Source organism: Urocitellus parryii, chromosome 2, assembly GCF_045843805.1.
Source record: "Urocitellus parryii isolate mUroPar1 chromosome 2, mUroPar1.hap1, whole genome shotgun sequence".
NCBI lineage: Eukaryota > Metazoa > Chordata > Mammalia > Rodentia > Sciuridae > Urocitellus > Urocitellus parryii.
Genome location: NC_135532.1, coordinates 182,953,939 through 183,191,612, shown reverse-complemented (window position 1 = coordinate 183,191,612; position 237,674 = coordinate 182,953,939). Strand labels below are relative to the sequence as shown.

General features: G+C 40.1%; 1 protein-coding gene and 2 non-coding genes across 4 annotated transcripts; 1 reads left to right on the top strand and 2 right to left on the bottom strand.

Annotated features, from left to right (window-relative positions):
• The first annotated feature begins 61,487 nt into the window (after positions 1-61,487).
• Positions 61,488-199,990, top strand: St6gal1 (ST6 beta-galactoside alpha-2,6-sialyltransferase 1). 2 transcript variants are annotated; one of them, XM_026389407.2, is made up of 8 exons: positions 61,488-61,603; positions 97,947-98,087; positions 157,835-157,970; positions 162,333-162,990; positions 171,989-172,086; positions 195,032-195,130; positions 197,476-197,650; positions 198,240-199,990. In XM_026389407.2, exons 4-8 carry the CDS (start codon positions 162,384-162,386, stop codon positions 198,479-198,481), a joined length of 1,221 nt encoding a protein of 406 aa, XP_026245192.2. In that variant the 5' UTR covers positions 61,488-61,603; positions 97,947-98,087; positions 157,835-157,970; positions 162,333-162,383; the 3' UTR covers positions 198,482-199,990. The 2 variants fall into 2 exon arrangements, with proteins under 2 accessions (XP_026245192.2, XP_026245193.2); XM_026389408.2 differs by lacking the exon at positions 61,488-61,603 and adding an exon at positions 61,837-62,075.
• Positions 93,344-93,450, bottom strand: LOC113183185 (U6 spliceosomal RNA). Its single transcript, XR_003300842.2, has one exon. It is a non-coding gene; the product is annotated as a U6 spliceosomal RNA (small nuclear RNA).
• A 16,194-nt stretch (positions 199,991-216,184) lies between the features above and the next one.
• Positions 216,185-216,257, bottom strand: Trnam-cau (transfer RNA methionine (anticodon CAU)). Its single transcript has one exon. It is a non-coding gene; the product is annotated as a tRNA-Met (tRNA).
• Positions 216,258-237,674: the final 21,417 nt, after the last annotated feature.

The window sequence follows — 237,674 nt, the reverse complement described above, 5'->3', positions numbered from 1 at the left end:
GACACAATATTGTGAATAACAGAAAACCCAAACCCAAACTAACACAAGGAAAATTAAAAAAAAAAAAAGTTTTTCTTTTTTGGATAGAAAATACCAGAGCTATCCTGTTTTAGATAAGGAAGCAATTGTCCCTTTTTTATCTGTTCTTTCTCTGTACCTTCTATAGTGAGGCTTCACTCTCAGGAGCTGCAGAGTATAGTTTGAGGCTCTGCCTCACACGTCAAGAAGGAATTAGCAGGGTTGAGGATGTAGACCAGTAGTAGTGTGCTTGACTAGCATGCTCAAGGCCTTGGGTTTAATCCCCAATACTGCTAAAAATGCACAACCAAACCCCAAAACCATAGCCTGCCCAGTTCTTGTAGCTTCACATCACACCATTCAGCCAAATGGATAGTGTCATTTCTGGTGGTTCCCAAAGAGAAGAGAACACTCTTTTCCAAAAGTCTCAGCAAGTATGTACTTGTATCTCATCAGCTCTGGCCAGGTTTGTGGGCCCATCTCTGACTAATCACCAGAGTCAGGAGCACTGACTATGCTCAATGACAAGTTTAATTATGGCTCAGGAAAGGGGTATTTAGACATATTTTCCCTAAAGCAAAATCTGGACACTATTACCACAAGTGGGAGAATGGATGATGGATATAAATCAATGCCTGTCCACACAAACTATTAATGTTATATTTGAATTTTCTTTGGCTTCTTAGAGAGATATTGAAGGCAAATTACTGTCAGTTTTCTCTAAAATTTCAACAAGTAGCTAATGTCTAGTCATGCTTATAGTCCCATATCTGGCTAGGGTGAGACCCTCACAGAACTAGACGTGGTACTATGCTCACACGAAGTTCTCTGGGGCACAGTCCTTTCCTTTAGGAAGCAGAAGCACAGAGAAGATCAATCTATAAAACACCTCCAGAGAGAAACTGTGACGGTGATTTTAGGATTGATGCTCTTGTGGTGTTTTTAAGTATAATTGTATATTTATCTATTTCTCTTCAGTTCTGACAGCCTTTGCTTGATGTTTTTAGGAGCTCTGTTGTTAGGTACATACATATTTAGTCTTATGTCTTTTTGGTGAATTTAGTCTTTTATCACTATATAGATCTTCATCTATGATAATTTTACCTGTTCTGAAGTCTATTTTGTCTAAAATCACCATAGGAACTCAATTCTCTCTCTTTTTTAATATTTATTTTTCAGTTTTCGGTGGACACAACATCTTTATTTTTATGTGGTGCTGAGGATCAAACCCAGCGCCCCACTCATGCCAGGCGAGTGCGTTACCACTTGAGCCACATCCCCAGCCCCTCAATTCTCATTTGATTAGTATTTGGATATCATAACTTATTCCATCATGTTACTTTATTTATTTATTTTTAAATATTTATTTTTTAGTTTTAGGTGGACACAACATTTTTATTTTATTTTATTTATTTTTTATGTGATGCTGAGGATCAAATCCAGTGCCTCACGCATGCCAGGCACTTGAGCCACATCCCTAGTCCATGTTACTTTAAATATATTTGTATCATTAGATTCAAAATGTGTTTCTTTTAGATTGTGTATAATTGGGTCTTTTTAAAAAAATTAAACATGAAAATCACTTTCTTTTAATTGGCATTTAGAAAATTTATGTTTAATAAAATTGTGGTCATGGTTGGATTTAAGGGGATCATTTATTTGTTTTCTGTTTGGCACTTTTAATTATTCTTCTTAACCACTTTAGATTATTTGAATATTTCATAGTATTTAATCTTTATTAATTAATTAGCTTTTTGGCTACGACTCCGGTGCTTTTTAGTGGTTTCTCTAGAAATCGTAATGTACACTTTTTACAGTACATGTAGAGTTAATATTTTACCACTTTGAGCAAGCTATAGAAATCTTATAACTATATAGTTTCCTTTATCCTTTTTCCTTTATGTTATAGCTGCTATATATATATTACAGCTATATGGTCACATATATTTTAAATAAAGGGAAAAACACTTAATTCAGATATTTATTATCTCTTTTGTCTTTTATATATACTGTAAGTTCCATATTTCCCTCTGAGGTAGTTTTTCCTTAACCTGAAGAATTTTATTTAGCATTAGAGCAAGTCTATTGGTGATGAATTCCCTCAGAATTCCTTCATTTGAGAATGCCTTTATTTTGTTTGAATACACTAAGGATATTTTCTCTGGATATAGAATTCTTATTGACAATACTTCCATTCCAGCACTTTAGTTTACTTTATTGTTTTCTTCCAATACTTTAAAGATGTTATCTCACTATCTTTCATGGTTTTATGAGAAACCTGTGGTAATAGTTGCCCTTATATGTAATTTACCATTTTTTCTTCTTGCTGCTTTTAAGGTGTTTTCTTTACCTTTGGTTTTCAACAGTTTGATTATGTTGTGTTTACATGTTTTCTTTGATTTTAACCTATTTGGGGTACATTGAACTTCTTGAATCTGTAAATATATGTCTCTTAACAAATTGAAACATTTTCTGCCATTGTTTTTTCAAATATATTTTCTGAGTCTTCTTTCTGGAATTTCAATGACATGAATGTTAGATCAATAGGTCTCTAAGGCTTTTTTTTTTTTTTTTACTTTTTTCTAGTCTTTCCTTTTCAGTTCTTTTTATTACATAATTTCTATTGATGTAGTTTTAACAGACTTCCCTCTTATCGATACTCTGCTATTGAGCTCATCTAGCAAATGGTTCATTTCAGATATTGTTATCTCTCAGTTTAAAAATTTTCATTTGGTTGCAAGTGTATATTGTATGTTCTTTTGAGAACACTGATACTTCCATTTATTTCAAGAATGTGCATCTAGGGGCTGGGATTGTGGCTCAGTGGTAGAACGCTCGCCTAGCACTGGTGGGACCCAGGTTCGATCCTCAGCACTACATAAAAATAAAGGCATTGTGTTGTGTCCATCTACACCTAAATAAATAAATAAATATTTTTTTTTTAAAAAAAGAATGTTTATCTTTACCTCATGGCTATAATAGGTATTTTTAAAGACTATCTGGCTATAATAGGTATTCAAAAGACTAGTTCTAACTTGGGTCATATCAGAGTTGGCATCCTTAACATTGGTAATAGGTTTCTTCTGCATTGAGGAATTTTGGATGGTATCCTGAATATTTTGAATATTGTGATGTAAGACTCTAGGTTCTCTTAAAATTTTCTGGTGAAAGTTGATTTATTGTATTATATTTTATTTTTGAGTATGTGAAAGCAGACAAGTGATTCAGGTTCAGACTTAAGTTATGTTTCGCCTTCCACAGGTGGGTATTCCAAAGTCAGTCCAGTTTTTGAGCCTCTGCTATGCTGTTTGGGTCTATATGTCCCATGCACCTCTCAGAGTTTAGTCTGAGACTTATAATCTCAGCTTCATTGTGTCTGTTCCACATGTGTGCAACAGAGAATTGAGACTGGGACTTGTGAAGGTTCCTATGCAAAATTAGAAGATATCATTTTCCAACTTTCTCCTCTGGCATTTCCCTATGGTCTCCATTCCCCGGTGACCCTCCCTTTCCTGGTTCTTCCGGCCAGGAAACTGGGATTCTTTTAGAATTTTACTCCCTGTGACTAAGGGTCCTGCATGATTGTGCTGTTCTGTGTGACTGGGGATGTTTGAGGGGTAAAGCACTGAAAGTAAAAGATGTAACAGAAACTGTCTTGTGTTCTTTGAATAGCATGACCCCATTTACTGATTTTTCTGGCCAGGGACAAATGGATTTTCTTTGGGAGTTTTAGATAAGATGTAAATGCTCTTCCTATGACAATATTACCCATTGGCTAGGGCTGGCTTCAGGGCACGTCTGGAAGAGAAGACTGAAGAAAACATGTTAGGAAAATCAGGAATTTCTCTTACTCTTTTTGTCACCTTTCCTGGTCTTCCAGTTGAGCAAGAGGTGATATCCCCTGGAGTTTTTCCTGACAGTGCCTACTACATAATTCCAGAACTTGGCCTGCCCTTCAGGTTAAATCCAGGAGATAAAGAAGACATAAACACTCCATGAAAAATCTCCCTGTGACTATGGGTTATTATTCAAGTATTGACTTTAGTCCTGCATCTGCCTGCTGTTGTTACTTTTCAGTATCCTTAGGTATTTCTTTTTCTTTTTCTCAACAATGTTAGTTATAATCAGTGGGAAAGATTGTAGCTGGCTAACTTTAGCTTGACTAGTATTAGACATCCCACATCCCAGGATAGTCTTGAAGAAAGAAAAAGAAAAGGAATTGAAGGATGGCAGGCGCCCCAGGAATCAAATAATTTACCTTGAACTTAATGGATGTCAAAGAAAATAAATCCAATCTTGAGATAGACCATTGTCAAAAACATGGAAGGTACCAAAAATTCTATGACCAAGGAAAATGGGGCCAAATAAGGTCTTATTTATTTATTTATTTATTTATTTTATTGGTTGTTCACAACATTACAAAGCTCTTGACATATCATATTTCATACATTAGATTGAAGTGGGTTATGAACTCCCAATTTTACCCCAAATGTAGATTGCAGAATCAAGTCGGTTACACATCCACAATTTTACATAATGCCCTATTAGTAATTGTTGTATTCTGCTACCTTTCCTATCCCCTACTATACCCCCTCCCCTTCCCTCACAAATAAGGTCTTGACTGTGATCCTGGCCTCTGTTCCCCCGCCCCCTCTGTGTCTGGTGATTGATGAGAATACATCAGACATTGTGCCAGAAGTATTTACCTTCAAACTTAGAATTTTTCATGTAGTGTTTCAGTTAGGAATATTTGGAAATATCCAGATTTTAAAAGACAGTTTAAAAATAGTTTTTTCCTTTGATGTATTTGGTTTCCATGAGGTATTTTGCAGCATGTAAACATGATTTTGAACAAAATTCACTGTTTAAAAAGCACATTTCTTCAAAAATGAGTGAAGCAATAAAAATGGACAGAACTCTTCACTTTACTAGTTCTGTATTCTTCATAATATTGGCATAAATAAAATTCTTGGGCTAGAATCCAGGTTTAATCTGCAGTTCAGAGATAGTGCTGTGATCAGGTTAAGGGTCTGTCCATGGCTGTGATGTGGTGGACACCTTCTGGATGTTCTGCCACGTCTTTCTTGGTGGCGGACCACTCACTCCCTGACCCTTTTAGTCCGCTTAGTGCTCCAATCTCATCCCTGTCTCTAAAGACCACTGAATTGACCAGGGTAAGTACTTGGTCTAAGCTGGGTACTATGCTCATCCCCTCCCTAACTCATGTTGAAATTAAATTACTATGATGCCAGGTGCTAAAATGGTAATTAGGTAATGAAATCTCCATCCTCATGAATAGACAAATGCTGTTGTCCTGGGGTAGATTCACAACTTTTGCTCTCTCTTTACCCTTCTTCCATGTGATGCCTTCTGCTATGGAATAACATAACAAGAAGGTCTTCTCAAGATGCTGTCATCTTAATCTTGGATTTCTCAGCCTCTGCAATGTGAACCAATATATATCTGTTCTTTGTAAACTACTCGGCCTGTGGTATTATAGTATATCCAAACAGAAAAAGATACTGGTTCAACCAGATTTTTTAAAATAACTTTGTTTTATTTATTTATTTTTTTTTTGTGGTACTGGGGATCAAACCCAAGGCCTTGCATGTGCGAGGCGAATGCTCTACCCCTGAGCCATAACTCCAGCCCCCAACCAGATTCTTGCAGGAATGTGAATTAGGATGGATGGAAAACATGCAGACTCAAGACCCCAGGTGGCTACTTTCTGCCCTGCTATCTACAGGGAGGGGAAGCCTGGCTGCAGAGAAAGAAACAGGCTTCCAGAGAGACAGAACTGAGACAGAAAGAAAGAGATTTTGTCAGTCCTCATGGTTGCTGGAAGCTTTCCACTGTTTAATTTAGTACTTCTTGGGATTTAGTTATATTTCTACTCATGGTCCCAGGAGACACCAGTTACTAGGTTTTTACACAATTTCCCCTTTCAACTTAAGCTAGCTGGTGTTGATTTCTCTTATTTGTATCCAAAAATACATAAGGTCAGGAATTATTCTGTGACTGTGCCTAGGGACCAGCATGAGGTCCAGTTAGGGAGAACATTTAGTAATGGGGTAATAGATTTAAAGTAATCAAGCCCTTATAGGATCAGATCTAGAACTGAAGCTTCATGTGTATTTGTTTTATTAGCAATTAATCCCCCAGCTTAGAAATTCCTTATGGGGCGCAGAGACTTTATATTTCATCTTTGAATTCTTTATAGAGATTCATTCATTCTGCAATCATTTATTGACTATATGTACCTGACACAAAATAACTTGAAGAATAGCAACAGAAATAATAATAATAACCATTTTGAAGCACATGCTTGAAGTACATTATTTTATTTAATCCTTAAATTAAATTAAATGTCATCGACTAAGCTATTAGGAAAAAAAAAGTTGGAGCTTAGTGAGGCTAATTAAGTGGCTCAAAGCCACAACTAGTAATTGTAGAACAAAGATCCACACTCAGGGTCACCTGACTCTAAAGTTCATGCTGTAGAAACAATAATCCCCAATACCACTGATGTTTTCCCCTACTGTTTTCAAGACATTTGGGGGATAGGCTGTTTACATAACCTGTTGCTCTAATGTTTGCAATCCTGTAAATACCAGAAGTGGAAAAACTTGCCTTTGTAAAGTGAGTCATTGAATTTGCTATATGACAGAAAGTCTGGTTGTTAAAAGGAAATATGATGAAATGTCTCACCCATCATTCATGTGAACTAGTTCAGAGTCCTGCACTGAGGTTCTTTGTAATATGATGCAAGGGGAAAAAAAAAAAGATCTTGCAAAATAGTTTGTTTATACCTACCAAAATAGGTTGAGTCAAGGTTCAACCATTCTTTACTAAAAATGCTATGTAAATTAAAAATAGAATGCTACTTTCTTAACATGATAAAGAATAACAAATTCTAACAGTGTTGAATGTTATAATAAAATAGTGAAACATTAAATGCATTCCCATCAAACTTGGTATAAAACAAGAATACTTGGTTTCACCATTCTTAGTTAATAATGTTCTGGAGATCCTGTTATTTTATGCACTTACCTTTGAGTTTCTTCTTGCTTTATTTTACATTATTATCACAGTCTTTCATCAAACAGGCACCAGGGGAAATTAAAAAAAATTTTTTTGTTTGGTTTATATATTTTTTCTCTCCCATTTTATATTTTTCTGTTTTATTTTCAGTATTTGTTTACAAGTAATAGAAACCCAAGTCCAATCAGCTTGAGCAAAAATAGGAATTATTGGTTAAGAAGCCAAAAATTACAGTGATGGAGCAAATTACAGTCTAGATAGAGGTGATTCAATGACATGGTCATGGGCCTACCTGTTCTCTCATTTCATCATATTCTTCTTCTTTTAATTGTTATCATTTTCCAGTTGCAGATGGTTATAAAAAAAATCTCAATTTCTATCCATTATTCTTACCCCAGAGCTAGAAACTTTCAGTCTTCTGATGCCTCTGTATCAAATCCTACTGTAGTGTGAGCCTGGCCTTGTTCAATTCTTGTGCCCATCCTTGATCTAATATGTGCATACCATGTGTCTGTAGAGTTAACCCCACCTGAATCACTTGTAAACACTGCTTGACAGAATCTGTGGAGAAAGAGGAGTAATTAGAAAAGTACAATTTTCACAACAATTTATTTATGTAAATTGAAAAAAACGAACTTTCATGAGCAAATGACCATCTCACACATATCTTCCATTATTCCCTCCTCAGGACAGGAAAAAAAGAAAAAGACAATATTATTCAGATTTGGCTGGCAGTTGGGTGTCATTCCTTGCAGCTGAGCTCAAGAAACTAAATTATCTAATTAAACACCTACCCAAAAAGCAATAATCTTATAACTGAAAGGACATAACTTATAACTGAAAGCAATAATCTTATAGCAGTTATCATGTATTAGAGGTGTCAAAAATAGCGACATAGTAAAAAGCCGGTAGAGGTAAAGCTTATGCAATGGGAGAAAAATGTTAAGTCCTGAGTTATAAATAGATAATCAAGTTTTGAGTTAAAATGCTGACCTATCCCTCATAAAGAAACAAACAAGCAAATTAAAAGAAGATAAAAACATGAGAGTGGGTTTCTGTATAGCAGCCCCATATTAGAGGTTTAGAAAGATCTGTTGAGTTTTAAGTCTTTCCCAATAACAGTTCCTTGTTATGTTAGTACTTCCTATTTTATTCTCATGGGTACAATGGCTAAAGCCTTCTTAGGTAAAGTCTCAAGGCCGGAGGCCAAGACTCAGGACTGCCTTCCTCAACCTGATCATTCATGTTGTTTTATGAATCATCATGAAGCCCCCCATCGCTTTGTAATATTCTATTGTCTGGATATCGTACAATTTGTTTCTGCAGCTACCAGTCGATGGATGGCCAAATTTAAGAATGCTGGGTCATATGGTTTTGTAATTTTCAGCATCCACACATGTGGATTTTGTTATATTTATTCTTCAAAATTTTTTTTTGTAATTGTAGATGGACAGCATGCCTTTATTTTATTTATTTCATTTTTATGTGGTGCTAACGATCGAACCAGTGCCTCACACATGCTAGGCAAGTGCTCTGCTGCTGAGCTACAGCCCCAGCCCCTTACATTTGTTCTTTTTCTTTCTTTTTGAATAATATTTTCTTTATTTAGAAGTTAGAATCAAGAGACAAAGAAAGACAGTCCAGAGGACCAAATGGGGAGGTGACTGAACCCCCAGAGCCCCAAATGGAGTGGAAGGAAAAAAGCAAAACAGAATAGGAAAAAAAAATTTTGTTCTTAAATACTTCATGTTTTAAATGATACTATAATTGGCTTAAATACATTTTAATAGCTGGTTGTTTATTGTTAATACATGAGAAATATACTACTGATTTTTGTGTATTTGGCCTTGTATGCAGTGATCGTGCCAGGTCTTCACTTACTAATTCTAACTGCTTTTGTACAGTCTCTTAGGGATTTTCTGTGTACAGGATAATAATCAGTTTTTCCTCTATAGTAAATGCATTTTATTTACTATCCATTTTCTTCCTTTACTGATACAATGTTGAAAGGAAGTGGGAAGAGTGGATCTCCTTGTCTTATTCTTAATCTTTGTAGGAAAGTATTCAATCTTTCACCACTGAGCTTAGTGTTAGCTATAGGATTTCTTTTTTTTATTGATTTTTTAAAAATCTAAATGACAACAGAATGCATTACAATTCTTATTATATGTATACATCATGATTTTTCATAGTTAGCTGTAGGATTTCTAAAATCTTTAATTTTTTTTCTTATAGATACCCTTTTTCAGGTTGAGGAAGTTCTCTTGGATTATTTGCTTTGAGTTGCTATTTTTGTGAAATCATGAACGAGTGTTACATTTTTGCAAATTTGTGGGGGGAGATCTAGTAAGATGAATATGTAGTTTTCCTTCCTTTCTCTACAAATGTGGTAATTTGCCTTGTTTGATTTGCAAATGTAAAAAATGAGCTTTTTTTAAAAAAATAAACTTCACTCAATCTCATGCTGTGTGTTATCCTTTTTGTTTATTGCTGAATTTGATTTGCTAGTATTTTGTCAGTGCATTCCATGTAAATGTTTATGAGTGATATTGATGTTCATTTTTATTGTAGTAACTGCTTGGTTTTGGTATCAGGGTAATATTTCTTTTATGACTTGGCTTGGGAAGCATTCATCGTCTCTTTGTTTCTGGAACACTTTGTGTATTCTTACTACCTCTCCTTAAATGTTTTAGGTACTTCTTCATCAAAGCAGTCTGGACCTGGAGCTTTCTTTGTTGAGAGAATTTTAACTATAAGTTCATTTTTTAAAAAGCTGATATAGGGATATTCAGGTGTTGTATTTTCTTCTTGAGTCACTTTCACTAGTTTATGTCCTTCAAGGATTTTCATGTACATTGAGATACTATTAGTATAATTTTCTCATATGTCTTTATTTTTTAAAAATTTGTAGTGAATCTGTATAATCTATTATGTTTTCTCCTTCCATCATTCCTAATACTGCTAAAATTATTCTCTTTGTGTTGATAGTCTAGCTACATGTTTTTCTGTTTCTTTTTTTTTAAATATTTATTTTTTAGTTTTAGGTGAACACAATATCTTTATTTTGTTTCTATGTGGTGCTGAGAATCGAACCCAGAGCCTAATGCATGCTAGGCGAATGCACTACCACTTGAGCCACATCCCTAGCCCTAGCTACATGTTTTTCAATTTGATATTTCTTTTTAACAAAATATTTTTTTGGTTTAATTAATTTTATGCATTGTTTGCCCATTTTCTGTTTTATTAATAATCTACTCTTATTTTTACTATTCTTCATTAATAATAAATTTGGATTTAGTTGCCCTTTTTGTTTTATCTTTTTTTTTAAAGTAGAAGTGAAAATCAATTATTATTAGACCTTTATTACTTTCTATTAAAATAACTTAATATAAAATTTCCTCTAAGTATGACTTTGGTTATATCTTACAAATTTGGATATGTTGTATTGTAATTTTAATTCAGTTTAAGTATTATAAAATTTATCCTATAGTTTTGTTTGATTCATGGTTTGTTTATTTAACTGTTTCTCTGACAAGTATTGCTTCAATTCTATCAGGTTTTGCTTAATGCATTTGAAACTTATTAGATACATATAATGATGTGTTAGGGAAAACTAATTCCCACTCACAAAAGCTGATTATGTACATCTTCTCTTAACTCTGAATTCGGAGATGTCATGTTGTAGTTTAAAATTGGCCGTGGTGGAAGTATTTATACAATGGAAATCAGAAAATACTTCAGAGCAGAGCTTTTTATTCCCAGTGAGCCAGCTGTTAAGCATTTACTGTTAAGCACAATACAGACACATTTAAAATGGTTATGTCTCATGGATAAATTTATCTCTGTCATTATAAAATGTCTCTTTATCCATTTTAAAAATTCTAGCTATGAAGTCTCAATTTTGTTATATTAACAGCCATTTTTTTCTTATTATGTTGTGTTTGCATTCTTTATTGCTTTTTCATACTTTTACTTTTTATGTTTCCATGTCTATACATTTAAGAGCTTCTGATACACAGTATGTTGTTGATTCTCGATTATTTATCCAAAAGGATTATTTATCCTTTGAAGTATTTGGACCATTTATAGGTCATAGAATTATCAATATAGCTAGGATTAAATCTATTATCCTATTTTTTTTTCTTGTCCCATATATTCTTTGTTTCCCACTTTCTTGTTCCTTGTCTTCTTGTGGATAAAATGAATGTATTTTTAGATTCCCTTATATCTCTACCATTGGCTTATTAGCAAGATGACCTTGTTTTATTTTTCCTCATTGTTCTAGGATTTAAAAAATGCTTTTTAAGTTTACCACAACATTTAGAGAGAATATAACTTTTGTGCATGACATATGGACTTTATTAACTTAATTAACTTACCAATAGTGGGCTTCTAATTTCTACCTGTCTGTGCATTTGCTATCACATATTTAATTTCTAAATGTGTTTTAAATGACACAATACACTGTTACTGTTTTTGCCTCAAATGAAATAAATGTCTTTTATTTTTACCCACAATTTTATCATTTCCAGTGTCCTTTAGTCCTTCAAGTTTCCATAATTTCCTCTGAGGTCATTTTTCTTTTAATATTTCTAATGATGCAGTATTGCTGTCAATGAATTTTCTGTTTATCTAAAAGAGTACACTTAATTTTCCTTCATATTTTAAATACATTTTCTCCAGGTATGAAATTTTAAGTTGGCAGTTCTTTTCTATTCTTTTTCTTTTCTCTTTAATTTTTTTTGGGTGGCAAACAATGTTTATTCAGGTTTAATATAGATTTTAAAATCTGGTCTCCTTCCAGTTGTTTCCTTCAAAATTTTGATGTGTGGGGGCAGGGAGTCACTTCTTGGCAGCTTCTTCCAAATCTGCCTTTTTTTGAGCAGCCAGGAATGTGATTTGCTTCCTCTAGAAAGCTATTAGCACTTCCGCACTGAGGTCCTTCATCAAAGGCATGGGGGCAGGGATGGTCAGAACGAAAGATGGAGTGAACTATGGAGGACAGGGTTACATCCTGCAGGGCAAAGGATTGAGCTTTGATCTCTTATACATGCTTCCGGATCACTAGGCAGATCATATTTTTCCCTATCCACTACTTTCTTTTCAATCCCAAAAGCTACCTCTAAAAAGTAGGAAATAATGGTTGTCCAAATCTTGATATCAAATCAGGCTTCATAAACATCTTTGTAGGTAAAGGAATATGTTCTTTGATGTCCCTTGTGGTCTTGCTGAACTCTTTGCAGAACTGGTTAATACAAATGCCTTGTTGATCCAGAATGGGACCTAGTGGGGGCCCAGATGTGGCCTACTCTGCCCACATGATGGACAGGATCAGGAGGCCAGCCCAAGACTTCCTGAGAGCCTGAGGAGTCCATCTTAGCTTTTGACAGGCGGCTTTGTTTTTCTTTTGATCCTTTAAAGATGTCATTGTCTTTGTAAAGTTTCTCATGAGAAGTCTGCCTGTTACATCTTTCTTCTTCTGTCAATAAGACACTGTTTATTTCCAGATTCTTTTAAGATTGCATCTTTATCATGAGTTTAGGACAAATTGATTATGATGTGTCTTGCTGTGGTTTTCTTTGAATCTATCTTGTCTGTGGTTTATTAAATTACTTGATCTATCTGTAGGCATATATTTTTCATCAAATATGAAAAATTTTGGCCATTACTTTTTTGTTTTTAATTCAATCTTTCTCTGCTCCTCTTTTCTTTTCCTATTTCTGGGACTCTGTCAGTCACCAATTCTCTGTAAACATTTTCAGTTTTCCCTTGCCCTCCCCCGCCATTACTTTGAATAATTTCTGTCACTATGTCTTCATGGACACTGATCTTTTCTTCTGTAGTGTCTAATTTCCTGCTAATTTAATCTGGTGACGTTTTCATTTCGAAAATTGCATTTTTCACCTGTAGATGTTCATTTGGTTCTTTTTTACATTTTCCTCTCCTTCTCTAATTATATTCTCATTTTCCTTAATGTTATTGAAAATATGTAGGATATTTATAATAGTTGCTCTAATGTTGTTGTTGGCTAATTCCATTGTTTCTGAAACTTCTGCATCTGTTTGTATATATTAAGTTTTATTCTGTTTATGAGTCATGTTTTCCATTCAGTCAAAAATTGATTGAAGCCAGGCATGGTGGCACCTGCTCATAACCCCAGCTACTTGAGAGGTTTAGGCAGGAGGATTCTAAGTTTGAGACTAGCCTGGGCAACATAGCCAGCACTTGCCTAAGAATAAACAAGAAAAAGATCTGCGGCAAGTAACTCAATGGCAGAAAGCTTTCTTACTATGAGTAAGGACCTAGCTTTAATCTCCAGCAACACGCATACACACACTCTCTAATGATGCAAATTGTAAATTTTAGATTGTTGAATGTTGGATTTTGTTGTATTTTTTTTTTTGTTCCTGGTTAGTAATTAATTTTTTTGTGTGTGGATAGGTCTTCTAGGGAGAGTCTAGAGTGACCTATACCATAAGGCTAATTTATCCTTAACATAAATTTTGGATCTTCTAGAATCTCGATTGTGCATTTAATAACCCTCTCCACTCTGATCAGTGAGGTTTGAACAATGCCTGGTGCTCTATGAGTTCTATGGATTTGGGGGCTTATAAACTTCAAGTAATTATTCTTTCTCTGAAAGTCATTTTTTTGATTGACTGGTATATCTTATCATATACAGATTGGTATTTAGTCCAATTGTAAGAGGACTAACTTTTAAAGACCCCTATTCAGATTTCTAGAATTCTTTCTCTGTATTGCTCTCCCTTTTCAGGAATTGTGCCCTAAAAATTTACCCCTTACCCCTTCTGAACTCCAGTCTATCCCTTCAACGCAATTCAGGTTCTTGCTGTCTGTGCTGTGGTCCGGACATTGCCTCCAGGCACAAACTTGGGCAATCTCTTAGCTAACATACTAATTATTCCCTTTTTTGGGGGGATTGCAATCCTGAGCTACCAATATCCAAAAGCTATTTTTCTTATATTTTTTCCATTTTTCCTATATTTTTTTCCATTTTTCTATTTGCTTACAATGGGAGTATCATTGCAGAGTTCATTACTCTTTCATGTAAAAAATGCAACCCTGAAGCTTTAATGGTCTGGGGAATGACAAGTCAATTACGGTTCCAGCTTATTAAGTTTTGGTTCCTTCTGTCTTCAGTTCTACAGATACTCTAAAAGGTTGGTAGTACTATTATTGGGCATTTGGTATTTTTCAGTTAATGAAGTATGAAGGCACTTTCTTATATGTACCATGCTGGTCGTTTATCAGAGGAATAAACATTTGACAATATTTGTGACTCTGATTTCAAGAATAATCCATTTTCATCGCCAACTAATGGAAAATGCAGAATAATTTACCAAAAAAAAATTCAATTATGATTTGAGTTCCCAGAGACTATTACAGTAAGTATTTTGACTTATTTCTACCAATTATTTCATTCATACATATAAACTGATAGCAATTTCTTAAACTACATTATTAGGGGGCAGGGTAAGGTAATCCAAATAGCTCCCAAACCACAGTTAAACTAAAATTTTAAGAGTGTTTAAGAATAGAGTTTGAGGGTAAAATAATTTAGCTTAGTACATCTTCAACATCTAAACAAACTAGGTTTAGGTCCTCAACATTTTTGGATTTGTGGTGCACTTTTAATTCTAGACATCTTGGCAGGACTCAAAAAGGGCTTGAAAACCAGCAATCACTATGGCAATAATTAATAGTGTTCATGGTGTGTTTAATAGCACCCTTAGCTAACATACTAATTATCTGCTTACCCTCCACGCTGATTCGAGGTTTAAGAACTCTTGAGTTCCACGATTTTGTACTCATTTGTAATTGCCAACAAGTGGATCTTAGTGTGAGAAGAATCTGTTTTGGAAGTGGCATTTTCCAAAATGTGCAATTTTACAGCAGAAAAAAAGAGTTGTTTGAATGCAGGAAACATCTTAGAATAGGGAAGTTGGTTCCTAATGGGATTACTCCTACAAGAGGACAGTTGTGCAGGGATGAGCACACTAGGAGTTTTTCTTTGGGTGTATTTATTTATTTACTTTACGGGGATTGAATTCAGGGGCACTGGGCCACTGAGCCACATCCCCAGCCCTATTTTGTGTTTTATTTAGAGGCAGGGTCTCATTGAGTTGCTTAGCGCCTTGCTATTGCTGAGGCTGGCTTTGAACTTGGGATCCTCCTGCTTCAGCCTCCCGAGCTGCTGAAATTACAGACAAGCACCACCCCTCTGGGCTTCCTTTGGATTTTGGCCAAAGACACCTTTAGAGCATTTCTTCAGGTTTCTCTCTTCCTTCAGTGTTTTAATTTCCTTAAATTTCTTTGAGTCTTTTTAGTAGAGCCTTTTGCAGTGGTGGTGGAGGGGATCAGAAAGGGATAGAACAGTCAATTAAGGTGAGGCTTGCTCTGTGCCAAACTCTAGTGTTTGTGGAAACAGTAAGTGATGGGGCTTGGATTCGGGAGTGACTGGAAGAGAAGAAGTGGCCTGTGGCAGGGCTGGGAGAGACTGTGGAGTCACTTCACTTGTGGGCCATCTGGAATGATCTAAATCAGAACTTTTCCTCCCCCTTACTCTTCCTAAAGAAAACAGACCCTTTAAAAAGAATAGGAGGTGTAGAAAACGTAGTTTACAAAATATGTTTGTTAAGAACTTGGAAACATACCGAACATTCAGTATGTGCCCTGCCTTTTCAAATAACTAGAATGTTTCCGTGTCATAAAATCGAATTTGCAAGTGTGATTTTTACAAATGTCATTTTTTATGTCCATGAATAATGTTTCACCATATGGTCACCACAGTGATTTATTTGGATCCCATTTATACCTAGAAGTGAAACTTGTTGGCAGCATGTGTGTATAGATGGTGCAAAAATGCCTGGCTACTTTGGAGAGTGGTGTCAGGACTCAAAAAACTTGGAAATCTTCACTCTGGGCTGTTTGGCTCAATATTAATCACAGCTGGAAAATGGAGACAGGGGAATGCCTCCCAGATTCACGGACGTGTTTGAATGATGTTATTAACAGAGTAAATTTTATTAAATCCAGGCCTATAAAAGCTTGACTGTTTTCTATAATTTGAGCTTGTAGAAAACTTCCTTTCTATTCCACTTGTGCACACACGCAGCTGTTGACTGGCTAAGGTTTGGCGAGGCAAAAAGTCTGAAGGGCCGAAGTAGCAGCTCCTTCTCAGATTCACACATTCCTTTTGGCTTATTGGAAGTGAGATATTATCTGATTCATAGTCTCTCCTACTTGGCAGACATACTGATTTTAGTCAATATGAGTACATTAAATCTGAGCGTTAAAGACAAAGACCTCACTGTCTTCCTTACTCATGACAAAATTAAAGCCATAAAAACAAAGCATGAATTCTGGTATTCAGATGAAGAAAACGTTTCACTTTGAGTCACTTTCCCACCCTGGAAAACTTTTTCTCAGAGAATAATTTCATGATGGATGATTCTACGAGGAACGATGCAATGCTGTAGCATTGCTATAAATGCTGTAATGTTTGCATGCCAAACTGCTTTCAGTGAGAGTGTTCTCTGGAAACTGGGAAGAGTAACACTGCCCAGGTATTAGCATGCCGTGTCTCCAGTAATAAAGAGGAGTAGTGAGTAGAACTCAGGTGTAATAGAGACATAGGGCATTCCCAAGTGGTAGCCTGATCAAATATAAGATAAAAACATAGTGTTTGTGAATCAGTTTTCTGTAGAAAATCAGATAATATCTCACTTTCTGTGGCTGTGACAAAATATGTGAGATAAACAAGTTAAAAGGAGGAAAGATTTATTTTGACCCATGGTTTTAGAAGATTCCGTGATGGTCATTTGGCTCCATTGTTTCAGGCCTGTGTTGAAGCAGAATATCAGTGTGTGTGTGGCGAAGCAAAGTTGATCACTTCACAGTGGCCAGGAAGGAGAGAGGGGGGGAGGGAAGAAAGGGGGGAAAGAGAGAGAGAGAGAGAGGGAAAGAAAGAAGGAGAGCAAGCTTATTTTATAACAAAGCTTTTCCCTGAAAACCCATTACAGTAAGAACCTATTAATGAATTAATCATAAGAGTTTAGAGCTCTTATGATTCAATCACCTTCCAAAGGCCCCACCTCTGAACTCTGCTGCATTGAGGCCCAAGGATATGTGAACTTTCGGGACATTTCAGATCTAAACCATAATTGTGTCATTCCCCATACATAATAAAAGGAGCTACCATTATATCCACTCTTTTCCTACTATAGTACAGTCTCATAAAAATGTACATGCATTGAAGGAAATCTATTTTAAATGTATGGGAAACTTCAACCCTCACCATGAACGTGAGCATTGAGATATAAGTCCATATCTTTCTTGGACATGAACTGATCACAAACCTGAGTATTAGCCACCGTGTAAAGATGGACATTTTCCATTCAATATAGCCACTGATGCAAGCCAGCCTCTTTGTATATACCCCCAAATTCTTAAAAAGAACAGGCAATAGTAATTTTAATTGCCTTAAGCATTGTGACAGAAGCTAATGGAAATCACTGGTGCTTGCATGCCCCTCTATATATCTAGGTTTCCTTGTAGTTAGGGTGGCCCTGTGAGCAGGTCTGGCCAACAGAATGTGGGCAGACGGATGGGTGTGCTTTCCAGGCTGAAGTCATTAAGCATCTGAGGTACCTTCGCACTCAGTCTTCTCCTTCCTTCATGAGACCAGAAACACATGTTGATGATGGATGATGGTAGAGTCACAGTATGAAAGAAATCTGTGTCTCTGAACTTTCCTTTGAAGGAGAACCTCCTTGGAGAGCTCCCCAGCCTATGTTAAATTATGACCAAGAAATAAACACTTATTTTGTTAGGTCTTACTTACTGTGTTGCTGGCATCTCTTACCCTTTAGAAGGAAACTTTCCACATCCACTGTCACTCTTGAGTAAACTCAACTGCAGCAAGTTTTGATGCAGTCCTGGAAATGAATATTTAATGGTCAAAGAATACACCTGATATCAGGCTTTTTTGTTTGAACTCAAAGCTTCAATATTCTCTTAAACTTAGTAAGAGGATTTATCCTGATACAAAGTGACCTTTATAATACTTTATATAGATTTGGAGATGTAATCTCATAGTATTTTCTGATTCTTGGTTTATGCAATTAAGTATATCCATTTCACTGTGCTATGAAACATGTACTGTGACTTTCAGTGCCTCCTAAATACCTTTAAGAAAACTTATATTCTTCCTATGGCTAGAGATAACAACCATATATCTATGGCATAGATAACAACCAAATAGTCTTAAAATATAAAAGAATGATATTATTTTCATCTATTCATTTATTTGTTCAATAAAAATGTACTGCATATCTATGTTAATCAAGAACTGTTGGGCACAGAATGGAACTGTGCCATCCAATTTAGTAATCATTAGCCACATGTAGCTATTTAAATTTAAATTAATTTAATTAAAAAATAAAAATTTCAGTTCCTTACACTAATCACATTTCAAGTATTCAGTAGCTACATGTAGTTAGTTGCTACCTTATTGGACAACATAGAACATCTACTGGTCAGCAATTATCAAGGAGGAAACTGAACAGAGAAAGTCATATTTTCTTTCTAAATAACAACTGTTTCCATAAAAATTTATAAAATATGATATAGGAGTAAGAGGAGGGGATGCTTTACATTTGCCTCCCCCTTTTGGTACCAGGAATTGAACCCAGATGGTGTTTAACCCCTGAGCCACATCCTCAGTCCTTTTTATATTTTATTTAGAGACAGGGTCTCGCTGAGTTGCTTAGAACTCACTAAATTGCTGAGGCTGGCTTGCGATTCTCCTGCCTCATCTCCCAAGCCACTGAGATTATAGGCATATGCCACCACGCCCAGCTAGCTTCCCCTTTCTTTTTTTTTTTTTTTTAAGAGAGAGGGAGAGAGAGAGAGAGAGAGAGAGAGAATTTTTTTTTAATCTTTATTTTTTAGATGGACACAACATCTTTGTTTGTATGTGGTGCTGAGGATCGAACCCGGGCTGTACGCATGCCAGGCGAGCGCGCTACCGCTTGAGCCACATCCCCAGCCCCAGCTTCCCCTTTCTTAAGTTGGGAAAATTTTGCATTGAAAATGACTTTTGAAATAAGTCTTAAAAGTGAGAAGGAATTTGGTAAACTGAGGAGCAAGGGAGGACATTCTATATACAGTGAAGATTGGATGCAAAGTCAAAAAACAAAACATAAATAGGTTAATAAGGCCAGGTGAGAAGTTCAGCGTGGCTGGAGCAAAAAACCTGTAAGAGAAGAGACCAGAATGAAGTTGAGTTTGGCAAGTCACTCGAAGAAGAGTTTGATAGTATACACAGTGTCTGGATATCATTCTTCAGTGATAGCAAGCCAATAAAGATCTTTTAAGAAAATCATAATATAGTCAGAGTAACATGTTGATGTCCCTGCTGGCACTATTGATGTTCAAAGAGCAGTTTGGAGGGTATTTGCTATTGGTCCCAGCAAGTGAAAACAAAAGTGATGGTAACTGACTTGAAGAGGAAGGATTAAATTTTAGAGACATTTCTATATTAGAATTATAAATTTAGAATATAAAATTATAGGCCAAACTTCGCTACTTAATTCACTTGGAGTGTTGATGTGAGTCTGGTGAAAGGAGGATGAGTGTGTTAGGTGGGGTGAGGGTCTCAGCCTCTACTCAGAGAATAAAGAGACAGAGAAAGGCACATCTCTGTTCTATGAGACTTAAGAATGGACTCTTGAGAAAGTGATATATATATATATATATATATATATATATATATATATATATATATCTCAGTACATTCAGGAAAATACTCCGTGACCTTCCTAACAATTGGACAATTGAAGTTAAAGGAAGGTTGCTTCCTCCTAGGAAGTCCATTTTATTAAAGAGCCTATTTGGAGGTTACCTCTGTGTTGAGAGGTATTGCTTTCAATGAATTTATTTTGTCATCTTGGATTTACATTGTTCATATAATCTCCCTTGGATTTCCATACTGTACCCTGTATGTTGAGGGGTGTGGTTTGAATAGTTGGGGATGAGTAATTTAGAATTTATGCAACTTTGAACCTTATAAAACTATCCTCGAAGGCTGACAGATGCCTGTTGGTGAGGAGTTTTTAAGGACTTGATCACAACTGAAAAAGGCTCAATCCCTCAATTCTGATGACATTTCTAATTCACATTTTAGTCTACTTAATTCTATGTTCAGGTCAATTATGGTTTCTCAGGAAGGGGCAGGGAGTGTATATGGCAGAGTCAGTTGGCCAGATTAGCCAGACATACCACTTTCCTTTGTCAGCTTATCACTGAGTCTGGCTTCCTACTAAGTTGGGTAAACATCCTTTCCTTATCCCTGTTTTTCCTCCACATCAGCACTTTCCTAATGAGTTTCTGTTTCAGAGCAAAATCTTCCAGAAATCAAACACAAAATAGAGCAGGAGAAATTAATAAGGCTGACCATGGTGAGAAATTTGGAGCCCTTAAATTTGGTTGAAGAAATTAGAGGAGGGTGTACATCCTGAGCCCTTCGTTTCAATTACCTTCCAAAAGGCTGTCTGTGGTGATAGGAGGCAATTGTTGGGCCAAACGCTCTCCATGAATGTTACCACTATATGGAAAAATAACATTTAAGCCCCCTGTTCCAATAGGAGAAAGAACTAAGTTTAGAAATAAATGGTTCTCATGTAAGAATGTTAGGTAACTTCTAATTAGTTTACTTCTTATCTCCAAAATTAAAGGTTAAAAATGCTTCAAAGTGGATATGTTTCTGTTACCTTTTCAATATTACTGTAAAAATTTTTCCTGACCCACTGATACCTCATTGGGGGAAGAGACTTCTGCTAGTGATGGTAAATTTGATGACTGTCCATTTGTGCTTCTAAAATGGAATACCTGATACTGGGTAATTTATAGAGAATAGAAATTTATTTCCTGCAGTTCTGGTATCTGAGAAGCCGAGATAAGGCATAAGCATCTGACAAGGGTCTGCTCTTAGCATCCAAGATGGCGCCTCGAACACTGTGTTTTCCAGATAGAATGAATGCTGTGTCCTCACATGTAGGAAGTAGAAGGGAACAAATCCACTTCTGCAGTTCCTCTTCATAATGTCATTAATCGGTTCATGAATGTGGAAACTTCATGGCCTAAACATTGTCCATTAGGCCCTGTCTCCTGCTGTATTTTATGGTGCATTGGGATTAAATTTTCAACACAAGAATTTTGGGGGAACTCATTCAGTTCACAGCAATGGTTTCCTTTTGATATGCAAAGTGTCTCTTTTTGTTGTTGTTTTATTTTTTTTTACATTGTTCATATAATAATTTGTCATAAACCAGTGTCTAGTAGGAAAACTGATCATAAATTTTCACTGTTAATGTAAAATATTAAGGAGTAAGTTTATTAATCTTTTCTTAGAGCTACATATATGAAAACCTGCAAAAATCTCAATTTGTCATGGAGTTTATAGGAACATTTCATTTCAACACCTTATACATGTAGAAATAAAATGAGTTTGGCAGTTTTTATGAATTTAAACAAAATGAAAAATCTTTGTTAGTTTAGATGAATCCCCAAGTTATTTATTTCTCTATTTCATATAAATAGACAGTGACTGAGATAATTATGCTGGATATGACAAGTCATGCTATACAGGTACTACACAAAACCTGGCCGGGGATAAGCAATTGAAAAGCCATGTTGCAAGAAGCTTCTGTGGACATTAAGAAATCTTTACTTTTGCCTCACTTCCTGCCCTCTGTTTTCTGAGCTACTATACCCTTGCTAGGAAATCCTAGAGATAGTTCACTGTAAAGAGAACTGCCTCGTAGCCTAGTAACAATGCAGTGTTGAAAAGCTCCTAGAGATTTTAGGTGGATTTACTCCTACTCATTAAATAATCTATCTGTTTAACACAATACATTGACTGTCTCCTCTGGACCAAATATTGGTTTGACTGTTGGAGATAAAAAGATAAGATAAAAAATGAGGTACATGGACAAAAAGACTCAGCAGCATTAAGAGGACAATTCTTTCCAAATTGATCTTTAGAGTCAGTGCTATCTCAATCAAATTCCAACAAACTTTTCTTGAAGTTGATAGGCAAAAGAATGAAAAAAAAACAACAAGTTTCTTTAAATGACAAATATGGTCAGATAATTTGCCCTTCCAGATAAGATTTACTATAAAGCTGTAGTATAGACAATGTGGTTTAATTCAGGTTAGAGAAGGAATTTAATAGAACCAGATACGATCCTATGAATGCCTAAACTTATTTATAAAGAAGCTGCCCTCACATATCAGTGGGAAAATAATGGATAATTCAATGAATAATGCTGGGATAATTGACTATATAGATTTTAAAAATCATGAAACTGAATCCCTGCTTTGCGCCATTGCTATTGTTTGAATATGAGGTATCTCTCAAAAGCTCCTGTGTGAGCAGGAGGTGAAATGATTAGATTAGGAGAGCTGTAACCTAATCAGTCCATTGTAGTTTGAATGGACTGAGTGGTAACTGTGGGCAGGTAGGGTGTGACTGGAGGAGGTGGGTCACTGGGGCCGTGCCCTGGATGGTTTTATCTTCCCTGTGGCCCTCTCCCTTCTCTCTTTCTCTGTTTCCCAGTCACTATGAGGTGAGCAGCTTTCCTCTACAGCTGCTTTTCCACCATGGTGTTTGGCCTCATGTCAGGTCCAAAGTGATGGAGTCTGCTGATCGTGGACTGAGCCCCTGAAACTGTGAACCCAAAGAAACTTCTACACCTCTTAGTAGGTCTTGTCGGGTGTTTTGGTCATAGTGATGTAAAGGTTTACTAACACAATCATACATACAAGGTTATTCATTGAAAGTTATAGACCTAAATATGAAAGAGAAAACTTTAAAATTTCAGAGGAAATTATGAGGATAACATTAATTCACTGGTAGCTGAAGAGACTACCAAAAGGTGGTGGAGACTGTAGGCATTGTGGCAGGGTTGGAGGAAGTAAGTCACTGGTGGCATACGTGGAAGTGTATTTCTTGTGCTTGGCTCTCCCCACCACCTCTTGCTTCCTGGATGCCGAGAGAAAGGAAGATTTCTTCTGCCACGTCTACCTGCCGTGATGTCCTGCCTCACGTCAGACCCAGAACAACAGAGCCAGCCAACAACTAAAACCTCTGAAATGTAAGCCAAAGTAAATCTTTCCTCCTTTACATTGTTTTTCTTAGGGGTGTATCACAGTGGTGAAAGCTGACTTACAACCTAAAAACCACTAGATTGGCCAAAATTTACAAATCTATTAATATCAAAGGATTATGGAAGTATTGTAAAGCTTCAAAAACTCTTATCCATTGCTGGTGGCAGTATAAGAAGATTCAACTACTTTGGAAATCAATTCAGCATTATTTGGTAAAACTGAGGAAATTTATATTCCTTTCTCCTATTTTTTTTTCTTTTGGTACCAGGGATTAAATCCAGGGGCACTTAACCACTGAGCCACATCCCAGACTGTTTTATATTTTTTATTTTGAGACAGGGTCTTGCTGAATTGCTTAGAGTCTTGCTAAGTTGTTGCAGCTGGCTTTGAACATGTGCTCCTCCTGCCTCAGTCCTCACTGGGATTTCAGGCATATGCTACCTTGCCCAGTCCATTATCCTATTTCTTAAGAGGAACTCATGCAGAAAGATTTATAGGAGACCTATGCAAAAACTTTTCATAGCAGTGTTATTTTGTAAGAGTAAAACTTGGTAACAATCCAAATATGCATTAAAAATGAATAAAAAAAGAAGTGTGGTAGAGTCAAATAATAGAATACTATAAAACAGTGATATTGAGTAACCTAAAGCCCCAGTATCAGCCTCAGGAATCTCATAATCATTGTACACATGCACATATTTTAGGAGAAAACAACAGGAATTTTGATTTAAGATGGTGAAATTAACACTCATATTTACCTTTGTCCTTTCTCCAAATTCCACTAAAACAACAGTAAATTGTTTTTTAAAAAGGACACAAAACCTTTGCACAAAAATGAATAGAAGTGTAGATAGGAATGATGAACTCTTTGAGGCATGGAGAATGATAATGACTTAGCAGGCTGAGAAAGTTAATTTTAAGCTGACAGCAAAGAAACTCTATATGTGTTTTCTAAAACATGCAAAGTGTTCAGAAATTATTGGCGCCAAGTATCTTTTGAAATAGATAAAGCAAAGACTGGTAAAAAAAAAAAAAAGAGTTGATTTCAGTTCTACTCTGAACCACACAGGGGTGGCTGCCCCATTCTATTCTGGCAGAAGATTGAGAGAGCAGCAAAGGGCTCAGGTGTAGGAGTGGAGAAGCAGTAGTTACAGCACTAATTCAACATGGGACAGATGCTTTTGATAGTAGCTCAGGGAATCACCAAAGGGCACAGCATTAGAGGCCTACACAAGTCTCCTGGTAGATTGGTAGAAAAGAGAAACTAACATGCCAGAAATCTGAAGAGCAAAAGCAGGCAGAGTGGAAGTGGGAGAGAATGATTTGTAACTGTGAAGTAAGATTTCAGGGTTGAGGTTTTAAGTGATGATCAAGCTCTTGATTTCCCTTCAAGTAAGTCCAGTAAGAAACATTCCACAAGGACCAGACCTTGTGATTAGGAGTTGTGACCTTATTTCCCACCGGATGTCCCAACAAAGACCAACAGAGAAACGCTATCAGGAAAGAATTTTTGAGGCTGCAATATGAGGCAAAATCTCAAGTGTTCCTGTTGTAATAGAAAGTAACGATGGAGTAAGTTGTAGTATGTGTGTAAGCTGAGGAGGCCCTGCTGCAACTGGTTTGCCCTCTGAGGTCAGAATCAGGGCTGCCATTGTTGGCAAGCCTGCCTGGCACGGGGTCTTGACTTTACTAATGTCTAGAGGACTTCTATAAACTAACAGGAGGATGATGAATTGAGAATGACAGGCCATATATCCTGAAAGACCTAGGTGGATGGTTTTCAAAATGGTTCTTAGACCAGCAACACTAGCATCATGGGAACATTTCAGAAATATAGAAAACTTGGGCCCCACCCCAGATCTGTTGGTGGAACCAGTAATTTGTGCTCCCTCCACTTTTTTTTTGTACCAAGAATTGAACCCAGAGGCACTTAGCCACTGAGCAACACCCCCAGCCTTTTTTATATTTTATGTAGAGACAGGGTCTCACTGAGTTGCTTAGGGCCTTGCTAAGTTGCTGAGGCTGGCTTTGAACTCACGATCCACATGTCTCAGTCTCCCAAACTGCTGGGATTTAGGCGTGCACCACTGTGCCTGTCATAACATGTCTTAAAAAGCCCTGCAGATAATCAAAATGATGTTTGAGAACTACTGACCTACATGTAATTTTTAAAATAATCAAGCATGCAAAATCAAATTGAATTATGCACAAACCCTACAAATAGAGCTGGCATTAATCTCTAGTTCTTGTTGCATAGGGGGATTGATATAACTCTTTTGTTTAGTACTCCTCTTCCTGGTTTTGGGGGATGTTTCTGTTGATCCCATTCTGTGTCCCATAATATTTCTTCCCTAAATGGTCTTATTGGAATAGATATTAAAACCATTCAAGAGTCTTTATAACAATATAGAGTCTTTAAATATCTCAGTTGTGCTCTCCCAAAGCAAAAATCATGCAATAGTAATTTTTCTTTTTATAACAGCTTGATTTAAATATACTGTACATGCAATTCACCCCTTAACAGTGGCATCCCTAAATCCCAGTCACTTGGGAGACTGTGGCAGGTGGATCACAAGTTTGAGGCCAGCCTGCAAAATTTAGTGATACCATGTCTCAAAATGAAAAATAAAAAGGGTTGAGGATGTAAGTCAGTGGTAGAGCGACACTGGGTTCAATCCCTGGGACCACTAAGTAAATAAATAAGAATAAAAAGTAAAATGGCAGCATAAACAATGGTTTTTCATATAATGATAAATTGTAAAACCATCATCACAATAAAATTTAGAGGATTTTCATTACCCTACAAGGAACTCTCCTACCCATTATTAGTCACTCCTTGTTTCATTTTTTTAAGAGAGAGAGAGAGAGAGAGAGAGAGAGAGAGAGAGAGAGAGAGAGAATATTTATTTTTTAGTTCTCGGCGGACACAACATCTTTGTTGGTATGTGGTGCTGAGGATCGAACCCGGGCCACACGCATGCCAGGCGAGCGCGCTACCGCTTGAGCCACATCCCCAGCCCCCTTGTTTCATTCTATACCCTTATCCCTAGGCTACTACTGATTATTTTTTTTTGTTTCTATAAATTGGTCTAGTTTGGACATTCCATATAATGTTATACACAAGCATGTTTTGTGACTGATTTCTTTTGCTTGGTATAATTTTCAAGGTTCATCCAAATGGTAGCATGTCCCAGGGTTTAATTCCTATTAATTGCTCCAAATTCTATTAGAGTGATATATTACATTTTGTTTACTCCTTCATTGGTTCATCATTGTTTGTGTTGCTTTCACATTTTGGCTGTTAGAGATAATGCTGCTATGAACATTTGTGTACAAGTTTTGTGTACACTTTCATCCTCTTGAGTATACCTGGGGATGACAACTCTGGGTTTAACTTTTTGAATAACTACTCAACTGTTTCGCAAAGTATTTACACCATGACTTTCCCAGCAGCTGTGTATGTGGGTTTCGATTTCACATCCTTAGCATCATTTCATATTGCCTGTATTTTAAATCCTAGGAAGTGTGAAGTAGTATTCATCATTGTGGGTTTGGTTTGCAGTTTCTTGAAGGCTTATGTAGAGCTTTTTTTTTTTTTTTTTTTTTGGTACCAGGGATTGAACTCAGGGGCACTTGATCAGTGAGCCACCTCCCCAGTCCTATTTTGTATTTTATTTAGATTCAGGGTCTCACTGAGTTGCTTAGCACCTCACTTTTGCTGAGTCTGACTTTGAACTTGTGATCCTCCTGCTTTAGCCTCCGGAGCCACTGGGTTTACAGGCATGATCCATGGTGCTCAGCTGGAGCATTGTTTTTGTGGTATTGACTATTTGTACATATTCTTTGCAGAAAGTGTCTATTTAGATTCTTTTGTTTGTTTTTTGTTTTATTTTTGTGGTTCTAGGAATAGAACTCAGAGCTCTGAGCATGCTACTCAAATACTCTACTATTGATCAGTATTCCCAGGCCTGTCTTTTCATTTTCTTGATGGTGTCCTATTTTAGTTTTCTAGGGATGCTGTAACAAAATATGACAAATGGGTGGCTTAAACAATAGAAACACACTTTCTCACAGTTGTGGAGGCTAGAAGTCCATATTGTTCCATCAAGTTGAATGCCAAGAGGGAGGGATCTGTTCCAGACCTGTCTCCTCAGTTTATAGATGCTTGTTTTCTTCCTGTGTCTTCCCTTTGTATTCCTTTTGTGCATATCTGTGTCCATATTGCCTCTTTTTATAAGGATATAAATCTTATTGGATTGGGACCTATCCCAATGATCTAATTTAACTTAATTACCTCTGGAGAAACCTTGTTTTTAAATACAGCTACATTCTGAGGTATTAGGGAGTTGGGACTTTTGCACAGGAATTCTGGAGGCACACGATTCAGTGTACAATGTGTCTTTTGAAGCTCAGAAGTTTTTTAATTTTGATGAGATCCAATCAATCCAGCTTTGCTTTTGTCACTTGTTCTTTTGTTGTCATATTTAAGAAATATGCACCTAATCAAAGTTATGCAGATTTATCCCTGCATTTTCTCCTAAGAGTCTTGTAGTCTTGGCTCTTGTATTTGAACTTCGATCTAATTTGAATTAAAATTTGTGTGTGTTGTAAGATGAGTTCCGCTTCATTCTTTTGCATGTAGGTATATAGTTGTCTCAGTACCATTTATAGAATTGCCTGAGCACCTGTGCTGCCAATCAATTGACTGTAAATAGGAAGATTTATTTCTAGACTCTCAATACTAACGCATTGATCTCTTTATGTTTTTGTCAGTACCACGCTCTTTGATTACTGTAACATTGTGATATGTTTTGAAATTGAACTTTGTTTTTCTTTATTAAGATTGCTTTGCTTCTTTGAAGTCCCTTTGCAATTCCATATGAATTTTAGGATCATCTTGTCAATACTCCAAAGAAATTTTATCCTTGGCCTCTTTCTTTATTAGGGTTTGTGTATTTTTCTTATTAATTTTTGAATCATTCACAAACTTGGATACTTTTCATGGTTGATTCAATACTTTGCAAATATCTTTTACAGTGTATAGCTTGGTTTTTACTTTTGATTTAATTTAATTTTTTAATTTAAAATTCCATATTTTTATTGGGCATTATAATTGTACACAATGGTGGCATTTGTTGTTACATATTTATACTTGCACACAATATAACAATACAATTTGGCCAATATCATTCCCCAGTACTTCCAGTCTTCCTCCTTTTCTCCCTTCCCCTGTCCCTTTCCTCTACTCTATTGATTTCCCTTTGATTTTCATGAGATTCTCTCCCTACCTTTCTTTTCCTTTTTTTTTCTTTCTAGCATCTGCTGCAGTCTGGGCACAATTCAGGAGCCACTTGTCAAAAGAAACTAACTTTATTTTTAGAACTACAAACAGCCAAACAAAACAGCTCCTCAGGAAAAAACCCTCAGAGCCCAACTGCCACCACCAGCTTCCACAAGCCTCTCACTCACACAAACCTCACCACCTCCCACAATCCTCCTGCTCTTGAGGCCGATTGGCTGGGTGGCGTGGGCGGAGCCAAAGAAGTCTCCCAATGAGCAGCTCCGTGGTCTGAAAGGGCAGGGAAACAGCCCAATGAGCAGCTCCGTGGAGGAGCCAATCAGCTAGATGTTGCTGGGGTGCTGTGAGCCAATCATCAGTTGGCAGCTGGAAGTTTGCTGGGGCCCCTTTGGCTGTGGCTCTCAACAAGCTTCCACATAGAAGAGAAAACTTTCTGACTTTGGCTTATTTCATTTAATACATGTTCTCAAGTTCCATCCATTTTCTTGTGAATGACATAATTTTATTATCATACTTTAATAAAATCTTTTGTCAGATAATTGGGGACTACCTTTTACTCTCAAGGTATTGGTTCAAGGACTTTATGGGTAGAGTGAACTCATGCCCTTGATTCACAGGAGTGGTAGGCTTGTGTTACAAATGCTCAGGAAAAAGTTTCTTCTTTTCCCAGGACTTAGTTTAAGATAGATGAGTTGCTTTATTTTCTTCTATGGCAAGAGTGGGAGGAGCATTGCTTTTAGTCTACCCTTATGTTCTTAATACCCATTTCCTCAGGGCACAAAGCCTTTTCTCTTTCCACTGTGGCATCTCATAAGCTACATCCCTAGGTTACTGCAGCAAAGCCCTAGAGAAAGCTTAGCCTCATGATTTGTTGTTCTGGTTATCTTTCTTTTATTTTTGGCGTCTGGTCATTTTCTTTACATTTCTGTTAGTTCAGTTGTACATTTAAGAGAACATTTACTTTCTTTTTTATAAATTTTTAGGGGTTTTGTAATGGAAATTATTTTAGATTATCTAGTCTAACCTTTCTGGAAATGAGTGTCTCAGTGGTATTTCCTTACTTCTAGGTCACTAGTGCATATAGCTCCTGTAAAGTAGGAATTCCTGGAAGTGTGTTATCAGTCTCTGCACTGAGAGACAGTTTCCCCTGCCAAGAGAGGATATCTCTTCATTTTGGGTTGCTTTGCACCTGGGCCTCTCTCATTGGTTCTTCTACTAAAGAGGGAATATGCTTCGTAGTTACCTCTATGAATCACTTCCAAATTCTTTCCTACCATGCTCAGGCTAGTGGTCTGTGACCCACTTTGTGTCCACTCCTTACCACTGATTGATGCCTTTTCACCCACCTCAGATTTTCTGGTTTGAGGACTGGGTCAACAACTGTAATGATTGAAACTGGAAGTTATAGGTGGGCATGGTGGTACATCCCTGTAAATCCCAGTGATTTGGGTGGCTGAATTAAGAAGACTTCAAGTTCTAGGCCAGCCTTGGCAATAAAGATTGGGTGCAGACAACTGAGAACTACCTGTTTGGCAGATGGGGGAACAGAAGGTGTCTACCTGGGAAACTACAGAGAAGATGGAGATAAGGAAGTAACATATGGAATACTTATTTATCCTATGATGTGGGCACTGCTATTTATCACTGTGTGTCATTGCACACAGAAAGTCTAAACCACTTGCTCAGAATCACCCAGGGGGAAGTGACTGAGCTGTACTCCGAGACTGAGGCCTCACATCTTCAGATGCTCACTTTCCTTGCATCCTCACTGATTCTAGTAAAACAGAATACTATATGTATACCACTGTGGCAGCTTTGAAGCATGGTCACAAATTCTGTGACACTTCTTTCCTCAAAAGGTGGGATCTTGAATATGGTAGACCTGTAGTGTGGTAAACCAAGTAGTCACTTGAACCCATAGAGTAAGATGGAAGTGACACTCTGAGACTTCCAAAGCTAAGTCCTAGAAGGCCAGGCAGTTTCTGCCTGCTGCTCTTGGAACACTCACTTTTGGATTCCTGAGTCTTCATGTAAGAAGTCTGAGTGCCCTGACACCACCATGATGTCGAGACAAGGCACAGGACTCTGGAAGACAGTCTCAGCTGAGCCCTGCTGTCCAGCTGGGCCAGTAGATGAGTTAAGAAACTGTCCTACAGGTGGATTAGCAGGCTGGCCTTTCACAGCTCTCACACTTTCAATTCACTCCAGGACATTTGAGTCATCTTAGCTGAGGCCCCAGACACTGTGGAGCAGAGCAGACTATCTCTGCTGTGACTTTTTCTGAATTCATAACCCATAGAATCTATGAACATAATAAAATTTTTATGCCACTAAATTTTGGGGTGGTATGTTAAGCAGTGTAAGCTAACTAGAGAAACCATCAAGCTCATCGGGGTCATGATACAACCTGCTAACCAAGTGACAGACAAGGTTTCAAGGAAAGAATACATGCACATCCAATAGAGACCAGGTCCAGTAGGGAGAGAGGAAGCGAAAGAGTGGAATAGGAGAAAGAAAGGGAAGAAAAGGGAATTCAAGCTGTGGCAGAAACTACCTTTTGTTCCATGCAAGGCAGAATTTGTTCTTAGATTTGTTGGAGTGATTGACAACTTTAGGGAGGAAGAGTATATGTGGAATCTTGAGCATCAGAATTCCATAACCTTTGGTAATTTGTCATTTGTCCCTAAGAATTTCTTCTTGAGATCTTTAGGTTTTTAAAAAAGCTTTTTTATTGGTACATTATAGTTATATATAATGATGGATTCATTTGTTTCTAAGAGTACTTTTTAAAAATATGTTTTTAATATGAATGTCTACAAACTCTTCATAAGTACTTTGTCTCTTCCAGTTAGACACTGACATTGCCAGGTTCCTCTCTTGAATGGTTGCTGCCTCTATGTGTATTATTATACATGTGTCTGAATGGGAATTCTAGCCCAGTCTGAGTTGGGCGGGGGAGTCTACTGAGTAGAGGAAGACTGGAAAGAGACTGATAATTCAAACACATACAAGGTGATTTGGGGACAGGGTACTGAAGAATAGAGTCGAGGGAACTTGAAACTTTGCAGATGTAACTAGAGACAGAATTCAGGGTAAGATTTCTTCTTAGCAAATAAGTTGAAGCCTTCTTCCCTACTTCTGTTCTCTTCAATATCTGCCTCCTCAGAGATCCCTCCTGTTGTGCTTGCTACATAATTTCTGGTAATGACCTGGAGACACTTTTCTCACTGTGGTCCTGAGCTATTATTGAGGTAATAAACAGCTGAAATTTCCACCAATTTATGTCTCTGATTTCCAATGAAATCATAAAAAAATTGTCCTTAAGTAATACATTCAGCAACTCACTTGTTTTTGTCTATTCATTACCAGAGCCTTAAATATTGTAAGGACTTCAGAAATTTTCTTGCTCAGCTACCTCATTTTACAAATGAAGGAGTTAGGACTCAGATTGGAGGAGTGATTTAATTAAGTAAGATCTATAAGAATCATTCTTGGTACCTCCCCAAAAGATCAACTACTGGTGATACTGAATAGACTGCACATCCATAATGGCTAAACAAAACATTCAACAATTACTCTGATAACAAGAATCTACAATACAGTGCAGTAGTCTCATGTGCATACTGCAGTCACAAAGTGGAAGAGCAGATATAGGGGCTATTTCTAACATGCACCATATCTAGAGGACAGCCTTAAGTCTTTGGGGGCTCGGAATGAAATATCTAAGTTACTAAGAAGATTTCAGGCAAAGCTTTTTAGATCTCAACTTCATCAGAAAAAAATTGCAGAGGAAAAGTAAAGTTATCAATGATCTCAAAAACATCCTCATCTTTCTACACTGGCTGGGAGGTTCTTCCCAGTTTGCAAGGACAAATCTGAGTGATTTGGGATGAACAGCATGCGAGGAATAAATTTTTTAAATAGAAAATTGTGCCAGGATGGAGGGAAACAAGTAGGTTTTAGAGGCAATGACTAGAAGTTGCCCTTTCTCAGGAAGATTGGTTAGTCAAAAAACACATTGCTACAGCAAACACGTAATAACCTTGGTGTGCATACATATACAAGGTTATTCATTATAGCAATGTTTGTTTAACAGCCTAAATTCTCACAACAGAGTCATGAATTCCAATACATCTAATGATGGAACATATAGACAGTAGTCAGGATAATGCAGTTCCATCTTCACTGGCATGAAAAAAAAATTAAATATTTCTTTAGGGAGAAAGATATTGTTTGCATGAAATAGATACCACATGTGTACTTTAGTCCATTTTCTGGTGCTATAACAAAATTCTGGAAACTGATACCTTTTAAAGAAAAACAAAGTCCATTTAGCTCATAGTTTTAGAGGCTGAAATTCCAATATTGGGTATCCTTAGCTGTATGTTCTCTGGTAAGGACCCCTTGCCTGTTTTACAACATGTCAGATGATATCATGGCCAGAACATGTACAAGAGGGAGAGATCACATGGCAAGACAAGAAGCCAGAGAATGAGGAAAGGACACACTGCTCTTTTTAGAGTAACCCACTCTCTTGGGAACTAAACTGGATCCCATGAGAACTATATTAATCCCTTGAAAGAGCACCCTCAATGACCTAATTACTTCCTACTAGGCCCTGCTTTTTTAAAGTCCACCACCTCTTAATATTACCACATTGGGGAACCAGCTTCGAACACATGGACTTTTAAAGAACATACTAAAACCATATTCAAACCTAGCAATATGAATATATATAGTCATAATATATATTATGTATGTTTAAGATATGTATTCAATATTATGCTTGTGGTATGTGTGTGTGTGTGTGTGTGTGTGTGTGTGTGCATGCATTTGTTGTGTTGAAGGCGTGTGTTTAGGAAGACCTCTGAAAAAAATTTCCAACAAAATATTATCAGTGGTTACCTCTAGAAAGTCTACATTTTGTTTTTTTTTTGTTTTCTTTTTCTAAGTTTCATAGTATTCTGTATATTGCAACAATTTTCTATATAAGATATTCTATGATCTCAACAAATGAACTTTAACATCATTTTGTTTTGTCTTTTTTTTTGTGAGAGCAGGTTTCTTGAAGAGTCTGGAGGGGCACAGGGGTGGAATGTGTCTGTGGGTACTGGAGCAAAAACCCCAGAAGGTAGTTATCACTATTTACACACCTGCATAAGGAAGCTGAAGCTGTCCAACTACATTCTTTCCCACTTGCCATTAGATGTCCTATCAGACTACTTGATATTCCAAGCATGAAATATTCTCAATTTTATGCCTTTTTGTTTGTCAAGAGTGGCTTCCTACTATAGTAGCAATCTATAGTCTTTCAAAAGAATAAACCAGCTCTCTGTATACTTCATCAATATTTTAAGTACCATCCCCAGTTTGAAACTTTTCTGGCTCCTCTGGGTAGATTTGAAATCACAAATATTTGTTTATGTATCTGCTAAATATTTTAGTCTGAAAGTGTTTCAGTGACAACCATAGTGATGTGACTTTAATTGTGGAGGATCCAGGGAAAGCATGCTGTGGTATGAAATAATGGGGGATGCTCTGGTAGCAGGAAGACAAGATGTCAACAGCTGTGGAGTAATAAACAGTTGGGACCACATTAGCAAGTTATGCTGCCCAAAAATGCTCACCATATCAATTCTCATGGTACATAAAATTTTAAACAAGTGCAAAGTTGTTCAACCTTGTCTATAATAAAGACATTATTTTCATCTATAATGTTGGTAATAGTCAAAAAATTTCCCAACACAATATATGGGTAATGTTATTGAGAGACATACATTCACTGATGGAAGGATAAATTTGTAGAACTATTTTGGATGGCAACTTGGAAGTAACTGAAAATTTTAAATCTACTTGTTTTTGTTTTTGTACTAGGAATTAAACCCAGGGGAACTTAACCATGGAGACACAACTCTAGTCCTTTTTTTTTTATTTTTATGTTTTATTAGAGACAGGGTTTTGCTGAGTTGCTTAAGGCCTCGCTAAGTTGCTGAGGCTGGCTTTGAACTTGCAATCCTCCTGCCTCACCCTAACCAATCTGATGGGATTATAGGTATATGCCACCATGCCTAGCCCTCCATTTGGTTTTTGGTGAAGCAGTCATACTATAAGAGCCATACTAAATAAATCACACTCATGTACATACATGTGTGTGAAAGCACATCTATGCAAGATTACTCATGGTGGCATTTTTTGAAATAGTGAAAAATTGAAACAAAATATACTAATCAAGAAAGATTAAATAAATTTCAAACATCTGTGCAATGGAATAATCTGTAGTCTTTCAAAAGAATAAACCAGCTCCCTGTATACTGACGTGGAATAATCTTTAAGATGTAGCTTTAAATTAAAAAGTGAAGTACATAATAATATTTATAATCTATTAAAGTTGTGAATTAAAAGGGATATAAACCCTGTATCTTTTTCTGTGTCTATGTACATGTATATGGTTTACATAAATGTAATGGTTTGTTGCCAGGGCCGCCAAAGTACTTAGAAACAAAGTATTACAGGTTGCTTACACCTACAAAAATTTGTCTGTCACAGTTATGGAGGATAGAATTTCAGGGTCAAGGTGTTATCAGGGATATTTTTCTGAAGCCTCTCTCCTCGCTTGTGGATGGCTGTCTTCATATGGAGTTCCCTCAATGTGTCTGTGTCCTAATGTCCTCTTCTTATATGGACACCAGAAATATTGAATTAGGGCTCACTCTAGTGATAGCATTTAACCCTAATCACTTTTTAAAGATCCTCTTTCAAAATGTACCTTGTTCACATACTGGGGATTGGGGCTTCAACATATGAATTCAGGAGGAGAAAAGGGACCACAATAAGCTCATAACAAGAAGGTACACATTTTTTTTGCGGGGGCACTGTGGTACAGTATGTGCCTCTGGGAGACTACACACCAGCTAGGATAGGGAGCAGGGAGGGTGGGGGGAAGCTGTTGAGCCAATGAGGGTATGAGGGGGACACACACACACTTTCCACCTGTTAGTATCTTTTGAAGTTTATATCCTAAACAGGCAACACATACTTAAAAAAATGTAAAATCAGGTAAAAACAAACAGAAAAATAGAATATTTCCTTTTTTTTTTTTCAGAATTTTAAACACTTCTCTTCATCCTTTGCTTTAGATTAACCTTGTAGGCATTAACATCAGCCTGAAAGGTCTGGATCCACATCTTGAGAGTTTTTTGTTTTATTTTGTTTTGACCTGGGAAGAATTTGTCTTCTATAACCACCGGTAACAACCTGCTGAGACTAGTCCCCTGTATAACTGCATAATCTATCCTGGAACAGATTCCTTGACACCAGCCATATAGAACGGTGGTGGAAATTCCTCTTCGGGATTTTCCCCTTGCTGTTCAGGGTGACTGGTTTGTGTTCCTGGGCCATGTGCTCACTTACCCAACCAACTGGGCTTCTGGGTTTCCTGAGAAATGGCAACTCACCAGACTCTGTCTGAGGCTTGCTCTGGGGCTGGGACTGCCCTCTCCCAGATGACCAGTGGCCTTCACTCCTGTAGGAGTTTGCTGCATGTTACTTCTTCAAGGACACTCACCTTGGTGGTTGTAGTTTTGCAGCAAACCTACCCACCTCTCTCTATTCCACTTTACTCTTTCAGTCCTGATAGCATTCAATGCCCTAGTTTTTTGTATTTTTCTATAGTACTTAACTTATTTTATAACATAGTATACATTCTTCTAGTCTATCTCTTTTACTAGAATGTAAGCTTCCTGCAGTCAAAAATCTTTACCTATGTTGTTTACAGACGAATTCCAAGTACCTAAAAATGATGCCTGGCCTATAGTAGGCACTTCATAAATACCAGTTGAATGACTGATGGAAAAATGAATGCCTGGTAACACGTGTGTTTCTTTTCTGCCAAGGGAAGGATCTATAGTCTCAGACTTCTTTGCCTTTTCTTTTCTGCCATCTCCCCTTGACAGTGAAACCCAAATCTCCATTTATTATGGTGACAATAACAACGGTGGCCATCTCACATCAAGTGTCAGGCCTCCTCCTAGACACCTGCTGCCTTGTTCATCCTCGTGACACCTCATGATCAAGGTACCAAGAATGTGCTTATTTTCCAAATGAGGGATTGTAAATGGTAAGTAACTATGTCAGGGTTATCAACAATTATGCAAGAGCCCCAAGCTCTTTTTCATACAACTTTTATACAATTTATGACATTCTGTGATTAAACTGACATCAGAAACTGCCCTTCTAGAAGTGCCTCGGCCCCATCTTCATCTCTGAGTCTCTAAATGCCTACTTGTCCTCCTTCCCAAAACTAAAATCTGCTTTCCTATTTTTAGAGAAATGAAATGAGTGAGAACAGTGCTCATGTCAGATAAATTTCACAATAGAATCAGATTTGTACAGAAGTTTCATTCAACAAACATTGATGGAGATCTTGCCAGGCACTTGGTGATGGGTGGGACTCTGGATTTTAAAGATCACCCCTAAGTATAGTCACAGATAATCATATAAATTGTTCCTCAGTCCCCATTTCTGCTTTAATTCAACTTTTCCTAGGCAAAGGCAGGCCTGGTCAGTGTTAGCTCCAAATCTGGTGAACAATGAGATGACCAAGGCTCAAGATGCCCCTATTTTCTTGAAGATTAACACTCTTCATTTTAGATGGTTCAGAGTTGGGGAGGGAGACAGATACAATCTAGCACAGCAGAAAAATCCCCCAAATGTCTTTTTAGCAGGGAAAGCATTATGCAATTTCTTTAGAAGTAAATTCACCTTCCTAATTATGGATGCCTGGGGCTACAATTACAGATAAATAGCATTTCCAAAGTTTAAATTTCTTCCTGCTTCCTTCTCTAAAGTCCTGATGGCAAACCTCCCAGGCTGTCCCATTCTGCCGGTGGGTGGGTGAGGTGAGGCGAGCACAGGGTGGGTGGATGTTGTGGCCTTGGAGATGCATCATCTAGATCTCCCTCCAAGGGAGGGCTTGCTGCTGCCTGCACGGACTTTAGTGGTAAGCTCTTTTAGACTCTGCCTCAACTATAGAGCGGCTTCTGGGGAGACCACACCTCTCTTGGGGCAGTCTGTACCCAGTGGCTGAGTGAAATGGGATGTGCAAATCCTGGACCCCTACCCTTGCTCTGAGACATAGATAGGCATGTCTTCCTGCCAGGCTCCATATAGGTTTTTGAGCTTTTTTCATGCCTACATCACAGCTCATCATGTTCCTGGGCTAATCTGCTTTCTTCCTCTTGCTTTCAGAAGTCTTGATCCTTAATAAACATATTGTATCTCCAAACTCCCTTTTAATATCTGGTTCTGAAAAAAAAAAAAAACTACTTGTGAGCATGAATCTGGGGATGGGGAGTAGGCCCAGCTACAGGTGCAGACTGCAGAAGGCCCCTCTGCCAAGTTTAGCTCACAGTCAGCTCTGGGTCTTTGTTCTAGGGAGAGGTGTTCTAATGAATGGGGGAAACACTGCAGTGGTACAGAGGCAGCAGCAGTGATATCAGTGATCTGAGCTCCTGGTCAAAAGGCAAACATACATCTTCAGTATGCAAAGATGGTTCACTTACTCCTTGCATCTGGGGCAGCACCCTCCCCTCTCTCTTCTGAGGCATTCAGTTGTCCCCTAACTTTTCTTGCCTCCCCCAGAGTGATCCTTCTGAAACCCATATGTGATCATGTCATTTCCTTGGAAAAAACGCTCCAAAGACTTCCCGTAAAACTCAGGGTCAGGTCAACCTACTTGAGATCTGTCTTTGGTTTGCTTCCCTAAGCTCATTTCCTACAGCTCCAGGGTTACCCAGCATCTCTCCGACTTCTCACCATGGCTACATAACAGGCCAAGGGGATTTTCCTGTTGCTCTGGACAACAAGGCCAACTGCTGAAAACAATAGACATTTGTACTCCTGACTTCTTTTACTTATTTATTTATGTTTATTTGTTCTTTTTAGTTATATGATAGTAGAGGATATTTTGATATTTATATGAACATGGAGCACATCTTCACTTCTTTTACAAAGAGCTGCCGGTGGGAGGGAAAGGGAGGAGGCATGGGATTAGCAAGGATGGTGAAATGTGATGGTCCTCATTATCCAAAGTACATGTATGAAGACACGAATTGACCCACGGAGGCAGTCTGATTGGCTACACACAATCTGATTGGCTACACAAACAGAGATATGAAAAATTTTGGTTTATATGTGTAATAAGAATTGTAATGCAGGGCTGGGGATGTGGCTCAAGTGGTAGCGTGCTCGCCTGGCATGCGCGGTGCGCTGGGTTCGATCCTCAACACCACATAAAAATAAAATAAAGATATTGTGTCCACCTAAAACTAAAAAAAAAAAAAAAATATTAAAAAAAGAATTGTAATGCAAAAACCCCACAAAGTACACGTATAAAGACATGAATTGGTGTGAACATACTTTATATACAAAGATATGAAAAATTATGTTCTATATGTGTAATAAGAAAAGTAATACATTCTGCTGTCATGTATCTAAAAAAATAAAATCAATTAAAAAAAAAGAGCTGCCAACTTGGGTTTGCCCACCTTCCCAGGGGTTATTGAGAGGTGGCAGAATCAGCTCTGCTGCCCCCAGAAACCACCACAAATGCCCCCCGACTCTTCCCCACTAGGTCTGGGGAGAAGGGAGTGAAGTAGAGAGATAGGGAATGTGAAGATGAAGAGTGAAGTGTTCTGCCCATGTTGGTGAGGGTCAAGTGGCCATTCCTGCTCCACCCCCAATTCCCATCATTCAGAAATAAAATTATTTGTGAGCATGACTGTAGACATTGCCAAGTTGATCTGTATGTTAGAATGATACTCAATTAAACAAAAATTATAATATAGGATTATATTCTATTGTTTGTTAGTAAGTGATAAGAAAAAACTGAAATCTTAGGGATTGCTGAATATCAGGTAAATATTTACTGACCATGAAGGATATTGGGATACGGGCCTGACCAGCAGGCTGCCTATTGACCTACAGAGGCAGTCTGATTGGCTACACGCAGCTTATTTAAGGAAATAGAAACCAAATGCCTTGGCAGCTGGCAGGAGTATACACACTTGAATTTGCTGGGTTTCTGCCCACCCAGTGGTATCACATGCTCACTGAGAAATAGGAAAAAGTGGGGGGAGAAGGATGTGGGCTGTGGAGCCAAACTGTCTGGGTTTGAATCCTGACCCTATGACTTGCTAATTTTGGGACTTTCAGTGAGATAGTTAATGGTTCTGTGTTTCATTCCTTCTGTTATAAATCGGGGCTAGTAAGAAACTCTGCTTTTCAGGGTTATTGACAGGATTGGGTAAGTTAATATATGTGAAGAAGTGAGAGCAATAAGTATATGATGAAATGCTTGTTATTTTTCCTAGTTGTCTGACTCCTATGCTAAAGATTAAGGGATAAAAAGATTATTAAAAATGGTTAAGAGTTAGAGTTGCAGTAGTCCCCCATTCTCCATGGGAGACATGTACCAAGACCCCCAGTGGGAATCTGAAACCTATATATACTACAGGAGTCTCCTCCTTATCCATCATCTCACTCTCTGTGGTTTCATCAACTTGTGTTCAATCACTTTCCAAAAACATTACAGGGAAAATTCCAGATATAAAACATTTATCAGTTTTAAATTGTATGTAGTTCTGGGTATTGTGAAGAAATCTTGTGCTGTCTGCTCCATCCTACTCTGTATGTGAATCACCCTTTTCCAGTGTATTCATGCTGTATGTACTTCCCTCCCATTAGTCATCTTCGTAGCTGGTTATCAGATCAGCTGCTATGGTATCTCAGTACTTGCGTTCAAGTAACTCTTTTTTTTTTTTTTTTTTGCTATTTTTTTTTTTTTTTTATTTTTTTTTTTTTTATTGTTGGTCATTCAAAACATTACATAGTTCCTCATACATCATATTTCACAGTTTGATTCAAATGAGTTATGAACTCCCAATTTTATCCCGTATACAGATTGCTGTATCACATCAGTTACCCTTCCATTGATTGACATATTGCCTTTCTAGTGTCTGATGTATTCTGCTGTCTGTATTATTCTCTACTATCCCCCCTCCCCTCCCCTCCCCTCCCCTTTTCTCTCTCTACCCCTTCTACTGTAAATCACTTCTTCCATTTGAATTATCTTGTCTTACCCCTCCTTTCCTCTTATATGTCATTTTGTATAACCCTGAGGATCGCCTTCCATTTCCATGCGATTCCCCTTCTCGTTTCCTTTCCCTCCCACCTCTCAACCCTGTTAATGAAAATCTTCGTCTCAAGCTCTTCGTCCCTACCCTGTCCTTGTTTCCTCCCCTTATATCAGAGGAGTCATTTGGTATTTGTTTTTTAAAGATTGACTAGCTTCACTTAGCATAATCTGCTCTAATGCCATCTATTTCCCTCCAAATTCTATGATTTTATCATTTTTAAATGCAGAGTAATACTCCATTGTGTATAAATGCCACATTTTTTTAATCCATTCATCTATTGAAGGGCATCTAGGCTGATTCCACAATCTTGCTATCGTGAATTGTGCTGCTATGAACATCGATGTAGCAGTGTCCCTGTAGCATGCTCTTATTAGGTCTTTAGGGAATAGACCGAGAAGGGGAATAGCTGGATCAAATGGTGGTTCCATTCCCAGCTTTCCAAGAAATCTCCATACTGCTTTCCAAATTGGCTGCACCAATTTGCAGTCCCACCAGCAATGAACAAGAGTGCCCTTTTCCCCACATCCTCTCCAGCACTTATTGTTGTTTGACTTCCTAATGGCTGCCAATCTTACTGGAGTGAGATGGTATCTTAGGGTAGTTTTGATTTGCATTTCTCTGACTGCTAGCGATGGTGAGCATTTTTTCATGTACTTATTGATTGATTGTATGTCCTCTTCTGAGAAGTGTCTGTTCAGGTCCTTTGCCCATTTATTGATTGGGTTACTTGTTGTCTTATTGTCTAATTTTTTGAGTTCTTTGTATATTCTGGTTATTAGGGCTCTATCTGAAGTGTGTGGAGTAAAGATTTGTTCCCAGGATGTAGGCTCCCTGTTTATCTCTCTTATTGTTTCTTTTGCTGAGAAAAAACTTTTTAGTTTGAGTAAGTCCCATTTGTTGATTCTAGTTGTTAACTCTTGCGCTATGGGTGTCCTATTGAGGAATTTGGAGCCTGCTCCCACAGTATGTAGATCATAACCAACTTTTTCTTCTATCAGATGCCGTGTCTCTGATTTAATATCAAGCTCCTTGATCCATTTTGAGTTAACTTTTGTGCAAGGCGAGAGATAGGGATTCAGATTCATTTTGATGCAAATGGATTTCCAGTTTTCCCAGCACCATTTGTTGAAGATGCTATCCTTCCTCCATTGCATGCTTTTAGCCCCTTTATCAAATATAAGATAGTTGTAGTTTTGTGGATTGGTTACTGTGTCCTCTATTCTATACCATTGGTCCACCCGCCTGTTTTGGTACCAGTACCATGCTGTTTTCGTTACTATTGCTCTGTAGTATAGTTTGAAGTCTGGTATCGCTATACCGCCTGATTCACACTTCCTGCTTAGTATTGTTTTTGCTATTCTGGGTCTTTTATTATTCCATATGAATTTCATGATTCTTTTATCTATTTCTACAAGAAATGCAGCTGGGATTTTGATTGGCATTGCATTGAACTTATAGAGAACTTTTGGTAATATCGCCATTTTGATGATGTTGGATCTGCCTATCCATGAGCAGGGTATATTTTTCCATCTTCTAAGGTCTTCTTCTATGTCTTTCTTTAGGGTTTTGTAATTTTCATTGTATAAATCTTTCACCTCTTTTGTTAGGTTGATTCCCAAGTATTTTATTTTTTGGGGGGATATTGTGAATGGAGTAGTTGTCCTCATTTCCGTTTCAGAGGATTTGTCGCTGATATACAGGAATGCCTTTGATTTATGCGTGTTGATTTTATATCCTGCCACTTCAAGTAACTCTTATTTTGCTCTTATTTGCTTAATAAATTGCTCCGGCACAAGCATAATGATGTTGGCAATTCAGATGTTCCAAAGAGCGGCTGTGAAGTGCTTCCTTCAAGTGAAAAGATGAAAGTACATAATGAGAGAGACCACATTCACATAGCATGTATTGCTGTATATAGTTAGAGTTGTTCTGTTTTATTATCAGTTATTGTGTGACTGTCTTATTATACCTAATTTACAAATTAAACTTTATCATAATCATGTATCCATATATTCATATATAGGGTTTCACATTATTTATGGTTTCAGGCATCTGTCCACTGGGAGTCTTGGAGCCTGTAACTTGTAGTTATTATGCCTTAAAAATGTTTTCATTTTAGACACCTGTAACAGAGGTTATATTAGAAAATATAAGACCAACATTATTTCACTTCTTTCTGCCTCCTTCTCCTCCCCCTATTTTTTTGGGGGGGGGATGAGTAAACATTATTTCTTTGTAAATTTATAACATTTATAATCCATTCTGCTTCATAACTCCCCTGTTATTTAAATTTGGTTTTATATTTAAGTGGATTTGATGCTTCCACTAGGATTTTTGTCCTAATTTCTATTTTTTATTAAATTATTTATTTATTCTAATTTGTTATGCATGATGGCAGAATGCAATTCATTTCATATTACACATGAACACAATTCATTTCATATTACAAGTCACTGATTGTATACAAAGTATCTTCACACCATTCATGTCTTCATACATGTATTAATCCATTCTACCATCATTCCTACCCCCTTGCCCCCTCCTTTCCCCTCCCTCCCTTTTGACCTATCTAAAGTTCCTCCAATCCTCCCAAGCGCCTCCACCACTCATGCCATAATGAGTCAGCATCTTCATATTAAAGAAAACATTGGCCTTTGGTTTTTGGGGATTGGCTTGCTTCACTTAGCATTATATTCTCCAACTCTATTCATTTACCTGCAAATTCCATGATTTCATTCTTTTTTAATGCTGAGTAATGTTCCATTGTGTATATATACCAAAGTTTCTCTATTCATTCATCTACTAAAGGGCATTTGGTTGGTCCCACAATTTAGCTATTGTAAATTGTGCTGCTATAAACATTGATATGGCTGTGTTCCAGTAGTAGGCTGTTTTTAAGTCCTTTGGGTATAAACCAAGGAGTGGGATAGCTGAGTCAAATGGTGGTTCCATTCCCAGTTTTGCAAGGAATCTCCATACTGCTTTCCATATCGGCTACACCAATTTGCAGTCCTACCAGCAATGTATGAGTGTGCCTTTTCCCCCACATCCTTTCCAACACTCATTGTTGTTTGTACTCTTGATAGCTGCCATTCTGACTGGAGTGAGATGAAATCTTAGAGTAGTTTTGATTTGCATTTTTCTAATTGCTAGAGATGTTGAACATTTTTTCATATATTTATTGATTGATTGTATATCCTCTTCTGAGAAGTGTCTGTTCAGTTCCTGGGCCCATTTATTGATTGGCTATTTGTTTTTTGGTGTTAAGGTTTATATATATCCTAGAGATTAGTGCTCTATCTGATGTGCTTGTGGTAAAGATTTGCTCCCAAGCTGTAGGCTCTCTATTCACCTCATTGATTGTTTCCTCTTGTTGAGAAGAAGCTTTTTAGTTTGAATCTATCCCATTTATTGATTCTTGGTTTTAATTCTTGCACTATAGGAGTATTATTAAGAAAGTTGGGGCCTAATCCGACATGATGGAGATTTGGGCCTATTTTTCTTCTATTAGTTTGCCCTAGCATTTCTGTTTTTGAGTTTTAATATTCTCATTCATCTCTTGATCAGCTAGAGTTCATGTTTTCAAGGTTTTATGCACATGTGCTACATTCTTGAGTCCTTGCATTGTTAGAGAGGAAGGAGGATTTTGCTACACAGTTTGTCTCTGTAGGGATTTTAATCACTCCTTTTTTCTTTTCTTTTTTTTGGGGGGGGGGCGGTTGATTGCAGGAATTTTAATTTTTTGATAGAAAATCCAGTTACAATTATCTGCCATATATTAATTGATATAAGTTATATGGTCATTTTGTAGATCCTGATAGTACATATATTATGACTTAACATCTTTTCACAGAAAGTACTGAATGAAACATACTATAATATATTCTTGTTCAATGTGGCTTCTCTCTCTTATTTCTCTACCCCAATCTGGTATCCAGTCAACTTAATGGAATTATACTAGATGCAAGTTTTTATTTTATTTTATCTTTTAAAAATTTTGTATTTCTTTATTTTTGTATTACAATACTTAGTACACCATTATACCATAATTTATCATATTTCTGATTGTATATAAGGAATCGTTCCTTTTTCATGCTGTATTTTTACCCTTTTGTTTTGGTATTCTTGTTTTATTAAAGTCATTAGTCCATATTAGAATATACATGCCTGAAGAGTGATAAATTCATAATGAATATTTTGTTCCTTGAATTGAGCTATTTTCTTCCAGACTGCATTATGTTTTTCTCTATATTAAGTGCTTTCATAGCTTCTGCCCCATTTCTTCCTTTCTTTTTTATAATCTAGCCCATGCTTAACACAAATTATTTGGTATATTATTATATTATTTTGTTTTGTAAAGGTGACCTTGTCCCAAAATTCTTATGTAAAATTTAGTACCTGTGCCCTCCCACTAAGAGTGTAGACCTCTCCTGTGTGTTTGCCCCCATCCCAGCAAGGCTTCCTGGATACTGCCACGCCGTGGCTGTCCTTCCTTACTCTGTTATGGTCCTACTGTGATATGCTGTATTTGTGCTCCCAAGCCTTTTCTACAGTCTTTGACCTAAGCTGCCTTTCCCCCATCTCAGTCAGATTCTCTCCAACTTGGAACAGGGAGGTGGAGACTTTCCTGAAAATTATTAAGATTTTGCCATTTCATCTCTTTCCTTCCATACCACTTCTAGGGAAGGTAATAACAGAATACAATCTCTGTGACATCCTACTAGAATTTACTGTTTCTTTGACAGTTAAGGCATTAGGTTGAACTTCTTTCCTTGTTACTGTTGGTAGATTTTTAAAAATGACAATTTGAAAAGAAATAAAATTCTTAGTGGGTGTTCTCCCCACCCGTTATCCCAAAGCACTTTAAACATGGGCACTATCTTCTGGTCTCTACAGTTTCTAATGAGAATTCATCAATACTTCAAATGACTTTTCCATGTGATACACCATTTTTTTCCTCTCTGCCTACTTTCAAAATTTTTTTTCCTTAGTTCACTTTCAAGCAGTTTGACTAAGAGATGTGTGTCTTTATTTACATTTACCCTATTGGTATTCACTGAACTTCTTGAATCTATAGATTTATGTCTTTCAACATGTCGAGGAATACTTACACCAGTATTTCTTCAAATATTTTTCTCTCTTTCACTTCTGGAATTCAAATTACATATATGTAGACTCTATATTGTTATTAGAGTTTCCTGAGACTGTTTATCTTTTTGATTTTTAAAAAAGTTTCTGTCTTCAGATTTGACAAATTGTCAATGTATAGATTCATTGAATTTTTTTTTTAAATCAAGTCTTTCCAGTAAATTTTTAATTTCAAATATCATATTTTTCAGTTTCAGGGTTCTTTTTTTTCCATAGAGTTTCTATTTCTTCTTTGATATTCTCTTTCATATGTTTGAAGGTATAGTTTCCTTCACCTTATCAAGACAAGTTATGATAGCTGTTTAACAATTCCTTATCTACTAATTCCAACATCTAAGTCATATTGAGGTTGGAGTCAGTTGATTGTGCTCTCTCCCAATCTTGTCCTAGATTTTCTTGTTCTTTGTGCATTAAATATACACTTAGGCATTATGAATTCAATACTGTGGATGTTCTGTCCTATTATATTCCTCTGTTGAGTATTGATGTTTTGTTTTAGAAAACAATTAACTTAGTTGGGCTCAAAACTCCCAAACTCTGTCCCTGAGGCTCCAACTCAACTCTAGTTCATTTCCCCTATTTCTAATGAAGCTGCTTTGAGTCTGTACGTGTGCATGGGTTAGGGATCTGAACAAGCCTTGGTCTGAGTTTATACACAGAATCTGCATTTCCCTCACTCCATCTCATTCCTTTCCAGTAGCTCTGTAGTCTTTCTTTTTAGCATATTCTCTCAGAGTTTTAACTGTATCACATAATGCCCATCTCAGCCTGTAGTCAGGTTAAAATCTATAAAAACAAGTAATCCATCTCTTGCCATTCTGTTTTTCCAAAATTTGACTCTCCTTCAGATTCTATGTGTTTCTATTTACTCTCCTACCTTAAGGTTGTTTTTAAAAATAAATTAATTATTAATTATTTTATTTTGGCTAGAGTTTATAACTGTTATCTGTAGAAGAACAGAGTCTGGCAGGACCTTATTTGTTCACCCAAAAGTAGAAATTGCTGATAACTTTTTTTACCTGTTGTTTTTACTCTTGCTATTCATTATGTTAAATGTTGGGAGAGAGAAAGTCTGTAATACAGAATCAATTTACCATCTTTATCCAGAAGTTTTCTTGTGTAAATGTCTTATCCTTCCTGAGTCTCAGCTTTATAGTCTATAAAATGAGGGAAATAATCCCTTCCTTGTGGCATTGTGTTAAGTGTTAATTGAGACTGTAGGTGAAGTTTTTTAGCATAGAACTTGACAGTTCAAAGATGATTACCATTTTCTGTGGTGTCAGTATCTCATCCCTAACATAGTACCTGGCATATAGTAAGAGATAAATAGTAATTGTTGAATAAATGAGTTGGATAACTGAAAATAAAGGAGGAAGAGAATGAGTACAAGAAATGGCAGAACTAACTGCCAGAAACTAAGAAGAGGTTTCTAGACTGGCATCTCCTCATCAGACCTCTGCATGCAGCAGACACACAGGCCTGTGGCCAGGTAGTTCTTCCCTCTGGCCAGCTTCAGTTACACAAGGTGTTCTCTCTAATCTGTGGGGGTGATTCATTATGAAAGCTGCAGCTCAAGGCCTGTCTGTGGAGCTAGATGAAGTGTACATCTTGCTTTGTACACTTTCCAGGAAGCACAAAGGAATTTCCTGGGGCTTGGGAGGATTCTGGAGCCCAAGGACTCTCCTCTGATTCATGAGTGTTGGAGAAAGTGTCTGAGAATTGCATTTGTATGGAGCAGATTAGAGAAAGACTGGAAAGTTTGGGTCATGGAGAAGGCCCTCATTCTATTACAGGAGTGATGAGCTTGTAACATTCTGACCTTAGAGAGGAACCACAGGGGCCAAAGTACCAACACTCATCAGATAAGTTATGTGCTCCAAAACTATAATCGTACTTACTAGGGTAAAGGTGTTGTGTGTGGGCACCAGCAGTGGCTGTGCCTCTGCACATGGCATCTGCCAGGGCCACACTAAGGGCAGTTGTGTGAGCAAGGTCCTCAGACTAAGCATCTTCCTCACTTGTAGAAAATGCAAGAAGACTTTAGAAAGCATTACTAATTAAACTGGACATTCAAAAATAGTTGAACTATATATATATATATCCACAATAAACAAATTATTGAAATAGTACATGCTCATTGTAGATAATTTGAAAAATTAAGAAAGACTTAAAGAAGAGGCAAACTTATCTTGCTTTCTGCATTAGTGAACTCAGGTGTTAGTGACCAAAATACCTGACATAAACAACTTAAAAGAGGAGAAGTTTATTTTGGTTCACTGTTTCTGGGTTTCAGTCCATGGCTGGTTGGCTCCATTGCTCTGGGCCTGGGGTGAGACAGAACAGAAGGGTGCGGTGGAGAAAAGCTGCTTATCTCATAGTGGGTAAGAAGCAGAGAGAGAAGAGAAAGAGAGAGGAAGGGGCCATTAAATGATGGACTTCAGTACACGAGCTTTTAGAGGATATTCCAGATCCAAATTGTAACATTTCCTGTCTTCCATTTTGTGTGTGAATAGATTTTTTAAATTTAATTGAGATTATACTGTCTATAATTTTTTTTGGTAACTTATCATTATACTCTGAGCATTTTTGTCATCATGTATTGTTTGAAAGCATTTTAATGAATTCAAAGTAATTTGTTTTATGGATTCACAAATTATATTTAATTATCTCAGTGGCTATTTAGGAAATTTTCATTTTTTTTCTGATAAAATGACATTTCAATAAACATCTTTAAACATAAGTCTTCTCTGAAGAGATGTTCTGAAACTGGAAATGTTTTACTTCTCTTTTTCTGTCCTGCTCAGATTCTACACTTCCTTAAATACCTGCCTCAGGCCTGGCCTCTGGCCTCAGGAAAATTTCCCTGAGCACTTTGACTTGCAAGCATCCCTTGTTTCTGTGACTCCAATTACATTCATTTGTTTAACAAATATTAAATCAGTGACATATCAAGTATGCTTATGTAAATGTATATGTTTATCAAATGTCAATTCCTGTTCCAAGGTGATCACTTAGTATACCACCTATGACTAAGTCTAATCAGTACTTACTTTGTGTTGTCATTTTTTAAAGCACTTTACATTTTATCTCTATTGTACTATCTGTGACTTACCTATGAAAAACTTGAAGCATAGTACCAGCCACTGTGGCCATTAGCTCCATTGACAATTATACCCAATGCCTGAGCCAGATTGTCCTAGTAGACAAAGCAAATACAGTCATGTACTGCAAAATGGCATTTTGGTCAATGAGGGACTTCATATACTATGGTGGTCCCATTAAATTATAAGATAGGTGAAAAACTCCTATCTCCTAGCAAAGTTATAGCCAATATAACATTTTAGCTTAACACAGTTAAAGTACAACAGATACAATTAAGTTCAGTATGTAATATTTGATAATAAAAAAATGACTTACTGTTTTATATTTATTATACTATACTTTTATTGTTATTTTAGAGTGTACTACTACATATTTCTTAAAGTAGGTGGCCATAGTTATAGTGTTCTACCTTGAATGGGATTAAAAGACAAAAAGAAGGAAGGGGAGGAAGAGGCAGCCTGTGGAAAGCCATTTGTGTCACATCAACAGCAGCCTCATATAGCTCAGGTTTACCTAGTCTCTTGATTACATCAAGAGGCCACTTCCAGTGATTGATCTATACGACGTAGGTTTGTGTATGTATATACTACGATGTTCACACAATGATAAAATTACCTAGTGATGCATTTCTCAGACTGTAACTCCCAAATTAAGCACCACATGACTGAATGCTCTGCCCCATGGAACAGATTGCCTTCTTTAGCTCTGGATCATAAGGGATCTTGAACTAGTCCATCAGGCTGTCTGTAGGTAACTCTTACTTTTCCATTCTGTCTCCTCCTGTAGGGCTGGTGCCTTGTATTCTGCCTTATACCACCAAGAAGTGCACAGCTAGTGCATAGGTGTTACTCAATAATGCATTCCCAGATGTCTGGGAGGTGGCAGAAAGAGATGTGAAATACTAGAGACCAATGCATTCTGGTCAGTGTGAAATACCACTCTGGGGTGTTTCCTCATGAGGGAAATGAAATCATCTTTGACATCTGAGAGTGTGGTCAGATCTCTCAGGACTACCTTAGTTTTTTTCTCACATGGTGATGAACAGCCACTAGTGTATACCCTCCTGTAATCCTCTGATCTGGGCCAAAAGCCGTGATTTCAGCATTTAGCATCTGAAAGCTATACCCACGATACTTGTTTTCCAATTTGCCCAGTTGTGAACAATGGTCTTTTATAGGATAAAACTCAATACAAATTTTTTTCATTGACACATGTTTGTTTCATAAAGTAGGTGGCCATAGTTATAGTGTTCTACCTTGAATGGGATTAAAAGACAAAAAGAAGGAAGGGGAGGAGGAGGCAGTCTGTGGAAAGCCACAAGCATTTGCTTTTTTTTTTTTTTTTTTTTTTAATCTGACTTGGTCCAAGGGTAGAAAAAGTTGTTCACTTCATTTTGACTAGGTTCACATGCAATAATTTTAATAGTAATTTTTGAGCATCTATTTGATACCTAGAACTCTACATAATAACATTATTGCTGATTCTTACTATGATGTTTCAAAAAATATCCATTTTACAGGTCAAGAAAGGTTAAGGGCCTTTCTCAAAGTTACCTGGCAAGAATGAAGGCAGGAATCAAACTGCATTCTGCTTGCCCCGAAGCCTGTTAAAGGGCCACTACAACACAGAGTTAGCAGCTGTGCCACCAGCCTGGTGCAGCGACATGGCCTTTTAGAATTTTATTAAAGCTGTTGGAGTGCATTGGAGAGGAAAACGTTAATTAAGAGGAAAAAGTCTGCTAACCAGCCATGTATAGAGCTATGGATAGAGTCTGCTCACTATCCACTCCTATATCTTTGTGATCCTGGGCCAAATTTTGGGGAATGGTTAAATGCAGAGAGAAGGTTCTGATCTGTATCAATTCACATCTCTAAATCTAATAAAATTTTATCCTGATTTGAATACTTATTAATGTAAAATAAAATGTGTTTCTATGAGACATCCAATGTGTACTTATTTGGAAGGGTAGAAAAACCAAATTCTATATAGTCATACATTGAATTAAGGAGGAAAAAAGATACTTCTCAGGAAGTGCTGCGTGAGTCTATGACTTTAAAATAAAGGAAGAGATCATTGTGGACTCCAGGATTCCTGGGGTAGGTTAGGGTTGATCTAGACCTAAGGCATGGGTTGTATTCATGAGAGCCGAGAGAGACAAAGGAGGCATTTTGGAGGGCTAAAAGAGTTTAAGCAAGTCCTAGTGGCAGTGACAATGGGTGGATAACCCCATCATTCTTCTGTCACTTCTCCTCCAATGGATGATCATGGTGTTTAAAGAGTGGCTTTGAAGTCCAACACATCTTAGTTGGGGCTGTAGCTCAGTGGTAGAGCACTCGCCTTGCAAGTGGTTTGATCCCCAGCACCATATAAAAATAAACAAAGATATTGAGTTTACTCTCAAGCTCTGGGAATTACCAGCCTTTAGCCAATTATTCAAACTCCTTAAACCCTAGTTATTTTATTTCTAAATGCAGTTAATGACACACATCTCACAGGATCTTTACAAGGATTAAATCTCACATAGTTCAGTTCCTGGTTTAGTAACTTGAGGAAATCATTATTAGCTCTCAGACCATTCTGGGATATCCAGATCCTAAGCATTCCCATGTTCTCTTTCTCTTCAGTAACCCATGACTGAAAATGATGATTTCTTCTGGCTCATGAGATCTGTGAACCAGTAAAACTACCTCACCCTCTAAGTCAAAAACAATGGGGTGAGGGAAATGAAACAGGTTGGCGCAGCTTCACAAAAATCTGTCTTAGATGAGTGACTTTCTGCTTCTCTCCAGCAATGACAATTATGTGCCCCCAGTCTCCTGATCATTCTTTAGAATCTCCATTTATCACTTTATATGTTTTTCTCAGCACTTTGAAGAAACAGGCTGAAAATCTAGCTCAATGATCCCTGAGAACTGTGAAAGTCAGAAAATAAGTAGGTTTCTGTTTGTCTCAGGGTTTCATTATGAAAGTTATACAGCAGTTTCTCTCTCTCTCTCTCTCTCTCTCTCTCTCTCTCTCTCTCTCTCTCTGTTTTGTTTTCTGGGCTGTTCTCTGGCCCTGTGTTAGGACTTATGACAGAGTCAGAAGTTGTGGGCTCTTGTCTAATCTGCCACCTAGTACTGGGCAATCTTTGACAGGCCATTGTAGTTTCTAGTCCACAACTGACTTATCACCCAAATAGGGATCAATTGGCAGATGTATAGGAAAGTGCCCTGGAAGCCCTCTGAATGCATAATGCATATTAAAATGGTAGATGACAAGCTGGTGCCCTATATCTCTTTCTCCTTAATCCACCATGGGATGAATCTCAGTTTCCATAATCAAATATCTCTTCAATTCCTCAATCTGAATGTGTGATGATGACCTTTGCATCTATTCTGGACAAGGAAATGAGTTTCTTTAGTATCTAGCCTTCGTGTCAGTTAGAAAAAGGCCTCAAAGAGGAACTGGCCAAAGGAATGTGATAGATGGTATCCCTTGCTCCTTGCAATGATAGCACACTCGATATCTCAAGCAGATTTTATTTTTTTAGTGTAATTGTGCATTTTTTAATACAAGTGCCTGAATTTCCATTCCCTAAACTCTCACAAACGCACACACAAATCTTCCTCCTCAATGGGCCTAACATGGAGTTCTCTTCCCCCTGGACAGAGTCATTCTGAGTCTGAGGCCTTTGGGTCAGAGCCTGTGATGCTCTGAGCCTGTTTGGTTGGAGAACTGCAGGCAATTATCATTTTAGACTGCCTTCTTGGTAATTGAACTGGACAGTTGAGTGCTTCATGACATCACCATGTAAGTCTGTAATGCACAGATCTGTGCTGTACAGGGGCCATTTCTTGTACTGACCCTTTCTAGTGTTCCCCAAGTGCCTATCTGATTATCTACACATTTGGACCTTAGTACAGCTGGTTATAGGTTAGTTCAAATCCCTCTGTTACCCTCTCACGGGGATACTATGCTTAATTTTTGAAACTGACAAAGGTTTTACATTGTGTCCTATACAAAGAGGAGCTGGAAAACTGATAACCGTTTTCTAGGTAACACTTAAAGCCTTAGGAAAAGACTCCAGTGATGTAAAATGAGGCTTTTTAAAAAAATTCATTGCTCAGATATTTGTGTCAATTAACTATTGGTGATGTTACCAATGAGATTGTGACTAAAGTTGCAGCCACGCCTCCTCTGTCCAAAACTCCTAGTCTTGTGGCAAAGCAACCCTCTCTCAAGGAAGTACCAGGAGACAGGACTCCCAGTGTCATGGAGGACTGCTGTGCTCAGGCATTTTTTAGTGGCTTTTTACTGTGTGGACAAACATGGGAGAAATTAGAAAGAGCCTGCGAGTTAACCTACTTGACCTGTTTGCAAACTCTGCAGATCAACACTGTGTGTTGATTGTTAACAATCGATAGATATCCAGAGTCTGCCCCCAGACCACTGCATCTTGCTGGGGAGAGAAATGAGAACAAAATTTTCTTTGGCAGTCAGGTTTGGAAACAACTTATTCACTCCAGCTGCCCTCATTTCATAAAGCAGCACAGTGAAAACTAAAAGGGGAAGTGACTTGGCTGAAGTCTTCAGGCTGGACCAGGAAAGTTGGCTGTAGAATGCAGGCTGCTTTCTCCTAGGTGGCATGCTGTTTTCTTTTAATTTTTTTTTGTACTGGGGATTGAACCAAGGGGTGCTTAACCACTAAGCCACATCTCCAGCCCTATTTTGTATTTTATTTAGAGACAGGGACTCACTGATTTGCTTAGCATCTCGATTTTGCTGAGGCTGGCTTTGAACTAGCGATCCTCCTGTCTCAGCCTCCCGAGCTGTTGGGATTACAGGTAGGCACCACCGTGCCTGTTTGAAGTAAGCATTATTAATCAAACCTTACTGATGTGGGGATGAGGAAGGATTGATTGGGTTTATATCTCTTTTTTTTTTTGTATTGGTTGGTTGTAATCAGGTATTTTGTAATCTCTGTCCACACAGGTGAAATGTAGAAATATGTCATGATGGAAATATCCTCCCAGGCAACTTACTGAGATCCTAAGCAATTTAGTGAGATCCCATCTCATTTTTGTAAATTTAACGAAAGCTCCTGAGGAGGAGAGCTAGCCTAGACACTCTCTTTGTCCATTTTGGTCAATAAATGTTTGTCAATTGGAAATAAAGACTACCTTGTCAAGAAACGGGGATTCTCTCCTGGTACACTTACTCTAAATTTCTCAATTCTGAATGTCTTGACATTCTAGTTCCTTCATAAGATTTCAATCTTTCTTTCTTTCCTGCATGCATGTAGTAAATGATTTATTGCAAGATTATTTGTAATAGCTAAAAAATTGAAAACATCCTCGATGTCCAGCAGTAGGGGAATGGCTGAATAATTTATGATGCACTCATACATTGCTAATAAGTATCACTTACTCTGTGTTTACCGCGGCAGGCATTTCTCTAAGCACTGCTCTTGTAATTAACTCATTTACTCTTCAGAACCACTTTATGAGGTATCTTCATTTTACAGGTAAAGACACAGAGTCAGAGAGGTGAAGTAATTTCTCCAAGGTTACACGGCTTAGAGGAAGCAGAATCAGGATTCAAATCCAGGCAGCCTAACTGGAGATTTAGTACATTCAGCCACTAAACTGAAATGTCTTTCCTACAGCCAAAGATCAGTACAATAAACCACTAATGATTTGCCCAAGATCATTTGTCCCACATCCAGTGAGGCTAATGTGAATGAATAAATCCATTGTTAAATACAAACAGGAAATACTTATGACATACTCTAAGTGGGGGGGAAAGCCGGATATCATTGTATTTACACTTTCAACTATAGAAAGTTGAGGAAAAAATGCCCAGGAAATAACTGGAAGAAAATAGGCCAAAAGGTTACTTGGCTTGTGACTGATGAACTGAAAAATTTTCCCCTTTATTTTTTATTTTTATTCTTTTGTAGTTGTAGATGGACAAAATGCCTTTATTTTTTATGTGATGCTGGGGATCGAACCCAGTGCCTTACGCAAGCTAGGCAAGCTCTCTGCCACTAAGCTATTGCCCCAGCCCTCCCCTTTATTTTTATACTTGTCTAACCTTTCCAAATTTTCTAAAGCAAATGTTATCTGGAAAATCAGGGGGAAGTGGAGCATGGTAGCTCACACCTGTAATCCTGGCACCTTGGGAGGCTGAGGCAGGAGAATCACAAGTTTGAGGCCAGTCTTAACAAGTTAGTGAGATCCTAAGGAATTTAGTGAAACTCCATCTCAAAATAAAATATAAAAAAAGCTGGGGATGTGACTCAGTGGTTAAGTGCCCCTGGGTTCAATCCCCTGTACCAAAAAAAAAAAAAAAAAAAAAGTCAAGGAGAAAAAAAATATTAAAATTGATTTTTTAAAACATGAGACTAATCATGGCAGTGAATAGCTGAGGCCCAGGTTTGCTTCCCTTTAACCATCTCCAGACATGACCCTAGAGTCCACGGAGGCTCTGTCATCTTCAGATCAAGGAGGACTGAGCCTGCAATTCTAGCAGGGCTAAAACTGGCAGGGCCATGCAATTGAAGGGTGCCTCCTCATCTTATCACCTCCCCTTGGGTGGTCATGTGAACAAGCTCAAAGCAGCTTCCTGGAGGGCTCAGAGGCATGGTGGTGGGCTGCAGGAGGCAGCATCAGGTGTAAAGGGGAACCCTGCATGGAAACTCTGAATCCCCTATGTCTTCTTCAACATCTTACCAGGGAACCTACTGAGCCAACCAGCCTGGGTGTTGGAGAGCTCACAGGCCAGACCCTTGGGTCTTCCAGAACCACACTGTCACAACCTCTGGTGTTGGGAGAAAAGAGAAGATTGCTGTCTACTGCGCAATCTTTGAGGCCTGGGCAGAAGAAATCCTGGGGAAAGTTCTACAGGTGCAGAGTATGAGTTAAAAAATAAAGCAAAGCAAAAACAAACAAACAAACAAACAAAAAAACCCCAAACTTCTCGATACAGGAAACTTTGATTTGGGAATATAGGAGCTCATTGATTTGGGGATCAAATATGATGCAGCCCGGACTTCCTGCTGGGCAGGCCAGGTTTCAGCATCACAGACAAGAGGCCCCGGACAGGCTGCCCTGGGGTCAAACACAGAGGAGGCCAGGCACTGATTTTGAAGAATATAATGGGATCACCCTTCCTGGCAAATAAATTTCTGTTTTTATCCAAAAGACCAATAAAAATTTTTAGTGAAAGATAAAGAAAAACAATAAAGTAAACAAAAATAAAAACACGAGACCTTACAGAAGCAAATTTGAGACAAATCTCTAACAGGTATTAAATACTGACACCCCCACCAACATTTGCTAAATTGCAAAGAAATTTCATCCAGCCACCCATTCTCTTTCACAAAGCCATGACCACTACTTCAGGTTATTCTGATGGTCAACCTCAGACCATAAATACACAGGAGATTGTTTTCATTTTGATGCTGACTGAAGTCCCCTGAGGGAAGCAAATTTCCTGAATCTTTTTGAGAGAATTTATTACAAGCATTTCTGTTTCCTCAGAGTCCTGGGAGCACCTGTATTTCCTGCAAATTGCAGGTACATTTGGTCTCCTGGGCACAGCTGACTAGTACTGCCCCAGGTAGCAGTTTTGGTGGCTGTAGCCTTGTCCAGCCTTTGACAGCCCAGAGGCCAGGTGGAGCATGGAGGACAAGGACCTCAGTGTCAAGACCCAGCTGAATACTTAATTAATAGACTCAAAGCAACTGATTTTCTCTTTGAGCCTATTTCTCATCTGTCAGTGAGGATGATAAAGAGCTATAGCCACCCTACTGGTGACTGAGTTGGGCTCAAGGGGGATGAGCCCCTTGTAAATGCAGATAAGCAAAGATAAATACTTATGTAAATCCTCTTCCATTTTTTTTCTTTTGGTAGCTTTCTTATACTCTTTAGACATATGATAAAGGCGTTTTTTTCTACAATAGTAAAATTAAAAGAGATTATCTAGACAGAAGGATCTGTGAGAGGGGGAGGGTGAAGGATGCTCAGGAGGGAGGGGTGGGAGTATGGGAGGCTGCTGGTACAGGATGCCTAAAGAGAATTTAAGGAAAGGGATGTTATCAACATATATCTAGAAGTCTTGCCTCATCATGTTTAATGTGACACTGTTTTGCTTCCTTAAGAAAACTTCAGCAAAGATCTCTCTTAGATTTTAATATTTTTAAAGTTAGATTTGTAGTCATCTCCCTGAACCCCTCTACCCATGCATGAACCTTAGGTTGGCCACAGGGCAAAAACAGGACCTGTTGCTCAGGACAACTGAGGCACACTAAGGTTCTAAGATGTAGACCCCTATGAAAGGAAAGTGACCACAACACTCGGAGTGACCAAAAGATCTTTATTGCAGCAGTGCAACAAAGAGAAAAGAAGGAAGGAAAGAGAGAGAAAAGAAAAGAGATGAACAGGGAGAGAGCAAGAGCAAGAGAGAGAGAGAGAGAGCAAGAGAGAAAGAGCAAGAGAAAGAGAGCAAGAGAGACGGGGGCCTGGCAGGAGGGAGTTTTTATAGCCCAAATCTAATGGGGCTTCTGGGTCTGCAAGCTGCCTTGTTGGCCCAAGGGGGGTTGAGTGCTCAGCCTTGAGCGGGACTTGACATAAACAGGTGATAAAGGACCAGAGAGAGGCGGGTTTGAGTGCATGGGCTATCTTGCAGCCAACATCTGTTCAGCCTGCCCTGCAGACAACACAGTTCAGCCTGCTCTGCACCCAACACCCTATTCCAAGGGAGGAATGAGAGCATCCATGTGAGCTGCCTTGCACACAGATGTTAAGTAGATGGCAGTTATTATAAACCAAGAGTTTTGGGCTGAAATGTCTTGTAGTGGAGCCTGGTTTTCCTCCTATCCCTTTGGACCTAGGATGGAGCTAGACCCTGAAGGTGACTGGGTGAAGTGCAGCTCATGTGCCCACAGGACATGCCTAGTCTCTGACCCATGATCACACCATGCCTAAACTTTGCTCTGAGGTTCTGGAGTCAGGAGGCGACTGCTTGCTGTGGTAGGAGCTGTGCAGTCAGCCATTTCCCTGTTTTGTGGGTGGGTTCCTCCCAAGAGACCTGTTTCTGTTCCAGCTTCCCTTTCTGATGTTCTTCTCCCCAATATCCACTCTGGGATCCACTGGTCCATCTGGCTCCAAAAGGAGTCAACTCTGGGTGTTTAAATTAGAGACATGGTTATTCCATTCTTATTTCTTACTTGATCTCTAAAGACTATGTTGTGGGTATGTAGCTCATAAGGCTGGCAGCACTGAGGGACAAGATCAGGGGTGTAGGGAGACTACATTTCATCTCTTTAGGCCCCTGAGCCTAACCTCATACTGAACAAGGTGTTCAGAGAGGCAGAACTGTGAGGTCTGTTTAAAGGCCTTTAGGAGTATTTGCCATGAGGTTGGGAACAAGAATTTTGGAGGATATTTTCAACTGCTTGCTGCCTTCCTTCTCTCCCACAAGACTTTAATACTACCTCCCATTCAAGAGGGCAATGAAAACATTATTTTACCAATGAATCATTGTAACTGAACATTAGAAGGCAGGGCCTCATTTGTATTAGTCAGTAAACTGCCTGAAGCGATGACCTAGAACATGCGTGGGCCAAGGTGGGAGGGGTTGGGGTGGGGGAGGGAGGATGCCTTCATCTCTCCTGGCTCCTACAATAAAAATACCATAAATTGGGTGGCTTAGAAGCAAAACAAATTTATTGCTCACGGTTCTGGAGGCTGGTAAGCCCAAGACCAAGGTCATTACAGATTTGATATTTGGTAAAGGCTTGTTTTCTGGTTCCTAGCTGGTAAATCCTAGTGGCATACTTGTGTGGTGGAAGGGCTAGTTAGCTCTCTGGAGTCTCTTTTACAAGGGCACTGTTCCATTTATGAGGGTTTTGACCTCATAATCTACTCCTCCAGAGTCCCTACCTCCTTATACTACTAACCTGGGGGGTTAGGATTTCAACATATGAAATTTTGGGGGGACACACTCGGATGGTGGGGGTGGAGGCTGAAGAATTGTGTCTGGAGAGAAACTACTTTTTTTGGGGGGGGGATACTGGGGATTGAATTCAGGGGTATTTTACCACTGAGCTACATCTCTAACCCTTTTTTTAAAAATTTGAGACAGGTTCTCTCTAAGTTGCTTAGGGCCTTGCTAAATTGCTGAGGCTGGCTTTGAACTTGTGATCCTCCTGCCCCAGTCAGTCTTCTAGTAGCTGGGATTACAAGATATATGTGTATTTTTAAGAAAACAACCAATCAAGGTAGGGACCTTGGTTCTGCCAACCAATCAAGGCAGAGTGAACAGTCAGGGAAGCGTCACAAAGAGGCTGGGGATAATAAACAGGTCCCCAACTTATGGTCCAGCCTCCTTGTCTCTAATTTGTAGGTCAGAAGTCCTTGACTGAGGCGAGAGTAACCTTGGCAGAAGCTGTTTCATGGGATTGAACCCCGGAATTTTGCCAGGAGAACCCCTTCTTGCCTGCTAATCTGCTCTCTGCCCCAGAACTTCTTAGGTTTATCATAGCATCTGTTATCTAAGTTTCACAAGCCAAGAATCTAGAGCAAGCCCTTTTCTTTGTTTTCTCTATAATTTGGTTGAATTTTTAGAAAACAGAACTGAGAACTGGGGAATGTGCAATATTTTACAAGAGCTTTCTCTTCTGTATTTGTTTGTAAGTAGAGTTGACACAAAAAGGATGTTGAAGGAAAGACAATGATGAGGAGAGACAATACAATAAACAAAGTGCCTTTTCTCCCAAGTGGCAGCTATTACTTAGCTGTCCTGTCTTTATTCCCTCTGCCATTGTCCTGGCTCACTCTTAGCATATCTCCACTGATGGCAGAATCCAAGCCCATCTTCTGACTTGCTCCTGCCAGCCATTTTCCAGTGTGATTCCAGAGGAATTGATGCAAAACAAATAGATGCATTGTATGGCACTGTACAAAATCTTTAAGAGCGTCTTCTTTTTAAAAAAAGAATTAAGTCTCAATCTTCAATGTAGCATCCTCTCAGAAACAGATGTCAGTGTTGTCTGATTCTGCGCATTCTCTCACATCCACATTTTACTGTTAAGAGCACCATCTAAGTGAAGCGCTTCTACACAGATCACCATTTCACATAAACCTGAAAACAATACTATTGTTACTATCTCTATTTTGTACAAGAGCAAAGGGCAGTCCTGAACTCACTCAAGAATATATCACTTGTTGATCACCGATTTAAATTCACCGTCTGGTGCTCTCTTTAATTGGACCACTTTGTACAGAGCAATACTGCTTTCAGAGCAGCAGGGGAAGGGTTAGGAGCAGAAACTGCCTGGATCAAGAGAGGGAGGAAGCCGTGTTTGGAAGAAGGATGTTGGGGATGAGGATGCAATCTTCCCTTTTCCAGGTTAGTGGTGGGGAGTGGCCTCCTTGACTTGGGGAGAAAACTTTGTAGGCCCAGACTTCAAGCACTCTAAGTTCCACGTTGCCTCTCCTCCCCTTTTCTTCTCTATAGTGGGCACTCAGACATTTGGGATATGGTTTTTGCTTCTGCTACTCCCATTTCTTTTCTGGGCTGTAGGGAACTGGAGTGTGGCCTAATGGGGGTACCTCTTATAGGGCTGTTTTCTGTATTGGGGAAGTGGCCTTGAGGCAGTCAGGGATAGTCAGGATGCCTTGTTCAACAATGATTTCTTGTCTTTTTTCCCCAGCAGCACCATCCTAGTCCGGGTGAGTGGAAGGAACCTGGTTCCTTTCATCACCCTACCAGAAGCCTTCTCTGCCAGCCCACCTGCAGACAGCCAAGGTAGATTTTTCTGTGTGTAGGGGTTCCACCACTCCCCTTCTCTTATTTTGTTTGTTATTTGAGCGCACCTATACATGCTATGCATGATATTAACAGATTCTTATCAATCCTTTTGAAATACATTTCGTTCTTTCCTATCCTCCGGAATGCTAGTTTACAAGAGGTTTAAGTGACTTGCTCAGGGGGGTCAGTTGGTAGCAGATGGACAGTGGCTGCTTGTTAGGACAAAAAACTGGACAATACCGAATTCAACTCTCCTGGGCAGGGGTAGATGGGTATACAGGCAGCATTTGGGGGTCCTTGCTTGCCGCACTGCCTCTCTCCCTCAGTTCCCCCTCCTTGGGGGAAGGCAGTGTCCCTGTTTACGCGGAGTCCTATCAAAGCACCCTTAACCCTTAGCCCGCTCGATAGCGACCTCCGGAGGGCCAGGATGGTTTGGGGCGCCGTGTGGCCCGGGGCCTTGCCTGGTCTTCGTGACTCTATTTGCATAACGGAGACGGCTTGCTTCCTCTCCGCCCCCTTCGCTGCGCTCATCTTCCCTCCTTTCCGCGATCCCACCACCACACACCGCCAGTCCCTCGTTCCTCCTCGTCAAACCCCACCTCCTGGGACTCCCTCTAAAGCTCCAGTCACGAGCTCCGCTATCCCAGCCCAGAGCTGAGTCCGGAGGCACCTGGGGGAGGGGAGTCCTGGGCAGGGCTGGCTGGGGAAGACGCCTGGGGCACTGCCCAGCGCTAACAAAGGGAACGGGCTACAGACCAGCGTCAGCGCAGAGCGGGCGGAGCAGCCGCAGCCTTCTCTACTAAGAACGCAGAGAGTGAGTAAGGGGTGAGATGGGTGGCGGCGTCCTCAGGGCCCCGGGAGGGGTGATGCAAAGGGGTACAAGAGCGAAGCACAGCGGTGGGGCCCGCGGCGCGCCTAGGGCGCAGGGGATCTGTCTCCAGCGCCTTCTCAACTGCCTTTGCGAAACCAGCCGCCTTTTGGCTGGGCGGGGGAGAGGGGGTTGGTGTATTTGTCGGTGCTGTGGGGCCGCCCTGGCTGCTCCCCGGCTCCACGAACCTACGGACCCACAACAAACCCACGTGCGCGCGGCCCTCCGGAGCCCCGCTTTCTCCACCGAGCCATCTGTATTGTGTGAAGCGGACGTCTTGCAGAGTTCGGGTTCCTGCAGATCCTGCCTAGTGGGTTTGCAGATCGGGAAACTGAGGCCCGCCGCTGGAGAGGGAGCACAGACACCACAACAAACGCACGTGCACCCTGCCCCGGGAAAGGGGCGCACCGCAAACCTGGTGAGCCTCCCGGTGGAGCCCGCTATTGTCTCTGCCGCGCGGGAGGGAGCGGCGCTGCAGGCGCCACTTGGTGGAGGCAAGCGAGAGACATTTAAAAGGTACCGCTTGTGCATCAGACTAAACTGCTAGATTTTAAAGGAAAAACGAAAGGAGAAAGCAGCTACAAAAAGAATTACCCCAGCCCAAGAGTCTGTCCTGGCCCTGGAGCATTTCTTCGAATGAAGTGGATAGGCCCTCACGGAGGTGTCCTAGGGATATGGTTCTAAACAAGGGTCTATGGGTGTCTTTCCAAAAAGGACGCATTGTCCACGCGCTCTAGTGACCGCCTCCTGGGAAATCTGCAAGCGCCTCTCCAGCCTGTAGAAAGAACAGTCCAATTTAAACACTGGCCAGTAAGGGCTTAGGTTTCCCCTGCGTTTTGCTTCATAGGTCCGTGAGTTTAGACACCCCAGGTGTCACTGGCTCCTTTTCGGTTTATTGTATGTTTTCACAGGAACGCGGGCCTGTGAAACGTACTGTTTCACTTATGAGATTATTTGAAAGAAATTCCAAGGTCCGGAAAGAGAGGCCTCTTGTTTATTTTGTTTTTCGTTGCTCACATGCTCAACTCAACATTGCAGGTTTTACTTAATCAGTTCTGGACTGGCAGCAGGAAGATGGTTTGGGGAATAAATTGGTCTCTTAGGCAGTGGTGTCAATGAGGAAGTAAGACCATATGGTTGGGGAGTAAGAGGTGTGCGCAGCAGAAAGGGAAGGAGCACTGTCCCACTGTGTGCTTGGTGAGTATTGGGGGTGCAGCTTTACCTTGTCTAGTACGGTTGGAGATTAACCTTTCTCAGGTGAGCTGGAGAAATCTCTAGCCCCATGTCATTGTTATTGAAAAGGTCAAGAGAACATCCAGCGAACCTTATTATACTTTATAGGAGGGAAACTGAGGTCTGAGAGTTCAGCCGCTCGTCCAAGTTTAAGATGGGTGAAATTGGGGCCCGGATTTGAGTGTGGGTCTCCCAGCTCCCACACTGCACAGCCCTGCTGGCAACTCAAGGCAGAACCAGGCTTCTGTGGTTGGCTTAAAAGACAGTTGGCCTTAGGCAGAGTAGAGTTAAACAAAGAAAGTAATTCAGATTGAAAGCTGCACCCTTCTATTATCCCTTTCAAGAGTTCTTTATTCTTTTGAGAAAAGATACATTTAATAATTCCTTACTCTTCTAGCCTTTCATAAGCCTAGTTATTTTTCTCTCCTGATTGCCCCTTCCCCTCAAATTGGACTATGGCCAATTATGGAGACTTAGATGTTTTGCCTCTCATCCAGGTGCCAGGAGGCCTTTGTTTGGGTGAAAGCATGGGCTGTTGACATCAGGGAGGAAAGTGTCTCTTAGAGGGCTGCTCCTGATCCCCTCATGGGAGAACAAAGCATTGTTTTCATTGATTTTATTTTATTTATTTTTTTATAGAGTCCCACGGAAGTAACTGCTTATTTTTGTGTTTGGCAGAGGAGAAGTTGGAAAACCCAAAAACAGCCAGGCCGGTTTCCATAGTTAGGGGTAGTTTGTGGTTTTCCCCTGTCCCTGTAATCTCCTAGCTACACTTGTTCCTTTCCTTGGAGTTTGTTTCAGGTTCACAGTAATTGCACTTGACAAGGGAGTTTGTTTTTCTCATTAGAATGCTAACCCTGTAAGGTACTTGAGAAATCATCAGGCTGCATCCTGGACCTTCTTATTTCCAAAGAGAAATTACTTGCCCAAGGGTACATGGAAATGCGCATTCTGCTTTTAGAGCTTCTCAAAAGGGAAATGGTTGCATCAAACAAGTTGTTGTGGGTACCCTAGAGGAGAGTCAAAGTTATGTGGTTGCTATAACAACACCCTTGAAGTCAGAGAATGAATTCCTTAAGGATTTAAATGTGTTTGGTTATTAAACAAAGGCATGGATCCCAATGGTAGATATGGTAAAGTGTTACAGTTGTTGGGAATCAGTTCTCTTTAGTGCTTACTTTGCTTTTACACAGGGTTCCTTTATTGCTTTCTGCCTTATGCAGTCAGAAGCCTGTTTAGCATATAATTATAAAGCAGAGGGCAGTGAGAAGTCAGAAGACTTCAGTTAGCTGTTCACACTACCTCAACTCTTGGGTTCCAGTTTTCTTTGTTCAGTAAGATCCCTACCTGCCCAGTCTCTGTACCTGCTGCTCTAGTAGAGTGGAAGATGCTCAGGCCTTCCAGATAGAGAAGCAGAAGGGCCAGTGTATGATGTGAGGGGAATCATGTGTATAAATCTCCTGGAGTTTCTGGCAATATTAGTCATATGACACAGGCATATGTTCAGATCTCTTGGCAGGCTCCTGTGCTCACCAGATTTTAAGGTGATAAATGGGGAAACCTGTGTGCTTGGGTAAGGGGTCCCCCCTGGTCATAAAGAGGTGTGAATGCCTGCTAAACTATAAAGGGAGGTTTGGATAGTTATGAAGTCTGTGAGACTCTAAGGTAAAAGACAAAGTAAAAAACAGATGAAAAACTAGAACTTTCATAACTTTGGTTGTACAATCTTAAGTCATTTCACTTATTCATTCTCCTTATTGACAAATAGATGGTGGAAGTAGAGAAGGTTTTGTGCTCAGCCTGGGGTTACCAAGAAAGAAGGAGTAGATCCATTCTTTGCCCTGAGGGATTTACAATTTTTTCAGGAAGGCCCAGTCTAGCCCTACCAATCTTGCTGGGAATACATTTGGATCTCTCTTGGAAGTTGCCCTTAACAGCCGAACAAAATCTAATTCACTTCAATTTTGACCTCTGGAGGGCCCCTCTTTTTATTGGTAAAGGTAAGAACTGGTAGTAAATGAGAATTGGTAGTAAAGTGGAAGATGTATGGCTTCACAGAGAATGTAGTGCTCCATAAGGGTGAGGATGTGGTTACATTAAAAAATGCCAGTAATAATTCATTAATGAAAACACAGTGATTGTCTAGCATGTTAGAGTCCTGTAAATCTGGAAAGGGAGTTTGTTGCTCATACCTGGTATCAGTGATTTGTTTGATAATAGCTGAATTAAGGAAATTTTTCTTGTTTGCATATATTCTTAAACTACATCATTGCAACCTGACTCCTAGGGATATACTTTTTATAGGCTTTTCTATGATAGTAACATTAAGCAATGAAGTTTCATCATATTAAAATGCTGGGGTAATTTTTTAAGTCATTACTAGTCAGGTTAGTCTTCAGAATCAATGTGGTAATTGAAGTTTTAATCATTGTTCCGATTATAAAAACAAACATGTCCACTGAAGACAAATTGGAAATTACAAGAAAGTATTGAGAAACAGAAAAGTGTTCCACTATTCTCAGACAACCACTGTTAGCACTTGATAATTTTCCTTCTGCTATTTTCTTTTTGTGGATTGTTTTCCCTATATGGTTGATAACATACTGTCTGTGCAGTGACGTCTCTTATCTTTTTGTGCTTAATCTTCTCATATATGCATTTTGTAGTCCCCATCTGCGTTAAAGTGGTGCCCTTGGATTTGTCATCCATATCAGCTGCTCAGCATTTTCAAGGTCAGGTGGTCCAGGATCACTTTAGTGAGGGCCTGTCAAGGACTCTCTCCCTGCCTTTGCTCAAGGCTTCAAACATCAACCATAGGGGGCTGTAGCTGTAGCTCAGTGGCAAAGTGCTTGTCTAGCATGTGGATTCGATCCTCAGCATCACATAAAAATTATCAAATCAAATAAAAGGTATTCTGTCCATCTACAACAACAACAACAACAAAATTTAAAAAAATCAGCCATAGGGTTTTTTTTTTTTTTTTTTTTAAGTTTTATGAGTGCTGGGAGTACAGTGGAAGAGAAGAGCTCTGTGCCTGGTGGCCTTGAGTTCTAGTCCTGCCTTTTTGATCTCTAAAAGGTTTTTTATTGCCCTAGTTTTCAGGTTTCATGTTAGATAAGCAACTCCAGGCTCCTTTATTAATTCATCCATCAGTACTGAAGCCCCAAATCTAAACCAAAGACAAATAAGAAGAGATCAGCTTTTAAGAAACTCAGAGTCCAAAGGAGGAATCAGAGGGGACAAGAGACTTATGCAGAATGCTCTGCAGTCACAGAGGAGAGTCAGCCTCCCAAGACCACAGCGGAACAGCCAGGACAGCTTTCCAGACAAGGGCCACTATTGGGTAGTCAAGCTATTCTTTATTCCCCCCCCCCACCCCCCGCCCCACCATTGATCCTGTGATTAATATTGTTTGCCAATAAATCTCTGCTCATTTTCCAGATAATTTCCATAGAAGAGGGTCTTAAAGTTGGAATTATTGGGTCATATATTTATCTAGTTATATGTAAAGCCTTAAAGTAGAGAAATATTGTGTGTTATGGGAACTGTAGAAATTAAGGGCATAAGCGATTCAGGATTTAAATTCTTGTTTACCATTTACCACCTGGTGTACATGGGGATAAACTAAAGGTACTAAACTTCAAAATTTTCCTCTGTAAAATGGGAATAAATGATCTTATCCCACATGGCAATTGTAAGGATTATCTTGTATCACAGGTAAAAGGTCCAGTGCAGTGCCAGGTATACAGGGGACACTCAGAAAGTGATGGATATCCTTGTTGTAATTTGTTTTTTGGTCCTAATACTTTTTCCTGCCATGACAGCAGGCCCTTATATGGCTTGTGCTGAGGGAAGTAGAATGTTAATTAGCACAGAACCTCCTCTCTGGTGACAAATTGAGACAGAAATGATCATTTGCATCATGCACTTAAAAAAAGTCCTTCTATTATGGAAAAATCCAAACATCCAAAAGTACAAAGGAGGGTGCAATGAACTCCATATCATATTATCTAGCTTCAACTGTTGTCAAAACTCATGGCCAATATATAACCCCAACCTCAATCCCATGTTACTTTGAATCCTGTCCCAGACAGCTTATCTGCCTCTCCATAAATACTTTACTGAGTCCCATGACACATAGTTGAGACATTGAGTTGTTCTGGCTTGGTGGTGGTGGTGGTGGGGTTGCAGTTATAGGGCTGTGTGTGTGTGTGTGTGTGTGTGTGTGTATGTGTGTGTGTGTAGCAGGGCTGAGGAGGGGGGGGAACCATCCTGGGAATGCCTTAAGCTTTATTGCTCAAGTAAGGAGGCCCTGCAGTGTCCCAAAGAGATACAGTAGAAGGAAGACTCAATTTAGAGTTAGGAAACTTAATTTCAAATAAAGGCCCCAACCCTTAGCAGTTGTATGCTTTTGGCAAGTGACTTTTGGATCTCTTTGAGCAGGTTTATAAAAATTTGGTGACTACTGAATGATGTAATCCATGTGGCAGTCCAAGTGCCTCACTGTTAGTTGCACCTAAATCAGACTTGACCCCACCTTCCTTTGTGACAGACAGTTTCCATGAGGAATGAAGGTCCCAGACTAAGGCCTGGTCTCACCAGAATGTACTCTGGAGCATTACTGCCAGCCTCTCACACCTGACACACGGTCATTTCTCAGGGTGACACCTGACACACAGAGCACCTATCCTTGCAATTCTGCTTTCTATTCCTTGTCTCTCTTAGCCCTTCCCTCTGTTTCATTGATGAGGGCAAGGAGCCCCAGAGAAAGCCCTGGTACTGCCAGCCATACTTTGAATAACAGGCCCCTCTGGGGTTCCTTTTCTTCTATGGGACGGGATGGACTCCCCTTTCCACTTCCGAAATGAAGTCCTTGCTGAGTCTTCATCTCTTCCAAGTCACAGTTACAACCAAGTAGGATTGTTTGCCTCAAATAAAGGAGGAGAAGATCTGATTTAATAGTCAAAACAAAGCCTCTCCTTAATCCACTGGAACTCTCATTATTTCAGGATCTGGACTGTGATTTGTGGTCCCTGGCTGTTCTTAGCTATCTGTGTGGCCTTGGGAGGGACACATGCTACCTGGGCAGCCAGACTCAACTCCCCATCCTCTCCGGTTCCTTCCAGCTCTAGTATCATCAAATGAAAGATTTGTGTTAGTTTTGGAGGCTTCTTCACACACATGATACATGAGATCATTTTAGAATATTCAGAGAGAGTGAAAAGTTACCCCCTTCACCACTTATGCCCTTCTTTCCCCATTCCACCTGTCTCTGAAGTGACTCCTGTTTACAGCTTAAGCAGGGCCCTAATAGCCCCTTTCTTCTGCATTTATGTATGTATTCATGATTATATGCAAATGTATTTTACAAAGTCAGTAAGTGGATTACATTATACCTGCCACTTGACAAATTGGTCTTTTGCACTTTATTATGGGTTTTGGTGTACCATTCATTATCAGTGAATGCTTATTTTTTTTCATACTACATTGTTTTCTGTAGTTTGAATGTGTTTACTTAACCAATCTTCTATTGGTGGACATTTAACTGTATTCATAGAAATATATTTCTAAGTGTATTTAGACCTTGAATGCATGGAAAATTGTTGGAAAGTGTCAGTGAACTAAGTGAACCTGTCTATCAAGCTCTGGAAAAGGTGGCAAGGGAGAGAGCCCAGGGACGTTGAGACCAGACCCTGTTATACTGGAGGGTTCCCGGGAAGCCACCAAGAGACTGACTATTTGGATGAAGGGTTATTTTTGGAGAAGCCTGCCTGGTTGTGTGCCCTCAGCCTTGCGTGCAAAAATTGAGCCGCATCATCATCTCCTGTTCCCTGGGCCTCCTAAGTTTGCTTCTTTTCTGAGGGTCAGGATTGGTGACCCTGTGGCTGAACTGGCACTTAAGGGATAGGGAGGAGAGAAAAGGAAAAAAAAAAAATCAAAATTGCATTTGCTCTCAGGCTCTGGAGGATGAAATGTTCCACTCTGTGTAGTTGTTCAGACCCATCTGGAGTGTGAAATGATCCTGGATCCCACCCAGGCAGGGACAGAATGAAGCCCATCCAGAAATGGTCTACATGAAAGACAGGGGGTTAGGATGGCCTGTGGAAGGTGTTAGAATGCATGTGGAAACTGGGGCTTTCTGTATTGCAGAAGATCCAAATAAGAGGCATCTTCTTCATGAAGAAGAATGATTAGAACCATGCTGAATGGCTACTGAGGAAAGGACAACCACTTTGGAGACAGGGTGGGGTGGAGACACTTGCAGAAGGCAGATAAAGAACTTAACAGACCTGTCCAACCACAGGACAGGCCATGCTACCAGGCAGCAGACCCTTGTGGTGGAGAAGTTCAAACAAAGGCTGAAAGTGAACTTGTTCACCATCAGAGGACTCCTGCTTCACAAGGGAGCTGCCTTAAACTGCCCACAGAGGCCCTTTCCAACTTCGAGAGTCCGAGACTATGGGTGAAGAACCAGAAAGATGCAAAGTAGAATCTGAGGGGAGTGAAACAAATTATGGACAATGTAACCTGAGCAGTTTCTACCTGCTTTGAAAACATGGCATAAAATGGAAACCTTCAAAAGAGGCTTAAATATTGTTTCCCTTGGATCTTGGCAATCCTCCCCTGTTCTGTCCTTGGCTTCAGCTCTGCTTGACCTTATATTCATAAATTATTTCCACAGGAATAAATATATCCACAGACACTTTAGATGACCAGGAAATCTGGCAACTGGAAAAGAACTACATGTCCCAGGAGGAGGGTCGTAAATTTTTTTTTCATTACAAGTCTTTCTAAATTGGTATCCTACTCCTTATTGGTGGAGTTCTCTCTCACACAGTGCCAAGACGTCATCCAGCTTTAAATTTTGGAACACTGTACCCTTTGTAACCTCTTGGAGGTCCTCGAAGTTAGACTTGAGAGGACCAGCCATGTCCCTTTCTGTGTTACTCAGCTTTTTGTCATTGTGATCAAAATATCTGACATAAACAACTTAAAAGAGGGAAAGTTTAGTTTGGCTCATGGTTTTAGAGTTTTCAGTCCACGGATCCATTGCTCCAGGCCTGAGATGAAGCAGAACAATAGGGCAGAAGGGCATGTGCTGGAGGAAAGCTCATGGCACAGCAGAGAGGGAAGGAGCTGGTGGTGTGGGGCTGGGGAGGACAAGATAAGTCACCCTTCCAGGGCATGGTTCCAGTGACCTACATCTTCAGTAATTAGGTCCCGCCTCCCAGTAGTCCATTCAACCATCAATGGATTAATCCACTGATGAGGTTAGAGTCCTCATGACCCAATTATTTCCTAAAATCTCGCCTTTAAATACCAGATCCAAACCCTAACACTTTCCTTAAGTCTTAGGCTAGTTTGATGAGGGAAATGAGGCCCATATTATCTTCTGGGCTTTTGCTTGTGCCTGGCCCTGATTAAGCACTATTGGTGTTGCGATTTTCATAGTAGGGCTGGTGTTTTGGCATCATATTGCAGATGAGAAAATTGAACTCCAGAAAGGGATAGAACTCGCCCACAGCTCCTCTGCTGCTGAGGGGTGAAGCTGGGAGTAGAGGGAGTACTGTCAGCCTTTCCCTACATCATACTGTAGGTCTGCCCACTGCTAATAACTCCCAGTTCTTTAGGCTTAAGAAATGTTTAGTCTTATTGTTTATTGGGGACTTAGTTGAACAATTTCTCCTTACAGGAGCTCAGGAAGTTGTTTTTTGTTTGTTTTTTTTTTTTTTTTTTGTGTGTGTGTGTGTGTGTGTGGGTGGGTGGTGGTGGTGGTGGTGGTGGTATTGGGGATTGAATCCAGGGTGCTTTTACCCCTGAGCTACATCCCCAGGTCTTTTTGTTTTTCATTTTGAGAAAGAGTCTCACTAGTTGCTGAGGCTGGCCTTGAACTTGCAATCCTCCTTCCTCCGTTTCCTGATTCTCTGGGATTACACATATGGGTGGTACCAGCTCCAGGAAGCTTTTTTTTTTTTTTTTTAATCATTTCTCTAAAATATCTGAAAGAACTAATGGAACAGTTACGTGTGTATAACATGTGGCTTTTCGTCCCTCCCTTCTCCCCTTCCCTTCTCTTCCATTCCCTTCTCTTCCCTTCCCTCTCTCCCTCTCTTCCTTTCTCCCTTTAAAGCTGTGGTATCCACTTGTGCTTATTATTTAGTTATGACTGGGATTAAACACACTGTTAGTAAGCATGACCACAGATTGGTGGTTACCACTGCTCTGCTACCTTAAATGCCTTTAAACTTGCAAATGGAACTCAATAGCATCATTGTTAAGGGCTTATCTTGCAGTGTGCTTCTAGGCTGTTAAACAATTTCTTCTCTTATTGAGTATATTCAACATTAATTTGCTCATCAAATATTTTTTGAATGCCTATTATATTCTAGGCATTGGGAATACCTACAGGAAGAACTCACATTGTAAGCATGTATGTGTGAGTGTACACAAAGTCACATTTTCAGTGAAACTATCAGGGTCTTGGAAGTTAGTGGCAAATAGACTCCCCCTACTACGCCCTTCCTCTCTTCTTAGAGTCTTTGCTTTCTTTCCTTGAGTGCCAGCTGCAGGTCGTGCACATGCTTACTTATAGAATATAGACACGGATAAGGAAGTTTTCTTTTTTCCAGGGCTTAGTTGTATGCCGACATTCACCAGTTTATTACAATCTAGTATGATACCTATTATGATTTGGGTGTGCACAGGAATGAGAAGAAGGTACAGTGTTTGGGAAAGCTTTCTGGGAGAGGTGATACCTAATCCGGGTCTTAGGAGATAGAAGCTGTTAGCCTCTGGGGAAAAGGTAATTTTGGGGAGAAAGGACTGAAGGACCAGAGATTTCAGTGTGAGGAATGGCTCGCTGCATATGTTGGGGAAAACTAGCAGGTTGGTATGGGAGAGGAACATGTGAGGCAGGAAGTGGGGGGAGATGAAGTTGGAACTATTACATGTATTATGTAATGTAATTTTTATAACTTCCCTATGAAGCGTGTACTATTATTATTTCAATTTCATAGATGAGAAAACAAAGGCTGAAGGAGGTTTGGTGACTGGTTCAAAGGCAGACCACTAAGTGAGCTGAGGTGCTCAGACTTGAATGCAGGCTGCCGGCCTTTGGAACCTGTCCTCTCAGCCTCCACTTCAGGGCCTACAAAGCTTGGTTTTCTGGCCAACATGTTTTTCCTTTCTTAATATTTAAAAGGCAACACCCCTTGCTGGATTCTCTTCCTTCTACCTGCTTCATGATGTGACCCATGTTTTGCTATGTTGGGACCAGAGGGTCTGATTTTTATGGCCTCTTCTGAGTCTGGTTTCTAGTTTTTTTCCCCCTCCTTTTACTAGATCAGAAATCTTGAAAGAAAACCTTTGTGTGCCCAATCATGTATGATAGGGGAGAAGAAAAAGATTTAGCTCCTTTCTCAAAAGTTCCAGGTTCATTTGGGAGCCCACATATTACCTGTGAAGACTCTAGTTCAGAGAGGCCCTTTAGGGACTGGAATGGGAACAAGCCGCCTGGGCTGGGGGAATCGGATAAGTGGGCCATGACTTGTCCTTTAAGGATGAGGAGGATTGGGGAAGGTGGAAGGCATCCCATATGATGAAAATTATCCTGACTCATCTAATGATGAATGGGACATCTTTTGCCTTTGTCCTTGTCTGAGGCCGTATAAGGTATTCACTAAAAATAAGTTTAGGAGCTCAAAGATAGATGATGACGCTATAGAATTGAATAAAACAGACTATGACTATGATGGTTTGGATATGAGGTAACCCCCAAAGGCTTCTGCAGGAATATTCAGAGGTGAAATGATTAAATTATTAGAACTGTAACCTGATTAGTCCATCCTAGTTTGAGTGAACTGACGAGGTGGCTGGAGGAGGTGGGTCATTGGGGGCGCATCCTGGAAGGGTTCATCTCCTCTGCAGCACCTTCCTGTTCTCTGCTTCCTGGCTGCCAAGAATGGAGCAGCTTTTCTCCACCAGCTTGGGCCCAGAGCAATGGAGTTCAGCCCACCACGGACTAAACCTCTGAAACTGTGGGCCCAGATAAACGTCTCTTTTTTTTTTTTTTTATTGGTTATTCAAAACATTACAAAGATTGCAGAATCACATCGGTTACACATCCACATTTTTACATAATGCCATAACAGTAACTGTTGTATTCTGCTACCTTTCCTATCCTCTACTATCCCCCCTCCCCTCCCCTCCCATCTTCTCTCTCTACCCCATCTAGGTTGCTCTCGTTGGGTGTGCTGGTCACAGTGATGAACAGTTGATTAACACATTTGATTAACACATTGATTACTGAGGTAAGGGAAACAATTGAGGACACAAACAGTATCCTTACAGAGAAAGTTAATAAAGGGGTTTGGGGAATACCGTGGTAAAACACTTGCCTAGCATGTGCAAGGTTCTGTCCTCAGCAACACACACACACACACACACACACACACACACACACACCAGTTAATAAAGGAACAGACTAAAATTCATTGAAAACTAAGTTACTCACAGAGAAGGGAAGCTTGAGGAAAATCAGTCTATGATGAGAAGAAAAGATAAATCAGAGATCTAAAGTTGCTCAAAGGTGACTCTCTAGGATGGCAGTTGGGGAATCCTTAGAGGCACATACCACTTTTGCTTGGTCACATGAACTCACACCTGGCTTCAAGGTAGTGGAGAAAAAATTCTTCATCAAGGTGTTGGGTGATTCTTAAATCTCAGGATTTTCCTTTTCTATCTCTGAAAGGTAAATCTTGATATTGGGTACAATTAGTTGCTGCCATGGAGAAAAGTCATGTTGGCCCGAACCCTAACCCTAACCCTTAACCTGCAGCAGAAGAAAGACACTTAGTGGACATGTTCACAGAATTCTGGGGGAGAGGCAGTGGGACCCAAGACTTCCACACTCTGTTAATTCCTCAGCAGATGTAAGGTGGGGAGATGTTCTCATACTCACAAGAACCTGGGAGATATTAACAAACATACTTAAGGAAAGGGTTTAAAGGTGATTTGATAAGTCCTTGCTCCATTCAACTAGAGAAGCAAAGCTAAGCCGAAGTGGGCAGTTAAGGCTCAGAGAGAGGATGTGATGAAGTAAAAAGAATTACCAGAAGCAGAAATTGAGGGAGAAGTGGAGGAGGTGTAAGTGGCAACTTTCCCTCTCACACTATTTAAATGAGGTGTTAAAGTGACAGCTTTAAAATACAGCTATTTCATAAAGCAATCAGTATCCAACCTTTCACACATCCTTCCTCTCTTTCTCCACATTTCTATACATATGTAAATAAAGAGATGTGATAAATGATATCAATCTGTTTTTTTTTTCCTGGACAGAGGAATCTTGGGTGATTTTTAGCTGTATTTTCATGTGTTGATTGACATTTGAAAAATCATGAGCAGGTCCTATTTAAGTAAAACCCCTAAGGCTATTCTAAAGGTCATTTTTGAATACATAGGAAGTGGAGAGTGGGCTGGGAGATACAAACAGATGTATTGTCTTTTTATGGGGGTTTGGGAGTCAATTATGTAAATCCCTAACTCCAAGCAGAACAAAACATGTTGTAAATCAGATGAACAGTTGGGTCATGGGGCCAGAAGATGACAGAGAAGGCTTCACAGAGGTTATAGTTTGGCCTGGATGTTGAAGGAGGAGATTTCTGATAGGTGGATGAGAGAAAGGACATTCCTGGCCTAGGGGGACAGCAGGAATACCAGTGAGGAGGAGTGAAGGTATGTGGCTTGTCTGGGAAACTCAGTGATTTGTTGTGGTTGGCGAGCAGAGGGCAGATGAGAGAATAGCCTGCTTGGTCCCCACCCACAGCTTACCAGGTGCCACACACAGACAAACCCAGCTGCCTGGCGATCCCACAGAATGGGCAAGTTATCCCTGCGGTGCAGAGGAGGATGCTGAAGTCCAGTAAGAAGTTAATTTTCCTCCAAATAATACAGGGACGAAACTTTGAAGCCCTTGGGCTGCCTGCACTCCAAAGCTCAGGGTTTCTCTACTGTTCTATGGTTCGTAGTGTAGAGACCCAAATTAGCCATCTCTTTGAAAGGAAATGTCTAAAAATGTAAATAAATATAAAAATGTGCCAAGTGCACATCTGTAATCCCAGCTGCTAGGGAGGCTGAAGCAGGGGGATCGAAAGTTCAAAGCCAGCATCAGCAATTTAGCCAGGTCCTAAGCTACTAAAGAAGACCCTGTCTCAAAATATAAAAAGGGGTTGGAGATATGGCCCAGTGGTTAAGCATTCCTGGGTTCAATCCCCAATATCAAAAAAACATATGTGTGTGTGTGTGTGTGTGTGTGTGTGTGTGATTTCTTTGTAAATATTTTATCAATAAATATATCTTATCTATCTTATATTTTACACATAGATATATTTATATAAACATATAAAGTATTTATGTAAACATGAAAATATTTGCCTATAAAATATACTTTTTAAGCATTTTTACTTTTTTATTAAATATTTTTAGCTGTAGGTGGACACAACACCTTTATTTTATTTATTTATTTTTATGTGGTGCCAAGGATTTAAGCTAGTGTCTCACATGTTCCAGGCAAGCCAGAGCCCCAGCCCTAAAATACATTTTAGATATGAATTTTATAGGTAAAATTTTAGATGATTGTAAGAATTTAAAACATGATCCAGACTTGGCATCTAGCAGTTGTATGGCCTCATGCCTTAATCATAGCCTGAATTTTCTTATCCATAGAAAAAGGATAAGGACTGTGCCACTGTCTAGCCTCAGATTGAGTTTTTATATTCTAATTAGACTGCAGATGTGACATATTGAGAAAGGATAGGCTATAAAGAAGGCTGTTATTGATGACACACCCTTTGGTCTTCCGAGAGCAGTGCATCTGTTTAAGCATGCACAGATGTCCGTAAAAGCTCTCATTGTCTGGGACAGTGGTCCCTACAGTGTTGAAAACAAACAACTTGGTCAACAGGCAAGAACCTGTGCTCTCCTTGATGTGAATAATCCACTGGGGGCTGTAGCGGGATGCAGCAGAGGAGGCCAGCTCTGCCTCTGCCCGGATGAGTGAATGCTGCCCCTGCCTTCCTGGTTGCTGGGGAATGTCTGGGTTAGGGAATTAGCCAGGATGGCTGTCAACAACTTGGCGAGGGTGGAGGAGGGTGTCCAGACGTGCCAGGCTATGGGAAGGAATGCCAGAGCTGCCTGGCAAGCAGGCCCTTGCCATGTCTGGGAGAGGCTGGCAGTCTGGAAAGGGACAAGAGAGACATGTTTGCGGAGGAGTCTGGTCACCATCCTTATTTTGCAGAAGTACCAAGGAGAGCAAGGGTGGTCTAGATAGAGTGGGCTTCTGACTGCACATCAGGTGGGCGGGCAGCCAGGCCTCAGCATTGAGCTAATGGGACCTGGGACACCTGGGACACCTGGGACACCTTGTATTAGTTTCAGAAAGATAGGGATATAGGGTCTGGGATGGGGCCTGATATGCTCTGAAGGTCCAAAAGAGAGAGAGAGAGAGAGAGAGAGAGAGAGAGAGAGAGAGAGAGAGAGAGAGAGAGAATGTGTGTGTGTGTGTGTGTGTGTGTGTGTGTGTGTGGTGGGGGAGGGTATAGGGGCAGTAGTGCTACTGCAGAAAGACTCAAGCTATTCCACTCTGCTGAAGAGGTCTGTGCTTCCTTCCACCATTATCGACTGTTCTGTGAATCTAGTGGTGTTAGACCATAATCTCCTGGAAGGTGGGGACAATGCCTGGACGATGCATGGCCACAGGCCAGCATACTCCTCAGGCTGGAAGGCCTTAGCAGTGAGCTCAGCCTTCCTGATGCCCCTGTTTGCCCTCTGAGATCAGGCGGCACCCAACCAGTGACATGAATGACTCCTCTGTAGGTAAGGCCAAGGTGTGGGAACCGGCAGTGGGAGATGTAGCAGCCCATGGTGGATATCACCTTGGGCTGCTGTGGGCCTTCTGCCGCACTAAACAGTCTCTCTCTCTCTCTTTTTTTCCCCCTACTGACCAATTCTGGCCTTCTGTGGCTGGGGGAGTCAAGAGGCAAGTCGAACCAGGGAACATTCTCTGGGATGGCCCTTGGATCTGAGCCCTAGGATGGGGCCTGACATGCTCTGAAGGTTGCGACCTTGTTCTTTTTGTCTTATCCTTCTGGGAATCAGGGTGGTCACAGCAGTTTGTTCCAGGTGAGAGCAGGAGGAAGGCAGCCAGGAATCTCTCACAAAAGCAGCCAGGCTGAGTCATCCTTTATCTGCTGCAAGACGGCAAGGATTGCCTTTGTCAATTGTAGGTGCCAGCGCTGGGAAGATGCTGGCCCAGGGCCCGAGCTGGAGGTGGTTAATGACAGTGTTAGGACTAAATCCCCGAAGATGCTTCCTGCCAGAGGGCTTGTGGCGGCTCCTTTTTTGCTGTACACAATGAACATCTTATTCTGAGTTGTAAATTTGGAGGAGGAGAAAGAACAGGCAAAGAGGAGATGACACCAGATGGACCTAGGGAAATGCTTCTGCATTGAAGAGTCCTGTCCTTGTCCCCAGAGCCAGTCCTGTGACTCAGTGGGAGATGGAAGTCAACTTATGGTCTTCCCCATTACCATGTGCAAAGTCACCTTTCTCAGAAAGTCCTTATCATTTGAAAGAAATCACAGACTTTTCAGTCAGACAGACGGGTTTAAATTCCAGATGTGCCCTCTCAACTGTGCAAACTTGGAAACAGCTTTGATGATCCCCATTTCTCATCTTAATTTACATTAATTGTTCCTGCCTGACGGCATTGGTGTGAGTACTATATGCAGGGCTTAGCCTAGTGCTGGGCACAGGACTGCCATCAGCAAATGATGGTTATTTAAAATCACAGCATTAATTGATGGTTAGTCTCGGTTATTGGTCATTGAATGGACCAGACACACTGCAAGACATTGAAAATATGAAGGCAGATGAGCTCCATCCTCTTCCTGTATGTCTAGGAGGAGTCACTGGCATGAGTGTAATGTGTGTAAAGGGATTTGCACAAGTTGCTAAGGGAGTAAGAAGCAGGGGCAGGGAGGGATCCACTCTAACTGTAGAGCAGGGTTAGAGAAGAGAGGAGACCTTCAAAGGGCTCTGAAGCAGGAGTTTTGATGAAGACGAGTTTTCCAGGCATTAGGGTAAGGGAATTGCAGGACCAGACAGAAGGAAGGTCACAACTGGGATTAGGCTGTAGATTCACTCATAAGGGAAAGCAGGAGCTTGGCTGTATAGGGACTCCTCTGACAAGGAGCCCATGGGGTTTCTACCCCTGCTGGCATTTGGGCCCACTTAATTTGGGTCAGGATAGAATCTGCCATCTTTCCAGCAAGTGGATAGAAATGGGTGGGGATCCAACCTGGCTTGAGTGGGGCAGAGAGTGTTAAGGTGGTACTTGTCATCGAGGAGGTCTCTCTAGGGTTAGGATCAGTATCAGACAAGAATTGCAAATGCAGAGCCCATTAAGAACAGGCTCCAGGTAGTGTGGACTGGAGGGGCTCCACACAAGCGGGTCATAGAACTGTTGTCAACTTGAGACAGAGGGTAGGTGGGAAGGGTGAATTTTGCAATTGTTGGGAAGTCCAGGGACCTCATGTGCAGCACTCCATGTTAAATAAAAAGAACCAGAGGAGATCTCCTTGGAATTCAAGGACGTATGCGTGTGATTTTAGTTATCCACAAATAACGTCAAACCCCATGATACACAAAAACTGGGCAGATTATTTTAATGAGCTAAAAACAGAATCATATTTGCTACAACAATGGTGTGCCACTTAGCTGAACATAAAAATAAACACAGGAGCTTTCATTTACTGAAGTCTTACCATGTCCAGGCATGTTATAAACTTTATAAGTAATCCTGCTTAATCCTGATTAAATCCAGCTTTCTCTACAGCATACCTGCTCCACAAATCTGAATGTGACTGTAGGAAAAGTATGCCAGTGTCTGGACTGCTCCCACTTTTAATGCATGCCCATGACTCGGGGGTGGGTGTTGGTGTTGTCAGGCCATCTGGTGCCATTTACTTGGTTCAGTTGGTCTCAACTTCAGCTACTGTTAGTGTACTGCTGCCCGAATTCTGCTCCAAACTAATGAAATCAAAGTCTTTATGGGGTGAACCTGGGTATCAGTGTCTTCTTTTAAAACTCTACAGTTGGCTGTGCATGGTAGTGCATGCCCGTAATCCCAGCAGCAGGAATTGCAAGTTCAAGGTCGGCCTCTGCAATATAGCGAGACACTTCAGCAACTTAGTGAGATCCTATCTGGAAATAAAAAATAAAAAGGGCTCAGTGTAGCTCAGTGGTAAAGTGCCCCTGGGTTCAATCCTCAGTACAAAATAAATAAAAAAGCAAACAAACAGAGAAACAAAAATCAAACCTCCTCAGTTGATTCCAGTGGGCAGAGATGGTTGAGAACCATCCGTCATTCTCTCTAATCTAAAAGTGTGACAGTTTTACACTTTTTTCTCTCTTCAAGTCTCTAACACCTCTTTCCCCATTCTTTCTTTCAGATGATAACTTGTTCCATACTCACTTGAGAAAATAATGGCAATCAGAAGAGAATTTTCACCCCTTTTGGCTTAGTCCATTCAGGCTACTGTTACACAGTACCATAAACAGAGTGATGTAAAAACAACAGAAATTTGCTGCTCATAGTTTTAGAGGTTGAGAAGTCTAAGATAAGTCAAGGTGCTGGCAGATTTGGTGTTCGATGACACTTTTTAGTTCACAACGGTGCCTTCTTACTGTGTCCTCACGTAAGAGAGGACTAGCTCACTTTCTGGGGTCTCTTTTCACAAGAACACTGTTCCTGTTAAAGATGGCAGAGACTTCAAGACTTCCCAATGAGCTCATGTAGAGGGTTAGGGTTTCAACATATGAATTTGGGGAGGGGGGGAGAAACAAACGTTCAGCCCATAGCACCTTTCCACTACCAAGTCTGCCCATGTTTTACCTTCTGCCTGTTCCTGTGGATGGTTAATTGCTTCTGTGCCTATTTGAGACCAACTTCTCCACTTGTGTATACATGTTATTTCCAGTTAATGAGGATATGACTTCAGCAATTCTCCTTTTTATTTACAGTATTCTTTCTCTACTGGATCATTCCCATTCTGTCTGTCTGTCTGCCATCTATCCCTGTTATGTTTCTCACTTCCGCCCACCCTCATACATATCTGCACATGATACACATCTTCTGCTTTCGCCTACCCCTCTAGTTATTGCCTCCTTTTTCAGCTCCTGAGAAGTGTGGCCTACACTTGCTCCCAGTAGTTCCTTCTTTCATTCTCACTTAAACCTGGTCTAGTTAGTCTTTTGCTCTTGTCACTGCACCAAAACTCAAGCTGTTAAGCTCCCTAAGAACCTACTATCGTCAAATCCAATGGCCAAATCTCAGTCCTTTTTTTTTTTTTAATTTATTTGCTCTTTTTTGTTACACATGACAGTAGAATGTATTTTGACATATTGCACATACATGGAGTATAACTTCTCATTTTTTTTTATAACTTTGTTTATTTATTTTCATGTAGTGCTGAGGATCAAACCCAGGGCCCTGCACGTGCTAGGCAAGCTCTCTACTGCTAAACCACAACCTCAGACAACTTCCCATTTTTGAGGTCGTGCATCATGTGGAGTTTCATTTCTTATGTGGTCATATATCCACATAGGAAAGTTGTGTCTGATTCATTCTACTGTCTTTCCTGTTCCCATCCCCACCCCTTCCCTTCATTCTTCTTTGTCTAATCCACTGAAATTCTATTCTTCCACCCTCCTTCTTATTGTGAATTAGCATCTGTATATCAAGAGAGAGCATTCAGCTCTTGGTTTTTTGGGATTGGTTTATTTCACTTAGCATGATAGTCTTCAATTCCATCCAGTTACTGGCAGATGCCATAATTTCATTCTTTATGGAAAAGTAATATTCTCTTGTGTATATGTACCATATTTTCTTTATCCATTTATCTGTTGAAGGATAAAGCTGAGTGCTTATTTGACTCACCAAATGCATGCTGACTGGAGACAGGTCAATCTCTATTTTAATTTGAAAGATCATTCTCTATCTGGGCCTCCTGCTCATATTCTTGTTTCTATGGTCTATTTTCAAAACAGGAAACCAGAGTGATCATTTAAAAAGATGCATTTAAAAAGAACCAATATAGGTTGGTTCTATAGCTGAGCTATTGGGAATTGAGCTGGTATAAACAATGATGTGACTGCGTCACTGTAGTATGATGATTAAGTCCTTTGGATATATATAGAGGAGTGGGATAACTGGGTCAAATGGTGGTCCCATCCCAAGTTTTTTAAGGAATCTACATATTGCTTTCCAGCATGGTTGCACCAATTTTCAGTCCTACCAGCAATGTATGAGTGTTTCTTCTCAGTCCCCACCTTTTTTTTTTTTTTGATTGGCCGGAAGTGTTTGATGTGATCAGTCATTCCAACCCCCTTGAAAAGGTGCCTTTTGTTGGCTTCCGAATCATCACCCTCCTTATCTCTCTTCTGTAACTGCCCCTTCCTTTCAGCCTCTTTTGTTAGCTCATCTTTACTGGTTCAATCTGGAGTTTCCCAAAGAGTGACCCTTGGACTTGACCTCTTATTTATCTTCTCACTCCCTAGTGATCTCAGTCCATCCCCACCTGAAGGCCCTTAGTTTATCTCCACCCCAGATCTTTCCCCTGTACTCTGCACTCACATATTCAGCCATCTACTGCATGTTTCCTTAGATGTCTAGTAGACATCTCAAATATGACAAGACTGAAACTGAACTGCTGCTTTTCTTTTCAAAACAGCTGCCCTGCGCCTTCAGTAGATGGCAACTTCATTTTTCCAGTTTTAGGACTTAGAACTATAGAATCCTTCAAAATTCCCCTTTTCCTGTGCTGTGTTCAGTCTGTCAGCAGATCCTGTCAGCTGTGCTTTCAAAATAAATTAAGAAGCTGACTGCTTATTTGACTCACCAAATTCATGCTGATCCGAGACAGGTCAATCTCTATTTTTAATTTGAAAGATTGTTCCCTCTCTGGGCCTCCTGCTCATATTCTTGCTTCTATGGTCTATTTTCAAAACAGAAACTAGGGTGATCATTTAAAAAGATGCAATGTCATGTAATTTTTCTGTTCAAAAGCCAGCAAAGGATACCTGTTTCACTCAGAGCTAAAGTTCTTAGAAGGACCTGTGAGGCTATGCATGACCTGAGCTTCAGACCCTCCCAAGCTTCACCTCCAGCTCTTTCAGCCTCTTCATGTTGTTTATCTCACTGATCTTACATCTCAAACATGAAGCACTTTTCCCTTCCAGAGTCTCTGCTCTCACTTTTCCCTTTATTTGGAATACCCTTCCTTCATCCATGGTTTGCATCATCCCTTCCTTCTGGTTTAAATGTCACCTTAACAGAGAGGTCATGTGACCACCTTAAATAAGACAATGATCTTGTACCTGTCTCCTTCCACTGTCAAACCTCGCTCCATCTTTCTGTTTTATCTGTCTTGTTGTTCTTCAGGAGGTTAGAAAGACATCTAACTTATTTACTCTGTGTCTGTTTTCATTAGAGAGTCATTTCCAAGAGGGCAGGGACTTTACCTCTTTTGTTCGAAGCTATTTCTTTAGGACCCAGAGCAGCTCGGCTCAGGCACAGTACATACCTGTTGATTGGATTCATCTACATCTTTTCAACATTTCAGAATTAACTGGCATGTCACAGTTTATAGATGAGGAAACCGAGGCTCAAAGAAGTTAAGTAACTTTCTCAGAGTAACACAGCTTTCTGGCATAGAGCTGGAACGCAAACCTTCCAGGTGTCCATATACCATCTCCCTGTTCAGTCTGGTTTCCCCAAGCACCCACATTTCAAGCTGCCTCCCCCACCCCCACATCTAGTTGCAAATAAGCAGCTCCAAAGAGTGATAAAATCCCTGTGAAAATGTCCCCAATGTGACTGAAGGTGTAAGAAATGCCTACCGAGTGCCTATCAGCAATTTCCAAGTTCAAAAACCTGCGAATATCTAATTTTATTCTTAACCCATTTGGTGGTGAAACCTGATTTGGACTGATGCCTGTAAAATGTTTTCCTTTGTCTTGGTAAATAGTACTTCTTTTAAAGGTCTTTCCACAAACACTAAAAATTTAAGAGCTCAGATCAGGCACAGCAGAAGCCAAGAAGAGGGTGTGTGATGTATGATCTTACACTAGGGGAAGTAAGACCTCCCTCCATCCCGAACCCTCTTCTCTGCTTTGTTCACACAATACTGGCAAGCCAGGATTGTGCCCATTTCCTCTAGGCACAGGATTAGAGGCATCTCTGCATAAACTTACAAGCCCAAGAGAAAAAGCCTATAGATACTGATGTTTAGAGTTCTCTAAATAAAGGTACAGATTAGTCAACCACAGAGAGCATCCTGTCAACTTATCAGTGTTTCACCTTTAAATTGAAAAAGATAGCTAAGAAGCACCAGATGTTTGAGAGATAGGTGAAAAACAAAAGACAGAAACCCAAAGGGACAGACAACAACAATATAAAAAGAAATACACAAGAAATAGAGGTAATATAGGGACTAGAAGAAAACTTCACACAAACTCTGATTATTAATCCCAGAGAAACAAGAGAGTATTGCATCAATAGAGAAGTGAGGGACAAAAAGGAGCACTCAGAGAGTATGAATGAACTCTTGCAAATTAAAGTACCAGAGCAGAAGCAAATAAACCAGTACAGTATTGGAGTAAAGTTGAAGAAATCATGCAGCAAGTCAAACAAACAAACAAATAAACAAAGGCAATGAAATAAAAAACAAGAAAAGGTTATTGTAAGAAATCCAACATCAGAATAATAAGACTTCTAGCTAGAAAAAGAGAATACAGACAACAAAGGGGAAAATTTCATAAAAATAATACAAAAAAACATTTGAGACCTGAAGGACTTATCCTTATAGATTGAAAAGCCCAGTGGGTACCTAGGGCTATAAATGAAAAAAGGACACATCAGATGCAAAAATTCTAGACAGAAAAATAAATAAATAAAAACAAAACCTCCAAAGGGAGCGTAGGGTAACAATAGAAGTCTGATTGACATGAGCTATCTCTACAGCAACATGAGTACTGGAAGACAATGAAGATATACCTTTAAAATTGTGAGAGAATATTATTTTACACTGAGAAATTTTATACAAATTATTAGTCAAGTGTGTGGGTGAATACTGGCATTCTTAAATATGAAAAATTTCAATTATTTTACCTCCTATTACAGCCTTTCTGAGGAAGCTACTATGCATGTATTCCTCCAAAACTAAGGAGTAAACAAGATAGAATAAATGGGATCTCAAATCCAGAAAGCAGCCAGTTTGAGTTGGATAAGAGGACAAGTGTTTCCAGATAGCAAAGTTTTTAAGAAATTAAAAACAAATAACAAGATAATGATATGAGACTGTTCTGTGATGAGTTTTATAGTTTCTTTTTGTTATAAAATTGAGGGCTGAATTAGTGATAGGTACATAGAAAATTAAGCACACAAACAAGAAGCAAGAATGGATCCTAGAAATGACCACAAAGAAATGCACATGAAAGGAATTATCTTAATACCCCGTGAGGCTCAGCTGTGAATAGCAATTTAGCTGGATCCTGATAATAAAGTTCTGGTGTTGGCTAAATAAAAATATGGTAAAACTGAATTGGGAGGAAATGGAAAGAAAGAGTGTCTGGATGGTGGAATAGGAAGCCAATGAATAATATATAACATGGAAAAAAAGCCATATGAATATGCTGTTTTTATATATGGAGCTAGCTCTAGAAGTAGATAAAAGAGTTGAAATTGTTGAGTTTTTGCAGTAGAAATCAAGGACATGGAGGTCCTGGGGGCAGGGTCTGCTGTTTCTGCCTTTAAGCCTGGCAGCCCCCCAGGTTTTAACAAACATGGATGTGTGTGGCTCTCATTTAGAGGCGCTCAGTGGTTCACATGTATCCAGATTGGACCTAAAATAGGCATAACCACAACTGAGCAGGTGCTGTACAGAAGACATTAACAAAGCAGTCAAATAAGTGGCAGGGACATTCTCTTTTGGATATTTTACATATGGTATTGTCAGACAAGCTTCCCTTTCCAAGTTCCCTGAAAATAAATTCATACCCCATTCCTCATTGTATCAGAAACCCCTCCCGTATCCCGTATTCAACTCAAGTTTAATTTCAGCTCTTGACTGAGATCTCCTGACCTGGCTTTATCCTAACACTGGAGGGCACAGAGGCCTCTGTGCTGCGATGGGCAAAAGGTGTGACTTACGCAGTTGAGGGGGAGAAACAAAGAATGTCCACGCGCTTCTGCCTTTGTCAATGCTTTATTCACTTAAATAACTCCATACAATTTCACTCTATAGGTTCTTAATCAAGAAAACTGCAACAGACATAATCAATTCATAGCAAATAATTCTAGATTAATTCACAGCAAACAATTCTAGGTTAATTCTAAGCACTGCAAACACACTTAATCATGACCGGTTCATGACAGACATTCCCTCTGCATGCTAAGTTCAAGTGGTCAGATCAAAAGTCTCAAGCCTTAGGCTTTAAGTCCAGCAGATGCAGACCGAAGTGATAAGGTCAGGAACCAAAGCAGGCTTCTCCTCCGGTGGAGATGAGGTTCATAGGGAGAAGTTGCGGCTCTCATCAGGGTTAAGATGTGGCTGTAGAGTCTGGGAGCGTGAGGAAAATGTAGAGGATCAGCAAACCATGAAAAGTGTTGGGATGTCAGTCCAGGTCCTCATCAGGCTCTCAACGTGAGGGATCAGTGTCAGCTGGCTGAATGTCTCTTCATTTGCTCCATTATTTATACCAAATTTGGGGGCTTTTGACCCCCCCACTCAATCTTTATTAGCTGCCACCTGGTCTCTCAGTGACATCATTTACCCTGGGGTTAAAACTTCTGGTCTGGTGGTCCCCACCCTGATCTTTTTGTCTTTCTCTCTTATTGGGCGAGCACAGCCTGCCAGAGACTTCACTCTGAGTTTATCAGGGTGAGGAGAAGTGATTTGTTGGTTTCTGAGGGCCACACTATAGGGCTTCCTTAGGCGTGTCTGGTGAGACTGCAGGTTTCAAACTGGAGTTTATAAAATGGAGTTGCTTAGGCTCAGGCCTAAGGCCATCCTTACGCTCTGGGAGCCAGGTTGTGTGAGCAGTTCTGGTTCAGTGACTCACCAACTTTGTACCTGGGTTACTTCTGAAAGCTTTTGTCACCTCTGAATTTGTCTGAAATGGAGAAAACACTCTTTGTTAATAGGATCGGGTAAGGAATAAGTAAATAATTTTTAAAAAGTGCCTGGCACACACTAATTTCTAAAACAAATAAAAATAAAACAACTTAAGGGAAAACATAATTAACACTTGTTCTAAGATAAGAGCCTTGTAATGTTGCCCCTGGGCCCCACAGATGAACCTTCAAGAAGGAACCTGAGTCCTGGGAGGAGAAAGGAGGGTGAATATAAACTGGGAAGTCTCCTGATTTTAGCAGAAGTTCTTGTGTATTTTGGGTGCTTTTGATTTGACTGTAGTGCTCAGCAAATTTGTCATGACCCAGGTCCTGGAATGTTTTACAAGGATCTATAAAAGCTCTTAGCTAATTTACTTCCATATCGAAACACAATTAGAACAATTGCTCATGTCCCAAATAATGTGGGATAATGGATCCAGGGTTAACAGGGTTATTCTTTACCCTAAGGCCCCTGTGTGCCTGGTGGCAATTGCTCATTGAAGCCAGAGACTTGGACCAGTGACTCAATCCTGTGACATTCTGAACTACTGTCATTCTCAAAACAGAGCCTGTTAGCTAGTCCAGCTCTAAGGGCTGGGTCCATGAAGTTCTCAGGGTGTAAGTTCTTGGCTCAGTTTATGGATCTTCTTTGGTCCCACACTCCTTCTTTTTCTTTTGGTACCAGAGTTTGAACCCAGGGGTACTTAGCCACTGAACTACATCCCTAGCCCTTTTATATATTTTATCTAGAGACAAGATCTTACTGAGTTGCTAGGGCCGTGCTAAATTGCTGAGGCAGGCTTTGAACTTGCAATCCTCCTGCTTCAGTTTCCTGAGCTGCTAGGATTACAAGCAAGGGTGGATTATTTCACTGCACCCGGCAAGTTCTTTGGTTCTTGATGTGCTCTGTAACTCCTGGCTCTGGGTTTCTGTGCAGTGTCTCACACGCTGGGCGCCTGAAGGAGAAACACTCACTGGAGGTAGGAGGGAGTTAAAGAGGACCTGGGAGTCTCATTTAGCTGCTTTCTTTTGTAGAGTCATCTTCTGGATGCTTCTGGGTCTGAGGGTGGTGGTGACCAAGTCACTGCCAGAGCTGTAAGTGCAGTTAGGCGAGGAGGGTATCAAGCAGGGAACAGCCCTGGGCACACGGAAAGAGGTGAAGATCACCCCTGCTGGCTGGGCCTGGGCTTCAGGATGAAAACAGGAAACCTAATCAAGATGTGGAGCCCAGTGTGGGATCTGGAGGGAGGTCAGGAAAGAGTTGTCGGTGGAGTCAGATTGCCATGGGGTGGAGATTCAATGGGAGCTATGTGAAAACTTTAAGGAAACCCAAGAGGATATATTGGTGGCTTGGAGGGACCTGGGTGATCTACTGAACATGCAACATGAAGCAGCATGATTGGAACAGTTTGTATAATCTACTTAATAGAAAAATCTTTTGAATTTAGAATGAAAAATCACCCAGCTACACTTTAGCAGTGGTGGGTGGTCCTATCTGGTAGCCTTATCTATCAGAAACCCAGTCACGGACTTGAAAAGGAAGTTTTTTGGTTTTGTTTTTAAAAAAGCTTTTGGATAGCCACAGTGCTGGGCCTGAACCTTATCTGAAAGCCGTGCCTAAGAGCCCTCCAGTCCCACTGTGCCCTTGTGCTTCAGTAGACAGAGCTCTGTGAGCTGAGCCCTGGGTTAGCTCTTTTCTTAGCAGGCCCACACAGTCTGTGGCTCCTGCTCTCCACACCGGGCCTCTTAGTGGTGGCCTCTGGTTGCATTTGCTGTATTTGACAGAGCTGAAAGGAAGTCCTGCTCCTACTTATCTGATTTTCCAGCTCAGGTTTGCTGCAGTCTCTGGGCCTAAGATTATTTTAGGCAGGAAAATTGGTAGCAAGGTAACAGAGACTCACACAAAAATAAGGTTTTATTTGAAGGGATTCAGGGGATGCAAAGAGGAATAAAAAGTTAAGAGCAGATGAACTTCACAGCAAAGCCACTAGGCTGAGCCATCTCTGGGGCTGCATAGTTTCCGGTCTACCTCTGCTCGGCCTCTGCCCAGGCCTCTTTCTAGGTCAGTATTCTTCCTTCCACAAGTCCCCTGCAATCCCATCACCTGATCCTATGCATGACATTTCTTGTCATGGTGCTACCAGCTTCTTTCTCTTGACAAACAGGATTCACGTCTAGTCTTCTTTTCATACCTGCAGTTTTGGATGAGTATTGGCTCAGTTCCTTATTTATGGACGAATTGACCTAAAATCGACCTCTAATTTCCGCTCTTCATTCCTCAGGAGAGGCCCAGGTATGTACAGAGTGGGTGAGGTGGGTGGATAGACCGACAAGTCTATTTCAGTAATATTGGATGGAGGTCTGCCATTTTCCTAAGAGCTTGGAAATACTAAGGGAGCCCCACATTTCCTCGTGAATCTGTCAATTTTTGTAACCAGAGGTCACAGGGCCTAGGGGTGGCAGGGCAAGAGGGCTACTTAACTAGAAACGGGCATGAGATTTGAATCTGTAAGGTCTTTGCCTGGGCCACAGGACCACAGAAACCTAGTCACCTGCTGCATTATCCATCTCTCACTGAAGATTGGACCTGGGGTGAAAGGAGGGGTACAAGAGGCTGGCTAGAGTGGTGGAATGTGGGGTCCTCCTCCTGGAAAGGAGGAGATGAATCAGTAGCCAGGAGCATGGCCCCTCTTATTTTGGGAACTGTCCTCACTGGCAGGCCCTCTGCTGGCCACTACCTCTCTGTCTATGCATACAGAGCTGTCCTCTCTTGCTGCTCTCTTGTCCCCATAATGACTCTGGCTCCTGGTGCTTTGCTGGCATTAATCACAGGCAGCAGCAAAGTGCCTAAGGCCTCAAGTAACTGTTTCCTTTTCCATCTCACCTGATGCCTTCGCTCTGTTCTGCCCTGGGTTTTTGTGAGGCCTTGATATTTCCACCCCCTCAAATGGCTCAGTTGGCTTCAGTAGGACCTCAGTTCCCATCAGCTATGTCATCTCCCAGGGTGCCTTTTAATTCTTTTTGTCTCTAAGACTCTCTTTCACCTGAATACCCTGTTTGTGTGTCCCCCACTCTTTCTTTGCCCCTTGGTGGGTTCCTCCTTGCTAATTCTTGCTCATGCACCTGCTCCCCAAGCCTTGGTGAAGGGCATCCACTTGAGATCCTAGATCTTACCTTAGACTGGGACTAAGGTAAGCGCGTACACGGAGTGTGAAAAAGGACGCTGGACTCTGGGTCCTCCACACTCATTTCCCCAAGGAGCGTCACACTTGGTGTGTCAGGATGTGGGTGTGGGAGAGAGTGGGGGAGGAGAGAAACATTGGAGGGAGTTGTACATCTCCCCATTGCTGGGGACTTTCTATGGTGCCATGGCCTTGGAGGTAGCATGTCAAGATTGTTCAAAAATCTGAGCAATGCAAACTTTTTGACCCACTAATTTGATTTCTAAGACTGTATCTTAAGGAAATATTGATGAGTTTCCCCTAAAGATAAAGTTTCAAACACTATTTGTAATTAGCACAACAAGAGTTGGAGATGACTTAAGTGTCCAGGTTTTGGTTGGGTAGCATTTAGCTATGTAGGGGGCCACAGATCATAGGGGATCCAGGGGTACATTCATGTCATGTAGCCATTAATATGAAACTAAGAAGACTTTGTAATGACATGCACTAAACCTTGGCTAGCTTTTCCACAATATTTAAAAAAAAATCTAGATAACAAAAAACAAGCAAAAACAAACAAAGAAACAAAAAACCCCCCAACAAATCAGGAAAGGTATGTTATCTGCAACTATCTTTTTTTTTTTTTTAGTATTTTAAAGACTACTTATTTTCATTTTCTTATTTGTTCTAATTAGTTATACATAGCAATAGAATGCATTTTGAAACATCATACAGAAATGGAGTATATATTCTCGTTCTTCTGGTTGCACATGATGTAGAATCACACCAATCGTGTAGTCATATATGCACATAAGGTACCGATGTCTGATTCATTCTACTTTCTTTCCTACCCACCTTCCTCCTCTCTTCCCTTCACTCCCCTCTGCCTAGTTCAAAGTGCCTCTGTTCTTCCCTAGCCCCTCATTCCTTATTGTGAATTAGCATCCACATATCAGAGAAAACATTCAGCCTTTGTTTTTCTGGGGGGATTGGCTTATTTTGCTTAGTGTGATATTCTCCAGCTCCATCCATTTAGCGGCAAATGACATAATTTCATTCTTCTTTAAGGCTGAATAAAACATTTTCTTCATACATTCATCTGTTGAAGGGCACCTAGGCAGATTCCATAGTTAGCTATTGTGAGTTTAGCTGCTATAAATATTGATGTGGCTAATTTAAGAGCCTGCTGATTTTAAGTCCTTTGGGTATAAACCAAGGAGTGGGTTAGCTGGGTCAAATTATGGTTCCATTTTAAGTTTTCTGAAGAATCTCCACACTGCTTTACATAATGGTTGTACCAATTTGTAGTCCCACCAACAATGTATGACTATACCATTTGTTGAATAGGCTATCTTTCTTCCCCCATATCCTCACTAACAATTTATTGTTGCTTGTATTCTTTTTTTTTCTTTTTCTTTTTGGATACTGGGGACTGAACTCAGGAGCACTCGATCACTGAGCCACATCCCCAGCCCTATTTTGTATTTTATTTAGAGACAGGGTCTCACTGAGTTGCTTAGTGCCTCACCATTACTGAGACTGGCTTTGAACTTGTGATCCTCCTGCCTCAGTCACTGGGATTATAGGCATATGGCACGAGGCTGGCTTGTTGCTTGTATTCTTGATAACTGCCATTCTGACTGGAGTGAGATGAAATCCTAGAGTAGTTTTGATTTGTATTTCTCTAATTGCTAGAGATGTTGAACATTTTTTCATATATTTGTTGATTGATTATATTTTTTTTCAGTCAAGTGTCTGTTCAGTTCCTTAGCTCATTTATTGATTGGGTTTTTTTTAATTTTTTTGGTGTTAAGTGTTTGAGTTCTTTATATATCTTGGATATTAATGCTGTATCTGAGTTACATGTGATAAAGATTTTCTCCCATTCTGTAGGCTCTCTCTTCACATTATTGATTGCTTCCTTTACCAGGAAGAAGCTTTTTAATTTGAATCCACTGCATTTATTGATTCTTGATTTTACTTCTTGTGCTTTAGGAGTCTTGTTGAGGAAGTCAAATCCTAAGCCAACATGGGCCTACTTTTTCTTCTAGTAGGTAGAGGGTTTCTGGTCTGGTGCCTATATCTTTGATCCACTTTGAGTTGAGTTTTATGCAGGGTGAGAGATAGGGGTCTAATTCCATTTTGTTACATGTAGATTTCCAGTTTTCCCAGCATCATTTGTTGAGTAGGCTGTCTTTTCTCCAGTGAATATTTTTGGCATCATTGTCTGGTATGAGATAACCATATTTATATGGGTTTGTCTCTGTGTCTTTTATTCTGTACCATTGATCTATATGTCTGTTTTGGTGCCAATACTATGCTGTTTTTGTTACCATGGCTCTGTAGTATACTTTAAGGTCTGTTATTGTGATGTCTCCTGCTTCTCTATTCTTGCTAAGGATTGCTTTGGCTATTCTGCATTTCTTATTTTTCCAAATGAATTTCATGATTGCTTTTTCTAGTTCTGTGAAGAATGTCATTGGTATTTTAATAGGAATTGCATTAAATCTATATAACGCTTTTGGCAGTATAACCATTCGGACAATATTAGTTCTGCCTATCCAGGAGCATGGGAGATCTTCCCATCTTTTAAGATCTTCTTCAGTTTCTTTCTTTAGTGTTCTGTAGGTTTTCATTGTAGAGGTCTTTCACTTCTTTTGTTAGATTGATTCCCAAGAACTTTTTTTTTTTTTTGAGGTTATTGTGAATGGGGTAGTTTTTCTAATTTCTCTTTCAGGGGATTCGTCATTGATGTATAAGAATGTGTTTGATTTATGGGTGTTGATTTTATATTCTGCTACTTTGCTGAATTCATTTATTAGTTTCAGAAGATTTTTGGTGGAATTTTTTGTATCTTCTAAATATAACATTATGTCATTGGCAAATAGTGATAGTTTGAATTCTTTCTTTTCTATTTGTATCTCTTTAATTTCTTTCTTGTGTCTAATTGCACTGGCTAGAGTTTCAACTATGTTGAATAGAAGTGGTGAAAGAGGGCATCCTTGCCTTGTTCCAGTTTTTAGAAGGAATGCTTTGAAGTTTTCTGTTTAGACTGATGTTGGCCTTAGGTTTAGTATATATAGCTTTTACAGCATTAAGGTATATTCTTACTGTCCCTAGTTTTTCTAGTGTTTTGGAACATGAAGGAAGGCTGTATTTTTGTCAAATGCTTTTTCTGCATCTATTGAGATGATCGTATGATTCTTGTCTTTAAGTCTATTGATGTGATGAATTATGTTTATTGATTTCCATGTGTTGAACCAACCTTGCATCCTTGGGAGTTAATCCCATTTGATCGTGGTATACTCTCTTTTAAATATATTTTTGTATGTGATTTGCCAGAATTTTATTGAATTTTTTTTGCATCTATGTTCATCAGGGATATTGGTCTGAATTTTTCTTTCTGGTTTTGGTGTCAGGGTGATACTAGTCTCATAGAATGAGTTTGGAAGGGTTCCCTCCTTTTCTATTTCATTTGATAATTTGAAGAATTTTGGTTTTGTCATTGAAGGTCTTGTAATATTTGGCTGAGAATCCATCTGGTCCTGGGCTTTTCTGGATTGGTAGGCTTTTGAAGGAGTCTTCTATTTCATTGCTTGAGATTGACCTGTTTAAATCGTGTATGTCCTCCTGATTCAGTTTGGGTAGATCATATGTCTCTAGAAATTTGTTGATATCTTTGAGATTTTCTATTTTATTGGAGTATAAATTTTCAAAATAGTTTCTAATTGTCTTCTGTATTCAGTAGTGTCTGTCGAGATATTTCAGTTTTCATCACAAATTTTAGTAATTTAAATTTTCTCTCTCCTTTTCATCATTAGTATGTATGGCTAAGAGTTTATCAATTTTACTTTTTCAAAGAATCAACTTTTTGTTTTGTCATTTTTTTGAGTTTTTATTACTCAAAGGAGCTTCATTTTTTTAAACTTAGCTTTCTGACTCTGTGCTTGTGCCTTCAACACTTTCACAATGATTTTCTGTTCCTCAATAAGGAAAGCACACTTGATCCTGTCATGGACACATTTAGCACACATGGAACATTCATAGGCCATGCTGACATGTAAAAATATGGAACACTTCACAAATTTGTGTGTCATCTTTGTGCAGGAGCCATGCTGAGCTTCTCTGTATTGTTCCAATTTTAGTATATGTGCTGCCAAAGTGAGCACTGTCAATTTTTTAAATTGTTTCTTTTGTTTCAGTTTCATTGATTTCATTTCTGATTTAATTATTTCCTGTCTTCTACTGCTTTCAGTGTTGATTTGTTCCTCTTTTTTCTAGAGCTTTGAGAAGTAATGTTAGGTCATTCATTGGCTTGCTATTCTTTCAATCAGTGAACTCCATGCAATGAACTTTCTTCTTAGCACTGCCTTCATAATGTCCCTGAGATTTTGATATGCTATATTGGTGTTCTCATTTACCTCTAAGTATTTTTAAATTTCATCCTTGATTTCTTATACTATCCATTTGTCACTCAATAGCATATTATTTAGTCTTCAGGTGTTAAAGTAGCTCCTATTTTTTATTTTATCATTGATTTCTAATTTCATTCCATTATGATCTGATAGAATACAGGATATTATCTCTATTTTTTTTGTATTTGCTAAGATTTTCTTTGTGGCATAAGATATGGCCTATTTTAGAGAAGGATCCGTGTGCTGCTGAGAAGAAAGTGTATTCACTTGTTGATGGATTAAATATTCTATATATGTCTGGTAAGTCTAAATTATTGATTATATTACTTAGTTCTATAGTTTCTTTGTTTAGTTTTTGTTTGGAAGATCTTACTACTGGATAGATAGGTGTGTTAAAGTCAACCAGTATTATTGTGTTAGGGTCTATTCGATTGAGAAGGGTTTGTTTGACGTAGATAAATGCTTCATTGTTTGGGGTATAAATACTTAATGATTGTTATGTCTTGCTGACATATAATTCCTTTAAGCAGTATGAAATGTCCTTTTTTGTCTCTTATGATTAACTTTGGCTTGAAGTCTACTTTATCTGCTATGAGGGTGGAAACCTCTGCTTGTTTACGTGATCCATATGAGTGATGTGTTTTTCCCATCCTTTCACCTCCAGTCTGTGGGCATCTTTGCCTATAGGTGAGTCTCGGAGAAAGCATGTTGTTGGGTCTTGTTTTTTAATCCAATCTGCCAGTCAATGTCTTTTGATTGATGAGTCTGGGCCATTAACATTTAAGGTTATTATTGAGAAATGATTTGTATTCCCAATCACTTTGGTTTATTTCTGTTTTTTAAATTTGACTTAGTTTCTCCTTTGATTGAATATTCCTTTAGTGTAGTTCCTCTCTTTGCTGTTTTTCACTGTTTTCCCCCATTTCATCCTCATGGAATATTTTGTTGAGAATGTTCTGTAGTGCAGGCTTTCTAGTTATGAATGCTTTTAACTTTTATTTATCGTGGAAGGTTTTTATTTCATCTTCAAATCTGAAGCTTAATTTTGCTGGATATAAAATTCTTGGTTTGCATCCATTTTCTTTCAGAGCTTGATATATATTATTCTAGGACCTCCTAACTTTGAGGGTCTGGGTTGAGAAATCAGCTGAGATCTGAATAGGTTTCCCCTATATGTAATTTGATTTTTTTCCTCTCTCAGCCTTTACAATTCTATCCTTTTTCTGTATGATAGTTATTTTCATTAGAATATATCTTAGTGTGGGTCTGCTGTAATTTTGTACATTTGGGGTCCTGTAAGACTAAGACTCTTGTATTTGAATTTTCATTTCATTCTTTAGGTTTGGGAAAATTTCTGATATTATGTCATTGAAAATATTGTGCATTTCTTTTGATTTGTATCTCTGCACCTTCATCTAGCCCAATAAATCTTAAATTTGGTCTTTTCATGTTATCCCATAATTATTGGAAGTTCTGTTTATGGTTTCTTACAATGTTCTCTGCATGGTCAACTTTATTTTCAAGATCATATATTTTATCTTCATTGCCTGAGGTTCTGTCTTCCAAGTGGTCTAGTCTGTGGGTGATACTTTCCATTGAATTTTTAATTTGATTTATTGATTCCTTCATTTTGTGTATTTCTGCTTGATTTCTTTTAGGAATCTCTATCTCTTTATTGAAGTGATCTTTTACTTCCTGAAGTTTACCTCTGATTTCACTCCTTACATTGTCCTTTACTTCAGGTTTAACTATGTAAATTCTGTGCTCCTTCTCTCACATTTTTTTCTACTGTGTTGTCAATAGATTCTATTGTTGGAGCATCTAGATTTATTTGGGGTGCTTTGTTCCCTTGTTTTTTTCATGTTGTTTGTGTGTCTTCCCATCTAGAGGTATGGATCTGAGACGGTACAGTTTCTACCCTGTGGACTTAATAGTGTCCCTGAAGGTTTCTAGAACCTCACCTTTAAGGGGGAGAGCAATATTAACAGCACCCAATGCAAACCTATATAGCCTTAATCCAACTAGCTCCTGTAAAGACGTCTATAGTTTTGCTCATAATAAACAGACACAATGTATTCAATTATTGTCTACAACATAAACAGTAAGTCTGCTGAAAGGCTTTACCATTTCAAATGGTGTACAAACAGAGAACATATGTGGTGTAGGATGTGATGTTTATGAGGGAGGAGAAGAGAAGGTAGAATTAAAAATTTATGGTAGGAGTGAAGGAGGAATCAATAGAGGTTGGCTGTTAGCAGGAGAAAAGAGAAATAATTCAGGGAAATAGATAAGCGAGAGGGAAAATATATACAAAGTAAAAAAAAAAGATAACAATATAAGAATACACAACAAAACTGTAATATACTATTCAAACATCCCAGTCCTCAATAAACTGATAATAAATATTTCTTGGTTTCAAAATGGTAAATACGTGAGAGAGGGGGGCGAAATATCTTGATGGAAAATTGAACAATTGTTTCTGTTGGCTTTCAAAAGTTTCAGAGCTTCTCTTTTCTGTGGATAGGTGGGGTTGTCTGGAGTTTGATGACAAGGCCAGTCCAGTGGGTGCTGGACTGGCTGGTTGGATGAGCTTGTACCTTCTTCCAAACTTTCGACCTGTTGTAGCCAGCCCAGTCTGTCTCTACACACTCAAGGATTCTCTGAGCTGGGGAGAACTTGGCTGTCTTCAGCCTCTCCAATGTGTGCTCCTCCAGGGTGAAATGCCCTCAGTCTCCAGCTTTCCACAGGATTGCCAGACCCTGACTGGCCCATGCAGACCCAGCCACAATATGAGGTATATGGGCTTTGGATTCCCCAGTCTCTGTTACATTGCTGTCCCAAGATTTCAATGATGATCCAACTTGCAATCAGAGAGGCCACCAGGGATGTACTCACAGAAAGAAACACATGTGAAAAAGCAGCAAGATGGCAGCCAGTAGCACACCCTGCAGAAAGACCCAGGTGCAGCCAAACCCACAGGCACCCCAACACTGGCCCTCCAGATCCTGGCCAGTGTCCCCAGACAGAGGCAGCTGAGTCCCGAGTTGGCAGCAGTGACAAACCTGCAGGCACCGTGTCCTTGGACCCCCAGGCCATGGCTGGTGTCCCAAGATGGAGGCAGCTACATGCAACCAAACCTGTAGGCATCTTGACAGTGGACCTCCAGGCCCTGGTCAGGTGGCTGCATTCTAAAGACATTTTAATTGAAATCATTTAAATGTTTCTTTAGATTCTTGAAAGCAACTGACATTTAATTTTATGATGATATTTAACAAGTTTTAAAACATACTTGTCTCAGTCCATCTGTCCTACTATAACAAAATGCCATAACCTGGGGAGATATTTACCATCCCCAGCACCAAAACAAAACCCCCAAACCCCCAAATTGATTTCTCAAACTTCTGGAGGCTGTGAGGTTCAAGATCAAAACACCAGCAGATCTGATGTCCAGGTAGAGGGACTGGTCCATTGAAGGCACCTTTTCATGTGTTGTCACATGGTGGAAGAGGTGAGGGGGTGACTGGGGACTCTTTTATGGTGACAGCAGTGCTATTTATTAGGGCTCTACGATTATGACCTGAGGACTTCCCTGTAGTTATCTTGGGTGTTGAGAATGGGTAACTTTTCCCCTTCTTTTCACTTAATTATGTTCTCCAAAATGTATAAATGAAACTAATTTATTTGGCACAAGAAAAAACAAGTACTTTAAAAACAAATGCTATCTATTCAGGTAGCTAATAATAATCTATGGACTGAAAATTTCGACTCAGTTGAAAATGCTTCCGAAATGAATTAGAAATTGCATTCACATTTGCAATAAGATAGACAAAATACTAGAGGTGGATGGAAGTCTGTGAGCAAACTATTTGATGCATCTCTTGATTGAAACCCACAAATCTGCAATGGTTAACCTAAATATAAGACTTGGGCTGGATCTGTAGTTTTCTTCCCACTAATGGTAGCATCAGGATTCAGTGCCTGGAGTCGAGTCTGCTTTGCTTAATTTGCAACTCACAATGAAATCACAGAAGGAATGGCTGTGGGTGAAGAGATGGCTAGTTTGGACCTTGGTAAGGAGACTGGCTCTTTCGGGTGAGGGATGTGGTTCTGTAAGGTGCTCTGAAGTGACCAGAATGCCCAGGGCTGGAAGAACTAGGGTGAGAGGAGCAAGGGTGCTCTCTGTCTTGCAACTATTGACATATATTCTTCTGGTACTCAGCCTGCAACTTTGCTGTTTTTGTCCCCTGCAGGCACGGGTAGAGCCAGTTGTGCAGAGCTCTGCAGCAAGCAGCCCAGAAAGAAGCAATGGGTACCATGGAACCCAGCTGAAATGAACTGCTCCTTTGAGTCTGTCCCAAGCCTTGGTGCCAAGTTTTCATCCCAGTGCTGAGGTAAGAACCTTTGAATCCTTGCTTGGGGAAAGAGATAGCAGAATGCCTCTTTGCAGAAGGGGAGAAGGAAATGTCCTCTTCTAAGGCTCAGAAACAAAGAGCAGTTGCTTGTGGTTCAAACCATGTGCTTCCACCTGAGCTTATCTGGGAGGCAAGGTCATTTGGAGGCAGAATGACATCTTGATAAGGAGTTGTATTTTCTTGGTTGCTGATGAAATTTGAACTCCAAAGAGAATGAATTTATCTTCCAGGTAAGACTGCACCAGATTCAGGTGCATGCTTAGGTGCACCTGTACTTCCCTGCAAGGGAAGTAAGCTCTTAGGAAACACACACACACACACACACACATACACACACACACACACACACACACACACACACACACACACACCAGCCTGAGGGAGACAGAGTGACATAAATTATGCATTTCATTCCAGTAAACCTATAAAAAAATTAACTATTAACCTGGATATGTTCTGAGTATAATAAAGTAAAATGTGAACATTTGGAAAAATATTAATGTGGAAGAAAATAAACATGTGAAATTCTACTGGTGTTACCAGACCTTCAGGTCATTTTCTATTAAGATTACTCTTAAGTTTACACAAGATGCTGCTTCCTTCTGCAGGGAGATAGAAAGATGTGGCAGAATGAACACTGAATGAGGAGCCCGAATGAGGAGCCAGACCTTGCCTCTAGTCTGGAATCTTTCCAGAGCTGATTTTTTTTTTAAGTATCCAGGAATTTTACAAGCTGGTTGTTAACAATTGTTAAAAAAAAGTTGGTGGTTTGAAATTGACCAATGGTGGGAAAATGTATGCCACAAAAGTTAGCAAATTTTACAAACTGGTGCTTTTTTTTTTTTTACTATATTTTCACTTCTTTTTTAAAATTAATTTTTACATTTATATATGACATCAGAATGCATTACAATTCTTATTACTCATATAGAGCACAATTTTTCATATCCATGGTTGTATACAAAGTATATTCACACCAATTCGTGTCTTCATACATGTACTTTGGATAATAATGTCCATCACATTCCACCATCATTTCTAAACCCATGCCCCCTCCCTTCCCCTCCCACCCCTCTGACCTATCTAGAGTTCCTCTACTCCTCCCACATTCCCCCTCCCTATCCCACTATGAATCAGCCTCCTTATATTAGAGAAAACATTCAGCATTTGGTTTTTGAGGATTGGCTGACTTCACTTAGCATTATCTTCTCCAACACCATCCATTTACCTGCAAATGTCATGATTTTATTCTCTTTTATTGCTGAGTAATATTCCATTGTGTATATGTGCCACATTTTTTTAATCCATGCATCTACTGAAGGGCATCTAGGTTGGCTCCACAGTTTAGCTATTGTGAATTATGCTGCTATAAACATTGATGTGGCTGTGTCCCTGTAGTATGCTGTTTTTAAGTCCTTCCAGCAAACGGGACTTCTTGTTTTGGAAATTTGGATTGCAACAGTTCCTCACTGGTTCCAGTGGCTACTCTACCATCATGCAAGTTACTCCATCTGTGTGTCCCCCTCCCCCCCTACTTTTTTTTTCTCATTTGTGCACCGCAGGTGCTCAATAAACATTAGCTGCATGGATCAATGGGAGTGATATTTCTGTCCTTGTTATCTCCTAAAATACCTTGTTATCTCCATAAGAAAATGAAAATGAATGTCTTGCATGCGTGCCATGAGGCTCTCTGCCCATGTGGGGAGGGGCACAGTGGATTGGGAAACCTTAGGTTTATTGATGGAGAGAAGTTGGCTGTGTTTCCTCCTGTGACTCTCACTCCTGGGGGGGGTCTGTGAATTATTGACATCCTTTCATAAAGGCAGATAAAACCTCCATTTATTAACTAACATCTGGGGCACATTTCCTTCCTAAAAAAAGTAAAGAACCCAGTCAGAGAAGTGTGAATAGGAAGCCTCAGGATACAGAATGCGAGAGCCAGGAAGAAAATCAGCTTTTGACTCATAATCTCTACTGGGGGAGGGTGTGATGGGGACTTCCTGCCAAATGTGAAATTTCAACAAAAACCTCTTTCTTCAAGGCCCTGCTGTGGCAGCCGATTAGAGTTTATTAAATTAGCATAATAGAGTCTCAGCCTCTTTCCTCCCTCCTGCATGTGTCCTGAAGGAGGGGACAGGGGAAAGGGTGAGACATCAATTAAGCACCAGTTTGTCTTCCTGAATTGTAGGTTCAGAATATTTAAAAGGTGAAAAAGCACTGTAGCTGCAGCCATGTGGCCCCACACCTTCATTTTCAGAAACCATGTCACAAAAAAGCTGTTGGTGGTCCAGGCCTGAGCTCAGGCTGGGGGAGGGGCACTGCTCTGAGGCTACTGACCACACCACTGAGCCTTTGCTTATACCTGGCAAGGGCTGGGTCTCCAGGTGCCAACCCTACCTCTACCCTTTCCAGGCCTTCTCTCGTATCTGCTGCCACAGCCCCAGTGCACTGCGTGAGGTACTCTCTGGTAGGATTAAGTCCCCTTCCTCACAGGGGCTTGATTTTCCAAGCTAGTGGAACCCGTTAAAAAGATCTTACATTTATGAGGAAAAGAAGGGAAAGGTATCTTTTGAACTCATGGTGATTCCAGGCACTGTGTCCTGTGCTCTGTCTACATTATCTGTTTAAATTTTGCAACAGTACTTATCCCCAGCCTTTATCCCCTCTCCTGCATGTGTCCTGAAGGAGGGGATGGAGCATCCATCCCCATGTCTCAGATGTAGAAATTGAGCCTTGGGGAGGTAGGTAAAGAGACTTGCCCAAGATATCACAGCCCATAAGCAACAGAGATATAAAATTAAGCTTGTTTCTGACCTCCTCAGCTTCTCAAAACTAGTGAGTGCTTTTCACAGCAAGTAGAGGCCCACACAGGATTTCCAAGTTCTAAACCCAGTTCCAAAAGGCAGAGTCTCTCCCCTCAGGGAGCATTGGTCCATCTCTCTACAGCCTCGTGAACGGCTACAGTCCAAAGTGCTTGAAGCTTTGAAAAATGCTGCACTGTTCCTTATAATCCCAAGGGCTCAAGATAACACCAGAGCTGAGAGCATCCACAGAGCCCTACGGCCCAGTCCACTTGTTCTTCTGATGCCCTAGGAGGGGCATGATGCCCATGATCCCCCAGCTCTCCCAGCCAGTTATCAACAGGGGCTTCTCAGACTCAGGACTCTCAGAACACTTTCCAGGAAACACACGGAGATGAGCATGTTTGGCTTTTCCTCCATGGCTGGGGAAGAGAGTACTCCTTTGGCAAGATGGATTTATTTCAGTTCCATAGATATTTACTGAGTGCCTGCTTTGTGTCCAGCTGAATATTTCAGCCTATTTGGGCAAGAAATTCTGGCCCACATTTGGGCAACTGATCTGACAAGGGGCAAGGAGAGGAGGTTCCCTGTATCAAGACTGCACAGGACATGGCTTCTCCTTCCCCTTCCTCCTGCAACCATATACCTCCCACTTGTCTTTCAGTAACTCTAAAGGGGCAAATTCTGTCTTACGTTGTTGTGAATTACCAACACCTTTTCATAAAGGTGGATAAAAGCCCTTCATTTACTGACCAATATCTGGGGCACATTTCTTTCCTGGAAGATTCCAAGAAGTTGGTCAGAGATGTGTGACAAGGAAGCCTCAGTGATACTGGACTTTTAGTGCTCAACCTGTGAACTGGAAAATAGTAGAACATGGGCGAGGGTTTTGGAAGATCCTCATGGAGGGCAGGACTGAGGGGAGGAGCCATCTGGGAAGCTCTTCTCAGTGCAGGTGCATGTTCTGCCCTGGAGCAGGGCCTAATGGGGTTGCTGGGTGCAGGTTCATGGATAATCGAGAATCCTTTTCATCAGAGGCATCTGATCAACTTCAGAAAATGGAGAAGTTCAATTCTGCAGAGGTTGGAGTTAGGGCTGAGAGAGTTCCTTGGAAGGCTGGCTGGTTAGCCTTCCCCTCCTTTCTGTGAGAAGTGGAGATCCAGAAAGCGGAAGGGCTTTGTTTATCACACAAGTGGAACTGGATGGAGTCTGTTCCCTTGAGTGGTCAGGATCCGGCCTCACACCAAACCACTCTGGCTTCTAGGAAAGGCTGCCCTGGGAGCAAGCCCAGTCCACATCCTGCCTTAGTCTGCCTGTTCCAGAAGACTTGGCTGTGGGGGGCATTTGTGGCAATGACAACCTGGGATGGGGAAGGTGTCATCTCAGTGACGCAGAGATGGGCAGCCTCAACCCCTCACCTTCCTTCTTTCACATCCTCCTTAGGCCAGAGAACTATGGCTTGTGACTACAAGCTGGGGATTTGCGAATATAGGGTAAAGTGCCCAGTTTTGAAGATGTTTAACCCAGATTTGTGCCTGACCAGGACCACCCAGGCTTTCTGACCTGATTCCTCATCTGTAAAATGGGCTGAATTCATAATAATTTCTATAAAGTTTTTCCCCACAAAGCAGATGCCTATTAAATGGTACCCATAATTATTTTTCATGCACCTTTACTGAAGTTTAATGACAAATCAAAACCTGCACATATTTAAATTGCGCAAGTTTTAACATATATATATATATATATATATATATATATATACACACACTCAGATTATTCCCATAATCATGTTGATGAACATAACCACTACCCCACCCCCAGTGTCCACCCTCAGGTATCCCTCCCTTCTGCCCCTTTCTATTACCTTCCTCCTTCCCCTAATAGCCACTAATCTGCTTTCTATTACTATAGATTAGTTTACATTTTCTAGAACTTTATGGAAGTGGATTTATACAGCATGCAGCTCTCTTTCACTCAGCATAATTATTTGATATCCATTTATGTTGTTGGATGTATCATTAGTTTGTTTCTTTGTTGCTAAATAGTATCTGATGGTAGGGATGTACTGCAATCTAGCCATTCATCTGTTGATAAGTATTTGGGTTGTTTTCAGTTTGGGACTCTTAAAATCAAGCCACCAAGCATGTGTAAAAAAAAAAATTGTGGAGACATGCATTCATTTTTCATGAATGAAACACCTGGAAGTAGAGAATGGCTGGGTATTCTCTTGTGGCTGTGCCATTTTACATTGCCACCTGTGGTGCATTAGAGTTCCAAGTGCTTTGCTTCCTTGCCAACATTTGGTATGGTGGGTCTTTAATTTTAGTGACTCTAATAGGTATATGGGGATTTCTCACTGTGGTGGTATTTGCGTTTCCCTGGAGACTGATGATGTTGAACACCTTTTCATGTGCTTATTGCTATCTACATATCTCATTATGTGAAATGTTAGTTTAGATCTTTTGTCTTTTTTTTTCTTTAAATTGGGTTGTCTTTTTATGATTGAATTGTAAGAGCTCCTTATGTATCCTACAGACAAGGCCTTTGTTGGATATTTTTTGCAAGTATTTTCTGAAAATCCATGCCTTGGGCATAGCAGGAGATGGAAGTAAAGATAATCATAATTATAATCTAGTTGAATAAGTACTGTGCACAGAAATGATAGAAGGAGAGTACTCATTTTAAAGTGAGAGGTTTACTGGGGGAGAAGATATGGATCTTAAAATTAAAAGTTAGTGGGGGTGGGGTGGGGTGGAAGGGCAACTTAGGTAAAAATTTGTAGGTGCAAATGCACAGATATAAGAAATGTCATGGTACCTGCAAAACTAAGAATAATTGATCTGGTTGGAGCATTGGGATTTTGGAGCAGAAGGATATAATCCCAGCTCCTCCATTTCCTGAGTGTGCACCTTTTTCTTTCTTTCTTTCTTTTTTTTTAATTAAGAGGTTTTTATTCTGAAACAATTTACAATTCCCAGAAAATTACAAAGGTAGCACACAGAGGTAACATAGCCTTCATTTAGTTTCTTCCAGTGATTTCATCTTACATAATTACAGTACGATATGAAAACCAGGAATCTGAAATGAGTGCAACGTGTGGACACAGTTTTGTGCCATTTTCTCTGAGTAGATAAATGTAGCCACCAGTGTCATCAAGATACAGAGCTGTTGTGTTACCACAAAGGTCTCGCCTGTGCTTCTCTTTTATTATCACAGTGGCTCCTCCCTTCGTTTTAGTCTGGAGAATGTTGTCACTTGGAGACTGTTCTGTAAACAGAATTATATAATATGTGACCTTTTGAGTTGCTTGTTTGGCTCCCATCATAATGCCCTGCGGGTCCACCAAGGTTATTGAGGGTGTTAGCAGGTTTTTTTTTTTTTTTTTTTTTTTTTTTTTTTTTTTTTTTTTTTTTTGGTGTTAGCTCTTTTTTATGGTTGAATACTGCTCCCTGGCAGGGACATACCCATTTAACTGTTCATCCATTGAAGGATATTTTGGCTGTTTCCTGATTTTGGCTATTACAAATAAAGCTGATATGAACAACTCTGTACAGGTTTTTGTGCAGGCATAAATCTGTTACTCTGATAAATGGGATAAATGCTCAAGAGTGCAATTGCTGAGTTTTAGTTTTCCAGAAAACTGCCCCAATATTCTGTAGTGTGGCTATACCATTTGCCATCCCCATGGGCAATGGGATCCACTTCCTCCCTGTCCTTGCCAGCATTTGGTGGTTATCATTTTTGTTTTTTAACTTCAGCTTTTCAAAGAGTTGTGTAGTGATTGCTTATTGAGGTCCTAATTCATGTTTCCCTAGGGGCTGGCTGTGTGGCTGTCTTTCTGTCCCCCAGGTCTGGCTGCCTGAATCGAAACTCCCAACTGTATTTCTTGGGTGTTTGAAGCAAAGGATCTGTGCTGATCATCCTCTTCCACCCTTTCCAGAGCTGCCCCAGAGTATGACTTTCTTATTCTTTGACTCAGGGGGCCAATTATGGGAGATCCTTCTTCATTGTTCTGGGTGACCCAGAAAAGATGTTTCCCAGAGCTGTATATTTTTCCAGGGAGGATTGGTTGTTCACAGTTGAGCAAACAACCTGTAACTGCTGACATTTTACTGTGCTCTCCACCCCATCCCTCCCTGGAGCTACTGTGCCAACATCTGTACTTACTGGCAGCTGAGATGAAGAAACCACTGGAGTTGGCCCAGGAGGACCGTTTTCTCAGCATTTGGAGTTCTGACAGTGCCAAGGACAGCTGCCCTGGCCTCAGGCCCTCCCTGAATTCAGCGTCTTCTACTCTTTCTGTTTGTAGATGGAGAGAAAGCTTCAAAGCACTGGAAAAAGAGTGATTACAGCTAATTATTAATAGTGCACTGCTTATGTGCTTCATGCTAAGTGTTCAAACTATATTCATTCATTTAATTTCTACAACAATCCCAAGAGTTAGGCACTATTTAATCTTCATTTTATAATAGAGGAAATACAGGGACACAGAGCAGTCTGATGGCTAGGAAGCTGACATTGGAATGTAGGCAGTATGACAATCACGTCTGTTCCCATGATATGCTATCCTGCCTGAATACTGCTGGTACTGGGGAGAACTTCATGTGGCATAGACCTTGCTCTGTGAACCCGAAGGGCCTCAGGGTCTCCCCTAAGGAACACATCAGAGAACAGAATTTTCCATGAGTTTTTTTTTTTTTTTTTTTCCTGGAGCAGGAGCAGTTTGGGATGTTGGAATAGAATATGGAGCAGGTGGGAAGTGAATGCATTTCCAGGGAGGTTGGGGAGTTCCTTGGAGTTGTGTGCTGGGCATAGGGCACCCAGGTATGAGTGGATCTTGGGTTCTGAGTTCCCACAGTGATGACTGGTCTGTTTCCTGAGCCTATTGTACACTCACACGGTCTCACGTGTGATGTAGGAAGCTGCTGGAGGAGTATGGTGCATGGGCCCTTGACCCTGGGGACCGCACATGGTTACTCTAGCTTTCAGGTTCTCCACCACTGGCCTGTGCAGGGCTAACCTTGACAGTGCACTGGAGGGTCTCACCAATCCCATCCTACCAATGTGCATCAGGCATGGCTGGAAAAGAGTGTGGGCTTTCTACCCGGACGGATCTGGGGTTTAGTTTCAGAGCTTTGGTGTCTGAACATGTGAGCAGGGCAATAATAGTATGGGGCTTATCAGCTGTTATGAGGGCTAAGTGGAGTGGTGTAGTGAAGTGCCTTAGGGAGTGTTGGCTCACTTCCGGGGGCAGTGCTGCATTGAATGAAAACTGGATGTGCATCCTTCACCCAAGTTCAGTCAGTAAGAATGTCCATTCACTCATTCAATGATAATCAGCTTTAAATGAGCACCTGCTATGTGCTTCAGTGCTAGGCACTCTGAACACATGAGCCATGGTCTTTGGCCTCACATAATATGTGGTCTAAAGGGAGACAAATATTAATTAATAACACAATCAAATGTAAAAGCATGAATAGGAGGGGGTGGTCACCACGCAGGAAGCTTTGTGATGCTGTGTGAATGAACCTACCGTCTTCCCGGGAAGTGATTCTGACCTGGGGTTTGCTTCTTTGGCTTTGGACAGTTGATAAAGTCAATGTGAAACTCTCAGCTGGGGTCCCTTTACCTTAGGCCACATCCTGATTATAGGCTGACCTAATGCCTGGCCACCCTGGGGCTTTCCCTTATCAACCCAAACTGCTCCACTCTTCACTCTCATCCAGCTTTTCCTAGCTGTTGCTGGACCCATGGGGACTGAGAGGGAGCCTGGCCCTGCCTCTGAGCCTCCACCTTGTGGATCTGTGGGTTTGTTTTTTTTTTTGGGGGGGGGCACCAGGGATTGAACTCAGGGGCACTGAACCACTGAGCCACATCCCCAGCCCTATTTTTTGTATTTTACTTAGAGACAGGGTCTCACTGAGTTGCTTAGCACCACACTGTTGCTGAGGCTGGCTTTGAACTCGAGATCCTCCTGTCTCTGCCTCCTGAGCCACTGGGATTACAGGCATGTGCCACTGTGCCTGGCTCTCTGTGGGGCTTTTTGTTGTTTTTGAGTGTGCTTTATCAGTCACTTTATCACTTAGCTGAATATAGATAGCCACCTTGATGGTTTGATCATCATATGGTCCCTTAAAACAACTTATTTAATGGCAAATATATATTTCATGAAATTAATCCATATGAAGAGAACTTAGTGATTTTTTAAAAAGTAAATTTATATACTGAATTGTGCAACTGTTACCACAGTGTTTGGAACATTGCCATTGTTAGTTGGGTCGTCTTTACATGCAAACTACAAGAGAATTATTTGTGTTTTTATGGGATTAGTTCTGTGCTTCCAGCAGAAGGATCTCATTAATCAATTAATCCAATTAGTATTTTTTGAACTTCTCCTGGAGCCTATAGCTGGGTGCAAAGGGAATAAATAACTGCCTGTGGACAGTGTTGAACATAGCTTACTGCATGAATGGAGTTCATAAGCTGCAGGGCAGGTATTTGTTTTCTACACTGTGACTCGTATTGGAAGATACGTCAAGGGACTTGCTTTTGCAGTAGCGGTGTGGCACTGAATTATTGGCCCAGCAGATAGAACAAAGTGCTCTCCAACCTCTGCAGACAGTGCTAGACTTTGGAAGGCCTACATACAGGATCTTGGAAGGAAGGAGACAGGGTATGCGCTTGACTGTGCCTGGGTTTGACAGGTGAAATTGAGGTGAGGAAGGAAATAGTATGAGCTTGTCATGGCAGTTGTCCTGGTGAGTCCAAGGGATACTAGAGGTGGCCTAGAGTTCAAGGGTACGTCAAGTACGTTGGGTATTGCGGGGAGGCTGGACAGTGGGTGGGAGGACAGTTTCATATACTAGATGGAGGGATTTAGGTTTAGTGGGGTAAACCTAGAAGATGCTGTTTTAAGTCTGAGGAGGGGCTGGATTGTTTGGAGCTGGACTCCAGGAAGTTCATTTTGCATGAGGAAAGTGATAAGAAGCTGGAGATGGGTCAGGAAGCTGTTGTGAGGGTCCTAATTTTAGTGATGTGGATTGGTCTTGGGTAGGAGCAGTAGAGAAAAAAGAGGAGTGGTGAGGGGAGTAAATCTTCTCTCTGCCCCCAGCCTCTTCTCCCGGAGGCCCTGCCTGCCCTGTCCATCTGCCTGTTGCATTTGAACCCATCCTTCCAAATCTGTCTGTCCACAGACAAACTCTGCAGCTTCCTGCAGCATGGTTTCCCCCTGCCTTGCCGGATTCCCTCTAACATCCACTTTTACTCTCCTAGTCCTTCTCCTGTTGCTCAGGAGGAAAGGGAAGGGACAGAAGAAGCAGAACACTGTCCCTATGAAAGACAGTGCCTGGGAGACAGTGCCCAGAGGTTTCCAGCAGGGGTGGCTGGTAGTTTCCATGCCACAGAGTTGAGCAAGGCCAGGCCTGAAGGAGTGGAGCATTCATGGTGGGGACCAGTGTAAATTAAGTGGGGTGCTATGCTTGGGCACCAGCTCTGTGAGTACCTCCTTGCCTTTTGTGCCCTATGCACCTCCCTTGCCTCACCCTGGTCCTAGCACAACTTAAATCCAATCTGCCATCTTACCATAGAAAATTCTGTGCCCCCCCACCCCGCCTCAAGAAATGCCTGATGGTCCAAGACCACATGGGGAGATATGACCTTCTAGGTCTTCCTGTGATTTCCTTGGATTTACTATCTTCAGTTGTTTGACATGCCCTTTCTTTTTTTTTTTTTTAATTTTTTTTTTGTAGTTGTAGATGGGCAGACTGTCTTTATTTTTATTTGTATTTGGTACTAAGGATAGAACCCAGTGCCTCGCAGATACTAGGCAAGCTCTCTGCCACTGAGCTACAACCTCAGCCCCTGACATGCCCTTTCTATTTCTGTCTCTCACTCCCCCAAGAATTGGAAAGAGAGTAGCTTGACAATGTCTGATCTGTCACTGAAGATCAAGGTCTAATTCTGAGAAATCCATTTGTTGAGTGGTTACTAATACCAAGCCAAATTGTTTCATTAAGTTTGTGAAAGAACCTTTCAAAATAAGTATCATTATCTCATTTTCCTGATGGGGAAACAGGCTTGGAGAGACCAAAGGGCTTGCTTAAAGGTACATGATTACTAATGGTGCTGTGGGATCCAAAGCCTGTGTTCTTCCTGCAACACCAGACTTTGCTTCAGTCCAGCCATAGTTATGCCTCACGGCTGAGTTCTTAAGGGCTGTAACAGTACGAGCAAATCAGACACAAATTTTGCCACTCTTTTGTCCCCTTCTTGTGAAGGGAGACACACCTATTCTTTATAAGTGTGCTGTCCCAGGTGTCTCACATCAGCCTTCAGTGATGATGGGTTATTGCCCACATGAAATCCATGACTCAGTTAATCGCCAGACCAACCGTCACAAGGATCTCTTCCTCTCTGCTCCTGAGTCTTTAAGCTGCCACTGGCAAACAGTTTACTCTGCAAGGAATGTGACCGTGCCTCCTTCCACCACTGTGTCCCCCTCATTTCTTCACACTATTACTATGACTGCCATTGCTTCCCCCAACCTCACCCTTAGCAGAACTCTGATTCACTTCTACCATTTCGCCCTGGTCAAGGCGAGCTATTTTGGCTTCCTCTGCCCTGAGTCCCAGTGAGAATTTGGACTCCGTGTTTTCACTTGTCATTTTAGACTGTTTGCCAGAGTTTGCGGAAAAAGGCTTCTATTATTAATGCCCTTGCTGGGAACAGCTGCGCCCTGCCAGGTTGTCATGTGAGACCTTTGGAAGGCCAGAGCTACAAGGCCCACGGCTCTCTTGGTCCCACTGGGTCAGGTGGAAATGTGATCCCATAAACTGCAAATGGCCAAGGAGGCCGACAGTGCTTGGAAGGGATTGAGCAGAGTCTCCCGTAGACAAAGCAGCCCTGGGAGCCATCACTGGAGGTCCCAGCCCATCCTGGGCCATTGTTTTTGAAGTCCTTTAGTCTGAAGTTTCCCGCCAACATAAAAACGGAGATATTGGCAATCACTTTAGAAAGAGAGAGCCCTCATTCTGTACAGTGGATGCTATCCCCACCACTTGAAATAACTTAGATTTAACCCTCAAAGCAAGGCTTTGCCATGGGTAGGCTCCCTTGTCACTTCAGTGGGCAAGAAAACAGCCACAGAGAGGTGAAGTGAATCATCCAAGGTCATGAGTAAAGGAAGTAAAGGGCAGAGATGGAACTCGAACCCAAGTCTGTCTAGTTGAAAGCTCATGCTCCTTTCAGGATGTTGTGAGGCACTAGACATGACATAGTGGTTCTCAGTTTATCCCTGTAGTTGGCCCCAGCTCCTCTCCTCTCATCCTGTCTCTCCCCATGTCTTAATATTTTGGGGAGCCTGGTATTCCCATGGGGACCTAATTCGAGTTTAGTATTAGCTGGGCCAGGGTAATGGGGTGGACAGTGGGGTACCGGTCAGGAGTGAGGGAAGATGGGGTCTGGCACCTCACTCCCTGTCAACTGAAATGGCCCCTCTTCACCTCTTCATGCCCCATCAAAGCTCCTGTTTCATTTTAGGCGTTCACCATGGAGTTTAGAGAAAGCAGTGTAATGAATGATGTTACCTGCTTACTTAGAAAACTTCTAGAGCCCCAGTTTCTTGCAGGATAAATTGGAGCTAGACACACTCATGCCTGGAGCAGGTGAAGCCATCTCCCATTCCACTGGCCCTCATATTCTCACCCCACTTGCTGCTTCTCGCCATCCCTGAGCATAACAGGTCACTTTCACGGCTGAGTCTTTGCCTGCTCTGCGCTCAGTGGGGATTCCTTGATCTACCAGGTGAACTTTTCTCCATCTTTCAAAACCCAGGATGAACTTCACCTTTTCTGATTTCCTGTAGTCGAGTTGGAACGCCTTGGCCCTTAGTTCTTAATGCCTTACAGTTTTCCACCCATTGGTTTATGATCTTTCTTTCCCCCAAACCTTCGGTCACAGTGCATCACCTGTACTTGGGGCCTATCTATGTGAGTGAATGAATGAGGGCTAATAAAACAAACTGTGTTCTAAAGTATGAGTCATGGGTGGATTACTTTACCCAAAATACTAGGCCAGAGGAATTTAGAGAAAGGAGAGGTAATAGGCTAAAAGTTAATTGACAGGTGGATCAAGCACTGGGAAGAGAGCAGGATTGCAAATGAGCCCAGAACAGAGTGCGAGAGGGTCCCAGAAAGGCGAAGTAACTAGAGAGACCTTATTGGGGAGTGAAGCACAGGCATGCCTTGTTCCTCAGGCAAGACTTTCCAACTCTGTGTCTGGCCTGCCTCCCAGAAGAGGAGCTCCATGGGGCAGGGCAGAGTAGGACCTCCAGAAAGAGTGGGGATTCCATAAGGAAGTGGGCAATGGCTGTACAGAACAGGAGTAACAGCAGAGGCTGGAGGAAGTCCAAGGCAAACTTTCTTTCCTTGCTGTGGTGCTCATGGGAATCCTGCTGGTTGGAGCTCCTGCCTAGTGGCAGCTCCCAAGGATGCAACAGGAGCTGGGTCCCAGCAGGAATTGGGACCTAAGAGCTGAATACATACATCATTCTGTGCCACAGGTCCTCCTTCTTATGAGAAGTTGCTAGGTTTAGTTCCTTAGTGCTTTGGAGATGGCTAGTTTAAATCCTGAGCTTAGGCACTCTAATTAGAAGTTGTGTGGCACTGATAAAAATAATAGGGATGTTATAAGGTCATTAAGATCAGGGATGATGATGATTTCTGTTGAGAGCTTTTCACATGCCAGGTATTATATAAAGTGGCTTATGACCATTATCTCCCTTATTCCCCCGAATGCCCTCCTATCAATAGATGCTGTTCTTATTCTGAAATCACAGATATATAGCTGAGTTTCAGAGACGTTAAGTTGCTGAGGTCATGTAGTGAATAAATGATGGAATCAGGTTGTGACTTTACTACTGTGCCATTGTCCCTGATTTGTCTGACCCCATGAATCACCTAGGTCTCTTGTCAGAAGAGCAATCCCCAGGCGTAGTCTCAGATTGTGTTTGAGCCCAACTGAGGTGGGGCCTGGGTGCAGTAGATATAATAGGCACCCTGGGTGATAATCGAATCCGGCAAGTTTTGGAAACAGTTTTGTGATTTCTTGCCTGTAAAGTGTGGCTCAATAAATGTTAGCTGTTACGACATAAGTGTATTGAAAGGGTAACTCATTGTAAAAGGATATTTATCTTTTTAATTCTTATCAGTCCTTGAACCAGATCTCAAAGATTGGAGTCAGGAGGAAGTAGACTCTGGATGAGTGAATTGACATTCTGAAGATCTCAACCCAGAACCACCTGCAAATAAAATGAGCTCTCTTTAAAAGTGTTTAAGCAATTGGTGCTACAGTGAGTTGGGTGTGATGGTGGAGCTGTTGGTTCTTATGGACCTGCGCTCAGTGTTTATTCTATGCATGCTTCAGGGGACATCCCTACACCTAAGGGGTCTTGGGGTGTGCTAATATTCTAGAAGAGTGGAGTGGATCAGGATGCAAAGTAAGGAATGATTGCAGTTCTAGGAGAGACAGAAGGAAGGGGATGTGAAACAAAAAAAACCTATTGGAGCAAAGAATGATTTGTGAATTGGGCAACACTGAGAAAGAGAAGTTTAGAAGATGAGCTCTCTGCAGAAGTGAGCTCTCTGCATAGTGTGCTCTCTGCACAGTGTGCTCTCTGCACAGTGTGGGCACTGAGCTTTTATAGGCTTCGAGGCAGAAAGACAAAGAAACCATATTTGATTAGCTGGAATAGAAAGACCTTGTTTGGAGGTTAGTAGGTAGCTTCTGATTGGGAAAGCCTCATGTTTCAGTTGACTGTTTGCATTGAATTGGATGTCGGTTTGCCATAAGAGCTCCAGTCATGGAAACAAACAATGTCAGGCCAAAGACCTCCTTATTTGCCTTAACAGAGGGCTGGCAGAGGCTGAAGCCAGCAGTTATTTCTGGGCCATCATCCCCTGTACTGAGTAACCTACACCCAAGTCTCCACTGGAGTTTCTGAGCCTCTGGAACTCACAGTCATGCTATAGTGTGTAAAGGCACATCAGTTTCCTCAGGGACTGGTGGTTGACAGATATCTTTCTGTCTCTTGTCTATTATTGAATTCTCAAGGCCCATCTGTAGGCATAAAAATTACAGAAGACAGTCGGGGAATATTGTTCTAGCAGCTCCTAGAGAAAGGCTTGCCCTACCCTGGTCCATTGATCTTCTCTTTCCAATCTTAGCCTTGATGATAAACAGTTTTTGAATTGTTTATTTACCATCTTTTCTTCCAGCAGCTCCTTTAGCTTCCCACTAACCGAGAACCCTCAGTTTCTTATAGACTTAAGAGTGTCCTAAAGACACTCTTAAAGCTGAAAGAGACCCACTGAAAGATCATCCTCAGATACTTCCATTCCAGAGATCAATAATTACACAGATCCACAATAGCTACCACTGTGGTCACTGGCTGTGTGCTGGGTGACTTGCCTATCTTTTCTCATTCAGTTCTCCCAACATCTCTGATTGTGGTCATGTGATGGCACAGATCCTAATTCCTGTTGTACAAATGAATAAACCGAGACTCAGAGAATTCAGCTAAGGTCCCTATATGTCAAAGTTAGAAAACAATGGAATTGAACATCCAACTCAGGTCTGTGTGGCTCACAAAGTAGAACTTATTATGCCTGTGTCACTTTGCCTTACTGGAATATTAGGAAGTCCCACTTCTTTTAGTGAGGAGGAAACTTAGGATTTGGTTACCCTGATTGGTGATAAAGAGGGCAGCTCTATGCAGATTGCACCACAGAGATGGCAGATCCCCACATTCAAATTGGAAGTCATCCTTGATCTTTTTTTTTTAAGAGAGAGGAGAGAGAGAGAGAGAGAGAGAGAGAGAGAGAGAGAGAGAGAGAGAATTTTTTAATACTTATTTTTTCAGTTCTCGGTGGACACAACATCTTTATTTTATTTTATGTGGTGCTGAGGATCGAACCCAGTGCCCTGCATGCGCTTACTGCTTGAGCCACTTCCCCAGCTCCATCCTCGATCTTTTAAAGTGTGGATGTTCATGACCTTCCTCAAGCCATGTCCTGGTATTTGCAGCAGAGATAGGTGGCTGGTTGCTCATGATTCTCAGTGAGGCTCCATTCATGCTAATGATGGTGGCAGGTCCCCCGGGAATGTGTGCCTGCAAGCCCGTGGGGCTCTGTGACGTCCAGCAATTTGATTGCTACTGAGGATGAAGACAGCTGGGTGGATGAAGTAAAAGGAAGGAGCATTTCTCAATCAAACTTTGAACTTGAGACCAAAGTGTACCTGAGTGTATTAACTTGGGTATGGACACCACCTAAGTCCCCCATCACTGTCTGCCAAGCACAAGGAGATGTTATCTTCTAGTGAATAGATCTGATGTCTTAGAAAAACAAAAACCCTGCAAGAGTGGCAAAGGAACTTGAGGGCTTTCTCCAACTCAAGCTGTGTTTTCTATAGCTGTAGTATAGAGCTTTCTCATCATCATGCTAAGATGGAAGGTCTCTTCCTAGTTCCTTTTTGAATTGTTTATTTACTGTCTTTTCTTCCAGCAGCTCCTTTGGCTTCCCACTCAACCTGAGAACCCTCATTTGCAGCTTCTCTATGTTATCCTAGTTGACCACTGACACTGGCCCTGGGCACCTGCTTATACTAAAGGAGCTTGCTCAGATCTCCTATGCTTGAGGCTTCTTTCTATATCCAGCCATTTCAAGAACAGTCCCCATCTTCACTTCTAACTCCAGCTGGGTGTTGTCTTCTTCTTGAACTTCCTTGTAGAAATGTGTTCCCTAATACACAACTCACTCTTTCATGATAACAGTCCCATGGCATTTGTTCAACTGTTTTTTTTTCTGCCTCAGGTATGTTAAGTTTGTCTCTAAAGAGTTTTTGAGAATAAGGACTATAGTTTCTGTGGAGATTGGCTGTGTTTTAGCTTCACACAGTGTCTAGCAAGTCACAGGTAGCTAATAACATTGTTTTTTCATTTGTCCAGCAGATGTTTATTGGACACTGATGATGGTCTGCACTAGATATAAAGATGGTGGTGCTCCAAACCTGAAGGTGATTGAAGGGAAGCAAATATGTAAATTAAAATGATACTTTGATTAGAGTTATAATTGTGACTTTAGCAAGATTTATGGGGAACACAGATGAGAAACAATCAAGAAAAAAGATGAAAAAAATTTTAAAAAAAGATGGACGCAGATTTAAGAAATATTTTCAGATCAGAATGAGTAGCAATTTGTGACCTATTAGGTGATTCAACACATTTTACAGCCTTATTTTAAGGATTGTGTGATACTGGGAAGGACAAGTGATCCAGGAGCACTCAGGGTGAAGGATGACTGGAATGTAGGGTAAGAAAGAAGAAAGAGTTGAAGATCCCAAGCTTAGAAAGATAGTAAGAAGTAGCCAGAGAAAGGAGGTTATAATTGTTAACATACATTAGGGTGCTTATAACTCTGTGCAAGGTTATTAACATAAATTGCTTCATTTTTTTTCCCTCATAATAACCCTGAAAGGTAGGTATGGTCATTTTCTATATTTTATAGATGGGGTAACAGAGTGGCTGAGTGCCTGTCCAAGACCACACAGCTGGGAAATGGTGGAGTTAGGTTTAAACCCAGGAACTCCAGAGCAAACACCTCTGCAGCTGGTGGAGAAAATCAAGCAGCTGTTCAGGGGTGTGCCAAAGCCATTATACTAATAAGTCCCAGAGTCATATCTCCTGCCATCCACCTGTCTCCTGAGCTCTAGACTTCCCCTAAGACCTCTGCCCACCTCACACTCTGTTTGACAGTCTAACCTCAAACTCACCTTATCCCACACTGAGCTTCTGACCTTCTCTGCCTGTGGACCTGCTCTCCTCTGGTCTTCCCCTTTGAAAGCAGCACCACCCTTTTGGTTCCTTGAGCCCCACACCTTGAATTCTCAACTCTTTTTTTTCTCTCACCCTCATCTAAAACATCAGTTGTGATTCTCAAAGCCTATCTGAAACAGACCCACATCTTACCACCTTCACTGCAAACACCTAGTCTAAGCCGGGAGTCTCTCTCACCAGGAGCACTATGGTGGCTTCCTGGGCATCTTCCTCTTCTGGTCACCATACAGTGAACTGAGCGATTCTGGTGACCTTCAGTCAGGTTGAGTTGTTTCTGTCCTTACACCTTGAAATAGCTCCCATTTCACTCAGTAAAAGCCAAAGTCTTCACAATGATCCACGAGGCCTCCCAGTCTCCTCCCCTGGGTCTCTTCCCCTCTGACTCCTCAGCCTAGCACTTCCTACCCATCCACCTTACTCACACTCCACTCTACTCCGTTCCTCAGAGCACTTAGCATCTTTAGGATACTAAATAATTTACTTGTTTGTTATATTTATGGTTTTTTTTAAATGTATCTCCTTCTGCTCGAATGCACAACTGTCAGGGTGGTGACCTTCATTTGGTTTAGCCCTGTTGTATCCTAAGCACTAAGAATTGTGCTTAGCACAAAGTAAATGCAGAATGTAAAGGTCTCCAGTTTAAGCATTTTTGAAAGAATGCAGTTCAGAGTCCAGAGGAGATGCCAAGGGGCTGGGCTAGATGGATGCAGGAATCTTTTTCATGCAAAAGTCAGAGTGAGGGGAGTCTACCTCCAAGGTGACCCCTGGAGAAGGGGCCATTGCAGGGCTGGCAGGAAGCTGGTCACCAGAGGAGGCCCAAATGGGCAGAGGGGAGGGACGTGGGGAGGATGCTTGTGAGGCATTGGAGGGAGAGAGTTTGAAGAAGACTCAGAAGGGCCTGACAGAAGTAAGAGCTGGAGGGGCAGCCCTTAGATTTGCAATTAGAAAAGCAATTGCTGTGGGCCAACTTCAGTTATTTGAGGAACAAGTGGAAATAAGGAAGTATAGGTAACTCAAAATATCCTGCCATGAGGAAGGAGAGATTAGTTTGCTGTTTGAGGAAGTGAATTCTTTTTAGTTTTTTTTTTTAAGCTATTTTAAAAAAAATTGGGGGTGAGTTTGGGTGGGTGAGTTGGGGACAGGAAATGACACATTCAGTTAATGATATCCAGCCTGGCTTATGAAATATGCAAATGCCAAAGAGTTGCTACTTGTTCTGATGCCCTAGCATGGTGCCTGGCACATAGTGGGTCCACAATAAATATGTGTTGAATACTATATTTAATACTGTGGAATTCAGTGAAAGGTTCTGTATGTATGAGAGTAAAGTTCTGTCTAATATAGGAGGGTTGCTTTGCTGGTTAGTGAGTGATATCTTTTTCTTTTTAGTGACACATGCCTGAGTGCTTCGTGCAACTGAATATGGTTAAATTTTGGTTTCCTCTTTTCTGCACAGTGCTGGTATTTCTGAGAGGCACATCTTCAGGTAACTCACTTGACTGGCTAGATGACAGTTTACTTAACAATTCCGTTGTTCAAGGAGAAGGAGACAGTTGGCCAAACCCAGCAGGAAGTCCTTTGGACCGGAGTTCGAAGTTGGTGCCAAATCAGCTGTCTCACACCAGGTCGAGCTGCCTCTCTGGGGGTTGGATATCAATGAGCTAAGGTCATTTCCTTTGGATTTTATAAACAGAAAAATGTCAGGAAAGTGGCGGGTGAAAGAGCCGGGACGTGTAATAGCTATCTCGATCCCAATCCCTCCCCACTTTTAAAATAAGTAATATACAAAGAATGCAGGCTTGGTTTCCTGATGATGGCAAATGACATAATGTTTACACATATCCTGGGAGAAAGCAGAACTGTTCAATTCCTGTTTCACTCTGTCTTCTCTGAAAAGAGACAGATGAGCAGACTGTGGAGGAGAGGATAAAAGAAGGAAATACACCTGAGTGCTTAATAAGTCTCCCGTGTTCCCGAATTGTGCTGGATGTACATGCACATCACAAGCACCCCATCTGGTAAAGGGCATTGTGTCAGTGTTTCACATAATGTACCCGAGGTCACACAGCTTAACAAAGGGGAGAGAGGGTAGGGCATACCATGGGGAGAGAGAAATTGAAGCCTAGAACCAAAGAGTAATGAATCTAAGAAATGTAGGCATTTCTTAAAATCAGCCAGATTCCCTAGCACCCAGTACAGTATCCCATTCTTGGACTCTTGATAAATATTTATTTATCAAGGGGGATGGATGGATGGTTGGGTGAATAAGTTAGTAGGGCCTTGAAAAAAGTTACAATTTTTTTTTTCTGCAGTGCTATTGGAGGTCCTCAGGGTCTTCTGGAGAATGAGATTAATTTAGGGAGAGAGGAATATAATTTTGGTTTTCAAAAAGGATGATTATAAACCAACAACACCAGGCAATAACTGAGATGACCTATATAAAATGCATAGCACATGGTAGCACTCAATGATCACTTTCATGCTTAAGGAGATTATTAATTATCATTAAATACACATAGGCCTCCTGATTTTTCTTGCCTGGGATTGGAGACATAGTTATCATGCCCTGAAACTTTTAATTTAGGGCTCACATTGAAAAGCACTATAGGTTTTCTCTAACCATAATTTCTTACTATACAGGGTAATCTCTTTCCTATTGCAGTGGATCTCAGTTTCAATTACTCTTAGCGATGCCTATACATGAAGTTTGCATATAGCTCCATAAGCTGTATTTTAAAGACCATCCCAATAATGCCTTTAATGTTCAGACATTTTTGTAAGATCTAGAAAAAGTAAACTTTTAATTCACATTGATTATGATGATAACTAATATAGAACACTTCTATTAGACAATGAATATCTTTGTGTCCTCAGTAATGGGGGATTTATATTTTAATAGACAAGATAGACTGGACAAAGGTTCAGTTGGCTTACATGTAATGCTTCAGTGTCATTGAAGGATACTAATTTTTGTTGTGCATCCTGGGATACTACTTTTCCTCATCTCTACCTCGTGATTTAGATGAATGCATAGAGGACTTCCCAATCACATTTGTTGGTGATGTAAAGCCAGGAGGGTTTCTAAATATTGTATGTGCCAGAGTCAAGGTTCTCTATAAACTTAACTTGCTAGAAGAAGAACTGAATGAAGAAAGAGTGCCCTAGGATAAGATAAAGACCTACCCATAGGGTCCAAATACCAATGGCAAGGCGAGGCAGAGGAGGCAGTGTGGCTAAAGAGTGGGACTTGTAAAAAGACTAGTGAACTCTATTTTCATAGATGCTCAACTAAGCGAGGGTCATTGGTATGAGCTAAACAGAAACTCTTAATATTTTCATTGTAGAGATGTAGTCTTTCTCCCATTCTGCACTAATTGGATCACACCTGGAAACTGAGTTCAGTTCTTTAAAGAGTGATGTGAATGAATGGGAGTAGGCCCAGAGGAGAGTGAACAGAAAGAGTAAAGGAAAGAGTTCAGAAACCATGTTATCTAAGGAATGGTCCAAAGACTCAGAATGTTTAGCTTGAAAAAGAGCAGATTTAGGGGAGTGTCATAGTCTTAAAAATACAACATATATTTGTTTCAATAGAGAATACAGCAGATAAAAATCTGGGGGCTTCGGGAGTTCAATCCAGTGAAAATACAAAGTTTTTCATAATATTTGGTTCTCTATGGACTTTCTTGGAAGAAGGGACTTTGGTCATTGGAGGTGTGAAAACAGATGCTTGCTGGCCATTTTTTTGTGCAGATTTCCTCTAATTACATTTCAGTAAATAATAGAGTTGCCTCTCTGTATATGCATGTTCCTAAGCCATAGATTAAACCAACCATGGATGGAAAATATTTGGAAAAAATCCCCAAAGTCTGCATCTATATAGATTTTTTCCTTGTCATTATTCCCTAAACAATGTAATACAGCCACTAATGGTATTTATATAGCATTTGTATTGTATTAAGATTTATAAGTGATCAAGAGGTGATTTAGAGAATGTGTATAGGTTATATACAAACACATCATTAAAAAAAAAAACACAACATCATTTTTGTAAGATCTAGAAAAAGTAAACTGAGAGGGTCCTGGATCCAGTTCCCATGAGCTCCTCCCAGGGATGACTGTGTAAACCAGCTCCTGGATTTGCCTTGAGAACTAAGATGCTCGTTCCATTGAGTTCTCCATCACTGCCTGTCATGGTTGTCTGCCTCCTTACCTCCTCCACCCCTGTTTCCAGGCCATCTGCGAAGAGCTGGGCAGGGGTTCACAGTGTTGGTATGAATCACCTTGCCAGGCCTCTGTTCTTGTTGGTAACCAAGTAACTGATTTTTTTTTTTTTTTTCAAGTAGTCAAGACCTTTGCCTGGAAACTTTTAGTTTATAACATGGGGGAAGCAAGATGGGATCTGGCCAGTTACCCTTTCCTGAATGTGCGGTGGTTTGGCTTTTCAGTCAGTCCAGGTATTTATTTTCTCTTGGATGGAGCATGATTCTCCTGTAGGTACTTCATGATTCCATTCATTCAGGGATACAAAAGTCATTTCTCAATCTAGCAGTATGTTAGATGTCTGGGCTTCAGAGGAGATTAAGGTGGTTCCTGTTTTCTGCAAATTCACACCTAATTGAGAGACAGATATAGAGACTGTATGTGTGGGTCAACCCAGCATGCAGCTGAGGACGAGTATCCTAGCTCAGTTGGTGGGCAGGGAGATGTTGGTTTCTATACTGATTTAAAAAAGAATTTTTTGGGGAGGGGGTAGATTATCTCTTCCAGCTTCAACAGATCTCACAGGTGGAGTTATGTGTTCTTGTGACTCGGGTTTCATAGAAGCATGGATTATTCACCTGATGGCCTTATCCTATACTAGGCAGGGGTGTCAGTAGCCCTGGTACCTCTGTGATGATCACCACTCATCTCACTTCTTTTATTCCCATAACTCCACTGCTGGGTTTGCAGAAGTGAGTTCCACGAAGTCACAGAGCTTGACTCTGCTGACCTACCCATAAGAGAAGCCAGAGCAAGCTTCTCTTCCCCAGCCCTCTTTCCTTCTGAGGAGAGAAGATAGTGCCCATAATCTTTAGTGATATTAGTGAGTCCAGTGCTTTGAGAGGTCTTTTGGATACCGTTCTACTATCTTTCATCTCCCTCAACTTCAGCTGACCTTCCACATGGCCAAATCCATTCTGAGGACAGGAAGCTAGTTTTTCAAACTGAGTCCATTAGACTTGCTGTGACACCTGAGAGCAGTTTCAGTATCAATCCTAAGTATCTTTTAAAATTCTAAAAATAGTGCATGATCCTGAACTTAATCGTCAACAACAAATATTTGATGCCTACTCTTTTGGGAATCCAAAGGCAGGATTCTTGTTGGTACCTTATGTGGTCCCCACCCATAAGGTGCTCATGGTCCACCATCTCTCCAGGTCACATGGTTCCCACTGCGGGTCTGCACTGATGAGGCAAAGCCTTCACTAACCCATCCAACATGGCCCATCCCCTGGAATTCTTCCTAGAAAGACAAGATTGGTTCTGTGAAAGAAGACACCTGTTTCCCCCATCCCCAACACTCACCACCCCTTGACACCTAGAGCTACCTGTGGGCTGGGCCTGTGATTTGAGTATCCATGTCCCCCTTAGCTTTTCTTTGCAAGCACTTGATAAAAACACACATGAGGAATCCAAGTAGCACGTTCATAAAGGAATCTGTGCCTGGGTCAAACTCCTTGTGGCCACTGCTTGGCTGACTCTTAGGTAGGACACATCCATTTTGGTTCCTTCTCATGAACAGCCAGTCTGACTCAGTGACTAAGGTGTCATAATATCCCAATGGGGTTTTAAAGAAAAATAGTGTCTTTTTTTTCTTTTTCTTTTGGTCATGAGGTTTCTGTCAAGTGTACTTCTTTCATTCTAAAATAGTCATTTCCACTCCTCCTCTCTCAAGTATGTCAGCAGGATTGAAGGGAAGATGTAATGCAGACCAGAGAGTCTGGAAGTGAACTTGGACCGTGTGAGAGCTTGCAGAAGCCATTTATTCCTTGGGGTCACAGAGCAAGTCACCCTCTAATTCTCAGAAAAGTCAGCATTTTGTTGTTGATTTGTGTTTTGTTTTAGAAAACAAAGAGGTCCAATTAAATGATTGCCTTTAAGACCTTCTTCCTGGGGCTGGGGATGTGGCTCAAGCGGTAGCACGCTCGCCTGGCATGCGTGCGGCCCGGGTTCCATCCTCAGCACCACATACCAACAAAGATGTTGTGTCCGCCGAGAACTAAAAAATAAATATTAAAAATTCTCTCTCTCTCTCTCTCTCTCTCTCTCTCTCTCTCTCTCTCTCCTCTCTCACTCTCTCTTTAAAAAAAAAAAAAAAAAAAAAAAAAAAAAAAGACCTTCTTCCTACTCCCAGGTAGCAGTATACCAGGAAGGAAAAGAGTGGGCTTGGGGAATTAGAACTGAATCTTGGTTCTGTCCCTTTCTAGTTGTGTGGCCTTTGGAAAATCATTAATGTACTCTAGCTTCATTCAGCTTCCTTGCTATGGAATAATGCTCCACAGAGTTTATTCAGAAGATTTAGAATAAAACACTCAGCACACTGCTCTGTGTAAGTGTTGCTTACAATAATGACGGCGATAATAATAATAATGACAGAATAACAACAACTGGATACAAAACTCTCTGCTGGCAGGAGGCAGTCCTGGCTGTACTTCAGAGCAACTTTGCGTCCTGAACCACTCTGCATGTTTCTTAGCTTCTGCATGTTTCTATGTCCTAAGATGTGGTTATCTTCAGCCCTGAATATCAAATCTAACACTAAGGACCTTGCAAATCTTCACCTTGGAGAAGCCAAATATGAGCATACAAAGTACCATGTCACTTCCATTCAATGGAGCACATTTTAAAGAAGAGTTTGGAGAGTAATTAAAATGATGGCCATAGTTCTGACGGCCACCCCGTCAGCTTAACTAAAGTGCTTCACCCAAATGCAGATGGGAAGACTGGATCAGGGGCTCCCTCCGGCTCTGTAACAGATGTAGTCCCCGTGTTTAAATATTTATCTTTCTAGTGTAACATTATGCTCTGCTGAAGATAATTACTTCCTCTGGTACATAGAAGAAGACATAGAGAAGCCTTCCAGAGCTGGAAGCTAACCCAGCTGTGCTGAATTCACTGAGCCAACTTTTCTATGGGTTTTCAAGTTTGTATAAACAGGCCACGTAGTCTATATTTCATGGTTATTTAAAGCAGGGAGAGTTTTTGTTTGACTTTCATTTATTGCACATGAATATCCATATAAAATAATAAAGTATGATGTTGTTTTAAATGACTTATAATTCAGCTATTTTTTATTTTACCTGTAAACATTTTAATATATAAGTTTAAAAATTAAGGACTCTTTTTTTGTAAAGAGAGAGAGAGAGAGAGAGAGAGAGAGAGAGAGAGAGAGAGAGAGAATTTTTTAATATTTAGTTTTTAGTTTTTGGTGGACACAACATCTTTATGTTATTTTTATGTGGTGCTGAGGAACGAACCCAGCACCCCGTGCATGACAAGTGAGCGCGCTACCGCTTGCTCCACATCCCCAGCCCCAAGGACTCTTTTAAAACAACTTCCAACAATATACTGTTATCACATTTCAACCATGAACTATTCTTTAATATCATCAAATGTGGAGTCAATAATCATATCACCCCAAATGTCATGTGTGCATGTTTATGTGTATGTGTGTATGTGTGTGTATATATATATATATATATATATATATATATATATATATATAGTCTGTGTGTGTATAAAACTTGTAATACATTTTGTTTATTCAAGTCAGGATCCTGATAAGGTCATCCCTGTATTGCAACAAATTTATAAGTTTTAACATCTTAAAATGCCTTTAATAAAAAGTTTTCCAAGGGAGGGAGATTTTCCACCCAGAACACTGATTTTGGAACCAGGCCTTGGTAAATTGTAGGACTTCACTCTCTGTATATGCAGAGGTGGACACACGCCTACCGTTCAGACCGTCTCTTTCTGACACACCACTTCCTGATTACTGGCTTTTTAATTCTTAAATAAAAACACGATCTTTTGAGATTCTTTACCTCTGTCAATATGTGATACCAATCTGAAGGACAAGTCAGCTGAAGAAATCACAACTTCAGATCTTCCTCCAAGAATGCAAAGGAGATAGAACATTGTGTTTTTTAAATAGTAAGAGGATGCAGCTTAGTTTAATTTAGAAATAGTCTAGGTCTTATTTTGAAATCAGGAAGAACACATGTCATGATGAAGAAAAGCCTACCCCGACATACATACCATGTCACGACTTTGTGTTTTTCATGCTTCTTGCCTGTGGGGAGAAGTAGATGGAGTTCTGGAGCTGAGGAGGTATTTCCTGACCAAAAATAAGAACAGGATATTTTGAGATAGGGGTTTCTGCTCTCACAGGCCTCTCTGTGCATTTGCCTAAAGTGTATGCTTTTGCTACACGTGGTACTTAAGTTCCTAAGAACTTACTTCACATAGCCCTGAGTGGGCTATGGGTTGAGCTGGAAGAGCCTGAAGAATCAAAGTCACAAAAACAATGGCATTCCCACTGTAGGAAGGACCTGCCAACCAGGGACGTCTCACAGTGTACTTCATACATCATGATGTATATACTTCATACATCAGAGTGTAACCACACTCTGGTCTTTGCTTTGCATCAAATGCTATAGATTCCATGCTCATACCTCTGCACTGACTTGTTTTTCTAAGGTCTGCACTCTGGAGTCCTTTCTGTGCCCATTTCACCTACGTTCCCCACTTCTCAACCCTCTCTGCTTTATCTCTGGCCCACTTGATTCCTGCCTCACAAGCGCTATCCACTTAGAATTGTCAGTTTGTTTGCAAGTCTGTCTCACTTTAAGCTCCTTCCACCTGCATGCAGCATGCTGGGTCTGTTTGCAGTTCTGAGCCTGGGAGTAGGAAGGAGGAAGTGTATTCTTGGGGAAACTTATTTTTAAGAGACATGTGACATAGAAAATAGTCCAAAATGGAAGACAGAATATCAATGGAGACACACAAAACTGCCCAACCTCTTCACTGTGAAAACACTATTTCTTTCTTTTTTAAAAAATTTTATTTGTTGTAATTAGTTACACATGACAGTAAAATGACCTTGACATATCATACATTTGAATCAGATGGGATATAATTTCTCATTTTTCTGAGTATACACTACTTCTTAATCTATTTTTCTATAGTCCTTTGCAGTTTGTCAAGCACTAGTGGGTGTACTCTCATACAGTCAGCAGGGTATCATTACTCCCTGTTTTGTAAATGACAAAACTATGCCTCAGAGCAAACTTGAAATGATGTGCTAAAAGTCACCACATTAGTCATGGCAGAACGGGGTTGGAATCCTGTCTTCTGAGTCTAGGATCTAGTTTTCTTCCTACTCTTTATCACCTGTCTCTGGATGGCGACCTGCAACTTGGGAAGGCCAAACATTCACCCTACATCGCAGAGGTGACTAAGAACTTCACACAGTGCTGTCGATGCTGAGCAATCTATGTAGCCAGTGAACAGGGAGAAAGAAAGAAAGAACTTATGTTCTACAGTGGCTAAGCCTGTGCTGTTGGATGGGAATAGAAAGCAAGCCATAAATGTGGGCCACATATATGATTTTCAGTTTTGTAAGAGCCATATAAAAAATAAATAAAATTAATTTCAATGATATGTTTTATTGAACACAGTGTATCCAAGATGTTACTTTATTACATAATGGATATAAAATTATTAATCAGACTTTTTATATTCCTTTTTCACATGTGAAACTTTGAATTCTGGTGAGTATTTTTACACTGACAGTGTATCTCAATTCAGACAAGCCACAGGTGGCCAGTGGCTTTGCAGAGTACAGTTCCATGCATTTTATAAATATTATTTCATATACATTAGTAGTCATGTGGAGAATTAAGTATAGTATCACCAAATAGCTAAAGAAATGAAGTCCAGTGAGGATAGGTCACTGGCCTGGGGTCACCAAGTGAAACTGGAAAGTTACAGAGCTGTAGTCTGATCCTGGGCTATGTTCTTCTTCCCACTCTTGCGACTATAAACCTTTGAGGAAGGAGCAGTGTTTGTTCTGCACCTGGAACAATGGGAAGAATTGAGTAGGTGGAAATGAGCAGTGGCCTTGATGTGGTAATATTACCCATGAGGGCTTGAGCTGCTGCTGGTGCATTGCTGTTGCGTGCAGTAGGCAGGGGCTCCAGCATCAAAGCGGGGTTAGCTGATTTCCCAAATCATCATTAAACATACCCTTGAGGAAGTTGGTAGCTGTCAGATCACAGGGAAGTAAGGAGAACCATTGTCTTCAAATGTACACGTCCAAATTAAGGAAATTCTTTCATTAGGCAGTGGGCCTCTCTCAAGGGACCTGGGGCTGTTAATATCACTTTCCTTTGAGAAATTATGTGACATTCAAGGTTATAACACCTAGAGACAGCCCAGCCCTGCCAGGCCAGGCTCTTGATGTTACTGAATAAATGCCAGCTCTCCCCTCTGTTGACAGGAAATCCCACGGTGTAGGCTCTATATTTTCCTTCCAGACTACTAGATCCAAATGGAGCCGTGGATTAGGAGGGCCATGTGCCTGCTCTGTGGGCAACCAACTCAGTTCTCAGTTTGTCTTTCTTATTTTATTCATAAATGTTACAACAGCATATTGTAAAGCAAATGTTGACATCCTGATGTATTGCCATTTACTTTATATGGTTCCTCTCCATTTGTTGTACATTTGCAAAAGAAAAAGAAGTGTGTAAAATAATTATAATTTTTGCATTGAGGTAAAAGTTCATTTTGTTTCTCTCCTTATCATACACATTTTCCATCTTTTTAGTGCATGTAGTATGTTAATAGCTTTTTAGGAGATCATAGGATTCTGTATCATAATTTGCTAGATATTCTAGACATTTAGATAGTTTTGAATTTTCTTGGACATTTTGCAAGAATGCAAGCACATGCTTACATTTTTTAGTTTTTACTACTTTTGACCTGTATTTTTTATAATAAATACCTAAGCCTCTGCATTTCTCAATTAGGAAACTATAAGCAGTTTGAACTGTGTTGATTGTTCTGAGGTATGCATGGCTTCTGTTTTGCAGCCATACGTGATATATGAGAAATTTACCCACAATTTACCACATTTACTCAGGGTTTTGCTAAATTAACTGAGATAAAAATATGTTAAACATTTGCATATTCTTCCCCATATGTCTCTTAGAATGTCATTTCTGTAACTAACCAGAGTGACAGGTGCCACAAGTCAGCAGAGGGGTGCCTTTTTGGAAGAAGGCCGGTTAAACAGTTTTTCTTGGTAGACTGAACATGAGGGTCAAATCCAAAGATCCACAGTGTTCAGGCTGGCCATGACACTCCCTTAGGCCCGGTCTCAACCTCCCGCAGCTGCACAGAAGCTGCACAGACTCCATTCTTGATGGGAGGCAGCCTGAAGAAAGGGTGACCTTTCTGTCTGTTTTTATACCTCCAGCTGCAATGGACTCTCACAGGCTTTGGAGACAAAGAGATGTGACTTTTAGCAGGATATTTAGTCTGTCTTTGTTTCAATTATTCATCTAAACTGGGATAACAGCAGCATCTCCCAATCATATTTCTGTGAGGATTAAACCTGTTAACACTTGAAAAGTGCTAACACAGTGCCTGGTACATGATTAGTGCTCCATGAAGGTTGTAAATTTGGGTTGCATCTCACTTCCAACACTTTCTAGAGGCCTGCTTTGGACATAATATGACCTTTCTGAATGTCAGTATCCTAACCTGTAAAATGGGATGGTAGTACTGCCTCATAGAAATGTGAGGGGGTTTGAGATAATATTGAGAGAACATTTATAGTGTCCTGTGCACACGGGATGTGCACACCAAAAGAAAAGCATTATTATTACATTTTTTTTAGTTTTATTTTCTTTCTATAAAAGAGAGTTTTGTTTGCTTATATGGGCTAAGTAGCAATTCTGTTGTAATTAGCTCTTAGATTTCTTACCATATTTGTTTTTTACAGTCTTTTTTTTTTTTTTAAGTCCACAGTATAGGTTTGGGGCCATTATGAAACTAATGGGAGGCAAATAAAAATTTTCTTGTGTCTGAAGCCTTTAATAATTTCTTGTATTTGAGGTTAGTGAGTGCGTCATTTCACAGAAAGAGGTTGATATTGCATATACTTATATAGTTCAGTGAGTTCCCCCTCAGTTGATATCAGAGGACAGACAGTTAGGTTTATGGAAAATATCTAAAAGAAAAGGCAAAAAGCAGATTCTTGACAATATGCAAAGAAATGACTGGAGGCCTTGAACAGAGCTCATCCATTCCCTCCTCTTATCTGTCCAGCTCCTCTTCATTTGCTCATCTGAGTTGAGCTGTGTCTCCCCAGGTAGCCTCCTGAATCATCCAGACTGGGTTCTGGATTCTACGAGCAGACCACCAAACACCTTGCAGCTGCCTTTTCTGCTTCCCCGCCTGTCCCTCTGGAAGCAGAGCCACCTGTGGAGTACAGTGATGCTCAGGCCTGATGCTATGTAATCAATGTTTGTTGTCTGGGTGGATGAACTTGCAAATATCTGCTAATGATGCTAGAAGATGTGTGATGATGATGGGTTGATCTGCAAAGTGGGGCAAGTGGAAGGTAAGCGTCATTGCCTGCCCAGGCTGAGGAAATGCAAATGCAGTGATTATGTTGTGAAAAAAGCCAGGGACTTTCTCTAGCTTACGTGGCCTTGCCCCATGTGGGACACTGGTTGTTTCATTATTTCAACTCTCTTTCAACATCTATCTCACCAATCTCTATCTTTGCCAATTACCCTTCCCTATGATTTTGGGTGAGGAACTTTCTGGGGTATGTTTGTATTTGTGCTCAGGGTAAAAATTTGGATTTGGGGTAATATTCCACTGTGTATACATGCCACATTTTTTTTTTTATCCATTCATCCATCGAAGGGCATCTAGGTTGGCTCCACAGTCTAGGTATTGTAAATTGTGCTGGAAATGGATGGCATTAGAGCAGATTATGATAACTGAAGTTAGCCAATCCCCCCAAAACAAATGCCAAATGTCTTCTCTGGTATAAGGGGGGTGACTCAAAATGGGGAAGAGAGAGGAAGAACATGGGAAGAAGATTACCTCTACATAGGGAAGAGGGGTGGGAGGGAAAGGGAGGGAGAAAGGGAATTGCATGGAAGGTGGAAAGAGATCCTCATTGTTATACAAAATACATGTATGAAGATGTGAGGGAAAAAAAAGAATAGCATTACCCTAGATTAGATAGAGAGAAGTGATGGGAGGGGAGGGGAGGGGTTGGGGAGATAGGAAGGATAGTAGAATGAAACAGACATTATTATTACTGTGTGTATATATGTGATTGCATGTCCAATATGATTCTGCAACCTGTATACTCAGAAAAAATGAGATATTATATCCCATCTGATTCAAATGTATGATATGTCAAGGTCATTGTACTGTCATGAGTAACTAATTAAAACAAATAAAAAAATTGGATTCTGGGCATTTCAGGAGAAGGAGTGAATCTTTAATCTTCATGCTCTGTGGGTCAGAGAAGGGCCGCAGGGCCTCTGTGGCTTCCCTTGGATGAGCACGTGTAGAATGGGGCACTGAACAGGTGAAAGAATAATCTTGCTCTTCAAATCTGGGCTTGGAACCTTCTGACGCTCACTGCTCATCTGAGCAGCTCAATTTAAACTAATAATAGTGTTCATTCCTGAGCACCTGTGAATGTTGGATGCTGCATGGAGTTTCACATACAGTTGTCTCAAGCACTCGAACTTTCAAGACCAATGTGAGCCCCAACATTTGCCAAGAAGCATAGCTAAATACTAAAGCCAGAAGCATGACTCAGTGATAGAAGGAGAATTTTGAGAGGGAGCCCATAAATCTGGAGTGCACTTTGACTCTGTCACAAAGCAGGGAGGTAGCCTTGTGAATGCAGTGAGGCTGTCTTCTCACCTGTGAAAGTGAAATGAAGTGAGCTGGATCTGATGCTCTGAGTATTCCCTTCTCCTTCATGCCCTCAATGTGTCTACCTTAGCCTGGCCTGTCCTCTCCCCTGCTTAAGTTCCCGTTGGATTGCAGATCAAATGACATAGTTTAGAAGCACTGTGTGTTCAGAGTGAGTCTTGTCTCTTGGTAATAGTTTGATCTCCCAGTAACAAACACCTTAGTTGTTCTCTTAAATGTTTCCTAACCATATCCTACTATGTTGATGAGATATGAGTCTGCTGTCTTGTGTGTGAGGTCCTGAACCATCTTGAGGGTTTTTATTTGTTTGAACCATCTTGAGGGTATTTATGTTGTTTCCCGGCCTGAATCTTCAGTGCATCTCACATTAAAGGTCAAAATTGGTTTTCAGAGTGACTTCAAATAACTTACACTTTAAATATGATGAAATTCTACTTATCCACTTCCTTGTTTTATTGTTAGTGCCTTTTGTATCCTGACAACTTTTGCATATGAAAAGTTCATGAAAATATTCTCCTCTTTTTCCTTCCAGAAGCTTTACAGTTTGAATCTACACGTGTAGGCTCCTTCTCATATTAATTTTATGAATAGAGTGACATTGGGTTCATTTTTTTTCCTGGATAGTTGTTCAGACACTCCAGAACCATTTATTAGGTAGATTTTCTTTTCCTCGTCAAATTGCATTGGTACTACTGCAAGACATTAAGTGAATGCACATGTTAGCCTCTTTCTGGATTCTGGTTGTTTCTTTACTTTTCTTTCTTTTCTTTTCTTTTCTTTTTTCTTTCTTTCTTTTTTTGGTGCTGGGGATTGAACCCAGGGCCTTGTCCTTGCAAGGCAAGCACTCTACCAACTGAGCTGTATCTCCAGCCCTGGATTCTGGTTCTTTCATGGATCTATTTCTCTGTCCTTTCACCAATAACACATTGTCTTGGTTACTGTGGGTTTATAAGAAGCCGGGGAAAGTAAGTCCTTTAACTCTGTTCTTTTGTTTTAATGTTGCCTTTGCTATTTTAGATCATTTAAATTTCTTTATATATTTTAGAATCAGCTTGTTGGTTTCTATAACTTCTGGGATTTTGATTTAGAGCACATTGAAGCTATAGATCAAATTACTAGTCAGGGTTCTTCAGAGAAATAGACCAGGAGTGTGGTTCAGATACACACACACACACACACACACACACACACACACTCATACATTCATGAATTGGTTCAAGCTATTGAGGAATCTGACAACTCCCAAGATTTGCGTTTGGCAAGTTGGAGACCCAGGACAGCTGAAAGTGCAGTTCTAACCTGAGTCTAAAAGTCTGGTAACCAGGAGAATTGCTGGTATAGTTTCAACCCAAATGTTGGGGACCCAGGAAGAGCTGGTGTTTCATTTGGAGTCTGAAGGCTGGAAAAACCCTCTGTCTCCCAGCTCAAGCACTCAGACAGGAGGAGTTCCCTTCTCCTGGTGGGAGGCTCAGCCTTTCTACTCCCTCATAAGGGAGAACAATGTGATCTGCTCAGTCCATTGATTCTCATGTTAATCTCATCCAAACACCCTCACATACACCTAGGATAATGTTTGATCAGATATCTGGACACACTGTAGAGTAGTCAAACTGACATATAAAATTAGATGTCACAATCATTTTGGGGCAAATTAACATTTGTAACAAAATCAAACCTTTCAATTCATGAACCTGTTATTTATCCCCATTTATTTAGGTGTTCTATAATTAAGTAGTGTTTTATAGTTTTCAGTAACAAATCATGCCTGTCTTTAAATTGTTTGTTCGTATTTGATTTTTAAAAATTGACATGTAATAGCTTTACATGTCATTTGATCTTTTCCTAATGTAAATGGAATATAAAATATATTTCCAGAATATTTGTGAATTCGTACTTTTAAAGAATTATAATGCAGTATTTTTAGGAGAAGGATAGTTACAGATCTCTCAACAGCACTGAAGTTTAGGAACTATCATTCTGGACAAAATCATAAATCATTACCAAACTGTCCTTTACATCTGTATGCTACTTTATCATTGCCAAAACATTTCCTTCCTTTGGTCCTCACAAGGGGTCTCAGAAAAAGACAAAAGAGCTTTGACTGTTACTACTTTCATATAAGAAAATTTGGCCTCAAGGATATTATCTTAAAAGTCTTATGAGTAGCAAGTCAGAGCCAGCCCCTGAACCCAGAATATTTCCCAAGAGAGAAATCTGGCTTCTGATACCAAAGTGATTGTCTTAAGAATGACTTGTTATGACCATTCCTGAGAATATACCTTGAAGGGGCCCAGCTTCATGGAGAAACTTCTGCCTGTAGCCTCTGTAGACATGACCTCCATGGTTGATGTGGGAGGAAGGGAAGAAGACAACAGAGGGAGGGAAGAAGACCAACATAATTATTTAAAAGACGTTTAAACGGGGAAGGTCTCTGTTAGCACACGTAGCACTTTGGTTTCCATTTGGAGAAGGTGCCCTTTCCACTAGGGCCAAATGCCTTTAGGTAGTGAATGACTTGTGCAATCACATACAACATCCCTGAAGGAAAAGAACAAATATATAAATCTTCATTGTTCAGAAATTAATGAAGGATGAGGAGCCTCAACTAGTAGGTATTTTGTTCTTTTCCTTCTGAGAAGCACTTTCAAGATGATTCAAAGGTGAAAAGAAGAAACCATCGTTTTTCCTCTCTTCTTTACAACCTTTCTACCTTCTATCCTTTCTCTCCCTTCCTCAGCTTCCTTCCATTACTCAGTACATACTGAGTGCCAGGCCCTGAGAACACAGAGATAAATGAGGTGACATCTCTCCTTAAGAGCTTGTAGGTCTTACATGCTTTTTTTTTTTTTTTTTTTTGACTGTCACCAATTATAAGTAATAGATTTTATGGCATTGTGGTTACTTTTTAAAAAGTCTTTATTTTTAAAGATATACATATTAGAGTATTATAAATGAAATGACATGTTGTTTGAGATTTTTGAAATACTCTAGAAGATTCATGATTGGGTAGGAATCTAAACAAAGTAAGATTGGCCAGGAGTTGATAATTATCAAATCTGTCATGGGCCCATGGGGATTATCTGCTATCTGTCTGTATACTTTGCAATTATCTTTTTGAGACAGAAGTTTCAGGAAATATTACTTGCCCTTATTTTAGGAATTGAATGCTGGTGTTTAAAAATGTAACATACTTTATTTTAATAAAGCTAATCATGGTGCTTAAATTGATTTTGAGATTGATAAAATAATAATGTTTTGAAAAATACTTGTACAGTGAGGAAGCTAGGAACCCATAAAATAAGTAATTACCATCTACTATAAAGTGCTACCAGGCTATGTAGAGGGCCCTGAGAGTTCAAAGGTGGAGGGGCCACCAATAGGGTCCTAGAGAGCCTGGGAAAGCCTCTGAAAAGTCCTTGTCTGGAAGAGAGGCATATGCATATCTGACCAGATGACAGAGGGAAGTATTTGAGTTTAAGTATGAATGAGAAGTGGTACAAGAGGGAAATGGCAAGGTGGGATGGGTCAGCCTTTGTTAGCCAGTATGGCTGGAACATGAAGGCTGTCAGAGTGTCCGGAGATGAGGGTACAGATAGCAGCAGTGAAAGTCATTCCAGGTCTTATGGAAGATCTTAAAGATCTTGTTTTTTTTTTATTCTGTGTTTTTGGAAGCCATTGGAGAGAAACTGAAAACTGAGCCGGTTCTGCTTGCCTTTTGCAGAGGGCACGCTGTCAGCTTTGTGTAAGTGGACTAATCTAACTATACCGTCATGATATAGAACAGAAGAGCGGATCCAAAGGAGAGTCAGTGTAGAAGCCAGATCGCCTGACCCATGTCATGTAGTTATCCTCTCCCGGTGCCACACTCTTCTCAGAAGATCCACACCAATACACAAGTATTTACAAAAACAAAACAAAAAAAAATTACAGTTACTTTCAGGACATTGGAAGAGGTGAGAATAGTCAAGTCCTTGTTGTGTTTTCCTCTTTTCCCTCCATGTCATTTCCTCACCTGCAGGATAAAGCCATGGTAGTCCATGAGAGACTGAGAACAGTCACTTAAAATGTGGTATTTTCCTGGGTGCTTTACAACTACTAACTCAGTTATTATTCCTAACAATTCCATATGGTATTATTATTGTCTTTATTTCACAGATGAGGAAAATAAAGTACATAGATGTAAATAACTTGTCTAAGATCACACATCCAGCAATTAACAGCTGGGATTTAGGTGACCCATCTTCAAAGTCCGCTCTTTTAACCACTGTTGTACTTCTTGATTAGGTTTAGTTTTACTCTGGTGGTATCCTTGAACTCAGGATATCTGAACTAAAATCGTCACAGAAAGATTTGTCTTGCAGAGTGGTTCTCAATACTGCCAAAGAAGAATTTTTCCTAATTCAGAGGAGGAAGAAAGTTTTCTGAGAGATAAAGGCCGGCTTCTTGGAAGGAAGAGATATTTTAATGGAGAGATGGGTGAACTTTTGAGAAGTAAAAATTGCTGAGAAACAAAGGGTTGGTAGTACTAGCCAGGAAGTAGTAGTCCAACTATAATCTCTCTACTAGTGTTTACAATTAAAAACTGGTCAGGATGTGCAATATGATGATATATATCATATATGACAAGTGTATATGTATGTTTTGATTTTCATCTGTGATTCCTGGCTTATAACTTCCATAGGCTTTGTTGTTTCCTAAGTGACTAGAATAATTTTGAAGTGCTTTAGGTCTCAGGAAGCAAAGTCTCTCTCTCTCTCTCTCTCTCTCTCTCTCTCTCTCTCTCCCCCTCCCTCCCTCCCTCCTTCTGCCTTCTTTTCAGCTACTCTCTTTTCTTCCTGTGGCAGGCCATAGGAACTAGAATTTCTCTTTCCCAAGGTGGACCCTAGACATTCTAATCTTCTCCTGTCTTTCTATCTTGAAGTTGGTCATGAAGAAATCTCTATTACACAGGGAAATTCCCTCACCAAGGGACGGGCCCTACAGGAACTGTCACTGGGTCACTGCCTCAGCACTTTTCATTCTTCATGAAGTCCCTACTCTGCAGTCTTTTATTCACTGGTGGCCATGAAGGTAGCTCTCACAAGCCAGGAAATCCATCTTGGACAACTGGATGATCTTGAGGGAACAAATTTAGATGCTAATAGTGCTTATATGATTCAGGGAATATAAATCTTACATATCATAAGATCATAAGGCCAGCATTTCAGAAGAGTTTCTGCCCCATCCTGGAGGAAGAAATGTTGCATAGAGAGGCCAAGAAGAATCTGAGAAGACAGGCTCTGTTGAGTTTCCAACCCAGGTTATTAGCATTAGATCATTCCCTTTTCTGTCCAATCACATTTTTACATGGTTGATGTCCATGCTTCAATCATGTCTATGCAATGAAGTCTCCATAAAACCCCAAAGGACAGGTTCACTGAGTTTCTGGGTAGTGGATATGTGGATGTTCCTGAAAGGTGGTGGGCCCAGAGAGGGCATTGGAAATTCTGCCACATGCCTTGTCCTACGTTCCCTTTCACCTGTGTCCTTTGCAATATCCTTTATAATAAGTTAGTAAATGTGTTCTTTTCAGTTGTATGACCTACTTTAGCAAATTCATTAAACCCTGATTTATACCCAGTCGGTCAGAAGCACAGGTGAACATGCTGGGGCTTGCAATTGGCATCTGAAGTTGAGGGGCAGTCTTGGGGACTGAGCCCTCAACTTGTGAGAACTGATGTTATCTTTGGGCAGATAGTGACAGATTGAATTGAATTAGAGGACACCCAGCTGGTGTTTGCTACAGAACTGTCTGCGTGCTTGCTGCACAGGAAAATCCCCACACTTATCTGGGGTCAGAAGTGATCTGCATTGTGAGAGTATAACAGAAGAAACTGAACTAGAAGATCCTCCTCCATCCCACATCCTCAGAGAATGCAAAAAGCGTATGTGTGAGAACTCTAAAAAATAATAGCAGGTAGAAAGGGGACTGGAGTCAAAACCTGAACAATGACTCATAATGGCCCTTGTCCCACAGAGTTGCATAATAGTGTGGGAGGCTAAAGCTCTGAGATAGCACCATCTTTTAAGCCAAAGGAACTTGGAAAAGGAGCCACTGGAAGACAGAGAATGTGAGGAAATTCCTCAGGAGTGGGCTGGAAGAAGGGATTTACTAATTCTCTGTATGGACTGACTTAGGTCCTGGCCATACTGCAAGGTACACCTGCCTGGAAAAGACCCAAAGAAACAGAGCAGAAGCTTTGAAAACTCATCTATGATATTAACCACTACCCAAGCCCCAGACAGTCTCTTGAGTATCACATGATAGACAGGCCCAAATGGCATAGCCAAGGCTTTGAAGACTGAACTGATGTCAGAGCTCACACCCATAGTGAGAGAACTTTCAGTCTGAACCTCCATGGCTTAATTGCCTGCTAAAACAAATAAACAAAAGAACTGACCTTTTCAAAGGAGCTGGAGTCTCATAATATAATATCCGCAAATCTGGGACACAATTCAGACTTACTCAACATGAAAAGAAACAGGAAAATCCAAATAGTACCTAAGGGAAAAGATAACCAACAGGTGCAAAACCCAAGATAACTCAGATGGTGGAATTATCACACAGAGACATAAAGAAGCTATTATATCCATTTCCCAACCTTGAAGTTAAGGGAACGATTTAAATTCTTGGCAGAGAAATAGAAACTGGTGCAAAATAACCACATAGAGATTTTAAAGCTGAAAGATGATATCTGAAGTAATGAATCCACTAAATGGTCTTAGTTGCAGAATGGAGATGACAGAGGAGAGCCAGTGGACTTGAAGGTAGATCAATAGAAATTGTGCAATATGAAAAACAGGGAAAATATTGGAAACACTGAACAGTGGCATGGTGCTATGGAATCCCAAAAGGCAGAAAATTCATGTTACTGGAGTCCCATCCCAGAAGATGAAAAGAAAGATATTGATGCAGAAAAAATATATATTTGTAGAAGGAGGAAATGACTGAAAGTGTTCCATATTTAGAGAAAAATGTACATTTGCAAATTGAAGAATCTCAGTAATCTCAATCAAGATAAACTCAATGATAATTACTCAGCCACTTCATTATTAAAGTTCTGAAAACTAAAATTAAAAAATTTTGAGAGCATCCAGAGAAATATGATGCACTACACCTACAGGAAATCTATTCAAATGACTGCAGATTTCTCATCCAAAACTGTGGAGGTCAAAGATAATGGAATAGCATCTTTAAAACCACTGAAAGAAAAAACTGTCAGCCCAGAATTTTATGCCCAGAAAAAATATCTTTAAAGAGTGAAGGGATAACCGACGTGATTCTGCAATCTGCATTTGGGGTAAAATTGGGAGTTCATAACCCACTACAATCTAATGTATGAAATATGATATGTCAAGAGCTTTGTAATGTTGTGAACAACCAATAAAAAAAAAGAAAGGAAAAAAAAGAGTGAAGGGAAACTAAAGTATTTTCAGATGAAAGAAACCTAATAGATTTCATTTTTAGCAGATCTGCTCTTAAAGAAATGCTAAGTGATGTGTTTTAGCCCAAAAGGAAAACATACCAGAGAGCAGAAGTGGTAACTACTGTATCTAATATATTTCCCTGAGTAAAAATACACACACACAATTTTATAAAAGTAAACAAAGTCACCCCTCATCCTATGACGTGGGGTAACTATAGACTGCAAAATTTTGGATATATTTCAAGTATTTTTTCTCTGTGAATAGGCTTCTTTCTTTCTTTCTTTCTTTTTTGTACCCACTTACCTCTCCTTCTCTCTTTTATTCCTTCTTTCTCTCCTTTCCTTCCTCTTGATCTTCCTTTTGTTTTTCTTTCAATGAAGATTATACAGTATAAAGTATTATGAGATTCTTTATTAATTTATATTATATTGTAGACATTTTTCTATTTTGTTACCAAGTCTTAATAAATTTTAAAAATCTAGGTTTAAAATAGTATTGTGCTTATATTTTTTAAAAAGAAACATGTCGATGTATTTTATGGATGCAGTGATGTTATGCTTGGGATGTGTGTAAATACTCAGAGGCAGGTAGGTGTTGATGAATGAGTTTGGCCACGAATTGATGCTGGGTAATGGGAACCTGTGGTTCACTCTATTAATTACTTTAGTTTTCTGTATGTGTGCAATTTCTCATTAAAGAATATTCATAAATGTCATTTTTAGTTGTTTAATCATTACCTACTCTATGGATATCCTATAACATCCTTAGCTATTCTTCTTTGGTTGAACTGAGGTTATGCATGGACTGAGATAAAACTGCAGTCTTTAAGAGTTTCTCTCATTATTTCCTTTTGGGGGTGGAATTACTGGTTTAAAAGAGAATGGAGCTGGGCACGGTGGTGCTCACCTGTAATCTCTGGTTCTGGAGGTTGAGGCAGGAGGATTATAGGTTCAAAGGCAGCCTCAGCAACTTGACGAGGCTGTGAGTAACATAGTGAGACTTTGTCTCAAGAAAAAAAAAACATTAAAAAAATAAAAAATGAAAACAGGGCTGGGGATGTGGCTAGGTGGTTAAGTGCCTCTGGGTTCAATCTCTAGTGCCAGAAATGAAAATAAAAAAAAAGAGAGAATGGAAATTTTACTTATTTATTTTTTATTTCTTACATACATGAAAATAGTGGAATGCATTCCATTCATAATTATCCATTCACAGCACAATTTTTCATAACTTTGTATATTATGTTCATGCCAAATTATGCCATTATACATGAACTCTCTTATTTTTTTTTGCATTACAGTTCTTAATTCACCTTTATACCACAATTTATCATATCTCTGTTTGTATATAAGGTATGTTTTAAAATAATGTGATACCTTTTGTGAAATTGCCCTTCAGAAGAGATATTTCATGTTATTTTTCCACAAGAGGTGTATGAAAGTGTCCTTGTCAGCTCTATTATAATTTTTTTGAGTGGTGGGGGGAAAGTGTGTCCTATTTGAATGTGTGTTTCTTTAATTTCCAGTGATATTGAACCCACAGCTTGTCTCTGAGTTGGTTCCCACCCTTTTAGGGGGAAAGCATGAGGAAAGAGTGGAAGAAAATGAATTTATTGCTGCTCTCTTGGCATTCTCAACATTGAAGATGAGAGGCAAACCCATTTTCAGGCAGCTGGGTTCAAATCCTGGCTCTGTCACTTACTAGCAAAGAATTTTGTGTGCCCTTGGTCTCTTTAATCCTCAGATATTTTTTCATTGAAGAAACAGGGCAGGCACACTGACCCTCATGAGCTGTGAGGTAATAGACCTTCTTAGGGGAAAAGCCCCTCTGGAAATGGTAGCTTTTGTCGTCCTTGGAAATCTGAGTCTCAGGATGTAGAATGACCTCCTGTTTTCCTGCACACAGGGGCAGCAAGGGGCTCTGAGCTGGGTTCCCTCACACAGGGAAGGTCCCTACAGGCGCAGTAGCTGGGTCACTGCCTCGACACCTTTCATTCTTCATGAGGTCCCTACTCTGCAGTCTTTTATTCACTGGGGGACATGAAGGCAGCCCTTGGAAGCCAGGAAACCCATCTTGGACAACTGGATGATTTTGAGGGAACAAATTCAGATGCTAATAGTATTTATGTGATTCAGGGAATATAAATCTTACAGTATTTGCCTTGGGCCACTGGGTTCAATTTCAGGTGGATTTATTATATGGTGTCTCACCTTCCTTCCCAGAGCAGGCTGGAACCTGATCTTTCCAGGGCAGCCCAGCCAGGCTGGGGTCTCTGCTACAGTTGATTGGCCTTTACCAGCCCCCTCATCTTCCTCCCACCTCCTGCCTTTCTCCTTTGTGCCTAGGCTCAGAGGCCCTAAATTGGCCATGCTGTATACCCACACACCCCACATCTGGCTGAGAACAAAGGACTTGTCTGCTTATATACTAAGAGAGAACCAAAAGTGTTTTTTTCCCCCTCTATTTACTACATTTTTGGGGGTTAGGTACCAAGGATGAAATCCAGGGACACTCAACCTCTGAGCCACATCCCCAGCCCTATTTTGTATTTTATTTAGAGACAGGGTCTCACTGAGCTGCTTAGTGCCTCCTCATTGCTGAGGCTGGCTTGGAACTCACAATCCTCCTGTCTCAGCCCCCTGAGCTGTTGAGATTCACTGCAGTTTTGATTGGTGGGGGACAAGTGGGCACCCTTGAACTTATCTGAACACTTAGTGAGTGGTCCACCTGGGCCCAGGCGCACAGACATGGCCAGGAAACCCCTCTAGAGTGCTTTCAGCTGTGAGCTGGGAGGAGTCAGGAGGAGTCTTCTAAAAGCAAGACTGGTAGCCAGACTCAGGGAAGCCAGCATGCCTTTGGCTTCTCTCTGTGACCAGTCCACTGACCTCTGTTCTCTTCAATGAGCACACTACAGGGGAGGGGGTCGAAGCATGGCGGAGGGAGGTGTGTGAGTCCGGCCTATTGTGTAAATTGAGGGAAAATCCAGAGAAGAGTTGGCAGGCAGGTCTCCTTGTGAGGAGTTTGTCCCCTCTCTGCAGTGACTGGGTAGCTGTCCCTGCTGGGCACTGTGGAGGGCTCCCAGTGGTGTGCATTTGGGGAGCAGATTAACAGTGTGTGCTTTATTCTCCATGATCACAGTTATAATTCACCTCCGAGTCTGACTGCACAACCCCATAATGGGGGAAACCTTCAGTGCCCCAAGTGTTTCTCAAACACTGGATTGTCTCTTTGTCCTCTTTAAAATGGAACAGTGTTTTATCTGTAAAATGTTTCCCTAAGGCTTTATGAAGTGATGAAGTAGGACCACTGTCTTGGAGAAATTGAAAACAACACACATTTCATCTGTGTAGTTCAAAGCTCCTCCTCATCTCTCATTTCCCTTGTGCTTCACCCTAGTTCTTTGAAATGGGGATTATTATTTTAAGAGATGGGCATCTTGCTATATTGCACAGGCTGGCCTCCAACTCCTGGGCTCTAACTATCCTCCCTCCTCAGCCTCCTGAGAGGGTGGGTGACTTTTATAAGGACATACAGTGGGGACCTCACATGTTTGCTCTAGTTTTAGGCTTTTTTTCTGTTAGTTTGGTTTTATTTTTAGTAAACACCCCCGCTTGTCTTACTTCTTCCAGAGTGCCACGTTTCTATTTTCTTTGCTGTGGATCACTGTCTGAAATAGTTAATGCCAAAAAATGGCAAATATTGGTTTTGTTGAAGTAAACACTAAGGCCCTGGGTTAAGCCAAAAGCAAATATTGATTTGAGACACTCATCCTTTCAGAAATGAAGACTTCTCCACCTCAGAGCAGTTGAGTCAGGCTGAAGCCTCCTGTCCTCTTCCCCTCCTTCCTGTTGGCCCAGGTACACAAACTACCATTTATTAGGCACTTGTCATGTCCCAGCCAGTGCACCATTCCTACAGCTTCTCAAAGCCACCCGTGAGGCGGATGGATTTGCACACACATTACAGAAAACTGAACATTTGTGTTATTTGCCTAAAACCCTCCGTGATTGAATAATAAAGCTGAGAACCAAATTTAGATTTGTCTGACTCCAGAGCGTGGTTCAAATGAAATTTAGCACCAGCCTTCCCAACCCATCTCAGTCTTGGTTCTTGCCTCTTTATCACAGGGGGCTTGCATCTAGCTCTTCATGTCCTGTGAACCTGGAGTCAAAGCTGATTGAGCTCTTAGCTCGGTGGGGATCTTCAGTGGGGGTGATGGTGGGTTCATCCCATGATCCAAGTCTCCTTTTCTTCACATATCAAATAGGTTCCACGATGACCTCCCTTAGGGGGCTGTTTTGCAGATGAAAACGGTGCCTGGCACAGTGCCTGACACATAGTAGGCATCTAACTAGCAGTGGCTGTTATGTGTATGGTGGTCACTTTGGGGAGTGAGAAGGGGTGCTGTGAGGGCTGCAGGTTGCGCCCTTTCTCCACTGGCTCTCCCTCTTCCTCCCCCATCAGAGGCCCTTTATCTGCTCTCCACTACGTACTGCATACCTGATCATGCCAGACCCTTCTACCTGATGCTCACAGTGCTGCAAAGTAAGACTGAGTCTCCCGTTTTGGCTTTCCCTCTGCCGCTCAGCTCTGCACACCTGCTTGGCTCTCTGCAGCTTTTCACTGTCACCCTGCACTTGCCAACTCCCATGCCATCGTCCTCCCCTTGCCCAGGCCTTTCCTGGAGGGGCTGAGAGCTCACCATCCATTAAGCTTCTCTGATCACTGGCTGGCTTTGGGCCCCTGGTCCTGTGCTGAGATTCTTGAGCACCTGCTTTGTAAGAAGAAGATCATCATTTGTTTGGCCAATGAATCTAAGCCATAGGCTTACCTTTGGTCCTGGGAACACAGAGATAACTACTTGGTTCAGGTACTCTCTGGCTATGGGGGCAAACAGACAACAGGAATAGTAAGTGAGGTATTTGGGCCCTCATCTGGATTCCCAGGGTATTTAAGACTGTGAGAGTCTTGAAGGCAGCAGTGACAGTTTCATTGGAGCCCACTGTTCTCAGTTCACAGTTAATTTGTGTTTTGGTTGTATTAACCGATCTGAATGGATATGGTCAGAATGGGTTAGGTCTTGGCTCTGCCATCCCCAGGACAGCATTGGCGGTGAGAGTAGGGTAGGTTGGGGATGAGGGTGGGCAACCCAAGGACAGCTTGTTTTTTCCTCCCCTTCCATCCTCTTAAGTTACATTCTGTAACTGGGGTCACAGAGTTGCGATATTTTAGTGACTTGTTGTTGGGTCATGGGGAGGGAAGCACACGACTTCATAGCCAAAGATTCCTGGGTAAACCATTCAGCCTCTCCCAGCTTCAGCTTCTTCCTGCATACAATGTTGACACTGTAGGCTCTTACTGTATGTTTGACTTGGGGTGTTTGGCCCAAAATAACAAAATCACAGACGAATTGCAAAGCACAAGGTTGCACCATGATACACAGAATTGACAATTTAAATGTTTTCCATCCCTTATTGATTTTGTAAACACAGAGCTACAGGGATTTCCGAATCTATTAAAGGAAACTAATCACTGAGTATAAACTTTCCTTAATGTGGACCTACAGTTTGTTTTATTTGGGAACCATAGTTCACAAGCAAGCAGTTTTTTTCAGTCAGTTCCTGATACATGGGAGTGGACAGAATCTCTTGCACACTAGATCCTGGCCTGAGTGTGAACAGCACTTTCATGCACTAAGGGGCTGGCTCCTGTCAGCTTTCTATTCATCATCACTCCTGAGTGAAATCAGGCTGCTTCATGCCCAGGATCTTTAAGGTTGATCTCAAATAGTTAAAATCTCAAATGTTGATTCTGTAAATGCCAAAGGTCAACTGTACTGTAAGCAATGAGCCGGAGCTTCCAGGGATTCAATGAGGTATGTCAAGTTTTATTTGCACACTAAATGTGCTGCTGGTTTGAGACCTTTGTCATTAATTGGACCTTTTGATTCTGTGGTTGAATGGGCATGGCTGTGGCTGGAAGAGTCACAGGTTAAATGAGATGGCTATTTTAGTATAGGCATTAAGAATTCTGTCTTTGGGGGCTGGGGCTGAAACTCAGTCGCAGAGTGCTTGCCTAGCATATGTGAAACACTGGGTTCAGTCCTCAGCACTACATAAAAATAAACAAATCAAAAGAATGCTGTCTTCGGATTTAGACAGCACTGGGTTCAGGTCTTGGCTCTGCCATCTACTAGATCTAGTGTCTTTGAGATTCAGTTTTGTACATGTGGAATGGATTGGATATTGGTGCCAAACTCACAGAACCACGGTGAGAACTGAATGGACTATTTTATGTATAGATTTAGCACAGTGCTGGGCAGATTTATTACCGTGCTGGGCTCATGGAAAGCCTCCAGAGAGCAGTTACAACCCTCTGTCTTTGCCTGGGTGTGGTATGATATTCCCAGTAGAGGCTTCACATTTGGTTCATGTCTAAAACCATTTTCTTATCTACAAATCAACCACCTCCTTCTACCTCCAAACATCACAAGCACTGACAGTAAATGCCAGCCAGACATTTCCTTTATCAACAACTGTCGGTAAATCTGTGCTAGGTAGTGCTGAGAAGCAGACTGAGGAGGGCTGATAATCTGTACCCCTGCAGGGCCAAGTCTGGTTGAAAAACCAAGACACTCACGCATAGTACCTTGAGGGACATGCAAGAGAGTGTTCCCTCAGGTTGGGAGTCTGAGTAGCAGTCTACACAGGAGGAGGACTTCATAGGGGAGCATCTGGAAGCCTTCTCCTGCATCTGGGACCTGGGCTGCTGCTAGATCTGCTCTTGGGTTCCTGAAGGGAAGAAGGGAGTGGTAGGTGGGAAGGTTTGAGGCTGACATTAACTATTGAATGCTGATGTCTGTGGATCTGGCCTCTTGAAAAAAAGGCCAAACTTCCTTTGGTCAGCGTGCTCCACTAAGCACCAATCAAGTGCAGATTATAATGTTGTATGTGTGTGGTGGTGGTGTGGGGAGGAAGCTAATGTGGAAGCTCTTAGAAAATCAGCACCTTCTTTCAGGGGAGAATGACTTGGGCCAAGAACTGAAGTCCAGCCTGAGCTCTTGTCTGGGCCTCTTCAGAGTGCAACAACTCCTTTACCTGAGAAATGGATCATTAGCCATGTTGCTGCCTCTGTCATCTGGTGACCAAAGTCAAGACCACAGTCTGGGAAACAGAGAGGTGAAAGGTCCACCTTGATGCAAGGTCATTGTTCTTCCTCTGGTAGTCCTGACTCCCCTGGCCTATTGACAGACATGAATTATTCAGAAGACGTGGTCCCCTCTGACCCAAGGAGCCCAGAGTCGATGACACTGGGAAAGCCAAGATTCTTTTAAAAATATTGATGTATGTTATCTTCCTTTATGATACTGCTGAAGCAGTGGTTGGACACTTCCTTAAGAACTGGCTAATTATTCAGCAGGAAGTTGTTGTGGAGGAGTCTGTGGTAAGTAGGGGCTTAAGATGCTTGAGCTACACCTTGACTCATCGGCCATGTGTACCCTGGGCTGAGCTCACATTGTCCCTGTCCCTCCCAGGGAAGGCTGGGGCTCCCTCCCATTCTGCCCAAGGCCACTCTTGTGATCTTTCACACCATTTGAGGCCTTTATTGCTGTTTATAGGCTCAGACCAATGAAATAAAAATCTACTGAAGATAATATTGGACAATTATATTTTTACAATACTTCCTAAGTGATGTTAATGCCCAGTTAAGAGAGCAAGGCAATGTTCCCAAGTCCCTTTCACCTATACTCAACTTTGGCTATGAGACTAGAGGTGGGTGGGACAAGAGGGGTACACAGAATGCTTTACACTTCTGAGGACAAACTTAAAGAAACCTGCTTTCCTCTGCATTTAATTCCCCCTTACTCTTTGCATGATGGCCTGTTTGGCCTTGGCCTGGTGGTGGGAGAGACATTTATTTGCTAAGATGGGAGAGGTAAACGGTTGTTACCTTGGTGACTTTGAGGAGACGTGGTTGTGCAGGAATGATTTCTTGAGTTGAAGAAATGTCATGGAACACCGGCTCTGACTCCTTCTGCCCAACTGAGACTATGGTGGAAGGAAACAACAGCCTCTGGCAGGACATCAGCCCTGCAGCTCCTGGAGAATATGAGGATTAAGACATTAACAGGCACTATGGTTCCTGTCTAAAGACATGGTTAAACTGAGGTTCCAAGAGAGATACTTAGGCCAGTAAACTAAGTAGTTTTCTGAAAATAAACTTAGCAGGACTTAAGAGAAAATTCAGAGGAGATCTTTCTCTCTTATTTTGTTGCCACATGGTCTTCCTTTGCAATTCAACATGTGAGAATTTGGGGCAGCCTAATTATGGCTGCCAGGCTGCAACAGCTCTGCTATCTGTCTTGACGGGAGGTATCTTTCTGATGTAGCTACTGCTCTGCATTTACCTGCTGAGCACTGATCTGGGGAGGGAGGCTTGTATCTGATTTGGCCATCAGTAAAATTCTGGTTTTACATTGTTGTTCTCATGATTTCTAAGAACTCAGAGCCAGATTCTCTGGATAAACTTAGAATGAGTTGATTCTGCCTACTTGGGGGGAGTTGGGGGTAGTTTTTCTAAGCACCCCCCTGTATCCACCCAACAAGTAGAACCTGTTTTTTAGGAGGTATGCTGAGCAAGAATTTTGTCAAGTTATGTAAAACAGAATTCCTTGCTCAGGGTCTCCAGAGACCCACTAGACACTTTCAGTATTTCAAAAAGCCAGATGGGAAAAGCACATTTGCTACAATAAATCTTCACAGACAAAGAAATCAAGTTTCAGTGTATTATGTTATATGTTTTTCATCTGATCTCATTCTGATTAGACCTCTTATTGTCAGTAATATCTTTGTTCATTTGATAACACAAAAGGACCAAAATTCTTCAAGTTAGTTGTAGAGCTTCACCATCTTTCAGAATCTGGGGATCATGTCAGGGAAGCAAAATACAAGAGGTACTTGGTATGGAAGAATTTAGGAACCATTGGCTTTGACTAAATTAAGGGAACTTGTGCTATTTTGGGGGTGCTAGTGAAATGTTAGGGTGAAGAGAGATGGCAAATCTATAGCTAAAAACTCTGATGAAGTTCTTAGATAAGAAGAAATAAATATTCAGGGAGCCTCCTCTGGGTAGGTCTGTTAGGGTAGTGCTAGCTGCTATAACAAGTAAAGGTAATGCTGATTGCTACAACAAACCCACTTCTTAGAAATGACAAATATTAGTTTTATTCACATTTTATTGCTGATGACTAGTGAAATGACCTCATCTAGATGCAGTGTGTGTGTGTGTGTGTGTATGTATGTGTGTGTGTTTTCACATGTACACATGTGAAAATGTGCACTTCCTGGAAAATGTCACCCCTGTTTGGGAAGTCACCTATAGCAGAAGAAAGTTTTTGGCAAATGCCTGACATGAGGAAACAAAAAGAGGAGTCATTACAGGATCAAGTGGCAGCTGAGGAGTTCAGGGTCTTAGAGGAAGGAGAGTCCATTATGGCAGAGATTCTGGAGGCCAAGACACACAGACTGCTTCTTGGAGGCATTATGGCTAGTGGAGATAGCCTTTTGAGTTAAGGTCTGTAGGAGCAGATATTCTGGTTTCAAGGTCAACAAGAAGATGAGGTTCACACAAAGTTCGGGGCATAGTCTACAGAAGGTGAAGATGGTGAGCAACAACTGCAGTTGACTTGTAACCCCCTGAAGAGTCTGAGTAGAGGGACATGCTAGAGCGCACAACCAGCTTGCAAAGATGGGATGATCTGGCTCACATCCCAGTTTTGCCATTTGCCATGACATCTTGAGCAAATGACTTATATTCTCTGAGCTTCAGTTTCTTCGTTTAAAGAAGAGGCTTGTTAATGTCCCACCTCCCAGGGTGATGGTCAGGATTCAATTTGGTAACATATAAAATGTGAGCACCCAGGAAGAGCTCAGTAAATGGGAACATGGATCTTTTGAACCTGGATTTTTTACAACAGCTTCTTGAAAGCACTTTCTTTTGTACTCTCACCAATCTTCGCCCTACCACAGTGAATTCTCCATGTAGCAGCCAGAACAGTCCCTTTCAAACATAAGTCAGCCAATTCTTAGAGGGAAAGCCAAGATTCTTTTAAAAATATTGATGTATTTTATCTTACTTTATGATACTGCTGAAAGTGTCTAGTTCCATAGTCTCATGAAAATGGAAGAGAGAGAGAGAGAGAGAGAGAGAGAGAGAGAGAGAGAGAGAGAGAACTGTTTCCACCTCAACAAATTGGGAAATTTGGGGCAATGTGTGGTTGCTTGCTATGATTGTACCAGAATTCTTGGAAAATACTGGCAGTAAAACTTACACTGTGAGGTAGTGACCTGAGAAAGGATTCCTCAGTAAAATATTCTGAAAATTTAATAGCAAATAGGTAATAAATTTTAGATTCTCTGTCACCTAAAAGTAGTCCTGATTAAAGCTTTAAATGAGCATGAAACAACAAGGCAAATGTCTGGGTAAGATTTCCTAATCTGTGGACCAAGACAAAGAAGAAAATACCAGAAGATGTATTTGTTTTTGAGGAGAAGAAAAAGAGATCAGCTATATTAAAATGATTTTAGTTGGGGAATTTATATGGATCATAAGACAAATACAAAGTCAAAATTCTTGCACCAGTCTAGGGCCCTACACGCCTCTTCCGGTGCCCACCCCATGCCTGTCCTCTTGCCCACTCTGCCCCAGGCCTTGATGCTGTTCTTGAAGCATGCCGACATGTTCCTGCCTAGGCATTTTACTGCCCTCCACCTGCTACCCTTTTCCCCAGGAAGCTGCATGACCTCCCTTCCTCACCATCTTTGCTTTAATGACTCCTCAGTGAGACTTCCTCTGATCATTTTTAAAATCTCCACCACCATCCCCACCTCACCCCAGGTGGTCTCCATCCCTCTGCCCTGCTTTTCTGCAGAGTGGTTATCTCCTTCCAAAGCACCACATACCTGTGTATTTTGATTCTTTATTTACCCCTCACTAGGTGGCAAATGCTGGGGGACTGGGGATTTCTGGCTTTGGTGCTGCTGTGTCCCCAGTTGGGCTCACAGTGGACCTATGAGCATTTTCTGGAGGAACAAACCTGTTCTGAGTATTGGTGTGTATTTTCTTCCAGGCTTTGGGGCCACTGCAAAGTAGAAAAGCACAGGCATCGCTTGTTCATCTCCCAAATCCTCAATGCCTTTAGATTGTAGGACTTAGATCCTTTCAAACATTAAAAAAAGAAAAAAGAGAATATCCATACACAGAAAACAAACAAACAAACAAAACTAACCTAGGAGGACCTTGAACTTGAAATCATCATATCTCAACCAGTATTAAAACATAACAGTTTGCAGGACATAGAACTGAGGAGTACCTTAAACACACTGCAAGGAAATCATCAGCTCGATGAGGAGTGTGGATTGTTCCAGAGGACAAATGAACATGTGTCCTCAGTGGAAGAGAATAAAATAGTGTCATGTGGGGAGGTGGGACACTGTTATAGATTAAAATCAAGTTGAAAACGGCCTATTATCCAAACAAACTGTGCTGACCTTTTGTAGATCCTCATTTGAGCAATTTAGTGTGAGGCACATACTCAAGAGAGTTGGTAAAAATTTGTGAGTAGCTTGGATTTTAGGGGATAGTGGCAATATGTTCACAGCTAATTATCATAAATAGATTCATATGTTCTGTGGAGAACCTGGTATGGTAATCTAGAGAACTGAATTCAATAGAAAACTCAGCAGTTCCAAGGATGATACATAACTAATACCATTTTGTTTGCCAGTCAGTAAGTTGATATCTACAACGAATGTCATATTAAGGCTGAATTTTCTTATGGAGCCCAATTGAGAAGAGCTGGTAGGAACCAGTGAGATGAAATCTGACATTTGCTTTAAAGTGCTGGGGTGTGGGGAGGTGGAGAGGTGAGGAGGTGGAGGAAGTGAAACAGTTCCTCTTTCCGAGTTGGAGGCGGGCTTGTATTCTCTTTTTCTGTAGTACACGGGTGTGGTGTAGTATAGGGGAGTGGAGGAAAGAGGGGCATGTGGTGCTGTATTTATTCAGCCCTTTTTATAGGCCCTTTTTACTCCTTCCTCCTCTGCTTAACTTTGATTTGTGGAGCGGAATGCAGATTGGTCATTAGTGAGGTAAGATTGGGGAAGATGCCTACTGGGACTGGGGCTTTCACTACCTATACTGGGGAATGGGTATTTATGTAGAAGGAAAGCTAATGGGAAGTGAAGGGCCTATTTTTGATCAGCCATCTGTCAAATGGCTGTACCTTTTTCTGTCTGTGGGACACCAGGTTCAAGACAATAGCAAGTGGCCAAAAATTTCTTGTTGCTTTATGTATTCAGAGTGATTGACTCTGGTCAGGGACCACTGCCATGTGGATGGGAAGGACTCAACACCCCCCACCACCACCACCACCAAGTTCTGTTCTCTAGGCCCATTAGAAAACCTCTGTGCAAAGATCTGCAGAAATTTCTGAAGATTTCCTTATCTTCTCCATCAGTACCTTCTCTAGCTGGAAGAAGATCTAATCTCTGGTAAGCAACCCCTTTTGCGGTCTGAGTCTGGAACAGTTAGGTCAGGCAGGAATAAAAGCCCCTTTATCTTCAGAGCTTTTTTCTGCACAGGATCTCCCTGTCCCCACCCTCACCCCTGCAGTTAAGCTTACCCTCCATTAGATGTTTGCAAACTCAGCTTCGCAGACTGTAAATCTCTCATGGCTTCCTAAATACGCTTCTCAGGTTCACTAGCTACAAATTAGTTTCCTGTTGCCTATATCACTTCTGACCTTTGCTGCTTTTTTCAGCAAAATAGTTACACGTCAGAAATGTTTTGACAAAACTGTTGGTGTCTTGACCCGTGCTGGCTCCCACTCAATAGGCTGAAAGTGTCTAGGAGCTGGGATGTGGGATCCCTGTCGGCTGGGACTAGCTCCTTGGAGACTGTAGGAAACTGGTGCTAACAATTTTACTGTAAGCTTTATTATTAGGAAATAAATGGACTAGGAAATAAGTGGACTCTGCCATAATAAAGAGACTTTAGCACATGGTAAATGCTTCATAATTATTAGCTTAAACAAAGTGATAAGATCTACCATTAATTTTCTCTGTGTACCACAGAGGTGTATTTAATATTTTAAGTATTATTATCTGTGTGTTACAGATGAAGGCACAATGCACACAGAAATGATCAGGTGACTGACAGAAAAGCCAGGATTTGAATCTGGGTTTTTGAGATGACAGCCTCAGTCATTTCCAAAGCGAGGGCCACTTAAACTATTGGTGGCGAAGAACTAGGTTCTTTGCCTAGGTTCTCATATGTCAGTAGTTTTGCAATATTTAATAAAATGATTTATAGAATGATAAAATGAAATAAGAGGTCATTCAAAAGGCAAGCCCCATTTAAAAAACATTTGTTATATCTGACAGGAATAAAACTGCCCTTTTAAATTACTATAAAAGTTGTTTACACTCAGTTTCTGTACTTTTCTCCTCTTGGACCTTGAAAAATTTTTTCAGACAAGCACTTGTCAGTAGATCTCACTTTGAGTAGCACGTCCTAAGGTGCCTGTTTCTTGGCACGTGGTGACTAGAACTCACTGACAGAATCTGCCTTCTGCACTATCTTTAGTAGACTTTATCCAATGTGTATAGAATGTAAAATGCAGGCTGGGCGGAGGGGGACCTGATCATAGGATGTTCATAGCTAGTCATTAGTCAGTGCAGAGAAGTCGGGGAGGTGAGGAATCAGCCAGCCATGGAGACTCCTGAGAAGCAGTGACCAGTAACATAGAAAAACCAGAACTGGAGGATTTGGAGGCCAGGTGAAGAATATGTATCAAGTAGGAAGAATCAAACAACTACTTACAGTCCTGCTGATGGGAGAAGAGATGAAGACTGAGCATTGACCACCTGCTTAACAACGTGGAGGTCACAGAGGTCTTTGGTGACGCTACCAAGAACAGTTTTATGGAGATGGGGAGGCTTGAAATGAGAATGGGAAGATGGGAATTGGAAATAGTGATATGGCCAAAGAGTTTTGGTATAAAGGAAAGAGAAATAGAGCCAGAGCTGGAAGTTGAAATGAGGTCAAGAGATTTAGAGAAAGGGGCAGAGAAATGGAATTTGTTTAGAATTTGTTCATTAGCCAAATCTGTGAACTTTGGCTAGGCCAATTTTTTTAAGTCAATTCCTTCAGTAAAACAAACAATTATCTGTTGTAAACAAATATTATTGAGTGCCTACATATGCCCTGCGCTCACTCCCTGTCATTCAGTGTATCCAGAAGACTAAATTGCCGAACAATCTTATTAGTCAAGAAGAAAAGAATTTGTAAACCATCCTTGTTCCTTACATAGCTCAATATAAATATATCTGAAAAATGACATTGCATCTTTTTCATATTTGCTTTATCTTATTTTGTTTTTGGCTGAAGTATTTAAAGTAAATTTCATCTCTTACTACTTCACATGCAGAGGGCCTTGTAAAAAAAATAACTGCAATACAACTAATACACCTAACAAGATTAACAATGATTTCTTAATATCATATAATAGTTAATGTATATTCAAATAATCCACTTGTCTCCAAAGATGTTTTGTAAATTAAGGTGTAAGCAGGGTCTCTATATGATAGTATTGTCATACCTTTTAAGCTATTTGGTTTTTTATGCTCAGTGACTTGTTGATGAAACCATTTCAATAGTTCTGTCTTATGTTCTGAATTTGTCTGATAACATTCCTATGGTGTTGTTTCATTTTCTCTTTCTTCTGAATTTGCTAAAAACTGGAGTTGCATACAAAGACTTGATAATAAGCAGATTAAACATGTGGGATAAGAATGCTTCATAGGCAGCTACTGTCTAGGTGTCTCACTATTAGTGATGTAAAGCTAATCAGAATCAGGAGGAGGCTGCCTGAATCATGAGAGGGTTTTCCTTTTTGTTCTTTTTGTTTTTAAAGGTTTTTTTTTTTTGTTTTTTTTTTAAGGATATGAGAATGTTGGGTGGGGATGTGGCTGGGGATGTGGCTCAAGCGGTAACACACTTGCCTGGCATGCGTGGGGCTCTGGGTTCGTTCCTCTGCACCACATAAAATAAAGATGTTGTATCCACCGAAAACCTGAAAAATAAATATTAAAAAAATTCTCTCTCTCTCTCTCTCTCTCTCTCTCTTCTCTGTCTCTTTCTTAAAAAAAAAAAAGATATGAGAATATCAGCATGTCTATGTGCTAATGAGTATGACCTTTGAGAAAGAGGTACTTGTTGATGCAGAGGGAAAAAGGGGGAAATTTTATATAATAATTTCCCTAAGTAGACAAGAGTGTACAGAATCCAGTGGATGAAGGCTGGTCATTGCAAGTGTTAGATGCAGCCAGTTCATCTAACAGAGAAAGAGACCTATGAAGAGACATGGACATAACTGTAGGCGATGTGGGCTGTGGTAGGGGCCTTGAGCAACTTCTATTCTGGTACTTTATGTTTTCTCCATGGACAAGTAGCAAGTTCATCAGGGGAGAGTGAGAATGAGAGGAGAAAGTAAAAAAGAATTCTAGGAGGGTGGTGGGTGAATGTACTGGAAGTGCAGCATGTGACTGCTGGGAAGACTAAGGACCTTCTGGCAGTTAGTGATCAGTAACATGGAGTGAAATCAATGCACATTGTTGTGTGGTTGTTATCTAGCCAAGTTCAATTGCATGGCTGCAGGTATGGGGTCAGACGGAATTGGATTTAGCCAGGATTTGGTTTTGGCCAACCATGTGATAAGAGAGGATAGGGGAGTTCTTTTAATGTTTAACTAAGGAATTTAATCTGGTAGGAAGGGGAGTAAGGACATGTGGGAGGTGAGGGAGACCAAGGAGTTGGTAGGATGAGCCACAGGAGATTGCTGGAGTTGGGAAGAGTTGGAAGAAGCTGGAAAGACAGGAGTGGTGACTGGAGAAGGAAGTCTGAAATTGGGATTATGGAGGGGGTATATTTTTTGGAAATAAAAATATCAGAACTCTAACCTGAGAGTGAGTGATTGAGATCACAAATATGGGGGTAGAGGAGATTCAAGAGCTGTGAGGCCAGAGAACTAGACTATCTCGTAGGTGGATATGATATTCACATATCACTAAGCGTCACAGGAGAGATAGTGTTGGGGGAAATTACAGGGAGTCTGGAGCTAAAATATTCAAAGAATGAAGAGATGTGTGTGAATGAATGGGTGTGGGAGTAGATGACTGCACGGATAGTGGGTGGTGTGGTCTGCACAGCATAGTAGTAAGAATAATTTGTGGATGCATGAAACATTCTTAATACTGAGCCTGCATGTTGGTTGGCCTGAAGAAATGTTAGTGACTTTCATTCTGAGTCTATGTGAACAGAGAGCAGAGCTTAAATCACTGGATCCATTTTTACAGGGAAATTGATTTTCTTTCATTTTGAGGTCAAAGAGGCACAGCAGCTTGGACAGCCCTGTGCCACCTAGGGAGGTGTTGATTTCCCTGTCATTCAGTGTATCCAGCAGACTAAGTGAACATCTACACACCAGTGCTGTAGAGGGGATTCTGGCAATCAGGTTGTGGGGAGGAGGTAGGATGGTGTCAGAACTAGCTTCATTCTTTCATTCAAGAGAAATTAGGAAAATCCCATTCACAGTAGCCTCAAAAACAAAACAAAACTTGGCAATCAATTTAACAAAAGAGGTGAAAGACCTCTACAATGGAGACTACAGAACACCAAAAGAAAGAAAGAAGACCCTAGAAGATGGAAAGATCTCCCATATTGTTGGAAGGCAGAATTAATATTCTCAAAATGGCCATACTCTCAAAAGTATTATACAGATTTAATTCAATTCCTATAAAATCCCAATGACATTCTTCATAGAACTAGCAAAAGCAATCATGAAAATTCATTTGGAAAAATAAGAGACCCAGAATAGCCAAAGCAATCCTTAGCAAGAAGATTGAAGCAGGAGGCATCGCAATACCAGTCATTAAATTATACTACAGAGCCATAGTAACAAAAATGGCATGGTATTGGCACCAAAACAGACACATAGACCAATGGTACATAATAGTAGGCACAGAGACAAACCCACATAAATACAGTTAACTCATACTAGACAAAGGTGCCCAAAACATTTATTAGAGAAAAGACAGCTTCCTCAACAAATGGTGCTGGGAAAACTGGAAATCCATATGTAGCAAAAATGAAATTAAATCTCTCTCTCTCACCCCGCACAAAACTCGACATTCTTTCATTCAAACATGACTCAACATTTCATAGTCATGAGCCTGGCTACTAGATGCAGGGAAACAGAGATGTCTCAAAGAAAGGAACTCTCAATATGGCTGGGACACATCTGCTCTCAAATGTCACATAGGTTTATGAGGGAGAGACGGGCATAGTGGAGTCACAGTGATCTCTGTGGGGTCATGGAAGGCTTCAAAGTCAAGGGGTTCTTTAATTGGTGTTAGAGTCTGAATGGGCATAGTGTGAACAAGGCAGGAAAGGACATTCCATACAGATGGAACTTTATAAGTATTGCATGAAAGAGAGAAATTCAAGTAGCAGTCCAAATGCCCCTTATCTTCCCTGTCTCATTTTCCCTGTTTGTAACTTGGGAATAACAATGGTGTCCACATGAGTGGGGCATGGTGAGGAATAAATGACATGGTGTCGATAGTACTTGTCACAGGCAATGTTCCAATCCCTTTGGATGTATGATCTTACTTGATTTTGGACATCACCCTATGAGATAGGATCTGTTATTCTTTCCATTTGATAGGCGAATTCACTGAGTTTTAGAGGGGTGAGTAGTCCAAGGTCATGTAACTGGTGAGACTTAACATCAGTCTGACTTCAGAGCTTGTACTATTAACCCGTAAGCTATTGTGAGTGCCGAGCATATAGCTAGTTCTAAGTAAATGGCAGCCATTACTGTCATGATCACTAGTTTATCCTCCAGAGCAGAGGGTTCCGTTATCACTTCTGCAGCTGGTTGAAGACAGTGCTGCTGTCTAACTGGCAGCACTGTCACTATTTTTGGAAGGTCTTTGTCATCACCTGCAATACATCTAGATAGTCAGTTGCACCACATTGCTTTAAATGGTTTGTTTTTTGAAATCAAGAGTGATTTTTATCTTCTTAAGGGCAAGTCTTTCAAGCTGATGCAGTTGACGTCAAGCTGGGTTTGGTGCACTCTACTGGTGTCTGTGGTGGAACTCAAACCAAAGCCTCATGTCCCAGCAGCGCATGCGGTAGGGAAGCGCAGCAAACCAGACTCCACACACAGTAGATATCACCTAAAGGCTAGGTGCCTGATGGGGCTAAGAAAGCCTCTTCCATCACTGATGACTGAAATATGCAGAATTCTCAAAAGGGCTGCTTCACTCAACAAATATTATTGAGTGACTACCACATGCCCTGCATTCACTTAGTGTTTGGAGACGCCAGCATTAGTGGTGAAGAGGACTGACAAGGTTCCTACTTATAGAGCTTCATTATAATAATATTATTATTATTATTTATTTTTTAAAGTTCTGATTGGACACAATACCTTTATTTTATTTATTTATTTTTATGTGGTGCTAAGGATCGAACCCAGCGCCTCGCACATGCTAGGTGAGTGCTGTACCGCTGAGCCACAACCCCAGCCCCTAGAGCTTCACATTTTTATTAGAAGGAGAAAAACAGCAATCAACTCAAGTATGAATGTGCACATAATGATAAGTGCTGATGTGAGAAAGGAAACCCATGCCTTAAGAAGAGGGATTCTTATCAAAGTCATTTCCTGATTCTCCCAGGAAGCTACTCCCAAACCAGATCTTTTCTGAATTGATAAGGCATGCCAAATTTTTTAGCCAGGGATATGATTATGCCTCTCACTTTCGCCCTGTCAGTCATGCCTAGGGTCTCTCTACTTGCTTGAAAAACTGGGGTTCTCCCAACCTGAAAGCCCCCTCACCACCTTCAAAGGAGGATTTTCTCCTGATTGTAGAGGATGATGCCTGTTATACGGTGTTCTCTTAGTTTTCGTAATACTACGTCCCCCCCTCCCCCCAGGACAAGCTTCCAGGTCAGCCCAAAATTATGCATCAAGTTGATACATAGGGTGAAGTTAATTTTTCATTTTGCTCCAAACAGTTTTACCATAAGTACTCAACTAGCATAGGAAGAGTAATAAAAGGAGTCAAACTGATAAAATAAGAATTATTCTTTTATTTTGTGTTTGCTCACTAGTCTTGGGATCTCAACCATGTGTATTTTTTAAGACACTTGGATATGTATAACTTTTTGTCACAATAATGTATGTAGGGCTGCGGTTGTGGCTCAGTGGTAGAGTGCTTGCCTAGCATGTGTGAGACATTGGGTTTGATCCTCAGCACCACATAAAAAGGTGAGTTAAGTTATAAAAAAAAATGTATGCACATTTCTGTTTTGCTTTTTTATTACAATATTATTTTTTCCTTTTGCTATGTAAATTCACACACACAATTGTGTATATTCTCCCACCAGAAATTCTCCCATAGTATAGCTATTGCTAGAAATTGAATTAATTTTTTTACCATAAATTTGAAATTAAAAGCTTTATAAAAATCACATTCTTTTTAAAATTCCATATTCATTTTTTGTTGGTTCCTTTTAGTTGTACTTGACAGTAGAATTCATTTTGATATAATTATATAAACATGGGATACCTTATTCTAGTTAGGACCCCATGCTTGTGGATGTATCTAATTTTGGGATTCACTATGGAATATTCATATAAGTACATAGGAAAATTATTTCAGATTCATTCCATTGTCTTTTCTTTTCCTGTCTCCCCTCCCTTCCCTTCATTCCTCTTTGTCTGAATAAATATTTACTGAATATTAATTCTTCCCCTCCTCCTTTATTGTGGGTTAGCCTCTATCTATCAGCACAAACTTTTGATCTTTGTAGAACTCACATTTGTATTTCCTTAATCCTCTTTCAGTCTTCACCACAACTGTATAAGGTAGGGAATTATTTTACATGTGAGGAAACTAAAATTTGTAATCTTCTTTCCCTTTTGAATTGTTTATTCAGTCTTATTTCCTAGAAGTATGGCAACTTGGTCAAAAATCATGAGCTTTTATTTCTGTGGTTTGAATACTATCTAGAAGAGTTGAATTAATTTATAATGCTCTTTCAAATGTGATTTTATTATAATCTGCCTAGCGTTATCATTTTGAAGGCTGTTGACCAAACATCAAGGCTGTTGAGTCTACTTGCCATTTATCCCTAAGCAGAGGTTAACTAAGCCTTTCCCAGGTTAGTTGATGGGGCCTACTTTATACTTTCAGCATACATCTATCTGGCATAGTCAGTTTTCTAGGCTTTCCTGCTGTTCAGGGATCTAGAATATTGTACCTGTAAGAAGAGGCTTTTCACTCTTTTCTGAAATCCCAAGGCTTCCTGGGTTACACCAGAGTCTAGGCCTATAAAAGTACCTATCGATCTTGTTAATATTTAACCCAGTTCTACTAGAAAACTGTTCTCCCCTCCTATTTAAAAAAAAATTGTTTTCCCTTTTGCAGATGTTTTTTGATTATCCTGAGAAAAATGAGCCCTGGCCTCCAGACCTAATAAAGCAGACCTTGTTCCCATGGAGAACAGTGCTTGCTCCTGAGGATATGGAGGGCCTGCAGCCCCAGGAAGATTAGCCAGAAGCAGGTAAGAAACACCTAGAGGCATGAACTAGCAGAGGGTACATTCCAGAGTAAAAAAAATGTGTGGCAGAATACACTGACAAGGAATCTCAGGGTCCCAATGCCTGACTACAGTGTTGATAGTTTTTCTTTTCTTTTCTCGTCCTCTAACACCGATTCAGTGTGGGGCAGGGTGAAGGTGGGTGTGTAGGTGGCTGGCCTGTTTTTCTATAAGCTATAAACTTAAGATTTGAGTTACTCTATAATTCACTCAGCCTTTTTGAGTACCTATGTGACAAGCACCACATTTGATGTTGAGTATGTGCTGATAAGTAGTTCATGGCAGAATTCCTTACTCTAAGGTTTTCTTTCTGCTGCTTCATTGCCAGCTTGGGCTCTGTAGATAATAATGCGAGTTGTTATCGTATTCTTTTTCCCAGAAGTCTCATGGTGGTTGTAAGGATCCATTGATATAGTCACATGAGTATAATAATCCTTTTTTTTTAAAAAAACTGTGGATTGAACTCAAGGGTGCTCTACCGCTGAGCCTACATTCCCAGCCTTTTTACCTGATTGTGAGATGGGGTCTTGCTAAGTTCTTTGAAATTGTGATCTTCCTGCCTTAGTCTCCTGACTCACCAGGATTACAGGTATGCCCCACCATACCCAGCTCAATAATCCCTGTGGGGGACATTGTGTTGAGTATGGTGGTTCAGAAATGCCAGGAGGAGACATGAAAAGCAGCAATACAAAGCAGTATTGCAAGCAGCGGACAGGCATCGTACCCAGTGGACGTGAGCTCTACTGAAGGTCAAGGACAGAGATTGTAAAAGTGTAAATGCCTGGAGGCTTAAGAAGTCAGTTGGTGGGATAGGAAAATTCAAAACTTGGAGTGTTTTTCCAAAGAATTTGTGGAGAAAGTTTGCTACTCTTTCCCTTTTTTGGGGCTGTTTAGATGAAGCTTCTTCAGTCTGCCTTGTTAAAATGCTTGAGAGGTGAAAGAGGATCCTGCAGTTCTAAATCCCTATGATCAGATGCTCCAGGCTCCTGGTGGACTCGAAGGACCTGATATCTAAGTTCAGGTGTGTGCTCTGGAGCCATGACCTGCACAAGCCATGAAGGCTGGGGCCATTTGAGGGTTGCAGGACTGTCCTTGGGTCAGGTGGTTTGTGGGAACTCTTCCCCCACAGTCCCCTCCCTGACATTACCTTTAACTCAAACATGTAAAAGTCAAGTTCCAAGTCCATTCTTTCCAAATCACTCTTGGAACTTTAAAAACTACTTGTATTCCCCAAACCTCATGTTCTTCAGCTATAAATGGAGCTCATAAAATCGGTTTTGCTTATCTCACAGAGCTATATTGTGTCTTACAAGGTCATGTGTAAGGGCCCCTGAGCGGTAAAATGATGTTCACCAGTGCTGGCAGGTGCACTGCTTATGGTGAAGTGGCTTTTCTGTGACTGACATATCAAGTTGTCACTCTGGGTACCCTGATTTCTGAGTCCTGATGGCCAACACTGACTTTTCACTGTTCCCGATCACAGATCCCTGTTCTTTTGTGAAAAGACAATGATGGGCCTTTAGAATCAGATAGGCCTGGGTTTCAATCCTGGTTCTAGCACTGATGAGCTAGAAAAACCCTTAGAGAAGCCCTGTAACCCTGCTAAGGCTCAGTTTCTTCATTTCCTATTAGAGTTGTGAATATCTATCCTATGGTGTAATGGTAAAGTGTCTACTATGTAGGGTCTCCTTAAATACTACTTCTCTATTTTTAAAAATATTTTGTAGTGTTGACAGGCCTTTATTTTATTCATTTATTTATATGTGGTGCTGAGAATTGAACCCAGTGCTTCACACATGTGAGGCAAGCACTCTACCACTGAGCCACAACCCCAGCCCCTCTAGTTTTTTTTTTTTTTGAGTTGTCATATGGTTATGTGATTTATTCATGTTGTGTGGCTGAGGAAATGTAATTCCTTAGTTTCCTAATGATGTGACAAGCCTTCCACCTCTTACCTTTTGATCTTATGTTTGAATATTTCTTCTGGGACATTTACAAAATCTCAACCACCCATGCTAGGAAACCATCATCCTCAGAGCCACTGGTTCCTAAGATCTAGAATAGTAGGAAATACTGCTTTGGTTGGTACTTACAGCAGATTCCAACAGTGAGCTGGATGTCAGTTAATTAGAGTCTTGGATGAAGAACCTGCCTCTTAGGCTGATGAGACCTGGCCGGTGTTCCACCCCGTCATTGCTCGCTGGGCCTGTATCACCCCCATATGGCTCTCTTGCCAAGGAACTGCTCTTCCATCTCTATTCAGAATACCTAAGGACTGGGGTTGTGGCTCAGCGGTAGAGCGCTCACCTTGCACGTGCAAGGTCCTGGGTTCGATCCTCAGCACCACATAAAAATAAATGAATAAATAAAATAAAGTTATTAAAAAAAACCCACATTAAAATAAGAAAGAAAAAACGGTGTCCAGAATACCTCTCCTGCCTTTCTTACCTACTTCCAAGTTCATTAACATTTCCTTTTGTTTGGTCCTCCCAAATTTTTATGAATGAGGTAGGCAAAAATACATATCCTATAAAAACTTAGGAGCAGAGATATTCATTTGCCCTACATCAACAAGAATGGAAAAAAGAAGCCAGGTACCCAATCCAGTTTTCCTACTGGTTAATCCCTAATGTCCTTAGGAGCAGTCCTCATGAGAAGGGACTCCAGACTCCTTGTGGATTAGCAAAACCTTGGGGGGCAATTGCTTTGACTTATTACGGTAAATAAATCCAGTAATTGAGGAGAGAATTTAATGTTTTCCAAAAGATACACACAGTGTTTGAGTTCAGAGTGCTTCTATCTTCCATTCAGTTGCACAATAAATTCTGAGAAAATGAATTGGCTCTGTTTGCTTAGTGAGGCCCACTTTCTAGAACTTTCAACACTTCTGTGCAAGATATAGTAGAAGGAGCTTGGCTTATGGAATTAAATGCACTTCAATTTGAACCTTTCCTTAGCCTTGTGATCCTGGGCACTTCCCTTAACCTTTCAGAGCCTCAGATTGCTGCTAATCTATAAAAATGGAGATTATAACACCTTCCTGGATGGTGGGTCAGAGCCCATCTGCATGGCTCAGAAGAAGCCCTTTGTATTAGATTCTGATATGTATGGTGCTCTCTTCAGTTATATATCACAGTGATTCTGGTCAGAGTGAAATTAAATAATATCTATTGTGCTTAATGAAATTTTGTTTCAATTTCTTTAATTTGCCACATGTCTGCTACCTTATCAAGATTTCTTCTCTATCATGAAGTGAGTTAATCGACTTCGTGTCCTAAGAGTGCTGTTCTTGCAGTGTACCGCACAAAACTGAGTGTTATGTTGTGAAACCAACCCTTGTTTTTATTTTTATATGGGAGTCCAACATCACAGTCCTTGGAGAGATACACCACAAGTCTGTAGCATCATCCATGGCGAGAGGTCTTCCTCCAGCTATTTTAAAATAACGCCAGAGCACTGAGGATTTTAGACTCCGGGTTCTGTGATAGAGACCAGTCATCTTGCTCTTCTTTTTATTCTCTCTTTTTTTTAAGTGTGCATGCCTTCATCTAATAGATAGTATAAGGTTCTAGGAACCAAGTGCACAAGATATGGTTCCCGAACTTAAGAAACTAAGCTTGAAGCTTCTCGAGGGACGTAGACAAGGCAACTGGAGACGAAGACTCAGGGTGTAGAAATAAAAGGTAGGGGGCTGGGATTGTGGCTCAGCGGTTGAATGATTGCCTAACACGTGCAAGGCCCTGGGTTCGATCCTCAGCACCACATAAAAATGAATAGATCAAACGAAGATATCGTTGTCCAGTTACAACTAAAAAATAAATGTTAAAAAAATTTTAAAGAAAGAAATAAAAGGTGGGAAGGTATAGAAAGCATTTAGGGTTCACAGAGGAAGGAGGGAGTGTCCAAGGGAGTACTGTGTACATTTAAAGCCCAAATGAAAGCTGAATTTTTCAGAGAGTTGTTTAAAGCTGCATAGTTGGTGGGAGGTAGAGCAGGACTGGAATTCACATATTCTCACTCTAAATGCTTGGCCCATCATCCTCTGGGTGCCTTATTTTATTTATTTATTTTAATTTTTTTGGTACTAGGGATTGAATCCAGGGGCACTTAACCACTGAGCCACATCCCCATCCCTTTTTATTTTGAGACAGGGTCTTGCTAAATTGCTTAGGGCCTTGATAAGTTGCTGAGGCTGGCTTTGAACTGCAGTCTCCTGCCTCAGCCTCCTGAGTCACTGGGATTGCAATGTGTGCCACTGTCCCTGGATGTGTGCCACTTATGGATGTTCTTTACATCTTTTTTTTTTCCTTGTCCCACTCTTTTTAGATTTGTTCTCCTGCTCAAAACAGAGGGGCTTCCCTGAACACAACTTTCATTATGATTCACACCAACATGAAGAAAAAATTCAGCTGCTGTATTGTGGCCTTTCTCCTGTTTGCAGTCATCTGTGTCTGGAAGGAAAGAAAGAAAGGAAGTTACTATGATTCTCTTAAATTGCAAACCAAGGAAATCCAGGTGTTGAAGACTCTGGGGAAACTAACCATGGGGTCTCATTCCCAGTCTGTGTCCTCAGACAACACTCAGGACCCACAGAAGAACAGCCAGGCCCTCAGCGGTCCCAAGGGCTCCACCAAGTCCAATCCACAAGCCTCCTTCCAAGTGTGGAACAAGGAAAGCTCATCAAAAAATCTTATCCCCAGGTTGCAAAAGATATTGAAGAATTATCTGAATATGAACAAGTACAAAGTGTCCTACAAGGGGCCAGGGCCAGGTGTCAAGTACAGTGCGGATGCCCTGCGCTGCCACCTTCGGGACCGTGTGAACGTATCCATGGTGGAGGCCACAGACTTTCCCTTCAACACCTCTGACTGGGAGGGCTACCTGCCCAAGGAGAACATCAGGACCAAGGCTGGGCCATGGCACAAATGTGCCGTTGTCTCATCAGCAGGATCTCTGAAGTCCTCCCAACTGGGTCAAGAAATAGGTATGTTAAGATTGTTCTCTGACCAGCCCATGCTCCCAGGCAGTGCCTGGGCATATTAACAGTCCTGGAGACAAGGGCCCAAGGGTGGCTTGATGGACCAATGGAGCCAGCCCAGAGTGATGTTTTCAAGTGTCTTTCTTGGAGTTGGAAGTGCCAGAGGGATATTTGAAAAGATGGGAATCCAAGTCCCCTAGCATCTTTATCACCAAGAGTAGCTTTATTTTTAATTCTTTCAAATATTGGTGTTCTGCAGAGTATTTCATTTGTAAAGTGTTCGATTGCTATCTATAAGCAACAATTTGAAAACCTTTGAAGCAAGGACCTGCATTCGTAGGTTCTCAAATTCTATTATTTTATGCAATTCATGAGGACTGTTTGGGCCTCAACTACCTGGGTAATTTTCAACTTTTCTCTTTGGGGAAAAAAGTAATAAGAGCAGGAATTGGGGGCTGGGGCAACCTTCAGGGGGTTCATAAATCCCTAAATTGCATGCAAAAAAATATTCATGGAGTATACAATGTGTTGTATGTGCCAAGTCTCTGTGCATTTCCCCAGGGAGAGGTCTATAGGTTACATTTATTTTCAGAGGGCTCTGTGACCCAAAAAATGGTTTAAGAGTTAAACTGGTCAAAAGTACTGGTCAAAATATATCAGTTTACTTTTCTTGAAACCTGTTACAGTGAAAAAGGAAGTCCACCCATATTGGTGAACTTATACAACAGAGAGTTACTGATTCACTTAAAGTCCCTTATTTCTTTTATTTTGAGAGAAAATATTTTCCATTATTGTGAAATGAATCAGGCTATAAAGAGAGCAAAGCCCAGGTAGGCTTGCTCTTCAGTTAGCCTGGAGGTACTGGAGCAGGTGAGGTCATATGTCTCCTTTTCCATTTAAAAATTTTTTTTTTAATTTTTTAAAAATAAACGACAGTGGAATGCATTACAATTCTTATTGCACATATACAGCAAAATTTTTCCTATCTCTGGTTGTATATCAAGTATGTTCACACCAATTTGTGTCTTCATACATCTACTTTGGTAATGATGTCTATCACATTCTACCATCCTTGCTAACCCCCTGCCCCTTCCCTTCCCCTCCCACCCCTCTGCCCTATCTAGAGTTTGTCTATTCCTCCCATGCTCCCCCTCCCTACCCCACTATGAATTAGCCTCCTTATTTCAAACAAATATATAAAAAAATATTCATCATCTCTAGCAATTAGAGAAATGCAAATCCTTTTTTATTTCCTCCCTCTGACTGCCAGGAAAAACGGTCTGAATTCGAGCATGGTCTCTCACAGAAGAAGTAGAGATGCCAATTGGATTCTCTAGAGCAGAAAAAAGTGGTGAGATCACATTTTCTACCTCCCCAAATAGGCAGTGCTTATTTAATGAAGGCTGCCAAGATGACCAGCCCCACTCCAACTTGGACCTTAGCCTTTTTAGTTTCTTTTGGACTTTGTTTTCTCAAAATTAAATGTTATTGCTCATGTTCATCCATGCTAGCACCAAATTTCTTTCTGTATTTCTCATTTTTAATGCAAAATGATAATTTTCAGAGTTGCTCAGATCTTAGGTGGTCCTTCTTCCTGTGATGTTATCATTGTCTACCTGGTTAAGATTGGGTTGAAGTTTAAGGCAGAGCCTGGTCTCTCTGTGAATTGTAACCATATCTTTATTTTTATGAACTCCTTAAAAGTCTGAAAAAACTTACAATAAATGTTAATTGAAATAATCTTGTATACACTGTACTGACAACTTCAAATAAGTTCCATGGAAAAATTTTGATCCTGAGATATAACATTGTATGTTGGACTTCAAATATTCTGACTTTCATAGCATATATCCTCTGGGCATTTAGTTTAACAAATATTTTAAGGCATTCATTCATTTACTTTTTTTTTTAAATTCACGAATTCATCAATCATACCAAATAGGAGCTTAGAATACAGAGGAGCAGGGAAGGGGAAGACCCTTTGGTGAAGCCCATGAGTCCCAGGTACTATGGACTTCCCACTGCTGCTGGAGTTTTTTGAGCCTGTTCCCAACTGTTGACTATATCATTTAGTTTCCAATTATTTAATCTTACAAGTAATACTGCTAACAAGTTTTTTTTTGTGCAGAAAAATCAAAGGAACTACTACTGTCCTCCAGTGGGGAAATAACCTCAGGAATGGGGTTAAAAGAACCAAATAAGATAAGTTTTGTGGCTATTTTTATTTTAACTTTTTTTTGTCCATTTCACGATGGTTTACTAGAGAGACTGTGTAAGGTATGGTATCTCCAGCAGTTCTACAAACCAGGCAATGATGGGCTTGATAATTTTAATTACTTTTGATAGCTTACTTACACATGTATAGTATATTTAGATTTGTTGGAAATTTCACTTCAAACAATAACATATTTTTAAAATGCTATTGCCAGTAGGAGAGACACTCATTGTGCACCTGCTGTGTGCTCAACATGCCTTTTTTAAAATTTTTTAAATACTGGGGATCGAACCCAGGGCCTTGTACATTGAAAGGCAAGCACTCTACCAACTGAACTATATCCCCAGTCCAACATGGCTGCTTTTTAAATCTTCCCAGCAGTCCTGAGAGGCAGGTTAGGTTATTGTTCCCATTTTGCTGATGAGCCAACTGTGGAGGCTCAGGAGATTTATACTACTGGTTGACAGCAGACTGGGGTTTGATGGTGGTCATTTGACTCAAAGACATCCATGCTTAGCCCCTCTGCTCCTGTGCCTCACAATGATTCTAGCTTCATGAGAAATGTGGAAGCATTCATCCCCTGTTGCTCTCCTAGGGGGAAGGAGAAGAGCATGCTGAGTTGAGGCACAAGTGAGAAGCAAAGGGAAAGATGCAGAGTGTGTTTGGGCATCACAGATGATCCCTTCTGGATGGCATGTGAATGAAATAGTTTCTCCTGCCACAATTAGAATGTAGTCTTCCATAAGTGGTTATATATTTATTTTTATTTTCATTTACCCAGTGGGTAAAGAGGAATGAGGAACAAGGCCAGAAAGATAGCCAGGGATCAGCTCTTAGAGCATGTTAATAGTTACCATAAGGACTTCTGGTTTCATTCTTTAAGCCATAGAGAGCTCTGGAAGGTTTTTGAGTAAGGGGGGAATGGAATGGTGTGTGCTTTGGAGTGATCTCTCATTTCTCTATGAATCCCCCCTCCTCCATGGAGACTATTGTCATACTCAGATAAGAAATGCCAGGCCTGTCTGGCAGTGGAAGTGGTTGTGGAGAGAAAGGGCCTGATTTGAGAGGCACCATGAAGTGGAAGAGCCAGAATTTATTTCTAAACTAGAAATGACTTTGAAGGAGAGGCAGGAACCAGAGTTTCCAGCCTAGGACAGGGTAATCATATCACAGAGGAGTGTGATTCTGGAGGAAGACAGATTCCATTTTGGGAATCCTGAGTCTTAATGGATTTTTCTGTGTAGATTTCCATGCAGTTGGATATTTGGTTTTGAAGAAGGAGTCCGGTTTGGAGATTGGATTTAGGAGTCATTTGTATGAGGTGATGTGATAATTATAGTCTAGGGAAGAGGACTGATTAGAAAACCTAGACAAGGGTTTACATTTTAAGAACAGGGAAAAAACGAAGGACAAGTAGAAAAATTCAGAAAGGCCAGAGAGAGACTTATGGAGACTCATTTGGGTACCATGATAGAAGGCAAAGGGGAATAGCTATTGCATCAGAGTCTGTAGAGGTGGGGTGTGTTCTTTGGCAGAGTGAGAACTGAGAAGAACTGAGAAGAACCTTGTGTTAAGTTGCTCAAAGGATATGACTGGTTATATCTGAATTCACCAAACTGTGCTTGTAAGGGGCCAGATAGTATTGATTTTTTTTTTTTTTTTTTGCTTGGAGGATCATAGAACGTCTGTACAAGTACTTGACTCTGCTGTTGTAGTGCAGTAGCAGCCATGGGCAGCAGTAATAAATGAAAGGGCCTGGCTATGTTCCAATAAAACTTTATTTATAAAAATGAGGGGTGGGCCAGATTTGGTCACAGGCCATGGTTTCCTAACCCTGATCTATAGTATATTTAGTTTCTCCTGCCACAGTTAGAATGTAGTCTTCCATAAGTGGTTATATATATTTTTTAAATTTTTATTTGTTCTAATTAATTATGCATGAGAGTAGAGTGCATTTATGCACTTTGATATATCATACATAAATGGAGTATAATTTCTCATTTTTCTGATTGTACATGTTGTAGAATCAAATCAGTCATGCAGGCATATATGTATATAAGGTAATAATGTGTGCTTCATTCTACTATTCTTCCTGTCCCCATACCCCTCCCCCTCCCTTTACTCCCTTCTGCCTAATCTAAAGTAACTCTATTCTTCCATAGTGCCCCCTCTCCACTCCCCCACTCCCCCACCCCTTATTGTGTATTACCATCCGCATATCAGAGAAAACATTCTGCCTTAGGTTTTTGGGATTGGCTTGTTTCGCTTTGCATGTATTCTCTCACTCTATCCATTTACCAGGAAATGCCATAATTTCATTCTTCTTTAAAAGCTGAGTAATATTTCATCATTTATATATACATATATGTCATATTTTCTTTATTCATTCATCTGTTGGATGAATAAACAGATTCAACATCTGTTTCCATAGTAAACTATTGTGAGTGGAGCTGCTATAAACATTGATGTGGCTGTGACACTATAATATGCTGATTTTAAGTCTTTTCGATATTAACCAAGGAGTGGGATAGCTGTGTCAAATGGTGGTTCCATTCCAAGTTTTCTAAGGAATCTCCATTCTGTTTTCCAGAGTGTTTGTACCAGTTTGCAGTCCCACCAGCAGTGTATTAGTGTGATTTTTTCCCCACATCCTTGCCAACATTTATTGTTGCTTGTATTCTTGATATTTGCCATTATGACTGGAATGAGTTGAAATTTCAGTGTAGGCTTTTTTTTATATTTTTTTTTCTTTCTTTTCTTTTATTTTTTTTTAATTTTTTAATTTTTTATTTTTTTGGTGGCACTGGGGATTGAACCCAGGGCTTTGTGCATATGAGGCAAGTACTCTACCAATTGAACTGTATCCTCAGCCATCAGTGTAGTTTTGATTGCATTTCTCTAATTGCTAGAGATGTTGAACATTTTTTTCTTATATTTATTGATTAATTGTATTTCTTCTTCTGTGAAGTGTCATCCTTAGCCCATTTATTTGATTGGGTTAGATGGAAGGACCTTCCATGCTCCTGGATAGGCAGAATTAAGATTGTTTAAATGGCCATAATACCAAAAACCCTATACAGATTTAATGCAATTCCTATTAAAATCCCAATGGTATTCTCCATAGAACTAGAAAAAAACAATCATGAAATTCATTTGAAAAAATAAGAGAACCATAATAGCCAAAGCAATCCTTAGCAAGAAGACTGAAGCAGGAGGCACCACAATACTGGAACTTAAACTATACTACAGAGCCATAGTAATAAAAATGGTATGGTATTGGTACCAAACAGACATATAGGCCAATAGAATACAGAATAGAGGACACAGAGACAAACCCACAAAATTACAATTATCTTATACCAGACAAAGGCACCATAAATATACATTGGAGAAAAGATAGCTTATTCAACAAATGGTGCTGGGAAAAATGGAAAGCCACTTGTAACAAATGAAATTAAACCTCTATCTCTCACCCTGCACAAAACTCAAAGTAGATTTTCAAAGAGTATCTATAGTATATTTAGGCACTATAACAGAGACCCTGCACCTAATAGAAGAAAAAGTAGGCTCAAATCTTCACCATCTTGGCTTAGGATTTGACTTCCTTAACAAGATCCCTTCCTTACTTGAGAAGTAAGATAAAGAATCAATAAATGGGATAGATTCAAACTAAAAAGCTTCTTCTCAGCAAAAGAAACAATCAGTAATATGAAGAGAGAGCCTGCAAATTGGGAGAAAATCCTTACCACATGCACTCCAGATAAAGTATTATTTTCTAGGTTATATAATTTTGAAAGCTAATTTGAAAATACAAAAAATGTTTAGTGATAAATTGTGATAGAATTTCTTTTATCATATTTTTTTTTTTACTTAATTAGTTACTACACTTGGAGGTAGTGAATTTTGATCTATTTATGAATTTACTAGCTTGAGCTGTTTGGGTTGAATTTTGTAGACAGGTAATTATATCATATGTATATAGTGATGCATTTATATATACTTTCTTTTTCTTCCTTATGTTCTCTTCTAAGTTAGGGAGAACTGGTGGCTTCTGTTTTCTGCTTGTCTGACTTATTTGTGGGATCCTGTTAGTTGTAGATTTTTCTTGGTGATTTCCTGGAGGCCTGTGTGAGTTTGAAAGTTCTGCAGCCTTCAATAGCAAAGGATGATTTGGCAAACAAGGATCCCACCCCTTTTCTTTATGATACCAAGTCACTGGCTTTTTCATGATTTTTTTTAATTATTGTTGTGTTTTGAAAAATTGAATCCAACCTTCTCACCAGGCCTTCCCAGCCCTGCACTGTCAGATTCCTGCTGACCTCTTTAACTGCATCCTTGCTATTTCTTCCTTTCACCACTCATGTCCAGCCAAATCCTTGCACTGGACTTGACCTTCACAATTGTGGCATCCTCTAGTTGGGATGGACTTCCCTGGGCCCTTTCCATGCCTGGCCAACCTTTGGGTCTCAGCTCTGAGGTATTCCCTGAATCATCACTCTAACAAAAAGGGTTTCCCTCAGTGCTCAACTCCCTTCACACAACTCACAGAACTCACTTTATGTGTCACACAACTCACTTTATGTGTGTCGGTTACTCGTCACACTTATATTACACGTAGGTTGTTCTATTTATTAATTATCTCTCCATGCAGTAGAATGTAAGGTCTTTCTTTCTCACAACCATTGTCTCCAGTGCCCAGAACTGTGCCTGGCATAGAGTAGGCATGAACGAAAGATTCTCTTTGCTTATGGTCAACGTCAAGGACCTATCCTCAGCCTGCTGTGCTGGGTATTCTGTATTTACCCTTTCACCCTCATCCTTCATTCTTTCCCATCTGCATCTATTTCCTGGAAGTTGAAATTGGGTCAGTGGCTGTTCCTCTCCCACTAGCTTTGATTTGGAACTGGCCAGAAGAAGCTCCAACTTGAAGCTGCGAAGGAGAGTATCTCCAGGTGTGCCCTGCAGAGTTACCTCTACTCTTGACTGAAGATCGCAGCCCCTTTTAGGCAGCTCTGTCAGTCTCCAGCTTTTCCTGTTCCCTTTCAAGCCAACAAGAGCCAAAGGAAGGAGGAAAGAGAGGTGACTGCTTTCCCGAGGTGTTAGTATAAACACTGGCGTCAACCTCAGCCTCCTTCTTGCCGGCTGAGGTTGTTCGCAGAGGCTGTGTTCCTCTCCTGAAGACCACAGCTCTTGACAGTGGCCCTCCTTAGCCCATGTCTCTGCTCCTAGTGTTATATTACACATGGGGGATAGTAATGGCAGCCAGCCCTGGGGTAGTGCAGCAGTCAACTCTGGGGATCAGTCTATTCCATGCTGATTTTCTTAAACGCTACCCAAGACTTTGTAAATAGTCCTTTTATGAAACTCTCAGTTACTTAACTGGATTCTCACTGATAATTTATTCATCTGTGGAATGACAAAGTTGACTAAGTGCAGTTTCTGATGGATCTGCATCTCTTGTGACTACTAGTGACTGCTTTTGAAACCAGTGACTGATTCTGACAAATCTTGTTGCAATTGAGTTGTATAAAGATATACCTCCTGCCCTATTTGCTGTCCAGTGTGCCTCCCCTTAGGCTGATGAAATTTGGACTGTGCTTATCTCAAACCACTTGGATGACATTTTATCCTGGGATTGGGGATAGGGCTAAGTTGTTTCCCTGAAGGAGGTGACTGCATTCCTGAGGTTTAGTATACACACTGGTATTAAAATAAAGAGTAAAGTTCCCCCCAACACTAACTTTGTGGTCATCCCCTTTCCAGAACATTTCATGTGGAATCAAATGTCTTTTGTTTCCCAGTCCCACCTGAGTGGATAAAGAGCAACCCCATGAAAGCACACATGGAAGAAAATGAGACTATAGATAATTGGGCTGAACCCCAAATCTGGTGCAGATTTTGATGGTGAACCCCAAACTTGCTTGATCAAGTAAGGTTAGGATGAGCTCTTGTAAGATGTCAGAGACTCAGGGCTAGGAAGATTCTTAAAGGTCAACACCCTCCCCCATCAGATTGGTCAACTTCTCCAAGTCTTTCAAACTCTGCTTAAATAGCTTCAAAGAGGTAGGGCCCAGGAATTAATCAGGTGTTTTAGAGATGGTTTGTTTGATCTTGATTGGATTTAATATTGTATATTCTTTCTGACAAAGTGTTTATTAAAACAAAACAAAACGTGGAGTTTAGCATTCTGACTTCCTGTCCCATTTCTGCTGGACCAGGTTTTTGACCCTTGTATGGGCCTCAGGTTCCCAAGTGGGACACTTAGGGGTGTTTTGGATGCCATAGTGAATCCCTTCCATTTGCTGGGCATTGCACATTTTTCCGAGTGCATTGGCTTCTTTGTACTTGTACACAGACTGCATATATGGTAGTGTCTTTATTTTCCTGATAGGGATAGAAATATGATCCACTGGCAATACCTAGAGAACATTTGGTTTGTTCCTTTGATACCTGGAGTAGTGATTACACTATAAAGAGCACACTGGCCCTGTTCACTTTCCTGCCATGTCCCAGCACACTACTGCCATTGGATGGGTTTCATGAATGAATAGTATGGACCCCTCTAGATTTTGCAGTGATGGCAGATAAGTAGTCATCTCCATCTATGACCTTGACCTGAGAACCACACAAATATTCCTTTTCCCCCTGTGTAACACGAGGTTGATAAAGATCAGGAGGCAGTATTGTCTCGCTCCCTCCCTTTCCTCCTGCCTTTCTCCCTCCTGTCCTTCTCTCTTCCTGCATCTTGCTATACTCATCACATCTTTTCTATTTCCTTGTGGTTTACAGATGATCATGATGCAGTCTTGAGGTTTAATGGGGCACCCACGGCCAACTTCCAACAAGATGTGGGCACGAAAACTACCATTCGCCTGATGAACTCTCAGGTAAAATTACTGCTGTGCAGATATGGAGTGCGAGGGAGACCACACAGGGCTCCAAAACAGAATGTATCTACAAGGCGCTCATCAAAGTGCCAGATTAGTTAAGTCTGTCAACTTCCTGAGTCCCAGGTTCTTCACTTGAGGAGGAGTCAGTGATTCCATGACCCAACCTTGGGATGTGTTCATAAGAATACCCCATGGTATTAGTCTGCAGTGATGGAGCTGTCTTAGACCCAGGAAAGAGACTTCTGCTGAGGGCATACCTGGGGTGTTATGTGAGCAGAGAACATCTAGGGGAGACTGAGGACATCTAGGGGAGACTGAGGACTGCGGTGAAAAGTGAATGAAAAAATATATGAGATTGCTTTATAAGCAGGGAAATGATATGCAAGTATAATAAGACATCCTCACCGTATGACTGTGTGTGATATGTCCTAGACATCATTACTTCATGAATTTCCACAGGTATTTAGCTTCCTGAGCTGTTTCCAGGTAACACATGTTGATTTCTCAATACCAACAGAAAGTGGAGAAATATTCTTGCCACAAAGTTCTGTTAAGAGATTTAATGAGTGGGAGAAACTAGATTATACACATCAAAAAACTGCAGGATAGCTAGGTGTGGTGACTCACATCTGTAGTCTCAGCTACTCAGGAGGCTAAGGCAGGAGGATCACTTGGGATATGCGGTCACCCTGGGCAACGTAGTCAGATCTGTCTCATTGTTTTGGTTTGTTTGGTTTTTCTTTGTAAAACCAATCAAACCAAAACAATGCATGACAGGGCTGCAGATTCACTCAAAACCACTAATGTTTACCTTTTTTTTCTGAGGAAGCATATGAGCACTGGGTGTTTTGATATAAATGTTTAATCTATATTTACCTGCCCATGACTTGAGGGATGGGGTGAATCATGGAACTGATCAGAAACACCATATCAGCACTTTCCTGGTGGAATGTGCATTTCTGCTTTCCTGTGGAGGGCTCCACTGCTTTATGTCCTTCTCTATATTTCCTGACTTGTGGCAGTTCACTAGCTGAGCTGAAGCTGCTTCCTGCATAGCATGCTTCTATTGGAGGCCCATAACCCTAAGAATCCTTTTATGATGGGACAGGGGTTGAAGAACTTAACCATCTTGTGTTTTGTTCTTCCTCTAAAACCATTTTTTTTAAAAAAGATTCATTTTCAGCTGGGCATAGTGGTGCATGCCTATAATCCCAGCAGCTCAGGAGACTAGGGCAAGAGGCTTGTGAGTTCAAAAGCCAGTCTCAGTGAAAGCAAGGTGCTAAGCAACTCAGTGAGACTCTGTCTCTAAATAAAATACAAAAAATAGGCTGGGGATATGGCTCGGTGGTCGAGTGCCCCTGAGTTCAATCCCTGGTATTCCCAAAAATAAAAATATAAGAAAAATAATGCTGTCACGGTAGCATCCTCCAGTAGCCTCTAGATACTTCCAATGCCTGTGTGCTATTCCACCTTATATTTTGTGTTTTTATATTACCTTTATTAGTAGTAGAATGGGGAGGTTTGAAAGAAATGGTTTGATTAGCAAGAGATTCTCTGTGGCCTCTAAGCTTGACTTTGAAAAATGGTCAGTATTTGGAGAAATAGCAATAGGGAGGCACTACGGAAGATGTAATTGGCAGGACAGAGAGGCACAGGAAGTAAGGGAGGAGGCATTCACAGCCCCAACTGGGCTGGAGGTGAAGATGTGGCAGGATTCCCATTGCTCTCTTCAGGGAGATGAGGCTGTACCTTCAGGGCTGCTCAGACTCTGGCTCGTCTGGAAATTCAGAGAAGTTAGGACTAACTTTTCCCCTTTCCCTACTCATGCCCCAGTCACGGAAATTCTGGAGCCAGAAAGCACTGTAGGGAGCACAAACACCTAGCTTCTATGTCTGTGTGAGATGCACATAAATATCTGGGAGGGAATTTTTATTTACCTTCCATTCAGACATTCAGCAAATATGCATGGTATTGCCTCCAGTGTAACAGTTGGTATGTGGCCTGTGCAGTTAGTCTATCTGGGAATGAAACCCAGCTGTGTCTCTCACTACCTAAATGATTATGCCCAAATTATCTATGTCTTCATTTACTCATTTCTAAAGAGGAGGGGTAATAATGGTATTTTCCTTGTAGGGTTGTTGTAGGGTATAAATGAGAACAATCTATGCAAAGCAGTTAGAACAGTACCTGGCACATATGTCAATATATCTTAGCTGCTCTGACACTTTATATATGCAGGTATAAGCTGAGAGTGGAGGATACAGTAACAAACAAAACAGACTTAGCCTCTGTTCCTATGTTGCTTACAGATTCAACCCAATAATTATACAAATGAGCCTCAAGTTGCAATTGATAACTTCAGAAGAGAGGGTCAAGGTGTTAGGAGAGCCCATAACAGGGACATTTGAGCTAACCATTGGAAGTGAGGATAACTTCCTAGAGGTGACAATTAGCCATTTAGGGGGAATAAGAGTAGATGATGAGAAGGTTGGAACACATGCTTTTCAGTAAGATGAACAGCATAGGCAAGGTCTTGTATGGAAGGAGCAGAAGATAGGAAGGAGTAGGGGTAGAAAGAGGTGGGTAGATGTGGGGTGCATGATGAGAGGTGAAGCTAAAGGTAAGAAGTCAAGTCACAACGATGAGCCAAATTTTCTTTGCTATGTCATGATAAGATTTGCATTTTGTGAACAGCACTATCCTCCATCTGATCAGAGAGGCTGCAGTAGATAGATACAGGAGCTTTTCTTAGTAGTCTGTACTACAAATGCTGGCAGGTTGCAACAGAGTTGGAAGTGAAGGTGAATGTGAGAAAAAAATGCACCTAAGAACTACTGTGCATGTGCAGTCAACAGGCTTTAGTGTTGGAGTGGGTGTGAGAGGTGAAAGAAGTAAAGGTGCAGCTCAGTTTCTGGCCTGTGTAACCAAAGTAACTGAAGAGCCCCAAATAACTGCCTTTGCAGGTACTTGAAAGTGTGTTGGCTGGTGAGGGTTAGAGTCAAGGAAGAAGACAGAGATAAAAAGTATGCTTCTAGATGTGTTTGGTCCGAATTATCTCTTAGCTATAAAGACAGGTCATAAGTAGGCAATTGTCCAAATAGGGCTGAGGTTTAGTGGACAAGTCTGGGCTGGAGAAGAGAATAATGAACTATGTGTATGTATGTGATAACGAAGCAACAGGATTGAAGGAGAGCCCTAGAGAGAGTATAGGGAGGAAAGAGGTCCTACCCAGGAGCTTTGGGTAACAAGAGCAGAGAAAGGAGGAGGTAGTGGGGAATGGTGCCAGATGCTGCTGAGGAGCCAATTTGGGTGAAGACTGAAAAGCAGCTGCTCTCTTTAGGTGACTAGAGGCCTCTGGTGACATTAGCAAAAACCTTCTGGGGAAAGTGATGAAACCAGAAGCCAACTGGGGTATACTGATGGATTGGGAACGCAAACGTAGATGGTTTTTTCCAAAGTCTGACTCTAAAGCAGAGGAGAGAGAAAGCAACTGGTGGAGAAAGTTAATAATTCCAGGGCCTGTTTTTATTCTTTCCATCTTTTAGGTCAGAAAGAACCAAATAAAGAAAGTAATGTCAACCCCAAATTAAAGTTCCAGTTTCCTTTTGAGAATGACATTGTGGGAAATATCATGGATGAGATCAATCGTGGCAGAGACAAAATGACTGGGCTTTTAGATGGACATTTTACAGCCTCCCTTGCAATTAAATATATTGGGTGACTGAATTCTAATCAAATGAGGTGATATATGCCACTTCTAGAACTGCTCCATAAAATTTTTCCTATGCACTTATTCTTTCTCTGGTTGAATGTAAGTAAACACAACAACATTCAAAGTCATGTGTTAAAGATGGAAGAACCACAAGGTGGGCTGGGTCCATCTTAAAGGAGAGCCAGTTGCCCTTAGGAACACTCATTGTGAACTTCATGTGTGCAAGAAATAAATTTTCTGTTGTATTTAAAAAAAATAAAAGCCAGTGGCAGTGGTAGGGGGAGGATTCTGGAAACATGGCAGAGGAGGATGCATACTGTCTTCCCACCTAGACAACCACTGTCCTGCAGAATCTGTAGATGTCTCACTGTTGTGGAACTTCAGCGTCCAAAGTAAGCTCGAAACCTCCAGGGAAAGATTTGGATGATAAATCATGGTTAATTTCAATCAATCTCTGCTGTTAGCATGTAGCAGCTATCCATCCCGTCCCTTTGCCCCAGGATAAGCAACTGTGCACATGTTCCTACAGCACACTAGACCCAGCCTATAGGAGACAGAGTGGGAAATAAGCACCTACCCTCAAATCCTGGGGGGTTTGGGGGTCTGTTCTCTGATTACTAATAGCTGCTTCTTAACACAGGGGTACAAAGATTAGGTAGCCACCAATCACTATTAAACCCCCTCCCCATTGTTAGGAACACCTTCTCCTCTGGCTGAAGTAAATTTCAGGGGATTTAAAGGCCTGGTGGCTCCTCCTGCCCCGGGCCCACTTCATTTTTCTCCCTTAGGCTTTTTTGGGAGCCAAACATTGAAAACTAGGTCACTTAAAACAACTGCAGATAGGGAGTGTGTTAGTTGGCTATAAGTATGTGAGATAATCAACTTAGAAAGACAAAAGGTTTATTTTGGCTCACACTTTTGAAGGTTTCAGTCCATGAACAGGTGATTTCATTGCTTTTGGGCCTGTGTCCACAAGCAAAAAAGGGTCCCAATATGCCCTCAGGGCCATGTCCTTAAAGACTTGAAAATATCCCACTAGCACCACCTCTTAAAGGTTCTACAACTTCCTACTAGGGCCATTCTGAGGAAAAAGCCTTTAACTTATGATCTTTTGGGGGTCATTCTAGTTCCAAACTATAGCATGGGAAAAATTAGAAAATCATTGTGCAAGTTCAGAAAGGTTAGGCTCAGAGAAAAAGTTTGTATAACTCAGGCTGATTTTCAGCAAACATAATCTTTAATGATTAAACAAACAAACAAACAACCAGCAAACCTTAGGGAAGGGTGTGAATCTGACTTCCAGAGTTATCACATTATTAGATTCAAATGTCCTATTTTGAAAAGAAAATCACAAGGCTCACAAAGAAATAGCAAAGTATGGCCAATTCAGAGATAAAAATAAACCAATAGAAACAGTCTCTGGAAAGGAGCTGAGGGAAGGAAGGTTTATTAGATAAAGACTAAAGCAATTGTCTTAAAGATACTAAAAAAAAAAAAATTAACAAACAAACTAAAGGAAGACATGGATAAAATCAAGGGAATTATATATGAACAAAATAAAAATATCAATAAAGAGGAAGAAAAAAACCCAAAAAGAAACTAAATAGAAATTTTAGAGCTGTAGTGTGCAATAATTAAAATGAAAAATTCACTTGATAGATCCAAAAGCAGATTTTAACAGACAGAAGAGAAAAATCAATGACTAGAAGATAGAAATATGGGAATCATAGAGTCTGAGGAACAGGAAGAAAAAGGATTGAAGAAAAGTGAACAGAGGCTAAGAGACCTCTGGGATACCATTAAGTGAATCAACGTATGCATTGTGGAAGTCTCAGGAAAAGGAGAGAGGGATAGAAAGGATATCTGAAGAAATAATGTCCAGGAACTTCCCAAATTTAAAGATAAAAGACATGAGCATATACATCAAAGAACTTCAACACATTACAAGTAATATGAACCCAAAGAAACATTGAGACATATTGTAATCAAACTGTTGAAAGCAAAAGAAAGATTTTAAAGAGCAAGAAAAAAGTAATTTATCCCATCTAAACTATCCTTAATAAGATTAGTAGCATATTTGCTATTAAATTTCAGAAATTTTGGGTGCCAGAAGGCAGAGGGCTAAAGAGTTAAAAGAAAAAACAAAAACTGTCAACCAAGAATCCTATATCCAGTGAAACTGCCCATCAAAAATCAATCAAGAATTCCCAGATAAATTAAGTGGAGAGAGTCCATTAACACAGACATGTCTTATAAAAAATGCTAAAAAGTATCCCAGCAGGTTGAAATGAGAGGATAATAGACTGTAACTAAAAGTCATACTTACTAGGCTAAACTCAAAGCCATATAAAGAAATAAGTATCTCAGTAAAGGTAAATATGTGGCCAGTTATAAAAGCTAGGGCTACCACAGCAATGGTGTGTGACTCTATTTCTTGCCTTTTACATGATTTAAGAGAATAACACATTTAAAAACATATTTGTCTAAAAGTTGGTGTTATTGTAACTTGTTTGTAATTCAACATTTCATTTTGTCCATAATTTAAGAGCATTTAACAATTGTTAGCTCATGATTTTTTGGACATACAGTTATACAGATGTAATTTTATGACATCAGCAATTGAAAGATGGAGATATTAAAGGAGCAGACTTTTTGTATGTTATTGAAATTAAGCTGGTGTAAACTATGAATTCGAGTGTTATAACTTTAGGATATTAAATGTAATATCCATGGTTACCAGTTTCATTTTTTTATATGATAGCAGAATGCATTACAATTCTTATTACACATATAGAGCACAATTTTTCATATCTCTGGTTGTATACAAAGTATATTCACACCAATTTGTGTCTTGGATAATAATAGTCATCACGTTCCACCATCATTTTCAGTTTCCATTTTGTTATTGATTTCTAGCTTTGTCCTATTTTGGTCAGAGAAGATATTTTAAATGATGATATCTATATTCTTAAACCTTTTGAGACTTAATTTATGACTTAACATAGAGTCTATCTTAAAAAAATGTCCCAAGTGCACTTGAGTTTTGGGGGGTGGATGGCCAGCATCTCATTGGGGATTCTTCTTTCTGCCTAGAAGGGTAAGCCACCCTAAAACTTAAAATCTCAAATAATTAGTGAATAACAAAACACAAATACTCAGAAATATATTTACAAAAGGCAGAGTCCCCGGTAGATCTAGTCTGCATGGGTTCTGGAACTAGACAAAAACAAAGTGGCCCCCGTGGTTTATTTAAGGGGATACATGAAAGGCAGGGATAAAGTTTCAAAGGCAGAGTCTTGCTTCATGATATCTTGCACTCAGCAGGTTGATTGACATCTTGGCAGGTCACACCCATCTCAGGTGCGGTGTGGGCCACGGCAGAGCAGAATAGAGATTCACATTGTTCTTGGGCAATTGACCAGAGGAAATGTCTATGGTCATTGCCAGATACCAGATGTCTTTATCCACGAGGCTTCCATACACAGTGACACACAAGCAACCTGTGGACGGCTCCTGGCATTTGAGAAGAATGTGTATTCTATTGTAGTTGGGCAGTGTTCCTGTATGTCTGTTAGATCTAGTTGGTTTATTGTATTATTCTTCTGTTTCCTTCTCTTTTGTCTGGTTGTTATCCAGAGTGTGGTGTCAAAATCTTCAATTATTTTTGTAGAACTACATACACATATTCTAGCAATCAATGGAGAAAAGAAGAAATCACAGTGGAAATTAGAAAACATTTAGAAATGAATGAAATGAAAAATACAATATATAAAATTTATGGGATACAGTGAAAGCAGTGCTAGAGGGAAAAATGCATAACTCTGAAGTTTGGGGCATTGACATGATGTCACATGGAAAGTTCTGCTCCTGACCTCATGTGGTGGGTCACAAGCCAAAATGCAAGTGGATCAAAAAATGTCATAAAGTTATCTTCAGTCTATGTGTGTAAAATGTATATGAAGCCAAAATAAATTTTGTGTTTAGACTTGAGTTCCATACCTAAGATATCTCATTAGTATATGCAAAATTTTGTAAACCTTAAAAAAAATCTGAAATCAAAACATTTTCAATCCTAAGCACTATGGATAGAAGATAACCTAAATCTTTAAGATGAAATACTGCTTAAAACAAATGGATTAAATACAATTCGTTTGAAAATCCCAGTGATGTTATTTGCAAACCTAGAAAAACCCATCCTAAACAAAACAAACAAATAAAAACAGCATACTACAAGGACACAGCCACATCAATGTTTATAGCAGCACAATTCACAATAGCTAAACTGTGCAACCAACCTACATGCCCTTCAATAGATGAATGGATAAAAAATAATGTGGCATATATACATAATGGAATATTACTCAGCAATAAAAGAGAATAAACTCATGGCATTTGCAGGTAAATGGATGGAGTTAGAGAAGATAATGCTAAGTAAAGTTAGCCAATCCCAAATAACCGAATGCCGAAAGTTGTCTTTGATATAAGGAGGTTGATTCATAGTGGGATAGGGAGAGGGAGCATGGAAGGAATAGACAAACTCTAGATAGGGCAGAGGAGTGGGAGGGGAAGGGAAGGAGCATGGGGTTAGAAATGTGATGGACATTATTATTCAAAGTCCATGTATGAAGACACAAATTGGTATGAATATACTTTGTATACAACCAGAGATATGAAAAATTGTGTTCTATATGTGAAATAAGAATTGTAATGCATTCTGCTCTCATATATAAAAAAAATCATATGGAATCACAAGGAACTCATTAAGTACTTAGAATAATCCTGAAAAAGAATAAAAAAGCTAGCAGACTCAACACTTCTTGATTTCAAAACTTATTTCAGCGCTTCAGTAATCAAAACAATATGATGCTGGTTTAAAATCAGATATATAAACTTACAGAATTTAACAGAAAATTCAGGAATAAACCCTTGCATATGTGGCCCATTGAATTTTAGCCAGTGTGTTAAGATTGTTGAATGGGGGAAATGTCTTTGAAGAAATGGTGCTGGGAAAACTGGTTATCCACAAGGAAACCCATTGATGTTGGACCCCTAGATAATATCATATACAAATAATAACTCAAAATAAACCTATGGTCTAAATATAAGACCTAAAACTATAAAACTCTTAGAACACAACATAGGGCAAAGGCTCCATGACATCAGATTTGAAAACGATTTTATAGTCATGACACCAAAAGCACTAGCAACAGGAGAAAAACATACAAATTGGACTTAATGAAAATATTTTGAATCGTGCATCAAAAGGCATTCTCAACAGAGTGAAAAGAAGACAGAATGGGAGGGAACATTTGCAAATCATATATCTGATGAAGGATTAATGAGTTGAATGTATAAAGAACTCCTAAAACAACAAGAAAAAACACAATTCAAAAATGAGCAGAGGACTTAAGTACATTCCTAGGAGGTATACAAATGTCCTGTAAGAACATGGGAAGATATTCAACATCATCAAGCATTAGGGAACTATAAATCAAAACTACCATGCAGTACTACTACCTCACTTTCATTAGGACGACTTCTTGTAGGAGAAGTTGAAACCCGTGCATTGGTGGAAATGTAAAATGGTTAGCAACTGTGGAAAATAGTATGGTGGCTCCTCAGAAAAGTTTAAATAGAACTATCATATGATCCAGCAATTCCACTTCTTGGTACAGAGTTAAAAGAATTGGAAGCAACATTTAGAACAGGTACACCCATGTTCAGAGCACAATTTAGAATATCTAAATGGTGGAAGTAACCCAAGTGACTATTGACGGGCGAATGAATAAGCAAAATTTGGTACATACATATAGTGAAGTGTTACTCAATCTTAAAGATGAAGAAATTCTGACAAGTGCTGCAAATGCAACATGGATCAACCTTGAGGTCATAATGTTGAATGAAATAGACCAGATGCAAGAAGAAAAATGTTTAATTCTCTTTATATGAAGCACTCAGAGTAATGTAAATCATAGAAATGAAAGTAGAATGGTAATTGTCAGGACCTGGGAGGGAGGGGGAATGTGAAGTTATTGTTTAATGGGAACAGAGTTTTGATTTTATAAGACTGAATTCTGGAGATGGATGACAGTGATAGCTGCTTAACAATGTAAATGTATAATGTCACCGAACTTTTAAGTCCACTTAAAAGTGGGTAAGATAACCAATTTTAGTTTATATGTATTTTACCACAGTGAAAAATAAGTCAGCGGAGGAGACAGTCACAAAAGGACAAATACTGTAGGATCACAGTTACCAAGACCTAGTGGGAGGAAGGAATGGGAAGTTGATTAATAGGCCCTGTGTTTCAGTTTGCAAAGACCAAAAAATTCTGGAGGTGGATGGTTTTAATGGTTTCATAACATTGTAAATGTACTTAATGTGACTGAGCTATATAAACAATGGCTCAAGTGATAAATTGCATTATGTGATAGTTTATCACAATAAGTTATTTTTTGGACCAACAGGGAGAAACCAGTTGATAAAGGGAAAAAATGAATATAGTTAAAAGAAGAGACAGTTAAGTCGTTCCTGAGATGGTGAGGGTGATTCCTGAGATGGTGAGGGTGATTGAGCATGCCCAGTGGAGAATTAACCCAGTTGGAAGGAATCAGGAGAGAAGAAGAATAAGAGGGGTACAGCTGAAGATAGTTTAGGATGCAAGGTCAGAGGCCCGGCCAGGCTGGAGGGAGAATAGGGGGAAAGAGGTTTTAATAGAAAAGGTTCCTGTAAAGTTTGAAATGGTCATTGAAGAAGAGTGAGTGAATGAGTAAATCTGAGAAATGTAGTCAGATTTCCAGGCTATGCTGGGCCACTTTGAGGTTCAAGAACATGAATTTAGAGAGGAAACCTATCACCATGTGATGCCTGGGTGGTATGATCTGGAGGTTGGTAGGCAGCAGCAACTGAAAAGAGGTATGTATGAAGTAGCCTGTCCTTGGGTACCTTTTTGTGGTGTTTTGGTTATCTTCACTTGAAGAACTAAATTTGAATCCTGCAAAGATTCTGGAATTTTATTTAAAGGTGAGGCAAGATTACCTGGAAATTAAAAGTACTGGAGTCAAACATTACTGGTTAAATTCCTCCTGCGGCTCTTCATACATGAGTGACTTGAGCAGGTTGTTTTATTGTTTTGAGCCTCACTTCCTTCATTTGTAAAACAGAAGGAACAGTTACTATGTGAGGTCTTTGTAGGAGCAAATGAAACACTAAGCAAAGAGATTGGTAGGCAGCAAGGGCTTTGTAAATGGTGATGGTCATTACTGAAGCATGAAGGCCTGCCCCTGCTTGTTTGGGAATGACTATGCCTTCTGCAATCTCCCAGAGATGGGCCTTTTATCTCCTGGAAGGGGCGGTGAACCAATGTTTTAAATGTAGTACAATGCAAGTAATCTAAATTGGCTATCTTAGCCACTTTTTAGCATCTCTGCAGAAGGGGCCCAGCAGAAGGCAGGAAAAACTTGTGTTAAAGCATCATTTTTTTTTAAAGCAAGATCATGACTCTTGTACAAATAAAAATAAATAGTTTTTTTTAAAGAGAGAGAGAGAGATAATTTTTTTAATATTTATTTCTTACTTTTCGGCAGACACAACATCTTTGTTGGTATGTGGTGCTGAGGATCAAACCCGGGCCACACGCATGCCAGGCGAACGCGCTACCGCTTGAGCCACATCCCCAGCCCAATTTTTGATAAATCTTTTATTTTACTCATATAAGGGAACCAGGCAGATGTTACAAGTGGTTCAGAGAAAAAGTTAAAACAGCACAAATTTGGAGTAAAATTAATGAAACTGTTCCCCCCCCCCCATGATGTAGGGCAGGGGGGAGGAGGAAAGTCACTTAAAACTCTTACTGGGCTACACTTGAGTGAGCAAGTTTTTCAATTGCCTATTTCTAAAGTGCTCCCATAGAATCAGAATGGGACAGAGGGAGGGTGTGGTGTAGGCAATGCAGAATTCTCTGCTGAAGGATCGTATTTTTTCTTACACTTCTAGATCCCTGTGCTCCCCATACTGGGGCTGAGAGGTGAGTGGCCCACTTTGCAGGGCATACAATCTACTGTCGTGAAAGCCTTTCCTGCTCACCTCCGACACACAGACCCTCATTTACTCCTCCCATAAGCACCACCAAGTGTCTGGGCTGTTGCTTGAATACTCTAGTCGTGGGCAGCTACATAACAGTACTTCTTAAAGTACTGAATTGTGACCGATACTTTTTTTATCATTGCTCATCTTGATATCCCAGGAAGCTGGTGGTCCATTCTATCTCTTGTTTGGTCAGTTGTTCTAACTACTTTATGTCTGTCTCTTTGTGTGGATGTCAGTCTGCGTGCTCACCATTGCACAATAAGAGCACTTAGGGTTCTGCCTCTGAGTTGCTCATTCTCTTCTCAAATAGGACCTCCTGCCAGTAGCTCTCTTCTGACCAGGGCTGGTGTTTGTTCAGCTCCCTCCTCGCATGGCATAGGGTAGCACTGTGCACATCTGGGTCATGACAACGTCATGGAAAACAAAACGATGCTTTTTTTTTTTTTTTTAACTTAGAAGGTGGCTTTTTATAGAAAATTGTCATCCCATGAAGTTTCAGCTCAGCGGACCCATCCATACCCATACCAGATGGTGTTATGAGATTCAACAGGAAACCAATACAGTTAAAAGTGGGCCTTTAAATAAATCCAGTTTTGACTATAAACTTAAGAAGGTTTCTGTGAGACTCAGCTGAGCACCTGCTGTGCTTATTGGGCCTGAAAGAGGAGACAATGGGACAAGAAGACACAGTGGCTTCCTCAGAAGCTTTTGTGCTAATTGGGGAGAGAAAACCTACCTCCCATGCCTAGGGATAGGGCGTGCTGATGAGTTCAACCAGAACATTCACAGATGACTTAATGGGGCTTATCCTGAAATAATAGCTGGTACCATTTATTAAATACTTACACTGTCTGAGGACCTTCCATGTCTTATCTCCATGTCTGGATAGGCGTTGGCGGGGGCAGTGTGTATGTGGAGGAGGTTGGATTTCCATCAACAGTGGATCTAAAAACAGCTAGGGTGAGCTGGGTGATGTTGATGGAACCTCTTTAGTATTTTGGCATCACGACTTAGGAGCTGAAATCTAAACATGATGGATGCATGAGTTTTAGGACTTTTTGATTTTGCCAGCAGCACATTCTGTCACTGATCTTTTTCGGAATCAGAAAAGGGCTATTACTTGTCATTGGATTGGGCTCGCCTTCTTATTCCAAGGCTCCTCTTTACAAGTGTTCAACATGTCAGAGCTGCAGTCAGTCTTCTTTTCCTTGTGTGGTTTGCCCATCTGCTGGATAGCCAGCTGTCCATATTCCATTTAGTCAAGCAAATAAGCTTCCACAAAATCCCTGATCAATATGAAAAAGAGCAAAGTGATGCAATTTCTTCCCCTTAAGGACTTGAGTTGAGGAGAAAAGTCTCAGTCAAACACACAAAGTACAATGTAAACCAGGGTACACGCCAGTGTTGGACAGGTGCCCCTGACTTTTAAGGTTAGACAAGGACATTGATGCCCACTTTTTTCAAATCTGTCTGCATTCTAGTTCTTAATGATGACTTTTAGGGCATTTTTTCTTTTTTAGTACTAAATCCAATTCAGAGTCAGGTATTATACTTAGTCAATATGTCTCTTTAGAATATTTCCATAGCTTCCTTTTATCTTTAAAGATATTGACTTTTTATATGTAAATTCACAATGGTTATACATAATAGTGGGGTTCATTTTGACATATTCATAAACATATAATATAGTTTGCTCATTTCAATCCCCAGTATTTCTTATTTCATTTTTCTCCTCCCTCCTCTGATTCCCTTCCTCTACTCTTTTGGTCTTCCTTCTGTTTATTTATTCATTTATTTTTTTTAGTGGTGCATTATAGTTACATGTAAGATTGGAATGCACTGTAACGTATTCATACATACATCAACATAATTTGATCAACTTCATTCCCCAGTTTCCCCCCTTTCCCTTTTCTCCTCTGTCCCCCTTTTGTTCCTTGCTTCTGCTCTCGTGATCTCCCTTCTGTTTTTGTGAGATCCCCTTTTTAAATTTCTTTTTCTCTCTCTAGCTTCTGGATACAAGACACAATGTCCTGAGTCTAGCTATTTCACTCAGTATGATATTCTCCAGTTCCATCTATTTACCAACAAATGACATAGATTTAGTCTTCTACTGAATTGAACTCTATTGTATATATACATATCACATTTTCTTTATCCATCCATCTATTAACAGGTACTTATGTTGGTTTCATAACTTAGCTATTGTGGATTGTGCTGCTATAAGCTTTGGCATGCATTTATCACTATATTATGTTGATTTCAGCTTTTTTAGAAAAATACTAAGGTGGGATAGCTGGGTCATATGATAGTTCGATTCCTGGTTGCCTGAGGAATCTTGAAACTGCTTTCAAAAGTGGTTGTGCTAATTTGCAGTCCCACCAACAATGTATAAATACATTTTTTCTCCATATCCTTGCCAGCAATTATCATTACTTGTACTTTTGATGATTGCCATTCTAAATGGGGTGAGATGAAATCTCAGTGTAGTTTTGATTTGCATCTCCCTGATTGCTAAGGATGTTGAGCATTTAAAAAATATATTTGTTGGTCATTTGTATTTCTTCTTTTGAGAGATGTCTCCTTAGATCTTTTGCCTACTGAGTAGGTCATTATGTTTTCTTTTTTTTCTTCTCCCTCTTCCTTCTTTTCTCTTTTTCTCTTTATTTGCTTCTTATTCTTCTTCCTCTCCTTCTCCTCCTCCTCCTCCTTCTGCAGTTTTTTAAATTTCTGTGTATTGTGGACATTTACCTCTGTTGAGGAATAGCTGGCAAAGATTTTCTCCCATTCTGTAGGGTTTCTTGTCAAGCTCTTGTTTCTTTTGCTATGCAGAAGCTTTTTAAGTTAATGCCATCCCACTTATGAATTCTTGGCTTTATTTCATGAGATATAGGAGTAGTATTTAGGAAGTGTATGCATGCACCAATGTGTTGAAATATTGCCTCTGTTTTCTTCTATCAGGATCACTGTTTCTGATATAATTCCTAGGTATTTGATCCACTTTGAGTTGATTTTGTGCAGGATGAGAGGCAGGGATCTAGTTTCATTCTTGTACATGTGACTATCCAGTTTTCTCAGCATCATTTATTAGAAAGATTGTATTTTCTCCAACACCTTTGTTGAGTATAATATGACTGTATTTATGTAGATTAGTCTCTGTGTCTTCTAGTCTATTCCCTGGTCTGCAAATTTGTTTTGATGGTAATACCCTGCTGTTTTTGTTACTATGGCTCTGTAATATAATTTGAGATCAGGTATTGTGATGTCTCCAGCTTCACTCTTGCTACTCAGGATTGCTTTGACTATTCTGGGTCTTTTATTCTTCCATATAAATTTTAGGAGTCTTTTTTTCTAGTTCTGTGAAAAATGTTGTTGGTATTTTGTTGGGGAGTGCATTGAATCAGTAGGTTCCTTTTGGTAATTATGGCCATTTTAACAATTGATTATACCTGTCCATGAACAGCATACGTCTTTCCATCTTCTAAGAGCTTTCAATTTTTTCCTTCATTGTTTTATAATTTTCAATGGAGAGGTCTTTCACCTTTTTGGTTAGGTCTATTCCTAGGTATTTTTTTAAGTTATTGCAAATGGAGTAGTTTTATTCATTTTTTTCCTCAGCAGATTTATTATTGGTGTATGAGAAAACTATTGATTTTTTTTTGTATGTTGATTTTGTATCCTGCTACTTTGATGAATTTGTTCATCCACTCTGGAAGTCTTATAGAGTTTTTTGTGTGCTCTAGAATCATATCATCAGAAAACAGAGATAGGTTAACTTTTTCTTTTCTTATTTATATTACTTTAATTGCCTGATTGCTCTGGATAGAGTTTCAGGAACTATATTGAATAGGAATGGTGACAATGGACATCCTTATCTTGTTCCTGATTTTAGAGAAAATGTTTTCAGCTTATCTTTATTCAGTATGATGTTGGCTTTGAGTTTGTCATTTATACCCTTTATGATGTTGAGGTAAGTTCCTTTTATCCCTAGTTTCCTTAATGTTTAACAGGAATGAGTGCTAAATTTTGTCAAAGGCTTTTTCTGCATCTGTTGAGAAGATTATGTGATTTTTGTCCTTGTTTCTCTTTATGATGAATTTTATTTATTTATTTGATTTGTGTACGTTGAACTAATTTTGCATCCCTGGGATGAATCCAACTTGATCATGGTACATTATCTTCTTCATGTGTTTTTGAATGTGATTTGCTAATGTTTTATTAACAACTTTTCCAGCTATTCTCATCAGGGATATTGGTATAAAAGTTTTCATCCCTTGGTGTGTCTTTATGTGGTTTTGGTGTCAGGGTGATACTGTCTTCATAGAAAGAGTTTTGAATTGTTCCCTCCCTTCTGTTTCATGGAATAATTTGAGGATGATTGGTTTTACTTATTTTTTAAAGATCTGGGAGCACTCAGCTGAGAATTCATCTGGTCCTGAGCTTTTCTTTGTTGGAAGGCTTTTTATTACTGCTCCAATCTCATTTCTTGATATTGATTTGTTTAGGTTTTCCCCGTCTTCTTTGTTCAATTACAGTATATCATAGATGTCTAGAAATTTGTCAAAAGATATTGACATTTTTGAAGAATCTGGTTCTTTAAAAAGCAACATAAAATGTTTCTTTTCGGGCTGGGGATGTGGCTCAGCGGTAGCGCGCTCTCCTGGCGTGCGTGCGGCCCGGGTTCGATCCTCAGCACCACATACCAACAAAGATGTTGTGTCTGCCGAGAACTAAAGAATAAATATTAAAAATTCTCTCTCTCTCTCTCTCTCTCTCTCTCTCCTCTCTCACTCTCTCTTTAAAAAAAAATGTTTCTTTTCTGGGTTTGTCAAATGTATTTTTGATATAAGATTAATTTTATGCATTCCTGGATGGAAAATTATGTAAGTGATGTTGTGTCTCCCTGAGAGCAGATATGTTCATATTCCCTTCGTAGCTGATTTTAATTTGGATCACCTGAATAAGGCATTGTTTCATTTCTCCACTATATGATTAACACTTTTCTCTTCCAGTAAGTGGCCACTTGAATGCTCTGTCAATATTCTGCTCCTCATCAAAATTCCTTCCCTGTATTTAGCATTCATTGATCACTTTTGCCTGAACCAATCTTGACTACAACTCCAGTTGTATTTAGTGTTCTGCAATACATTCACTTCTGCCAGACATCCCTTCTCCTCTTCTCTGTCCCTCTGACCTCCCTCCCTCTTCTCCTTCCACCCTCCCTCTTCTCCCTCCCTCCTTCTTTCCTTCCTTCTTTCCTTCCTTCTTTCCTTCCTTCCTTTCTCTCTCTCTCTCTCTCTCTCTCTCTCTCTCTCTCTCTCTCTCTCTCTTTTTCTTTCTTTCTTTCTCTGTTTATTATTGGTAGGGTTCATGGATTTTTTTCAGTGATTTATTATTTGTTACTGTTCTGAATGACTTTGGTGTTCAAGTTGTTCCAGATTTAGCTAGTGGGAGTTCCTTCAAGCTAGCTCTTATTTCCTTGTGACCTGTATGCCCTCATTATTTTCAGTAATTTCTGGCATAATAAAATAGTCTAGCTCATTTTGTACTTCTCTGTTGGGCTTTAAAGTTCCTCTTTATTAATTTTATTCTGAATATGCACATGAGATGTTCTGGATCAGAGACAAATTTCTTATTAAATACCTTACAGTAAATAATAAATGAGAGTGAGCCAAGGTAGTGCATGCCTGTTGTCCCAGCTACCTGGGAAGCTCAGGCAGGAGGATCACTTGAGCTTGGGAGTTCAAAGGAGAACCTAAGCAAAATAGTGAGACTCTTAGACTAAATAAATGAAATAATAAATAAATAAATGAACTGGTTGCTCTTTGCCCAAATCCTCACTCTCATCGTGATACAATGAGAGAGCCTGGTTAGTTATCCTACATAAGTTTGCCAAATACTCCTTAGGCAAGAGACCTGAAAAAAGTGGGGGGGGGGGAGGGTTGCTTATAAAAGCTAGGAGATAGTTGTCTTCTCTCCTCCTAAAGGACTTTTTGATTTGGAAGTAAACTCACCTAAAGACAACTCGAAGTTCCCAGGCCTCATTCTTCCTTGAAATTTGAAGACCTAGGTATTTACCACTTCAGTCTTCCTAGCCCCTGGGGTTAATCCTAGACATGTGCTCTGGGCTGAACTGTTTTCCCTATTGTGAACATAAGAGAAATTTTATTGTCTTTTAGATCAGAGCACTTAATTCAACCAGTAGCTACAGATTTAAGTCACATGGTATATGAATAGTCTTAGGAGTCAAGAGCTTCCTGTTTTTTGCTTTATTTTGAACCAAGGGTACTTTACCAGTAAGCCATATGACCAAACCTTTCTTGTTTGTTTGTTTGCTTTTTTACTTGCTAAGTGGCCCAGGCTGGCTTCAAATTTGTGGTCCTCTTGCCTCAGCCTCCCTGGTCACTGGGATTACAGGCATGTGTCACTGTGCCTAGTGGCAAGGGTTTTTTATAGGTGCACTGAGAAATTCAGGTAAGTTTTATTTTACCATCTTATTCTGGCCTTGCTATCAAATTGGCCATTTTTTTCTCCAGAGATCCCTGGTTCTTTTAAGTAAAAATTGGTACTAGAAACCAATACTTGGCCACTAGGTGTGCATATACCTGACAGGGTAGCTTTGATTCTTGGCCCTTTGAGCAGGTAGAGCCCTAGTGCATGCATGTATATACACACATACACAACATATAGATTCATATGTGCTCATATTCATATAGATGTGTATGGTATGCACACACATATATGTCTTTGACTTTGAAAACTTCAAGCACTTGGATTCCTTCTTGGGGTATTTGTCATTAATCTACATTGTTGTATTAGTTTAATAAAAACCTATAAGTCTAGTCTCTATAGTCAAGTAATATCTGTATCTACATCAACACATACACACACACACACACACAATGTATTAAGCATCATCTCGGCTGCCATAATAATGTACTACAAACTGGATAACATAGACAACAAAAATTTATTTTCTCAGAGTTCTGAGGCCAAAACCTAAGCTCAAGTTGCCATCTGGGTTGGTTTCTGGTTCATGCTGACTCCTCAGCTTATAGAGGGCTGTCTTTATACTGTGTCCTCATGTAGTCGTTCTTCTATGTTTGCAAGGAGCAACTCTGGTGTCTTTTCTTCTTTTTGTAATGATACCACCTTTATCAGATTAGGGCTCTACCCCTATGACCTTAACTACCCCCCTAAAGGTCCCTTCTCTAATTATAGTCGCAATGGGGATTAGGACTTCAACATTTGAATTTGGGAGTGTGGGGCAATATCGTCCGTATTAGAAAGAAAAAGAGCTTAGAAGAACAAAATCCCAGATATTCAGAGGTATTACCTGAAGAATAACACTATTATGTGTAGTCTTGGTGTGGGTTTATTTAAATGTCGGTGGTGGTGTGAGTGTAGCCCTGCTAGAACAGAAGGAACACTCTGGTATAAGCCCACCTCTGAGTTCTGGTCCTGTCTCTGCTTCAGACTCTTCTTATGGCCTCACACAATTCTCTCTTCTCTCTGGGCCTCACTTTACCCATCTGGAAAATGATGGGTTTGGTCAGTCCATCTGAAATCTTCCAGCTATGACATGCTACAACTCCACAAGAAGCAAAATTTTCATGATACTCTGAAATTCCTCAGTGGGGAGCCAGCTGTGAAATGTCTGAGGACCGTCTTCAGCATTGTAGCCAGTGAGGGGGTAGATCTGGCATTGGGACCCTCCCATGGCAGTCCCACTGGGATAGATTGCCAAAATGCAAGCAAACTCTCCCTCCATTCTGCCAAAATTTCCACACTAGACCAGAGGTGGGCATGACCCGCTAGGAACTGAGCAGCCTACCTGCAACCACCTCTATCCTGTTTTCGTGAAGAACTTCCTATAGCATCTTTTTGATGTCTTCCAATATAAAGCAAAGGTCAGCTCCTTTCTTTGTTAGAAGCTGGACTTGTCTGGTCAGTTTTGCCTTCTTTGTGTGAGGCAATGGAACATGTAGTCAGAAGTGTGACCTCCGGAGCCCAACATAAGGCTCGAGGCCAGACTCCCCTGTGTACCTACGGGCTACAACACCGAAACACGTTTACTTGACATCAATTTTCACTTTTATAAAAGAAGTATATCAGTACTTACCTCCTAAGACTACTATGAATATGAACTGAGATAATATACGAAATTGCCTCTTGTGTAATAAGCACCACTAAATGGCATATGTTATAATTTTTGTCACCATTTATTGTAAAGGAGAAAGCTTTGTGGAACTTTGGCGGACAATGAAAGCACAGATCCTGGAAAGATCTCGGGAGCCAGAGAACGCAGCCACTGGCCTCCTGCCTTGCATTATAAAACAATTACAGACTATGGCTGTGTACAGGAAGAGCCAATTTTAAAAATCCCAGCTATCACTAGTCCTCCTGATGATGTACAAATTGCCTGCAAAAGTACTCTGCCTGGACAGAAGTAGCTCGAGAAAAGACATACTGCTCTCCATGGACTCACTGTTCTGGAGTGATAGGGTGGGCTGAGAATTGGAATTTCAGTTATGGAATTCTGTCTTGGATGATAGAGATAGAAATAGTATGGGCGGGGCCCTCTGCTTCTGGTGTCTTGTCACCATGTCTCGGTTTCCAACCGTCTGTTTTGCACAATCTTATCTACCAGGAAGATAACACTGAAGGTCCTATTAAAGAAACACAAAGCTTCCTGGTATGACTCTTGCCCAAGTTTCTTGAATCCCTTTCAGCTCTTTTTCCGTGTCCAAGTCAGACTGAACAACTTAGAATTCCCAGTCAGGCTGCTTACTCTTCTAGTCAGAATTAGATTTCACTTCAAGTGATAGGAGCACTCTACCCATCCTCCAGACTAGCTTAACAGGCCAAAATATAGTTCTCTCTCCTATTAAAGCAGACATTCCACAGCTTTTATGGTGTTCCACGGTGTCAAAATGCCAGTTTCCTTCTACTTCGTGGGTTTGTCGTTCTCAGCATGTGAGTTTCACTTCTTAATTCATGAGGACTGCTCAGGTTCCAGCCATCACATCTAAATTTCTATCAAAAGAAAGGAGGAAGGGACAAGGAAGGTCATGTCCTTGCCTGTAAGACATTTCCTAGATATCATACTTGCTTACATAGCATTGGTCAGAATTAGTCACATGGCTTAGCTGCAGGTAGCCTATTTTAGATGGCTATATCTAAAACCCAGAGACATTTATTGCCAAGGAAGAAAGGGAGAATGGATACTGGGAGGCAGCTGGCAGTCTCTGGTACATTCTCTCATATCCACAATTTGTTCTTGTTTCTCCCCAACTCTAGGATATCCTTTCTCTACCCCCAACCTTTCTGGCTTGGCATGTTCTCATCTGGCCCTCAATATTTACCCTCTCTAACAGCCATTCTCAAACTGTTCCTACTGTCACAGCATTGCCCTGTTCTCCATCAGTGTGTGACTACCTGGAGCGTAGGGACTAGGCTAACCTGTAGTTCCCAGGACAGCTGTACAATCCCTGGCTCAGGTGGGCCCACCATTGATATTTCTTATCTTAAAGATCCTCTGAATGAATGGAATTATATTGTCACACTGTAGGTATAGTGTTTTAATCATCTTTTTCACTGTTCTGACTAAAGGACCCCAGCATGACAATTGTAGAGGAGGAAGAGTTTATTTGGGGGCTCATAGTTTCAGGGGTCTTAGTCCATAGAAGGCCAGTTCCATTCCTTGGGGCTCTAGGCGAGGAAGAATATCATGGTGGAAGAGTGTGGAAAAGGGAAACAGATTGCATGGTGATCAGGAAGCAGAGAGAGAGACTGCACTGGCTAGATAGAAATATATTCCCCAAGCTACATCCCAATTTCCACCTCCCCCCAGCCATACCCTACTTCATTTACCACTCAATTAATCCCTATCAGGGGATTAATGCAGGGATTGGGTTAAGACTCTTACAACCCAATCATTTCTCCTCTGAACCTTCTTGCATTGTCTCACACGTGAGCTTTTGGGGGACACTACGCCTGAACCGTAACAGATAGCCCCTACCTGCAGGAGAGGATGGAATAGTTCAGTGCTCTGAGAGACTCATGGCCACTGTTGTTCTTTGGGCTACACACAGATCATCTTTCTTCCCACAGGTGTCTTTGAACACCACCGAGATGTTGTTCAGGCCTTGGCCTTGGCAGTGGTGGTTGAGGAGGGGAGGGATTATGGTTGTGACTCTTTTGTTTTCAATCAGTTTTGATTTGATTTCTTTTATCTGATCCTCTCACTTTGCACCTGAGCAATGTCGTGTCCCACCTGCTGCTAACTTTTGTAGTTTTGATCAATAGTTTAAGTAACATTTCCTGTATATTTTCCCCTGGGTTTGGATTATTTCTTAGGATAGGTTACCAAATGTGGAATTCCTGAATCTAAATATTTTGCTTTTTTTTTTAAAGGAAATATTTTGCTTTTTTTAAAAAAATGAATTTAATACACTTTTGCAAAATTGTCCCATCAGAGTTGTCATATTCATATTTAAACCAGATAGGTTCAATTACTCATGTGCAGCCCAGCTCAGGAGCCAGGGTGCAGGGGAGAAGTGTTGTGGCTGGTTCTTCCAGCAGGTTTCACATGAGCATCTCCCCAACCTGGTGAGAGTCTTATGTTTAAATTTTCATATTTTTGTATACACTTTGTGGTTCCTCCACACAGATGCAGTGGTCTGTTCCAGACCAGCTGCAGTAGACCTTGAGAGAGATGTGTCTCCATCATAACGAGTACACATTGTGAGTTTATGTGATTGACAGGATCTCTAGAGATCATTTTTATTATGAAATTTTAACTTAAAACCCAACTCCTCTGACATCCCACCCCATCACCAAGTTGTGACTTCAAAGGACTAGCACACTAAGACATTTTCACTGTGCTTTCTCGCCCCCATAGTCTCAAAGTCTGGGTGGAATCCTTTTTGCTTTATGGCTATTGGAGCATGATAAGTGTCCTTAGTGGTCAACACAGTTTGGGCTGGTATCATTACCTTCTCACTGAAGTTAAGTGCTACACCAACTTAGAGCCCCACAGAACTCTGGGTTTCAGGCAGTACCTGGTGATGTGTCAATTATTACCATGAGCCAAGTGTTTTCAGGTAAATCTCCAAGTGACGGTTCATATCTCTCTTCCTACAGTTGGTGACCACAGAAAAGCGCTTCCTCAAAGATGGTTTGTACAATGAAGGAATCCTAATTGTGTGGGACCCATCTATATATCATTCAGATATCCCAAAGGTAAGTGGGTGTCCATGAGAAGTTGGGTCTCTTGTTTGCCTACAGATTTTTCTGAGTTCTTAGATTTATAAAGGCATGACTAAGAGGAGCAATTCCTGAATATTTGACTTTTAGAGCACCTCACTTCTTCTGGACTAGCAGATTCAGAAGTGTTCTTGACCTGTACCACCAGTTCTCTATGCCCTACATTACCGTGGATTTTTCTCCCAATTATGGCATACATTGGAAGTAATAGTGGCTGGATTTTTTTTTTTTTTATCGCCTGGAGGAGACTGTCTTCATTAATGCAATTAATGCATTAATTCCTTTGAGTATCAATAGGAATAGTCAATAATTGTAGTTGTTCCTATCGATAACGTTAACACACTTCTGTCTCGTACTTTCAATTTCTAAAATCCTTCTCAGGGACTAGGAATGTGGCTCAAGCAGTAGCGCGCTCGCCTGGCATGCGTGTGGCCCGGGTTGGATCCTTAGCACCACATACCAACAAAGATGTTGTGTCTGCCGAAAACTAAAAAACAAATATTAAAAAAAATTCTCTCTAAATAAATAAATAAATAAATAAAATAAAATCCTTCTCATTTCCCTCATAACACTGTAAGGAAGTAGGTGGAAGCATGGTTGTTCCCATTTTACAGATGAGGTAACCAGAATGTGGATGGGGCAGTCACTTGTCCCAGGGCTTGATTTCCTAAGCAGATTCAGATCTGTAACATCTAGTCTTTCAGGGAAGGAGACATGAGTCACAGGCCTGCTGGATTCTTGAACTTTCTGAAATAATCCTCTCACTGTTTTGTTATGCATGTCAGTTGGCCTCTCCCTGCTGTGGGCTGTGGTGGCCTCAGGACAATAGTTTCAAGGGGTGAAGGTCAGACGCATTCCTCTTAGGATACTTAGTTCTTATGTTGAATCCACCAATAACTGGGAGGCACTAGTGATCCCTGTCACCCTCACTACCTCCGTTTCTACAGTTTTGCACTGATCTCACTTAGAACTTAAACTTGCCTGGGAAAGAAGGAAGACTTTTACACATCGATGTGGTGACCTATGCCCCAGAGTGCTCCCCTTTAAAGATGAGAGTAACTGAAGAAGCCAGAGAGATCCTCTTCGTCCCCCTTCCTCACAGCAGTAAGGAGTTCCCAAATTAGAGGGGGGAATGAAGCCAGATTTAAAGTTAGGTAGTCAGTGTAGTTAGATAAATCGGGGTCTAATACCGAGTGAAATCTAAAATGGAGGCCATGCTAAAAATGATTCTAAGAAACACAGGACAACTCGTGGTAATCAGAAGGCAATATGCTCCACTGACAGAGATGAAAAATGAGACTCCCCAATAATTATGATTCATTACTTTTAAGATTAAAAGTAGTCAGAAAAAGGAGTGGGGAATGAAAGGGTAAAGTTTCTAAGCTGGAAAGCTTGAATTAAAATGTAAAAGATTAGGTATTATTAAGTTCCTCTGTTAACACCCAGATTCCTGAGATAGTTAAGACAACGCCCTACTGGCCATTCAGCCTAGGGCCCTGTGCAGTTTGTCACAGGGCCGAACCAATCAGTTTGAATGTGTACCCCGCTTAGGAGTGACCAATCACCCCCACCCGACCTGTTCCCGCCAATGAATGTGCCAATCACGTCTCAGAGTTGTTGTTCAATTTTCCTGCGCCTCATGATGATTTGTTCTGATGTATGCAAAGCCCCCCCCCTCCCCAAAAAGTGTACTTAAGCTCTGCTTGACCTCTGCTCGGGGCTCTGGGCTGCTCTCCCTTCTTGAGTGAGCACGGGGGCCCCAGCGCGCTGGAATGGATCCCCAATAAATCCCCTTTTGCCAATTGCATGGAGCCAGTCTCTTGTGTGGTCTCTTTCTCCGACGCTCTGCCGGACCCTTACATAACCACACCCAGTGGTGTGCAGTTGTAATCCCAGCTACTCAGGAAATTCAGACAGGAGGATCACTTGAGTCCAGGAATTCAAGGCCAGGCTGGGCAACATATTGAGACCTTTCTTTAAAAAAAAAAATATGTAGAAGAAAAAAAAAGAAAACTGGATTATGGGATTAGATGGTCCTTTAACTCTAATACCATTCCTAGATTCCATGATCCTAACATCTGAAGCTGTGCCAAGGTCACAAAGACCAATAGTCCCTAAGCACAAACTATGTGCTCCACTGTGCTACCCAGTGATGGCTGTGAGGTGATGCAGAAGTCTGGGATCTACTCCAGGGAAGAGCAGTGCCTCAGGATTCTACCATGGCCTGTCCCTTCCTGAGTCCTCTGGCTAGAGTGGCTGCTTTACACGGAGCAACAGCATAAGTGCCTTTCATTCCTTGAGACCATTTCCTTCTTTTTCAGTGGTACAAGAATCCTGACTACAATTTCTTTAATAACTACAAGAGTTATCGTAAGATGCATCCTGGTCAGCCTTTTTACATCCTTAGACCCCAGATGCCTTGGGAGCTGTGGGATGTTCTTCAAGAAATCTCCCCAGAAGAGATTCAGCCAAACCCCCCATCTTCTGGAATGCTTGGTAAGTCCATGTCTGGGAAACCACTGTGTGTGTGTGTGTTTTCCTAGAAGAGATTAGCTTTCTTCTGGGGTTCAGTTCATTCATTCATTCACTGGCTTGCTTACTCACAAAAACCATTACTAGAATTATGCTTGGCTTGGCTTGTACACTATGCCAAGCTTTATCTAAATAAGATACAATTCTTTTTTGTATCTTATTTAGATAAAATAAGAAGAAGAGAGTTCAGTCAGGTGTCTGAGGCAACATTCAGTTTGTGCCAGGGAGGAAAGACCACATCAGTGTCACAGGAGAGAAGAGTCCTTCCAGCTGAACAGTCAGAGATAGCTTCATGGATAACGTAGCCCAGGGTGAAGCCTGGGAGGTGGGAAGGACAGGAGGAGAGGGAGTAGAGTGAAGCAGGCAAGCAGCAGGAGCGGCTTGCTGGGCTTGGTTGACCCAGAGAACTCAGATTGTGAGTCACAGGAATGAACAGAAGAAACTCCAAGTGGATCTTTCCAAGGTTTGCCATGAGTTACTGCACCCACTGAGCAGGGCTTCAGGACACTGGGGTGAGTTGTTGGGCACAGCTCACCTGTGCTCCCCTTTCCAGGTATCCTCATCATGTTGACGCTGTGTGACCAGGTGGATATTTATGAGTTCCTCCCATCCAAGCGAAAGACTGATGTGTGCTACTACTACCAGAAGTTCTTCGATAGTGCCTGCACAATGGGGGCCTACCACCCACTCCTCTTTGAGAAGAATATGGTAAAGCACCTCAATGAGGGCCCAGATGAGGACATTTACCTGCTTGGAAAAGCCACACTGCCTGGCTTCCGGAACATTCACTGCTAAGCATGGCCCCTAGGCCATTCTTCTCCATCAGGCATTTTAGAGTTGGTCCCTTGGCCACCTGAGCCTGGGAAGACCATTTTCCTGAACAGTCTCAGGCTGCTTTTTGTCCTATGTCAGCAAGAGCTCTGGGGATTCCAGAACCTGAGGGTCAGAAACCAGCCCCAAAGTGTCACATGAACCAGCCCTGCTGTCACATGAACACATATACCTAACATTCTCTCTGGACAGCACCCTCCTCTCTTTCCACATAGGTAATGCAAGATCCATCATTCCTATCAGTGCTGCCAGAGCTGGGCTTTTTTTTTTTTTTTCCAACTAAATGATAGTCTCACAAACCAGCATTCTATGTTGCTTGAGATCTCTACCTAGGTATTGATTTCATGTTTTAAAGAAACTCTCTCAAAATATGATTGTGCTGGGAGCAGGATGGCTCTGTTGGGGCAAATAATTGGCATAGCACATTGGAAGCATGCTCAATTCCTCTTCTAGGGCGGAGCCTCTCCCAAGGCCCTGCCCTGGGAACATGGCCCTGTCATCACTGTAGCTGCCTGGGCTGGCTCTCAACCTGGGTACTTAGGAGCAAAGGGTCTCCATTAGCCCACTTTTTCTTTTCCATGTGGAATCAGCCAGGTTGTGTGTTGTATTTCAACTCTTCCTTTTTGGTGTCTGTCCCCAAACTCCTCATAACTCCTATCTTTTTTCCTCCCTCTAGTCTTCCTCACCCAAATTACTTTTAAACATTTTCTGCTTTCAAAGCATCCTGACCCCAATTTCTGTGACCTCATGGACCTTCTGCAGAAGGTCTCTCAGGGAGTGGGGTGTGGTTTTTGAGGACTTGTGGGTCCCAGAGGTTATAACCTATTGATGATCACTGACCTTCACAAGGACTGAGATGTGTGCTGTCAGAACATCATGGCCTCCACCCACTCCCTGTATAAGGGAGTGGCATTTGAGTGTCTGGGCGGAGGCCACCAACTTGTGGTTTGCAAACTTGCTCTTGGCTCCATTTCGGGTCTGATTTGGCACATTCATTGTAACTTTGAATCATGACCATGGAGTGCTGAAGAAAGTGGCATTCTGTGGACCTGAGATACACGTTGTATGGGAGATTGAGACAACACTGGGTAGAATATAGTTTTTAATTGTTATTATTAATATAAGGGATTAAGTTAATTTAATTATGATTCTTAAATTCATAGAACTTTGAGTTCTGTGCTCTTGATGAAATGCAAATGAGATTTGGGGATTACTGCTGGTCTGATGAGGTGTTTAATATTTGTGACAGATAATTTAAAAACTATGACTGAATGCTGCAGGAAAGCCTCTGTGTATACAGGGTGCTGTCTTCAGTAGCCATCTGTTTGTCCTGTGTCATGATGTCCTCCTTAATCTTCCCACCAATCAAGTAAGCTATTGCTATTGGTTTCAAGTTGAAACATTAGTTTCAGAAACTTATGCAACATACCTAAGCTAATTCTGAATTATCCAAAGATTATGTAAAATTTTAAAATAAAGGTGTTTTTTTAAAAAAGCTGCTTCTTTCTTTTTACCTGCCAAGGGAATGACTGCTGATAGTTGACTCTGTCCAAAGACAACATGACTGGGATTTGAATCTCCCAAACCTCCCTGTTTTAGTCAGCTTTTTCAGTGCTGTGACTAAAAGATCTGACCAGAACAATTTTAAAGGTGGAGAAGTTTATTTGGGGGCTCACAGTTTCAGAGGTATCAGTCCCTGGACAGCAGGCTCCATTTGTTGGGGCTCAAGGTGAAGCAGGACATCATGGTACAAGAGCATGGTGGAGGGAAGCAGCTCAAATGGTGATCAAAGACTAGAGAGAGAGACTCCACTTGTCAGATACAAATGTACCCACCAAGTCCAGGCCCCAACTTCCACCTTCTCCAGCCAAACCCTACCACTTCAGTTACCACTCAGTGAATTCCAATCAGGGATAAATTCAAGGATTGGGTTTAAGACTCTTACAACCCAATCATTTCTCCTCTGAACCTTCTTGCATTGTCTCATATGTGAGCTTTCGGGGCACACCACATCTAAACCATAACACTCTCTGATTAGCTCTCTGGTCTTAGACTTCCTCCTCAACACTTCAGGAAAAAGAAGGCTTACTTACTTGGAAGGACAGCATTTTGGAAATACTGACCTATTTATTGGTTTTTCTTCCTTCTTCTCTTACCCAGAATCAAATAATTACGCTGTTCTTCATCCCACACCAAGGCAAGGGATGCAACAGAACAAAAAGCAGAATGAAAGAAAGGCCCCTATTTTATTTTGTAAAAATTTTAAAGAAATAATGTCCTTTATTTAAAAAATAATTTTTCAAATAACAGGATTCAGGGGAGAAGATTCCTTTTCCTCCTGAATGTCATACTTCTCAGATATGGGTTGAGTGTGTTCCAAAAACATTCGTGTGTTGAAGTTCTAACTTTCAGTATCACAAAATGTGACTTCAATTGGAAATGGAGTCATCTCAGTTGTAAACAGTTAAGATGAGGTCATATTGGATTAGGGTGGGTCCCTAATCCAATATGCCTGGTGTCCTCATAAAAGGGGAAATTTGGAGACAGGCACACACAAGGGGAGAATGCCATGGGATGATGAAGGCTGAGATCAGGGTGATGTACAAGCCAAGGAATGGCAGGGATTGCCAGAAAATCACCAGAAGCCAGGAGAAAGGCATAGAATGGATTTTCCCTCAGAGCCCTCAGAAAGAACTAGATAATATCTTGATTTCTGAACTTCCATCACTATGGGAGAATAAATTTCTGTTGCAGATAAATTTCTTCACAGATCGCAGCCCTAGTGCACTAATCTCAAGCCCTCTCCCCAACACTCCACTCACCCTCACCTTAAAAACTCTGCACTTGGGACTCCCCTGCTGGGGCTGTAAAGAACAGGGAAGGGAGCTGCCTTCCAGGGGCCGGGACAGAGGTTCTGCTGCCCTGTACACCAGCCAGAGCTCTATAGAGGATGCTGGGGCTTTGTGGGACCAAGCAGACAGGACCTTAAGCAGCACCTTCCTGATGAGAGTGTGAATGGAGGGCACTTGAATCACTGAATGCCCAGAGAACACTGCCCCTGCCCCTGGTCCCTTAGCATTGTAGCTCCCTGAGACTCATGCATCTCCTTGTTGACACTGAGACCGAGTTTCTCTCTGGATCCCAGTAGAACTGAGCTAAAAATAGAAGTTGGAGAAAAACAGATTTGGGTTACTTTGGGACCTGAGATTCGTGCTTGCAAGTTTACAGCAGCCCTAAGTCTCTCTAAGGTCCTTCCCTGCCGCAAGCTTTGTGGGCTGGGCCCCTCTCTCCAGGTCTGGGTCTGCTACTTTTATTGTGTGTGTGTGTGTGTGTGTGTGTGTGTGTGTGTGTGTGTGTGTAATGGTGAAGTGAAAAAATGGGGCCCTGCCTACTCCATCTCTTGGGAGAAGAAAGAAGCAAGCCCCAGAAGGAAAACATCATCTGTGATCTCCATGCCCACTCCCACCAACAGGGCTCTTCCCATTGACATAGGCCTTATGTCAGGGTCTTAGAAACCATTCTAGAGGATGCCTCACACCCTGGTAGTAGGGGAACCCATACCAGTGCTAGGCCTCTAGAGCCATCAGCAGGATCAGCAAGGAGAGAAGAAGCACACCAGAACAGGGGGACTGCCACCTTCACCCCAGACCCATATACTTGTCCTCTGAATCCTCAGTTTCCACTCCTTCTCTGGCCCTCAGGGCAGCCTTCCAGGGTGTGTTGTGTTGTGACTGGGAATGTGTTATGGCCCAGGGCTACTTTCTATTCTCGCGGGGAACAGAGATATTCCCAGAGGCCTGAGCTAATGGCTTTGGTTCAGGAGACAGGAAAAGGCCTACTGTTACCCCAGAAGCCTCTCTCCAGTCCTTCTCAGGATTCCTTAGAAAACATCTTTTCCATGGGAGGAGGAATTCTCTTCAATGCAACAACTACACATTGAAGCCCAGCTCTGTGCACTGGGATCTATGACACTGGGATATGGCAATGGAGACTTGCAGCATCTGCCCTCCCAGAAATGGAAGGCTGGCAGAATGGGCCCGCCCTGCCTGTGTGTAGGCATTTTCTGGAAAATTAACTTGGATTATGTTGCCATCGTTTTTTAGGCACACATTCAAAACTGTCTAGAAGAAAAATACTAGGCCAATGTCAAAAGAAGAAAAATGACAATACAAGGTAAATTATAATAACAAAATCATAGAGGAAAGAAATTGATTAACTTGGGGAGTCTATTGGTAGCAGTCTTGAGAGGGATGAGCAGGATTTCCCCTTTTTTTTACATTAAGTAAATTTTTTTTTTACCTAAATATGAAAGTAATTCATAGTCATTGTAAAAAAAATTATAAAGAGGGCAAAAATCCATATGAAATCCACATATCACTCAAAGACAACTCCTATTAGCAGTTTTTAATTCTCTTTTTCATGTGAGTACATTTTACATTTATTTATTTCCTTATTATCATAATTGACAATTTGTTATTGCATATATTTAAAGGGTTGAAAAGTGATGTTGTGGCTTACGACAAAATGGGGAATAATTAAATCAAACTAGTTACCATATTCATCACCTCAAATAACATATTTTTGTGGTAAGGTCATTTGAAATTTATTCTCTCTCTCTCTTTTTTTTTTTTTTTTTTTTGCCATGCTGGGGGGTTGAACCTAGACCTCATGCGTTCTATACAAGCACTTTACCACTGAGCTACATCCCCACATGAAATCTATTCTCTTTTATGTTGTGCAATAGATTTTTCCTCCTGTCTAACTGAAGACCGGGTACCCTATGACATTCATCTCCTTATGGCTCCCACTAACTCCAGGCTCTGTGATCACCTTTTTACCCTCTGCTTCTATGAGTTCTATTGATTCCACATTTAAGAGAGGACATGAAATATTTGTGCTGGTTTATTTCCCTTGACATAATGATCCCCTATCCTTTTCACGTTGTAGTAAATGACAGAATCCCCTTCTTCTTTTTAAAGGCTGAATAGTATTTCATTATAAATGTATACTCTATTTGCTCATTTGTCTGATGATAAGACACTTTGAGTCCATAAGTTGGCTCTTGCGAAGTGTTGCAATGAACCTGAGGGTGCAGACTCTCTTTGGTGAACTGGTTTGAAAGCTTTTGTATAAATACCCTGAGGTGGGATTGCTGGATCATCTGGTAATTTTATTCTTAGTTTTATGGGGGAACCTCCATGAAGTTTTCCATAATGACTACACTAATATATATTCCCCAAAACAGTGTGCAGAGATTCTCTTTTCTTCACGTCTTGCCAATGCTTGTTATCTTGCATCTTTTTGATAAAATCCATTCTGACAAATGTGAGATATTGTGGTTTGAGTCTGCATTTGCCTAGTGATTAGAAATGTTGAATATTTTTTCATATATCTTTTAATCACTTTTATATATGTCTTCTGAGAAATGTCTATTCAAGTCCTTTGCCCATTTTAATTATTATTATTATTTTTTGGCTATTGAGTGTTTTAGCTGTTTAAAGATTTTGTGTATTGACCCCTTAACAGATATACAGTTTGTTAATTTTTCCTTATTTATAGATTGTCTCTACACAATGTTAATTTGTATTCTTTAATTGTGCAGAAGTTTTTTAGTTTCATGTAATCTTGTTTGCCTGTTTTTGCTTTTGTTGCTTGTGCTTTTGAGGTCAAATTAAAAAAAAAAATCATTGCCCAGACTAATATTATGTAGTTTCTCCCCTTTATTTTCTTCTAGTAATTTCACAGTTTGTAACCTTAGATTTGTGTGTTTGATCCATTCTGAGTTGATTTTTGTATAAAGTGTGACACAAGGGTCTCATTTCATTATTCTTCATGTGGATATTCAGATTTCCCAGTATCATTTATTGAATAGACTATCCCTTCCTCCATTATGAGTTCTTGGCATCTTCATCAAAAATCAATCGATCATTCATATGATTTCATTTCTGGTTCCATTGATTGATATGTCTTTTTTTTCCTGCCAGTACCATGCTATTTTAGCTGCTATAGCTTTGTAGCATAGTTTGAAAACAGGTAGTGTAATGCTGCAGCTTGATTATTATTGCTTATGATTAGTTTGGCTATTCAGGGTTTTGTTGTTTTTGTGTTTGTTTGTTTTGGTTCTGTATGAATCTTTGGATTGATTTTTACATTTATATGGAAAATGATATTGTAATTTTGAGAGAGGTACTTTGTTTTGGGTAGTATGTATATTTTTGCAACATTTATTCTTCTAATCTGTAAACATGGAATATTTTTCCAATTATTTGTGTCTTCAATTTCTTTCAATTGATTTTAAAATTTGAATGTATAAGTCTTTCATTTTGGGGGGCTAAATTTATTCCTAAGGGTCAAATATTTCTAAAACTTTGTTGAATAAAAGTGATAAAAGTGGGCATTCTTGACTTTTTATAGATCTTGAGGAAAGACTTTCAAGTTTTTAATATTAAGTATGATATAGGCTTCTTGTATATGGCCTTTATTGTGTAGAGGTAGATTCTTTCTGTATCTAATTCATTGAGAGTTTTAATTTTATTTTTGTTTTTGATTGCTATTGCTACTGTAAATGAGATTTTTTTCCAATTTCTTTTTTGACCCTTTGTTAATAGTGTACACAGCATCACTAATTTTTGCATGTTCATTTTGTATCCTGTGACTTTATTGTATTTGCTTATTGGTTCTAACAGTATTTTTGGTGGAGTCTGTATGGTATTGTATGCATAAGATCATGTTCAGCAAAAGTTGATAATTTCACTTGTTTCTTTCCTGTTTAAATGCATTTTCTCTTTTTCTTTTGCCTAACTGCTTTGGCCTTTATTGTATTGAGGTATATTCCTTTTATGTCTAACTTGTTGAGAGTTTTTATCATAAAAGAATATCAGATTTTGTGAAGTGCTTTTTCTGCAACTAAGAAGGTGATCATATGGATGCTTTTCCTTCATTCTGTTAATGTGGTTATTGATTTGTATGCTAAGCCATATTTGCATCCCGTCTGCAACCTCCATATATAAATCCTACTAGATCACAGTGAATGATTCTTTTAATGTACAGTTGAATTTTTTTCCTAGTATTTTATTGAGGACTTTTCACCTGTGCTTATCAAGTATATTGGCCTATAATTTTTTTTTTCTTGTCAAGCCTTTATTTGGCTTTGGTATCAGGGTTTGCTGGCCTCATAAAAAGAGTTTGGAAGTGTTATCTTAAGAAGGATTAGTTCTTTAAGTGTTTGGGTAGTGTTCAACTGTGTACAATTCAACTGCAAAGCCATTGAACCCCTGGCTTTTCTATTTTTTCATGATTCAGTCTTGGCAGGTTGTATATATCTAGTAATTTATCCATGTCTTCTAGACTATCCAATTTTTGATGTATAATTATCTATTATAGTTTCTTAGGTTTTTAAAAATTTTCCATGGTATCAGTTGTAATGTCTCCATCTTCATTTGTGATTTTATTTGAATTTCTTATCATTTTTTTGCTACTTTGTCTAGCTAAAGGTTTGTTGATTTTAGCTTTTCAAAAAATCAATTCATTTTTATTGATTTTTTCTGTTGTTTTCCTGGCTTCTATTATTTCTTTTCTGATATTTATTGTAATTTCTATCTTCAACTAATTTAGGGTTTAGTTTATTCTTCTTTCCCATGTTAATTGAGGTGTGATGTTAGATTGCCTATTTGAGATTTTTTGCTTCCTTCATCCCATAAGTTTTGTATATTGTGTTTTCATTTTTATTTATCTCAAAGATTTTTTTTTTAATTTTGGTTCAGTTTGTTCTGTGACTCATCGCTGTTTAGAAGCATCTGGTTTAATTTTCTCATATGTGTGAATTTCCCAAGATTTCTTCTGTTATTGATTTTTAGTGACATAGAGTTGTGATTGGAAAAAGTAGTTCATATGATTTCAATCCCTTTAAATTTAATTAGACTTGTTTTGTGGCCTAACATATGATCTGTCTTGGAAAATATCCAATGTAAACTTGAAAAGAATGTGTATTCTATTCCTGTTGGATGTAATGGTCTGTATCTGTCTGTCTGTTATGTTCATTTGGTCTAAAGTATAATTCAACTCTAGTGCTTATTAATTTTCTGCCTAGACAATGTGTCCATTGTTGAAAGTGGAGCATTGACACCCCTTTTTTCCTTTGTATTGCCTTCTATTTCCTCCATTCAGGTCATGTATTAACTACTTTATGCATTGAGGTGCTCCAAAGTGGGGTGCTTATATAATTACTGCTATGAACTCTTGATTACATATTGTCTTTCTTTGCTTTTTTTTTTTACAGTTTGACTTAAAATCTACTTTTTCTGATGTAAATATTCTATATCGTTGCCAGTTTTGGGTTTTTATTTGTGTAGGATATCTTTTTTCACTTCTGTACTTTCAGATTATATTTGTTCTTACTAGTAAAATGAATCTGTGGTAGGTAGCATATGGGTGAATCTTATTTTTTAAAATTTTTCATTCACTTAGCTACTCTGTCTTTTTACTTGAGAATTTAACCCATTTATCTTCAAAGCAATCATTAATAAGTAAAGAATCACTGCTGTGATTTAACTGCTATTGATCGTTGTCTTCTGTTTGCTTTTTAAATTGCTTTTTCTTCTCTTTCTGTCTTCCTTTGGAGTTTGATGGTTTTCCATGGCGATCACCTTTGAATTCTTTTCTTTTTGTGCATTAATTATAGGTGTTTGCTTTACAGTTACCATGAGGTTTATATAAAAATAAATTAAAAATAGGCCATTTTCAATTGAGATTAACTCAACTTTTACCTCAAACCAAAACTCTACATTTTTGCCTCCCCACCACATTTTATGCTTGTGATGTCAAAATTAATCTTTTTTGGGTAATTTGTATACCTAAACAGTTTATTGTAACTACAGTTGTTTTCAATAGTTTTGTCTTTTTAACTCTCATGGTAGAGATAATATTGCTTTATATAACACCCTCATAGTTTTGAAATATTCTGAATATGACTTTATATTATCAATGCATTTTTTTACGTTCATATGGTTTTATGTTCTTAATCAGCAACCTTTCATTTCGACTTCAGGTACTCCCTGTAATAATTACTATATAGTGAGCTCACTAGTCATGAACTTCCTTAGGAAGTTCTGGGAGAGTTTTTACTTCGCTTCATTTCTGAAGGACAGCTTTGCTGGGTAAGGTATTATTGGTTGAGGGTCGTTTTCTTCAGCACTTTAAATATATCACCCAAACTTCTGTTGGCCTACAGGGTTTCTACAGAGAAATTTGCTTACAGCCATATTGAGACTCCATTGAATATCATGTTTCTTTCATGTTTTCTGCTATTTTCATTTCTTTTCCTTTGATCTATTTATTTATTTATTGTGTTGCTGGAAGTCAAACCCAGAATTTCATGCATGCTTGTAATCTGCCACTGAACTATATATCCCCAGCCTTTATCTTTTTGGTAATTTGATTACAATATATCTTAATGAATAACTCTTTATGTTAAATTTTAACAGAGATATCTGAGCTTTCTGTAACTGCATGTTATTGTCTTTTCTCAGGTTTGAGATATTTTTGACACTGTTACATTTTATATGCATTATGGGCTTTTTGTTTTCTTTTAAAATCTCTTCTCTTAATGAATCATGAAATTTCTTCTCTTCATGAATCCTTAATGTGCATATGTTAGTTCTCCTGATGATCCTGTCTCATACTTCCTATAGGTCTTAATTCTTTTTTTTCCTTTCACTTCTCAGACTAGATGATTTTAAATGTCCTCTCTTCAGTTTCAATGACTGATTCTGCTTGATCAAAGCAGCTGTTGAAGTTTTCTATTGAATATTTTAATTTGGTTATTGTAGTCTGTATTTTGTGATGTATTTGGTTTGATTATTATATATTTTATTTTGTAGTCCAAATGGTCTCTTTTTTTTTTTTGCTTGTTTGTTTCTATTTCATTTTCAATCTCATGTGGCTTATGTTTTCCAAATTTTATTCAATTTTCTGTCCTTGTATTCATGTATTTCCCTGGACTTCTTTAAGAGAGTTATTCTGAATTCTTAGTTCTTTTTATAGATCTCTATTTCTTCAAAACCCACTATTAGAACTGTATTAGTTTCCTTTGGTGATTATCATATTTACCTTACTTCTAATAATTCATGCTTCCTGGCATTGGTGCCAGTACATTAGAGAAGACAGTCACCCCTTTCAGCCTCCACTTGTATTCTTTGGTGCTGGTAAGATCTTCAATATTTAACCCAGCTTTTGATCCTGGTTGGGCTAATTGGGCAACTTCAGACAGACAGACCTTGTTGTTGTGTTTCTAGTTTGGCTGGACTGTTAAGTGTGGACAGGAATTGAGTCCAATTTCTGGCTGTGCCTCTTAATCCAGTGAGACCACTGGCTGGATTCTGCAGTAAGAGAGAGCTGCTGTATGTGCCCTGCAATTGCCTGGCTCACCAGTACTGCAGTTTGGGATTTGTCATTGGGTAGGTCTCCATGCTGGGCTCCAAGGCTGAGTTAAGTGTCTGGAATCACTATTTGCCACTCAAGGTTGACAGAACCAGAGGCCTTATTCATATATATGCATGGACCTGGGCTTTCCTTCTATCCTTGGGTGGTCTTAAGTAATGGACTAAAGCTTGATATATTGGTTGCTTGGCCATTGGGCCTGGGTAGGGCCATATGCTCCCTCCATGTCCTCCATGTCCCTGCTTTTTTTGTTTTAAACCTCAGGAAGGGTTAAGGAGTACATCAGGTCTTCTCTAGATTGAAGTTTGGCAACTGGAATGGAGCAAGGTCAGAGGTTCCTTTTTATGGACAATGCCGACCTGGCCTCATCTCTCAGCTTCATAAAGTTTTGAGGTGAACACTATGGCTAGGTGTGGAAGCTGGACAAAGATTTGGGTCGTGGAGATCCATTGACTGTGCTTCTTGCAGAGCAATGCTGTTGGCTACCTATAGCCTCTTTGGTGGTCTCTGTTGGTCTGAATGCAAAGGAGCTACTAAGATCCCTGTGCTAGTCACTGTGAGTCCCACCGATGTTCTTTGTCTCCAACTGATTTCAGACGGTCTAACTTTTCTGACACCTCAGTGTTTCCCATGAGGCAAGATCAGAGAGTGTCTCCGGTAAAGGGTCTCAGAATAGTGGAAAAGCTAAATATTTGCCTCCAACTCTTTCCTCCCTCTGCAACAACTGTGGCTCCTGAGGTATCCGCTGTGAGTGGCAGTATGCCAGCTTGGAAGAGTGGCAACATGGTCTAAGTGAAACTGCTCCTCTTATAGTGCACATTGATGTTCTTAGTTTTGGGGTCCAAATGAGATCACAGCCTCACTCCTGAGTCCTGGGCATTATTTCCTTAAAGATTTCCTTACTTCCATTCTCTTTTCTCTCCCTCATGGAACATAATTGCACAAATGTTAGTTGCTTACTGCTGCCCCATCGTTCATTGATCCTTTTTCCATTTACAAAACAATACATTTGCTTCTCATTCATTTTGGGTAGTTTCCCTTGTTGGGGTCATTATTCTTTTCTTCTGCCATGTTATATCAGCCATGAATATTTGACATTAATCCTGTCCAAAGTATTTTTTTCTGACCTATTGAAGATTTCATTTTTAGTTTAGCTTCTTAAATATATAAAATACAGTTTTAACATCCTTGATCATTAATTTTATCTAATGTGGCACTTCTGGGTCAGTTTTAATTGATTTTGCTCTTTATTATGGGAAAAACTTTCCTCCTTCTTTGCATGACTAGTGGTTTTTTCTTTGGATGCCAGACATTGTAAATATTTTCTTTTTGCATGATAGGTATTTTTATATTCTGATAAATATCTTGAGCTATGTGCTAGGGATGCAGTTAGGCTTCCTGGAAACCATTTGGTCCCTCCAGATACTGCTTCTAAGCTTGTTATATCCTGTTTCTCAGGGGTTTACTACCTGATTTCCAATATCTTAACAGCCTTTGTTTCATATTTTTTTCTGTTTTTTTTTTTTTAGTTGAACATGGACACAGTACCTTTGTTTTACTTATTTATTTATTTTATGTGGTACTGAGGATCAAACCCAGTGCTTCACATGTGCAAGGCGAGTGCTCTACCACTGAGCCACAACCTCAGCCCCTTTTTCTGGTTCTTTAGTTGTTACATGCAGGAGAGTAATTCAGTTTCTTTCACTCCAATTTAGCCAGAAATTCAAGTATCTCTTTATTAGAAGTTGAAATGAATAAAAACATTTCCAGAAGTGTAATTAAGCAAAATCTCATTTTGCTGAACCACTCGGACCTGTCTCAAAGATTGGAAATAGTGATTCTGTGGGCATCTGTTTGCCTCATTGGTAAAGATAAAGGCCTCATGCCTGGGGGAGGGGGCAGAGTTGAAGGGAATCTGCCTTGTTTAAATTCAAGGGGGGCTGGGGATGTGGCTCAAGAGGTAGCGCACTCGCCTGGCATGCGTGCGGCCCGGGTTCGATCCTCAGCACCACATACAAACAAAGATGTTGTGTCCGCAGAAAACTAAAAAATAAATATTAAAAAATTCTCTCTCTCTCTCTCTCTCTCTCTCTCTCTCTCTTAAAAAAAGTCTCAAACAATAAAGCTTTAAAAATAAATAAATAAAAATAAATTCAAGGGGTCACAATGGAGGGTAGGAATGCTGACTTTCCTATTTCCCTGTCCAGAGGACTGTAGTGAAAATAATCCTATAAAAAATCCTGTCAGTTTAGATTTCCTGAAATGCCTCTGAAATATAAAATATCAACATGAAATGAGCATTCTGTAGCTCCAATAACATTGAATATAGTGGTAAAAGAGATAGCAAAATTGGCTGCGGCCTAGCATTAATGCTCAGAGAGGAGAACGAGAAAAGGAGAGAGACGGCTGTCTTGAAGCAAGATCATTTCAGGTTCATTTTCTCAGTCCTGTTTAGGTAAATGTTGAAGGAGGGTAAATTTCCAACTAAAGGGCCAAGGTCAAAGCAAGGCTTTGGAAAGCCAACCTGGTCTCTGACAGAGAAGCACTGCAGTGGGTATGTATGTGCCTGCATGCACATAGGTCAGCCAGGACCAGGGCAGGAGGCAAGATGATAGTGGGAACTTCAAGGAAGTGTGGTGGCTTTAAATAAGTGAATTTAAAATTCTTTAGTTACAAAAGTGACACACTCTTTCCAGACATTAGATCTGAGCCCGTCTTTCTGTGGTGGTATGGGCCTGTTTTTGTTTCTAGGGCCACTTTTCTTCTCGGTAGAAGCCCACAGCCCACCTGAGTAAACAGGGGCTCGGGCTGAAAGCTGCAGTCCTGGCGCTATCCAGAGCTCTCACTGGTGCTCCCTTGGATGTCTGTTTTAATCTCTTGCCCAAGAAAGTCTGCAGAAACATAAAAACAGGTGGGAAAAAGTTATATAAAGTTCTTCATCAGGAAACTCTTAAAACCACTTGGCAAAAGTGTATCTGGAGGATTGGTTACAGGAATGAAAAGAACCAGTCTATAGGCACAGGCTGAAAGTCTGGAACTCAGCAGTTCAGCCTGAGACAAAGACAATGAGACTTCATGGATCCCATGTGGAAGAAGATCAAAAGAGAAAGGCCTGTGAGAACTTTATGATACTTCTTTTTCAGATATGAGACATCCTCTTCTTGGAACATGTTGTACAGGAAAGGTGTGTGGCCCTAGAAGGCATCGAACAATGAAGTGCTATTCAACTGGGAGTTCCAGGGAAAGCAAAAGTACAGAGAAACCCTGGGTAGCCAATTTTCCAGCAAATAATCCAACAGTGGTGGATTATAATGTCCCAGGCAGCCCTTGCCAAGAAAAGAGAGTTACAGGCTTGGCCTGGGGGAACCGTTCTGACCTCACTGTCTGCTGCACTTGGCCAGCCATTAGTAATCTCTATTTTTTTCCCCATTGGTTTCACTCGTGTGAGTTATTTTTCACCAGACCATGGCAAATTCCATCAGAAGCTACATAGCAGTATTTTGTTTGCCAACTGAAAGAACACAAACCCAGCGTACAGCTCAAGAGTTGTAACACTTTCCAAATTCTTCCTTACATTGAAGATTTTATTATTGGGTCACTCAGTGACTTTCAGCTGGTAAGATTCTCCAGGTCAGACCTACAGTACATTTTAAACTCTTTGAATATGGTACTCCTAATCCTGCCTGCTCTCTGTTTGCTCCCTCTTCTATTAACACTTAAAAAAAATTATTTTTAACAGACATTAATTGTACATATGTATGGTGTTTAATGTGATATTTCAACACATGCATACAATGTACACTGTTCTAATTCAAGCTTCCTTTGTTTACCACCCCCAACCTCAGTTTCTTTCATTATTTTTTTTTCTTCCCTCTTGATGTATCTGGCAAACTGTAACTGTTAAGTTTTGCATGTGACGTGTCTCCTAAAATCTTCTGTTAATTCAGAAATATTCAGAGGTAAAATGATTACATATGTGAGGTGTAACCTAATCAGAGTTTGAATAGACTGACTGGGTGGTAACTGTAGGCAGGTAGAGTATGGCTGGAGGAGGTGGGTCACTGGGGACAAGCCCTGGAAGGGTTGTTCTTCCTGAAGCCTCTTCCTCTCTCTCTGTGTTTTGCCCCTCCACTGAGTTGAGAAATTGTCCTCTGCTGGGCCCTTCTGCTATGATGTTCTACTTCATTCTGGGCCCAGAGCAATGCAGTCAGCCATCTTTGAACTGAGACCTCTAAAAACTATGAACTCCAAATAAACTCCCCCACTCCCAAGCTATTCCTGTCAGGTGTTTTGGTCACAACAAAGAAAAATTGAACTGAAACACACATATTTTACTTTAGTATTTTTCATGTTTTCTTTTAAAAAATGTTTTTATGAATGTATTATAGTTATACAAAATGTGGGGTTCATTTTAACATAGTCATAATGGGATATAATTTGCTCCATTTCAGTCCTCAGTACTTCCTCTTTTCAACTTCCTCCTTCCCCCAGTTTTTCTTCCTCTACTCCACTGAACTTCCATTTATTTATTGTATTTTTTAATGGGTGCTTCATAGATATATAGAAAGTAAAATTCACTGTGAGGTATTCATATATGTACACAGCAAAATTTTGTCAATTCCATGCTGCATTTCCTCCATTTTCCATTCCTACACCCTTCCCCTCAATCTCATTTCTCTATTCCACTGATCTCCCCTTTATTTTTGTGGAATCCAACTCCTGTTTTCTCTCCCTTATTTTGCTCTCTTTCCCATATGAGAGAAGGCATTCTTCCTCTGACTTTCTGAGTGTGGCTTCTTTCACTTTGTATGATGTTCTCCAGTTTCATCCATTTACCAGAAAATGCCATAATTCCTTTTTCTTTTTGGCTAAGTAAAACTCCACTGTGTATATATACCATATATTTTTTTAATCCATTTGATGATTGACAGATTCCTGGGCTGGTTCCATGATTTGGCTATTGTGAATTACACTGCTATAAACATAGATGTACCGTATCACTGTAGTAAGTTGATTTTTGTTCTTTTGGATAAATACCAAGGAATGAGCTAGCTGGGTTGTATGGTGGTTCCATTCCTAGTCTTTAGGAATCTCCATACTGATTTCCAAAGTGATGATACTAATTTGCTATCTGACCAACAATACATGAGTGTACCTTTCCCCCCACATCCTTGCTGGCATTTTTTATTATTTATTTCCTAGATTCTTGATGATTCTTGATGACTGTCATTATAATGGAGGTGAGGTGAAATCCCAATGCGGTTTTGATTTGCATATCCCTGATTGTTAAAGATGTTGAACATTCTTTCATGTATTAGTTGGTCATTTGTATTTCTACTTTTCAGAAATGTCTGTTTAGTTTCTTTTTGCCATTTATTGATTGGGTTAGTTGTTTTGCAATAATACTAAGTTTTTTGAGTTGTTTATATATTTTGGATATTAATCCCCTGTTAGAAGAGTAGCTGGCAAAGATTTTCTTCCATTCCGTTCTGTAGGCTCTTTGTGCTTTTGTTTCCTTTGCTATGCAGAAGCTTTTTAATTTAATGCCATTTCACTTATTGCTTCTTGGTTTTATTTATTGAGCTTTAGGGGTCTTGTTAAGGAAGTCAATGCCTGCACCTATATGATGGAGTATTGACCTATGTTTTCTTCTAGCAGTTGCAATATTTCTGACCTAATTCCTAGGTCTTTGATCCACTATGAGTTGGCTTTTGCACAGGATGAGAGGTAGGGATCAAGCTTCATTCTTTTATTTATGAATATCCAATTTTCCTTGCACCATTTGTTAAAAAACTATCTTTTCTCCAACGTATGTTTTTGTCCTCTTTATCAAGTATCAGATGACTATATCTATGTGGATTTATGTCTATGTCTTCTAATCTATTCCGTTGGTCTTCATGTCTGTTTTGACGCCAATACCAAGCTATTTTCATTGCTGTTTTATTGTACTATAAAGCTGTTTTATATTATTATAGCTCTGTAAATATAATTTGAGATTAGGTATATGATACTTCCAGCATCACTCTTATTGCTCAGAATTACCTTGGCATTCTGGGATTTTTATTCTTCCAAATGAATCTTAGGACTTTTTTCTAGTTCTGTGAAAAATGTCATTGGTATTTTGATGTAGATTACATTGAATATGTAGATTCCTTTCAGTAATTATTTTGACAATATTAGTTCTGACTATCCAAAAACATTAGAGGTCTTTCCATCTTTCTTTGGTGTTCTATAGTTTTCATTGTAGAGGTCTTTGATCTTCTTGTTTAGGTTAACTCCCAACTATTTTATATATTGATTCTTTTGTTGATGAACACCTAACTCGAGTTCATATCTTAGCTATTATCAATAGTGCTTCAATAAACAAGGGTGTGCAAGTATCTATAGATCTTTTTTAATTATTAAACTCATTCATATGTCCATTCCATTCACCTCTACTCCTGTTTTTTTTTTCATCAGAAATATTGGTATGCATATTTTGTGCCAAGTCCTGGTGACACACAATAGAGTTACAAAAGCTACAGTGACTACATTAATGAAAAACTCTTGTATATCACTTGCCTTGTGCATAAACACTTCTATGCCCTTAAAGTATCAACTGGAATGGAAGGACTGTTTCCTGACTTTTTGTCAGGAAAGAAGTGAGTGACACAAAAGGCAGCCCAGTAAACACAGATGTAACAGTTAACCCTTGCAACAACTACTGAGAAATTGTTTAGTTTCTCAGTAGAAGTTTCCGAATCATTTGGGGGAGATACTATCATTATTACCACTGTGCAGATGAGGAAACTGAGATTTTATATATATATATATATATATATATATATATATATATATATATATCAGCATGGTCCCTGTTTTCAAAAGAGTTTACAGAGTAGTAGGAAGTCAAATTACATGTGTACCAAAGAGAGAATACTGTTAGGTCTAAGTAACAATACAAGCTTGCAAAAGTAATGGCATAGGATGTTTTTATATAGAACTAAACAGTGTATCCTAGATTGGTTCTCCTAAAAGTCAATGCTGAGTTAAGGAATTAAGGGGTAGTGATTGATTGAGGAGGTTCACTTTTTTTTTTTGAGAGAGAATTTTTTTACTATTTATTTTTTAGTTATCGGCGAACACAACATCTTTGTTGGTATGTGGTGCTGAGGATTGAACCTCAGCCGCACGCATGGCAGGCGCGCGCCACCGCTTGAGCCACATCCCCAGCCCCGAAATAGCTTGCGTTGCCCCCTCTGAGGTTCGAACTCAGGACCTTCAGATTATGAGACTGACGCGCTGCCTACTGCGCTAAGGAGGCAACCTTGAGGTTCACTCTTTTTTTTTTTTTTTTTTAAAGAGAGAGTGAGAAAGGAGAGAGAGAGAGAGAGAGAGAGAGAGAGAGAGAGGATTTTTAATATTTATTTTTTAGTTCTCGGCAGACACAACATCTTTGTTGGTATGTGGTGCTGAGGATCGAACCCGGGCCGCACGCATGCCAGGCGAGCGCGCTACCGCTGAGCCACATCTCCAGCCCTTGAGGTTCACTCTTGAGGAAGCAGTGAGGAACAGATAAAAGATAGAGAAGAGGAAGAAGCCAACAAATGGTCACTTTCGGGTGAGGTTTTGGCCTCGGCCTGATCCTATGGAGAATACTAGAGTATAAATTATAGCTTAGCTAATTTGCCCCCAAACAAAGAAACAGCTTTTGAACTCCACACCAGTCAGTAATTGGCTAATGAGTTTGGGGAGATGTAAAACTTCCAGACATTTTGGGCATGGAAATCAAGTGCTGAAACAAGTCAGGCAACTCCAAAGCCCTTGATCAATTCTTTTAACATCTCATATTTAAGGCCTTTGCAGCAAAGCATGCAGAAGCTGGAGGTTAGGTGCACAGAATTGACACAAGAGCTCTGAGAAGATCAGAAGGATGAGTAGCATCTGCTATAGTTCTTCTCTTGCATCACACAGATGAGCTTGCTTCTCTCATTCCATCGTTAAATTTACTTTGTCCTCTTATAGCTTCTTCAAAATTCTGGTTATGTAAGAATTCTGGGGGGAAAACTTACAAGGGGTATGTTCTTGGCATGTCCCAGTTCTCACTCCTTCAGTTGGTTCTGAGATTGCATCTAAAATATTTTTCATTTTCTTTCTCTACCATCCTTTGTAGCATTCCCTTTCCCTTGGCTCTCATTTTTGCTGGTTTATGTGGTGGGCTTGGAAAGATGATTCAGATCTTCAGCATGAGAAGTCTGAACCCCTGGTTACCATGATTTTATCAGGCCACGGTTGTCATACCTACCCATTCACACTTAATGCTGGTCATGGGAGTACCAAAAAGTATCCCAGTGAACCACTTGGGAGATAAATACTTTCCTCCGCACCTTCATTATGTAGCTCAGATCTACCTTTTCATAATGATCAGAGTCAATTTTTTTGTCATCATGGTAACTCATATCTGCACCTTTGGGTCTACTGGCAACAACAAGTTAGCAGCCATAGCTTTAAGTTTATGGGATTCCTAATGTGTCTCATGCTAGAAGCACACCGCCTTGGGGAAAAAGGACTTTAGACCTACAGAGCCTGAGTTTGGGGAAGATAAGTACAAATTCTCCAACTGGAGAATAATGCTAAGTAGGGCCACTTCTTACTCCCACCACTTGAATCTCAGAATTATATATTCTACCTAGAACACGGAAAACACCCTCACAGCACACCACCTCAACTCAGCCTTCAAGAGGCAGATTTGACATTTAATAAGGCCCTGTCCTAAAAGGACCCTGTTAGGACAGGGCCTTCTTAAAGGCAAAGTATGCAGTTGGACTGGTGGATCCCTTAGTCTTGTGCCCACAGACAGACATCCAAGGCATTTTTATATGGTATGTCACATTAGCAAGTCACTCTACATAGTGATGCTATTCTCTGAGGCCTGTGGTCAGAAAGAAAAATTCATTCCTATAATATATGGCAATCCCAATCAGAAGGAAATATTTTCCATTACAGAGTGGATGGAGTCCAGTGTAGCTAACTGTCCTCCAAGTGATGGGCTGTTCTGCTTGAGGGTTTGGGACTGAGTGTGATTTCTGTTTTTAATAGCTCAGACATTCAGTAATGCTAATAATCACATCTGTAGTACTTACTGCCATCTTCAGTTACCACAAACTAAGTGGCTTAAGACCATGTTTTTATTTTTCAGTTTACAAAACCTCTTAACTATATTATTGTTCATCCATCACGCCCACACACTTCCCCTGTACCCCACTTCTGATAGTGTTATGGTAGCATCTTATGTGGTTAAGTCACTGTTCAACTACATTTTTGATTATGTGAACGTTATTTATAGCTGAGTTTCACATTTAACATTTTCTTTCTTTTAAACCTTTTCTCATCCCCGCCATAGAGTTATTTATTACATTCTTTGTTTGCTTAGGGTTCTTTTGAAAATATAACCACCTTTGTCCTTAAATTGACAGAGCTATGAAATTTTTCTTATACATTTATTTATAAATACTAAGTATTCTATCAGCTTTATTTTTCAAGAGGATTTATAGGGGGACTATCCTACCAAACTGGTGATCTCTAACTCTATCCTGAGAAAGTATTTCCCATAACTTGATGTCATCAGTCCTCAGGTATTGACTCTGCCCTCCCTCTGAATTCTGTTCCTTTCCCATCCACACTGCTTCTTCTTTAGACTTTCTTGATTTTATGGGGCATTTCTTCCTGTTTTTTTGGGGGTGGGTACCAGGACTTGAACTCAGTGGCACTCGAACACTGAGCCCTAGCCCCAGCCATAATTTGTATTTTATTTAGAGACAGGGTCTCACAGAGTTTCTTAGCACCTCCACGTTGCTGAAGCTGGCTTTGAAATTGTTATCCTCCTGCCTTAGCCTCCGGAGCTGCTGGGATTACAGTGTGCTGGGATTACATCTGGCTGTGGGACATTTCAGAACAGTGATTCCTAGAGAGGGAGACACATGGGAATAGAGGTGGAAAGGGTTCAGAGAAAGCCTCCCATGTAAAGAAATGTGGGAAACATGAGAGTATTGTGCGCTTTTGGAAGTGCTTCCTGGGAAGACAATGATTTTCCGTGGTACTGATGTGCAAGGTGAGGGCCTTAAGGCAGGGTTCTGTGTTCTCCAGTACATAAAAGGCTTGGGTTTCATGGAGAGGGCACACAATCCCTTTCCAATCACCAATACAATCATTAAAGAAGCCGCACTTTGCCACATTGACAGAAGAGGGCACCATCAAACCAAGAATCTTGCAAATCAGCCCAACTCTGCGAAAAGAATTGAAGAAAATGAAATAAATCTGTGCTGAGCTACTTTAAAAAAAAAAAAGAGAGAGAGAGAGCTTCAACCACTCCATAAGAGGTAACAACAGTGGCAGCAACCATCCCAAGGAAGCAGAAGAAAACTATCACACAACAACCCAGATGGAATTAAAGAAGCTCAAATGGGCACTTTGAAGTATTTTTAAAAATTATCTCTAAACAGAAATTTAAAAATAGGATTTGAAAAAAAAAAAGAATAGGAAGGAATTAAGAGCTTCTTGAACCTTAGAATAAAAAAGGAAATCATCTTGAAATTTAAAACTAAATTAAATCACCTAAATTAGTTTTCTAGGGCTCTTTTAACAAATTACCACAAACTGAGTGATTTAAACCAGCAGACGTTTGTTTTCTCACAGTGTAGAGACCAGAAGTTCTGAAATCGAGGTGTCAGCAGAATTTATTTCTTCTGGAGCTCTGAGAGTCCCTTCCATCCCCCTCTTGGAGGTTTTGGTGGCTGCCAGCAATCCTTGCTTGGTGTTTTTTGCCTCGCAGATACAGCACAGGGTCCCCACCTCCATCTTCTTTTGAGTGTGTCTTCTCCCCTTCTCTTCTAAGGGTGCCTGCCGTTGGAATTAGGGCTCACCTAGATAATCTAGGAGGATCTTAGCTCAAGATACTTAATTAGACCTGCAAAGACCCTTTTCCAAAGAAGGAAATATTCACCCGTTTGGGGGGACTTATTTTGGTGGGGAGGGGAGCACCATTCAACTGCTGCAGTCCCCCAGTGAGGATGTGCTCAAAGGGAGATTCAATAGGGCATGGAAGAAAGATAAGCCAACAACCAAGAAAATGAAATGGAATGAAGGAAAATATAAGGAATAAAGCTAGTGACATAGAAGACCAAGAAACAGGTGTAACTGAAATTCTTGAAGAAAACCAACATTAAAATATAAAACTATAATAGAAGAAAACTTCTTAGTAATAAAATATGATCTACAAAATACTACCTACCAGAAGCTACAGGTAACTGGGAAGATGGAATGATCAACTCTGAGTTAATAAAACCATTAGATTTTGAAGATAAAGGGGGAAAATTCTCAAGACCTCCAGACAAAAGGATCACATAATTTACAACGACAAAAGAATTACACTGGTACCTAATTATTAATGTAACTACAAAGCAAGGCAGCAATGACAAGCTTTATTTTTTTTAATGCAAGGAAAGTAAATGTGAACCTAAGATTTTATATCCGGCCAAGTTGCTCTTCAATTATTAAAGCTATAGAAACATATTTTTAAACTCCAAAGAACATGAAATTTTGTTCTTATGAAGCCTTCCTGAAGAAACTACTATAGGGTGGCTTCACTCAACCAAAAGATACCAAACAATAAAATTTCCCCTCTCGCCACCACTGATCTCGCCACCACTGACCTGTTAGTCCCTATGATTTTGCCTTTTCCAGAATGTTATATAGATGGATGTGTAGTTTGTAACCTTTTCTTTTTTTCTTTTACTTAATACAATGCACCTAAGAAACTCTCATGTAGTTCATTTTATTATGTTGCTAATTTCACTGTATGCCCTTCAACTAGGGAATAGATAAGAGAATCAAGGTATTCTCTTATCTATTCCCTAGTTGAAGGACATTTAGTTTTGGCTCTTGTAGTGATAATGAAAAGATATAAACATTAAGATACAGATTCATAATTCTACTCTCTTAGCTAAATATCCATAAATGGAATTGTTAGGTCATATGCTAAAGATATGTTTAGCTTTTTTTTTTTTTAAAGAGCAATTAAAAAAAAAAAGAGCAAAATTTCCCCCAAAATGGCTGTTCTGTCCTGTATTCCTACAAAGAATGTATGATAATTTCAGTTTCTCTGAATCTGTGACACCACTTGGGTATCAATTTTGGTTTAAATGTGTAAGACCATGCAAGAAAATTTAGAGGGAAATGATTATGAGAGTCTTAACCTAATCATTGAGTTAATACACTTGAATGAATTAATTGGATAGTACCTATGGGAAGGTAGGGTATGTCTGAAGAAAGTGGGTCATGGTAGGGGGGTGGCTTTGGGGTATATATATTTTTTTTCCTGCTGAGAAGAGCGCTTTGTTTCCTGGTACTATGTCCTGAGCTGATTTCTTCCTTTACACAATTCTGCCATGATGTTCTGCCTTACCACCGGCCCACAGCAATGGAGTTGGCCATGTAGGGACTGAGAACTGTGAGCATCAAATAAACTTTTCCTTCTCTAAAATCGTTCAGTTCTTTTGGTCACAGTGATGATAAAGCTGACTAAAATAGGATTATTTGTGTGTGTGTCTTTTTAAATTAAAAAAAAATTAAAATTAAATTTTTAATTTAAATTAGCCATTCTCATGTTAATGGGAGTATTTTATTGTAGCTTTGTGTATTCTAATGATATTAATTGCATATCATTATGAACATATTCCCATGAGCCTACTTGCCATTCACATATCATATGAAGGAGTATCCAAATTCTGTGCCTATTTTATAAAGTGTGTTTTTTTTCCTTATTATTGATCTTTGAAAGTTTTTTTTATTTGTGTTGCAAGTAAGAGAAATTCAATCCAGGTTAAGGAAAAAGGAATTTACATTAGCTCATGAAATCAAGATGTCCATGGAAGAGTGAGCTTCAGGGTCTCCCACAGTTAATCAAGCTTATCATCTTCAGGAGTTTCTCTTACCGTCCTTCAGCTCTGACCACTGTGCTGGCCCCATTGTGGTCAATTGTACTAGGATTTCTTTTTCTTTTCTTTTTTTAAAAATTAACGCAAATTAATCATACATATGCATGAATACAGTGTGCATTGATCAGGTCCAATCACCCTTCTTCCACCCTTGTTACCACCATATGATCAAGCCTGCTACAAGAAATTAACCGTCCTAAGGTAGAAAGGCTCAGGCAATCCAGCCAGCCCAGCTCATCTCAGAGTCAGTCCTCCTAAACTCTCAAACCCAGCCTTTCATGAAAAACCTGTGTCATTGCCTTGTGCTAAACAAAGCTATTTAAAAAAAAATCTCATTCAAGTTTTTTAACTCAGAGAGGAAGTGAGCTCTCCCATTTTCTAGCAAAATAAAAGCCTCAGAGATATACTGTGATTAGCCAACATCATGCAACTGTTGGGAAGGGCCAAAACTTTACGTGATTCATAATCCTTTGTTTTTTGGCTCTTGATTTGTTGTGGCAGGATTCTTCCCAGATGCAGACCCATTTCTAAAAGCTGAGAGTCCATGATTTTGAAAATGAATCTGAAATCTTGAGATTATGAGATAAAGCACTGATCAATTAATAAGGCTGAAGATACAGAAATCAATCCCTGATTTATATATTCCTCCTTCCTCTTCCAGATTTCCCTACTTGGAACCTCAAATTCCTTTACCCCAGTACTTTATAAAGTACAGTCTAGAATTTTCCTCATCTGTCTCCCACTGGGATACTTTGTCAAGTTTATTTTGTTGATCTACTTATCTGTAGATAAAGGACTTATTGAAAACAATTGTCTTAAAAATATCAGTGTCCTAGATTGTCTTTGTAGTCCATTCTTTTTCAAGTTACACAGTTACAAGGTAGAGCCACCCAATTTTGAGAATACGGAATTCTTTCTTAATACTAGAAAGAGACTTTGTGCCTTAGCACAAAGAAATATGGACCCTTTCTCTGGGAAGATGTAGTCTTGCACAAGTGGGTGAAAGAGTTTTAGTCTACATTGACTCGCTTGCCTAGGCATCTCAACTGCACAGTCATACCAGGTAGCCCTAGTTCTGGGATCCAGGAAGAGTATTTTCTTAAGATTTTGTTTAGTGGCTGACAAGACAGGTAGACATGGTCCTCCCACAGTTCATAATTGTAAATCTTCAAGATTCAACATTTGCTTTCACTTTAATGAGTCCCATGAGGATAGGGACGCTATCTTTGCCATATTTTGGTGCCTAACATAGTGCCTGGCTGGAATCTAATAATAACCACCTATTTGTTCGTTATTTTTCATAACTGTGGTTTCAATACTTTGGGAAGAACAAAAAGATAACCATGTAGCTCTCAGACATGACCACAGTTAAAAAGGGTTTCTATGGCAAGCACAGAAACCCACATATGGAGAACAACGAAGATAGGCAGCCATCAAAAGTGGAGACCACAATCTCTAATAGGCAGCCAGTCTTTTTTTTTTTTTTTTTAAAGAGAGAGTGAGAAAGGAGAGAGAATTCTTCAATATTCATTTTTTAGTTCTTGGCGGACACAACATCTTCGTTGGTATGTGGTGCTGAGAATCGAACCTGGGCCGCACGCATGCCAGGCGAGCGCGCTAACGCTTGAGCCACATCCCCAGCCCTAGGCAGCCAGTCTTGCAAATTCTGGGTCATGGTCCACCACTGCTTCTGCATAATGTCTCATTTAAATAGAGTAGCCATATCAGTGACTAAATCTGTGACTAGCCTTTCACTTGTAACTGATATTCATACTTTTATCAATAGCCTCCTGCTCCTTCAAATCCCACTTACCTCTCTCTAGTCCATTTTCCATACTAAGCTGATTAATTTTTCAGTTCAGAGTCTCACTAGTTGACTGCTTAGGAGAAAGAAAAAATCCTGTGATGATTTACAAAACCCTGTGTGGTTTGGCCTCGACGACTTGACTTCTGCAAACTCACCTGGAGTTTCTTCACTCTCCATGTTGTAGCCAATATCTTTCACTTCCTTAGTCTATAAGGTTCACTGCTGCTTAGGGCTTTCCTTCTCTTTCTCTTCCTAAAATACTTATTCCATCCATGACAATCTTTCTTTCCTGACTCCTGCCCCTCCTACAGGCCTCAGCTTAAATTGAACTCTGAATATACACTGAATGCCTAATGTAATGTGGGTCTCTCCACTTGCCTAGTAACTCAGCCTCCTAGCACAGTATTCTATACTATTCTGTTTCATTATATACCATCTGATTAGCATCTGCCTCTGTGCTATGGACTTGTAATTCCATGAAGGTCTGTTTGGCTCACTAGTGTATCCTTAGCATTACCCAGAGAGTTGGCATATAACACATTATAATATTTATTGAATAAATAGAGGTACAGTTTTTAAGGATCAGAGAGACAATATAAACATAGGATAGGGTAAGGTAACACGAGGAAGTAAAAGCCCACAAGAAAGCATCCATAGCACCATAGCCAGGGCTTCTTGCCATTCTGAATCCATCAAGTGGGCCCAGCAGCAGTTCATGAGCATCCAAACCACTGTGCTGGTGGCTGTGTAGCAGAAGCAGGAGTCCCTTTGTTCCCACCTCTCCTGACTTGATGCCACTCATTTCTCATGCACACTCTTTTCTCTTGTCAAATGCTTAGCAAGCCCAACTTTTCCATATTTAAAAAAATTTTTACAAAAAAATAATACCAGGTCATTACAGAGAAATGAAATAAAAATAATAGAACACTTTAAAATATATTATCTCCCATATATAGGAAAAAATATTAACAAGTTAATATACTAGACTTCCAATTAGGTCTATGAACACATAGAAAATCCTGTTTCTACAAACAGATACAATGTATGTTGATACTACTTTGTAACCACAATTCAGGTAACTAGTACATAACTTTTTGAATTGTGTATATTGCTACAATATTTTTTTTTACATTTGGAGATTTTACATCTGTTCTAACATCCCACTATTACAAGTAGTATAAAACAAATAATGGGCTGAAAATAGATTCATATTGTACAATTTCTGGAAGTGAGCTACTTGTTTTTTATTTCTATTTAAAACCATGTGTTGTCAAATTACCTCCTAGTACATTAATATCATTACCAATGGCTGTGAATATTAATTTTTATCTAATAGTCAAAATTGACCACTCTGAATTGCTTTCAAATTGCATGCCACCACTACTCTGGAATATCTTGGGCCTTATGCTATTAAGAAATATCAGGTTCTGAACTTGGGCAAAGAGGTACACATAGTTATCTTCCATGAATTTAGGTGCAACAATCCTAAGTCTCAGGTGGCAAGAATAATTAAACTGTGGCAACAGAGTCCTACATGGTAAGGAACTGTTATTACTAAGATAATTTTTAACTCTAAAATCATGGGGGTGGTGGTAGTGTCCAAAAATTTGGGATCTGGCTGGCTGAGTTCACTTATAGATCCTATCCACCTTATTTTTTTTAAGAATATATATATATATATATTTTTCTTTCTTTTTTATTATGATAGCAGAATGCATTACAATTCTTATTACACATAAAAAGCACATTTTTTAATATCTCTGGTTGTATACACAGTATATTCACACCACTTCGTGTCTTTATACATGTACTTTGGATAATAATGACCATCACATTCCACCATCATTAATAACCCCAGGCCCCTTCCCTTCCCCTCCAACCTCTCTGCCCTATCTAGAGTTCATCATTTCCTACCATGCTCCCACTCCCTATCCCACTATGAATCAGCCTCCTTATGTCAAAGAAAATATGCACAAAACTCAACTCTAAATGGATCAGGGACTTAGGAATACAACCAGAGACCCTGCGTCTAATAGAAGAAAAAGTTCGCCCTAATCTTCATCATGTGGGATTAGGCCCCAAATTCCTTAATAAGATTCCTGTGGCACAAGAATTAAAATCAAGAATCAATAAATGGGATGGACTCAAAAAAGTTTCTTCTCAGCAAAAGAAACAATCTGTGAGGAGAATAGAGAGCCTATACCTTGGGAACAAATCTTTACCCCTCACACATCAGATAGAGCACCAATCTCTAGGGTATATAAAAACTCAAAAAGCTAAACACCAAAAAAACCAAATAACCCAATCAATAAATGGGCCAAGGACCTGAAGAGACACTTCTCAGAAGATTATGTAGAATCAATCAACAAATACATGAAAAAATGTTCATCATCACTAGCAATTAGAGAAATGCAAGTCAAAACCACTCTAAAATTTCATCTCACTCCAGTCAGAATGGCAACTATTATGTATACAAACAATATGTGTTGGTGAGGATGTGGGGAAAAAGGTACTCTCATACACTGCTTTTTGTGGGACTGCAACTTGGTGCAGCCAATATGGAAAGCAGTATGGAGATTCCTTGGAAAATTGGGACCTTATTAACCCAGTCTTTGGATATTCTATTGGCTTTTCTCTCATGGTCACCTCATGGTTGAGAGATGTCTATTCTATGTCCAGCATCTCTTCTCCAATGCAGGCAAGAAGGGGAAGACAGAAAAGTAACAGGTCACATGCCCTTGAAGCCACCTTTTAAAAATTAGCTTTACTAGAAATTCCACTCAACACCTTGGGTTACCCTTCATTGAAAAGAACTGTGTTAGACTGCCATCCTTATTGGTAGGTAAGGGGTGGATGATGTTTTTTGTTTGTTCATTTTAGTTGAGCACAATCCATTCAAGCCCCACTTTGAGCAAATCAGTGTTCTTTTAACAAAGAACAGAGGATGAATGAGTATCGAGGTAGATAAAGATAACCATTAGTGTTCCCTATACATGATTTTGGAAAAGATTGCTTAGGAAGACTTCTAGGGATTCCATCTCATAAAATAACTAAAGAGAAAAAGTCTAAAAAAAGAAGTCAAAGAGAGGGCTGGGGATGTGGCTTAAGTGGTAATATGCTCACCTGGCATGTGCGGGGCACTGGGTTCGATCCTCAGCACCACATAAAAAATAAAAGATATTGTGTCCACCAAAAACTGAAAAATATTTAAAAATTCTCCTCTCACTCTCCTCTCAGTAGAAAGACCTGTTAGTCTATAAATTATAAGATTGGGTAGAAAAAGACCAAACTGATGGGCAATCTATAAGTGTCATGGTAAGGAAATACCAAGGGAAATGAGAGTGCCAACCGGACTGACTACCCTTTTACCCTAATACCTGAACTTCAGACATTTCTGGGAACAGCTCTTAATGAGGAGGCCAGTATTCCCTGATTAGTATACTTTCCCAGTGGGAACACTTGGCAACAGGACTTTATGTTTAAGTGACAGCTTTGGAACAGAGAGGGGTGTAGCTAATATACAAAATGTTTCATGGAATATCAAATATTGGAAACCAAGCCACCATTATCTCCATAGGAGTCTATAACTTAATAGAGGTAATAACAGACTCAGAAATGATGAATGATTAATATGAGGAAAGCACACTATTGTATGTGCCCCATATTCTCTTCTTCCCCCTCACATATCAGCAGCAGAGAACCTTTGTTGCCTCTCACAGCTCACCTGAGGTGGAACACATAGTGACTTCAGCTTACGAAGCCTCTAGCTGACCCTGTTCTGCTCTTTGCATGTAAATTCACCATTCCTCTACAGCAATTTGTCAGTGGCCATGTGCTCCAATCACTTTAGAAATAAGCTTTAAAGAGTGGAGGGAAGAAACAGGACTTGTTTGCTCACAAAACCAATGAGTCTGACATCCTCTCCCTTGAGAATGCTGTTGTACTGGCTTAAATTCTTAAGTCATTCTCATTTGAAAGTCTTCTCAAAGAAAAGTTTATTGTAGAAGATAAAGAAGTACAGAAGGACAAAGCAGTTTATTATACCATTCCAGGTGCTAGTTCAGAGAAGCGGGTGAGGACAGTGTTTTCCTCTGGAGACTCTTTGGGCCAGGACCTTTGGACCACGCATTGCCTATAAGTTCAATGCCATGACATATAATACTTAGAACTTACTCTGCATGGAAACTCTTGTAAAGAAACTCAAGAGACATCTACCACTGAAACTGCAGATCGTAAAGATAAATCCTGGAATAACCACTAAAACAAAGTTATAGCCGAAAGGCCTACTGTGGCTAAAAGGAAGTACACGTAAAGATGAGGGCACATAAGACTTATCAAATCTCTCTCACCTTTCAACAAAGTTAGCCACAGTTGGCCATTTAACTGGAGCTGTCAGTGGGATGATCTATTCCTCAAATCCTGAGACATGTTCTTTGTCCTACTGCACTGTCCTAAGTATAATCCTCAACCCTATCTCTATATGATTATGCAGTTGGAGGTCATACACATTAGTGCTTGTAACATCAAGGATGCTCATTAAGGCCCCATACAGTAACAGTTATATTACATTTCCAAAATTGGACTCTGGATTTTAGTAAAAAGTTGGATCCCACTCCTAATTCTTCTATTTACTGGATATGAAGCTCACATGCATTCCATGTGGCTGAGAAATCCAGTGGGAGCAATTATCTGGGATGAACTGGAACAGTAGTGGTAACCACTGACTGACTCTAAATTCACATGAGGCTCAGGAACAGAATCCATTGTATAATTTATAAAGTTCAGATTAACAGGACAACTGCAGAGATCTGTGATACAGCTACTACAAATGACCAGTCATGCAAATGTAATGCTGAAGACATTGTAGTCATAAGAAATGTGGCCTAAAACCACAAGTCCTTAGATTATATATTCTAGTTGGGAAGTGGGGAGAGCATATTAAAAAAGTAGGTCGATAAGAAGTGACTAAACTGAGTGGACTTCATGTGATCCAGATTCTCCACATCTTTTAGTAAAGCAAGAATAAATAATCTTGTGTGTTGAGAAGGCAATAGCCCTACTTCAAATGATGAGTTGTGTGGAAATAAATGGTGCCATCAGGTTGGCCTGGTCTAGACAAAAGTTATCAACTAAAGGGTGAAGTGTAGCTGGCCATGACTTGCTTTGTAATTGGAGAACCCCATGCCTAGAAAACCCCTATGTTATATTAAAAAGATATCCTGATATGTGTTGCTCTGCTAAATTTCTGTGTCCTTTGGTATATTTTTAAAGTCTTTGTTTAAAACATGAACTTCAGGTCCAGTAATGAGGTAACAGAATATACATTTACTGGTACAGATAGCAAAGGCATCAACTTTGAATTGATTAAAAAAAACCCCTGATGAGTCTCATTATCCCTCTGAGATAGTGGGACTCCTCCCTATGCTGGTAACAAAAATCCCCAGATCCAGGGTAACAGCTCTACTATCTTAAGGAATTCCTGCCTTAACTAGTTAGTTATAGCCTTTACCTGAGATAAAGCATCTGAGATTCTTGCTACAATAATGTTTAAATTCTGATAGGCTGACCCACAAGTTTGCAGGGAACTTGGGCTCCACCACAAGCAACCATATTATCTTTAGGTGAACCTGAAATTCAAGTGACTGTCAAGCACCTGAAAGGACTCTAGAAACAGCCATCTGAGTTTTGCTCTCCTATCCTAACCCCAGTCTGCAATGATTGGCACAAATCCTAATTGCCATGCACCAATTGTTCAAGATAAGGCATCTCACCTCTGCTCTGGAAGCCCACCAGCTTACCTTCCAAGTGCAGCATTTATATATCCCCATCTTCATTATCCTTCATATGGTATCTGAAAATAACCATAAGGACCTATCCTTTTGCCTATAAAAGGATGTGTTCTGACTTGCCAAGAACAGGTTGGCAAGGAGAAATGTCTCTGAGAATGTTGGAATCTTATCTATCTCAAAGAATTGACCTGATACAGAGTCAAAAGGGAAAAACAAAGAGGTGGTATATAATTTGGGGACAGAGGGAGATACTTAAAATGTCACTTATCAAATGCTTAGAGTTTGACAATAATGTTTGGGGTAGTCCTTATGCTATCCTAGAAAGAAACCTTCCTAGGGATAAGCGTACATGTCATCAATTCTTCCTAAACTTGACTAAAGCTGGTTAAAGCTATGTTAAGCTTAAACCTCATAAAAAGTGCCAAATATTGTGAAATGGATCCTATACTAGGCACATCTCTGCATTTTGTGAGGCTTTCTGAAGTTGTGTGAGGTACTCCTTAGAACTCACTGATTAAATATTGGAGCAATATCAAATGGTTATAGTCATTTGCATAGAACACTATGTACTTTTTAACAAAATGAGTTTCATGAGTCCACATCTGGTTCAAGTTATAGATTAAAAGGAGAATGTTTTCCCCCAACAAGGATATAACCTAAACATCCATCACTTTTTTAAAAAATGTTTTGAGAAATCACAGAATTAATTGATTCTCTGATTTCCTGTTTCTGGTAACGGTTCAGTGTATTTGAATCAGGTCTCCAGCTGAAAACAACTAAAAAGCTGGATAAAATACACTTGAAATAATATTTTTAAAACCATCAAAGAGATTACAAAATAGTAGGAATTGTTATCCCTAAAGTCAAGATGTGGAGAATCTGGAGGAGTAAGTAAGCCCTAAATCACTTCCCCTGAAAGCACTAGCTAATCCTAGAAAATTGTAATCTTTTTGATAACCTTTTTGATAACTTTTCAGGGTACAGAAGGAGTCAGAAAACAAAACTTTGGGTCCATGTAACTTGAAGTCTGACAGGACACCCTTTCCTTCAACAAGCTGGGGTCTAAGATATTGGAGTGAAGGTGAATAAAAACTGGACTGATATGGAGAGAATTCAATTGTGGTGAAACCCTCCTGAGTTGTCCAGGAGATATCAAACTTTGAGCAAGTGGCTTTGAACTTGCAGTGCCTGCAGGTGCCTGGCAAAAGCAAATACAAAACTCTTTGGAGCCAATTATCTTCATTGCAAGACTGACAGTTGTTCCTACAAAATGAAATTTCTAGTTCACTTAATAGCACAGGGACAACTATACTCTGCATGTAAAAAGATTAGAATCAATAACTAAGACAGCAGAAGTCGTGTGAAGTTGTAGGAGGAAGTCTTTGGAACCTACTGATCACAACGGTATGCTCCACAGTCCACAAAAGTAGCAAGAATTGTATGATGAACTTGAAGCCCTCATTACCTACTCTCAATAATTACCAAAGTGCCAAGGTATCAGGCCAGCTTGCTCAGAATACCAGAGGGTGACAGGTATTCTGAATACCAGAGGGTGACAGGGGTGGATGGACATGTCCATTGACATTCTTTTCTTTTAGATGAAAATCCAATCAGCTACTGCAACAAAAATCCAATCAACACGATGATAGCCATGGAGATCTAATTGGTATGATCATGACTGCCATAACTTGGTCTAGAAAGAGATCATCAGAAACTATGTATAGGGTCTAACATCTGTTTCAGTAGATGTAGACCTTCTAGTCACTCTGGTACATGCTCAAGTTTGAGAATCACTGCTTTATATTTTATCACATAAAATGAATCCCACAAAACATATAAATGTATTAGGTCTGCGAAAAGATCCAAGAATTCCCAGATGATGCTGATATCAAACCACACTTTGAAAAAAATAAAAAGAGAGAAATTAATATCCCTATAAAGGTAGTAGTAGTCACCCGTGGGGAGAAGAGCTGTTATTTGAAAGCAATATGCAAACACTTTCTGGAATGCTGGCAGTTTTCTATTAACCTGGTAGTGATTACACAGGTATAATCATAACATTGTATATTTATATTTTAAATAAAATCAAAGAACTGATTGTTCCTTTCCTATTCAATAAGTCTAATGTCAAATTGTACTGATCCTATCCATAATCCTTCTACTATCCTGTCTATAATCAATACCAAAAGTAGAAAATGAAAAAGTTTGTAATTTCTCAAGATATAATGTATTTTACTTTAGTTCCTAATGTAACTGGCTCACAAATAGCTTCAAAAGTTAAAACACGAAAGAATTAAAGTTTCTGAAAACCCCATTTTAAAAGTTGTTTAAAACTTGGAAATATACTATCTGTAGCCTTTGTTCCCAATTTAAAAATGTATGCGAAACTAAAAAACAACCTTAAACTTTTAACAAGTATTCAATGTATTTTTTCAAAGTTGAAAGCAAGGAGTCAGGGAGAATCCTACATTTTACTAATCTAAATTTTCTACTCCAAAAATGCTTGCTTCTCTTAAATACAATCTAAAAATGAATATCCGGCGCAGGTAGTAGCCCTATCTTTTCAAATAACCCTTACCTCTGGGTGAAAGCAATATTCATCAACTGTTCTTAAGTCTGTGAGAATGTAGATAGTCTCTTTGTGGGAAGAAGGATGATAAAAATGGTTGAAAAACACTAAATTAAGATGATTAGCATAGATTGTGCTTTAAATTCTCACAAATCCTTGAAGACCAGTAATAGAATCTGGGGTATATACACCTGTTTTTTGTTTTTATACAAAATAAACATTTTCTGGGCTCAGACTATACTCTGCATGTAAAAGTTTGTACTTTGCACAAACTTTGCAAAACAGAAATATTTGTCATTTTGAGTCAGAGTATCAACAAATCCTATTTTTCAAGTTCTGACCTTTACTTGGCAAGGAAACAATTTTAATAGTTATAATTATAAGTTTTATTTCTGGCAGTTAATAGCTGCCTATGACTTGTGATGTACCAGACAGGTATCTGGTACATCAAATGGTCCCCATAGCAAGGTCTATTAACATACACTTGAAATATAACCTCTCTGTACCACTTTTTAAAAGTATTATTATGCAGATAATAATACTGAATGTCATAGTGTTGTGGTTTGGATCTGAAATGTCCCCCAAAACCTCATGTGTTGAAGACTTGGTCCTCATTACAGCAGTTTTCAAAAGTGAGCTTTTGGGAAATGATTGGATCATGAGGGTTCTAACCCCATTATGGATTAGTTCATTGATGGATTCAGGCCTTAGCCTGAAAACTTTAGGAGGTGGGGTCTCTTTGGAAAAAGTAGGTCACTAGGGGCAGGCCCTTGAGGGGTATATTTTGTCCTTGGCCTCTTCCTTTTTCTCTCTGCTTCCTGGACACCATGAGGTAAGAGCTACTGCCTCTGCTTCATGCTTTCTGCCATGATGTTCTGCCTTGTCACAGGCCCATAGTGATGAGGCAAAGTGACCATGGACTGAAACCTCTAAAACCAAGAGCCAAAACGAACCTTTCCTTCTTTTAAGTTAATTTTCTCAAGTATCTTGTCACAGTGATGAAAGGACAAGTCATATATAAAGTTATAAAAGTTTACATATGTGAGGATTCAATGTGTTAATGAATATTAAACTTTTAGAATAATGCTTGACCCAGAGTAAACACTAGTCTTAGCTGTTACTGTTCCATCTATAGCCATATAAACCCTACAGCTATTGAAATTATAAATGCTCCTAGTCTTGCAATTTGGGTGCCATTACTTCTAGATTAATCTCTCTCTCTCGTGACCATTTAGTTGGAAGATGCCACACACATAGTCTATAATCTCAGAAAGTCTACATTTGTCTTGGATACCCAGAGATACTCAAAAGAGTCACTGAAACAATGAGGGCACCTTCATCACCACACCAGAGGTAGAGCATCATCTTCAGGCTCCCTACTTTATAGCCGTTAATATGGTTGAAGGGGTCACAAATCCTCCTGGGTTACATGATATCTGAAATAAAAAAACATACCCCCATGACAATATCAATCAAATGTGCCCCAGATAATGGATAGCAAGACTACATATGCAAGTGGGCACACACATACTCATTCACTCGAGGGTAGTCAGCATGCTTGAGGTTGAATACTTACAATGACACTCAGCCTTCTTCCTTATCCTCAAAACAGATTATTATTATTTTTTTAAGTTTCACTCAAAAATCTATAGGGAATGCTCATCTGCTGTGAGTAGAGCACACAGCTGATGCTATTTGAATATTGAGTACAGTTGTAGAAAGAGTAGGAGTGGGTCCACCTCTTCAACTAAAATTCATTTTGGTAACTAGATGCATCTGCTGCTGACAGACAAAAATGAAATGATTGAACTCACTTTGCTTATCTTCTATTTTAGGGAAATTTTCACAAGAAACTCCCCTGCTTTATTTAGTAAGGAACAGATGTTTCCCCATATGGTTTTCTCACTATCTCAAGAACCACTTTTGTCCATATTCAACATGCATAAATATTTCAGTAATTTGGCGTCTGCCTAGGATATAGAAATGTAGCCGAGCATCAGTCCTACTCTAAAGACCAGGAAAAAAAGAAGAAAAAAAAAACAGAATAATTTTTCATGAACCCAGCAGAGAACTGAGATTAGGATGACCAACTGGACTTTTCCAGTGTAGTACTGAAGGTCCCATTTCCTCAGTTCCAGAATAGTCAATCACCCTAGCCAGAGTCAAAGGCAGTCAAGAAGCCTGAAATCCCCAAGGGAAGATTGGCTCCACCAGAGAAAAAGGATGAGTGCTGAAGAAAGGCCTACCTCCTCCAGCCATACCCTATTTGCCTAGAGTTACCACCCAGTTAATCCATATCAGTGGATTAATCCTCTGATGAGGTTCCAACTCTCATTATCTAATCATTCCACCTCTGAATGTTCTTGCATTATCTCACACATGAGCATTCAGGGATACTTCATATCTAAACCATTAATACCAGGAGTCCTCTGGCCCAGATTAACAAGATAGCAAACATCAGGTAACAAGCAAGCTGAGGGAAAGAAGCATGGAGAAAGGCTCCTTTGTGGTACAGGCTTGCTGGGACAGCTGGATGCTCAGAGTGGAACAGGATCATTGAGACAATCCCTCTAGGACTCTTAGTGTTACCTAAGCAAAAGTAACACTAGAGGAAACTGAAAATGGTGTTGTATCAAAGGTGGAATAACAAAATTCAAACCAGCTTAACTGCTGAGTAGACAAGATTCAACACCTCACATGACTGGCCTAGCAGAAAAAGTGTGCTTATCTTGAAGCATAGATGATCTCTTAATCTCTACTGTTCTATACAAGATGCCTGGCATTTGATAAAAGATTATAAAGACACAAATAAAAGGAAGAAAAACAACCATCCACTATTTAAGAGAGAAAATAATCAAGGGAAGCAGACTAAGGCAAAACCTAGGTGTTAGAAGTATGAGAGAAAGTATTCAAAATAACATTCATCATCTATATTAACGTTTCTGGAGAGAAAAATGGCAACAACACGAATGAACAGATGGGGAAATTTTAGCAAAGATAAAACCTATATGTTTCAAATAGAAATGCTAGATATAGAAAACATGGTAACAGATAATGTGGTCTAAAGCAGTGATTCTTAGCCACAGACAATGATGCCTCTTGGGAGACATTTGGTTGTGACCATGATTGGGCTGCAGTGCTACTGGTATCCAGTCAATAGACAAACCAGGACTGTTGCCAAATTTCCTATAGTGCACAAGTGAGCTCCATACTACAAATAATTGCCCAGAGCAGTATGTCAGGAGTGCTCAGACTCCCCTGTCTGACTGATAAAAAAGAAGATGCAAGTTACCTGTGTCTGGAATGAAAAAGGGGACAATACTACAGGTATCAGGATGCTAAGAGGCTAAGTACGATGTCACAAACAACTGTGTGCCCTTCCCTGTCAAAAGCCAGAAATCAGGACAATCCCAACCTAGTTCTTTTTGGTCCACATCTATATGCTTTACTTGGTGCCAAGAGGAATGTTTGAGCTTCAGCTTTTGGAAATTGCAGGAAGTCCAGAATCCAGTTAATGTCTTCCAAGGCACTAGCTGCCATCTTCTATGCTTCCAGGGGTTCCCAAGTATTTCACATTCTTTGATGTACACATCTCAATCCAGTCTTAGCATGCTGGCTTAATCATGGTTGTAAGGCACTGTTGCAACAAAGTTTGGCCTCTGAAAGTTGAACAAAAGGGAAAATCTCAGAAATGTAATAGTTTGAGTTGGTGGTAAAGATTCTCTCCCAGCTCAACTTGCTAAGGCTTTTCTGCTTAAACATTTCTAAATTTCTTAAGAAAGTAAGTATTTATGTGATGGTAGGTCCTTCCACACTGATGAAGCCCAGCAGAGTTTCATTTCAGGCCCCTGAAAGTATCTGAGGAGGTGAATTCAAGTTCTGGGCTTTGGTTGAACAGTATAGCTCATGAGGCCAAGCAGTCCAGGAGCATAGCTGAGACTGAGCCCCATGCTGGAATGGGTGAGCTGCACCCAGGAAACTGGGTAATCTAACACACAAACAAAGCCAAATCTTTCCAGGGAAGACTTAAACTAAGATTGAGTCAATCAATAAAATACGTGTGATATGAAAGCAAATTGCAGATATTATAATGAGGCCACGCCAAAGGCTAGAAGGATCACAGCAAATGCTCTGGTTGCTACCAAGAGCAAGTCACTGATAATTGCTTCTGTATAGAGAACTTCACACACTGACAACCCTGGGCCTCAGTTCCCTTTAAGGACACACTTTAGTAACCAGAGAACAAGGCGACTACAAGTTCTAAGAGGGCTAGATTAGGACCAACATCCTATCTACTTTGATTTAGAGCTGACATCTTCCCTCACCACATGCTTTTAAGATCCATCCAAAACACTACAGATCAAGATTTTGGAGTCCACTCAATATATTCCATAACTAAGCGACACTGCTCAAGTGAGAGATTAAATTTACAGGTAATTTTTCTGTCTCCTTATTTCAGACTAGAGCATCAAGAAATTTCTTTACCAAAGCAAATGATGAGGTGACCACCCTCCTTGATCACATCTTCCATCCTTGTCTGTAGTTTCTTTACATTTCACTTCTGCAACACTGGACAATCAGTTAACCAAAGCAGTAGTTGCTCTGCCAGTAACTGAATTAGTTCTAGTGCCAGAGCTGACAGAAGATTGAATCTTTTTCTCTCATTAAAATGATAACACTGTAGTCCTAGACCACTCATGGTTAGGACTCCAAGGCCCATAATTAAGCTAGGTTTAAAAGTTTTTGATCTGGGTGAGATATGAAAAAGCTATATTCTCTGGGAGATAAGGGGAAAAGTTTTTAGGGTGAGGCAGTTTTTCTGAACATTTTATGTAAGTAGTTTCCAATACTAAAAATATTTATAATAGTGCTTTTCAAGAGAAATAGAGAATGAGTTACATACAAGATTTATTTAAGATTTTCTAGAAGTCACATTAAAAGTAAGAAGGACCAGGTGAAATTAATTTTAACATGCTTATCCAAAATATCACTTCAACAAGCAATTAATGTAAAATTAAATATTTTTAAATGAGACTTTAAAACAGGGTGTGTATTTTACATTGCATCTTATTTCAGACTAGCCACGTTTCAAGAGCTCAGTAGGCACTTGTGATTCATGGCTGTGGTATTGGACAGTTCAGTATTACACTCTCTCAGATTTCTTCTCTAAACAAAGTATCTTACTTAGTTAATATTTTAGAGATAAGGTCTTTCTGTGTTGCCCAGGATGTTGTCTTACTCCTGGGCTCAAGCCAATTCTCCTGCCTGAGCCTCTTGAACACCCAAGACTATAGGAATGCACCTCTGTGCCCAACTTTAAGCAGATTCTTTCTTCCTCATATGATGCCAAACAATTCAGTTCCCCACCTGCCTCACCTGCACCAGCCCTTCCTGGATTCCTGTCAAATCCCTTTCCCACAATACTCTGTTAGTATATGGTCAGCTGATTCCTTACCTGTCAAGATCCTTCAGCAAAGAATCCAATACTATTGACTTCATTGGATGTGACACTTTCACATTCTATTCATTTCTCAAACGTCCTGAAATAGGAGGAAGGGCGAGGGGTGGACATTGGATCAAC

What these genes read in the sequence shown, in the direction of transcription:
- St6gal1 (XM_026389407.2), top strand. Translation starts at nt 162,384, where the DNA reads ATGATTCACACCAACATGAAGAAAAAATTCAGCTGCTGTATTGTGGCC. An exon ending in CCAACTGGGTCAAGAAATAG is followed by an intron (nt 162,991 to 171,988) that starts GTATGTTAAGAT and finishes TGTGGTTTACAG; the next exon opens with ATGATCATGATGCAGTCTTG. An exon ending in TTCGCCTGATGAACTCTCAG is followed by an intron (nt 172,087 to 195,031) that starts GTAAAATTACTG and finishes CTCTTCCTACAG; the next exon opens with TTGGTGACCACAGAAAAGCG.